At 51.0% G+C, this 241,762-nt stretch overlaps 13 protein-coding genes and 2 long non-coding RNA genes across 34 annotated transcripts; 9 read left to right on the top strand and 6 right to left on the bottom strand.

Annotated features, from left to right (window-relative positions):
* Positions 1-6,974: 6,974 nt before the first annotated feature.
* Positions 6,975-24,763, top strand: TBC1D22B (TBC1 domain family member 22B). 4 transcript variants are annotated; one of them, XM_066335842.1, is made up of 13 exons: positions 6,976-7,134; positions 10,906-10,962; positions 11,920-12,233; positions 13,065-13,244; positions 13,713-13,783; positions 14,184-14,312; positions 14,730-14,795; positions 15,697-15,811; positions 22,032-22,138; positions 22,488-22,563; positions 22,836-22,963; positions 23,179-23,274; positions 23,731-24,763. In XM_066335842.1, the coding sequence occupies exons 1-13, from the start codon at positions 7,079-7,081 to the stop codon at positions 23,857-23,859; spliced, it is 1,524 nt and encodes a 507-aa protein (XP_066191939.1). In that variant the 5' UTR covers positions 6,976-7,078; the 3' UTR covers positions 23,860-24,763. The 4 variants fall into 4 exon arrangements, 2 of the variants coding, with proteins under 2 accessions (XP_066191939.1, XP_066191938.1); XM_066335841.1 differs by having other exon boundaries at positions 22,443-22,563; XR_010745380.1 differs by lacking the exon at positions 23,731-24,763 and having other exon boundaries at positions 6,975-7,134; positions 22,443-22,563; positions 22,858-22,963.
* Positions 24,764-25,784: 1,021 nt separating this feature from the next.
* Positions 25,785-45,096, bottom strand: BRPF3 (bromodomain and PHD finger containing 3). 2 transcript variants are annotated; one of them, XM_066335869.1, is made up of 12 exons: positions 43,694-45,096; positions 42,586-42,742; positions 41,030-41,161; positions 38,969-39,097; positions 38,303-38,615; positions 36,948-37,211; positions 36,294-36,797; positions 34,622-34,715; positions 33,459-33,556; positions 32,040-32,137; positions 30,438-30,592; positions 25,785-28,080 (listed from the first exon to the last, which is right to left on the bottom strand). In XM_066335869.1, the coding sequence occupies exons 1-12, from the start codon at positions 45,076-45,078 to the stop codon at positions 27,897-27,899; spliced, it is 3,513 nt and encodes a 1,170-aa protein (XP_066191966.1). In that variant the 5' UTR covers positions 45,079-45,096; the 3' UTR covers positions 25,785-27,896. The 2 variants fall into 2 exon arrangements, with proteins under 2 accessions (XP_066191966.1, XP_066191967.1); XM_066335870.1 differs by having other exon boundaries at positions 36,294-36,794.
* Positions 45,097-49,790: 4,694 nt separating this feature from the next.
* On the top strand, positions 49,791-54,336 carry LOC136371646 (uncharacterized). The gene is made up of 3 exons (XR_010745382.1): positions 49,791-49,841; positions 51,118-51,240; positions 53,766-54,336. It is a non-coding gene; the product is annotated as an uncharacterized lncRNA (long non-coding RNA).
* A 3,189-nt stretch (positions 54,337-57,525) lies between these two features.
* On the bottom strand, positions 57,526-72,804 carry MAPK13 (mitogen-activated protein kinase 13). Of its 2 annotated transcripts, none has more exons than XM_066335852.1 (12): positions 72,665-72,804; positions 64,854-64,983; positions 64,441-64,499; positions 63,240-63,348; positions 62,214-62,243; positions 61,736-61,783; positions 60,701-60,815; positions 60,277-60,348; positions 59,709-59,788; positions 59,175-59,253; positions 58,119-58,295; positions 57,526-57,823 (listed from the first exon to the last, which is right to left on the bottom strand). In XM_066335852.1, the coding sequence occupies exons 2-12, from the start codon at positions 64,881-64,883 to the stop codon at positions 57,744-57,746; spliced, it is 879 nt and encodes a 292-aa protein (XP_066191949.1). In that variant the 5' UTR covers positions 64,884-64,983; positions 72,665-72,804; the 3' UTR covers positions 57,526-57,743. The 2 variants fall into 2 exon arrangements, with proteins under 2 accessions (XP_066191949.1, XP_066191948.1); XM_066335851.1 differs by lacking the exon at positions 72,665-72,804 and adding an exon at positions 67,956-70,233.
* On the bottom strand, positions 70,669-95,054 carry MAPK14 (mitogen-activated protein kinase 14). 2 transcript variants are annotated; one of them, XM_066335854.1, is made up of 12 exons: positions 94,523-95,054; positions 87,654-87,783; positions 85,471-85,529; positions 85,052-85,163; positions 84,501-84,530; positions 84,028-84,075; positions 83,470-83,584; positions 82,468-82,539; positions 74,846-74,925; positions 74,255-74,333; positions 73,806-73,979; positions 70,669-73,022 (listed from the first exon to the last, which is right to left on the bottom strand). In XM_066335854.1, exons 1-12 carry the CDS (start codon positions 94,636-94,638, stop codon positions 72,955-72,957), a joined length of 1,083 nt encoding a protein of 360 aa, XP_066191951.1. In that variant the 5' UTR covers positions 94,639-95,054; the 3' UTR covers positions 70,669-72,954. The 2 variants fall into 2 exon arrangements, with proteins under 2 accessions (XP_066191951.1, XP_066191950.1); XM_066335853.1 differs by lacking the exon at positions 74,846-74,925 and adding an exon at positions 76,936-77,015 and having other exon boundaries at positions 94,523-95,052.
* Positions 95,055-96,510: 1,456 nt separating this feature from the next.
* Positions 96,511-106,780, top strand: LOC136371521 (uncharacterized). 2 transcript variants are annotated; one of them, XR_010745355.1, is made up of 8 exons: positions 96,511-98,208; positions 99,442-99,526; positions 101,515-101,663; positions 102,512-102,593; positions 103,159-103,241; positions 103,344-103,460; positions 104,952-105,092; positions 105,303-106,780. It is a non-coding gene; the product is annotated as an uncharacterized lncRNA (long non-coding RNA). The 2 variants fall into 2 exon arrangements; XR_010745356.1 differs by lacking the exon at positions 103,159-103,241.
* Positions 106,781-107,264: 484 nt separating this feature from the next.
* Positions 107,265-134,541, top strand: SRPK1 (SRSF protein kinase 1). 2 transcript variants are annotated; one of them, XM_066335835.1, is made up of 16 exons: positions 107,265-107,337; positions 107,423-107,483; positions 120,078-120,196; positions 121,075-121,183; positions 121,594-121,681; positions 121,842-121,929; positions 123,332-123,438; positions 124,086-124,251; positions 125,236-125,261; positions 125,756-125,969; positions 126,273-126,701; positions 128,135-128,235; positions 129,131-129,238; positions 130,549-130,618; positions 131,065-131,157; positions 132,068-134,541. In XM_066335835.1, the coding sequence occupies exons 1-16, from the start codon at positions 107,325-107,327 to the stop codon at positions 132,250-132,252; spliced, it is 1,977 nt and encodes a 658-aa protein (XP_066191932.1). In that variant the 5' UTR covers positions 107,265-107,324; the 3' UTR covers positions 132,253-134,541. The 2 variants fall into 2 exon arrangements, with proteins under 2 accessions (XP_066191932.1, XP_066191933.1); XM_066335836.1 differs by lacking the exons at positions 107,265-107,337; positions 107,423-107,483 and adding an exon at positions 115,173-115,448.
* Positions 134,542-135,422: 881 nt separating this feature from the next.
* On the bottom strand, positions 135,423-139,986 carry LHFPL5 (LHFPL tetraspan subfamily member 5). Of its 2 annotated transcripts, XM_066335862.1 has the most exons (5): positions 139,644-139,986; positions 139,455-139,562; positions 136,687-136,923; positions 135,958-135,990; positions 135,423-135,745 (listed from the first exon to the last, which is right to left on the bottom strand). In XM_066335862.1, the coding sequence occupies exons 1-4, from the start codon at positions 139,864-139,866 to the stop codon at positions 135,974-135,976; spliced, it is 585 nt and encodes a 194-aa protein (XP_066191959.1). In that variant the 5' UTR covers positions 139,867-139,986; the 3' UTR covers positions 135,423-135,745; positions 135,958-135,973. The 2 variants fall into 2 exon arrangements, with proteins under 2 accessions (XP_066191959.1, XP_066191958.1); XM_066335861.1 differs by having other exon boundaries at positions 139,455-139,986.
* Positions 139,987-141,704: 1,718 nt separating this feature from the next.
* CLPS (colipase) lies at positions 141,705-142,764 on the top strand. Its single transcript, XM_066335593.1, has 3 exons — positions 141,705-141,830; positions 142,310-142,432; positions 142,513-142,764. The coding sequence occupies exons 1-3, from the start codon at positions 141,735-141,737 to the stop codon at positions 142,648-142,650; spliced, it is 357 nt and encodes a 118-aa protein (XP_066191690.1). The 5' UTR covers positions 141,705-141,734; the 3' UTR covers positions 142,651-142,764.
* A 9,227-nt stretch (positions 142,765-151,991) lies between these two features.
* FKBP5 (FKBP prolyl isomerase 5) lies at positions 151,992-173,181 on the top strand. 3 transcript variants are annotated; one of them, XM_066335843.1, is made up of 12 exons: positions 151,992-152,047; positions 158,982-159,058; positions 161,538-161,655; positions 162,495-162,639; positions 162,867-163,009; positions 163,905-164,019; positions 167,170-167,326; positions 167,753-167,843; positions 168,567-168,650; positions 169,080-169,265; positions 170,587-170,826; positions 172,013-173,181. In XM_066335843.1, exons 2-12 carry the CDS (start codon positions 159,048-159,050, stop codon positions 172,118-172,120), a joined length of 1,398 nt encoding a protein of 465 aa, XP_066191940.1. In that variant the 5' UTR covers positions 151,992-152,047; positions 158,982-159,047; the 3' UTR covers positions 172,121-173,181. The 3 variants fall into 3 exon arrangements, with proteins under 3 accessions (XP_066191940.1, XP_066191942.1, XP_066191941.1); XM_066335845.1 differs by lacking the exons at positions 151,992-152,047; positions 158,982-159,058 and adding an exon at positions 159,145-159,173; XM_066335844.1 differs by lacking the exons at positions 151,992-152,047; positions 158,982-159,058 and adding an exon at positions 161,334-161,358.
* A 4,634-nt stretch (positions 173,182-177,815) lies between these two features.
* TULP1 (TUB like protein 1) lies at positions 177,816-182,072 on the top strand. The gene is made up of 10 exons (XM_066335916.1): positions 177,816-178,065; positions 178,303-178,407; positions 178,517-178,651; positions 178,837-178,928; positions 179,147-179,320; positions 179,690-179,802; positions 180,288-180,396; positions 180,561-180,659; positions 180,937-181,108; positions 181,938-182,072. Exons 1-10 carry the CDS (start codon positions 178,053-178,055, stop codon positions 182,069-182,071), a joined length of 1,146 nt encoding a protein of 381 aa, XP_066192013.1. The 5' UTR covers positions 177,816-178,052; the 3' UTR covers position 182,072.
* A 5,312-nt stretch (positions 182,073-187,384) lies between these two features.
* TEAD3 (TEA domain transcription factor 3) lies at positions 187,385-209,787 on the top strand. Of its 4 annotated transcripts, none has more exons than XM_066335857.1 (14): positions 187,385-187,463; positions 198,604-198,857; positions 201,645-201,709; positions 203,435-203,497; positions 203,629-203,691; positions 206,206-206,217; positions 206,553-206,690; positions 206,892-206,935; positions 207,039-207,100; positions 207,701-207,834; positions 207,945-208,118; positions 208,304-208,444; positions 208,650-208,802; positions 209,346-209,787. In XM_066335857.1, the coding sequence occupies exons 2-14, from the start codon at positions 198,722-198,724 to the stop codon at positions 209,457-209,459; spliced, it is 1,299 nt and encodes a 432-aa protein (XP_066191954.1). In that variant the 5' UTR covers positions 187,385-187,463; positions 198,604-198,721; the 3' UTR covers positions 209,460-209,787. The 4 variants fall into 4 exon arrangements, with proteins under 4 accessions (XP_066191954.1, XP_066191952.1, XP_066191955.1 ...); XM_066335855.1 differs by having other exon boundaries at positions 187,394-187,463; positions 198,601-198,857; XM_066335858.1 differs by lacking the exon at positions 203,435-203,497 and having other exon boundaries at positions 187,395-187,463; positions 198,601-198,857.
* A 3,274-nt stretch (positions 209,788-213,061) lies between these two features.
* Positions 213,062-217,739, top strand: SMPD2 (sphingomyelin phosphodiesterase 2). Of its 3 annotated transcripts, none has more exons than XM_066335898.1 (11): positions 213,062-213,097; positions 214,267-214,352; positions 214,815-214,911; positions 214,998-215,074; positions 215,345-215,438; positions 215,527-215,616; positions 215,959-216,041; positions 216,240-216,372; positions 216,443-216,547; positions 216,626-216,782; positions 217,023-217,739. In XM_066335898.1, the coding sequence occupies exons 2-11, from the start codon at positions 214,303-214,305 to the stop codon at positions 217,364-217,366; spliced, it is 1,230 nt and encodes a 409-aa protein (XP_066191995.1). In that variant the 5' UTR covers positions 213,062-213,097; positions 214,267-214,302; the 3' UTR covers positions 217,367-217,739. The 3 variants fall into 3 exon arrangements, with proteins under 3 accessions (XP_066191995.1, XP_066191997.1, XP_066191994.1); XM_066335900.1 differs by lacking the exon at positions 213,062-213,097 and adding an exon at positions 213,523-213,764; XM_066335897.1 differs by lacking the exon at positions 213,062-213,097 and having other exon boundaries at positions 213,796-214,352.
* MICAL1 (microtubule associated monooxygenase, calponin and LIM domain containing 1) lies at positions 217,548-229,936 on the bottom strand. The gene is made up of 26 exons (XM_066335896.1): positions 229,816-229,936; positions 226,410-226,620; positions 226,054-226,332; positions 225,158-225,365; positions 224,971-225,078; positions 224,692-224,790; positions 224,459-224,614; positions 224,160-224,260; positions 223,657-223,914; positions 223,141-223,256; positions 222,937-223,063; positions 222,590-222,662; positions 222,055-222,205; positions 221,793-221,980; positions 221,576-221,685; positions 221,442-221,492; positions 221,267-221,344; positions 220,760-220,934; positions 220,589-220,671; positions 220,013-220,469; positions 219,800-219,894; positions 219,538-219,636; positions 219,320-219,413; positions 219,143-219,242; positions 218,971-219,044; positions 217,548-218,865 (listed from the first exon to the last, which is right to left on the bottom strand). Exons 3-26 carry the CDS (start codon positions 226,312-226,314, stop codon positions 218,735-218,737), a joined length of 3,393 nt encoding a protein of 1,130 aa, XP_066191993.1. The 5' UTR covers positions 226,315-226,332; positions 226,410-226,620; positions 229,816-229,936; the 3' UTR covers positions 217,548-218,734.
* Positions 229,937-231,309: 1,373 nt separating this feature from the next.
* Positions 231,310-237,367, bottom strand: LOC136371542 (inositol 1,4,5-triphosphate receptor associated 2-like). Of its 4 annotated transcripts, XM_066335671.1 has the most exons (15): positions 237,199-237,360; positions 236,966-237,120; positions 236,106-236,152; positions 235,642-235,718; positions 235,429-235,492; positions 235,092-235,167; positions 234,825-234,852; positions 234,097-234,237; positions 233,854-233,985; positions 233,429-233,576; positions 232,890-232,942; positions 232,260-232,310; positions 232,085-232,167; positions 231,884-231,997; positions 231,312-231,589 (listed from the first exon to the last, which is right to left on the bottom strand). In XM_066335671.1, exons 1-15 carry the CDS (start codon positions 237,304-237,306, stop codon positions 231,430-231,432), a joined length of 1,437 nt encoding a protein of 478 aa, XP_066191768.1. In that variant the 5' UTR covers positions 237,307-237,360; the 3' UTR covers positions 231,312-231,429. The 4 variants fall into 4 exon arrangements, with proteins under 4 accessions (XP_066191771.1, XP_066191769.1, XP_066191768.1 ...); XM_066335674.1 differs by lacking the exon at positions 232,890-232,942 and having other exon boundaries at positions 231,310-231,589; positions 232,085-232,163; positions 237,199-237,365; XM_066335672.1 differs by lacking the exon at positions 232,890-232,942 and having other exon boundaries at positions 231,311-231,589; positions 233,424-233,576; positions 237,199-237,364.
* Positions 237,368-241,762: the final 4,395 nt, after the last annotated feature.

The following is a 241,762-nucleotide window of genomic DNA, read 5'->3' as shown; positions in this document are numbered from 1 at the left end:
TTTCCTGATATCCAATCTTTCCTGATATCTAACCTTTCCCTGATCCAACCTATCCCTGATCAACCTTTTCCTGATATCCAACCTTCACCTGATCCAACCTTTCCTGATATCCAGTCTTTCCTGATATCCAATCTTTCCTGATATCTAACCTTTCCCTGATCCAACCTATCCCTGATCAACCTTTTCCTGATATCCAACTTTTTTCTGCTCCAACCTTTCCCTGACCCATCCTTTCCCTGCTCCATCCTTTCCCTGCTCCATCCTTTCCCTGATCCATCCTTTCCCTGATCCAACTTTTCCCTGACCCAACCCTTCCCTGATCCAGCCTTTTCCTGATATCCAACCTTTCCCTGATCCAACCTTTCCCTGACCCATCCTTTCCCTGCTCCAGCCTTTCCCTGCTCCATCCTTTCCCTGATCCATCCTTTCCCTGATCCATCCTTTCCCTGATCCAGCCTGTCCCTGCTCCATCCTTTCCCTGACCCCATCCTTTCCCTGCTCCATCCTTTCCCTGACCCAGCCTTTCCCTGCTCCACCCTTTCCCTGACCCCAGCCTTTCCCTGTCCCAGCCCTTCCCTGGCTGCTGTCCCTGGGGAGGAGCTGCAGACCCCACTGAGGTCTCCTCTCCTCCAGCTGACCCTGGACTTGCCTTGCCCACAAAGCCAAGCCCTGGAGCTCGGTGTGAGCCCAAGGAACAGAGGGAAAAGCTCAGCCCTGAACTCTCCCTCCCCTCTGGAGTCTCCTGAGCACGAGGGGGAAAAGCCAATTCCTGTGAAGAATGGGATAAGGGCAGTAAACAGCAGCAAGAATTCCATATCCAATAAGCCTCCAGGCAGGACTGTGCCAGCCCCAGCCTCCAGTGCAGCCCAGGGAGAGGCAGAGCCGTGTGCCAGGGGCAGGGGGACACCAGGGCTGAGGGTATTTTGGGGCCTCCCAAACCCTCCACAGCACTGCTCAGTTCCCTTCCTGTCACATCCTCAGAGAGGTTTTTCTCTGGAGATAAAAAGATCAAGTTTTCCTCCTGGTTCACGCTCAGATTTTTAATACAGAAGCACAGGCAAGGAAAATTCCATCTGTTGGTAGGAATCCTGCAGCCCTGCTCCCAGCTGACACAGGACTAGAGCTGACAGGCTCCTGCCTTGGTGAAAAATGTTAAAAAAAATCTCTTCTGGAGCATGAAGGGGATTCATTTATTCCAATATTATAAATAATAATTTAAAAAAAAAAAAAAAAAAAAAAAAAAAAAAAAAAAAAAAAAAACCACAACCAACTTTATTTGGTTTTTTTCCTGGCAAAGTAAAGATTCCAGGGCTGGCAGGGAGGGAAGGGACCCAGGACAGGATTTGGTGGCAAAGCACCAACTCTGCCAGGGTTTGTGCCCGGTGGAGCTCCCCAGAAAGGACATTTTGGGTTTTCTGAAGCTGCATTCTGGGTTTTCCCGGCTGTGGAGCAGCCCTGGAGCTCTCCCTGACTCACCCAGCTCACTCTGGATTTCCCCTCTGCACACAGGAGCTCTGCATCCAGGGGGATTTCAAACTGGAGATTTATTCCCACTGCCGTGGAACAGGTTCTGCTCTTTTCTCCTTCACTGTCACAGAATTCTTTACATCTGAAACACTCAACTGCAGCTCCCCCGAGGCACAGATTTCTGATCTTCACTCTGGTTTTACCACCTGCTGTTGAGGGGTTTTTATTCCCTCTCTTTGTTGAGTGTCCCCAGGTTCAGGTTTTATCTCTACATTTCAGCTCCAGATCTCTAATTGAGGCAGTGGGAAAGGTTTTTACACAGAGTCCAGGGGAGGTTGTGCATAAATAATGCCTAGAAACATGATAGTCAGAAAACTGACTTTGGAAACAAGTGGAAGGTGTGGAATGAAATGAGCTTTAAGGTCCTCCCAACCCAAACCAGTCTGGGATTCAAAGATTAAAAGCTGCAGAGAAACAGATCTAATTTAACCGACTCCAACTTCAGCAGCTTTATAATCACCCTGGGCAACTGCTTTGAAGTGTGTCCCTTCCAACTGGAATGAATCAGGTTTGATAAAAATAAAAATCTTAATAGAAAAATAACAATTTATGGAGCTCTCTTTGCTTCCAGCATTAACAAAGAGGAATGTTAAGTCTTTGAAATTCTGTGTAGCAGGCTGAGATGGCACGTTAAATATTTGAAATGAATGTGAAATTAGAGAATCATCTGCTGGCTTTAGTCCCAGTCTGGCTTTAGGTATTTATTATTTAAAAGGCAAAAAAAAAAAAAAGCCAAAAAATAATGATCAGGAGTTTAATTAAACCCATAAGCAGCAATCCAGAAAAATGCCGGGTTGGGAAACGGCTTTTCTCTGCAAATGATTGGATTTTACACGTTTACATTTTTGTTTAGAAACAATTCCATGGTGTTTTGTGGGAGCTGCCATTAAATCCCAGCCTGGAGATGGGACAGTGCAACCCCAGGAGTCCCTTTGCTGCTCAGGGGACACAGCAGGGTTTTGCAGGTGAAGGATTTGCAGGAAAAAAAATCTGTCAAGGGTTTTTTTTCCCCCACAAAAGAAAAAATTGTGACCCTTTTTCCAAGGGGAAATTTTGGCACGGAGAGCCAGGAGATGTTTCTGGTGTATCCCAGGGATGCAGCTTTGGGGAATTTGTGTGTTTTGGCAGGGAAGAAAGGGAAACCTCAGGGTTTAATGGAGAGGTTTGGAGAGCAGGAGCACCAAAGCAAAGCCCTGGCAGCTCCTGCAGCTCCAGAGCCCTGAGCAGAGGGAGATTTTCTCTCTGAGCATTGTCCCCTGGAGCTGCAGCCCCCTCAGGAGGGTCATTTCCCCTTGGCTGGAGGACACAAGGTCTGGGCAGGACCTGTGTCTGTGTCAGCAGCACTTTCCCTCTCTCACACACGGCAATTTCTCTCATTTGACACTGAGTTGTTAATTCTTGTGACTTCATTTTGGCACAATCACCTCGGCAGGTGCCTCTCCCTGCCCCAGCGGCCTCCAGCTCTTCCGGGGCAGGGAGCTCCCAGCTGTCCTGGGCTGGAGTTTAGGATGTATCCCATCACCATCATCAGTTAATGGCCCATCAACGCCTTGTGCATGACTCAGAGATAACTGCCTCCGGGGTTATCTCTCTTTAATGGGCCATCAAGGACCTCATTAATGACTCATCATCCCATTGGGAGATGCTCTGCCCAAGGAGAAGAGCCAAGCATTCTCACCTGGAGATAAGCTGGGATTTGGGACAGTACGAGGGATTCCCAGAGGAGCAGAGCTACCAGAACTTTCTATGGGATCACTGCTTCAGGAAGATCAACTCACCTGGACTGCTTCCATCACCCTGATCAGGTTGTATTCTGACTCTGTCAGTGGATTTTTTTTTTGTATTGTTGCATTTATTTTATTTTATTTTATTTATTTTATTTTAGTTTATTTTTTTAAATTTATTTTTATTTTCTTCTCATTAAATTTTATTTCTGACTTAGAGCCCCTCACTTGGTTTGTTTTCAAACCACAACACCAGCTCATTCACCTGCCAGGAGCTGGTGACCCCTGACCCAGGTTACTCTGGGATTCACTCTCTTTGATTTTTAACATCTTCCAACACTCCATTGAAGAGAATTAACCCCAGCAGTGACACTCTTGAGACTCTGGCAGTGTGGTGGCACCTTCCTTGCCTTCCTCAGCCACCACTGTGAGGGTCACCAAGGTGCCACATCCCTGATGAGCTGCTGGAAGTTGTCATGGGAGAGCTCCACCATGGACTGGCCAAGATCCAGTCCACACCTTCAGCTTCCCACTCTGGCCAGCCCTGAAAACCCTCCCAGCCCCGTGAGGAACCACCAGGAGCAGCCCCACCACCACCATCAGGACTCCTAAATCCTGGAGTGTCCTGAGTGGGAAGAGATCCACAGGGACCAAAGAGATTCACGGGGCAGCCTCAAGGATCCCACCATGTCCACGTCAGAGAGGCATCAAACAAACCCAGAACTGCCACAGCCAGAGAACCATGGAATATCCTGAGCTGGAAGGGATCATCCAGCCCAGCTCCTGACCCTGCACAGACACCCCAAATCCCACCCTGGCCATCTCTGGAGCCGTGTCCAAACTCTCCTGGAGCTCTGGCAGCCTCGGGGCTGTGCCCATTCCCTGGGCAGTGCCAGCACCTCTGGGGGAAGAACCTTTCCCAAAATCCAACCTAAACTCCCCTGGCACAGCTCCAGCCTTCCCTGGGTCCTGTCCCTGCTCCCGTCTCCAAAGGGTGGCACTGCTGGTACAGGAAAAAACCTGCAGATCACGAGGGAAGTTTCCCTGGGGGTGAGTGGGGACACCAACCCAACAGCATGGCCTTGTCACCTCAACACGGGAGAGAAATGGGTTGGGTTTTGCCATAAATAATGCAGTTTTCCCTTTCAGGTACGGAAAGGGGCAATACAGAAAGGTCTTGCTGGCCTTGAGCTCCCATGGGCAGCCTGTGACAGGGGATGGCTGCTGTCCTTATTGGGGAAAAAACAACCCCTGGCACCCTTTTGGGTGACCAGCAGTGAAATGTGCAGCTCCTGTTTCTGGTGTTGAGCCCCCAGCCCAGGGATTGCCTCAAGACCTGAGCCACAGGGGTCACACTCCATGGATCTGGGTTTGTTCCCTGAGGAACCAGCCTCAGCTGTGGGGTTGGAGACTCTGGTTTAGCCCTTCTGGTCATGGGCTCATCAGCTGTTAGTTCGGGGTTTGTAATCCACGGCTCTGGTTTATCTGGGGTCTTGGAGCTACACCATTTGCAAATCCCAGGTTTGGACTCTATGGAGGAAGAAGGTAACCCCAAATTTGCAGTTAATTGGGCAGGAACACGTGTTCCCAGGGTTTGAGGAGCAGATGAGGGGCAGGCCTGGTTGTTGTGACAGCTTTTGTTTGGTTGCCATCCTTGGCTGCAATAAATTTGTGAGGGAGAACCAGAATTTCAGCCCAGTGCCTTGAGGAGCAGCTCAGCTCCTTTCCATGGCAAGAGACAAGTGCAGCCCCAGAGTTTCAGGTGAGAGGTGTCCCAGGGGAGGTTGACAGCCCTGCTGGCCTCAGCCTGGGAGAAATCCTCAGATTTTGGCCGGTTTATGAGGTGGAATCTCACTGTCAGCCACGGCACTGCCTGGGAAGGGCCACCAGGGCCAGGCCAGGGCTGGTCACACCCAGCAGTGCCAGGAGCTCCTGTCTGGGAGCAGCCTTAGGGCAAATGTTGGTTTCCAGCACCAACAACTTTAGGACAAACGTTGGTTTTCAACTCCTAAAATTGCCAAAGTCCAAGGATTTGTCCCGGAAAAAAGCTGCTGGGAGCCACAGCTCTGGCTGGACTTGGTCTTGCAGGGGTGACCCTCCCAAGACACTGGGGCTCTGGTCTTGTCTTCCCATGGAAGTGACTGTAAACCCAAAGCCAATCCTGACACTAACTATTAAACACAAAGCTAATTCAAACCCTAATCCTTTCCCCTTATCCCAGCCATAAACCCAACACCTGTACCTAACATTAATCCCCGTACCCTGACCCTAAACTTCACAATGCATCTTAATCCTCACCATTAAAAAATGTTTAAAAACCTATTAAAACATAATAAACTTATTCCTAACCCTAACCACAAACCTAAGCCTAAATCCTAACCCTTAAACCCAACCCTAACTCAAACCTCAACCCTAAAAACTTAGATTAGAGAGATAAAGGTGATATCAAGGTGAGTAAAAAGTAGATACTTGAAAGGTCAATGGCAAGGTGCATTGAAAGATATTAAAAAGTATCATAAAAATGTACAGACCAGAAACATGAATAAAAGAAAGGCTAGGAAGTGGGTACCAGAAAAGTGAATAACAAACTGAATAGAAAGCACACAATAAAAACCAGAAATGAAAACTATAAATAGAGAGTGGAAGAGAAAGCAGATATTAGCAAGATTGATGGACTGTGGATACCCAGACCACAGATACTTAAAATGTGGAAGGAGCCAGTTACAGGCTGAGGCTGTTTGGTTTTGGTTTATTCTCCATGGTCCTGGAGCAGTTCCTGGCCTTTTTAATTTTTTAATGTGATTGCTGGCTTTTTAATTTTTTTAGTGTGGTTCAGCTTTTGACTCTTTTGATGCCGTTCTATTTTGTATGCGTGTGTTTGTTTTTCATTGATTTTTGCCTTTTTTTGCAGTTCTTTGTGCTGCAGCTGCTTGGAATTGGTTATGGGGTAGCAGTGGGGGAAAAAAAATTGTTCTCTAATTTGCATATACAATATAATATTTGCATAATTACTCATTAATAATTATTCTTCAGTTCTCCATATGGGTGTAAGTGGTGTGGAGAATAATAGTAATAATATGAGAGGTGTTACTCCAATCTGGAGCACTATTTATGGGCTTTATGCACACTAGAAATAAAAAGAAAACAAATAATAGCGTCTGGTGCAGAAAACGCCACGCTGCCTGGTGGCAATTTTTAATTTATGTCATATTTTTAATATTAAATATTTATTTAATATTTTTTTTTCATTCTAAAAGTCTGAACAGAAAGAGCTCCTGGGTGAGACCGAAGGAGCCACTTCTCCGGACCTAAAACGGCCCAGGAGCGGGCTGCAGGGCGGGGATGGAACCGCGCCGTGAATCCCCTGGAAAAGCAGAAATTCCCTGGAAAAGCAGAAATTCCCTGGAAAAGCAGAAATTCCCTGGAAAAGCAGAAACCCCCTGGAAAAGCAGAACGCGCCCGGAGCCGGGAGGTGTCACTGCCCGCCCCCAGGAGCCGGGTGGTGCCGCCCCGCGCCCCCCCCGCGCCCCCCCACATGGTATCGCCCGCCCCTCCGGCTGCAGGCCCCGCCCCTCCGCCCGCGTCACGGCCGCGCCCGCCCGCGATTGGTGGATCCGAGACGCCTCGCGCGCGGCGGCCAATGGCGGCGCTGGGCCCGCCCGGAGCCAAGATGGCGGCGCCGCGGGCTGCGGGCGGGCGGCCGTGAGGCGGCTGCGGGGGCCGCGCCTTGCTCCGCGCCCCGCGCCGCGCCGGGGGCCGGCCGGCCGGGGGTCCCCGCTCCCCGCTCGCGGGCTGGCCGGCCCGCCGGGCCCGCCCCGCCCTCCGCCATGGCGGCCGAGAGCGGCAGGCAGTTCTGGAAACGGAGCGCCAAGCTGCCGGGCAGGTGAGCCCCGGGGAAGGGGTGCGAGGGCCGCGCCCCCCGCGCTCCGGCTGGGGGCTGGAGCCGTCGCTCTGCCTGGGGAAGGGGCTGGCAGGCAGGCTGGTTCTGGCGCTCAGGATACCTCTGTAAGGCTCGGGGCGTACCGGGAGGATCTGTCCCGGCTGCGGGGTGAGGAGCTGGTTGGGGGCCCGGGGTTCCTCCCTGAAATAGGGAGGATGCCAGGGCCACCTCAGGCCACGGGACGGGAATTTTGCTGGTGGAAAGCTTAATGTATAGGGGGTAAAGGTAGGGTCAGAGCTCTCCCCTCATCTGTAGGACCAGGCAGGCTGTGCGGGGACCCCCTGTGCCCCTCAGGGGAAGCAGGATGGAGGGGTCGGGGTGCCTTGGAGGCCTCCTAGGGGCAGTCCCAGAGCCAGGGCTGTACCTCTCCTTTTCCAGAGAGACTGGAGAGAACTCATCCTTCCCGACGTCCTTAGAGGTGTCGCCTTGGGTGGCAGCAGCTCTGTCCCAAAGGGGTGTCCCTGATAAGGCCCCCTTTACCCTCTCCTCTGTGGGATTTCACTCCTGGCCCCCCTCTGCTCAAGAGGAAGGACTGTGAGGTCTCCCTTTGTACCTCCCCTGCCTCAGTTCCTCTGGCTGTGATGTCCTGGTCACTCTCAAGGCACCTTGACTCACTCAGGGATGGGAGAAACAAGTGAAATGTGTGACCAGCATGGCATTTAGGAAGAAGAGGCTGGTGTTGATGAAGGAGAGGCTCCCTACAACGCCTTGGGAGCAAGGCTGGTGTGGAAAGAGGACATCAGCCTCTCTGTGGAGGCTCTCTCAAGTACTTTTCCTGCCTGGTGCTCCTCACTTTTGCTCTCATTTGCCTTATCTGAACCCTGCCCTTCGCCTCCTGGGGTATGGGTGCAGTCTGAAATGCTTCGTTGGCTTTAAATCCTGCTGGGCCAGTTAAATCTCTCTTTCTAATGTGCTTTCACTCATCTGTTTGTCACTGTGTAACTCCTTCAGGTTGGCTGGACAATCCATGTCTGTGGTGAGCAAAGGGAGAGCAAGGAGCTCTCTGTTCCTCCTGTGCTGCTCCTGTGGGAGGAGAACCCTGTGCTTTCCCCGGGTTATTTCCTGACTGCTCATATGTCTTACCCCAAGGTCTCAGCTGTGCTCTCAGCTGGTGCTCTAGGACACCTCTCTTTGGTGATTTCTGAGCTTTGCCTTGGAAAGCTCAAACCAGGTGAACCGGTCTGGCCAGCAGGCAGTCCTGCCTGTGACACTGCATCGGGAGGGTTTTGGCAGTGCTCTCTCCTTCTCCTGACTGCCTGCTTGGCAGACATCCTGGATCCAGGAGCGTCTTTACCTCCCGTGTCCTGGTGGTTTCCAGGGACAGTCACCAACAGGTCTTCAGCAGCCTGACTCAGAGGGTGGAGGTGGGATGTGCTGCATCCATGGTCACTGGACATGAACCTCCCTTTCTTCCTTTTCATCTGAGCTTTGAGAGACCATCCTGTACAGATTCTTGGCTCTCTTCTTTCTTTCCCCTGACAATCTGGCGGAGGAAGGCTTTGTAGGGACTTGGATACTGTGTTAGCTTCCTTTTCCATGACACTTTGTGCGTTTGGTCACTTAGCTGTATTAGCTTTTATTTGCTAATAAAGTTTATTGGCTTTTGGTCACTGTAGATTTAGGGTGGATTTTAGGTGTAGATTTAGAAGTGGTAGATGCTGTTTTGTTTTTCCAGTGCTGTCTTGTGGTTTTTGCACTGGGAATTCTCTGCCTAATAATTTTCTGGGGATGTGTTGTCTGAGTGCTCTGGTGTGTTGTCTTCTGTGATGTGTTGTTTGTTCCCTGCTATTTAGAAAGATGGGCAGCCAGGGTCTGCTGGGGTTATTTAAATGCTCTTTTAAAAGGGGAGAAACAGCCTGCTGGAAGTAAATGTGTTTTGTGTCCAGAAGGGCAGGGGTGTTTCATGGCTGTGCTCTGCTGCAGTGTCAATAACCCACAGCCTGTGAGGTGTCACACAGGGAGCAGAGCCACTGGACCTCCCACCACGAGTCACCCCTTGGACCTACACTGGGCATCCAGGTAACAGGAAATGCCTGTCCCAAAGAGTTTAAACTGGGACACAACAGGGGACTCGTCCAGTCAGGCTGGGGACACAGATCAGCTTGAGATCCTTTGTTTGGGAGTGTCTGGGTTGTCAGACTTTAAAAAGAGCTGTGTGCAGGACCCTCTGCCATTGTATCAAACATTGATTCAGAACCCCAGGGAAGGGTTTCCCCCCCAGCACTGGCTGCCACATCCCCTCCTCTCTAACACATCCTTCATTGTTCCTGTGAGGTCCAGGCCTTCACAGGTGAATCAAAGCAGTTCTCCACAGGGTCCCTGACAGGGAGGAGGAACCTTGTGCTGGATATCCTGGGACAATGTGGGTTTGGTCCTGGGCATGGGAGAGACTCTGCTGGCTGCCACATGTCACTGGGAAGCAATGCTGATCTGGAGGGCTTGTTCTTCTTACTCCTCATCATCTCTTTGCTATGTCTACTCGTGGAGGTGCCTCTGCTTAATTGCTGTCCTGACTTCCAGGTGCTCATTAGTCACCACACTCTGTCCTAGGCTTAATCCTCGATGTACAAACTCAGTGAGGACTTCCAGCCACAAGGGACAATCACTGCAGTGGTGAGCCCACCCCTAGCTGGGCTGCTCCACCAGGAGCTCTCTGTGCTGTGGTTGTTTCCAGCCTCTGCCTTGGCTCTCTGCATCTCTCCCCTGCCAGCTGGACCTGTTGCTTCTGCATCCTCAGCTTGTTCCCAGCTGCACCAGGCTGCCATCCCTCTCTCCATGGTTGTGCTCTGCTGGTTTTACTGCCAGCCACCATCTGCAGCTCCTAGAAACCAGGCCAGTTCTATTGACCCAAGAGAAGCTTGTTCCTTGTGTGCCAGCTCTGAAAGGGCCTTTGTCTCTGCCATGGCATTGCAGGACTTGTTTTCCAGAGGTTGTTTTCCAGGGTGGGGTGGCTGTGAGTAGTTCTTCCAATGCAGGTGATAACTCAGGATCCCTGTCTCACCTCCAGAGTCTGTAAAAACAGTGGTGAGCATGTTTTTGGTGGCTCCTCCCTGAGGTGATGCTCCCCATGCAGGTCCTGGAGCCCTCAGGCTCCTTATCCCATGAATCCCAAGGAACCAGGGGCTGAGACATGGTGACTCATTCCAGGCCACATAGGAAGTAGTTGATTAAACCAGGATTTGGAGCTGAGTCAAACCACAAACTGTGCCAGGCATTCCTTCTCCGTGGCACTGGCTGTGATCCTGAGAGGCAGCACGGGCTTCAAACCCTAAAGTTCATTTCTGGAGGAGCCCCAGTGTCACTGCCTAGAGTCCTTCCCTGTCCCACAGGGCCTGGGAGGGTGACTTCACCAAACTGGAAGTCCCCTTGCTGGGAAAGAGAAGGAACATCAGTGTTTGCAGCAGGTAGACTGAAACGTGGTCACGTGGAGTGAGCTGGTGGTGCAGGAAAGAGCAGATCTCAAATCCCAGCTCAGGCTGGACTGGGCCTAAGAGTTTAAACAAGGCTTCTCTTTGCTGCTGCAAAGAACAAATCTTCATCTGCTTGTGGCATTTTGGATCTAAGGCTTGTAAGGTAGAAGTTTTTTTAAGCTACTTTTGGTGTTTTGTTCAGCTCCTGATGGCAGGCAAGGAGCATGACCCCAGTTTAGGCTGAGATGATTTGTAGGACCTCTTTTTACAGCATCTTGGGATTTTTCTTTTTCCCTTCCTGCAGCATTCAGCCTGTCTATGGAGCACAGCATCCTCCACTGGATTCCCGGCTCACCAAAAAGTAAGTGTTTGTCTCCTGGAGATGCAGGCCACAAGGCCTGGCAGGTCTGAGGCTCAGTTCTGCAGCAGGTGGAGGTCTCCAGCATCCCTGGCACTGTGATATTGAAAGAAGGACAGCAGTGGGGTGTGGTGCTGCCTTGAGCTCTAGGAAAGATTGCAGGGAGAGCTTATCTGCTGGTGTCCTTTATGGCCAGAAATCCTTACAGTAACACCCACATCAAAGGAAACATACTTTTTTTTTTTTTTTTTTTTTTTTTTTTTTTTAAGTAGTGTCTGATCCTTCTGCTCCTCTTTGGAGCTGGAGGAATTGAGGGAAAGGGAGGTAAAGCTGCCCAGCAGCTACAAGGCTGGAGAACTGCAGCAGCCTTCCCATCAGGAAAAGGCAGAATTCCTGGTCTGAACTGCCTCTTTGTCCCCATCCTGTGCTGTGTAGTGGCAGAAGTTCCCTGCTTCAGGTGGTGGACTTTGGCTCTTGTAGCTTAAGGGTAAATTCCTTCTGTGCCTGAGGAAAGACCCAGGCTGGTCTGGCTGCTGGGAACAACTGCAGCTGTTTTGGGAGTGTCCATGGAAGGAGACCTGCTCTGTCTGCCCCTCTGACATGCCTTTCTCCAGGTTCCAAGACCTTTTTTTGGGTGTTAATCTCTGTGTTTTGTGTAGGGTGGGGGAAGGCAGAGCTGGAGGAATTGTACCTGTCTTTCCTTTGCCCTTCCAAGGCAGGAAGGCTGGCACCTCTCCAGCTGTGTGCTGTCACTGTGGCCTCTGAGACTGCTGTCACAGCAGCCTGCGACAGCCACTCCTGGCAGTGGGCAGGAGAGAGACTTAACATATTCCTTAGGTCTGGGAGGAGGAACAGGGAAACTGGAGGAGGGATTGGCTGATTGGAGCGAGGGTCTGGGGAAAGGAAAGAAAATGAACTCATCCAACAGCACGGCTCTGATCCTGTTTCTTTGGCTCCCAGCTTCATCAAGGACCGCTCCAAGGCCACTGGGCTGCCCATGAAAAGCAAGAAGGCCTCCAGCTTCCACGAGTTTGCCCGCAGTACCAGCGATGCCTGGGACATCGGGGATGATGAAGACGAGGACTTCTCCTCCTCCTCGTCCTCTTTGCAGACTCTGAACTCTAAAGTGGCCAAGGCCACGGCAGCGCAGGTTCTGGAGAACCACAGCAAGCTGCGGGTGAAGCCCGAGCGGTGCCAGGCTGCCCTCGGTGACCTGCCCACCAACTGCAAGGTCATCAAATCCAGCAGCGAGGCCCAGCTCTCCAGGACCTCTGGTAAGAGCCATCCTCAGGAGCAGCCTCTGCTCCAGTGCTCTCTCCTTGGCCACTGAACTCAACTGCTCGTTGCTACTCCCAGTGTGGGCACAGGGCTGTGACACAGCCTGTAAGCACAACAGAGGCTTTTTCTCCCTTTTAGTATCCTGTACTGCAAGGAGCCATTTTCAGAGGCCTGGCTTTAATACTTGTGTCCTCAGCTGCTCAGTATCCTGCATACAGGCCTGTCTTTTCCAGAGTATTCCATGATCTGGGTGTTAAGTCAGTTTTGAGATCTGTTAAGTTCTTGCTAGGACTTGCTCTGCAGCTTCCATGGTGGTTTGGTGTGCTGCTCTTGGCAAAGGTCTGGGTGAGGTTGTGTTGACACAGCTTGGGCAGGGAGTTGGGCAGCAGCAGCTCTTGCTCACTCTGCCTTGTCTGCTCTGTGAGGGTACCTCAGGAGATGGCACTGGCAGCCCATCAGTCCTCTCTCTCCCCCAGCAATTAGCTTGATTGGTGTTTGGATCTGGAGAGCAGAGCAGATCTGAACATGGGCTCTGCCTTGTCTCCTGTGTCCTACCCACGTGTGGAGGGAAAGTCTGGTCTACTTGCAGCCAGGTGTCTGGATGCAGGAGGCAGAAAAGGAGGCAGAAATGGGGGGAAGTGGTGGAAGAGCTACAACAGATGCCTGTGAACTGCTGATCCACTGGAGTGGGCCAGCAGTGCTGTTCAGTGGTGCTGAGGAACAGAAGGGTGAAACCTGCAGTGTCTGACAGTGTCTGGGGGAGCGAGGTGGGGCTGGAGAGGTGGAACCTCCTTCCCCAGCTCAGTGCAGCGTCTGGTCCTTGCTAGAGGAGGCCTGTGTGCGGAGCCCCCTGCAGAAGCAGCAGTCCCTCCCCCTCCGGCCTGTCATTCCCCTTGTGGCTCGAATCTCTGACCAAAACGCCTCCGGGGCTCCGCCCATGACCGTGCGGGAGAAAACGCGCCTGGAGAAGTTCCGGCAGCTCCTCTCCAGCCACAACACCGACCTGGGTGAGTGGGGCAGAAGGAGGGAGGGCAGAGGGGGCTGCTGCCTGCATCAGGTCTGCTTTGGGGTGGAAGAAATCGCTGCCTGCAGTTGTAGCAGATGGATGTTTGCAGGAATCGCTCTGTTGGCAGATGGTGGTGTCCTCCAACCCCTCCCTGACTGTCCCTAACCATTCTCCATCTTGCACGTGATGGTTGGGATCACTGGGGACTGTTGGGCTCTGCATGAGAACTCAGGTCCTGGCACACTGGTGACCCTGCAGCTCCCAGTTCTGTGCCCAAGGTGGGCTGAAATCATCTCTACTCTCCTTGCAGCAGACCCACATCCCCAGTCATTGCTAGTGTGGGAGCCTTCCTGGAGGCTCATTGTCTCCAGAGCCTGCAGGAGCAGACTGGGCTTTCCTCTCCTTCTAGGTGTAGTGGTGCCTGGACGTGCCTAGGATCTAATCCATTGCCACCACTGTCCGTTTGCAGATGAGCTGAGAAAGTGCAGCTGGCCTGGTGTGCCCAGAGAGGTCCGGCCTGTGACCTGGAGACTGCTGTCAGTAAGTACTGGGAGCTGTGACACCGGAGTCTGGGAGGTGCCACCTCAGGGACATGTGTTTCCACACCTCCCTGTGTCCCATAGGCAGCTTTGCTTGTGTTCCCAGTGCCCAGCTCCCAGGTGAGCTGTAGGGTTTTTTGATCAGGGAGTGCCATTGCTGCATCCTCTTTGAGCTCAAAGCCCACACTGGCAGGGGACTGGGTGGTTCACTCTCTTTTGGAGAACTGAATCTGATGAAGCTTAATTACTCCAAGATCAGGGGCTGGGAAGGCCAAATTCCATGAAAGCTCTTTCCCCAACTCCTGAGTTGTGTGCCTGATGCTTGTGGGTGCACAGCTGGCAGGATTTTGAGGGCTGATGAGGAAGGAGGCCCTGCCCTGAGCTGAGCTTTGCCCATGCAGGGCTATCTCCCCGCCAACTCGGAGCGCAGGAAGCTGACCCTGCAGCGCAAGAGGGAGGAGTACTTTGGCTTCATCCAGCAGTACTACGACTCCCGCAACGAGGAGCACCACCAGGACACCTACAGACAGGTAGGAACCCTCCTCCTGCCTTTCTGCTTTGGGTATGGCCCTCCCCTCTCTCTTGCTGCTGCTTGTCCCCATGGGTGGGGTCGTGCCAGGACTTGCTCTGGCTGGAGCTAGGAGGAGTCTTCTCTTTGGGGAAAAGGCACCAGGGTTCTGTCCTTGTTAGTTTAAGCTTTTCCTAAATGGATCCAATACTAAATTTCAGCTCTGAACTATGTGCCTGCACACGAGCAGAGCAGGCTGCAGATAACTGTAGATAATTCTCTCAGTACAGCTGTCATCTATAGCCCTCACTGTGCTTATCAGCTCTTGCCTGGGGGAACACTGGTGGTGGATTCCCCTCTGTTAGCCTGTGATAACTTAGGCAAGTTATTGTGCCCCTGGAAAGCACAGCTGGTGTGTGTAACCCACCTTCTTTTCCAGATCCACATTGACATTCCAAGGACCAACCCACTCATTCCCCTCTTCCAGCAGCCACTCGTCCAGGAGGTAAGGGGGGGTGAAAACTCCTGTCCTGCATTTGCCATGGGATGTGTGTGTGGAGTGAGACCAGCCCTTCTCCTAGGGGGTTAACTTTGTGGGGAAACTTCCCTGCCTGACAGCTCCTGATGCAAATACCTCCTGGAACTGTCTGGTCTTGTCCCATGCTTCTGAAAGACATCAGACTTGGAGCTTGGGAATTATGAGATGATCTCTTCTTTGGCAAGATGTAGCCAAGAGCTGGTAAAAAACCTGAAGCTTTTGTTTTGAGATAAATTGAAGGCAAACAAGATAGTTGAACCAGAACACAGAATACTTCTGTTTTGCTTCAGAACCTCTTTTCTGGGAGCAACCTGGGCAGGGATGGGTTTGAGGGGTGGCCAGGAGGTGTGGGCACCTGTCCTCTCTGGAAGGAAGCTCAGTGTGTGTATGTGGTGTGTCAGAGCGTGGTGTCCAGGGGGTTGGGGCAGTCTGGGAATGTTGGTTGTTGTGAGGGAGGCTGCCCTGTTGGGAAGTATCCTGATCTGTGGTGTTTCTCTGGAAGTACAGTGCTGAAACCTCATCTTCCCAGCTGACGTTCAGCCAAGGAGGCTGCTTGGCCAAGAGGCAGCTCTGTGCTGTGGGTATTAAGCTGTTTGAGTCTTGAAAAGTTGGGTCTGCATTTCTTCAGGCAGAGGTTTTGATGAGGAGCCTGGACTATCTTGTCTGAAGAGTGGGCTGGCCCTTGTGTGATATCTGTGGATGACACACGAATCTCTCCTACGACTTTTATGCTTCTAACATTACCTTACTGCTACAGCAAAGCCTGTCAGTGCATGGTCTGCACTCCCTGAGCTTAGCAGTTATGCTTTTCTGCCTTCCCTTTGTGCATGGCTAATGCAGGTTCCTGCTTTCCCTGGTTCTTCCCTAGATTTTTGAGAGAATCCTGTTTATCTGGGCCATTCGCCACCCAGCCAGCGGCTATGTGCAGGGCATCAATGACCTGGTCACCCCGTTCTTTGTTGTGTTCCTCTCTGAGCACGTTGGTAAGTGACTCTTGCTGCTCTAAGCACTCCTCACCGTGGGCTTTGAAGTGTGAAATGCTGGCATGAGGAAAGGGGATTTAGAAGGGGAGGATGTGCTCTCCCTTCAGAGTGCCTGGAGTTGTATTTTGACTTCTTGCTGTATATCTCTGCTCCCTGGATGAATTGACTTCAGTTTCATAATCGTGCTGAGCCCCACAGAAGGGGAAGTGCTGAGGGTGGGTTTGCATTTCAATGCACTTAACAGCCTCAGCTTGGAGGGAATGGGATCTTCTCAGCACTGAGGGAGCTCAGGCATAGCCCTGATATATAGACTTGGAGGAGGGTCTTGCTCTCAGCTTGGACTTGGCAGACAGTTCCTGCTCTAGGAAAAATGTGTGAAGTTTAAAGAGACCCTGCTGAGAATGTAAAACAAACTGTTTAAATACAGATTCCCTCCCTTGCTGCTAGTGCAGGTGTGTTTCTCAAACTGAGGGGTTCAGAAAGCAAACTGACTTCTCCCTGCTGCCTCTGGATTTCTTGTCAGCCACTTGCTTTTAGCTGGAGATCAAGTCCTTTCCACCCATGGTGTTTTTATTCTTTCTGGCTCTAGCTGTGTTTTGGAGTTGACATTAATGCTGGGATGTCACAATCCCTATGTTTAAAGGCTCTTTGTGTTCACTGTAAATAGAAGGAAAAAGGAATTTAGAAGACTGTATTAGTGACAGAAATCCTGTTGAATAAATATTTTTAAGGTCTGATCCAAAAGCTGAAGTGAGTGAAAGCCTTGCACTATCAAGCTAAGGCTTTGTAAAGTAGTTACTGATCTGCCTTTGCTGAGGGCCTGGGGAAGGGCTGAGCCACTGACACAGACACTGACACAGCCAGTGTGGTCAGGGCTGAGCCCTGGGAAGGGCTGTTGCCCTTCACAGCCTGAAGGAGAAGGCCCCAAGTGTGGCTCTGATGGCAGCTGGAGTGAATTCCCTTCTGTGGGAAGAGCAGATCAGATCTGAGCAGGTTCCCTTTGAGGGGCTTCTCCTGTGGCCTGAGCAGCATCCTTGGCATTCAGTGCTGGCAGAGGCCACTTGCTCAGGGTTGATTTATTGGGTTGGTTTGATTTATAGGAGCAGAGCTGTGCACAGTGAGTGGCCTAGGCAAGAAGGGAGCTGGTGTGAATCATCAGAGCTGCCTGTGGGTGCCTGCTGTGACTTCCTGCAGCCCTGTGCCCTGTTGGGTGTCAGGGATTAGCTCTCCCTGCCTGTGGCAGCAGAGTTCATGCTGCATTGGCTCTCTTAGGCTCTGTGCTGGGTTTGTGTTTCTCACCATCTTCAGGGCTATTTTCACCCCTGATTGAAGCTTCCTCTCTGGATGTGGCCTTCCTGTTTCCAGCTGTCTCTGAAACTTGGGTTGCAGGGAAAGACTCCTCTTCAGGAGAGCAGTTGTGCTGAATTTGGCCAAGCAACAATCTCCCTTCTGTCTCCAGAGCCTGGGATTCAAAGCCAACCATGAGGTCATGAGCTGTTGTGGTGGTTACCTGCTCCCTGGTCTGTGCAGCAGTCAGAGTTAAAAGACAAATCAGTAATTGCCTTTAATTTCCATGGGGAAGAGCTGGCAGTGGTCAGTCCCTCTTAACTCCTCTGCAACAGGATTTAGTCATTGATTTGGAGCCTCCTCTCTACAGCTGCCTTTACAGAGAGGCTCCTGAGGATCTGGGCTGGCCTGAGGGCTCTCCACACTGGATCACTGACTCTCAGGATCCCTGGATCAGCTCAGTCTGTGCTGCACCCAAGTCCTTGCAGCAGGAGAGGCCCTGCACAGTTTGGTAATCCCTGTGCAGCACACCCCAAGGGACAGCTCACCTTTGTGGGAAGTCTCTGGTTCAAAGGAAATTCTCCTTGTTTTTTTCAAGCTCTATCTTCCTTGGGAAAGGGAACAGCCAGTATGGCTCAGGCACCACTGAGGGCTCACACTCCTGTGTGTCACCTGTGGGTATTCCCATGCTCACAGGGGAGTGTACAACTGGCCTGGAAAGTTTTCCCTGGCATTTTCTGGAAAGCTTGCTCTGGGAAGTTGGTACCAGCACTGGCACCATCCTCAGATCTCTTGGGTTTGCTGCCCCTGCTCTCCTTTCAGAGCAGGTGTTTTGTTGGGCACAAGATCCCTGAAGGAACCCAGTGTGCTGCCAGCTGGCTCCTCTGCTTGGCTGCCCACCATGTCCCCTGGGATTTTTGCATCAGAGCTTCTGAGGGGCTGTCCCCCACAGCAGGGACCACTGCAGCTCCCTGGGGTGCCTGTGTGACAGAGCTGGCAGCCAGAGAGGGGTGATCACAAGCTGTGATTTTGCTTAGTTGTGAAACACAGGCCAGGATGACACCCTGGTCTTCTGCTGCTCAATCCAGGGACTTCTCATGAGGCAGTCTCAGGCTGGTCCCCACTGCCAGGGTCACTGTAGACTTCTGATCCATCATCCCGTGCTTTGGGCAGGTATTTGCAGACAAGAAATCATCTTTTCTAGAGATCAGTTAAAATCTCTCTTTGGAGCTCACCAGCTGATTGATGTGTCTGGTTGATAATGTCTCCACTATTTTTGTTACCAGCCCAAGGCCTGAAACATCCTTCAGTGGGCTTGTCTGGCATCCCCTCCAAGGGCTGGAAAAGGGGAAAATGGGAATGGGAAAAGGAGGGTGGTTTGGGCAGGTTTGTCCCTTAGCAGTCACCTCCAGGGAACAGTTTGGCAGCTTCCTTTGTTTGAAGTTGACACAAACAATGGAGCAGTCAGCAGTTACCCAACAAACCCCAGGCCCGTGTGTGCAGAGGAATTAAATGTCTGCCTCGGGGCAGGGTGAGAGCAGTTTGGCCACACTGCAGTGCCTTTGACTTGGTGCCTTTCCATCATCACCACGGAAGGTGCAGGAAGGGTGTGGGCCTCTCCAGGTCCCGAAGGAGGGGAACTGAAGGGAAAATATTCACAGGAAGCAGTTTCTCCCAGCTGCTCTGGATGCTCTGGGGACTGGATGAGCCCATTATTAACCTGCATCTCCCAAACCTGCCTGGAGGCATCCCACTGACACCGTTTGCCTCTTCTTTCTGAGCAATGCCCTCAATTCAGTGTGTGTGTGTGCCCCTTTGACCAGCTTCAGAAAACACCAGCTAGGCTGAGGCAGGAAGATGCTTTTCCCCAGAGTTTCCCAGTTCTTGTCTGAACGCCCTAAACCCCTTCTGCCAGTTGGGACCAGTTGCTTTTCCCACCCAGTCTGGATCCAGACCTGCTGCTTCTTCCAGGTGCTGTGCAGACTGCAGTGCACCCTCGGCAGATGGGATGGGTTTAGCTGTGGTGTTTTCCCCTTTGCCCCAACATGGCAAGCTGGCTCATCTCCTGTGATGCTCTCCCTGCCTCTGCATGGACAGCACTGCCTCAGCTACTTGGCAGCAAGCATGGAAGCTTTGGGCCCCTGCCACTGACTGATCCACAGCTGGAATAACTCTTCCTCCTGACTGATGGCCTCTGCTGCAGGTGCTGCTGAGGAAGAGCTTGAGGGAGGTGTTGAGGCTGCAGGAGCAGCTGAGCTTGTTGGTGCCCTCTGGGTGGCCCAGGCTCATCTGAGGAGGATTGGGATGTAGAGGTGGTCTGGAAGCTGAGGAGTTGGGCAGGAATGACCCCTCAGCACCTCTTAGAGGAAACCATATCCCTGGTTTTCCAGGCCATTTGAGAGGGCATAACAAGGACAGGGATACTGAGCTTTCAGTCCCTCCCAGCTCAGGTCCTGCAGCCCCTCTGCTGAGTCACTCCCAGCTCTCAGGGCTTGTGTTTGCATTCAGGATGGCAGTGACAGAGCTCAGAGGTGAGTTCAGCATCCCCAGGTGTCAGTGCTGGTCCTGCAGTGCTCTCTGCCTGTGTGACACCATGATTCCAGGCCTTGCATAAGAGGTTGTCCCAGCTTTGGGACCTGTTTGGCACCACTCCAGGGCTGTGGAGGGGAGCAGTGCCATGGAAAGTATTGATCTTGTTTGCTTCTAGCTGGCTTTGTCACTAAATCCTAATCACATGTCCAGTGAAGGCACTGTTGCCCTGCAAGCAGGAGCAGAAAAGGGTGAAGGGAATGGGGACACTTGTGTCACCACTCATCCTGATCTCCAGTTTTATCCTGGGCCTGGGGCTCACTGCAGCTGTGCAGTCCTGCCCTGAGCTCCCACTGCCAGAGTATGGGGAGTCATTAAAGGCCCCCTATGGAAAGCAGGGATGGGGGTCCTTGGAGGCCTGGCTTCTCTGGTCTTTGCCTTCTCCTGTGTCCTCCTTGAGCCCTTTTGAAATGTCACTCACAGGAGCTTTGCTTTTGTTGAGCCCCTGTTGCCCTGGGCTGGGGGTGGCACTGCTCTAGGTGGCCATCACCAAGCCAGTGCTTTACTTTCAGTCCCTGTCACAGCCATATGTTGGATATCTCCTTTTCCTGAGGCCTCTTTAGTGCTGCAGCTGAGCAGATGTTTGTGCTGAGCCACACTCCAGACACCTGGGCTTTGGCTGAAAGCCTCTTGCATGTCCCTGTCCTGCCCCAGTGCCTGCCCATCCTGCCTCCTCTCTGTGAGACCTCAGGAAGGAGACAGACACCAAACAGATTTTTCCTGCCTTTCTCCCTACCTGGGCCATGTGAGAGTGGCTGTAGAGAAGCCAGCAGAAGAGTGACAGTTTTGGATGGTGATGATGATGATGTGCAGCTGGAAAACAGCTTTGCTGCTCTTTCTGCAGTACAAGATTGTGAGATTAGTGGGTTAAGCTCTTGTTTGTCCCTAAAGCTCCTGGTGGCGGTTTGCTCAGAAGAGAAGCAGAGGTGGGAGCAGTGTTGGAGTCACTGGCTCTGTGCTGCCCTTCCTCCTTCAGGCAGGATCTGTTTGTGTTGGTTTTCCCCAGCCTGTGGCAGTGCCCAAGTGGATCTGAGCCAAGAGGGTGACCTGGCTCTAACCCCAGGCCCCATCTTCTCCTTCTCTTGCTTTTCTCCAAGGAACATCAAAGATGCTTGCCAGGATTTCTGAGCTTCTGAAACTGGAAATGGGCCAGCTTAGCCCTGTTATTTGATCTGATTTAGTGGCATGACAGCAGCGTGGTGGGTGCTCCCTTCCCAAGGAGAAAAGGGAGCAGACTGCTGGGTCAGGCAAGCCAGGAGGGCCAGACCTGTGTCTCCTGTCTCCCCACCTCGGTCCCACTGCCTTCCCATGCCTGGTTCCCCCTCCACCCACCAGATTTATGGAGCTCCAAGCTCAGCCAGCACCACTGTCCTTCCATGCTTCAGGCATCTCTCCCTTATACACCCTGAGGGTTCACAAGCCCATCTAAAAGCAAGGAGCTTTCTTTACTCTGTGAGAACCCTTTGGGGACAGAGCTGTCACTGACCCTTGTGCTGTCAGACTTCCACTGGGTTTGAAAAACAAACTTGCACAAATCTCTGCTTCTTCCACTCTGGGCTGCACACATTCTGTGCATGGGGCAGCGTCTCTTTGCTGGAGTTCTCCTGCCAGCTGGGCTCCAGGAGAGGCAGAAACCCCACGAAGCTGAGCCCTGTCTGCCACATGGCCCAGCTGTCCCTGTGCTGGATTTAACTCAGTGCCTTTTCTGCTGCCAAAAAAGATCTTTGCATGCTTTTGGGTTCTTGCAGCTATGCCTGAGGGTCCTGCTGTCCTAGTGAGGTTCCTGAAGCTTTGGCAGTTCTTCCTCATGAGTCCTCAAAGCTGGCAGCCTCTGTTGTGCTTTGTTCCTGGGATGATGCTGATGAATCCAGCTGGGAGCAGGAACTGGCAGCTCCCCTGTGCTGCCCCAAGCCACAGGCAGCGTTTCCTTCCCTGTTTTTTGGCTGCAGTGAAGGTTTCCCCTCTCCCAGCTCTCCCTGTGGTGCTCCCAGCTGGCACAGACCTGCTGTCCTGTCCCCCAGGGCAGGTGTGCTTTGGCTGGAGGGGTTCCAGTGTGCCAGGTCTTTGTCCCTGCACAGCCCTTATCCCAGAAGTGTGACAGGAGTGCTGTGGGATCCCTCCTATGGGGAGCTGGTCTGGGTGCAGGGCATGACCAACAAGTCTTTTGGGGTTTTTCAGCTCAGTTGGAGAAACAGGTGAGTGCACGGATGCTGTGACTGTGCCAGGCACACCCCTAACACACAGGGAGTGTTGCAGTGCCTCCTGCAAAGCTTTGGCTTGATAAAGCCCCTGAGATTGTCCCTGGTGTCCCCATCTCCCTGATGCTCTTCCCTCTGTTTTGCAGAGGAGGATGTGGAAAACTTTGATGTGACAAACCTGTCCCAGGATGTTTTACGGAGCATTGAAGCCGACAGCTTTTGGTGCATGAGCAAGCTGCTGGATGGGATACAGGTGAGCCTCTGGGGCCACAGGAATTCCTTTGCCCTCCACACTGCTGGGGTGGCAGTGTGGTTGTCTCCTCTCCCTGTCTGGGTGAGTATCCTGCATGCTCCAGCATTAGGGAGGTTTTGCTACTTCACTGAGCTCAATCTGTGAAATCCTGGGGAGATGGGTGCTGTGGCTGTGCAGATGGCCCCTCCTGAGCAGGGAACTCACAGCAGGGAGATGATCCTGGTGCTCAAGATCCCTGTCTCCTTGGCTCAGGATAATCTCATCCCAACTGTCCAGCTGCTGATCTGGCTTTGATCGTTTCCAGCTGTTGGTAAAGCTGCTGTCTCTGACTCAGGGCCTCTCCCCACAGGACAATTACACCTTTGCACAGCCGGGGATCCAGAAGAAAGTGAAAGCCCTGGAGGAGCTGGTCAGCAGGATCGATGGTAGGTGACACAGGAGCCTGGTCAGGTTTGTCACAGCAGAGGGAGGCCTCCTTTGGGACAACTCTCAGGGCAGGGGTAGACACTTCTTACAGCACTAATGGAACCAGAGCAGGGCAGGGTCAGCCAGAAACCTCCTGGTGACAGCACAGAGTGAGGAGAGGAGGTATTTGGGAGAAAAAGGTCTCAGCCTGAAAGTGTGTGAAAGCCACTGTGCAGCTGGGGAGCTGGGGCACTGTGAGCCCCAGGTGTGTAAGTGAAATGTGCTGTTTCAGAGCAGGTACATAATCACTTTAGGAAGTACGAGGTCGAGTACCTGCAGTTTGCCTTTCGCTGGATGAACAACCTGCTCATGAGGGAGCTGCCCCTCCGCTGCACCATCCGCCTCTGGGACACCTACCAGGTATGCACTGCCCTCCCTGCTGCCTTGTCACTGTCACTTGTGTACCTGTCCCCATGGGGTCTGGCAGCAGCTGGGGTGCTGAGGGAAACAAAGCAGTGTGGCCCCAGGATGTTTGCAGCCAGCTGGGTGCTGGGTGGCTCAGTAGGACATCTGTGTCTGGGGGGTTGTTCTCCAGCTGAGCTGCAGGAGTTCACCCAGAGTTTTGCTGTCCACAGTCAGAGCCAGAAGGATTCTCCCATTTCCACCTGTATGTCTGTGCTGCCTTCTTGATCAAGTGGCGGAAGGAGATCCTGGATGAGGAAGACTTCCAAGTAAGACCCTGTGGTTGGGGGTGACTCCCTGGGGAATGGAAGTAGAGGGGAGAGAATTGCTCTGGTTGGGATCCCAGTGTGGGCATAGACAACTGTCAGAGCTGGCTCCAAGATCATCTGGAGCTTTGCCTAGAAGTAACTTGAACCTTGGTGATAAGGACAGAGAACTGAGTTGTTGGAGGGTTCAAACATCCCATTCCAGCTCTGATCAGTGTTTGCCCTCCTGTGTCCAGCTGTAACCCTGTAACAGCATCCTTCATTCCAAGGGGCTTGGGGTGCTTCACTGGTTCAGATCTAGTCCCAAGTACATCTTGATGTTGTCCCTGAGCCTTTCAGACCTGTGTGTGTGGTGAGCAAAAGTTACTGAGTGCTGCTCCCACTGCTCAGACCGGCCCCAAGCCCACACCGGATCTGTGCCTTCAGCCTCTCCAAACTAAGCACCTTCCCCTCTTCCAGGGCCTTTTGATGTTGCTACAAAACCTGCCCACGATACACTGGGGTAATGAAGAGATTGGGCTGCTGCTGGCTGAAGCTTACAGACTCAAGTACATGTTTGCAGATGCCCCGAACCATTACCGCCGATAGGTGCCCGGACTGGCTCCTCTCTCCCGTGCCCGCCCCTCGTCCTGGCCTGAAATGATCACTGTGGCATTTTTGTCATCCCAAGTCCTCAGACACTCCAGCCAGGAGTTGCTCCTTGCTGTACAAAGCTCACCTGAACTCTTGTCTTAACTCTGAACGTGTGCCTGTCTGCCACTCCATGCGCCTGGATGTGCCATTTTGACGACTCTCAGTATTTCACTCCGTGCTGGTGGCTCACGCCAGGAAGGGAGGCTTCAAGGGGCTGAGGGAGAACATGGGAGAAGCTTTACAGATAAACTGAGCCAGAGATGAAGCCCTCCTCTCCTCTCACTCCCTGTCCTGGGCTTGTCTGGCTGGGACCACTTCGGCTTCGCTGCCTCCCGTTGCCCTGCACCATCTGCTCCCTCCTCTCTTCTGACACTGTTTGCGCCAAGTCCCAGATGAAAATGCCTTATCAGAGACCTGCCTGGCCGCAGAATCCTTCCCCACGAGGGTGGCAGGGCAAGAAGTTTCTCTCAGGGCCTACCTTCGCTCCGAGGGGCCAGAGCCCCCCCAAGCACTTTGTGGGTTCACAAGAGAGTCCCTCGTGCCTGCCCTCCCTCCTTCTCGCCATCCTCTTCGCCTACCTCTCCCCCAGGGCAGCAGGGCAGGCACCACGGGGGCCACGACCACTCCATCCACACACTCCTGGAAAGATGCGTGCCAGCGTGGTGGAACTTTTGGTGACTGATGTTCTGTGAGTGCAGCCCCATCCAGTGTGTGGGGAAGGCACGGAGGGGGTGCTGGTAGGGGAGCAACATCTCTCAAAACCTCCTGACAATGTCCCCAACTCCTCCGAGGCGTTCTGTGTATATTGTGTTCTTGTGTATATGGGTCAAAGATGTACAATATATGTCTTTTCTTTGTAGCAGATTTTATATTTATAACATGAAGCCCCTGTTCTCCCCATCCTCTCCACGCTGAGAAGGATGCCTGGCTGTGGTGTTGTAGGGTTTTGAACCCCTCTGGAGGTGGGGGGTGTTCCAGAGCTGCAGGTTTCTGCCCTGAGGGGTTTTTGCAGTGCTGGCTCTGCCCGAGGTGTGACAGAAACACATCTCAGGGTTTGGGCAGGAGATGGGAGCTCCAGCAGAAGCAGGGGAGAGTCTGTTGGGGACACAGGGTCTGCAGTGCTGGCAGTGCTCCCCGGGCCCTGCAGGGCTGTGCTGGGGCAGCACTCCAGGGAGGGACACTCCTGGGTGCAGGAGTGGCTGTCCCCAGCAGCCCTGTGGGCAGACCCTGCTGTGGGTGCTGTTAACTCCAACAGCCTGGGATGTTTTCATGGGCCCTTCCCTCTGTGCTGGGCCATGGGCTGCATTTGGGAGGGCCTGAGGGGACGGCTCTGGGCCACCCTGAGCTCCTGCTGGGCCACCAGGGCTTTCCTGGCAGGGCTGGAGGCTCCCAGTCCCTGCAGGTTCCCTTTCTGTTCCAGCAGGCAGTGAGGCTGAGGCCAAGCATGTGACAGGCACAACCTTGTTGCCAATAAAACCCCAAACAGTATCCCAAGAAATCACTTTCCTAAGCTGGAGCTGTTTTTCTCAGGCATTTGGACTTTATGTTTGTGTGTGCGTTTTGTTGTTTTTCTCTGAGAGAAGAGTGGTCCTTAGTTTAACATCAATTTAAAAAAGAATTAAAAAAAACTCCAAGCAAACAAACAAAAAAAACCCAAACCCTACAAACAAAACCAGCACAAGGTGGGACCTCCATGCAGCACCCAGTTGTGTCACCCACTGCACAGGGGACACAGGACATGGTGGAGGCAGGACAAGAAGCCCCTCCCTGTGTCACCTCCCTGTCCCTGCTCTTCCCACCTGGACCCGAGACCACTGGGATGATGCAAAGCCATCACGGTAAGTTTTTGTTTTCAGGACAACAATAGCAAGGAAGAACTCTTTCTGAGGGTGGTGTTTTGTTGCTTTGTTTGTTTTTTTTCCCATACATTAGAACATTTATTTCTCAGAGAGAAAATATAGTCTCAGACAGTCAGATTATAGTAGGTAAAATTAGCTTTTTTTTTTCTTTACAAGCATAGATTTTCTTATTACTTCTCTTATACCATCTGATATAAACAATTCTAGAAAGCAAATAAACTCACTTTCTACAATAAATAGAGCAATCTGTGCTTTACAGCAGACTGACAGTAACATTTAGGTTCTGTAGCAACAACAGGATATCAGCCAATCCAAATTCTAAAATCATTTAAAAAACCAAAACAAAAAAAAAAATAAAATACCAACTCCCAAGACCTTAAAACATATACACAGGTCACTAGTCCACAGCTGAGCTACCACCTGGAAAAGTGTATGTTCCTTTAAATAAATTACACTGTGTGCATATAAAAGACCCAGCAACACAACTGAGGACTTCAAGAATGGTGACAATAGGTCTAAATAATTTAGGACATTTTACAACTATATACACAACATCCTTCCCTAGCCACACTCCATGGGCATTATTATCACTATGAATATTTTTACAAACTCCTATGCCCCATCTCTACATGTTACAGGAATCTTAAAATTCCTTCAAATGCAGTTCCATGCCCCAATGCATAAGAAGTGGTATTTTAAAAAAGTAGAGCAAGTAGAAATGGCAGTGATTACTCCCTACTATTCATTATCATTAATTATTATTATTATTATTATTATTATTATTTTGACTCCACATTCTCTTCAGTATGAAAAAGTTAAAAATAATAAAAAAATACTGAGTTAAAAAGCAAAATGATGATATTCAATCTATAATCTTGCTTTGCACCTTTGGCTCTTTAAAATGGGAAAGCAAAGAGGGATATGCAACAGAAGAGATCAGAGAAATCATAAAGTCCTTGGCTAATAGAAAAGATTTAGTCACCAAGTTCCCAAACATCAGTTTGTCCCTGGGTTTTTGCAATGCAAACCCAAACCAACAGGGATTGTCTGGGTTTACCTGGGTGACAAAACTGGAGACCCACACACCAGGGAAGGATGTGCACGTGTGGGAGAAGGTGAAACAGCAGAAGGGTCGTGTGCTCTGGTCAGTGCTTGGTTTCAGTCCAAAATGTGGCAGAGGAAAACAGGGAGACAGAAAAGAGAGAGGGGAAAAGGAAGAGGAGCCTTACACCAAATGTGCATAAACCAACACAAAAGATGCATCTCCCTCGAACCCTGATCAACCTCAGTGCCTGTGGAGCTGCTCCAGCTCAAAAGACACCTCCAAAATTACTTCTTAAAAAAAGAAGTTACCTTTTCTTAGGTACTGTGCTAAGTCATGATATGAAATGTTACTGCAACAAGCAGAGTCACAGAAATCAGAACTGAAATGTGAAACGACAAAATCAATTTCTAGGACACACATACAGACACAGATCAGGGAATTTGATTTTCATCTTTAAAGCTCTCTGCATCTGTGCATGAAACTGTGCAGGGGGGAAAGGTTACCAAAATCTCAAGCTTTTCTAAATGCAGTGAAAGAAACCTAAACATGAAAACACGATGTACGTAGGCAGGAGAGTCACAATCAGAGCTCCCAGCTACGATTCTGTGCAGTTTTTATGTGATAGGACAGTGTCATCTAAAGAAAAACAAAAAGGCCAGTGATGGTTAGGGTAAATTTGGCACAAGAAAGTCCAGCTGGGATTTCTGTAAAGAATCCTGGTGGTGCCAGGGTCCCAGGAATTACCTGGGACTGGCTGACAACTCAAACCCTGGCAGTACAGGGGAAGCAGGGGCAGGGGACGGTGCATGAGGTCCAAACATCCAAGTGCTGCATGCTCTGCTCACTGCAGCAACTCACCTTGGCTCCTGTCACCTGTCAGCTTTTCCTACCTACCTTACTCCCTGTAGACTACATTTCATCTCCTGCCAGCTCTTCAGCAAGACACATTCAGGAAGAAGCTGGACAAGGGGGATTTTTTGGCACATTCAGGGTCCTCCGAGGAGCGCTGACAGCTGCTGGAGGTGCTGCACTCTGCAGTGCAGTGAGCTGGAGGTGAGGAGGAGCAGGAGGGCTGGCCCCAGCAGCTCTCACAGGTAGGTGGCAGGGATGAAGGGGTTGTCCCCCTGCACTCGGCTCAGGTGGATCATGGCTCTGTCGTAGGCCACCTGCACAGACTTGCGGATGCTGGTTTTGCGTCCCTCCATCATTTTCAGCTTGTCCACGGTGTCATCCACGCCCAGGGGAAAGACTTTGTCCCGTGGCAGCCACTGCCTGCAGGAGAGAGGAGGGCAAAGACCTGTCACCTCCTCCCCAGGAGCAGTTACCCTCATGTAATGTATTTATTTATCATTAACGTCCCATTACGATGGTACAAATGTTTAAATCCCTGCATTTGACACAGGAGAAGCCCCTGCAGCCAAAATACCTTCTGAGTAGAGTCCTCTCTCCTTGGAGTCCTTACTCAAAGCTTTTAATGCTCCTTGGAGCTCAGGGGAAAGTTGGAAATTCCTGTGTTCCACACAGCAGCAAATACAGGGAGGTCCATGGTGCAAAGTGAGTTTTTATCCCCAAGAAAGCTCTGCCTTGTTCCAAGAAGCTGAAAACATTAGTTTAGGTGGGTACAACTATCTGAATGTCATGCAGAACCAGGATGACACATCTCAACCCCAAAGGATTCCTTTAATTGCAAATGCCTTGTCAGTAGCAAGCTTTTACTGTGTGGTCATTTGTCCAGGTCAACTGGACACTGAGAAAAGTGTCACCCACCTCTCCTAATGACATCCAGCCCCTTGGAGCTCCACCTCAGCCACTGCTGGCACAGCTCAATGCACCTCCCACTCAGCCAATACAGGCAATCCAGGGCAGCTCAGCTTCTCTTCACACAAAGATAACAATTTCAGTCTTTGACACCCTTCTGCAGCATCATTGAAGTCAATCAAAATTGGATCTGACTCCAAGAGGGGCTTTTAGTACTTTCCTGAGGCACCTCAGCTCCCCACAAACTGCAAACAAGGCTCTGAGTGGCCTCTGAAGAGAGCAAACATGCAGCAGAGCTTGTATTCAACAAGAGCAGGGCAAAGCCAAGGACATGTTTACTTTTATTGGGAAGATAGCTTTAATTACAACCTTGGATTTAAGATTTTGAAAACTGATGACTACAGCAACAGGAAGCATGGCAGTGCCATTGATTTTCTGTTACCAGTCATTAGTCTCTCTTTACAGAACATGCTCTTTATCAAGTGGTTCCTGTAATCAGGAATGGGAACAATGCAGTGTGCTAATTAAAAGCCTCAGGATTTTGTCTCCCCACACCTCTCTTACCCAGTGGACACAGACATCCTCACCAAGTGATGTAAACCTGCTTCACTTCCCAACTTCCCAAGCAGAGGGCAAATACTTCTCCCTTTGCTGCACCTTGTCCCCTTCTCTTCAGACCCCATCAAACACTGCAGCAGCCCCCAAATGTCAGGGGAAACCTCCCCAACACACCCCTCTGTGTGTTTGGTTCTGCTCTATCTTCCCTCCAGCCCTGGCAATGGTCACCCCCTTCCTCCAGCCTTTTCCCTGCTCTCCTGGAGCCTCCCTGCTCCTCCTGGAAGAAGAAACCTTCACAGGTTGCCAGCACAAACCTCCCCCAGCAGAAGGGCTCTTCAAACACCACAAGGCTTCTTTTTAAACTCCTGACATGTTATTTTACAGAGGCAGCAGAAGAAAAGACAAGCCCAGCTCTCCTCTGTTCCCACAGCATCCCAACAGTCCAGCATCCACTTTGTCCACAGCATAAACTGTGTTTCTGTGATCCCAGTGCACAAAGGTCCTGTGTCACTGTTCATGGTTCATGTTCCCATGTGGGATTTATTTGCTGGTTCAATAATCCAGTGGGCTCAGCATGCAGCTGTCACCTCTTCCAGCATAAATCTTCAATTTGACAAATTTCCCATTGATCCACACACAGATTTCAAAGACTTATTGGTAGTTTTAAGGCTCTTCACTGGTTTATGGCTTCTTATATCTGACTGTTGACTGTTACCACGTGAGCATGGTCAGCAACTAATCCTAAAATTAGCAGATTCATCCTGTCTGAAGTGCAACAACAAAAGGCCTTCAGATATTTTTCTTGCTTTGAACCTATGTGCTTATACCTATATTTTCCATCTTAAACAAAAAAATCTTGATTTGAAAACTGCTGGTACTCAGCACCTCTGAAAAAAAAATCAGCTGAGGCTAAATATGAAATAAACCCTGCATTTTGAAAATGTTAGCCTAGAAATTTTTGGCAAATCTTTTATGCAGCACTGCAACAGACTGCTGGTATTCTGAAGTCAAATGCTCTCTGTAATTTGCTGTAAATTCTCTTCATGTGCCTCATGTGGTGATTTCATGTGATTTTTGTGGTGATGTGAGCTCTGGGTGAAGGATGTTCACTGTGGAAGTGGAGCTGTCAGATGTGCTCTTTTGGCCAGGAAAAGCAGGCTGTCTTCCTAATTTAGACTCCTCTTGCCTGCTGCATGTTTAAATCCCCCAATTTACATGTAACATCATCATAATCCCTCTGTGCTCCCACATCCCAAAGACTGTGTTAAATCTTCTCACTCACACTCACCACGGAGCTGCCTGCACACACTCACCAGGTTCTCTTGTTGTCAAAGAAAAGGACAAGGAAGAGCTTTTCTCCTGCCTCTGTCTGCCTCTGCTCCCCCAGCTTCAGGACATCCATGGGGGGCACAGGGATGGGGACTCCGTTGTGCAGCAAACCCTCTCGTGGCATCTTGGGGTCAATAATCTGGGGACACAGGAGGAGAATATTTAGTACAAAACCCTTCCCAGCAATGAACAGAATGCATTATTTTTCTGTTCTTTCAGTGTATTCAAGCTAGACAAATTAGGTCTGCTTTGGGTGGGTAAGCAAATTTGCTTGTTTTCAGTGTGTCTTTCTAAAAAATATTTGAGCCTGAGGCTTCCCCTGTGGAAGGGAAGCCAGTCAAGCCCCAAAGCCAGGCACCCCACCTTGAAAAAGGGATCTGTGTGGTTCTGTGTGGCTGTAAATGCACTTACACTAATGTGTGATTCAGTACAAACTCGGTACAATTCTGTTCAGCAAAGGATTTCCCTCCCTCAGACCAAACTCCAAACAAACGTGATGCTCCTGCTGTAGTTCACAGGCAAAATGTGATTTCACAACATTCTGGAACAACTCAGCTGACATCAGTGGCATTGCTCAGATTTACACTGCATTAAATCACAACCAGGCCAAATATTTTGAGAGCTGACAAGCAGCGCTGGCTCCATCAAGCCAGGGGAAGAGAGACTACAGTAATTCTGAAGATAAATCACAACAAATACATCAATTCTCCCCCTATAAAGCAGAAATGTCCATGTCCACGTTTGTGCTATGTCAGCACAGGAGGAGAAGAAAACAGCAGAGGGTGGCTGCAATACTCAGTCTGTTCTGACCCTCCTAAGGGCTTAAAAAAGTAAGATTGGCTTTGACATTGGCCATCTGTAGGAATTTATTAAGACACTTTGCCACCACAACAGGCTGCTATAAAAAAAAGCCTTTTTTGGAGGCAGTCTCAGTGGTTAATCCATTCTAAGCCACAGTTTAACTCTGGCTGTAGCCACATGGAAAACTAAAACTGCTTAGGATGGCCAGCAGATCCATGGATGTTCCCTCTTCTGGCCTCCCATTTGGATGAGGGTCACCCTTCCAAAAGAATATGCCCTTTTTGATGGCATTAATGATTAAATATCCAAAGGCACATAAACAGTAAGAAATCACATTCAAGGGACATGCATATATGCTCATATTTAAATCAAACATATGGTTGCTCAAGAGGATGTAGACATGACAGGGCCAGCTGGGCACCTACAGATGGAGCTGTGCTCACCAAACAGGGAAATGTGCAGGCAGCAGAACCTGGTGCCTGCATTTATAAGATTTAGGTCTTCTCATGCCCACAGTACTGATGACTTTCCTCAAAGGAGAGGAGAGTGAAAGAGTTCCTACCCCTGACAATGAGAGATGAATGTTTTATGAATCCTCTGCAAAGCTCTGAAACAATGAGCACAGGGAAAATCCACTGTGCAAAGGGGAAAGGAGAAAAAAACCCTCAGATATTACATTAATTTGGGAAGTTTTCCTTTTCTGTCTGGTTACAGTGCACAACAGAAGTGTGTTGTGGGCTACCTGAGCTGCAAGGTGAGGCTGTGGCAGAGCCAAAGGCACTTACCAAGGCAGGGTAGGAGGGATAACCACGGCACTTGGCCCACACGAGCTCCAGGGGCTCCAGCTCAGCCTGGCTCTCAAAGGACATCAGCAGAGGCCTGCCTAAGGGACAGCAGGAGACACAGCTTAGGAGCTGTCACCAGCAAGAGAGTTATGAAAACACAAAAGGAACCACACTGTTATCTCACCCAGGACTCATTGTCTCAGTAGCAATCAACTAAAGCAGGTGAACCACTGTAGTACTTAAAGCACAGACAAGGCAAAAAGGGAAATCACTTGTTGTTTCTATATGAACTGGGTGTTTATGATAAAACTCAGCATGTACCAAACTCCAGCCTGTACTCTGTCAGTACAGTCAGGTTCAGCACTAAAATAAAGCCACAGTCTCCTAAATCATGGGCCTGTGCATGCCTGAGGCTTCACATGAACTCTTCAACACAGAATGTTAAACAAAGTGAGTCACTGAAATCCAATGGCCCCACAAGAGATGGGTTTGGTCATAGATACAAAATTGGCCAGTCTTGGTCCTGGAAAAGGAGCAACCTTCATTAATGAAAATTTTACAGCAAGTACTGCTTGCTCTGGGGAAAATGTTGAAATATTGGCATTGAAAACTAAATCTAGAAAATGCTGAGTACAACCCAGCTGAGCACCCTGGCAGGACAGATCTGATGTGCTTCTCCACTACTGCACTCCAAATGTAGTCTTTCAGTAATGAAATTATATTCCAAACCCCAGAAGTGTCCCACTGATTCCAGTTCTCATGGTAGCAGCCTCACTCTGTGAGCCCATCTCCAAAGCTGACACACAAGGATAATAATGACTCTCAGAGATCCACAAGAGCCAGCACAGAAAGGCACAGGAGTACCAGGGCCTCCAGCATAAACCTGCAATAACTCTACCACTGACACACCCTAAGAAACACAACAGTCTGGTTATGTGAGCACAGGAGCACGCTGCACTGCCTTCGGGAGTACTGCAGCAATGTGACAATTTTACAGACCTACAACACAGCCTGACAAAGACAACTTTGCTACAAAGACCCTGCAAGCAACACCAGAGGGAACAGCTATGAAGTCATCTCCAGAGAGACCCCTCTTATAATTATGATATCCTGTTTGTGTTACAGCATCATTAAAGAGAACTAGTCCCAAAACAGGAGGAAACAGTGACAGGCACATTACACACACCAGCCCTACAGAAAGCAGCCCTCCAAGGAGAACACAGGGCACAGGCAACCAGGAAAGCTGGAAGGAGGAAGAATGTTCTGTGCAATAACCTAAAACTGTAACAAAGCAGGTAACAGTGCCCAGGCAGGTCCAGCCTGGGTAGTAAGTGCAGGACTGGCTCCTGGTGGGCTCTGAGATGTGTCCCCCTGGTTCAGGGAGGCCCAGAGCAGGGGGTGCTGGGCAGCAATTCTCACCTGAGCCACTGAAATCAGAGTCTCCATTCACACCCTCCAAGAAGGGCACCCGAGAGAGAGCCGGCTTCCCTCGACTCCGCTTGGGAGGCATCAGACCACTGCCAGGAAGGTGTGGAAAAGCAGAGCATTAGGAGAAAACAGATTATCCTGGACAACAGTGACAATGGATTCCTCTAACCAGGTCAAAGTACCGAAAAATTACTGCACTGGTGCATCACTGAGATGAAAAGAACACTGAATACTTGTGCAAAATGTGATTTTTTCTGGTGAAAGCACACTGGACATGATCCCAGCTTTGCCATGAGCCATGAAAAGGCCTCACAGAAACCCACTGTATACATAAGGAGGAAACCCAGTGAAGACTTCACACCTGGGAGCTGATGTAATGATGTCTGGAGCTTGCATGAGCTGCACCAGTTGTGTATAGGCTTGAGAGAGGACACAGCAGTCCTCCAGTACAACTCCAGTATGAAACTGGACTTTGTCAGCCCATATCCTGAACATCCTTTCACCCCCTTACTACAGGCATTTCAGAAAATGGACTACCTCCACCTCAAGCACTCATGCTTTTTTGCATATTATAATTTTATTTTTTGTTTTACAGTTTTCTAATAAGTAATCTGTTGTGAGTAATTTTGGTGCTGGAAAAGAAAGACTGGAGAAAAAGTAAACAGAGCTGTTCCTGAATAAAATAATTGCACAAGTTATTCACCAGACATCAGAAGATGTCAGGTGCTTGCTTTAAGTCTGTTCTGTCATGTTTGAAGGGCCCAGTTCTGCTCTGAAATTTCTGAGAGGAAGAAAGCAGCTGTTTAGTAGGTGGTAAAAGTTCAGCTTTACCTGCAGTGCTGAACTGAAAATCTGAATTCAAGTTTTTCCAAGTTTTGATTCTCAATAATTGGATCAGCAGAGGGGATGTGCATGCACTGAGAAAGAGCAGTGTAACACACACCCACTTGCTAGAAAAATCAAGCACTGCTTTTGGGACCTGCAGCTTAAGAGGACAGGATGAAAACTCAGCAGCTTTTTGTCTTTTAGAGTCAACACACAGGTAAGTAACAGTCTAGGCTGGGTTTGGAGCTAAGAAGTCAAAGAACAGAACAAGAGATATTAATCCAGACACAGAAGGTGTTCCAGGGAACAGCTCTGCCTGGGGCACTCACCTGCAGGCTTCAAACACCAGCCCATTGCCCAGGGCAGAGCTGCATTCAGAGTCAGAGCCACTCCCTGCGTGTTTTGCAAAGCCATTGGTCACTCCTGCTGAGGAGACAAACGAGAATGACAAGGAATGACCCCTGAGAGCGTCCCCAAGCCCAGAGCAAGCACAAGAAGCCAGGTGATCCTGGCTTCCCCCAGCCCATGGATCCAGCACCCTCACATTCCCATGGGCTCACAAGTCCAACAGCCACACAAAGGGTAAATTAAATTCATGGCAAAGCCTCTGGTGGTCTTTCTAGCTGTAAATATGGGATTGTCACAATGAGCACATTCCTGGGAAACACCTTGTGAAAATCCCCATCACCACTGACCTGCTTCTGCAGTTAACACAGATTCATCACATCAGACACTCCCTCTAGTTAGGAGAAATCAATTGTGTTTGAAATTGTGGAAGGAGCTGGAGTTGAATCACAAAGCAGTGGTGTAACTCAGAAAAAATCCAGCTGTGCTGTTTCAGCAGAAGAGAAATGCCACTGCTTATTATCAGTGATTTCCCAGCACCCTGCCTTTATTATCCCTTTTTTTAAGTTCAGCCTCTCACTCTGACCTCTACCCGGTGTGGATGACAACTTTCTACCTTAATTACCAAGAGATAACAATGGTGAGTCCCTCCACTCTTTGGAGAAGTCGTCTGTGTTTCCTTTCAACTGTCCTGAGAAGACAATCCCCACATTCCATTGCCCTCCTCCCAGTCTCAATATTCTTGCAACCTTATGATAGCCAAATAACTATAAGATAATATCTGAGGTGTAGGCTAAGTCAAACCTTCCAGATGGGAACTGTCCCACAATGGCTGTTCAAACAGAATTAAAAAGAAATTACAGTGCTGTCACTCAGATGTTCCTTTCCTCTTTTGTCTTTCCAAATTTCATTTCAGCTGCTTATTCTCAGTGGCAGATCTAATCTGAAAAGGAATTTGCTTGGTATTTAACTAATTTTATTTAAACTCCAGAAGTGATTTCAAAGTAACATTTAAGTTACTCCACAGTGTGAACACTTCCAACCAAAGGCATCATTTCTGCAGCAGGAAACTCTCACTTCTAGGAGTGACCAAGCTAACACAAACTCTTCCACAAAGGCAGGAATGCCAACACCTCAGCCCAGAGTCTCCAGGCACTCAACAGCTTTTCAACCAGCTGGGCACACTGGCTTGCCCTATAAAAAATGGAAAAGTCTCTCTTACAGCAGTCTGGCAAATAGGAGAATTACTTGTGACTGCCCTGGGCTTCATCTTGGGACCTTTAAATATCTAAATGGAGGTGACCAAAGCCAACATGTACAGTCAGTGGAGAAGTGCAGCTCATTATGGACGTCTGCCCTGTTTACAAACGTGAAGAGATGCAGCTTTCACCTGGCACATCTGGTTATGAGGAATGTGCTTTCCTCTAAGGGTAAAGTCAGTTCTGGGTGTGTAGTTTGAATGCAGAAGTTTTTACTCAGCCTCAAGACTTTCCCTTCTCCAGCCCCATCTCACAGCTTCCAAAAGGAAAAGGAATCCCAAGGAATTACAGAACCACAGACTCAATTACAAAAAACCTCTGAGTTCATTAAGTACAACCTAGGACCCAACACCACGACGTCAGCTGGCTCTGAGCGTCACACGCAGCCTTTCCTCACCTCTCTGTGCTGCCAGCCTGGGTGACTTCTCCCCACTGCTGTCACTGCAGCTCCTGCTCTGGGGCCGTTTCCGCGCCTGTCGCTCCCCGTCGGGGCAGGAGGGTGAGCGCTGCCCGCCCTGCCTGTGCTCCTCCCCGTTCTCCAGGGAGCACTCCAGACCCCTCTGCAGCTTCACGCCGTTCTTGGCTTTTTTAAAAAGGACAGATGTCCGCCGGCCCACGCTGCTGAGGGCGGGGCTGGCAGGGCTGTCTGCAGGGGGCAGGGCCAGCCCGTTGAGGCCGTTGTTGGACAGCAGGCGCTGGAAAGCCTGGCTCTCCTGCTGCAGAGCCTTCTTGTCAAAGAGCTCCCTGTCCGACACCATCCTCCTCGGCAGCTGGTTCAGGGACCTGCTTTCACTGATGGGTTTGAGTGTTGGAGGCTCCTGCAGAGAGTCCAGCTCCGAGAGGGTGGGTGCAGGTCCTGTGGGCTCCAGGGTTGGAGGTTGTGGGAGCTTGGCACCATCTGCTAAAGGAATAAAAAAATCTGCTTGAACATTTTAGCAAGAGTCATTCCCAAAACCAGCAACAGCCATGCCCATCTTTCACTAAGGTCACAGGAGAAACAGCAGGTTCTGACTGCTGATGAGAGACCTGGAATCAAAATCCTGCTGCTCACCTTTCTCCCCTTCCTCATCCCCTTCCCTGGATGTTGTCTCCAGCCCCTCCCGTGGCACAGTGTCCCCGTTGGGCAGGGCCTTGCTCTGCTGCTGGGCCAGTTTGTGTCGGATGGAGTTGATCTCGCGCCGCAGGAGCCGGATGCGCCGCGTCCGGGCGCCACTGGAGCGCATGGTGCTCACCGTGTCCAGCTTCTCCAGCAGCTCCTTCAGCTGTGCCTCCAGCGACAGGTGAGCCCGGTTCTCCGGGACCAGGATGTTATCCACTGCAGCACAAGAGATGGGACAGGGAAAGGAAGGTGTAAGGCTGCTTGGAGAAGCATCTAGGGCCGCTGCCAGGCCTCATTGCCTTTGATGCTGTCTGTGAATCAATCTCTTTTGCCTGGGGATTCAGCGGTCAATAATCGTGAAACTTGGACCTCCATCCTTTGGATAAAAAGCAGCTGATTCAACTTGCACTGTCCCTCAGATCCTGTTACTGCCCCAGGGGCAACAGTGAAAGGACATGTCTGCACCTCACACAGGACAGCTTGTGGTCTAGGCCCTTGTCAGAAACCTATTTCATTGTCAGATTAAATGACAAAATCAGACCACAAACATAAGTGGCCAAATGTGACATATTTGCCATTCCTCTGGCTCTGCTGGAGGGCTGGCATCCACAGGAGCACACAGACAGCTGAACACCTACACAAATTTCATAATGACTGTCCATCTGCACCCAAGAGGGCTTCAACATTTAGGAACCAGATGGCACACTGCAAGCTCTGTGTGCCTGATGGCTGTACTAAGTTTAGCCAAGTTATTCAACCAGTGCTTTGGAGCTGCATCTCAAGAGTGCTGTGGGAATGGATGGGGTTGTGTTGGGAATGCAAAGTCTCAGCTAGAAGGATTGCTTAGGTCCCAGTACTGTCACCCCTCATCACCCCCTTTCAGCCCTCAGTGCTTCATCTAACCCAACTGCTGTAACATCTTGCCAGTTTACAAAGTATGAGCTTTCCCCAGAGCAAAAAATTCCCAGACCCACCTCTGCACTGCTCTTTAAAATAGCTCAAGTTTGTAGGACATTCCTGGCACAAATCAAAGAGCACGGGCAGTTTACAAGGCTGTGCCAACACAGACATACACTAGGAGAGCTGGAGATAAGCTGCACCAAGCACAGAGTGCCCAGCTCACCTGCAATCCCACTCTCTGGGGTTCTAAAGGACTTCTATGTGTGCCTAGATAAACAGATGTCCAGGAAAACTCTCTTATGCAGAATAGCTACGATTTCCATGCAGGCTGAACGACGCGCTCAGAACTAAAGCTATGATGTGCCTGAGGGGGGGATAAAAAAAGAACCCCACTAATGATTACTCACCATCCTCCCAAGAAAAGCGGTAAAAGTCGTGGGGCTTGGGCGACTCAGGCAGGTGAATCCCCACGCCAGTGTCAAAGCCGATGCTGTCGGCCTGGCGCCGCGCGTGACGCAAAATCGCTCCCCCGAGGTCCCGGAGCCGGACAGCTGCTCGGTGGAAAATCGTGTCTTTAGCATTATACCTCATGCAGTTGGCAACTATAAGGTTAAAGTCTTCCTCAAACTCATCCAAGGTTCGGTACAGGTGGGACTCCAGCTTCCGCCTCATGGTGGAAAAATCCATTGGGTTGGAAATGAATTCCAGGTAATCTGGAACCTAAACATATAAAACCTGTACAATTACAAAAACCATTTACTAGCCAACCAGAGCGCACCCATCACAAGCACTCTTAATGCCCTTTCCACTGGCAAGGGGCAGCAACAAATGTTCATTTCTGTGTCACCCAGGCAAGGCAGACACACCCTAGCTCTGCAATACATTATTCATTCAAGATGCACTAAACTTCCAGAAAAAAATACCCATTTTTCAGCCTGGAAGGATACACACATCATGAGTACTTTTTGAGATAAGTTTTTAGTCCACCAGCACCTTGGGACAAGGTGCTTTGTGCTTCTGCCCATCAATATCTCATCTACAACCCATTAAACAGCTCTAGGAAAGAGACTTGCCTCGTTGAGGTTAACAGGCTCTGTGAAGATCTGGGCAGCATCCTTCTCCTGCAGCAGGTCCAGGGTTGTGCGGAGCAGGACAGTGAAAGGAGTCAGCTGCAGCTCCATGGCAGCCTGCTGCACCTTGACCTGGCAACAGGAACACAGCCATGAGGACACTCACTGAGAGCAGGATCTGAGTGCTGTCTCCCTCCAGATTCTTCTGAATCATCCTCCCAGCCTCACTCAGTGGTGGAAACCTGAGGCCAGCACTGTTGTAAAACTTCTGGCAAACTCCTTTCACTATCCATGTACATTGCCCAGTATGATCCTTTTACATGGAGAACTCCTGTTTATTCAATCTCACCAAGTCAAAACAAGAGGAAACCCCAGGAAGTTAAAGGATACTACAATTAAAAATGAAAACGGGCTTTTCACACCTGGTAAATTATCCTGGAGAACTCCCTGCCTCAAGATACTGTTATTATGCCAATTAGCAACACTATATAAAAATTAAAAGTATGCAGGCATTTATCTGAACAACATCCATAATTAGACTAGAGAGCAAAAACAAAGTTTAAGATATAAGCTCTCAAACTTCAAGGCAGAAACCAAACAACAGTGGTTAGATGTCTGCAAATTTCTAATACAGTTCCTTCTATCCTTTAGGATGTCTCTAATACTGTTTGATTTCAAGCAAACAAGTTGTAGCACTGAATACATCTTGCACTGAAAATGTATTCAAAGAAGACTGGAACAGGATAAAAGTACTTATTCATCTTTTAACATCTTCATTTCTTTGATCTTATAATCACTCGTTATGTCATTAAATCAACACTTCAGTAACAAAGGTAAGAAAGTCTGTTTACACAAAGTAAACTGTATTTTATGTGCTCAGGAACAAGACAGCATCAATGAGAGAATGAATACAGACAGGTATAAAGACCACACTTTCCCCCCAAAACAGGAAAAAAGCCAAACAGAGATGCACAATTTCTGCACTCATCTAAAAGCTGGGCTGGGATAGAGCCCAACTAGATACACTTTTCTGTGGTATTTTATCCTTTTAAAAAGCACACCATAGTTTCCATAAGTTTTTATGGATTTAGCCAGCTGTGATAGGGTTATATCAAGATATCAAAAGCAAACAAAGCCCAAGAATGATTTTTGGTTTTTTTATCCTCCTACCTAAAATATGTTCACACAGAATGAGGGCTGAGCCACTGATGTAAATCAAGGACAATGCAGCAAATGAACCATCAAGAGGACTCCAGGAAAACTGTGGGTAGTTTCTGGCCATGAAAAAATTCCTCTCAGAGGAGGTGTGATCACAGAGGATGTTGCTTTACCTTTCCCTGCAGACAGCCTGGAAGCAGCCAGGCAAGGCCTGGGGATGTGTACAGGCTCACTCTGTGCCCAGTGAGCCTTTCCTGGAGCTGTCCTGGAGGATACTCCAGCCAGAGCGCACAGCTGTATGTGCAGCAACCAGTAAGGTAAGGACAGTAAAGAATGGCAAGGCTGGCAAGCATTGGAAACAACTGGTGAAACTTTGGAGATGTGCACATAGGTCAAAGGAGAAATTGGAAAAATTAGTAAATGGTGTCCATCTTAAAACTTTTTCTTCTAAAAATGTCCTTAAGAGGACGAATTACAGGATTTTTTAGCTTTAGAAATTAAGAGCTGAATTGTGATTTAGACTTCTCTCTGGAGAAGGTGTTACCAAACTCCTGAAATAATCATGTAAGAAACCTAACTTCTACTCTGCAAAACACTTGGTCCATGGCCAGAAAGAGAAGGGGTTCTGTAGGTCAGGAATCAAATCCACTATTCATGATGCAAATACATTTCACCAGCACTCTACAGCCCAGCCCTGGCTCTGAGGGCAGAGGCTGCACACTGCAAACCCATGACTGGCACAGGGAGAGAGGTGGCTCTGCACACCCAACAGTCAGAACCTATGAAAAGTGGAAAAGGCTCAAGAAAAACTGTCGTGCTCCTCCTGTGCCTCCTGCAGCACAGAGAGCTTACATGGAACTCAAGTTAAGAGCTCATGGGACTGAAGTTGAGAGCAGAACTCTTTACCTGCTCCCGTTTGAGCTTCTCCCTCTTTCGGATGAGCTCGATGAGCAGCCGAGCCCGCTCCAAGTCATGCCGGAGCTTCTGCCAGTACTTCAGCTCCTCCTTCACTGCACTCGTCTTCTCATCCTGCTCCTTCTGCAAGATACAAGTGGGGTGAGATAAAAAACACCACAGGCTTCCTGTGCTTCCTTCTTTTTCTAGGAATCCTCTGGGAATTGCTCTGAGTCTTCTTCTTACTGCCTTGTCTCTTGTTCAGACCGTGTCCCCTCCTTCCTTCAGCATTTAGCTGTCTAACAGAGAGAACATCAGCTTTTCTAGATTTTACCTTATCTGTGAAATTACCCCAAATTATCCTGCAGCTTCACCCTGGCAACACACTTCAGTGCATGCTCATTTACACCCTCCCTGCTTTTACATCCAAGTTTACTACAGAAGCTGGAATTTTTTCTGTGCATTGGAGCAGCAGCCCAAAGCATTTACAGTCTAAAGGGAAGGCAATCAAAAGCAGGGGAGAAAAGAGCTATTCTGTAACCCATAAAAAGTAGAGCCATGGAAAGGCATTTGCCAAGAATGGCCAGCACTGGGAGATGAGCTCACACCTTCCAAGACACAGTTCAGTGGCTTCACAACACAATCATCTTTCCTCTCCCAAATCTCTACATTTTTTAGTGATTTGGCTGATATACCTCAAGTGCATACACTTTCACATGATTGCCAAGAGGACGATTGCTTCACAAGATCTTCATGGTTTATATTAATAGGACATTTGTTTCTAAGAGCTTATGGTAAATTGCCAATGTAATACACCAAGGAAATGATGCACTTTCCCAAGCTCTGCATTGAAGAGTGGGGAATAATTTTTTTATTTAGCACCCAGAGCGACATTGCTGCAAACCAAAAGCCTATAAATTCCTGCAACTACAATAAAAATATACATGTACAATGTATACAATCCCTACTGACAGGCTGTGTTAGAGGGTAGAGTCCCACTGCTTCATTACTTCAGCAACTACTTCTCATGCCAAATGCAGTGCTGCTTAATAGCACCAAGATAAAGTGACTACAGATGCCAGCTCAAAAGAGGAAGCAAAAGAGCTGATGATTACATCCAAAAGTGCACAGGATAGACAGAAATTGAAGCTGCAGGAAGAATGGCCCAAACTGGAATTTGGCCGTAACTCTGGAGTTAAAACCCATTTTCTTTACTCACTCCAAGGAATGTGTTTTTATCATTCATATATGAGATCATTCCACCCAGGGACCATCACACCCTTGCACAACTCTGGACATTCTGATTCAGGGGAAAAGCTCCTACCTGCTGTCTCACCAACCCCAACTTCAACATCATCATGGATATCCCACTAATACACTTAACCCAGTTCTTCAGAGGCATGAGCACACCAAGAGGAGACCAAGAAAGACTTCAATCTGATTTTTCCACCCTCGCTCCCCTCCCCAGCCGTGTGTTAAGCTCATCTCCCCCTGGCAGCCAAGCTGTGTGTCCTGCCATGTGTCCTAGCCCTGTGAGCTCAGCTGGGGAGCAGCTGCTCCCTGGGTACCTGCTCGGCGTTCCTCTGGGACTGCAGGTGCGAGTGCAGCCGCCGGATCAGGGGCACCCCGTTCCTCGCCTGCCGCTTCAGCAGCCAGTAGTTGTGCAGCCTCTGCATGAACTGGTTCTTCTTCTGCAGGGAGAGCCCACTGCAGATCTTGTTCAGCCTGAAGGAAGCACAGAGAGTCATGGAGCCAGCTGCAAAGCAATCATGGCTTTGCAGATCCTCGGGTGTCCTGATGGAGCTTTGCAGTGTTGTGTCAATGCTCACTCTGAATTACACATGAGCTGGGACAATCTGGGATCTCCTCACATGCAGACAGATGTGCCCCCTTTTCATACTGGAGGGTCCCAGCAAGCACTTGCCACAGCACAAAGTTTGAAATCATCAATGCAGTTCCAAACCTTAATTTCAAAACTACTTCCCATGTAAAGAACCTTCCAGGAACAATTTAAGTTTGAGGTTATTAATCTGGAGCATGGGAAATTAAGTTGACACTAAGTTAATGTCCAGGAATAACAGACCACCTATTTTAACCTTTGCTTATCTTACACGTGGTGCCTTATCAGCCTATCTGTTAAAATAGACACATCAACACACTTCCTAAGGCACTGAACAAAAATTCAGCACTACCTAGTTCTGCATGAGGGAGAGCTGGGAGAAAAGTACAAAAATACAAATTCAAAGTTGCTTACAACACTCTCAGGTTTGACATGCTGTGTAATAAAAGGAGGAATTAAGAAACTATGAAATGAGATCTCAAAATTTTTAATAGTGGGGTGAGCCCTACCTGCCTACCAACCTGTAATGCCTGAAGTATTTTAAAAATTCCTTCATGGTAGATGGGTGTTTGCCATTAGGGACCACCACAGAGTCTGCATTACACAACAGCTTGGGATGGCTGCTCAGGAAAGCCAGAAAACCACAGTGACACTCGGAAGAAACCCAGCCACAAGTTATGCTGCAGTTTCTGCTGAGCACTCTGAACACAGTTATTGCTAAGCCTTGACTGAAGATTGAACATTTCCCAAGTCAACATTGAGAGGGACTGAGTCCTTAAAACAGACCCTGTTCAGCTACAGCTGTCCAACTCCTTCCCTAAACCCACAACACTCACCTGTAAGAGGGAATTTGTGCAACAGTCACCACGGGCACAGACGAACGCCCTTTGGTCACGTCACCAGGCTCCTTTTTGATCTTTTGCTTCAATTTCACTTGGTTCTTCTTCACAGACCCTTTGGGAGGGCCAGAATGGGCTTCCTCCTCTTCCTCCTCCTTCACAGTGACCTCCTGCCCATCACCACCAGCAGCTGGAGACCCTCTTCTCACTGTGCCAGGCGGGGAGTGGCTCTCACAGTAGGCAGTCTTGCGCACGGTGAACGTCGTGCCGTTGATGCTGGTCTCCCTCATGGGCTCAATCTTCATGAAGAGACCAGCTCTCTGTGCACAGGTGACGTGGAAGGCAGTGTAACAGTTCACCTTGTGGCATTGGATGGCAGCTCCCATGCCCTTCTGCTTGCAGATACAGCATGTGAGCTTCCACCGAGCTGGAGGGATGTTATTGATCCCTTCAATGGGTTCCAGGAACACAGTGTTTGCAAAGCAGACCTCTGGGATCCAGATGGCACAGACCACGTGAGCCCAGCGGCCATCGCTGGTCTGCTTGAAGGCTCCCCCTTTGTTTGGGCAAAGGACACAATCCACAGGGCGAGAAGGGGACTGTAAACAGCAGCGGCAAAGCCACTGCCCCTCGGGGATGTAGGGCACACCGTAACACTCCTGGTGCACGGCCAGATTGCAAATGTCACAGAACAGGATGACATTGCTGTTGTGACACTCATCGTCCATGCAGACACAGCAGAAGGCATCCTCATCAACGAGGGACTGCTGAGCCCCGTTGTTCCGGCTCTCAAGGTACGACTCCTTTTCTAACCGATCCACCAGCAGCTCAAAAGTATCAGCAGAAACTGTCCCATAACCATCAGCCCTTCTCTTCTCGTTGACCATCTCCAGCCATGCCAGATCCTCCTCGTCCATGTCATACTCCACTTCTACGTCCAGGTCCTCAGGAGGCTTTTCGATGTACCGGTAGTAGGCAGCAGGGAGGGGAGGGGCATCTGGCTGGCTGAAGGAGTCCACCACACGGAACTTGGGCTGGGGCAAGTGCAAAGACAACCCCGGCGCATGTTTGGAGCAGGACTCCTTCTTCTTGCCTTTGGAAGGTGTTTTCCTAGATTTGGAAGTGAAGAGGGGCTGCTCACTGTTCTCCTTGTTGCTGTTGCACTCGGTGATGTCCTGGGCGGTCAGCTCGTCCTCGGTGATGAGCTTCAGGGGGTCGTAGATGCTGATGCGGTGGAGGCGCCCGTCGATGTCCACCTCCACGATGCGCTGGGCCTGCGCGTACGTCAGCGTCTCGCGGGTCGGGGAGCACTTGAGGCTGTAGGGCGAGGGAGAACGCCTCCTCTCCAAGTGCTGCCGGCACCTCCTCCGAGGCTTCCTCATCCCTCTGGTCCAGAGACCCTGGGACACAACAGCACAGGGGACAGGGTAAGACAAGGAGACGAGCAAGAAGCAGCACAGACCGAAAAACTCGCTCAACGCTGCAATAGAGGGGATTTCTACCAGAGACTCCAGCAATTTCAAACTCATTGAGTTTTTACACCTAGGATACAGGCAGGTATTTGATACATCAGCTATTTCTTGCAATGTGTCCCAGAGCAATGCACAGCACCTTCCAACTTGCTCTGTTTGCACCTCAGATGTACATTCCACCCCACCACCAGTGAGAAAAAACTCAAAGTAATTTGACAGCACAATATACAAACGGTCTGCTGTGCACCCAGATCAGCAAACCATTCAGAATCCCTGAAATTCAAACAACATTGTTCACATCTTCTTGCACCTTTCACATATTAAGCTCACACAAACCACCAAGTTCCTCTCTGGTCTTTTTCCTGTGACTTTTACATCCCCGAATGTGCTGGATGTTTTTCAGGTGAAAAGGAATGCACCATTCAGGTGCATTGTGAAAGCAGTTTCCAATTTAATTTTCTTTTTGTCAGCTCCAGATGAGAAAACTAATGGTTCTCCCTCAGTCCAGGAGGGAGCTCCTCCAAGTTTCACAGCTTAGGGCTGCCACCACCAATCCTTCCACTCTGACACTGCAGACGCAAAAAAGGCCCAATAATGAAAAATCATCCTCCAGGTTTGCTTTTCCTTCTCTCCAGGGTCACAAACAGAACGAGAGGATGAACTGAGCAATGTAGCAGAGACCAGATGTGCATCTATTCTGCTCTTACATGAGGAAGCAAAGAGGGAGAAACATGGCAACAAGCAGCATGGATCCCAATGGACTTACAAGCTTTGCCCCTCTGGAGCCACAATCCCCATTCATCCAGCTGAGCCACCTGGCTACGGAGAGTCCACAGGGCTACGAGCAGGAAAGCAGCAAGACAGCTTCCAGCACCAGGAGCTGTGAAATGGCATTTGCTCAGAGCCTTAACAAAAAGCCCCAGCCAGCTCTGCCCGCACAAACTGCTAATCAGCAAGCCAGATAATTAGCTGAGAGTCGCTGCTGACATTAAGGAGGTGCCTGTCAGAGGGGAGCAGAGGAGAAGCCTGAGGAGATGGTCTGGGGGAAGATTCTGACATGGTGGCAGCAGCTCGGTGATCGGAGGGCAAAGGAGGGAGCTGGCAAAGCAGGAAAGGAGAGAGGGAGCCAAGTGAGTAATGCAAGAGAGAAGGGCAGAGTCAAGGATGGGAACATGACTTATGGGAATAAATAAGCTGAGGCTGAAAGAATTCAGAAAGGAGACAAAGAAAAGCAAATGTAAATGCTCTGTGAGAAGATAAGCCAGCCCAGAGCTTATCTGTTGCTATGCAGAGGCCTGAACCAGTGCCTCACCCTTATTTAAAGCAATCCACACACTCAGTCTCTTTCTGTGGGACCCACAGACAAGGAAACACACCACAAACCCCCAGTTTGTACTCAGCCAATGCAGTATTTGTGCTCCATGAAGGACACAGCTCCAGAAACTCTCAACTGTGTACCACAGCAAGCAGCATCTGACAGGACCAGGACCTACAAAAGTCCAAGCTTATTCCAGAAAGGAGCAAATTCCAGGAGCAATACTTTTTTCAAGTACTGAACCATGACATTAAGCCATGACAGCAGCTGTGCCTTAAGAAACAAACAGGCTCTGGGAAAGATTTCCAAACTCTTCCCTGCATCCACAGAAATAAGCTGCAGGTGCCAGTTTCAGTATGCACACCCATAATGATGGAGCCTGTAAATGCAATTTTACCTCATGTGTAAAATAAAAGATGATAATTTCTACCTGCAAATTAAGTACCACAAATTTTGGTGGTACCTTTGCCTTAAAACTTTAATCAGTCACTTGATCCACACACTGCAGATACCCAACTGCACTCATCCTAGCTAGCTGAACTCCAATGGCTTCAATCAGTAGGAAAAGAGAATTTTAAAAAGAGGTTATAAAGGCAACTTGATCATCAAATGAAAAACAAAGAAAGAAAGAAACAAAAAAATACCAACCCAAAAGAAAATCCTGCTGACAAATAGCTCTGTTACAATTCAGGCTGGTACAAGCAAAGGGGATATTGGAGGCAAAAATATATATGGAGGATAAAGTAATTATTATGAGCAGACTACACACACATCATTAATATTGTGTTCAAGAAAAATGAGGCAATAGCCAATTGCTTGGAATGCTGAGGGACAAGGAAATTTCAGTGAAACAACCACCTGAAGGAAGGGCTCTTTTATCTGTTAATGGGAAAAACAAGCATACAGAGTTGCTTTAGTGAAGCAATCAGTGTATTTCTAGACAAATTACCCCAAAGTGGGCTTTGCACCACAGCAACCAACTGCCATAAAACAACCCATTTGTAAAACACACAATTACTTAGCACTATGAAGAAGCATCTAAAATGGCATGGAAATTGCAGCCAGAGAGAGCTGAGTGCCTGGAATGAGATGTACACCTGGATATTAGGAGAGACACCTCCCAAATACCTTGAAAGCAGAAAAAAATCAACTCAGACACGCCGAGCTGAGCACTGTGACCTTGCCTACAACAACAGAAACTTCTAAGCAGCAACCTAAAAATGTTCTGATTCCCTTGGCACACTTGAAAACACCTCCCAGCTACACAAAAAAAAGGAAACCCTCTGCAAAGAGCACCTGTGCTCACTGAAGTGCTGAAGATACTCGACATGAGTGGAGTTAAATGCTATTTCAGACCACGGTGATCCCGTCCTGCCATGAACAAAGGTTGCTGATGTGAAAGCAGAAAGTTCAAACAGACATCCCTTTGCCATTGCCACAATATGCTTCAGGCATTCCAAAAGGCTCCCATCACCTATTTCTACTAGGGATTACAAAGGGAGCAGGGGGTGAAGTTCCCAGAGAGTACAATTGAGCAAACGAGGTGGCTACAGCTCAGAGAGCTGCTGGGAATGAATTTAACTCTGCCCCAGGAGTTCCTTCAGGAGGGGCTTGATTCTCCTGAGCAGCAGCCATCACACCTGTGGGCAACAGCTGTAACAGGTGACTGAAAAACCAAGCCCACCATCAGAACACTTAAATTTACTAGAAAGAGGCCTAAAGCTCCCCAGGAAAAAAACAGTAAGATCAACACGTATGGAACAACATCCCAATACAAGCCCCTATTATACACACAGCCTGGAATATTGAACACAAGTGGGTTCTCTAAAGGAAAAACTGATTTCCATACATTCAGTGCTGCCTTGGCCACCTCCAAGGGTCAGAAATCCTTTTCTCACGCTGCAGAAGATCTCAGTCTCCTTCACAACTCTCCTTCATGCTGCATTCCTTCCTTCCAGCTTTCCCACACTGAACTATCAAGGACTCACTTTACAGCACCAGGTTTCTCATGTGCAGAGGATGCAAGGCTAGAACTCAAGGCAGTGCAGCTGGGGGAGTTTCCTGTCCCTTTCTTTTGGCAAAGCTTGGTGATCCCAGTGAAAAACCAGGCCCCTCAACAATGAAGAACTTCAATGACTTGGCAAAAAGGCTACCTGGACTCTGGTGTGCAGCAGAAGATGGGAACAACACAGCTCTCGTTGGACTCTGGTACACCATGACTACTGGCAGTGGCCACAGCTCCTATAGTCCTCAAGAGTTTGGGGGTTGTTGTTACCAAAGGCTGCCCCTCCTTGGGACAGAAAGCCAAACATGAGGTCTGGAGATGTTCCTCAGCACTGCTCTCCTGCACCAGCAGCCACTCAGCTCCGTGCAGCCACTGGGATTTAAAACCCGCTGCTGTGCAATGGGGAACAGCCGCCCACGGAGCTATTTAGGAAACACATCTGTAAAATAAAACTGATGGATGCCAGAGAAAACCTGGAGCAGGTGCAGCACCCCCTCCACCTCTTGCCAACCAGAACACCAGCAAAACTCTTGCTGCCCTCAACAATGTCCCCTCATGTTCCTGCCATGTCTGTGCTTGCCTTGGGCCCATGGTCCCCTCACACACCTGCCAAGGCTTTATGCTCCTCACACCCACATTGGTGCCTACAATAAAGCATCGGTGCTCAACAGATGTCACGGAGAGCTGCCTGCCCTGGCACATGCAGAGATCTTGATCTTTATCAATGCCCGGATACTTCTGTAACCAAGTCAAGCTGGCAGCAAACGCACCGGCCTCGAGAGGCCCTGCCTCTGGAATGGAGAGGGTGCAAGACGGGCTGTGGATGAAACACCAGGTATTAAGTCTGGTTTTAGCAACAGATGCAGTGCGCCATGAGCCGCGTCTGACCTCAGCAGCAGCGCTCTGAGGAAACTGTGACAGACCGCGAGCTGCGTCCGGCCACAGCAGCCACTGAGGGAACGGTGACATGCCCTCAGCTGTCAGGCGCCGCCGGGCGCTCCTCTCAGGAGCTATCCCGCGCACCGAGAGCTTTCCGCGGGGAACTCCAGTAGAAGCCAGCAATCTGGGCCAAGGCACAGCAAGGTCTCGGATAAAAATGAAGCCATCCCGCCGACAAACCCCGGCAAGCCCGAGCCCCGACCCGCGCCCAGAGCGCTGCCCCGCTCCCCTCGGAACTGCCACTCTCCAGGGGAGGGGAGCGGGCGGGGGCGGGCAGCGCGGGCGGAGGAGGGCTGCAATACCATTGGCTGCCGCCACCGTCCATCACAGCGCCAACACCAATAGCAGCGCGAGACTTTGCGAGGCTAAAGGCGGGCGCGCTCGACCCCGCCTGGGCCAATCGCGTGGGAGAAGGTGGGCGGCACCCCCGCCGCGCCGCGAAGAAGGGGGGTCCAAGATGGCGGCGATGGGGGGGCCCGGTTGACACGGCGCTGCCCGTTCCCCGTCCCCGGGCGTTCGCCGCCGCTGCCCCCTCCTCGGCGAGGGATCGTGGGCCGCTCTCGCCGCACGGACACGGAGAGAGTACGCGGGGGAGGCCCGCAGGCTGCGGCATATCCGCCTCCCGCAGCTCCTTCCCGCCCGCCCGGTCACCTTCCCGCGACCCCGGCGCGGGGGTGTGTGAGGGAGGAGAGACCCCCTGAAGGAAGGGTGTCGCGGCCTCCCGCGCAGAGCTTTACCTGGCCGGCTCAGCGTGCCACCGCCGCGGCTTCTCCACCGTTGCCGCCGCCTCTTTTTGGGGGGAATTTTTGTTTTTGTTTTTCTTTTTTTTTTTCTTTTCCTTTTTTTTTTCTTTTTTTTTTTTTCCAATTTTCTCCGCCTCCCCCTCCCCTCCCCCCTGGGGCGGACGGGCTCACCCAGCCGGCGGCGGGAGGGGAGGGCACAAGATGTCGGCTCCGTCCGCTCCGGCTACCGCCGCCTCCTCAGCGCCGCCTCCTCATTGCCGCCGCCGCCGCCGCTCCCGCCGCTGCTCCCGCCGCTGCCGCTCCGGCCCCGGTGCCGCTTCGCCCCCCGCCACCCTCACCTCCCCCCCGCTCCCCCCCGGGGCTCCAGCGCCCCCGACGCTCTCGGTGCTGTGGAGGCGGGGGGGGAGCAGGGGACACACGCTCAAGATGGAGGCGGCGGCGCGGGCCGGCCGAGCGGCGGGGAGAGGCGGCAGCCAGCGGCCAGGCGGGGGAGGGGGCTCGGCGCTCCGCTCCCCCCGCGGGCAGGCACCGCCCGCCCCTCCGCGGTGCCTTCCCACAGCCGGGCCGCGCCGAGCGGGAGGCCCCCGGGGCTGCTGGTGGCGGGCGGGCGGGGGGTCCCTCCGCGCTGCCCTCAGGGCTTCGGGGGGAGCGCCGCTGCCCGTGGCCGACGGGGCAGCTCCGGGGAGCCGCGGGCTGCCGGGGCCGGGTTAGCCCTGCGCCTCGCCTGCCCCCCCGATCATCCGCGGGGTTGGGGTGTGGGAGCTCGGGTACGGCCGTGCGGGCCCATCCCAGGCCGGTACCTCACAGACGGGAGCCGTCAGGCCACGGGAAATGAGGTGGGATTTTGGTCCCAGGATCATTTAGGGTGTCTTCGTTTTGCAGCCCACTTTTTCTCTTTTTTTTCTTTTTTTTTTTTTTTTTTTTTTCTTTTTTTTTTTTTTTTTAAGGGGGCGTAGGGTCCCATGAAACATCCTGGAGCATTGCCAAGTGCCAGAGTCCAACCCCGCTACGCTCCCAGAGAACCTTTGACTGCTACAGTTAGTCTAAACAAGCAACATCAAACAAACGATGTAAATAAATAGCAGGAGCCTGTATTTATTTTGTAGACTTATATTTCAGGTCCAGATGGCCTCTTCACATGCAGGGGAGTGACAGGCTGGAGGGACAGTGAGAGAGTGACTGAGGGGATTGAACAAGGAAGAAGTTAAGTTAGCAAATGAAATAAGAATTGAGATAGGAATTGCAGAGGCTCCCACTCTTACTTTTTATAGAGCATGCCACATAGTTGAGCATATGTGTGTTCCACCTCCCACTCTGCGCAGAGTATTGCATAATATCACCATCTGAATTTATAGAATTAACTGTTTTAGAAGGAAGCAGTGAATGCTGTTTTCCCTCATTTACAGTCCAACTGGAGATCTTTTGTCTCTTAACGTATGTTAACCGCAGAATCTGAGAGCAGACAGTCTGTGACAGTCTGTTTTGCAAAGTACTCAGGTTGGACCAGAGCTTGTTGCAGCTTTAAAAGCAAAGGGAAACATGTTGCTTACTGCTAAACAGTCTTTACAAATCACCATTGAAGGCTATACTGTGCATATATGGTGTTTATTTTTTTACAGATCTATTATTTACATATCAAACCTTGAAAATAAATATTCTTGTCTTGCATGAAAAATAACGTATCAAGGATTTAGAAGTAAAGTCCCCATACTCTCACTGATATACAAAGGATCTCACCCTCAAAAGAACAGCTGTGTAACGGTATGGTCCTAGCCATGAAGGATAAAACAAAGCCTAAAACAATTTATTGCTGCATTTGCTTCCTGGTTAAACAGTAAATAAAATAATTTCAAGAACTGATGAGTGACTTCAAAGGCTGAGAGAACTGGGTTTGTTCAGCCTGGAAAAGAGAAGCTTTGGGGTGACCTAATTGCAGCCCTTCAGTACCTGAAAGGAGCCTGCAGTAAGGATGAAGAGAGACTTTTTACAACAGGATATAGGCACAGGCCAAGGAGGAATGGTTTCAAACTAAAAGAGGAGGTTTAGATTAGGTAATTGGAAAAAAAATTCTCAGTGATGGCTGGTGAGGCACTGGAACAGGTCGTCCAGGGAAGCTGTGGCTGCCACATTCCTGGAATTGTTCAAGGCCAGGTTGGATGGAGCTCTGAGTAACCTGCTCTAGTGAAAGGTGTCCCACAGCAGGGGACTGCAAATAGATGTTAAGTCCCTTCTGACCCCACCCATTCTGTGATTTTCCTTCTTTATGCAGGAATTTTAACTGGGTTTTATTTGAAATTTTTTTAAACTTTTTTTTTTTTTTAAATATGACCAACTTTTGCAAACTCTTTCATTTTTGACCTCAGCTCTGAAACTTCATGCTCCTAAATTTGGACTGAATTAGCTTATTATAATCATATTAAGTTCCCTGTTAAGAACAGTGGAATGCACAGAAATGTCCAGACATCTCTGATGACTGAGGGCCGTGTCTTAAAACATCAAAACAATTTATTCATCATTTAGTTTTATATCAAAGCTGTGGAACTAACATGTTATTTGAAAAAAACATTCTGAACTTCTCTCAGATCCTAGAGGCACAGCTTAATTCAATTTCTTTGCTGTCCCAGTTTTTAAAGGGTGCAAGTGCAAAATGAGTGATGTTGCTTCAAAAGAAAGCAGCAGCCAAGACACCTCAGAGTTGGGCACCTTCATTCATATTAGAATTCCCTCTATGTTTATTCAAGCATATAAGACATACTTCAAAAGGAAAGAGAACTATAATTTAGAATTGAGAGCTGACCTTTTTCTTTGTTGATTTATTAAGCCTCAAAACTGAGCTATGTTTATATCTCTCTTTGTTCTGCTGCTGTTCTCTTCAGAATTACTGAAATTGGAGCAATTGCTAATCAGGTCCCTTGTGCATGAAAGGTTAAAAACAGATATCTCAAAAGTGATAACCCTCATTTCCATGTATTTTCACTGGAATTTTATATATATATTTATAACCCTCTTCAGCCTCACTAGCATCAGAGAGGTTACACAAGCACCTAGCACTACCTTCTCAGTGGTCCTTATTATTTTAATCTCAATGTCCTCTAATTTTAAAACTGGGTATTTTTTTGATGGCAGATCTGAAATGATGGTTTATGGCAGGAGAATTTTTATTTTTCCAGCCAAACTTGGCTTAAAGAAGTTAACTCACTTTCATGTAACAGGAAATCAATGAGGGTTGTAGATATACTAACCCTTCAGTATCATTTAGTGGAGTGCATTCCAACAAAAAAGGAGAGCTGACTGAATCAGCTGTGAGCCAGCACCAGCTGAACATCACATTAAAGCTGTGTAAGCTCATGTGCTCAAAAAATGGCCTTGTAGGGAGAAATCAGGCAAAACATCCCCTAAATCACATTCACATGGTGACATTTTCAGTGTAGATTTGGACTTGATGATCTTAATGGCCTTTTCCAACCTGAATGATTCTATGATTAGAATTATCATGTACAATTAATGCAGCGAGTGTCCATCCTTTTGGGGGCAAAGCAAATTAATATTGGCTATTCTGGTCTTCATTCAGTCTTTCATGTCTTGTTTCTCTCAGCTGTGAAAAGAAAAACAGCCATGATCACGTTTCCAGCCAACACTCTGCTGACCCATGATACAGGAAAAATGCAGAGGATTAGGAACGCTTTCCCTGGTTGCTCAGGCAACAGCAAGACATGGGAATATGAAAAGGTATTACCATCCTTTCTACAGAATCTCGCTAGAGTTCTCAGACGTGTTTGTAATTTTCAATGTTTTTCTTCTTTCCCATTATCACATACTTAAAACGAACATTATTTGTTTAGTCTGCTACCTAGAATGTGAAAATGTTAAATATAAAAACAGATGATCTGTCTTTTTTCCTACAGGATAAAATAAGTCGTTTTCTAGGAGGCTGTGGAAATTTCCAAAATTGTGAACTGAAAGGTTTCTAGGTGGTATCCAAAAACACAGCTACTATTATCTCTCTTAAAAAAAATCATCTAATTTTGTGGCATGTCTTAAGAAAATAATCATTCCTTCATCTGCTTTTTCTTTCCCACTTACATGTGTAAGTACCTAACAAATATGCCCCATAAAGTTGTAGCTTCACAGACGTAATTAACTGTCAAAATAAACTTACAGAGAAATACTGTCTCTGAAAGCTTTATTTCCTAAATTAAAAAAAAGATGCTTGGAAGTCAGAAATGGATGTAGGACTAGCAAATAAATAGTATTCCAAGTTAGACATCTGTATGTTATCTGAGACAGGCACAAAAAATCCATCCATATATCCCTGTAAATTCTTATTATACAAACTCAATACAAACAGCAATCATTTTTTGGCCGGCCTGATTTATGAAATTTTGGACCATTTAATGAGGGATTAATGAGGGACTGAGGGATTTTTATCAGTTGGTTTTCTGTTTTAAAATATGCAAACTATACTTGTAATGAAAGGAATGTCCATGAATTATGTGTCAGTGTGAGTCATCCACCAGGCACGGCCTGCACCTCTGCATGAGGTAATTCCTGCTTTGACTCACAGTGTCTGTCAGGGTCACACACCCCCTTCTCTGTTCTGGTGCTGATTTTGAAGGATTCCAGCCTTGGCCTGAGTCACTGGCTCTGTCAAGCAGATGTTTTCCAAACTCCTTTCAGGAAATGTCAATAGAATTTCCCCCCAGCTCTCTCTTCTGGTAGCTTGTTGCTGTTCATTGAAACACGTCCTCGGATGCCATAGGAGCACTGGGATGGTTGGTCTCTACAGATACTCTTTCCACTATCAACCTGCTACATTTTCTACTGTCTGTTTTGAGTTCTTGGATAATACATAACACAAAAACCAAATAAACATACACCTCCAGGCTTCCTGGGCTTACAGAGCACCTGCTCCCCGCATTTGTTGGGGTATTGGGTAATCCTTTTGCACAGTGTTCAGTCACTGTATGGGGTTGGTGGGTGAATGAATGAAAGCAGAGCATGGAGCCCACTCAGCAGCTGTTGGGATTGCTCTTGCAATTTCAGAGCATTCAGGGTAAGTGTAAACCTACTGAGAAACCCAGAAACCCAGTCCCTGAAACTGGGTGTGTACTGAAGAGCCTTTATGTGCTGTCCCTAAAACAAGTGAGATGTTTGCAAAATCTATGTACTCTACTCAGTTATGCTCACAATTGTTCCTCTCACACCTATTTGTATCACACGTCCCCAGTGCCTCTTCATGCTTGTCCTCTGCTCAGACAGACAATTCCCAAAGGGCATTTTAAATTATTCTTTAAAATTATCTAAGTCCTTTTTCAACTTCCAGGAGACTGCTCAGTACATTCCTTTATCAAGAAGATGTTTTCTCCCTCAGCCATCATTACTGAGATAGAAAACCTCAGGTCTACCTCTCCCCTTTTGAAGGAGGGCAGGATGACAAAGAAATCCCCTGCATTCCCATTTACAATGGTTCAAGTTCTGTCTGAATGGGTTCTTTGCCTTAACAGATGACTTTGACTTTAGAGATGACTTTCTACTTTAAAGGTCTCCACAGCTGTACTCAAATTTCTCTACAAGACTGAATTTTTAAGACTTTTATGCCTCTCTGTGTCCAGGGTTGCATACAGTGAGGAGGGCAGCCCTGAAACATCTCCCTGTGCACTCACACTCACTCACCTGGACAGTGACCCTCCACTGCAAAAAGCACCAAGCCTCATTTTACCCTGGTACAGGCAGCTCTAAACATCTGCAGCTCTCTGAGATGTTAATGGCAGCTGCAGAGAGCTTCTCTCCAACCTCTGTTCAAGATTATGCACATGGCAGCCAGGTCAGATTGAAAAGGACAGTATTCCAGCTGCAGTTTGACAGAGGCAGCTAGAACTCCGTTCTGCCATTCAAGGAAAATGGAGGTTGTTCCTTAGCAAGAGAAAAGGATGAAGCCTAAATCTCATCAAGCTGTGTTTTTCAGGACAGAGCAGAACATTGCTGCATATCCCCTAAACCCAGCTCTTCAGAAAAGAGTGCTGGATAAGAAAACACTGAATTTCCAGGGAATTGAGGACATGTCACAACAGTTCTGTGCTCCCTGTCCCTGCCTAAGAGAGGAGTGAAGCAAAGGGCTTCTACATGACCCAGACAGATAGGAGCCAAGAGAAACCTCATCTTATCATCGTGGACCATGTGTGCAGCTGCAGCAGGCAAACATCAACACCATCCTATCAAGAAGCTGCAGTCACAGCAGGGTTGTGCCCAGTGCTGCATGCCATGAGCTGCAACAGGGAGGCAGCCAAGAACATGACATCACTGAGTCCAGTTCCCAGTGGGGAAGAGAGATCAGAAAATTCTGGAAATGTTGCAGTTTTCCCTTACTTGTGGTCTGTACAGCAAAACCAAACATTACTTAAAAAGAAAATTAGAGAGTACTGGAAACAAACAACGTGGCTAAACCAAGCCAAAATAAGTCAGCAGCTGCAGAAGAGGGAGGGGAAGTTGAGAATCACTTTATGTATTAGTGAGGTGAAATACCTTCTCAATACTTTTCTTTAGTCCTAGGGACTCTGTGCTCTGAGCTCTGATACAGAGAGGGCTCTTGGCACATATCCCTTGGGATGGACTTTGGAATGATTGGCTGAACCTGCCTGATCACCATAGGGAAGAAGGTTCTGCAGTCCAAAGGTGTTATCACAGCGAGCAGCTGTGCCTGCACTATCAAGTGACTGTATTGACAAGCTGTAGATCTGCAGATACTCCAGTTTCAGCACAGGCTGGAAAATTTCCTGCAGATCCATATTCAAATTAACTTGTGCAGCTTCTTGGGACTCTCAGTCTGTCAGTGTGGGGAGTGGCCTTGAATTCCCAGGCTGTGTTTGCTGCTGGCAGTGAGGGGGGCAACACTGATCAAACCCTAGGAATGAAATATGCAGGGGGGGAAAAAAAACCCCCAATAAACCAAAGAGGCAGTGGCTCTTTGGAGGGGAAGCATCTGGGCAGAATTGTGTGTGTAGGATGAGAGGATGAGTTTGTAACTGCTCTGAACACAGGTTGATCCCCTGGTGCCCTGGAGCTGACACCATTCCAGCAGCCTTGCTCTGCTGGGTGTTCTGTGACTGCTCAGGGAAGCAGGACACAGCCAGAGTGAGATTGGTTAGGGTCTTGTTATGCTGAAATTCAATATTTCTGATCCTTTTGCTTAGGACTCACTTCCCAGTCAATTTTGCCTTTTTCTTTATCTCATCTATAATTAGTTTACTAAACCCTGTGCTTGAAAAGACTAATGAGAAAGAATGAAACCCCTCCTCTCTCAAGTGGACAAATACAGGGAGCAAAAAAAAAAGAAACACTGGGTAAAATTCTCCCACTTAAAGTTTCAACAAAAATATATTTGTCTTTTATGTTGAAATCTGTCTGGGGTGCTTCCCCGTTAGTAGAACAAAGTCCAATGCCCACAGCACGGTGTCATCCTTGTGTTGGCACATGGAGAGAGGTCCCACAGGCCAAAAGTTGGCCACCAGCAATGCAGTGTGGAATGAATTTGTTGTCATCAAGAACTGAGTCCCAGCCACAGCTGCGCCCGTCGCTATAATGACATCCCACTTCTCTTCTTTGAATCCTTCCGTGCAATGGGACTGAAGGTCAAGATCTCCTTGTAAATGTGCTCTTGAAAAACAGAACAAAATAACCATGAATGTGTGATTTTCAGAGGACACAAATAAAAGTTGGAGTGTTGGATGTGCAGAAAAAGGCATTCAGTGGCAGCTGAAAGAGACAAAGGAGAGAGACAAAAAAAGTCTGCCTGGAGAGCTGGAGGGATCTTTGCTGAATGCATAAAAGCAAGAGATCTGTGCACTGCCATTGAGGCATCAGCAGGCAATCACAGCCTTAGCATCTGTACAGGAAAGGAGAGGTAGGAAAGTCCCGTGCTAGACAGGAACCTCAAAGAAAATAAACTTACTTTTCCACTCCTCTATTGAAAGCTTTTCATGTTCCAGAGAATCATCATAGGAGTGTTGTGCCTCTGTTTCCTCCTCAATATCTCGGAACTGGTCGAAGTAGGGGTGAGCCAAAGCCTCTGTTGCTGTAAGGCGCTTTTCCACATCCAGCTGCAACATCTTGTCGAGCAGGTCCACAGCTGCAGAGGATGGGAACAGGGCTAAGCAACGTGCAGGGGAGCACAGGCACCCTGTGCATGAACCCTGCAAGTGTGGCACTGGTACTCCCAGTGTTTCAGCTCCAGACCTGAACATTCCTCAACCTGGCCCAGGCAGCAAGGAGCTGCCATCTCCCATCAGTGGAGATACAAAGTTTGCCCAACAGCAGCCTCAGGGAGCTCTTACTAACAAAAGTTAAATTGTCCAGAAATAGCAAATTAGACTTGAATAAGCCTTGCTGTACAGATTGGGTTACAGAAACATGAGGAGTAAGCCAGTAACCTCAAGATATTTTTCAGTTTTAATAATTTGCTTTCATTCCGAGCCCTCCACCTCAAAGGAGTCTTAACATGAGTAATGTGTACAGAAACCTATACATCTCTAGGAAACTCAGATGCTGACTAGTCTGTCAGCCCCATGCCCACTTGGTTTTAACATTTTAAGACTTTCTTCCATTCAGTTTCTAGAAGAGTTTTGCTTGCTCTCACATCTAACCTACCTAGGAAGAGAGCTCTTTCTAGGAGAGTAATTCTTACCCTGAAATTTTTACATCAGCTGTCTGTTACATATTGCTAGATCCAGGTATTCAACAAACAGAATCTACACTGTACTTTAAAATAATAATTTTTAACAAAGTAAATGGCCAAGAACAGCAGAACATCTCCATTGTAATGCCAATAAAAGATAATTCTGCTTTTAATTGATACATATTTTTCCTGAGGAAGGGCAAGGGCACAAACTGCAAGGGAAAAAAAAGTAGCAAGAAATTACAAGAAGGAGAAATAAAATTTGGGTTGTGTCAGTCAGCTTGTCCCTTTTCCAACTGTGAAAACTCATGAGAACTGCTGGAGATTACTTACCCTGCGGATTTGCTTTAGGGAAAAGCACAGACAAATCCTTCTTGGGGATTTTAGGAAGGGACTGGATATAACTCTTCGCCTGAAAGAGTGAGGAAAGCACAGTTACTGCACGTGGACAGGTGTGAAATACAGCTCTCAGTCTCATGGCTCTGATGAGCAAAGGCAAATGAAGAGAAGAGCAAAGCATCCCAGATGTCCCATTTCAGCAAGCAGTTTACAAGGCACTACTTTTATCCGTCAAGACAAGAGAAATACTTCTCTTTTAAGAGCCAAGCTGGAGAGCAGAGAGGATTGGTGGTTTGCTGGGGCGTCAGGCACCTCACATGGGAGTCCCTGCCAAACACAACTGTTCCCAATGCAGCAAAGGTCCATCAGATGTGCCACCAGCACAGAGAAACGCCCTCCTTGCCCAGGGGAAAAGGCTGCATTTCCCTGCTGCTGTAGAGGCAGCACCTCTCCCATGACAAACACAGGTCAGCCCCTTCCCCTGACACCTCTACCAGCAGAACCGAAACCCACAGGGAACTTCCTTACCGCTTTGTCCTCCAGCTTCTCCAAGAAATCCTCTCCTGGATGCCCTGTTACTTTCAGGATCTGGGTCAGTTGATCCAGGTCTGGCAAGCTGTGTTAAAGATCATCCTTTGAGGAGGAAACCCTGCACACCCCCACCACAGCTCAGCCTGCGAGAGTACAATTAGCTCATGATACAAACCCACCACAGTCACACAAGTAGAGATTCATTAATCTGGCAAAAAGAGCTCCAAGCCTTTCTTCCTGGCATGGCATTTCCATCAACAGATCATTCTCCTGGCACAACTATGCCAGGACACACATCCATGGGCTTGGAAGGTTATGCAAAACTTTGGGAATGAAGCTATGGCCACACAGGGTTGAACAGCTGATGAAGAACCATGCCACCACAAAGGTGTATTTTTGAGGTACCCTTCTGTTTTCCTCCCCAAAAAGACTGGTCCTTTGTGATTATCTCCTGATAAACCAGACTGACAGCTGTTTTTCTCAGTAGCCTCATTCATAAAAACTCTTCCACACACACCAAGAATTGTTACTCTGCTCAGGGAAAAGGTTAGCCTTGAAAGGATACAGTCTCTTCCTTTAAAGAGTGTTTTCCCAGTCAGCATTTCTGCCATGATACAGCCAATAGACCAGATGTCCACTGTTTAGAGAGAAAAAGGAGGGAGCAGGGAAAAGGAAGAAAAAAAAATAAATTAAAAAGGCAGCAGTGGTTGCTGGGTCTGTCACTTTTGCTGTTGCTTGCAGCAAGCACTGATTTAAATTTCTCTCCCTCCCACCCTCCTCTGTTCTTTCTATGCTGCTAAACTGTCTGCTTTCATCATTTCCTGTAAGCACCAGCTCTGGGAGTTGTGTAACGCCTCTGGGACCTGCTCTGCTCCAGGGAGCACTGATGATAAAGAGGAAAAACAACTGGGCAATTCTGTGAGATTTGAGCCAACAGGATCCCCCAGCTTGTCACCAGGGAGTCACACTGCTGGGGCAGGGCTGCTCACCTGTCTGGTTGTAATGCATCCAGCTCAGGATGACTTCTGGGGCTCTGTACCACCGTGTGACCACGTAGCCAGTCATCTCAGCATCAGCCTGTCTGGCCAAGCCAAAATCCAGGATCTGCAGTGCCAAAGGAAGAATAAGGAGAAGGGAGGGCAGCAGAGAAAAGAGAAATCCTATGGGGAAGTGAGAGTCTACTTCTAAGACAAAATGGAGTAGCTCCAATCAGATAATAACAAAGCTCCAGCTACAGCACAGACACGCATGGGATGGTGCAAAGAATTAATATGTCTTAATTCCACTGTCAACTGCAAGCCAGCTGCAAGCCCCATTGTCATGAGAAGACTCTGCTGAAAGGATCAGTGCTTTGTGCTCTCTGGAAAGTCACTGTCTTTCCTGAACCTTAAGGTTTCAGTTAACGTGCTTTATTGGAGTTGGTCTGTGACCTGGTGGTGAAGGCATGCTCCCAGGTCACCACAACTCACCCTTTGCTATGAGAACACCTTGCAGGTGACACAGCATGGCCTCTCCCTCAATGCTGAAGATGAGCAAGCTTGACCCAACCTTTATGGGCAGCAGAGCCACTCCCTGAAATATACATTACAGAAAATGCATGCTAGAGCAGCACACCAGCCAGCAGCAAGCAAACCCTTCAGAGCAACCCTGAAAATGACTTTGTCTGGAATTACAGCCACAATGTCCATGAGAACCAAAGGGTAACTGCAGTTGAATCCAGTTACCCTTCAGGGATCATTCACCTGCTGCAAGCATTGCTCAGCAGTGCTGAATTTCTCTAGGAAGTCATTACACAGTGCCATCCCTGAGGATTACAGTGACAGAAGGCTCATTTGAAGTCTTGTGTCCTGATTCAGCAAGTGACATCAGCAGGGGAGTATTTCCCACTGCTGCAGCCGCCAAGGAACACAACGCCTGGAATGGAGGGTTGGGAGGGAAGAGGAAACATGACAGTGCCAATTTCCTGCTGGCAGAGCAGTTCCTCCACGAGCTGATGTGCTGCAAAGTGCTGCTTTGCCACCTACCTTCAGTTGGCAGTCTTCATTCACAGCCAGGTTACTTGGCTTCAGGTCCTACAACAGACAGGAGCAGAAAAATGGGATGTTTCAAGCTGCAATACGTCAACATGACTCTCAGTTGAACCTTTGCTTGCCTTTGATGTGGTCCCATAACACCCCAGGTTCAGTATCAATTCAGCAAATGACTGAATAAACACCATGTACAGCTTTAGATCACACTTTGATTCTTTTCTGAAACAGTTTTAGTTCAAAAAGCATCATAAAATGCTTCTCAGCTCATCAGAAAATACAGCATTTTCTCAAAATGCTGCACAAATCAGCAAATCCAAACATACATAGGGTGTAGGATGGAAAAGAGAGCAGACAGGATGGAAAATTAGAGCAGACAATGCTATTAGTGAAATAATGGTTAGGAATTTATTAACTTCATGACTGTGCTGTGTTTCTCAGAAAAAAATCAGAATAAGAGCACACATGAACTTACCCTGTGGACGATGCCAGCTGAATGAATATACTGCAATAACAAGAGGAGCCACAATGTGATCACCAGCAGACAAATTTTTCTCCAGCAGAGAAACAAGAGCTACAAACAAGAACTTGCTGAGAACAAGCCTCTGCAGCCTTCTACAGGTCCCTGGGCAGCAGTTTGAAAACAAATTTCTGCCCCAAACTACTGACAGTATTTACAATGCTATTTCCAGTGTAAAGAAGATGCATAAAGCAGGAGAGGAGGGGTGAAGCAGTAATTCCTTAGAGCAAGTACAACAGCTTCAAACTATCAAAGTCATCAAGGTTACAGCAGATGACACGAGAACATAGTCATTTTGGGTGTTCAAAAATATAATCTCAGCCCTAAACCATAAAATTGCAAAAACTGACTACAGGGGTTTTAGCACACCAGTCAAACCTTCTGTGTGTTCTTCCCACCTTTATTTAAACTCAAGGTAGCTGTGACTTGGGGAGAGGTGTGATTTAGGTGAACCCATTGATGCCTTAAGCCACTGCTGTGACTCCAGGTGGAGGATGTGAGAGGACAGCTGGAAAGTTCTGTCTCTACATCCCAGATTGCTTTCAGCTCCCTCAAAGCCAGCTACAGACACATATTCCTTCCTTATGCTCCTGAATAGAAAATCACTCCCTCTGTGCCTCCCCTGAGAGCCTCTGTGATGGGTTCAGAGGAGCCCCTGCTGCTGCCTGTGTCTCTCGTTCTCTGTGCAGAGTTTTGCTGAGGGTTTGGGCAAGGCAAAGAGAGAAGCAAGTGCTGTCGTGGAAAACCATCCCAAGGCCTGTGGCTGCTGATTAGTTTGATACCCGACTGACTGATGTAAGCAAACACTCATTGATGTTTGCTGGAACAGGAATGGTTCAACAGCCAATACCTGTTCTAGGGGGATGCCAGAAACTCCCCACATCCTCCTGTACAGTACTGGAGGGGAGTTCAGTTAGGGTCAACCCAGAGGTGACACACAAAGGAGACAGGGAGTCACTAAACTCCTCCAGACCCACCTACCTTCAGCCCTTTCAGCATTTGGTAGACCAGGTACTGGATCTTTTCGTCACTGAATTCATGTCCCATGATCTTTTGTAAATCTGTCCGCATGTATGGCATCACCAGGTAGCTAAAAGGCAGTAAGACAAGGCCCTGAGTCTGGAAGAAAAATGCAGGGGACCAGGCTAGCCTTGTTCTCACTTGGTTTGGTTTTTCTGGCTGTGTAATTCACTGTAAGGAAGATGAGTTGTTGTGACAGTGTTCCTGGCTAACTAGCACATCCTGCAGAGAAGCTGGAATTTCAACCTGTTCTGAAAATTGCTCTTTCTCCTCCCCTGAAATCAGATATCTGATGTCAAGTAAGGACAAGGATCTTCAGGATCCTGAATTAGTGTAGACCTCAAGTGAAGTTCAATTTAAGACGGCCTTTCACCACCTAGGAGCTGGAAAAAATCTTACACAGCAAAGCAGCTGCATTGGCTCCCAAATTTGTCATTGTAATGTTCTCTAGCCCTGCCTCAGAAGACAACATCCAGATTTCTTCAGTACCTGAAAAAAGTTGGATGTTGTCTTCTGAGGCATCCAGCTTTACTTCAGTACCTGCCAGCTGAGGCTGCTAATTAATTGATGGTCTTCCTGCAAGAACTGCTCTGAGAACCTTCAGATGCTCTTCCTGCAGGCTGCTCACAGCCATCAGCCAGACCCCAAACCCAGGCCCACACTGCTCATCTGCAGTGATGGGGATGGGAAAAGGACTTGTCCAAACCAGGGACATGAAGGGAAAATGCCAAAAAAAAATTAATTGAGAAGAGCCAAAACCAAGAGGAAAAGATGGACAGATCTTTCAAATTCTAAATGCAATTGCCCTGATGAACAATACTTCTCCCATTGTGAGTGCAGCCCCTTAGCTCAGCAGTCACACAGTGATCATGGATCACCCCAGGTGTGATGCACCATGGAATGTAACACATCCTCATTGCACAGGTTGGTCTGTGCATGCTGTGGTGTCCCAGCTGAGAGCAGGGCTGGGATCTGGTTACGTGTGCTGGGTGTGTCAGCCATGGGAGCTGAGGTGTGCTCTTGGTTTTCTCTGCGTTATTTGGGGATGTCTGGATTCCAGTCTGGTCCCTCTGCACCTCAGCCCTCTCTGTTATGCTGCTGCTAACACACAGCTTCTTGGAAAACAGTTAAGTCTACACAGAGCACACAACTCCAGACTTACAAGTCTTGGAAGCCATGGTAGGAGGCAGTGGAGGTGAAGACATCAAGCAGCCCGATGACCTGAGGAAGGAGAGAAGCCCACATTTAAATCTGGAAAGCATTTGCTGTGCACATGGCACTCATCAGCTCTCCACTGGTACATGCATGTGGGTGAACACAGAGAATTCCATCTGAGGAACCCAGAGACTCCTCACTGATGCTGCACAAATGTTTTCTCTCTTACTAATACCTGGGCTCACCCATTACACACCTGCTCCAGCCTGGGCACAGCAAACAGGTCACAGGTAAACCCTGAGACCGCCTGCACATACCAAATGTCAATTAAAACACAGGTGATGCCACCAAAAAGGACCTGCTCCAGGTGGCAAGGAAACACCCCTTGTGTCAGCAGGAAGAGGAGAAATGGGCACTCACGTTCTCATGCTGCATGTGCTTCAACAGCATCAGCTCTCTGTAGGCTCTCTTGGCAAAGATCTCTGACTGGAATGGGCGGCACAGCTTCTTGATGGCCACTTTCTCCCCCGTCTTCTTGTCTATGGCTGAACTGCAGCAGGCAAATAAAAACCATCAAGATGTCAGCAGCATGTTTGAACAGAGTCTGCAACCCCACAGGTCATCTCCTAGAGAAAAGTTGATTCCTGTGCTTGCAGAAAAAGGTCCTTTGAGGAGCTCAGCAGAGCTCTGCACACAGAGATGTTACCCTGTGTGGCTTTGGGCAGCAGACCACAGCCTGTGCTCTTTGAGGGATGAGGTGGGACACCAGGAAAAGCATGAGTGGCTCATCTTTATTGCCTTTAACCTACAGAGATGAGCTGGAGGTAAGAGAGATGTGAGAAAAAGGAAACACAAATGGTTAAAGGTCAGAACTAGTTCTGCCTCCTCCTCCCCTAATGAATGGAGATAAGAGAACAAAGATATGGAAATTTCTGCTTTGCCATCTGCTTGGAGGTGGTTGTATTCTAGGGCAGGCCAGCTGCCTTCACTGTATTCTGGAGCAAAGACAGTGGATGTCACATGTTGAAAATGCTGCTGCAATTAATCCTGCTGTGTTCAGAATCCTTGATTACACATTTGCTTCTGTGTAAGAGCAGGTCTGGTGAAAATGAGACTCTTCTGTAAAGCTGCTAAAAACCTGGTGCAGCAGCCATTGCTACAAACATGGTGTGTTATTCCTGCTGGTCACATTGGCTCTTTGCAGCTGGACACAGCAATCCTGTGACAGTTCCTCTGGAGGCTCCTTGCTCAGATTGCAAAGGAGGGAACAGAGGTCCTCAGACAGACAGCTGTAATTCAGGGTTCTCAGTGCTGTTTTCCAGGGGTGTCTCAGTCCCTCCTTGACCCCTCCCAAGAGGCAAACAGATTTTAAAAAGGGTTTTCCCTGCCAAATCCTGCTGTGGGTTCCCAGAGCAGTTCCCACTGCTTCAGAAATCCCTATCCCATCTCCCACGGGAACGGAAGAGCTGTAAATCATCATGTTCAATCCCATGACTTCCAGCTGCATCCTCCAGCCTTGCACTGACTAATATGAGTCAGGAGAAGCAAAGGAAGTGCAGGAACAGTTACACAAGGCAGCTGGAGTGCTGAAGATTCTGCAGAGTGTCCCAGGAGGACTCTTAGTGAGGTTTTATCTCTGTTTCAGAACTTCAGCAGATGTCAGCAGAGGGGACAGCGCTGCGTAAAATTTTTGGAGGAGCCATGAAAATAAGAGGAAGGGACTCGGACCAGGGAGCCAAACTGCAGAATCCAAGGCAGATTTCCTGATCTGAGAGTATCCTCCCACCTGCTGACCTACAGAGCATCTAACCCCAGCACCCACCACAGAAGAGCTGCTGGTGGAGCTTCAGCCAGCACAGCACAGACAGCCCCAGTTACAGCCTTGCCACAATCCCAGCACAGAGCCTGTTCAGTCGATGCAGCTGGGAGAGCTCCCAGTGCTCTCCCCAGCACAGATTCAGTGAACAGATGCAGTTTGGGGTGACCTCGGGCAGGCAGAGCTGTGTCCCTGCCTTGGCTGGCAGAGATCGGCAACACCAGTGCTGGAGGGGTCAGAAGATTCTCCTTTTACATTTACACTCAGCTGGGAGCCAAATCACTACAGATTTCGGCAAATTAATAAGGGGGAGGAAAAAAGCCTTTGCTCTTTCTCCTGAAATACTTTCTCAGCTGCTTAAGAAAGTGTAAAAGCTGCTGCTGCGTAAAGTAGGAAATTTTCCCAGCAATTCCCAGCAGAGGACAGCAAATCCTAACTCCACATTTTCTGCCTCAGCTTTGTACAGGAATCAGCACAGAGCTCTCCCTGCTCAGCTCCGTCCTTTCAAAACCACCACACACCTCCGGGCTGCTTCAGCCTTCCTCCTTGAGAGCTCCAGAGCAGCTGAGAATTTTACAGGGACCAGTAAAGATTTCTTTTGATGTTTGGGGGTTTTTTGGGTGGGCAAGGAAACTCTAAGAAACTCTGAAAGGATTTCTCTCTTCCTTTTTTTGTCCTGTCTTTATTTTTCTTCCTGATTTTCTCCGTGATAAAAATCATAGAACACTGTACAAATAGAAATTAAAAGTCAAGTCTAATCTTGCCTGATTTTGCAGGACTTAGTTAAGACTCTAAGAGCCATAAACAAATCTGGGCAGCCAAGTGGTTGCCTCTCTGTAAATTGGAAGCTGGGGGAAAGGACAGAACCTGGGCACCACGGTTTCAGGATTAGTGCCAGTGGCAGGCCAGACTTTGTCCAACACCTATGAAAAAAATGGACACACCCTTTTTTTAATAATTATTTTTAGCTCAGCATGTTACGAAATAAGGGCTCTCTTCAGATACTATCAATGGCCTGTTTCATATTTAACTTTTCAGAGTTGCCCATCTCTGGTTTGTCAGTGTAAACCCAGCAATGTCTGACTTGTGCTTGCTCTTGCTTCAGGCACCTTTGCCCAGCCGAATAATTAATAGCAGCTCCTGCTGCTCTCTTGAAGCCTGGGGTTTATCATTAGCCATGAAGGATGTCCCAGTCTGTCACTGATCCTGGTTTACAGTAACTTCTATCCACTTTATGATTTCAAACTGGAAACAGTATCAGGGTGGGGTTGTATTGTCCAGCGACTTCCCCCAGGCAGCCCAGCATGGGACTGAGCAGCAAGGACAGCCTGTTCCAGCTCCCCCCTCTGTAATCACCGACAAACCTCATCCAGACACCATCCAGACACCATCCAGGTGTTCCCCCACCTGTGCTGCCAGACAGAACCGTAATACAAGCTCCAGTCCAAAGCAGCTCGAAATCTGCGTGGCCCCAGTGCCGAGGTGACCCCTGCCCTGCCCGCCCGCTCCCCTCTCTGCCCACCCGGACTGACCAAAGGAGGAAACATTTTCTTCGAGCGAGCGAGTCTCCAGCCGTGCGCTGGAGCAGGAGATCACCTGCCCCCATCACACATGCAAATGTCCTTCCCTAATGGAGGGGTGCTGCCAGGCACCTCCTCGTCTCCCCCCGGCACGGAGCTTCCAAGGCCCCGGGCCGCCCCACTCACCACACGGAGCCGTAGGCCCCGGAGCCCAGCGGGTGGAGGGCTGTGTATCTCCTGGGCAGCTCCCAGAGCGTGTTGTTCACCTCCTGTCTGTAAAAGCCTCTTCTCCTTGCGATGTTCATCGCCCGGCGGGTGTGGGACAGCCACCCCCCCAGAGTAGTGGAGGACGGGAGGGCTTCTGGGGTGAGAGCGGGACAGGGGGGCTTCCTGCGCTGGCCGACAAGACTCTAGCAAGTTTCCTTCTCTGTTTTCAGCTGTTGCGAGCGTGAAGGGACATGTCTTTGGACCCTCCTCCCTCCGCCTCCACATTGGCAGAGGTGAGGCATCAGGTTTCGTGACACGCCTCGGTGTTGTACAGGTGCCTCTGGGCTCTGCTGCAGCAGGGGAGCAGCCAGCCCCGCTCGGGCACGCCTCTGGCAGCCCCTGTCATGCACAGCTCCCGCTCTGCTGCTCCATCAGCCGAGAAATATCCTCACGGGGCTCGGACGGGGGCTCCTGAAATCCCTCCTCCAAACAAGGGGATGAGTAAGGACTGACTCGTCGAGCCGGGGAATCCGAGGGACAAGCCACAGCATCGCGTCAGACACGATGTCAGACAAAACGTCAGGGACATCCTTCTGCCAAAGCCCGGCTCCGGGCTCGTGACAAAGGACAGCACCGGGTCACAGCGATGGTGATTTTCTCCCAAGCCCGGCTTCCAGCAGCGTGGGGAGGTGCTGAAAGGAGTTGAGGTTCTCCCTGTGACTGCTGCCAGGGGTTTCAGGAGCAGCTGTGAGACGGCACCAGCCCCAGACCGGTTTGGGCCCCAGGCCCTGCTGGCTGCGGTTCCATCTCCGGCAGCAGCTCTCAGCCCTTCCCGGCTCCTCTTGGACAAAACGAAGCCGGTGTTCCCTGCCGTGTCGGTGAGAAGCACCATTCCCGGTAAGCAGAGAGCACCCCAACAGTTCACTGCAGCGTGAGGAGCCCCAGGTGGGGCTCCCACACAGGAGGTGCATCCTCCCCACTCCCCAAAGGAAGTGACTAAGCCCAGCCTTACCAAGCCAGCCTAGCTGCTCGCAGTGTTCTACCCCAGCCGCCCTCCAGCCTGCCCAGAGCCTCTGCTCCTTCCATACAGGGCACCTGCAAAGGTGTCCCTACAGGAGAAGCACAATCGAGGGGGCAGGAAAAATTCACTGTGCCTGCTTTATGTGCAACCTCAGCAGTGGCACTTGTGCTCTCCAGGCAGCCCCAGCAGAGCCTGTTCATAAACACCCAACAGGGAGAGGGCACCACGGCAGGATCTGTGTACATCAGCCCTGGCTGCAGCAGAGCCCGGAAATAATCCCTGCCTCGGCTGGGTCTATAAATACACCTGTGAGCAAGAGGTGGCACAGCAAAGCTCCTGCTCCCTAAGCAAACATGGAACTCCGGGGTTATTTGTTGAGCACACGCAGGCAATCAGTGCCAAATTAGGGAGTCCTGAATAGCTGGGGCATGTCTGGGCTGTGCTGAGATGAGTTCATCTCAGTGAGCAAATCAAACAGGAAACTTCAGGATCGTGGAAGCCTTTAGGTTGGAAAAGACTTTCAAGGTCAAGTCTGACTGTGAGCCCAACTCTGCCAAGTCCACAAAAAGTGGTGGGATGAGCAAAAAATCCTTTTCCAGGCACTCTCTACAGTGCAGCTGGGAGTGACAATCAAGGTTAGTTTTGACCATGCCTCCCTTCTAGTCATAAACATTCCATCATGGGCCTACCCAAAGTCCCAGCATGTTGTTCCCACCTCTGATGGCCCCACCACTGACTGGAGCTGGACAATCATTTACAAGTGTTGCACACTGACTGTTAAGCTTCATGAGTTAAGTAATTTGATTTTATAGATGTAGTTTATTTCCCCCACCCCATTCAGTTCTCACTGATTCTAGTTTTTTTTTGCTGATCAGGATATGGTAACAGCACATTCTGGAATTGTAATTCTCGGATGTTTGGGATTGTTTTTTTTCTCCCAGAAAACAACACATGACTCATCCTGTTCAGGCTTTTTCTCCCCCTCTCCTCAATCTAGCAGACAGCAAAAGTGAACAGGAAGGCTCATGGAGCTGAGAGAACACCCCCAGCACTGTTCTTTATCTTTCCTCAAATCAGCTGCTGTGGGAACAGGGATCAGCTGCCTGGTTGGGATCAGCACCACCTCCCTTGGTTCATCGGGGCCTAGAACTTCAGTGATCGTGGGTTGTGTGTGAAGAACAGCTCTGGCCAACCCAAATTCTTCTGAGGGAGTGACACTGATACACAAGAGAAGCTGGAAAAGCTCCACTGTGGTGATCCTTCCACCACCAACTAGATGGCAGCTGAAGAGGAAAAAAGAAATCACTTTTAAATAGCAAACAAGCACAACCCAGTCTTATGGGGGTCCCAGGTCCAGGGAAGCAGCAGGACTCTGCTCTGTTAGTGCTGAATCAGTGCTGCCCTGCACTGAACAGAAAATAAGAGCTTGGGGGGTGTGGTGGTTTCTGTGTCCAGTACTCATGGTCTGACTCAAGTTATTTTTGTAGGGAAGAATTCACTTGGGACAAACAGGGAGAAGCAGCCCCATGGCAGCAGAGTCAGCCACCAAGGCATGGCCTTGTCCCCTCCCAGCCATCGCACCCAGGATCCCCCACAGCACAGCAGAGAAATTCACACCATGCTAAAACTCAACCCTTCAGCGCAAGAGGTTTCCAAGTACCAGCAGTGCAGTAAATCTGAAAAATAGATTTTATTTTTAACCAGTGGTATCGTGACATCTTATCTGGCATAACCAATTACAGCAAAATCCATGGATAGAAACGAAATAGCAGATCTCTGCTTTTGGGTGCAGCGTCCTGCCCAGGCAGCTGAGCCCAGCACGGCTCTGGCAGCAGGGAGTTTGTGCCCCAGGGGCTCCTCAGAGGACAGACTCCAGTGAACCATTCCCACTCACACACACAGACACACCCACACACACAACACCGAGAGTTTTTAAAAATCTTTAGCAATATTTCCGCATGAAATCACACTGTAGCATCTACACATAAAATGGCTGATAAAAATAATCTTGCTGTAGGTTTACATTAGTCTATCTACATTTTCCTTTGACTACCCAGACTGCTGGCCCAGCAGGAAAGGGAGGGGTTTTGTCTTGATTTTGTTGGGCTGTGGAGAGTTTTATCCTAGAGCACAACAGAGCTGCTCTCTTCATCTCAGCCCAGACCTTTATTAAGAACATTTGGCCTGAAGAGATCGCTGGGAAGTAGCCTGGGAAGAATCAATGGCTTTGTCCACATCCCATCCCTTTGTGCTGCCTCTTCAAACATGGGGCAAAAACACTACAAAAACACTCTCTGCCCCACAGGTAACAAGAATACAAAATACTGCAAAAGCCTTTCTCCTCACATACACTGGTACATTGCCCACACAGGATGCCTGCCACAAATTAAAAGTCTACAACTGTTTCCTCCAGAAGCCCAAAAATTGGGCTGCTGAGCTCCCCAGCTACAGGAGGAGCACACAAACATGCTGAGAAACCTCCCTCCTGCCAGTCTCTAACTCTGGGCACTTCACTCATGCAGAGTCCTGGAAAATACAAAATATTTGAGTCATGTTTGTATTCAAACATACTCCCTTCTCATGTTTCCTCAGGCAGAGATCAACCTGCTAAGAAATAGCCAAGAAGCTCTTACGTGAGAGGATAAAAAAACCCTTCTAGCAAATGTTAGTTTTATGTATATAAATATTTGTATTTATAGATATAGACAGTGAAAGGGTGATTGTGTGTTTATGCATGCTTATTTCTTTGCTTTGGATTCCAATACTTCTAAAAAAAAATCTTTTCAGGAAATAACTTAAGTTCTGGCACAAGATACTATAGTCATTTCTTTACAGCACATTTTTTACACTTGATCTCACAAGAAACCTTTCAGCCCAAGCTCTCCTCCTCTGCAGGTCAGAACAAAGAAAAAGGTGCATGTTTCTGTTGTTGGACATGACATCCTTCCCTCGCTGAAGCCTCTAGGATGGCAGGTATTTCACAAGGAGCTGCAGCACAGGAGGAAGGGTGCTGTGATTTTATGGCACTGCCTGAGGTACTCAGTAAACATTTCACTGACAATTGAACTGCCCCCAGTGCCATCCCCAAAAAGTAAGGACAAAAATCAAGCAGCTCTACATGCACATACAGCTACGACATGCAAAAACACACCACCTTGTAGGGAACAGAATACACAAACGTGTGGCTAGCAAGGATCTTCCCCAACCTCTGGCTCCTGGGAGATAATGCTGAGAAGCCTCAGAACAAGAGGAAAAGAGAAAAACACAGGAATACCCAATCCAGGGGTTGAAGTTGTTGCCTCAAAGTTACTTCCCAATTACACTGAGTTCATGCCTGGCTACCTGGGAGCCTTCACCTTCAACAACAGTGGGTCAGATTTCCACCCCAGACTTCCTTTTCCCTCTCTCCCCATTCATTTAAGGCACAAACATATTTACAGTTTCAAACAACATCTTTTTGTGTTCCAAGAATCAGACACTGGAAGGCCTCTACACTCTGCATTGAACATGGACATGCCTCAACCCCACCTTCAGTCCTGAAGAAGACAGAGGACTCTCTAAGCCTATAAACCAACTTTCATTCTTTTTGAGGTTACTCAGTTGTAGGAGAATTGATGAATGGCAATGATTGCAACCAAACCTTTAACTGTCACCTTCCCCACCTCACCTCAGCAGTGCAGACTGGTGGTGCACTGTTAACTCTGGAAGAACTAAGTGCAGTCAGAACAGGTCTCCAGAGGCTTGCCCCAGGCTGTACACAGAATACAAGAGCATGCAGCATGTTTACACAGACTCAGCTTCCTTCCCTCCCCCCCTCCCACCCCAGTTCAACACACACAAAACCCCTCCACTAAGGAGAATATTGTTGTGATGAGGCACTTGAACGATAATTGGAGAGTCCCTATGAAAAGGCCTTCCCTTCACAGTGAAGTGGGACAAACAGAAGAGAGCAGTTTCTCAGGACTCCATCTCCTCTTGGTCAAGCGGGGGTGGCACGAAGCTGATTACTTCATCATAAGTCAGGCCTGGGGGAGAAGTGGGACACAAACTTAGCAGCAGGACTATGGCAGCACTACCAGATACACCTTCATGCAAGAAACCCTGCAGCAATCTTAAATGTTCTAACACAATTAAACAATACTTTTTGTTCTACACAAAGACAAAAAAGAATGGTTACACCGCTCTCAGAGACCAACATACACAATAAAATTTACTTCCAGAGCATTGAGGAGATGCGAGAAGTTTGAAAACAAAGATGTGTTGGTGTGCTCCTGGTGGTAATTAGCTACCAGGGACTGTGCTAAATATGCACACAGCACGTGGTAGATTCACTTAGTGTAACAACAGGATGCCCACGTTTTCATCACTTTTTTCTGTGCCTCTAACGATGGCTGAGTTGAACCTCAGCTCATGGGATGGAGAGAAGACTGAGGGGACTCATCAAAGTCTGAGAGGGGCAGCTCCCATCTCTGCTCTCTGTGAGCAATGACAGGACTCAGGGAAGGGCTGGAGCTGTGTCAGGAGGGTTGGGTTGGAGATGAGGGAAAGGTCCTTCCCCCAGAGGTGCTGGGCACTGCCCAGGCTCCCCAGGGAATGGGCAGGGCCCTGAGGCTGTCAGAGCTCCAGGAGATCTTGAACAATGCTCTCAGGGATGCCCAGGGTGGGATTCTGGGGCTGTACAGGACCCCTGTGCACAGCCAGGAACTGGATTCCACGATCCCTGTGGGTCCCTTCTAACTCAGGATAAGCCATGATTCTACAACCACAAGGAAAGCTGATTGCCTCTCGCTCCCCTCCCCCAGACTCACTTTTCCATTCTTCAATCTCAAGTTCTCTGCTTTCAAAGGACTGGTCATAGGGGTCTGCCACGGGCTCGTCGTCGGGGTCGTGGTACTGGGCGAAGTAGGCATGGGCCAGCGCCTCTGCGGCCGTGATGCGCTTGTCCGTGTCCAGGACCAGCATCTTCTCCAGCAGGTCCACGGCTGCAAGGGCACCAGGCAGAGAGGATTTCTCACATGAGCTGTGTGACTCTGCTCTGAAACTGAAGCTCTTAAAAGCTCAACAAGATGAGGGATCTGAAATCTCTCAGGACCCACTCATCATCCACCATTTTCTTCCTCTTACACCCTTGGCCCACACGTCCTCCATAGACATAACCCTGCTCTGTGCTACTGCAGCCAGAACAAAGCTTTGGGAATCTTTGCGTCCCACGACATGCTAAATTCAGTTTCAGGAAAATTTAATAAACAGGTCTTACCCAGGGGATTGGCACCAATAAACACGTTTTCAAAGTTCATTTTTGGCATGTAAGACAAAGACTGGATGTAGTTTCTTGCCTGTGGAAATAAATGCTCTGTTGAAGTATCAGACAATATCCAGCCAGCAAGACCAAGTACTTTTCAACCATCCTGAAGCACTGGTTATTATGGTCTGTCTCCTTGCTTACTCTGACACTTACTAAGCACATCAGCATTACCCTGCCCCAGCTAAGGCACTCAAGACTGTAGAGGAAGAGCTGACATGACTTGTGGTGAAGTAAGACTGGAAAGCAGAGAGGTGCAGGAAGAGCTGACTCCCTGGTGTCCCAGCAAGGCTGGGTGCAACCTGCTGTCCTTTGCTGAGCTGCACCACACAGCACACAATGCAAAACCAACTCACAGCCAGGCTCTCCCGAGTCTCACACGTCTGCGGTTGAGCACGCACTGTCCAAATCTCACAGCTTCATTTAGTACAAAAATCTTGCAGAAGAGCAGGTAGTTAATTGCCCACCCCATGCCACATGCAAGCACTGAATTCACACTGAGTGAAGCCCTGCCCTGCAAACCCCCTTCCTCTGCTCAGATCTCACCTCGTGGCTGGGCATCCTGTTAATGAGATATGCAGGGGGCGTTCCCGTCAGACGCATGATCTGCTGAAGCTGGTTAATATCTTAAGTGCCTCGTCAAGGGCTTTGTTAAACACAGTGCAAAAACCATTTCAAACAGAAAACAGTCGCATACAAAAGCATCTCTTCTGCAAACCACAAGGCAAAAGCCATACAGGCAGGGTCCACTAATTTTTTTCAACTACCTGTGAAACGTTCAGCAATTACACGAGTGAACGCTTAAAGCAATGGAGAATCACTGCTCAGCTGGTAACTGCCAGTACAGAAAGTATTTCTGTCCAATGGAAGTAGCATTACACTCCAACAAGGTTGTGTTCACATTTCCCAGCAGTTTTAAGCCATCAGAGTAGACATTTCCTTTGGCTGAGGCTACTCCACTACATTTTCCCTGTGCTGTGCAGCTATACACAGCTTCAGGAAAAGGAACAAAAATTAAAACAGAAGCAAACACTGTACCCTCTGCACTGGTTACCAGCTTTTTTTTTTTTCCTCTTGCTGCATAGAAAGTGCTTAAGTTTCTTGTGGTGCAAAGTGAAACTGGCTCACAACTGACACCTTCTGAACAGCTTTGAGTGCCCTTTGAGAGGGCTGGGTGACAGAAGGCATTAAATGCAAAATTAACAAAACATTAGCATTGCATAAAACAGAGTTAGCAGGTATCAGTGAACACAGAAAGTAAGAGTAAGTAAAGTAATGCAGCAGAAAACCAGAATTTGTTATAGTGACAAACGCAAAACCATCAAACACTTAAGAGTTTTGCTTTCCTCTTACAATGGAAAAAGAGTAGAAACAGTATTTTACTGCTTTTTGTTTTTAAACAGACTTGTTTCAGACCTGGATAAGAGCAATTATTATTTTTATTGTGCAATAATGTTTAAAAAAAGACCCACTTCTACTTACACACACAAATTAATCTTCTGCTTAATTTAGTCAACCTTCCATCTTATGTCTCTTGCTAATCCCCTGTACTTCGAATACCAGAGTAGCCTTAAGGTCAGCTCACAGGGCAACCAAATTAATCTGGGTTATTCAGCTCTAACCTCTCCAAAGGTGGAACATCCCAGGGCTTTTTACACTGGTGGGATATTCAGCAATGGACTAATTTATCCCAATTTGCACTGCACCTCCCTTCAGCAGGTGTTACTCAAGGTTAATCTCACATTTGTATTTACAGTCACTGTTACAGGAACATTAAGCTGCAGCACAACATAATCTTCTCACCACTTTCCACAGCTCTGATCCTCTGCTGCACCTCACCAACAGCAGTGACCTCAGTGCTCACTGTGCATGCACCAGCTAATCCCTGGCTCTGATTTACTCACTCCACCTTCAGGAACAGGTAGAATTAAAAGCCATTTCACACTGTCTTTGCACAAAATCACAATTCAAGGTTACTACAGCACAGCAAGTGGCTGCAGACAGAGGTCACCCTCCCAAAGTGGACTGCAGGAAGGCTTTTTGCTGCTCCCTGGTAAAAGGGCCCTAATACAGCAACATCCCACACAGCACAAGAGCAGAGCAGACTCTGCTGTGTGCCCTGGAACAGCTGCTACAGAAAGGCACCTAAAAGGCATTTTCTGCTACAAAACCAAAGATATGGCAGCAGCGTTTCAGAAATTAATCACACCACAGAAGGGACTGTGTGTGTTTAGAGGATAACACACCTGCTCCTATTTAGAAAGTTCCCTGGGTATGCAATCTGGAGAAATAACAACTGAGACAAGCCTCAAGCTCTTAGCTGTGAAAAATACTTCCCCAATAACACCTGATGATAGAATAAATCACAAAGCATAAACCCACAAACTGAGAGAAAAGTCACGAAGCAGCAAAATGAGAATATGAAAGGATGAAATCATACCATGGGCAGAGGTAAGAGGAATAAAGATCAGATACACAAAGCAAAAGAACTTAAAGCCATCCAAGGAGCAAAGAATTACAAAGGAAGAAAAATAGAAAATAAATCCCAACACATTCTACAGATAGACTACAGGAGAACAACACACAAACTTGGGACTTCTTAAAGGGCAGATATTACAATCAAAGTGTAAACTCACAGACTCTGAGGAGATTTTCTTCAAAAGCTCAGGCCCTGGGGTTCCAACGAGTCTCAAAATGAGCTTCAACTGATCAATATCTAATGATGGACCATAAAGGAAAATGCTGGGAGAAATCAAAATGAAAAGCGCAACATATCACCCTATTAATGTTGAAAATTTATTCCTGCCATGGCCTTGACTGAAAAGCTATTTTTAGGCAAATCATATTCATTCTTCTTGTTTACAACTGAATACAACTGAGCTCTCTCTGTATCAGATTAAACATCTTGTCTACAGATACCCCACATGCATGGAATTGGGCACTGCATCCTGAACTATTTAGGAGCAGAAATCTTTTGCCCCACTGGCAAAGGCTGAATTTCCATGCTCCCTTCACCCCCTCAGGCCCCACACCAAACTGCAGTTAGCAGGATTAGGTTGCATTAGTGACAGCTGAAGTAAAGCAGAAGGCTGCAAAGAGTAGGCACTCATATTAAGAAGAAAGTCAAGGCTTTTTGTGAACACCTTCCAAGCTCATTCAAAGCTGGGAAGGGCAGGAAATGACTGGACCCTGCTCGTACCCTGCAGTGTCACTTCACCAGGGGCACACCCTGCCCATGGCCAGGGCAGCTGAGCTGCTGCAGCTGGCACAGGTCCTGCCCTGGCACCTCCTGGGGACCACCAGGGCAAGGGGACCAAAGCACCTGAACATCCCCTCTGCCCTCCAGATCTGCTGGAGCAGCAGGGGGAGACAGAACAGGGGCTCAGGCTGAACACATCTCTGTGGAAAGCTCTCAGGATGGAACACTGCAGCTGGAAAGAATGTTTTACCAGAACAGAGCTCCCCTCAGGCCACAGGTCAGCCTGAGCTGTCCCCTTTAACAAGGCCTAGGTGACAAAACACACAATTGAGGGGGAGAAATCCATCAAAGACACTGTTTTATGTCTAAATCTCAAGACACTAAGGAGACACAAAGTATCCTTTTTAAAACCATCAATTCATAATCTCTCTTCTTCCCTGAATTATCCTCCTCAGGGATTTCAGACTGTCTGTAATGTTGATATTTGCCTTGAAATTATACCAAAGTAGTTACACAATTTTTTTAGACAATCTTATTTTCTAAGATCAATGCCCTCCTGATGGTTGAAAATACTGCTGCAGTTCCTTCTTAGAGTATCTTTTAATTCATGTACTACAAGAATTTCAAAAACTGTCACCTGTTTAAAAAACCCTAGAAAACAACTCAGAGTTCCTGTAATATTGGCAAACTCTGTATGAAGGAAATCACCAAAGCTTTGCTAAAACCTTAATCTTGTGAGGCAAACTTTGGTCCAAAGTTTTATCTATAAAATTAATTAAGAGCCCTGGAATTAGCACTTTGTCAGACCAGCTGAATTAATTTTTCACTAGTAAAGTTACTTAGCAAACTTCTAGCTACTCAAAACACTTAAAATCTAAGAGTAAACCCAATATCTAGCTGGATTTAGCACAGCTGAATTGCCAACTCTGAACAGTCAATGCTTAAAATAAGATCAGAATATCCACTGCTGTAGGAGAATTAGCAAAGGGCATTCTACTAACCACAGCTGGCTCATTTAAACCAGATTTTCTTCAGAGCTATTTAAAACAGTTCTTACTTCTTTCACTTATTCTTGTGCAAGCAGCAGCTGAAGTGCAAATTTTGGAGAGCTAACATGCCACAGCTCAGTTTAAATATTTAATTTAAAGGCATTTAAAAGCCTGTGCACTGGTGTGCCAACAATATTGCTGCCCTGTTTGCTAGTGGAAGATACTTCTCAGATAAACAAGAAAAAACACAGAATATGGATCTAGCACTGCCAAAACTCAACTCTGCTTCTGCTTTTAGGCCTGCCATCTACAAGCTGCTGCACTGCAGCACTCTTTAACTACAGGGCCCATCACATCCCAGAGAAATGAGCCACGAGCAATTAAAGACAGGAAAGAGATTTAGTAAATACAAAGCAGAAGAAAAACACCACATGCATGGAGGAGGAAAGCACAGCATGCAAACCCCAAGTATCTCCAAAGTACTCCCAAGGACTGATGAGGGACTCTAAAATTCAGAAAATAACCTGCTATCACCACCAGCAGCAAATCTCACAAGATTGTAAGAGTTTATCCAGGCAAAGCAAAGTTCCAAGCTGTTTTAGTTGCCACCACACACAAGAACAAGGTGTATCAGAAGAATGTGTCATTTCAGACTGGTTAGTTATCTGGAAGTTTCATAATACTGAATAAAAATAGTAATAAAAACACTCTTCAGAGTTTAAGGTAACACAGTCAACTTAAAAAATACAGAAAATGCTAAACTAGTACAAGAAAAACCTAGATATTATTTTTACTTAATATGATTTTGTGCTAGTCAAATATTCAAACAAAGTCAACTTTCCTACTTGCATGAATCATTCACATTACAAGAAAATCTGTAAAAAATCTGATATATGTGTTTAACAGAAACTGATCTTGGCATCACACAGATACAACAATACCAACAAGAAAGCCTCAGCAAAGCCTCCCATGCACAGAGTATGTTGAGTTGGAAGGGACACACAAGGATCAGAGTCCAGTGCCTGAAGGACTCTGATTTTCATCACCTCATTTTTTGCTCTTTGATTTCTTTACCACAATCTTGATCCCCTTCTCCACCTCCTGGCAGAGATTTTACCAGTATTAGAAATCCATCTTTCATCCAAATGTTTCTATCCACAGATTACAATAGGAATAATTCAATTACCTTCAGTTGTAAATTAGAAATATTTCAGCAATCCTGCAGAGCTAAGCCCAAATTAACCACAGGGATTTTTCCTGAGAGTATCTCAATTCTTGCTTTTAGTCAATGACAGCTTGTTTAGACCCTCTACAGATTCAGAAGTTTAAATTCCGCATTCATCAGAGGCATTATTAACACAGACAGCATTGAAGATGATAATTTCATAGTCAAACTTTACTACTTACCTGATGAAATGAACTTACAGCTTACCTGTACTGAACAGGTGCATCCCCAGGCTGTACAAAGAAATATGTGATGGACTGTAAATAACATCACAGCATTTCTGCCAAATCCTTGTGAAAGGGACCAACACTTCCAACAAGAGAACCACCTGAACAAGGGGATGATCATCCTGAGAAGCCATTACATATTCTGTCACTCTAATTTTGGAAATGTAAGGCTACAAAGTCGAGAAAATTTACACCTTGACACCAAAAAGCAGGAACTACTTCAAATTTTCAGTTGTCAAACAGGAGCAGTTTCCAGCAACACAAAGTCATATTGCCTCCAACTGCACAGGGAATTTTCTAGAACTGCAGTGGATTTGGATATACCACATCCTTGGCTACTGGACACAAGGCAAACATACCTTGAATTATTCATGTTAATATTAATTCCAAAGTCAGTAAGTCAGCAGTTGTACAGTGACACTACAGGAGGAACAAGGGCATCTGCAAGTCTGTGGGTACAATGAAATGAAGAGCCCAGAATGACCTAACAGGATCTAAATCTGCAAAACCCTTTCACCTCTCTCCTAAAATAATGCACATATAAAGTCTTCAAAGAGCCTTCCAAGACAGGAAGAAGTTAGAACTGACTTATCTTAATTCTGCTTGCTGTTTTCAGATGTCAGCCAAACTGGAGTGAAAGCTGCCAGCCAGGGTCCCCTCCAGTCCTTGGGTAAGTGTTCCATGCACAAACAACATTCAGAACCAACCCTGCTCCCCTTTTAGTTTTAACCTCATGATCAAAAAGCACAAAAAGCACAATAAAGTGGGGAATCACACAGAAGGACTGGAAGAATTACAGTACTACAAAGTTTTGTCTAAGATAGGAAAGGATTTGGTGTGTTTTTCTTAAATGTAAGCAACTCAGAACAGAAAGAGCGTTTAATTAAAAAGCATTACTGCCATTTGCAAAAGAAATTAAGCATTTAAAGTAAATCATCACAAGCATCTGCCAGGAGACATAAATTAGTGAAGTACCTTATTATGATAAAGCAAACAAATTAGATCCTAGAAGTAAAGTTCATTTAGCATTGCAAATGTCAGTGGCTTTAATTTACAGCTAAATACAGAGTTGGAGAAAAAACTTCTCAGACTTGGAAGAATCACCATTATGTTCAATTCATAAAAACCACAAAATAAATCAAAATCATGCAGCATTTCTTACACATTGCAAATCCTATTACAAATATTTTCATTGCAAGCATCAAGTTCTTTAAAATCTGAAGTGTCACTGTTGCTGGGTCAAATAATGGTAATAGCTTAAAGGCTTTTGCTTTGTTTGAATGAACAGTTCTTGGTATTTCAGTTTTTTCTTAAAAGAATCAAAAAAATCTGTCCAAACCAACCTACACATGCTGAATCAACAGATAAAAATATACCAGCTTTTACTTAATTCAGTTTCTGTCTCTGACAGAAAAATACAGCAGAGATGACTACACAGTACAGTACAACAAATTCAACAAATTTAGAGAGAAATTATGAGATGGAGTCAAGCAGAAAAAGAGGAGAGGGAAAAGTTAAAGCACACTGAAAAGGGAGGTAACACTGCGAAAGCTTCTCCTCAGGAGAGAGTTTTGGAACCCAGATGCTTTCTGAAGTTCAATTAAACAAAAATCAGCAATTCCAACACCAACTTTCTTTTCATCAAATGCTAACATACTTGAATTAACTGACAAAACTACTAACAAATTAACAAAAGTTATTAAAATTAACAAACTGGTTGAAATAATAAACTTTGGTAAAAGGTGGGCAATGTAATTTTCTCTAGCAAATGAAAGCCCAATTTCCAGGCAATGAAAAATCTTGTCAGTAGTAAATTACACCCCAATCTTGTATAGCTGAACAAAAATTTTAAGTGCAACAATTTGCATCAAGTCTCACTTCCAATTTCCTGGGGAAAACATGACCAAATCTCACAAAGTCCTCTCCAATATGCCAAAGAGTCCTACCCAGTCCACTTTGATGAAGCAAAAAAAAAAAAAAAAATAATTTGGAAATATCTTATTGAAGGTTGATTTTTCACATCAGCAGAAGCACACTGTGAAAGAAGGTTCACAGTCTGTTTACAGTCAAGCATGGAAATGAACCTAAACATTTCTGAGCAATTTTAATGAGAACCTTGGTGCTAAAGAATCTGCAAACCCACTGCTTTCACAGCCAGGATACCTCCAGGAAAAAAAGAAGAGAGGCCAGAGGAAAATCACATTTGCAAGAAACCTGAAGCATGAGAGGATTCCTGGCAGACATCCATGCAAGTATTAGCTAGAAACTCAACCAATAAATTTAAATAAACTTCAAGGAAGGTAACAGAAACAAACAGTACATAAATCTAGTGATGACAACAGACAATAAAGAGGAACAGATGTGCAGCAAAATCAAGAACTCACCTCCTTGTACTATGAATAAAAGAAGCCATTAATTTAAAAACAAACCAAAGTCCATAACTAAACCCAGAACTTATTTTCTTGTCGATTATGTGAAAATGAAGATCTAATTTCAATTTCAAAAAAGAAATAACTTTTAAAGGATACGGTCTGTTCCAGGGAACAATGTTCTTCCAGTCAACAGTTCAGCCATAATGCATCCCACTGACCAAATATCAACTGAACAAAACAGAAAACAAAACATGATGCATAAATCACAGTCTGAGCAGAACCATCTCATCCAACCAGTGCAAACAACTCCATCCTTAAACAGTCTCAGATTGCTTCAGGCCCTGAAATACATTACAAGCTAACTGATACTGTTCTGTGTCATCTAAAACTAGTACAAATAACAGAATCCAAGATCAGGCAACTCTTCCTTCCAGACTATAACATGACCTGAACACCAAAGAGCTGGGGAGGAATCTAAACCATCAAAGAGAAGAAACCTGTCCAAGAGGACTCTGAGGAATGGATTTGTATAAATGCTACCCAAACAAACACCAGTCATTGCACTGATGATACAAGACAAGCCCATACACGTGCAAGAGGGGGAAAAAAACCCATAAAGTACTGATATATGAAACTGGGGTAGCACATTGTTTTCTCCTGTACAAGAATTACTCTCAGACTTTGATTTTCTTCTCTGCACCTGATCTGCAAGTATTGCTGGAGAGAAGATACTGGAAACTGTGAGGAAGCTAAATCTGTGAAGAAGTGGCTAAAAGGAGAAGAAAGAATGGGAGATTTATCCACTTTTTATCATTTCTTCACACTACAGCTCCAGACATTCTCCTCAACCAGACATGTTCCAGTCACTTACTTTAAGAACCTCTCTGCTAGGAAAAGCAAGGGATAAGTGCTAACAATATTTTGCTGATTGCAGTTTCAAAGGTTCAAATTTAAAGAAGCCTGGTGAAAGCCATCACAATGATTCTTAACTTCCATCTGACAGACTGTGGTTCAAACACCAACTCTGAAGCACAATTACCAAGAGTGCCAACTTATGCAACCAAATAAAGTGGGAGCACGTGCAAGGACAATCTCTATTTTCCCCCTTCACAATTTAGAAGCTTTCAGGGAATTCTTGTGCTGGCTTAAAAGCATTACCTGTCTGGTTGTAGTGCATCCAGTTCAGCATGATCTCAGGAGCCCTGTACCACCGGGTGGCCACGTACCCAGTCATCTCATCATCCGTGTGCCGGGCCAGCCCGAAATCCAGGATCTACAAACACAGAACACCAACCACTGCAGGGCAACAGTGCAAACTAGCCAGCCAAACAAACAACAGGGCAATCACTGGGGACAGGAGAGGTGGGAGAGCTGCAAAAACAGATTATGAAACCAAATTTCACAACCTGTGAAAAGACACTAGGCTAGAACAGCGTAGGACTCGACAATCAGAATTATGTCTGGGCATCTTGTCTCCAAAACAAGTAAACACAAACTAAAGCTGTTAACTCTGCACTTTCATGATGATTCACTAAAAACATAGGACCAGATAAAAAAAAACCACATCCTTTCAACTCTACAGCTGGGAAGCACGTTATTACTTTTCTACGAAAGTATTTTCAAAAGGAATTGTTTTGACACTTCAGTTGCAAGGGACATCCACATGGCACTCACTCAAATCTCAGTCAAAGGAATCAGATTTTTTAATTACATTACCTTTAGCTCACAGTCTTCATTAACAGCTAGGTTACTAGGTTTTAAATCCTAAAAAATTAAACATCAGCATTAAAAGTGGAACGTGTGTTGTTTCGGAAGTAGATAAAATTGTAAATGGAGATAAAAACACAGATTCTAACTGAGTGCAAATACTAACTTTGGATAAATTATTTTATCACAGAGAAAAATCTCTCCTGTGGTTCTCAGAAGTGTCACATACAACCAAAAATGCATAAAGGCAACACTGGTGCTGCATATTTGTATTCCACAGAAAAGCTAATTCACAAAGGAAAATTGTGGATCTTGACAACCACTTCCCCCGTTCAATCTTTTTACTACTTAACCAAAATAATTCTCAGAAAATTTTCTCGTTTCTCTTGGTGCTACATTGTAAAAGTCTGTGCTTCATTTTTTAAAGATATTGTTTCTACAATATCTTCTACTACAAAGAAAATCTTAGAATGAATACTCACCCTGTGTATTATGTCAGCTGAATGGATGTACTGTAAGATAAAATGACAGAATTTATGTAACAGACCAAGCAGCCACCTCTTCATCTCTTCCCTAGAAAATACTGCCCTACCCCAGCCCACACAACTCAGATGCTCCAGTCTGCCTGCAGAAGGAACCAGCCATGTGTCTGTGGGTTCCACCAGGTGGGTGTTCCAGTTTCCCCCTCCTTAGGAACACCCAGGAGTGCTGCCACCCCAGTGGAACAACACAAGTAAACAAAACTGAAGAAATGGAAAATTCACAGCCACAGCAGACCAGAGGGCATCACAGTTCATCATTTTCCACACTCTGCCCATAGGAACACAAAAATGATAGGTAACCTTACTGATGCAGAGCTCCAGAGAGGCAGAAGTGAAAGAACAATAATAACATGTTATTCTGCTATACTTCAGGGAAGTTACAGAAGCCCCCCTTATGCACTGATGAGAATCTCTGAGGATGTGACATTCACCAGGAACTTCCACCCCTCCATGGTGAGCTGTCCCCACTGAGGGAGGACAGGGACACTGACCTTCAGGCCCCGAAGGATCTGGTAAATGAGAAACTGCACATGGTCATCAGTGAGCTTCTGGCATTTCACAATGTTGTTCAGGTCTGCTCCCATGAGATGTGTCACCAAGTATCTGTGAACAAAAGCAAGCACGTGGGCTATGAAGCAATCTCTTGAATAGGATTAGGATAAAAATTCCCTATAAATCTCCAGTAGCAGAGCTGACTGTCCCAAAGCACGTTGTTCAATGAAACATAGATCGTGACACTTTAAATAATGTAGCAAAGTCCAATAGCTTAGGATGCACTCTAACTTTGTGCTGGAATTCAGGATTATTTGTGAATTATGGCAGACAAGGAGACAAGTATTTCTGTCATAACCTGAGAGGCACAAGCAGATACCAAAGACATTTTGTTGCAATCTTCAGAGAAGTTACCTACACATCATTGAATTCTTCTAGTGATTTGGCAGGGGTGAACACGTCCAACAAGCCAATCACCTAAAAAGAAAACAGCCAAGAGAAAAGCTGTGAAATATATTTATAACATAGTATGATACAGTTACTAAGATCCTTTGTGGCACTGAAGTATTTATTCCAGTAGATGTTTCATTTCCATCTGTTCAGTGTTGTGCTTTACACAAGCTAACCAGGCCTCCTGGAACTTGAAAACCTGCTGCAGACACACGTGAGAGCTCTGCAGCTCCATTTACTTGCTCAAATCATCATGAACTAGATACAGGATATAAAAAACATCTTATCTCCAAGCCCCTCAAACCATCACACCTTCCACATTTGCTGGTGTGTTCTGTGCCACATAAAACCAAATGTTTTTTTCAAAATTGTGATCTGAATAGTCAAAGACGGTAGCACTAATATGCCTGCCTGAACCAGCTCTGATCATCTCTGCATCTGCAGGATTTTTAAATCACAACTAAGATAAACTTCCCACAAATGAAGGCATGATGAAGTGATTATATATATATATCTGTAAAAATTACTTAACTTCCCTTTATTCCTTACTCTTAAAGATACATAAGCTCTTTGTAATGCCAATCAAAAAATATTAATGAATCTCAGGCAGTTGTAGTCACAAACTGATTTTCATTGCTTAACCTTATTAGCTTATTTTTTGTGTATGTCAATACATAAAACAAAGCTTTCTTGTTTAAAGAATATCTGGGGTATGAGAAAAGGTCCAGAAATAAATTCCTGAGTACTACTGGGGCATGCCTTTTTACAAGGGCATGTCATGACAGGACAAGAGGCAATAGCTTCCCACTGAAAAAGGGTAGATTTACACCAGATATTAGGAAGAAATTCTCCCCTGTGAGGGTGGGGAGGGCCTGGGATGGATTCCCAGAGCAGCTGCGGCTGCCCCATCCCTGGAAGTGTCCAAGGCCAGGTTGGATGGGACTGGAAGCACCCTGGTTCAGTGGAATGCATCCCTGCCATGGCAGGGGGTAGAACTGGATGATCTTAAGGACCCTTCCACCCACAGCATTTGATATTTCTGTGGATATTAAGCAGGACCAGAAGTTACCTCCACCGCTGAGACAATGGTATCACACAGGAAGAACTGACAGTAACACACACATGCAACACAAGTTGCAGGGATGTGAGCCACACTATAAACATCAAGATGATTTATGGGCTACCAGCTGCTGAGTGCAGTGGTCACAAACCACAGCACCATTGCTGCCACAGCAGAAGTTCTGAACAGACCAGACTATGCTTGCTTGGCTTTTTGTGCTAGATAACCACCCTGGCTTTGCTCAGCTCATGCCCAAAGAGGATTTCCCTTCTGCCAAGCCAGAGTTTGCTGGGACAAAAGAAATCAAGAGCCTTCCCTTCTTCTTGATGTTCTGACAGTTCTACCAAGAGCTGGTTATGAGAAGTTTTGCCCCACTGCACACAGAATTTGCTCCAAACACCATGCAGTATAAATATGTTGGCATGTTAATGTCACACACTGAGTATACTGGTCAGGCAACTGTCTTCTATACCAAATGGAAGCTTTATCAAAAAAAGAGTTCAATATAACATTTGCCACGTTCTGATTTGTTTCCTTGCTGATGATTTAAGTGGATGGCTCATATCAACAACCATCTAATTTCCACCCCTTCATCACCACCTCTTTTTTCCTCCCTATTTTACCCACAGGAATCTAATGAACGTCTGCTTCATAACTTTCTGACACAGGCAAGCCAAAAAAGAAATTACTAAAAACCTTTCAGAAGACAAACACTAAAAACAAACTCGGGATTTTCTTTCTTTAAATAAATGCTTAACATAACAAAAACTGCAGTTTACTACAACAAGTAACCAGGAGAATATAAGCGACCCACCTGTGTCCTAAATCCTTATGAATTTGCTACACAGTAATTTTGAGATTATTCTAGAAAATATTAAGATTTTTAAATACAAGATTGGTTATTGTGGGGGGTTTGGGGGTTGGTTTTGTTACTCTGCATGACATTCTACAGCTCTAATATCTCGGACTGTGGCAAGCTTCGCATTTATCATTAGGAAAAAAAACATATGCACCAAGACATTTCAAAGCAATCCTGATGGATGCTCAGTCCAAGCTCAGGAAAGCATTCCATCCTCTGTCCCTGCACTCACATTTTCGTGTTTCATGTGCTTGAGCAGGCGCAGCTCCCGGTAGGTTCTCTTGGCGTGGATGATGGACTGGAAGGGCCGCGACAGTTTCTTCACGGCCACCCGCAGACCAGTCTTTGTGTCAAAGGCAGAACTGCAACACAGAGCAACCAAACCATCACAATTAACTTGTTATTAATGCCTCCAGATCAACACTTATTCTAGACAGAGTTATGAGTTACAGGTGACACCGTTTCTCCAATGGAAATGATTTCTAGGTATCCTGGTCCATGCCACCCAAAATCCTCATATTTTTACACAGCTGTTGGTTTCTGCAGAAAATGTTTAAAAGATGAGACTTGTCCACACAGTAAAGGGAAACCTTGTAGAAGAAAAGATAAATGTTTGCTGCCTGAAGTGCTCTTAAACATAATTATGCACTAAAACTCTGGAGAGAAGAGTACTTGTAAAGACTATCACTATTCCTAAACAACTTCAAACAGCACAGTTGATCACAAAATGCTACGCTCAAAATACTACTTTCATGGTTTAAATCCATACAAAAACCCAGGACTTGTGCCTAATAAAATCAGTTATGACTGTTGTTAATCACAACTGAAGGTGAAATTAAATTTCTTTAGTAAATCCCATCCAATCACCAAGAGTTCTGTTCTACAAAAGAGCATGTGAATAAATGATACATAGCTGTACATTACCAAACCTGGTCCCTTCAGCAGAAACCTTCTACATACAAAGAGCATTTTTCCTTAAGTGTCCATGAGGACTGATTTAATCCTACTCAGTAACTAAATATATATACACACACATATATATAGTACAGTAAAATTATATTTTAAGTAATTCCTCATGCAACTTATAAAGCTCTGGCCTGCCCAAAAGGAGGGAGGAGGAGAAAAAGGATGTGAAATCAACACTTGACTCAAGACAAAAAATATGGGGAAAGTATGGAATGTAAAGAGGCATGCAAGGACAATACTGGTTGATTTTCCTGCTGCATTTATGATTCAGGTGAACTCCTGATTCCATTTAAAAGTGAGCATGCACTAGTTCTTGATAACCATCAAGCAAAAAGGAATGCTACATAGTTATAAAGGTAAAGTGTGAAATATAAAGCTTAACTAACAAAGCTCAAAACCAATCACAAGAGCAGTCCTAAAATAAACCCACAATTGCATATGCAAACCACAACACCAACCCCACCAAACGAGCTATTTAAAATAAATGCAGCTGTCATTTACTTTTAAAGCAACCACCAAGAATTAAGCTGCAAAAAAGACTCCTTATCTCAAATTTGCCCAGTTTCTAAGGAATTCGGTACATGAATTTTATGAGAAATAGAAAACACAACACCAGCACCCTTCTGTGAGCAGTGACCCTTCCCCCAGGCCCTGGCAGGGAATGGAAAAACCCTCTGTGCACAGTGGAAGAAAAGCATCTCCCTTTCTATAAAGGGCATCCACACAGTGGAAAGAGCTCTGGAAAACACACGGGAGTACACCAGGTCACAGGAGCAGCGACCTGCCAGAGCTGAATTACTCAAGCTGGATCACACTGGCTCAAAAAAACACCCATTAGCAACTACTTCCACATGCAAGTTATCCTTTACACCTCAGCCTGGCAGATAAAAGCGGCCAATATGCACTCGTTTTTTTAATGTTGATTTCAAATTTTCAAGTTTTCACACATCGCTAGGAAAAAAAAAAAATTAATATTTAAGCGGCAACACTTCATGAAAGTTAGATCTCATTTTTTTTCAGCCTCGGGTAAAATTCACCATCTTGCAATACACAAGTATCCCTACTTCGGTCTGGAATTATATGCCAGCATTTTACTGGTACATAAGGTGTTTTCTAGGACTTAGAGCAAAAATAAGCGTTGTCATCATAATTCAGCACATGCTGTCATAAATTAGTCATGGATCTTCACCAGTTTCCAAACATTTCAGGTGCAAAATGCAGCAAATGACAGTAACCCTTTTATCGTGCAAAGAAGAAGATCCTCTGCATCTCAAACCTCCACAGCTCCAGAGTCAAATTTATCTTTTGGTTTCCAAAATTCTGAGATTTCACAGCCACCAGCCATAAGATAAGCTATTTCAGGATTCAGATGAAATTCAATTTCACTTTTTGTTTTTTCAATTACATTTTCTGGGGTCACATCAAGCCACTGTGCTATTGTAGTGGCTGTACAACCTCCAAGGGAATTGCAGACAGCAGTACTGATTAAACAGCACAATGCACAAGCCCAGGAAAGAAAAGTCTATATAACTGCAAATTCACAATCTAGACTTGAAGTCAGAACACGAAGTCTGGTCCTATTTGAGGCCTAAAGACTATTTCCCCACAGATAAAATCATGCTGAGTAATTTTCTGCCAATACAGATAACTGGCTAATGGCTCCTGCAGAGCTACAGAACAGCTGTCAGCTGGAGAACATTTTAAAGAACACTAAGCTGCCTTTCATCACAGACTTAAAACAGCTGCATTACACTGATCATATTTCAGCTTAAGAAGCCCAATTAGGGAAAAAATTGCATGATCTCCAGTTTTAAATCCCTTTTTAAACAAGATCAGCACTAATTTATCACACTTTTTTTTAACCTCTTACACAGTACTGTGCTATGGCAAATGAACTGCATCCACCTCACCCTAAGTGAGCTAAAATTACAATTCTGATCTAACCCGAATTGAATCCAGAACACAGGAGGTAGATGAAAACAATTATTTTAGAGAACCTATCCACTGATAGTAACATTTGAAGCAGTCTGAGGAACTAAAGTATGCACAAAGTTACTTATGAGCCAAATTTATTTAAATATTAGGTAATCAGCATGTTAATTTTTGTGCAAAGGCTATTTTGCTAAATATATGCTGCTCATTGCTAGTGCCTCTGCAAATAGCCAAGCTAACTAAATCTCCTTACTTCTACCTCTGAGGTTAATTAATTCACTCCTAATCAGACAGAAAAACACAGTTTGAACCTGCCAGTTTATTATTGACTGCAGTCAGTTCTGTGCCTGCACTTCAGCCATCACCCTGCCAACACACTATAAAAGTTGCAAATATCATTCTTCTGTGCTAGATTAGCTTCTGCTTCTAGGAAAGATGCAATAAAAATTTCCCTATAGGATAGATGTGCTCTCACTAATTTCCCTTCTTAATATACCAAGTTCCCTTACAGTCCAAACTCCTTGCCAGCACTTTGAGAGCTCTGCTCACAGCTTTTCTGTGCCTGCCCTTCTCCTACTCAACTCCCCCTTCCTCACACATCTTCTGCCAATCCTTCCTGTGTGCCTGCTTCATCCCACTCACTTGTACAGTTCTGTTCCTATCACTCCTCACAGATCTACCACACCTAGCTGGAGGAGCAGGCACCTGTCTCTCCAAGCACACACAGGATTTGGAGGCACTTGCACGCTTTGAGAAGGGGTTAGAAAAAAAAATCCACAGAGGAATTGTTTCTACAAAAGTGATATTGGGGTTATTACGTTTCCTCTGGAGCCTAATGCTTTAAATTTTCTTAAATCTGTAAGGTTTCTCTGGGAATTCTCAGTATCTGAGAAATTCAGACTCAGTGTTAGTGCAACTGTGGGTTGAAATTGGAAGAAATCACAGTTTCTGGAGGGTTGTATCACCTAACAGTCTACCAAAAAAACCCAAAACCCCAAACACCAAAACCCTAAAAAAAAAAATCTTTTGCAAGATACTGAGGAAGAGCAAGTCTTGGCTGTTCAATCCTTTCCAAATTAATTAAGGCAATGCAGATAGCTTGCAAAGCAATTAAACCAAGACTCTTATTTTACAAAGGCACCAATAGAACAAAGAACAGCTGCTAAATATGTAACAACTAAGTAAAGGAAGAGTATACTAAATGTACTTCACAGCCTTTTAGAAATTGATGGCAGAAACTGTGAAAACACCATTTTGCTTAGCTCAGAGCTGGCTGAAGTGATGCCAGGAGTCGAGACTTCCCTCCAGCACACGCAAGAAATGAAGCAATTCTCCAACTGAAGTGAGTCACCAATCAATCCCATCTCTGTTCAGCAACTTCCCACTGCAAGATGTTGTATTGTCCAGGCCCCTCTCCTCCTTATGTGAAATGTTACAAAATGCATCAATCAGGAACCCTTTTCTTTCCAATGCAGACCTGCTTACAAAAGCATGCAAAAGCCTGTGTTGTATAAAAGCACAAAATGTTGCACAAATGAATGAAACAGCATTTTATGCAACAGATGCCACAGCAATTGGGACTTAGGAAGACTCAATCTGAAGATGTGCGTAGATTTTTTCTCAAAGGTTTGGAACTGAATTCCTATTCGTATCTCCAACACTTGCAGTTTTTAAAAAATGGATCCTGGAAAACACCATAACCGATGAGCATTTGAACCTCATTCTTCCAACACTGCACATCACCCTTCAGAACTGCGATATTTGCTCTCATTTCAGGCACGTGTCTCAGGCTGCCTGCAGAAAATGCCTCTCCCTCCCTGCACTGACTCCTCAGCACTCAGGTTTGTGTATGAGGCAGTTCCAAGCCACACTCACAGCACATTCAAAGCGGCCTACAACAGCTCCATAGTCGAAGTGACTCATCTGGCAGCTTAATGCTTTCTTTTTTTATTCATTTTCTCCTCCACTTTCTGGAGATTCCTCATTTTCAAATGCCTCATCTGGACAATTTAACAACAGAGCATTTGATTACATTTGAATAAATTAATGCAGTGAACATGCATGAAAATATCTTTACCATTTTAAGGATTGTTAAAACACCACTGTGTACTGTCCCAACAGGGGTACACCAAACTCCAAATGAAACTAGGTAGCTTTTTACTGGAGAGAACAAAAACAAAAACCTCTAAAAGGACAGAGAGCAGAATAAGTCCTTGCAGGAATACCCTAAATAATATATATCACCACTTGTAGCTTAATAAACATCCATAAATATGCAAATGTTTTTTCTTGAATTTTTCAATTCTGACATACTTTCCATATCACTACATCTTTTCTGAAAACTATTTTTAGAAGAACATACAGGAAGCCATTAACATGGACTGTAAAAGGACTCTGTGCCACATGTCTGAAATTGCTTCCAATACAAAATTGTTTCACTTGGTCTGAACAAAGTTGCACAATCTTTGAAAGTTTTGACACAGCAAAACAGGAAATTCATGATGCAAACTCTTTAGTTACTGGTTGAAAACTTTGCAAGTGTTACATGTACAGTGGAGAGCGCAGGGAGGAGGAAAAGAAAATAGGAGTGGGATATATAATGTAGGATCAACCTTAAGATACAAAGGACCAAGTAAATTAACTTCCCATTACATTTCAGGAGTTGCATAACTCTGTGACACTCACAGGGGTATTTATCAGCTGTGTCAACAAGGTCCTTCTTTCACCAAAAGAAACCTGTCTATTCCCTTCCAATCAAAACCATTCTATAATTATATTAAAAAAAAAAAAAAAAGAAAGAAAACCAACAAAAGCACACCTCAGCAAGTATACTGGTTATTCTTGCTACAACATTGACCTGCATGGTGCACTTTTATGAAATGCAAGCCACTGCACACCTCAATCACATCATTTTAAAAAATGCCTGTTATTTAAGCTCAACTTACCAACGATTTTATAGCAGGTTAAGAACAGCTGAGTATTTCATTAAAACTGCAGCACATGCAAAGCAACTTATCTTTTTAATAGCAGAATGCAGCATGTGTCCTTCCTTATAATAAAAAGGATATCCAGAATGTAAATTTGCATACTACATTAATAAAAACACATGCATGCCTGCTCGAACACAACAGCAAAGCAGCTTGGTAATCATGCACCCGTATTTCAAAATCCTGCTCACACTTTGACAGAACCAAAGAACACAGAATAAAACCCAGAATGCTCATGTGGAAGATGTTTCTTTAAGCAAAGGAGGCAGTAATCTGTGAGCACTTTACTAAATGACTGCCAAAGTCTGGAGGCAAACTGATTCAAATACTACCTTGCCTTTAAGCTGAAGCAAAGTATGCAGCTCCATTTCTGTGTAATGATCCGCCGCACTTCAGCGGAGAAGCTACAAATTAAGGACGTATTGCATCTCACACACGTAGCCTGGTTTGTTCCTATTAGGTAAGCATTAAAAATTATCTCTTCAACCTCCCTGGATTTCTGCAGGTCTCATATCAGGACTTTACTCTCCCAGGGAGCACATACTGCAGTAATTCTATAGCAATAAAACGAGCCTCCCTGTGTTCATCTATTATTGCCAAGAAAACACCGGTGCTTGTAAACCCACAAGTCAGGGATACAAAAGCAGCTCTCACAGCAGTCTCTTTACTTCCTGCCTATCAACAAGTTCCAGACAAAAATACAATTGCCTCAAATATAATGGATCCTTCAGGTCCAGAAAGAATCTAGGACAAGAGCTGCAAAGCCCTCAGCTCTGCAAAGCCAGCTATGGGGGGGTTTGACCCGGCTCCATCCCTTTGCACTCCCCCTTACTGCCTGCAAGAAGTCACACTGAAATGTGTCCACATGAGATCATTCGGGGCGGCGGGGGGAGGCCGGGAACGACACATTATTATCTTCCCCTGCAAAAATGTTTCAGAGCCACCTGCCATGTGGTGCAATCCCCGACGCATTCCAGAGACGAGACTGCGGCTTCCCGGCAGCACCGCGCGGAAACCCGGCAAGAAAAATGTCTCTTGCAGCAGGCTGGTGAGGAGCCGAGGGACAGGAACCCTCGGGGGACAGAGGAGCCCCGCTCCCGCGGTGCACACCCCGCACAGAGCCCGCCGGGGTCCCTGCAGGGCAAAGGGGCCGCGGGGCGGGGAAGCGACCGAACGCGACCTCCCCCGCACAGCCCCGTCCCCTCCCGGCACTCACCACACCGAGCCGTAGGCCCCGGAGCCGACCGGGGAGAGGTTCTGGTAGCGCTCGGGCACCTCCCACACCGTCTTGTTCAGCTCCTGCCGGTAGAACTTGGGCCGCTCCTGAGACATCTCGGTCGCGGAGCCCGCCCCGCCCGGCCCGGCGGGAGGGGGAGGCTCTGCCCGCGGCTGCAACAGCACCGCCGCCGCCACTACCTCCTTCTCCTCCTGCAGCAGCAGGAGCAGCGACTTCTTCCTTCCTTCCTTCCTTCTTTCGCTCCCTCCCCTCAGCGCTCCCGGGCGGGGGCAGCCCCCAGCAGCGACGCCCCCGCAGCCGCCGCCGGCCCCTCACGCTCCGCCCCGCGCCGCCGCTTCCCCCGCTCCCACAGGCGCAGGGGGCGAGGCCGAGCGCGGCCTTGTCACCGCCTTCCCCCGCCGCTCTCCCTCCTTCTCTCCCTCCTTCTCTCCCTCCCGGGGCTGTGCCACGAGGGGCGGGATGACCCCGTGAGGCGCGGCCGGTGGTCGTGCGGCCAGCGAGGCGGGGGAGCTGGCGTGCGGGGCGGGGACGCGCTCCAGCCGCAGGTGGGACGGCGCAGGCGACACCGCAGCCACCGCCTCCGCCCCTCACGCCCCGCCCCGAGCCGCACAGCCCGGGCGGTGTAGCCTCGTACACCCCGCACAGCCCAGACAGCCCCGGGCAGCCCCGGACACTGGCCGCGGGCACCGGCGCCGCTGTCCCCGCACAGCCCGGGCGCGGAGCTCGCTGCCCGCGGGCGCCACAGCCCGGCGCCTCCTCAGCGCTGCGCTCGCGAGAGCTGCGGGCCCCGCGCACAGATGCCCCAATATGGAGCCCGCGCGGCGATGTCTCGCGAGAGCAGCGCTGAGGGGGCGGGGCCCGCGCGAGTCCCGCCTTCCCGTCAGGGAGCGCCTCGCTTCTCCTTGGGCCGTGCTGAAATAAAAAAAAAAAAAAAAATAAAAAAAAAATTAAAAACATAGATAAGAAGCTTAGCTAGGGCAGCACAGGGTGAGTAACAGCCTGCCGAGGTGTATCTGTATATCCGAGCCTTAGTGAAGCCTTGCAAGCTGCTGTGAATTGTTCCCTTCCAGGAGTGTCAAGTCAGGGCTGTTGGGGAGAGCCAAGCTTGCGCTGCGCAGATTTCCCAGTGGCCTCATCGTTCTCTGTGCTTTTCTGACAATAAACTACTTCTCAGTGCTTCTCAAAAGGCCTTGCAGTGTCACAGATACAGATGTGTTTGCTTTCAAGTGCATGTATAAATCTCAAGTCATTAAGTGCAGCGGGTTAAGCTAATTTTGGAGCGGAACCCATGGTGGCTTCGCCAGGTAGTAAGTACAGAATGTCACAGCAAATAATTAATGTTAAGGGATTTATTTGTGATCAAGGTCAAATTATTTCTGTGTTCAAAGCCACTTAGCTTTTGATCTCAAGCTTTAGAAAGGTGATTTATTTTTTTTTTTAGCAATACAGTGCAAGATAGACACATGAGTGACAATGGGTCTATCCCACAGGATAGACAATGGGTTTATGGAAGCTTGCTTTTAAAACATTTGGCTTCCCGTATCAAAACTCTTCTCTTTTCCTATGCAAAGTTGCACCTTGTCCTATGGTGCTGCAAGTCATTTAAGCCCACAGGAGTAAATGCTTAAAAGTTACCACAGCTTGCACCTATAAAGTGAATACTTCTTGGTGTGTTAGGGTTCTTAACACCTTTAATTCCCAAACTCTTTTGCTTCCTGTTAGTTTTGCTTGTTGTATGACTTTGCCTTGAAGAGGGTGATCATGCCAAAGGGTGTCAGACACACCTCGCTCTCTCTGTGGTTTGGAGTGACTGGGGCATGTGCATGTGTGCAAGACAATAAATATAATGTTGGAGTCCCTGCTGTGGTATCAAAAGAAACAGGTCTCAGTGATTGTGGTTTTGTTTCTTTGTTTTAGTTTGATTTGACTGTGAGTATATGACAGTTTTCTTTCTCAATCTCTGGATCCAGCACGGACTCTCAATGGTTATGCCTTTGTCTGCTCTGCTAAGTCCTCCTATGAAAGTAAACACAGAATCTCTTATTCATCATTTATTTGGGCTTTGTTTCAGTGTATACTGAAACTTCAACTGCTGTTTTGAGACCGTGACAAGGCTTGAGACTCCAGACTGAGCCACTGGGTGAGGTTCTCCAAGGTGTGGTGAGCTAATCTATCAGCCTGCTGCTGCCAAAAGGGACAGGACCACACAGGGAAAGGAAAGCAGGGGAGCCAGCCTTCTCTTTCTGGATAACCAGCTCTTTCATCAGCTTAGACATGTGTGGTACTGAAGCCTAAAACTATGGGTCTTGTCCAACTTATTGCTGTAAAAGAATTTTCTGGTGGTAAATGCAGGCAGTTTGAGTTGCTGTTGTTTTTTTCTAGTTTTCAGTAACCATGAAGGCTTGTCAACAAGGTCACTTTCTGGAATAGTGAGATCCTTTACATTGTGCAAAAGCCTTCTGTTCCACCACTGTCTTTTTATATCTTAGAAAATGTAAGAAGGAGATTGGATGAAATTCTGGAGTCAGAGAAACTGACTGATAAGGGTTGAATTGTGTCTAATTATGACGTGTGATGTAGAGTTAAGAGTCTGTCCACCCAAAATTGTGTGATGCAATAAAATACATTTTGCTCAGAATTCAAAGGGAGAATTTTGCTAATATTGTTGGAAACTTTATCATTACACCCGATGTTTAATGATAAAATCTCTTTTATTTCTCCCTCCAGCTCATTGTTTAAGAAAAATGTCTGTCTTGCTTCCTCATGATCTTTTCCCTGTTTCTTTGCCACTTCCCTGTTTCATGTGTTTTCTCTGTTCTCCATTTTGTATCCACTTGTCAGCAGAGCCACCCTTGACAGTGAAATTATGGAGAGGGACACACCTCTATAATGTTGATGTGAGTCCCCACAGTCACTGTTCACAGTTCAGGGATGCCAGAAGCCTCACTTATATTTGGTTTGTAAATTAAGAGAACAAAAATCACCAACATTGCCAGGAAATTAAAAGGGGGAAGAAGGAGCACTGTGGGGTGGGGTTAGTCAGTTTAGCTACTGGAAATTCTGATTCAAACACATACATGGGAAATAAATCATGTAGGTCAAGTCCTGATTTAACCCACTTATTAAATTCAGTAATATAGGACACATTTTGGGGAGGTGAGATAAGTTGGTTTATTTTTGCTTCCCAGATGCAGTGTTTATATGGTTTTCTTCTAGGTCAGAACAGGAGGAATCAAAATACCATCCCCTCTTTTTTCTCCAGTATTAATTAGGTCAAGTAATTGATGTATCCAGTGCTCTGGGCTTCTCCAGTGACAGGCTATGGTGTGAACAGCACCCGGAGTAGTTGTGATTCATCTGAGTGGAATGCAAAGGCACAGAGGTGCCTGCCTGGGGCTGATGGTGTGTGCCAGCTCTGGGGTAACACCTGTGCAGGTGCCTGCAGAGAGCAAACAGAGCAAGCCCTGGTGGTCGTGTGAGGTCACACAAAAACTCTGCAGAGACAGAGGTTCTAAAAGGAATTGTTTATCTCTTCAGCTTCTCCTGTGGAAGGTTCAGGAAGATCGCACTCAAGACGTTCCCTGGCCTAAACTGGTTGTTTTCATACTGGTTCAAAGATTGGATCTTGAGGGATCAAAACGTTGGTGTGTTTCAGATTTCTCAAGGTAAGCAGAGAGAAAAAAAAGTATTCAAGCTTCCCTTTTGTATATCCTGATTTTCGTAATCTATCTCCTATGTGGGTTTCTGTTCTTTCTAATGTCATCAGGTTATGTGGGAGCTTTAAGCTTGGAAGTTCCTTGAGTCATTACAGTTTATTTGCATGTTTGCAGGAAAGTAGCTTTCCTGTAATCAGATATTACATGGTATCATTTCAAGGACAGGGCACTACTCAAAAGCTAAAGAAATAGCAGCATTTTCCTCTAAACAAAACAGCATGGTCTTTAAAATCCACCTTGCAAAATCAGGTCTGTTAGGTGTTCACAGGCATAACCATCCCACTTACTGGTGGCCTTACTGATCATTGTTCTTTGTCTAATTTCTAATTAGCAAGACCCTATGACATGGAACATCATTGGCTTTTGCCACTAACTGGCCTGGTTTTATCAGGTTCTGAGCTGGGATTTTCAAAAACATTATCAGGTTTTCAGCAGCAAAATTTTACTTGAAAACAGTAACCAAGGATACCAAATTTATTTGATTTTAGAAACAGATTTTTTTGCTTTCTGGGGCTTTTAGTTTGGCTGACCAGGTAACTTTTGCCAAATATAAATTACTTCCTTTCTGCTTTCTGCTGCTTAATGACAGATATTATATTTGAGACTTCACATCATATCTGGGTGAGGTTTATTTTGTACCATGAAATGTTTCTGCAGGACCTGGAGGTTTTGTTCACTGCTGCTTTGAAATATTGGCAAGATGTCCTGTCTTTTTCATCTAACAGTCAGATGTTCTTTAGGTGAGACTCCAGACTTCCAGATTCTCAGTTTATCATTGTTCCACTCCTGCAGCTGCTCTGTGGTGACAATTTCACCAAGTCAATCAAGTTTTCTTTGTACTCCTGAGGACGTGAGCTGGCACAGCTCCTGTAGCAGCCTCCTGTGCAGAGGAGATGGCTGGAGGCTCATGGAGATGTCTCCTGCATAAAGAACCAGTGCAGGCAGCTTCACATTTACCCCCAGGATGTCACTGTGAATCATAAATTTGGCTCTGATTTTCTCCACTGCCTTCCACACGCAGTTTGTTGCCATGGCTTAATGTTTGATGGGTTTATGTCTCTAGTTTGTTCAGAACCTAACTTATTAAAATGTTGTTTAGATGAGAGAAGGCCCTTCATGTTATCATTATATGTAGAGCTCTGGCCTGTCTGGTAACTTGGTAATTTCTTCTCTTTTTTTCAGTCTTTCTGGCAGGTCCTTAGAATGTGTCATGTTTTGGTGCTGTGCATTAAAATCTCGTTGTGCATCTGATGAATTGAAGACAATGGTAAGACTCTGAAATTTTCAGACAGGACTTTGAAAACTTTAGGTACTTACTCAGAAACAGTAGAAGTTAATTATATATGTGAATGATATATATGAATGAAAATCCACTGTCTCATACTGCACAGACTGATGATGAGGGGAAGAGAAAGATGTAGCAACATCTCATGCAGTTCCATCTTCTGTCAAATCTAGGCTCATTCAGCATCCTAATTTTAGCTAAACATTGTCCTCTAATGGTTCTCTGGATACCTCAGACCCTAAAACTGAGAAAAATTACATGGAGGCCTTGACAATTACTGCATCAATAATATTTTGACTGGCATCATTCAGGTAGAGGCTGAATCTATTTTATATCCTTAGTGATATTTTCCTATGTGCATTCTTCATACAGCTGTAAGGAGAATATTGTCTGCAGTTTGCAGGTGCTGGGGTGGAGTTGGTGGTCATTTTGCATCTTCTTAGTGCTCATTTTCTCTTTGTATCACATTCAAAGGTTATTTGGGTTGTAGCAGTCCTTACAGCTGGCTGTCACTGTGAGTAGTAGCTGTTTACTAATACTGACTTACCTCCAAGGATAGGTTTTGAACTTAAATGAAATGTTTTAACTGTACTTCTTGGTGTGTTTTTTTCTTCTTTGTTTATTTCCTTTATGTTTTATAGCCTCTTTGGTAGAATCACAGACTCTTCTGTGTCAGAAGGGACCCCACAAGGACCATCCAGACCAACTCTGGCCCTGCAGAGACCCCCAACAATCCCATCTTGTTCCTGAGAACAATGTTCAAGCTCTCCCGAAGCTCTGGTAGCCTCATGGCTGTGCCCATTCCCTGGGGAAATAACCTTTCCCTCATCTCCAGCCTGACCCTGCCCTGACCCAGCTCCAGCTGCTCCCTCAGGTCTTGTCACTGCTCACAGAGAGCAGAGATTGGTGCCTGCCCCTCCTGAGGAAGCTGCAGACCCCTGAGGTCTCCTCCCAGTCTCCTCCAGCTGAACAAACCAAGTGACCTCAGCTGCTCCTTGTATGGCTTCCCCTCTTAGTCCCTCATCACCTTCTTGTCCCTCAGGTGCTTTCTAACAGCTTTAGATCTCTCCTATATTGTGATACCCAAAAGTGGCCCAGCACTCGAGGTGAGGCCACACCAGCACAGAGCAGAGCAGGATAATGCCCATCTTTGCCCTCCCAGGACAGGGATGTCCCTCCTGGCTACCAGGGCACTGCTGGCCCGTGTTCACCTTGCCATGACCAGCACCCCCAGGCCCCATTCCACAGCACTGCTCCCCAGTCCATCCCTACATCCAGGGCTGTCCTGTCCCAGGTGCAGACCCCAGCACTTGCCTTTGTAAAACTTCATACAGCTGGTGATTGCCCAGCCCTCTAATTTGTCAGTCTCTCTGCAGAGTCTCTTTGCCTCCAAGGGATTTGACAGCTCCTCCCAGTTTAGTGTTGTCAGCAAACTTAGTCTACCTTCAATTCTCTTATGTCCCAGTGGTTTTTGAAGATGTTGAAGAGAAATGGACCTAAGATGGAGCCCTGCAGATAGCAGACTTTGGGAAGAATTTTTTTTCACATCTGTGTCATCAAAGGAAGGTTCTTTCTAACTCTTTATGATGTGCTGTGCTGGCTGCTTTGGACAGGCATAAAAGGTCAGGTGAGGTAGAATCTACTGCAAAACAGTTTGCTGGAGTCTAGCTGGACAGCAGAAGGTAGAATATTTGGCTTGATATCTAAGCTTTCATATTAAATTATCCTGCCAGTAACTTAAATATTGTCATGGAGTTGAGGAAATGGGGCTGGGCAGATACTCCTATGAATTCTCTTTCTTTTTTTTGTTTTTTTTCACAAATACTTGCCTTTTTGTAATGGATCAAAAATCCAATTTGTTGCTTTGAGTCCTGTGTTCCTTTTCGGGCAAAGACATCTTTGTGTGCAAGCTGGAAAGGCATCCTGCTGAGTTTTGAATTACCTTGTTGTTGTTTTTATTTCTCTGACAGAGTGAGGATCCTGCCAGGGGAGGGTGAAAGCTCCAAGATCTTTATTTCCAGAGGTTACTGCACCAGCTGTTTTGGGGCTGCTGCAGGAAGTGAAGGACAGAGATAGCTTGATTTCCTGATGAACTGGAGTTTATGCACATGCTTTTTCTGTCAGTATTCTGCAATAATTTTTAAGCTTGGTGGCTTTCTCAGCCAAGTTTGAACAGGGCAGATGGTTGGAAAGTTCCAGGAAAAGCAATTGTTCTGAGTAAAATATTCCAGTAGTTGCCCCACCTAGGGGAAGGACCCAGTCTTGGCTAATCATCCTGTGCTGGGGTCCTACACCTAAAGGAGGGAAGAAGGAGGAGAAAAACCTCCTGAAATCTGCGGGAAAGCAGGGTTAATGAGTTCTGCTCATGAAACAACTTGTTTAACTCCCTTATCTGAACATTGTGCACAATAGTCTGATGTAAGGATATTGATCTTTCAGACTCTCCCCCACAGAAAAATCTTCAAAGAATGAAGGTGACAGTAAATATTCACCAGTCTCCCTTTAATGCAGGTGATGGGAGGGTTGAGAGCAGCCCCCAGACAGGAAGTGACTGTTTCTCCAGGAACCCCCTTTGAGATGAGGCTGGCCTGGGAATGCAGCAGGGACCCACAGCAGCTCAGGGGTGTCACCTCCAGCAGTCCCTGTGAGCTCAGGTCCTCCAGAGCTGGGATTTGGGCTGCCCTTTGCTCCCATGCCAGCAGAGCCTTCTTGCTGCTTACATGGGGTCACTTGGTTGTGGGAACTGCACTTGACCACCTTGACAGTCAGAGTTGGCTGACTAAGAGTTATATCCACAGATGAACTTGGCTTTTCAAGAAGAATAAATACTTTTTCTCTGAAAAAAACCCTCTGACAACAAAATTCTGCATGAAGGGCAATGTCAGAGATCTCATGCTGAGCCCAGAATAAAACAGAGCCAAGCTCTTCCCAGCAGTGTGATACTCCCCCCTTCAATTGGATTTCCAGGCTGGAGAAAGAGATGGAAGTATACCAGCAATCCCTGAAGGACTACTGATGGGGGATTCACATTTCAGTAGAGAGGAGAATGGTACAGTTAAGCAACAGTTCTGGTGATTCTTTATCAGCTGTTGATCCTCTTTTTATTCTTTCTGTTCCAGAGTTTGTAAAGTAGCCTAACTAATGCCTCCAGAAATTCTGTCGTTCTAAACAAAGAGCAACACTTATTTATTTCAAGCATTTTCAAATAGATATGCTACACAGCAATGCCAAAAGCAGAGAAATTTCCATGTATAATTCCTAGTTTTGTAGCTAGTTCTAACAAACTATTTGGACTTGGTTTTCAAAATTCTAGAGAAGTTTAAATATCCTAACTTAGCACTTCTTAAATATGTCTTTTTTGCTAGTAAATAAAATTAATCTAGTGTATTTCAACAGATTACAGGTATGCAGTTTTATTATTTTCAGATGCATTTAGATCATATGAAGCTTCAAAGAAAACATTTTATTACTACCCATTATCACTATTCTGAAGCTGATATTGACTGCATCAGCATAACAGGATGTCCCTCCATCACTTCTTCCTCAGTCCCTTTCTAATCCACCAGAACTAAACCCCAGTAGGCAATCTGATATTTTTGTTCATGTTTTTGTAGTCTTGTACTGAAAGAATGGAGAATGGAGGAATATATTCCCTTAGTTCTGAAGAGGCAGGACAATTGTAGACTTAGCACTAGAGGTTATTACACTTAGCACTTGAAAAAAAATCCACTTAGTTATATTATTTGGAGATCAGCCATGGAGTTTGATGCGGTAATATCGGTATAAAAATGTGCTCTAGGTTTCTGCTGAAAGCAGAAGCATTTAACTGCACCAGCAATGCACATCACAAGGCTTCACCATATCCTGTCTGAAGAATTTTCTCCTGGCACAAATTGCCTTGTGTGAAGAGCTGCAGGTGAATTATTTTTGATGGATGGCCAGCACTGTGAGTATAGACAATTGAGACCCCATCTTAGGTCAAAGCTTGAATTCAAATGATGGATCCTTTGTGTACTGATCCTGTGCTCTGGGCTAAATCTGTTAACATGTGAACAGCTCTAAGTTTTGCTGCTGGGCATTTTGTGGTTTCTGAGTGTGCAGTAACAGCAAAGTGGCTCCTCTGCATTCTGTTCCTCCTGGCTGTTAAATTGTAGCAATGATATGATGGCTAATTGGAATATTAATATTAGTAGTAAATTATCTGTAGTGTTTTCAACTGGCTTCTTGTAATGTCATTTTCATTTTTTTGCCATTTAAATTTTGATTGCTTCCAGGTAGTTTCTAGATGGAAGCCACAGTATTGCAGTGCAGAAAGTGTAATGGTAAAGGATTTTAGTAAATGTTACTGTGTAGAGTCTCTTACTGCAGAGGAAACTGAATCCTGGAACTTCTTGGACTGAAAGACAGGAAAAACCGAAGGCCCAAATGGTATTGAGTAATTCTCAAACCACATATGCTTCCCTACATTGTTCTGGACAGTGGCTTCAGGCCAAGCTCCTCTCAGCTCTGCTCAAAAAGAGTAATGTAAAACCCATGAAAAGCACAGTCCTCACTTCCAGATTGTGTTGGCTCTCCTATGGCAGCCTTGATTTAAGATGAAATGGATTCCTAGCTACTGGCACTATGAAAGGTCTCCACTGAAAACTTGAGGGTTTTTTTCATCTTGTTCAACAAAGTTCCAAATCTTCCCTTCCTACCACAATGACTGCAGAGTTTAGCACCAGGGGACAAATCAGACGTCAGAGTTTCAGCGTGCCAGTCACGGGTATTCATGTTGCAAAACAAATATCCTGCTGAGAGCAAGCCCAGTCAATGCTGATCTTTTTCCCTTGCAGGTATGCAGTGCCATAACATTGTTCCCACATACAGACACAAGGCTTCTGTGTTCAGCCATGCACAAATCCCCGGACACGAGCTGTGAAGTGACAAAGCACCTGCTTTATAGCCAAATATTCCATCTATACCTCTAAAAACCCACAGAAATCAGAGTTTAAAGGGTTTAAAAATCCATTCTTTTAATTATTTATAATTTATTAAATTATTCTTCTTTAATTATTTTTACGACTTGTTAAATTATTTATATCATTTAAATGTCTGTAATTTTTGTTGGGAGCCTGAAGTTCTTACCTGACGTAGTTGCAACAGCTCCAGTTGTTTTGCATGCAGCAATGTTCTAATGTTTTTCCCAGCTGGTGGGACTCCACAATGCTTTCCTGGCAGGGCTTGCTGCAGAAAACCCAGGCTGCTCTCCCACTGCACTGAACTAGAAGATACAGATCCCCAGACATGCACATTATCATTCCTGATGGTGCAGCCTGCAAATTGTTGTGGTTTTATTCCCTATCCCCTGCTCGTATCCCTGTTGTGGTTTATTCACATGCTTTATTGACATACCTCTCTTGTACAGGAGTAGCTGCAAAAGACATAAAGCAGCTGAGGAACCTCAGATGTCATGTAGAGCATGGCAGAAGCAGTTTTTGGACCCATACAAGGCTGTGTGTCACTCTGCCCTGGGAAGCTTGGAGGAAGGACCAGATAAACCACTTAGGTAAGAGAAGAGTCTGGGGACATTTATTCTGCTCTAAAAAACAGTGCAAGGCTGGCTGGGGAAAGATGAGTCTATCTTGGCTTAGGCCTGCCTCAACAATCCCATTGATAGTGCTGTTCTCACTGTGTTTTCTACCCCAAATTAGAAAAGTATGGAAGAAACATGGCAAAGGAGATGTTCAGTAGGTTTTTTCACTTGTTTTTGTAACAGAACTCGGGGTGGAGAACTCGTTCAGACTGGTGGCAGCTGCTGCCCCAGGGAATACAATGGCAGCCTGCACATGTGCATCAGTGTGGCTTGCCAAGTCCAGCTGTGGCTTTGTCATCCCCACATGAAGAAACCCATAGGGAGCAGAACAGCCTGTCAGGTGTGAGCACACACCCTTCTAGAGCCAACAGCACGAGCCACTCTGTACAGATATGGGATGACAGACAGTCTACTTATAAATTGAGATTACAATCTTCTCTGCTCTTTTAATGTTGTGTCTTCTTTGAGGTAGGACATTGCTGTGCAATGCTTGCAGGGGGGGACTCTACCACACTTGAGATCTTTCAGCTCAACCTCACCTTGATCACCTTTTCAGTGAAGGCTGAAATTTGCCCCTCTGTTGTGTTATCACAAAATCTTGTGTTAGTTTCTCACACAGAACTTTGTAGAACAGGCAGATGTCGTAAACATCTGATGCTTGTAGAATATAGCAACAATTGCAAATATGAAAAGGGTTTTTCTGTTTTTCAAAGTTGTACTCACATACTTGCTTTTCCGTGAAGATATCCATAATCCAGTGCCTAAGAGTCCAGGTCTTGGGAATGCTTTAAAATGTCCCATAAATTAAAATCACACCAGACACAGCTCTAGCTCTGGTCCCAGCTGATGGCTGAGACTCCTTCTGTGGCTCCCTGACAGGAGCAGGGGATCAGAATCCCAGCCAGACCCTGATAGAATATGTAATGTGCTTGTGACAGAGCTGCAAGTGGTTTTGAAGAGTTTGTGCAGGAAAAATTATGTTGCCAGAGGTTTATGTCCAAAAAGGAGACAGAGGAGTCCTGTAACTTTGTTCATGAATAAAGGGAGAGGCCATGGGGCATTTCTCCATGGGGTCTCTCAGACTGCTGGAGGACTTGGCCTCCTTTTTATCCTAATTTTCCCAGCCTCATCACCCTCTCTCTTTCCCCACTAGCTGAGGTACTTGGAAGGTACAGATTTCCCTATCTGCCGGGTGTATGTCCCCCTTAATAGGTGCCCCCCTGTATAACACACAATACATGATCATTAAAATTAGCTTCAAGTCCACCCTGGGTGGAAAATATTCACAACCCCATTAAGTCTTTGTTATTCTTCCCAAAGTTCAGGAGTTTAGCATGACCTTGGCTGAGCAGCAGTCTGTGTCAATTAGTAATGTTTTCTGAAATTGATGACTTCTCCCGTTTCTTCCTTATCTGTAAGTCTCTGGCCCCATCTACAAGCAGATTCACACGATCTGTAAAGACACGTTTATCTTATTCCTATCAAGTTAAAGAGTGTTGAGAAAAACTGTAGATCTTAGAATGTACAAGAGTTCTAACGTGAATACACAACCACCAAACACAGGTATTTGTTCAACGCATGCAGCAAAACGCCTAAACGGCCCAGTCACTGCAAAGGCTTTTTTCGTGGTCGTTATTCAATAAATGATTTAATATTAAGAATCTCCGAGCCTGGTGGGCATTGCACTCTGCTCGCGGCACACCATTTCACACGCGGATTCAGTGAACGGCGTTGCGAGCTGCGAGGCGGCTGCGGGAGGCCGGCGGGGCGGGTACAGGTGTGGGAGGTGCTCAGGTGCGGGAGGCCGGCAGGTGCCAGAGGTCAGCGGGAGCGTGAAGCCGGGTGCGAGCGGTGAGCAGATGGGGAAGGTCACCGGGCGCAGAAGGGCCGGTGCGCGCCCCGAGCGGCCCCCGGCGGCGGGCGCTAAACGGAGCGCAGCCCGCGGCACTACCGGCACCGCGGCACTACCGGCACCGCAACCCACCGGCACCGCAACCCGCCGCCGTTCGGCTCGGGGCGGCTCCCGCACGGCCCCGCGCCTGCGCCCCGCCCGCGCTGCTACCGGAGCCGGGGCCGCTCGGGGTGGGCGGGGCCGGGGCGGGACAGGGGCGGGGCCTCGCTGCAGGGGCGTGGCAGGGGCGGGGCCGCGCGTGCCCAGCCCGGCGGGCGCAGCGCAGGCGCCCGGGGCCGCCGGCGGTGGCGGCCATGGAGCGGAAAGGTGAGCGCGGCGCGGCCTCCATCGCCCCCAGGGGCCCCCGCAGGGCTCGCCGCCCTTCACGCCTCTCTCTCCTTCTCTCCCTCAGTGCTGGCGCTGCAGGCCCGGAAGAAGCGGACCAAAGCCAAGAAGGACAAGGCCCAGAGGAAGTAAGTGCGGCCGCGGCTCCCTTCAGGCGGCATCTCCCCCCGGCACCGCCGCCTCTTTGTTCCCCCCGGCCCTCCCTGCGGGGAAGGGGCTGCGGGGCCCGGCGGCCCGAGGGGCTCTCTCGGGGCACAGGAGCGTGCGGGCCGGGGCTGGGCGGCTCTGTAAGCGGGTTAACCGAGCACGTTTCGGCCGCGGGCGGCAGCGGAGCCGGCGCAGCGCGTGGCCCGCGGCGGCCGTTTTGTCACCCCGCCGTGGCCGGGTTCGCTCGAGGCTCCTGGGGCTGGACGGGGAACGGGAGCCTCTGCCTTCCCTGCTTCTCCCCGGAACCCGGCCTCGGCGTTGCGGTGGTGCTTAGGGATGGAGCTGCGGGCGGTGCTCTGCCCTCGCCGGCTCCCCTTAACCGCGGCTGTACCCCGGGGCGAGTTGTCACCGTCCCTCTCTACACTCCCTGGGGCGCTTCGGCAACTGCCGGCGTTGGGAACCAGCTTCCCTTGACTCTCTTCCCCCTCTTGACTCTCTTTCCCCCTGAGATTTTTAATTTTTTTTTCTCTTAAATTTTGCCGAAAGAACGCCGTGGTGTGTTGTTTACTTCGTTCTCTAACTTTGATGCTCTTGTGTGGCTTCTCTCCTACCGCAGGAATGTCACGAGTCTTTATGTGGGGAACTTTTGGAGGCAGATGTAAAAATTGGAGCTCGAGTAAATACTAAACAATGGCTTTCAGCAGGCTACACTGAGGGCTGTGTTCAGTGCTGCTCATGGGTTCCTTTCTACAGAAAGGTGATGTAAATCCTAGAGCTGGTTCTGTATACTCCAAAAAATGCTGCTTATTTCTCTAAAGTCTCTGGTGACTCAGGATGTTTTTCACTCGAAGATGCCTAGGATCCAAGGATAGTTAGTAAGTAAGGCTAATGCTTTGGGGGTGGGAGTTGGAGGGTTTTTTCTTTAGGCCTAGAGTAATGCTTTCTCAGTCACTTCCTCAGACACATCAGAGGGATTTAAAAATTTTTTTTTTTATTGTTGCCTCCAGCCAGGAGTCAGTGGTTTTGAGATGGGGCTTTTGAAGAGTGAGGAGCCTTAACCAAAGTATTTGGGAGACATGCATTCTGCTTCTGTGCTATTCCATATGTGTTCCTGGTATTTCTTGAAGGTAGCATTAGTGCAGTTTTTGAAATGCTCTCCTCCTTCTCTAATTTCTCTATGAATAATCCACGAATTCTATATATGTTACCTTTTTTTTTCCTGTCTCTAGCTGCAGCCCAGCAATACTGACTCTGCCAGCAGAGTCCACAGTGCAGCTGGGAAGGATAATTTCTGTATAGATTTTGGGGTTGGTGAATGATAACTTTCAGAGCTGGGATGTTAGGGGTTTTTTTTATAAATCTTTTTTTAACCACATATTCAGGACAGGTGAAATGCACTGCTGGTTAGCTCTTGATTTTGCCACTAACCTCGATTTGAGTGCAGAGCCATGCTATGTGTCAAATGCTGTGGTTATATTCTTACACGTCATGCTTCAACTCTTTTCTCTGGTACCATAAGTTTATTGGATTGTGTCTCAGAAATTAAAGAAATTTGCATGTGCTTTATGTTGTGCAACTAAATTAACTCAGTGGCAGCCTCTAGGTATAGTTCCACAACATTTATTCTATTTAGATACAAAGCTGCTCTAGTTAAGTCTTCTAAAATAGGTTTAACTGGGTTGTTTGATGACTTTCCATAAAATCTATACTTGAAACCACATGTGATATGCTTTTAATATCTGATGTTCCATGATAGTTTAAATCACACATGCATTTTTTGTGTTTTTTTTTTTTTTCTTTAAATTTGTGGTAAAAAAGCATGAAACAGGGGTTTTAAAAGGTTGAGTTTAGTATTTTGAATTATTATATAAAAATGCAGAGAATGTTCTGAAGGGATTTAAAACAATCCAAAGTATCTTTCCTTTTAAAAATGAACTACACCTGCTTTAAGTTTACCTATAAGCCCAATGTCATTAAAAATAGAACAAAAAAGCCACTTGGAAAGGTTAAAAGAACTGGAAAGTTACTTATTTTTTTCATCACCCACTAGTTAATATTGCTGTGTGTTTGCTTCAGATGAGACCAGTCTAAACTGATCATTGGCAGAAATACTTGTAAATACTAACTATGGTTCTGTGTATAAGCTTTTTAATAAGAAGTTACTATATGTTTTTGAAATTAATATATATTTTTATAGGAATGTCAACCACATTCTTCATTTCCTGCAAATTCAGGATGATCCTATTTCTTTCACTCCTTCCTGTCTTTAAAAGTTTTATTTTGCATCAATGAAGTAAAGAATGCATTTATCCTAACACTCTTCTGTAGAAAGAGAGCAGGCAGAATTTCTTGGAATTCTGAAGGTGAGATCCCTGTAATTTCCCAATCTAATAAAACTACCCCAAATCTTTGGGTAATTTGGAGGATTCATTAAACCAGCTGTCTCAGATGTTTGCTCAGGAAGCTTCTACTTGCCTCACCTGCCTGTTGGTTCCATTCCTGCCACCTGGGAGAATGTCCTGGCTGTGTACCTTTGTTCAGGTGCCTTTTCTGTGAGAACTGAGGAGCAGGGCAGGGACAGCTAAATGTCCTGGAGGGACAAAATGCAAACTGAGATACAGGGAGATCCTGAGTTCTAATATTGACTGTTACTGGGCTGCTTTGTGGCCTTGAGTGAAACTTTGATTTCAGTTTCATAATTGCACTTGTTTTCCACCAAAAAGGCAAGAAATTAGAATTAAAATTGCTTTGATCTATTTTTGGAAAATGAGAAGCCCTTTCCTTACTGTTAAGGATGTCAGGAGATCTGCACGTCAGAAGCAGTTGCTAACAAAAGTTTGGTGGGTAGCTTCCTGCAGTTTGTGTTGCTGCCCAAAGGCAGCTTTTCCAGAAGCTCTCCGGGGAAGAATGTGATGTATTAATTTCATTATTTCTTGAGGTGTGAACATCTTGATAAAGTCAACTAAATCCTGAAGGCACTCAAAAAACCTGTCTTTAAAAATGAGCCTGTGGGCTTGCAAGCTTTTTTCCCTGCTTGAGTTACAGCTTCAGCTTCAGCTGTAAACTCTGTAGTAGCTGATGAGATACATTCAGTTAGTTGGTTTTGCCAAATTCTGCATTTTTTACTAGACTTTTAGAGTTCTTTGAATCAGTTACTGTGTCTTTGGAGTTCATCATCAGTGGACAATGTGTTGGATGTAATACTTGCCCTGGTCCTATGGAGGGTGGTGGCAATGCACAGTGTTTTCTTGGGAGCACTTCTTTTACTAGTTTTCCCTGTATTCTGTGCAATTACAGACATAATTTTCTGTGTTCTGGTGTTTCATGAGCTGTCCTGGATGGGAATGTGCCAGGAAAGTGTGATGGGTGTGCCAACAGTTCAGCCTTTCACCCCTGCTCTGTGCTCTGCAGGTGTCCCTGCACAGATGTGCTGGGAACGTTGTGATGCCTTGGTGCAGCAGGGTGGGCTCTGGAAGCAGCTGGATTTTTCTGAAGACTCCAGGTGCTGTTTGGGTGGGAATGTTGCTTTATTAGCTCTTGTTCAGAAATGATGCTGAAGCACAGCTTCTATCTGCTTGCCATCTGGAAGAGATTCATATTCATGGAATTGTGAAGGTTTGAAAAACCCTCCAAGAGCACCACATTCACTCCCCACCTTGTCAACCAGGGCACTGAGTGCCCCATCCTTGAACATCTCCTGGGATGGTGACACCAGCACCTCCCTGGGTAGCCCATTCCAATGTTTAACAACCCTTTCCATGGAGAAATTCCTCCTGAGAATTCCTTCTTTGTTTCAGTCTCCGTAAGATTGCGTTATGTGAACAAAACCCTAAATGCACAAGGAAAATCTGGTATTTACTTCAGAACTGTGCTTCTGTTTGAAAATACCAGATTGAACTAAAATACAAATATAGTTGTATTTTACTGATGTCTCAGGCAATTTGTAATGGAATTGGGCTTGTGACTGTTAGATCATAAGTGCTAGTAAAATACTGAGGGTTTTTTCTGTCTATGTTTTATGGTGCAAGGCCTCAGAAGTGCAAACTGTTTACTTTGTCCTAGGAGAAAATTACTCCTTCAGTTACTATTGAGATTAAGAGCCAGAATTTAAAAACTAGTCTGAAACACCTGTCCAGATTCAAAGCAGAAAAAGCAGAAGCAATCTAGAGACTGAAGAAAAATTTTTATATTATAGCTCATTTCTCTGAAATGAAGAAAATAGGTGTACTACATAGAATAGGCTACAGGTCTGTACAATATGTAGGTGGTGGGTATTTCAGTGGCAGGCCCAAATGATAACACTGTTTCATCAAATTCAGCATCTTTTAGGAAATGTTTTAGGAAACATTGGCATATTCATGTATAAAACCACTAGTTCTGTGTAAGGGGTGTTGAACCAATTGTGCTTCAAAGGTGAACATTTTATTGCTGTAAGCATGAATATCTACAAAAGCTGTGGCAGCCATAAGGTATGTGGCTTGTTCTGGAAAATGTGCATGATCTGAATTTCTCTCTGCTAATTCTGCCTGCCCTGGTGACTTTTATTGTTTCTTACAAGCTTTACTGAGTGGGAGATATTTTTTCACAGGACTTTCAATAGATCCTCTGTCTCCCTCTCCTCCTGCAGGGAAGCAGTGGAAGAGCTAAGTTAGTGTCTTGCTTTCTCCCCATTTCTTCCCAAATGCCTGTAATATTCATTATTTTCAAGAAGCTGTTTTATCATTACCTGAAAATTTCTGGCAAGACTCTTGTCATGCAGTGAAGCCTCACTTCTTTCTCCTCTCTGAAATTGCTATGAAGAGAGGCACAGTCTGTAGTTTTTCCATCTATGCAGTCTGGGGAGCAGAAAATTCTTAGTAGGATCTGATAGTTTGCAGTTTGTTCTTGTATCCCTTTTGTCTTTGAGGGGCCCTGGAGTTCTGACAGCTTTCTCAGGTGCTTCCTCAATTTATTCAAAGCTTTGCTTGGGATCAGGATCCTGGATTATGTTTTCCTCACTTGCCTTTCGTAAGTATTTTGAGCGTCAGTTTAAGGTAGAGTCAGAATGTGTTGCCCTCATGATTTTTTTCATTCAAATACAGAAGTGATTATCAGACCATGACAGGACACAACTGAAATCTGCTGGTTTCCATGGAGGTCCTTGGGTTTGTGATAGCTGGAATAGCAGACTGTTCCACAAATAGCCTAAAGTGCTTGTGTGGGGGAGTGGGGATGGGAAGCAAGAAACTTGATTGCCTGTTATTTGTGTTTTAATACCTTTCTCATGTGAAAGCCAGGACTTATCTTCAAACTGAGCTCCCACAGATCTGCTAATCAAAAGTACGTTTTGGTGCCTCTGAGCACTGTTATTTAAAAACTAAATGTTTGACCATCTCCAGTCTTCTTTTAAGTTCTTGACAGTGGTATTCCCTTAGCTCTGGGATGAATGCTCTATGGCAGCAAATATTATGGATCTGCTCTACTGGTGGAAAACACCAATTATTTATTCAGAAAATAGGGATGCAACAGTGAATGAGTTGCAATAATCACAAGATAACATGGACTGTACGCTCATAAGTCCCCCATCATCGATGATTTATAATTCTCCCTAAAATATATAGAATTTCTTGAGCAGAAAGGCTGGTTGCATTACAAGCAGGAAAACACTTTAATCATTTCAGACCTGAATTTATCCTGGACACTGTGTGTAGTCAGTTACCATATTCACTGAGCTCGAGGTTTGCCAGCAGATCTGCGTGTGAGCAGATCTTTCTCACTGGATGTGCCTTTACATGATCTGAAAATCACAGGCACACTAAGAAATAGTGATGAGATGCAGCCTGCAAGCATTCTTCCTTAAAGAGACATTGTCTTCGTGCACAGATGTGGAAAGGGAAGAGGGATTTTAAATCCTGGCTTCTCACCGTGCCATATGGAGCTTCTTCTCAAATGAAAACATGGAATCCTTCAGTGAGATCTTGCTGTATTGGGTGTAGAGCCCAGCAAATCACTGGCTGCATGGTTAAGGTGGAAAGAAGAGTCGTGGGGTGTATTTGCAGTGCCTTTATCTGGTGCCTGCAGTGGGAGCCGGGTTCGTCATTCCTCTTGCAAATTGAGTTCTGCTTGGGGGCGTTTCATGCGTGTAATTCGAGCTCACCAATAAGGGGTGACACTGCTTATAAAGACTGCCTTGTAGGCGACTTAAAATTAGGAGAGCATTTCCCTTCAGTTTCCTGCAGATGGGCGTCATCTTTGCAAATATCAAGGGAGAAGCAGACACAGACACACTCTCCTTACTCCTGTAAGGATTGTAGCTTTTTTAGTCAGTATGTATTTAAGGATGGTGGGTGTGACAAAAGTGATTTGGCCTAAATGTACGTTGCCTTCCTTCCTTGAGGGTGGAAGGAGTCTGCTTTTATTTCTATTCAAGGCAAGTAGTTAGGTAGCATGGACAGTATTTCTGCTGTTTTAGGCACAAAGAAGAATATTTTCTGGCCAAAATAGAGTTTTGAAGTCACTCTTAATGCTCTTGAGTAGGAGAACCAAACACCTCCTTTCAAATGGTTTTTGGTTTCTGGGGTTTTTTTAATGTGAGTTGTTGGTGCAGAGAGAACACATTCAGAATTTGATGGTGAAGTCGAGTGTGAAGATTTAAATGTGTGTCTGGTAATTTATAGAGGGCAGCCTTCCTTCTCTGCAAATCTGTAAGAACCTACATTGTGTGGCTGAGATTTTTTAATAATTTTTTACCTTACTTTTAGTGTATGGACCTGATAAGTGATTCCACTGGAAACTGGCAAGAGAATTCCACAGTGTTTTTCCAAATTGCTTTAACACCTTCTCTAAGGAACAAGTGAGTGACTCAAATCTTAGCTCCTGCAAATAACTCTTTACCATCCCTGCTGTACATTGCAGGGGTTGGGTGATATCTTCAGTGAACATGGAGCAAAATCTTGTCCACAGTGGAAAATTTTGAATATTTTCAGCTTCTTTTCTTATATTAAGAGATTTGGCTAAACTATTAAACGCATATTCAGAGTTCTGTGAGCTTTTGAGGTGAAAATACTTTAAGCATACAACTGGATGAAGATAATTCTTTAAACCTCTTGTTTTGAAAGTGCAGGAGCAGCTTCACTGTGTCTTTCACTAATAAAGGTCTCCTTAGGAGAGAAATCTCTAAATTGTTCCTTGCTATGTCACATTGTTGCTGACTTGTTTCCCCTATCACTTACATAAACCAGCAGGATAAACAGGCACAGGAAATGACTGGGAATTGTGCATTGTTGGAAGATGATGTTAAGTACCCGCTGCTGTGAAAAATATTCAGTTCAACTTTCTAAAGAAGATTTGACTCCTCCTGCTTGTTTTGTCATTTTAAGCATAAAGAATACGTTTTTCTTGTAACTCTGGGAGGGGAGGTGTGGAATTACTTGAGAAAATTCGTTTTTCCTTTGAACGCCCTTTCCCTGCTCCGTGATTGTGCTGGAATTCCTCTATCAAAAGGGTTCCTCTGTCGACAATTACCATGATCCTTCATCCCAGCTTTGAATCCACTGGGCTATTGAATAGGCAAATAAAACCGGCTGGTTCAGGAAGATGAAACAAAGTATCTGCCTGAATCTCTAATTTCATTAGAGGGAAGAACAGACATGTAGACATCAAGAGGAGGGGATGAATCTTTATGCTCACCCCCCTGACATGACTGAATTTGCAGGAAGATCAGCTGAGAGCAAGCCTCAGCCTTGCTGCACGGCCCTTCACCTGCAATGCAGTGCTGGGCAGCTGCAGCTGGGTGCTGGAGGCAAATCCCTCTTCTCCTGCATTTGAGGAGAACCAGCCCCTCTGCCTGCTGCTGATGTCCCCCTCCTTCCCCAACGCCGTGGTGTCGGATTTTTGATGGCTTTTTCGAAAACTGTTGGGCTGCCTTTGGGAATATCTTTATCCATGGGAGGCCGTGCTTCTTGCAGGTAGGTTCCCTTCTCTGATTTTGTCTCGTGAATTTGCAGTTCTTCAGGGAATAAGGACTTTGCAGGGGGGGTCTCTCTCTCTCTACATGTGGATTCACACAAATTACATAGAAGAATTAGCATTTTGCCTTAGCTTTGCTGTTCCACGTTGTTTTTCTTAAGTAAAATATTGCTGTGTAGTTGTAGAGAGACCCTGCAGATCCAGTTCATTCTGGCGATTAATTAGCACAATGAGAGAGCAAAAGGAAAAGGTGATCTCGGTGTTCTTCTGTAGATCAGAGGTGGCTATAAAACAAAAGTACCCAAAACACTTGGGTTTTAATGTGTAAACAGTCATTTAGTATAGGATTTTTATCTGCATTTTGCAATTTTGATAACAGCTGTTTCAGCTGGCATCTCTAAATACTGGGTATGGGGTTTTCTACTATCTTTGACAGCTTTTTGTGCCTATTAGAGTACTGTCTTTGTGAGCAAAGCAGACAGATGAGGCTTGTGCTTTTGCATATCATTTTTTATTCGGTATTAATACAGATTCTGCACTGATTAATTTTCAGTCTCTTATCTTTGGCTGACATGGTCATTTAAGGGGGCGAACAGGATGATGTGTAATAACATCAAACAAATTTTCACAGGAAGGCAAAGGAATGAGGTGTATTTTGGTGGTCATTTCATAAAGGAAATAGCACTGTAGAGATGTGTGTGACCTGAATTTGGCTTTCTTACATTAGTTGGTATCATAGACTCTAATGTAGAAGTGAAATGCTTTTGGATCCCCATGAAAGGCTCAGCTGCAGACTCCAGGGTGTGTCATGTGTGAGACTGCCAGCAGCAGGATTCGTCAGCCCCTTAGGAGGGGCACAGAAAGCTTCCAGGAGAATGGGCTTTAGTGCTTCCAGTAACTTCTTCCTTGATGCGTGGAATTGCTATTATTGAGAAGCACTGGGACTGCAGGATGGCGTGATGTGTCTGTCTGCATCACTGCCACTTCAGGGGAATTTTCTTTTGAGTCCTTTTTAATCCCTTACATCCTGTGCAGCTAAAAAAGTGAAAATCCCACAACAGCACAGGGGAGAATTACTCTTTACTGCTCACGCTATGTGTGAGGTTCCTGGCTTAAAATCCTTCTGTCCAGTTCCTGTTCTCTTTACCCTGTCTATAGGACTTGTTGTCTATGAGCATCTAATCTCCCCTTCAGCCATTCTGTATATGGCTATTTCTTGCCTTTGCTGTCTGCTCTTAATTTGAGGATATTGTGTGACTTTATTTGTATCTCAACTGTCCCCAAAGGAATGCAGCAATTTTATAGAAGCTTTTTGACTTCTAAGACTTTCTGCACCCCCTACTGCAGGTTTCCTTCTTCCTACCCCTGACTTACAATTCAGTGACTAAAAAGTCTAAATACTGAATATCTCAGGGCTGGATCAAGGTGCAAGGCTGTTAATAAAAGTCTCATTAGCTTGGCAGTTTTTGGTTTATGATTTGAGACCACTAAGCTGCTCCTGAATATAAAAAAATCAGCAGAACTCACTGACAACAGGATTAAAGTAAATGTCTGGTGGTGGGTTGTGCCCGCAATGACCTTTTTTAGCTCTTCCTTGCTTAAATGAACTTGAGTTGTGGCTTTTTAGTGGCTGCAGATTTAGTCGCCATCAAATTGGAATGCAAGATTTCTCCCTTTTTATGATGTTTAAGATGGCTGTAGTTTGAATATGTTAGCAGTGTGTTTAATGTGTGATGTCTGAGCAGAACACATGTGTAGTAGGTCAGTGCTGAACGTTCATTCTACTGTATAACTATTCCAAATGAAAATATTACATTTTTCCTGTGGATTAAGATGAATTAGTACGGCCCTGATGTGATGTGCAGGACTCCAGGTCAGCACTAAGTTATGAAAACTGCATCTGGGGGCCTGCCTGTGTTGCTGGCATAGCCACTGGGTGGGCAGTTCCTCCTTCTTGCAGCAAAATGAGCTGAATTCGAAAGAGGCTGCTAGAAGGCACCAGTGTTATCTTCTCCTTCCCTGCAACAATAGTTTCAATACAAGAAACTTCCTCTAATTCACTGCTGGGGAACTCTCTGTAAAGAATGTTATCTTGTGCTTGTGTGTCACTGCTCTAATGAAGTTTGCTGCCCACTTCTTTGGACAACTCCAGCTTTTTTTTTTAATATCTTGTGCTTCTGAGGAAAGAAAACTTAATGTTGATACCTTGCAGTACTTTGCCCTTAAATCCTGCCAAAGCAAATGGTCTGTGGGCATTGTTTTCATTATAAATGTTTGCTTTGTACAGAAGGATCTTGATTCTTTGTAGGTATTTAATCATTCCCTGTAACGCTTTGTAAAGTAAATAAATTACCTGATTTTGGTGTTAGCTTTTCGTGAGCTGTTGGCTGTGATCAGTGTGATGCCGTGAAAGAGCTGAGATATGGGAGATGTTTTTTTTTATCTGGGGAGCACAGCCTGAGTGTGTGAGAGCATGGGGGTGGCCTTTGCTGACATGGCCTTGACAAGCAAGAACTGAGTAGTACATTTGGTGGAAAGTTAAACACATAAAATGAACACTTTCATTTATGAATGTGGGAGTGAAAAACCTCCACCACCTTAGTGCCTGAATCCAATCCCTCTGCAATCACAAGCTCTCAGGAGGGTTTGCTGAACATCTGCTCTGTGTCCTCCCACTCTCTGTAGTTCAGACAACTGTAATAAACTTTGGGTCCCGAGTGAAGAGATGAACTAAAAATGCAGCCTGCCCCTTGAGAACTGGAGAAATAAATGTCAAGATTAGGGACTCTAGTGTTCTAAAGTGTTAGAAGCGGAAGGACTGTTAAATATTCATTTGACCTTAAATGTGAAAGGAACAAAGGGCCACAAGTTCTAAAACATGGTTAACTTTTTTCCCCAAAAGAGTAAAAACTAATTGATGTTAGTCTTTAAAATAAAATTAATCAATATTTAAATTTTCAAATTTTATCAAGAGTAAAAAATAAAATACAAATCTGCTTGAGATAAAGGCAGAAAAGAGGTTCAGAGGCCAATATTTGGTGGGATCACTAAGCTTTTAAATCTTGTCTGGACTCGGTTCCACAATGAAAGTGTTATAGGGCATTATGGTGCATTTCTCACTAGTATACAAAAAATCCTGTGCACTTTTATCATAGGTTAGGAATAAGAGCACTGACATGTGAATAGCTTTTCTGAAGGCTGAATACCTCATCTCCTCCATCTTTAGCAGTCCCTTGTTGCTGCAGAGTTTTGGAGTACCGTGTGTGTGATGTGCAGTGTGTTCTGTGTGTGAGCTATACAGTGTGTTCTGTGTGTGTGATGTGCAGTGTTCCCTGTGTGTCAGACATGCAGTGGAATCTCTGTGTGTTATGTGCAGTGTTCCCTGTGTGTCAGACATGCAGTGGGATCTCTCTGTGATGTGCGGTGTGTTCTATGTGTGTGAGATATACAGTGTGTTCTGTGTGACATGCAGTGTGATCTGTATGTGTCAGACCTGCAGTGGGATCTTTGTGTGATGTTCCCTGGGTGTCAGACACGCAGTGGGATCTCTGTGTGATGTTCCCTGGGTGTCAGACATGCAGTGGGATCTCTGTGTGATGTTCCCTGGGTGTGAGACACGCAGTGGGATTTCTGTGTGATGTTCCCTGGGTGTCAGACACGCAGTGGGATCTCTGTGTGATGTTCCCTGGGTGTCAGACATGCAGTGGGATCTCTGTGTGATGTTCCCTGGGTGTCAGACATGCAGTGGGATCTCTGTGTGATGTTCCCTGGGTGTCAGACATGCAGTGGGATCTCTGTGTGATGTTCCCTGGGTGTCAGACATGCAGTGAGATTTCTGTGTGATGTGTCCTGTGTGTCAGACATGCAGTGGGATCTCTGTGTGATGTTCCCTGGGTGTCAGACATGCAGTGGGATCTCTGTGTGATGTTCCCTGGGTGTCAGACATGCAGTGGGATCTCTGTGTGATGTTCCCTGTGTGTCAGACCTGCAGTGGGATCTCTGTGTGATGTTCCCTGGGTGTCAGACATGCAGTGGGATCTCTGTGTGATGTTCCCTGTGTGTCAGACCTGCAGTGGGATCTCTGTGTGATGTTCCCTGTGTGTCAGACATGCAGTGGGATCTCTGTGTGACGTTCCCTGGGTGTCAGACCTGCAGTGGGATCTCTGTGTGACGTTTCCTGTGTGTCAGACATGCAGTGGGATCTCTGTGTGATGTGTCCTGTGTCAGACATGCAGTGGGATCTCTGTGTGATGTTCAGTGTGTTCTATGTGTGTCAGACACGCAGTGGGATCTCTGTGTGATGTTCCCTGGGTGTCAGACATGCAGTGGGATCTCTGTGTGATGTTTCCTGGGTGTCAGACACGCAGTGGGATTTCTGTGTGATGTTCCCTGGGTGTCAGACACGCAGTGGGATCTCTGTGTGATGTTCCCTGGGTGTCAGGCACGCAGTGGGATCTCTGTGTGATGTTCCCTGGGTGTCAGACATGCAGTGGGATCTCTGTGTGATGTTCCCTGGGTGTCAGACATGCAGTGGGATCTCTGTGTGATGTTCCCTGGGTGTCAGACATGCAGTGGGATCTCTGTGTGATGTTCCCTGGGTGTCAGACACGCAGTGGGATCTCTTTCAGACCTGACACCCAGCACCGGGGCCCTGCTGCTCATTCTGAGAGCGATCTTCCAGAGCAAGAGGAGGAAATCCTGGGATCAGATGATGACGAGCAAGAGGATCCAAATGATTACTGTAAAGGTGAGCACTTGCCTGTTTAAGATGCAGGATTTGCCATGCAATCAAGGAATCCCTTCCATTTCCCATTTGCTGTAGAGAATGAAAATAGACTCCCTCTTATACTAAGAATGCTTTGAAACTGCATGATGATAATAATAACATTTTTCAAGTCAACATGAAATGGAGAACGTGATCTCCAAGTTTCCTTCTGTTATCAGTCAAGATTTGAGTTGCAGAGCTGTTTTTAATGCGTAAGTTTAAAGCTGTTAGCTTTTCCTCTGTGCCAGAGGGCTTTCAATATTGATAAAAGCAAGTAGGCATTTAAATCTCTTTTTATTTCATTGTAAAAGGGACACTTTCAAATCCTTTTCAAATTCTTTGGTTTTCTTTTGAAGATTAGATCATTATCTGGATAACTATTCTTTAGAAAAATTTGTTTCTGCAGATAGCCTTCCCCTGTTTCTCTGAGCAGAAACAAAATATAGAACAAATGAAAACACCAAATCACAATTTCTTCTCTTTGTTCTGTTTTCTGCCAGTTCCAAATGTTTTTTGCTTCTGTGAGGGAATCCCCCCATATAGTCAGTGGCTTGAGAGATATCAAGGGTGCAGAGGAATTTTCCTGTTTACCGTGGCAGAGTGCCTTTGAGTCAGGAAAATTACAGGGAAAACTGTTGGGATCTTGGGTGCAGTACCCATTTCATGTTCTGCAGTTAGACCATGTAAAAGCAATGCTGATATTTAGCTGCAAGATTCTGTTACCATCACAACCTGTTTTTTCCAAAGGTGGTTAGCCTAGCAGACCTGAGGTGTTTTCACTGAGGAGATACTTTGTGGTGCTGCAGTGATTGTGATGCTTGTTCCCCACAGCTGCTCTCTGCTTTCTTGTGTTTCTGCAGGGGGTTACCACCTTGTGAAAATAGGAGATCTCTTCAATGGACGTTACCACGTGATTCGGAAGCTTGGATGGGGCCACTTCTCCACCGTGTGGCTGGCTTGGGACATCCAGTAAGTGCTCCTGCTGCAGCTGGTGTTCCTGCCAGGAGTGCACAGACCTGAGCAGAAAACATCCTTTTACTTTGAGACAAAAACACAAAGCATTAGCTGTCCATATCCTAGCACAGGAGTTTCTTCTGCTATTGTGCGTGCAAGTGTGTGGGAGGTTCTTAACAGGACAAACCATATCTGTGGGAAGAGTTGTGTTCAGTCTCTGACCTATTGTTTCATATTTTGAGAAATGACTAACACGAATCTTTTGTTAGAAAAGACTCAAAGACAGTCTTTGAGTTTTTAAACCTTATTTTTCCATGGTGCATGAAATAAACTCTCTTGCATGCAAAAGAATTGGGATAATCCTGGAGAATAACTTCTTTGTGTGAGCATTAACAGTTCCAAATTTACTTGTCATGTGTGCACAGGGGGAGGAAATTTGTGGCAATGAAGGTGGTGAAGAGTGCAGAGCACTACACAGAAACAGCACTGGATGAAATCAAGTTGCTGAAATCGGTGAGTGTCTGAGTTGGGCTGAATTTTATTTTACTCTTTTCCTTTCCATTATGGGGAGTTTACATTCTTCACATGCATGATATTTCCAGATCCTCAAGAATTTGTGTAGGAACCAAACAGTGCAGTGGCTCTGATATCAAAATAACCTTGTTCTCTGCAGGTCCGTAACAGTGATCCAAATGATCCCAGCAAAGAGAAAGTTGTTCAGTTATTGGATGACTTCAAGATTTCAGGAGTGAATGGTTCCCGTATCCTTTTGGGCATCAAAAGCCAAGAATTGCAGAAAGATGGGAGCTGCTTGGGCAGCTGCTTTGATTTGACAAGCAATGCCTAGGCATCCCTCTCCCTGCCCAAGGAAACCTGCTGTAGAGGGATCTTGCCTCCAAACTGCCTGCTGAGCTCAGATCCAGAGTGATGATTCAGTCTGGATAATTTGTGTCACCTCTGCTTGGTTGTGCTTTTAATGTTCTGCCACCAATTCATGAATCAGGACTGAGTGGCTGTGTCAGAGGTACCTTTGAGGAAGAGTTATCTATCTCAACCCCTCAATTTTGCAAGCAGCCTGTTAATAACCTGTTATTTCTGTAAAGCAGTACAGCGTGTTAAAATCAGCAGCTGAAAATAGCGAATGAGGCATCTATAACTTGAAAATAAGCTTGGTTTCTAGTTATGGAAACATCTTACTTTGTAATTTAGCAACATTATGAGGATGTTTGCAGTGTGTTGCTTTGACAGTGGCCTGCAGTTCTGGGAGCAGCTTTCTCACAGGCATTGATTTGTTGCAAGTGGTAATAATGGATCCTCAGAATCTAAAAGTTGGACTTGTGCATTGTTTTCACTTGAAGATAAGTTGTATTTCTGTGAGAAGTGCTGGCTTGCTTGAGAGAATTTAGCTGTAGATTATAAACAGTAGACCCATAATGAATTTTCTCTAACTTTTTTTCTGAGTAAATGTTGATTTGAGCTTATATTTCTTCCACTCTGTGAAATGTGTGCTTTCTGCCAGTGTAGATGAAAAACAGCCTAATAAACTCATAGAAGTTTGGCTTTTAAAAACAAGGGCACTGTACTGAATATGTCACTGGAGTGACTGTAGCTGTTGAGATCTTAGAGCTAAAAAGCAGATCGTATAAATATAGTTGAAATCCAGACTTGTCAAAAGTTTGTTTTGCTGGTAAAGAGGCAAAGGAGGGCAAAGAAAGTGACTATTGTTCTGAAGATTGCTTATGAAATGGAAATTTTATTATCTTTTCAGGTAATGCTGGTACAGAGAGATCTGGCAATGAGTTTTGCCTGGGGCAGAAGCATAGGCTGTTCCAAAACATACAGTAAATTCTAATGTACATTTGTGCAACAGGCTTCCACTTAAAGCAGAAGATTGCTACTGCTTCCGTGGGACCTTTGTGCTGCTCCATCCCTCTGTATTTTATTTTATTTTATTTTATTTTATTTTATTTTATTTTAGATAATGGCACTGTTGTGTAGATGGGATGATGCTGGTGAGGAAGGCAGCTTTTCTAAGCTGTGTCAGAAGGATGAGTGTTCTTTAACATGAAGTCCCCAAAATTAAAATTTCTTTTACTCCTCAGTCCTGGGAATTTGGGGTTCCTTGGGTCTCGATGTCTGGGTTTTTCCTTGATTCAGTTCCAGATATCTGTATGGTGTTTGAAGTTCTAGGACATCATCTCCTGAAGTGGATCATCAAATCAAATTATCAGGGTCTTCCACTCCCTTGTGTCAAAAAAATCATCAAACAGGTAAGTTCCAGTTCTGAGTGCACTCTTCCCCTTGACCCAGTTAAAACTCTTTTCACTGATCTTTCTGAGATCCAAGGAAACAGAAGTTAAAAATCTGTGGTATCTCCTCCCTGCAACGAAATATTCTTGGCTCAGTACTTCCTTTCTCTACTGCAGATTGTTGTTTTCTGACACTTAAACCGTGGTGGTTTTTACTTTTAACCTCTTCTTACCTCAGCCATTCCTCATAAGTGAGGTACTTTTTGAAAGCTGTCACAGTAAGCATGGTGCTTAATGATGGGAAGAGCAAGAGAAACTGGTTCTCCCTCCTGGGTGGTTGCCTAAGAAGAAACACCTTTCTGCATGGGAGGTGCAGGGGAGGAGGAAAGTGTGATTTTATTGTAGAGTATTCAAATGAGATTTTCACCTGTGGTAAGTTAAGTTCTGAGGGTAAACAGAATATTTTTAAATGGTAGCTAAAATCTGTATGCAAATCTCTTTTTTTGTGGAACTGGCTGGTAACCACTGAGCACACCAGCTCTAACCTGGAGTATTCTCAAACACACAAACCCTTCCAGGTTCACTGGCCATCCTAGGCATTTTTTGCATTTTCACTTTGCTCTCCATTAGTTTGTCTAATGGTTGACTTCCTTCTGCCCTGCCTGCAGGTTCTTCAGGGTCTGGATTACTTGCATACGAAATGTCGAATCATCCACACAGATATAAAGCCTGAGAACATCCTGCTGTGTGTGAATGACCAATACATTCGCAGGCTGGCTGCAGAGGCAACAGAGTGGCAAAGATCTGGGGCTCCCCCACCATCTGGCTCTGCAGGTGATTTATTTTTTTTACTGTTATTATTTTTTTTTCCCCTGAAAATTGCTGCTGTTTCTCCCACGCACCCCCAAGTCATCACTAAGGAAAACTTCCTGGCTACGGTGGAACACTAATGCAAATAACCTTTGAAAACTTGAGTGTAAATTGGGAAATTAGTCATAAATTGTAACTCAGATGATGGAGAAGGCAGTTTGTGTCAGAAAATAAGAGGGGAGGATAAATGCACACTGGAACCTGCTTTTACAGCAGCTAACCTGGCACTGGTAAAGTCAGTCTTATGTAACACAATGTTGATGCACTCAGTATAGAACTGGTGTAAAAATGTGGCAAAATTCTCACATTTCCTTCAAAAGTTTATTACCTTTCATTGCATGATGCTGGAAATGCATTTGATGAGAGTTTCAACCAGATGAGAAGTCTGGAAAACTAACAGAAACAGCTTCCTTGACATGCAAACATCCCTAAAGATGTGAGGGCAAATTCTCTTGTGTTCCTCCTCAGAATATCCATCTGTAGCTGTCTGTCCTTTTCAAAACCCACTGCAGTGTGTATTGGAAGGCTCTGTCAGTCATAATCTTACAACACCAACATTGAGCTGAACTGATCACAGCACATCTTAGCTTAAGGAAGTTCCCTGAAGTTTGGTATTTTAATGCTTTGATTTGCATTTTCATTTGGGTAGGCTGCATAATACATGCAGTAAATGAAGCTACGTGACAGGAAGTTTAAGTCTTTGATATCAGTCAGGCAAGTCTCCTGTCTGAAACTTGAATTATGCATTTGCTCATTTAATGTTTTTTATCTTTTTTTTTTTTTATTGTTGTGTTTTTATAGAAAAAATGAGCCTTCAAAATCACATTTGCTCTTATCATTAAAATGTTGTTATCAAACCACATAGGAAAGATGTACCTTAACATCAGAATGCAGTTGCAGCTTTTGAATATACCCATACTGATTTACTGATCTTCCTTTCTCTTTCAGTGAGCACTGCACCACAGCCAAAACCAGTAAGTGTAACAGCTTTCATCTGTTAGTATGCATCTCCTGATAGTATCTCCTGCATTGTTTCATAATCCAGTCAGCATTAAGAGAAAGCAATCTCATATCAGAAGGAAAAAGTGTCATTTGTGTTTGGCATAGGCATCAGGTTCAATGCTGTCTTGGATGTGTAAGTGGTATAAGGTCATTTATCACCAGAACAAGGAGTTCTTGGGGTGATCTCAAGGTCCGTGGGGAAAGTGACTGTTCTGGGGAGTCTGAGATCTCCCTCACTTGGAGAATAATGTAGGTTTTTCAGGTCAGGGCAAAAATGCACTGATAAGAGCCATAGACAAGTGGTTCAAAACCCAGAATAGCTGCTTTTTGTCTGGGAGAGGAGCTGTCTCCAGCATTTTCATCACAGACTGCTTCCCAAGCTCTGTGATAAATTAAACCGTGGTGGATTTTAAATTTACTGAAGTATAAAATGTTAAGTCCAATTTCTCTGCTTGCTTCTATGTAGGCTGACAAAATGTCAAAGAATAAGAAAAAGAAGTTGAAAAAGAAGCAGAAAAGACAGGCTGAGTTGTTGGAGAAGCGAATGCAAGAGATAGAGGAAATGGAGAAGGAAGCAAACCCTGAGCAGACACAGCCTGAAGAGGAGGAAGAAGCTGAGACCCCTCTGGAAATGCTTGTGAAAGTCAGTCCATCGGAGGAAAATGTCAACAACAAGCCAGGTATGGACCTAAAGCATTGTCAGCATGGCATGGACAGCGTTGTCCATTTACTCATGAGTATGAGGAGGGAGTGAATGAAACAGGTGAAATGACAACAGCCACCTCCCCTTTAGCTGAAGCCATTTCAGGTCATTTCACCTGTTTGCATTGGGTTCTGTCCTTCTGATGAGGCTGGGAATTCTCCTGTTACAAACTGAGTTCAGTTACATTCAGAGCACTCCCTACCTCTCAGGATACCCTTGAACATCTTCCAGCTATTAATTAAGACATATTCTGCTCCATTCTCATTTTCCCCTCTTGCAGCACAAGCCCTTGCACAGGAGGGATCTAATCTCACAGAAAACAGTGTGGAAAAATGTGCAGCAGAAATCAACTGCAACGGAGTGACGGCGATGACGGACTTGACAGACTCTGGGAATGAGAGGTCTGTGCGACTGGAGGACGACCTGCACAACGCCAACGACTGTGGCAATCACCCTCAAACACAGAATACTGAGGACTTGCAGGGCTGTAATTACAGTCAGCACCACAGTGACTCAGAGAACAGGCCTCAAGAAGCAATGTCGGACTCGTTTGTGCCCTTGGCCCCAGAGGATTCCATGGTGTGCCAGCCCACTTCCAACCAAAAGCAGGTGTTCACTGAGCAGGGGATCAACAATTTTCAGGAAAGCATCAGGACAGAGATCCCTTCAGAGGATGAGAATGAGAATAACAGCCCGACAGACAACAAAGGTATAAGAGGAACCTTGTACGAAAGGGCTCCTTGATGTGGGAGATTACTTTACAGCACTTCATCATAGGAATAGGAACTTGCATTTTATAGGCTGAAGTGATCAGAACCACCTGTTTGAGAGTTTTCCTGCCAGGTGTAATTAACCTGACAGTCATACTCCAAGGTGTTTGCTGTTTGTAGGTGCTGGTTGGAGTTGTGCCTCAGTTTTGACTTTTGAGTGCATAAATATTCCTATTTTTAAAAAACACCGATACCTTTGGTTTTCAGTGGAGGAACATTTCCTCCTTTGAACCAGGTGTTGTTTATGTGATTGTCATTAAGCCTACAAATTGTCACTTGCTGTTAACTTAAGGGATATAGGTATGTTCAGTGTGTTCTCAGTTTGGTTCTTAATATGCAGCAAAGGTAAAGTCTCTCTGTTACTCAAGATGGGTAAATGTTTTCCCGGAAAATGCAGCTTGAAACAGAGCTTATACAGTGTAGGGAAAGAAACCCAACTTCTTTAATGCTTTTGTTTAAATATGATTTTCTTCAGAGTGGGAAAAAAGTGTCTTGTAGACTTAAGAGAAAATAAGACATGAAATAGTGTGCAGCAATTTAAACACATTCCAGGTGTTTATGTGTTAAAAATATGAGTTGGTAAAACTGTCCTTTTTGCATCTTTGTGTCCATGCCAGGTGATATATATGTGCTTGGAGAAGCAGGGTAAAACTACCATTTGTACTTATTTAAAAGGTATTCTAGCATTTTCTTGCCAGAGTACCACTAGGGGAGTTATATGGATGAAAAGTAACAAGAGAAATTTAGATCTTGAAACTTGAAGTGCACTTTGTTGGATGCCTCTGCTAGGTGACTGCCATCTTTTGCTTCTCACAGCCCTCTCCCAAATTTACAGCTTTGAACTCTCCCAAATTTTAGGTTTAGAGGTACAGCTGGATGTCATTTAATGACTTAATACTTTTGCTCTCCATCATGTCTTTCAATTTTCCCAATATATCCTTTAGCTCTTGTAAATGTGTTGCAGCAGTGAGTGATGGGTATGTCAGAAAAATGCTCTAACATGGAGTCTCTTCCTTGAAAGATCTAGGAAGGCTTCAGGGGGGTTGTGAGGTTTGTTTTGTTTCTGGCAATGCCCTTATTTCAGCAGGTTTGGGGTATTTTTTTAATATTGACAGGCTGTGCAAAAAATGCTGGGAAATAGTCACTGTTGCATATGCTTCTTTATCCTTCTGCTTAATGACACCAGTTGGGTTTTAATGATGATGTTGATAGTGCAAAGTGATGCTCATTTTTATACCCAAGCATCAGGGAGGGAACAGTTCTGATCCATCAGGAAAAGCTTCCTGGCTGGGGAGAGGTTGATGGGCTTTGGGTGACAGATGGTGACACTGCCTATGTAGCTTTAATCAGCTGTTGTACACATTGCCTCTAGGAAAATCAGCTGCTGGGAATTTCCTTCTTAATCCTCTTGAGCCCAAGAATGCAGATAAGCTCAAAGTGAAGATAGCTGACCTAGGAAATGCCTGCTGGGTGGTAAGTTCAGTCTTTTCACATTGACTTTCAGTCAGTTTGCCAAGATGGAAAATAATCTTTAAAACATCTCCTTAGACCTGGCTGTGAAAGCAGGGACAGTTTGAAACTTATGTCAGGGGGAAAAGAGGGGGAAGCAGAGACACAAAGAAAGAAATGGTCCCTCAAAACACCAGATTTCAGTCCATGCTTTGGGTGCCTCAATGGCATTTGATTACTCCTTATAGGGCTGTGAGCCATGTCACATACAGAGTGTAGAAATCTACTCATGTGAAACTGCTAAAGGAGTTTCTCAGTCTCCAGGAGAGCTGCAAAGTTGCAAACAATTGCTCTGATGTGCTGGTTCTGTACCTTGTCAGACCTTTTCAGTGAATTCACAAGCACATTAAAGAGACTCACACAATAAAACTCCCAAGTTTTATTCTTTGATGGTTGTGCTGTGCTGCTTTCAAGTGTTTGACATTTCAAATAGAAGAAATATCTCTTTTTACTGGCTTCTAAAATGGCAAATTACTTCAGATCTGTTGGGGGAGATGAGTCTCAGCTCAGAATTGCAGTTGGGCTTGCAGAGCCTGGCAAGGTGATTTCTCACATTGGTGTTGCTTTTAGGTAGCTGAACCTAAAAGGAGATGGGTAGGAGATGCTGCAGAGTCTTCTTTTGTTCTGTTTTTGTGGCTTGCTTTCCTCTAAATTGCTGAACTATTTCACTTGAGGAGGAGTATCTTATGTAGAGCATATAAACAGCACTTAGAGGAATATAAGGAGGTAGTTAATGAGGATGTAAACTGCAGCTGAAATGTAATGGTAATGAGCTTTGATCTACTCTAGCCTTCCAGGCTGTTGATTCTCCTCTTCTAAGCAATCTTGAGCTGTTTAGTAAAACATTTCTTCTCTTTAGCACAAGCACTTCACTGAAGACATCCAGACCAGGCAGTACCGGTCCCTGGAGGTGTTGATAGGGTCAGGGTACAACACCCCTGCTGACATCTGGAGCACAGCCTGCATGGTGAGTTCTGCCAGCTGGGAAGGTTCCTCCTCTGTGCTCTGCCCTCTGAGCTGCTGAGGGACTGGCAAAAATCCCTGACAAGTGTTCAGTCAACTTCTAGACTTGCTGAATAACAGGTTTCCACACCAGAGTTGGTTTTTTTATTTATCTTTTTTTTTTTTTCCTCCACATGTGGCTTTCTTTTTGTAAGTTTTGTTGTCCAGCATCAGCAGATTTCAAATATGATTGCACTTTGCCATCATGCTTTCTGGAAAAACAGGACAACCAGGCAATTCTGAACACAATGTCTTTCTATATTAAAAGAAAAGCTTTTCTGCTGCATCTGGCACTATTTCACAAGTGCCTTCAGTACCATTTTTAATTTTAGTCATCCTCTGCAGGTTTGGAATTGATGTTTAGTCTGAGTAATGCTGTGATGAGGCTGAAGCTGTTCGTGTAACAGCTGGCAAATGTAGAATAGGACAATAAAAAAAAAAATCAGTCAAGCCGGTTACTGCATGTGCCTTTTCAGTGTCTCCAGTCTGTGTCTTCTATAAATCAAAGCTTGGGGTTTATAATTGAAGCTTGGGAAATAGACATTTTTGCTGTCTTGGAAAACAAGCTGGGATTTTGATGAATGTGGTAAAAGAAAATGCAGTGGGGTCATGTTTTCCCTGAAGAGCATGTGGCCAGAATTACACAGTGTGCCTGATTCAATTGTTTGGCACCAGCAGTTCATAAAGAAAACTGAAAATACAGAAGGTGGGGGTAGTGTTCTGGGTACAAGTGAATACATAAAGGGTGAATGTGTTACAGAATTTAGGAGTGGAGAGTTGAAATGAGTGCAGATGTTTTTCTCATTTAAAACATGTTTTCATCTCTGCAGACAGATGTTCAGAGATTAACTGTTTGAAAAAACATGGGAAAACTGGGGAGAGGGAAGAATCCCAGAAAACCCCAAGCAAAACAAAAACTAAAAATAACCAACCTCAGAAACTATAGTTTGGGCACGGGGTTATTTTTGCAAAACTCTGAAGAGGAAAGGCTAAGCATGTGAAATACCTTGACTTTGTGGTCAATTGGTGGTCCTGCACCCAAAATTCATCCCAGGTGTGCCTATGATGTTTTTAATGCAGTTTTTAAAGCATTGCAAAGTCACTGCACATTTTAGGCTCTAATGGAGTATTTAAGATTATAGCTGTTTACTGTAGTTTTACAGGTTATTCTTTGCCACTGCTTTGCTTCTGGCCCACAGAGATTTGCAGAGTGAACCTGCAGCACATCTTACAGTGTTTTGAAGTGATTTAATGTTCTCATTTCTGTTTGTTTAGGCCTTTGAGTTGGCAACAGGGGACTATCTGTTTGAGCCTCACTCTGGGGAAGATTACTCACGAGATGAAGGTCTGTTTGTCTCAGTTTTTCCTTTTTAAAGTGGGACTTGAAATCCAATGGTTGCCTCTTCAAAATGAGCCTTGTCTTATAAATCAGCAATGCAAAAGCTCCTTGCAAAAAGATTATTTACTCAAATCAGCAGCAACTCTGCTCAAGCCTCTGCAGTAAAACACTGTGCAAAAAAGTCCATGCTTTTGTTCTGGTGTTTTGTATTCCTCTTGCTGCTGGATTCTCTGGTGCCTCAAACTGATTGTGCCTCAAATTGCCCATATTTGTTTTCCTCTTGCCCCTTGTCTTTCTTGTTGCTTGGTGTAATCTGGCTTCAGATGGGTCTCCAAAGTAATTTTTAAGGGATAGTGTCTTTATCCTTTATCCCAGAGCATGAAACTAGCATAGAGAGGTTTTGTGTGGATGAATCTCACTGTCTTTTTCTTTTGTTTGTTTTTCACATGCAGATCATATTGCATTGATCATTGAACTTCTGGGGAAAATACCTCGCAAGCTCATTTTGGCAGGAAAATATTCCAAGGAGTTTTTCACCAAAAAAGGTAAAAGGAAACAAAGCAAATACCATTTCATCCCCTCATCCCTTTCCCAAATACACAGGAGTGTCTTGCTGGAAATGCCAGTTAGAAATAGATGCCAGCAAAGATGGCATCTTTAAGTCTTTCCTTTGTTTTATGAAATGCTTTATCAGTAAAACTGCAACTTAAATGAAGGCATTCTTGTCTTACTCCTAAAAGCACCCTACACCCTAGTGTTCATCATCTTGGTGTAGAGCAAATGCAGCAGGTAGAAAAACAGCACAGTAGATGTTTTGTTAAACTTGATGTGGTTTTATTTAGCTGACCTCTGTCAGCTAGAGGTGAGAATTCACTTTTGAAGGATTTTCTAGACAGCTTGACTCCGTTTCTGGCATGCCAGGCACCTTAAATAATGCCTGGCATCATGAGCCAGGTTGCTCAGAGCACAGAATGTTATCATAAAGTCCTGAGTACCCCAGAAATTTATTCAGTCAAAAAATTAGGTTTTGACCTAGTTTAATAATCCTTTCTACAAAAACAGGCCCTTCTTTATTAGTCCTGTATTGCTTTCTCAGTGCCCCATGCATTGCATTTATTCCACAGTCAGTGGCACAGTTTATCTGTCATGTCAAGCAGCATAATTGGTGATTTAATGAAGTTAAGATTTGCTGATAGGGGATCTGAAATAGCAGGAGGTGGAAAAAGAACCCTTTGAGGAAGTGCATTTCTATAACAGGCTTCTAAAGCAGATAGAAAAGGAGGTTTAGTATAATTGACATCTCCCTTCAGCATGCCCCAGCATATAGTTGTATTCCCTATGCCCAACTAACAGAAGTCTCTGAGTTCACTCTGCCATGGTTAGCTGTTCAGCCAGTTTTATTGAGCTGCTCTGTTCCCAAGTCTTGCAATTAACCCATTTGTCTTGGGTTTTCAGGTGATCTGAAGCACATCACCAAACTGAAGCCCTGGGGCCTTTTTGAAGTGTTGGTGGAAAAATACGAGTGGGCCCAAGATGAGGCAGCTGCATTCACAGACTTCTTACTCCCTATGCTGGAGCTGATCCCAGAGAAAAGAGCTACAGCAGCAGAGTGTCTCAGGCACCCCTGGCTTAACTCCTAGAAGCTTCCAAGCAATGCCACAACGTTATACTCTGGTTTACAGCATAGCCTACACACCCAGCTGCCCTTTCCCAGATCCATTTTTCTCCTTGTTCACTTTCAGTGTGGAGTTCTTCCTTCAAGGCTTCCAAGATTTTAGATAAATCTAACCTGTTCTGCTGAGTTTGTTTGTGTGACTTAATGGGGACTCTGCTCAGCCAGTGGGCATCATCTGTGTTTTTGCCTTGATTGGGCTTCACCAAAGACTAATTGACTGGAATAAGAGATTTTTCCTCAGTCTCCTCACTGTTAGGCACCGTGTGTGACAAATGTGAGCTCACCCGTGCTTGGATTCCTCCCTTAGCTAAATTCCAACTCTCCTTTCTTCCCATGAAGATCCCATTGACTCAGGAGTCAATTTTCCCACTGTTGATCCAGTAGCTACTGATGGGGGTGAGAAGTAACAGTTGGCATCAAGGTGGTGCCAGATCCTTTTTAGAGCAAAGACCTTTGGAAATCCTCCATCACTCTCTAGGTGTCTACTGTATTCTTTGCTTTCCAGTCACAAACTTATTTAGTTCTAGCTGCTTTTGAAAGAGCTTTTTAAACCTAGGTTTTAGTAGCCTTCATTTCTTCCTCCAAAGTGCCCTATCCATTAATATTTTTTCTCCTTCCCTGTGCCCTTGATAGTCAGAATAGTTTTGGGACTTGGTGATGTTTTCTACTTCAACACCTGTGACTAAAAGGTGACAAGCAAAATAAGCAAAAGCTGGAACTGACTCAACGCACAACCCTCAGCAAACAGATGGGTGCACCCTCAGCCTGCAGAGAGAGCCTTATTGCAGGCAACTCTTAACATAGTGAGCCATAAGTTTTTGGGGTTTTTTTATCCCATACTGGCACTTTTTTGCCTTGCTTGAGGTATTCCTGAGAGATTGGCTTTCACTGATGCAGTCTGCTCTGATTTTTCATTTTTGACCATTCACTTTTTTTTTTTTTTTTTCCCAAGGGAAGGGTTGCAGTGTCTGTATCACAGCCATGCTGCTGCAGCCCTGGACTTTGAAAATCAACACTTGAAGTTCCAGTGTAAAGATTTCTATTCATTTGCTTCAGGTGCAGGCCGTCAGAAATAACTTCCCAGGATGGGACTGCCTTTTGTTTTCTGGGCCTTTAGCACAAGAAGAGAGCTAGCAGAAGTGGAAGAGAACCTTTTCCACGTAGATACTGGATTAGAAGCTGTTTTCTAGAGTTACCCCAAGTAAAAAGTGTTCCATGGGGTTTCTATGTAAACTTCTCAGAGGGGGGTTGGACATAATGGCTTGAATGGGTTAATTTTAATTAAAAGTTTAATCACTGTGGCATTTGATAGTTCTATGATGGCTTCTTCTAGACTTGCCCATCCTGTTACAGATTCAGTGCATCCCACTCTTCTCTAAGCAAGATTTGGCAGCGTTGAGACTTCAGAGTCACTTCCTTACTCTGGACCAAATGGGCCTTTGGATTTGTGGTGGCTTGCAGAGGATAGAAGTTGCTGGAGACCATGCAGATGCTATCCAAGAGAATTTCCATTGCCAAAGCTGCCAAGACCACTGTTACGTGTCACTTGTGTGTGTGTGTTTGGGAACTGTGGTTCGTAAGGATCATTCCCTCACAAACCAGGTCATTTAATCCACTTGAACAGTTTCTCCAGTTCAGAGCCTGATTTGGCTTATTATGCAAATCATGCTGCATGTTCCTTTAGTGATAGATCAGGTTCTCTATGCATATAATAAAAAGAGGCAGGTAACATACCAAAAAATGTTTTAAACTGCTGAGTTAACCTTTTCTTTTGTTGGCTTTTTTTTTTTTTCTTTCATCTGGCATTTTCTAGTTGTGGGTCACTTCTGTATCTGTTACAGGAGGACTGCAGGCAGTACAGGGTGCCAGCAAACTATGAAGATACATTGGCAGGGCAAACAATTCCTGTGGTTGTGAAAGCTCACCTGGTCCTGCCAACTTGAGGCTGGCTGATGAAGGAACATTTCCCAGAAGGGGTCAGCACTCTGTTGAGAGCTCCTGCCCATCCTTCCTTCCCTTCCCTCTGCCAGCCCTGAGTGGAGGAGGCTTTTTTTTAACCATGATAGCCAAGGCTAGAGCCAGCTTGTGAGTTGAAGACCTGCAGAAGCAGCTGCCATGATTCAGTCTTGTACTGTCTGCTCGTTCACTTGGGGTTTGTTCCATTTCCAAATTGCCATGAAGTGCTCACACTAAAGGATTTGTACTTGCTGTGTCAGTCTAAAACCTGAAGGAAAATACATTTTTATTCTTTCTACTTGGGTCCTTTGTCGTTTTTGTTTTTGTTTTGTTTTTTCCTTTGTGAAAGCCCTGCAATAAACAGATTATTTAATAACTGAGCCCTAGTCTTCATACATTCCCCTTGTAATTCTGTTCTGAGTCAGGGGATCAGGGATGGAATTTGCTTCACTTAGTTTTGATTTCCAGAATGAAGTAGGTAAAGATTTCGTGCTGGTGTTGTGATCCATTTTAAAAAGAGGAGAAGAGTAAAAGAATGGGACAACTCTGCTGGATTTTATCCATTATAAAATACATTTTTCTTCAAGACTGTCGTATCTGCTGTCTTATCTAGCCAAGAATCTCAAAAAAACCTTCCCAAACACTATTTTAGAGGGAAGCATAAATCTGGAAGGTACTTGTTAGAGCGGAACTGAATTGAGTGTGCAGGAACCAGCAATTTTCAGTGAGTAGAGATGAAAATGATATAATGCAGGCTGGTTGGGGGTTCTGGCCAGGGGACAGGTAAGAGCTGCTTTGTCTGATGCAGAACTGGGCTGTGCCAAGGGCTGCCATGGGTTGGTGGGATGGGAGATGATGGTAGATCAGATTAATGGGGTGATGCAGGGAGTTGATGCTGACTAGCACCATCTGTGCTTTGCAGGTGCTGTCCCAGGCCAGTGCAGCCCAGCAGGTTGGTTTCTGGCTTTGCTTTTTGGATTTTTTTTTTCCTCAGAAAATGCCTTTTTCCAGAGGTTCTGTTTGATTATTGTTGCCCAGAGCAGGAAACTGATTCATGGCTCAGCTGGGAATTGGCCTGTCAGGGTATTTTTCCAATAAAAGGGCAACCTGGGATATGGCAGAGGGTTTCTTCTGCCCTCAGGAGACGAGCACAAAACCCAAAACACTGATGCTTTGGTGTTGTGTTTTGTTTTTTTGTGGTTTTTGTTTTTTTTTTTTTTTTTAATTCAGAAGTAATTTCCTCGAAAGAAGGTGTACAAACCCCCCAAAAAGCAGCAAATTGCCATCCTTCCCCTCTTGTCCCTCTTGCTGATGGACTGAGAATAACTCCTTATGTCCATTTTGGGCTCTTCCCACCAAATCAGCTCCACAAGAGCTGTGAGCCAAGAGCGGCCCCATGGATGAAAACAGCTGTAGAAAATCCACAGAATTTGGTAAGTTAAAGCTTCCCAGAAGAGTCACTTCAAAGAAAAGGGCTGCTGGAAGAAGAGCTCTGGATGTCCCTGGGAACAGAAAGAGAAGTCAGCTGCTGGGAAATGGAGTATGACTTCCAATTTTATGGTTGTTTTATTTTGCGCTCAGCAAGGGTTTAACCACAAATAAAACCAATGTGACTCCAGCACCCAAATCAGCTGTCAATCCTTTGGTAATCAGAATAGAACAGTGGCATCTTGGATGCTGGGAATATTAAAAATCTGTGTGGGTTGTCACTTACGTGGTGATCAGCTCTGTCAGTCGTTTCCCTCTTCTGTAAAACAAAAAAAAAAAAAGAGAATTGCAGAGTTAGTGTGTAAAACTGAAAGGATGAGTGTGTTTTGCAGGTTTGTTTTCAAAAAGGAATACATTTAAAATAAGATGAGGAGGCCTGGGAAAGGTAATCTGGGCAAATTTGGGCTCCTGCCTTTTTCTCCATCAATTTTCTGCCTGCTGCTGGCTCTCCATCCCTGCAGAGCAGAGTGTGACTGTGGCAGGGATGAAGCCACCCACCATCCACCCAAGCAACAGCAATGACCTTGGTGCCTTAAGTTTTACCTTTCATATTTTCTAGATTCTGTACTGCATTGGTTTATAACTCTGAACTTCATCTATAGTGTTAGCAAGTTCTCCTCACAGTATAATTAGACAAAACAATCCTTTTCTAGCCTCAGAACCAAGGACACCAAGGCCCAAAAGGTATAAAGAGCGAATTGAGGAGAGCAATGTGAGAGGATGAGATTTCATTGGCCAATTAACCCCAATATCCAAACGGACCAAAATTTATGAAAGTGCAAAAACTCCTGAGCAGGCTCTTGTCCTGCCCAAGGTGAATCCTTTGAAGGCCTTTAATTCACAGCTGCTTTATTCCTTTAGCACTCTGTTGTAGGCACCGTCCCAAGGCAGAGAGCTTTTCCCCCCAACTCACGGGGCTGAAACGCTGCCCCAGGAGCAGCCCCAGTGCCCTCACCTTTATCCTCCACTTTGAAATCCGAGGGGAGGAGGTTGTCCTGCCGATTGCCTAGCACAAAGGCCAGGAAGGAGAGGATGAGGGCGTCCAGGATGCCGATGATGCACAGGATGTATGCCCAGCGCACGGTGCAGGCACCCAGGGTGTATTTGTCGGTTTTGTCCCCACACATTCGCCTCACCTCGCTCGAGTCCCAGCCGTCAGGGTAGATCAGGCAGCCGATCATCAGCCCTGTAGCTGCAGGGACAGGGGGACATCAGAGTTTTAGCTTTTTAGGTTTTTACATAGATTTGTAGCTTTGTAGATTGCTGTAGCTTCCAGGATTTTTCCTATCTTTCTTCTCTACCTTTAGGAATAGTAAGCTAACCTTATAAACACATTCCTAAATATTGTTTAGTCTTATTCCAAGAAGAGAACCAACTTCAAAAACATAACAAACCTAACCAGACGTAACAAAAGTGGGGCAAGAGAAACTTCTGGACTGCTTCCAGAAGGTCAGGACCTCAGGAATTATTAACTACCCAACTAACCTTTTAATTGTATGATAAGTCTAATCTACTAACCTTATAAAAATTGTAGAATTACTATACCACGTGTTCCTTTTCACCGTGTTGTTCACCTGAAAGCTTTGAACTAAAGGTTTGCTTTTATACTCACTCCAATCGGAAAGATGTATTCTATTTCCCAGGCATCAATACTGAAGTGGAGGGAGCAAACATCACACCACAAATACATCAGGCACTATGGACTTGTCCCTTGAAAGGCTCCGTGGTTGCTCATCCCCGTGGGTTTTGCTCTGCTCCACGGGCAGGGAGGAGCAGGATCCTGCCGTGCAGCAGCATCTCCTGTGGCAGTGTTGCCCAGGCAACGCCTCTGCTCCCGGTGCACACAGCCCTGGCCGTGCCGCTCCAAGGAAACACCTTCTCCAAACAAAACTGGGATGGCTTTAGCCTGTGTGAGGCGGAGACCCTGACCTAGAGCCTTGCAGCTGATTCCAGCTTAGGGTTTGCTAAGGTGGAGCCGCTGTCAGAAGCAGTTTTACGGGCAGATAATTCTGCTTGTTCAGCTGCGGTGGTTCCAGCAGCAGCTCCTCTCAGAGCTCACACACAGCCTCGGGAGCTGCTCCAGCCTGGCCACGGGGTCCCCAGCACCTCACCTCTGCAGCTTTGCCATGGCAGCTGCACCGTCCCTGGTTCCAGCAGGCTGCTGAAGGGCAGCTCGTGCCCCCAAATCTCAGAAGTGCCTTTTTCCCCCTCTCAGAGAAATTGTATTTACTGGACAAGGACAATGCCCAGGCTTGGGATGAGTTCATATGCAAGGTTTTGGGACCTGATGAACAAGAACCCTTCACATGCTCCACTCTGATGTTGGAAGTAACTGATCCCCTCTCACACAAGAAACAACCCCGTGGTGGACGAGCAGATGTTTGTCCCTGCCCCTTGTAGACATCTACAGCCTCCTTAAATGCACCTTGCCCCACACCAGTGCCCCTCCTCTGCCACCAGGTGCTCAGTAAACCAGGACACCCTTCTGGGACAGTGACCTTGTCCCTTGCCAATGTTTTCTTTTTCCTTGGCTTGAGGGTAAGCCAGCAGCAAGGTGAGCAGGCAGCCCCCTTGGTCTGCAGAGAGGATTTCTCTTCATGGACAAGCAGTTGGTTAACTACATACAGAATAAATCCTCCCTGTAATTAACAGAGAAATGGGGGAAGCAAGAAAGAAATAACCTCTGTTGAAATTGTGCCCTAGTGCAGAGCAAAGGCCAGAAAACGGATCTTCTCTTAGTCTGCCCAATTCTTAAAATAATTCCTAAAATGCAGCAGTACCTGGCCATCTGCCCAGAACTACCTGTGACAATTTTCTCTTTCCCCATTCAGAACAACAACAACAAAAAAAAAAAAAAAAAACCAACAAAAAACCCGTAAAAACCCCAACTACCACAGCAAAGCCTTTCTCTGCTCCTGCTCCCCAGGAGGCTGAGCTGCCCCAAGCTTCTTATCTAAATCTTCACTTGAGCTCCATTCTTGAGCTAGGAACTGAAGAAACCCCACAGCCTCCTCCCACGGGGTGTCAGGGGCTGTGGCCAGCGCTGCCATCAATGATTCAGGAGCAGCAAAGCGCTGGGTTGGGTTTCAGCTGAGGCTCCCATCGAACACAGGAGTGGGGTTACCAGGTGTCTCAAGTGCCTTGAGGGAGGTTTCAGAACTACAGGGATGAGCAGCTAAGTGAGGAAATGCGAATGGTGGCACCGAATCAGTCAGTCAGTCCCCTCCTCGTGTTTCATCTTCCTCGTGCATTATTCCCCGAGCTCAGCGAGTTACTACAGCGGCCCAGAAAACGTCATCACTGTCTCCCTGCTTCATTCCTGCGGGATCCCAAACACAAGACAGCGCTCTCTGCCCTGGGTTTTTTTTGGGTTTTTTTTTTTTTTTTTTTTGGTGCTCTCGAACTGATGCCCTGAAGGCTCCCTGCGGCTGAGCAGCAGCACCGGAGCTGCGAGAAGCTCCCCCAGGTAAGTGAGGCCACAAGGTTCGGCAGCATCACCCCACACGCGGCCAGTCCGCTGTGTCTCAGCTGCTCGGGGAGGAGCTTTTTACTAAAAACTCCCCACTGGCAACCAGTAACGGGGAGCAAAGGGCGTGGAGGTGACACTGGGGTCTCTTGACTGGCCAAACCCCCGCCCTCCATCCCCAGCAGAGTCGAGGGCAGAAAGAGAAAAGGCTCGGGCCGTGGGCAGCGCTCCCGGCGCATCTCCCCAGCCCCGCTCACCCGCCGCCAGCTGCATCCAGGCGCACACTTTGTACACGGTGGCCGCGTTGCAGAAGAAGAAGAGGCTGAAGCAGAGGATGGTGCCGATGATGAGGAAGGTGGAGACGCCTACGAAGAACATGGCAGTTTTGAAGGCACTGGAGGGGATGGTGCCGAAGTCCAGCGGGCTGCCCTTGCAGATGAGCTCACCGGTGAGCGCGTTGCCGATGCAGTAGGAGAAGAGGCCGAAGTAGCCGGCCTGCGGCGTGTCGATGCTGTCGCCGATCCAGTAGGGCTGGATGAAGGTCACCAACATCAGGATGGAGAAGCAGAGCGTGAAGAGGGCCCAGAGCACTCCCATGGCCCGAGCGTTCCGCACATAGTTGGTGTGGTAGATCCGGGCCGCCTCCTGCGCCGGCAGCAGCTTGGACATGGCGGGGACAGCGACAGCGACAGCGACAGCGACAGCGACAGCGACAGCGACAGCGGCCCCGGCCCCGCTCCCGGGCCGCCCGCTCCGGCCCCGCCCGGCGGCAGCGGGGGCGGCGGGAGGCTCCGGAGCGGCGGGACCGCCCCGGGGGGCGGCGGCGACACCTCCTCCCACCCCCGCCCTGGGAACCGGGGGCGACCCGGGAGGAGCCGCAGCGACCCTGCGGCCGGGGGCGGTGCCTTTCGGGATGTTCCTTTGGGGATGCTCCTTTCGGGATGCTCCTTTCGGGATGCTCCTTTGGGGATGCTCCTTTCGGGATGCTTCTTTCGGGATGCTCCTTTGGGGATGCTCCTTTCGGGATGCTCCTTTCGGGATGCTCCTTTGGGGATGCGCTCCCGGGATGCGCCCTGAAGGAGCCCCGAGGATGTGCCCGCTGTGTCTGGGATGTTGTCTCGGGATTCATCCTTCGCCTTCTTCGTGTGCCCCAAGACGCACCCTGGGATAAGCCGAATATCCTCAATGTGCAGCCCGTGGTCTGTCCTGGGATGTTCCCTGTGCCCCGCTGTGCCCCCAGGAACGCCCTGGGCTGTCCCTCGCACAGCCGGGGTGTGTGGCAGGGGGTGCCACACCTGCACCCCTGCGTGTGTCCCACGATGTGCCACATCCCCCGGGATGAGTGTTGGGATGAGACCCAGGATGTGTCCGGACCCCCAGACACATGCCCCAGGGGCTGTGCAGGATCTCACCGGGCTCTGCTGTGTGTCCTGTGATGTGTCCCAAATTCTGTGTCCCCTCGGCTGCTCCCCTCTGCCCCTAGGCCAGTGTCACCGGGGTCTTCCCGCACTGGTAGGGAGCACAAAGGCTGCTGCATCATTGTGTGGGGGCTGCAGGCAGGGAGGGGACATCCCCACGGCTCCACTGCACAGGGGAAATGGCTCATCCTGCCAGCAGGACACAGCGGGGGCTCAGCCAGCGCCTGGAGGTCTCTGCCCAGGCCCATGTCCTGCTGCCAGAGGAGCATGGGCAGCCCCAGAGGGCTGCAGGCACTCGTGGCCACCTTGAGACCTCTCTCCAGGAGCCACATCTGTGCTGTGTCCTGAGTGACCGCACAGGTCCAGCTCCTGTCGTGCCGGGGCCACGTGACAGTGTGACAGTCGGTGCCAGCCTCAGCATCGCTCCTGGGGCTGTCAAAGGCCAGGGCTGTGTGGCCATTAATCATGTCCAAGAACAGCCAGGCCACTGTGGGCCTGCAAAGCTGTGCCGTTCCCAGGGCTGCTTTCCTTTCATCAGCCACACCCCCCAAGCCCTGAAACACAGAGCAAATATTTGGCAGGGCAGGCTGAAGGGCTGGGGACCTTGGTGGGCTCTGGATCCTTGCAGGGGGCTGTGCTGTCCTGCACAATATGAGCTTGCTCCAGCAGGTTTCTTGGTGTTCATGATTCCATTTGAAGATGGAGGATCTGGTGGCTCTCCCGTGGAGCTCCCCAGAGCTCCTGCCGTGGAAACCAGCCCTCACTTTGCCCATAAACCAGCATCAGCACCCAGCAAGGAGGGCACTCCAGAGAACTCCACAGCCCACCGCTGCCAGGGGGAAGCAGAGGAGGAAGGAGCAGCACAGAAATGTCATTATTTTGTGTTCCCTTTGGCCAAAGGAGCTACTCAAGGGCGGGTTGACATCCCCAGTGGGGTCACCTGGGAACAGGACCTGGTAGCCCTGGCTGCCCAGGCACTGCTGGTTCCTTGCCCTGGGCAGTGCAGCAGTGCCCCAATGCCACGAGCTGAGGCGTGATAGGAGCAGCCCTGTCAGCTGATGGGGACAGAGGCTATAAAACACCTGCTGGCCCCGTGGCACAGCCACAAACAAGCCCACCATGGCCAAGGTGCTGCCTGCCTGCCTGCTCCTGGCCCTGCTGCTGCTGGCCCCAGCTCTGTCAGCAGAGCACGAGCGAGGGCTCATCATCAACTTGGTAAGAGGAGACCAGCCCTGTCCTTGGCACAGGATGCTCCCAGTGCTGCAAAGGGACACCCGTGGAGGGCTGGAGGTGTCTGCTGGGTTTTCTGGTGTTGTGAGGGAACTTGGAGCCTGGGAAATCAGCTCCATATAGGGATAGGGAACACGGAAAGTGGATCAGACTGAAGCTCTCAGCTGCTTGAGCCAGCGAGGACCCCAGCCCTGGGTGGTTCAGAGTGACTGGGGAGGGGAAATGCTTTTCCTGTGGTGTCTCAGCCCTACTGCCGTGAGTCCAGCAAAAAACACCTTGGTGGGTGGTATTTTGGGCCCGACTGAGGAAATGCTGCAGAGTGGGAGGTTGGGGCATGCGGGCAGTGGTGCTGAGAGGCAAATCTGGTGTTCAACACCCACCCAAACCCCTCGGGCTCACAGCTAGGGTGAGATTAAAGAGGGGCAAAGAGGCACCTGGTGCTCAGGCCCTGCCTTGTGCTGCAGGAGGCTGGGGAGCTGTGCCTGCAGAGTGCCCAGTGCAAGAGTGGCTGCTGCCGCCGTGACAATGGCCTCAGCCTGGCCCGATGTGCTCCGAAGGCAGCTGAGTTCCAGGAGTGCTCCCCAAAGGTAGGTGCTGCTCTGCTCCCAGGGCTGGGCAGGGCTGGGGCACGTTCCCCCACCCTGCACTGAGTCCTTGCTCCCTGCAGAGCATCTATGGGGTCTACTACAAGTGTCCCTGCGAGAGAGGCCTGACCTGTGACGCTGATAAAAGCATTGTGGGCTCCATCACCAACAGCAACTTCGGTGTCTGCGTGGACCCCCAGGACTACTCCAGGAGGCGGTGAAGCGACAGCCCCCTGTGTCCCTCTGTGCTGCCCCTGTCCCCCTGTCTTTCCCTCTCTCTGGGGTTTCTGGGGTGTGGCTGTGGGAGAATTTGAGTAAAGAGCAGCTTCTGGCAAGCTGCAAGGTGGTGTTTTCACTCAACCCAGCCTCCCTGGCCCAGGACAGGGACAGCAGGGCCAGAAGACCCTGGAAAAAGCCACATGGATGTGATGGCTTGACCTGTATGTGTGCGCCATCATACAATAATCTGGGCTGGGCCAGCAGCAAGCTGTGGGATGAGCTCTGCTCAAGGGGAGTTTTAAAAAGGGGATGCAGGTCAGGGGAAGATGCAGCAGCCCCAGGACCTGAGGGAGCTGCTTGGGTTGTGCTTGCCTTGCTTTATTTCCAGCAGTGGCTGGAAACATTCCATAGAAAAGGTTTGTTGCCAGAGAAGAGAGACTTGCAGGTGATGCTGGAGCTGTGGGTGCTTGGTGGTTGTGTCCACCTCCTTATCACCACCCTGCAGGCTCTGGATGAGCAGAGCTGGACCTTCTCCTCAGGGAGGGCAGATGTGGCTCAGCCAGGTGGGAGCCCTTCCTGGAAAGGAGCTGTGCAGCAGCAGCAGCTCTGTGTGCCATGGGAGTGCCTTGTGCAGCACCTCCACCAGCATCTTGCAGAACACCCGCTCAGGCTGCAGGATGTGCAGAAGCTTTGGGAATTCGGGATGAACCTGGAGAGTGATGGTGCTGAAGCAGCCCCAGCTGGCAGCAGTCCCCTCAGCCCTGCCCTGGCAGAGCTGTGCCCTGAGGGTGGGCTGCAGGGTGTGATGCCCAGCTCAGGGTCAGCATTTTGGGCGTGAGGAGGGAGCACAGATGTACCACAGCAGGGTGAGAAAGAGGAGGCAGCTCTCTGGCAGAGCCGTGGAAGCAGCAGGAGATTGAGGGGATCATCAGAGGAGCTGTTCTTGGCTTCTCCAATGCAGACTTCACCCCATCTGGGGCAGAGCAAGAATCAAGCACCCACAGCACCACTCCCCACTGCCCTGAGGGCTCTGCCTCAGATGGGGAGGCCACAAAGGCTGGGGACAACCCCTGGCAGCTGAGGAGGGGCTGCAGGAAACTTCCTTTTCAGGTGACTGGCAGCTTGAGGATCAGCACCTGCAGAAACATCAGGGACACATCTGGGAGGGTGGCACAGCCTGGGGGAGCCCCCACTGTCCAAGGGGAACATGGGGGGCAATGTGGGGACCTGTGGCTCAGAGGAGCTGCAAGAGGAGAAAATCCTGACCTGGATTGTAGTTTTAAACTTGTGGCAGGCGGTGGAAGTCTGGAGGGTCGTGCTCTCATTGTCGTGATGGTCCTGGCAAAAGACCAGTGTCCTCACTGGATGAGGTGTGGGCTGAGGGGTGTTTGGGGACAGGGACGGGGACAGCAGCCCCGCTCTTGCAGCAGCCAGCCAGCCCCAGCAGAGCGAGGGGAGGGGACAGCGACACAGGGTCTCTCCCTGCTCTCCCCATGGGTGTGAGCTCCTCAGCCCCGCAGCACCCGGGTGATGCTGGCGTTTCTGGGACACACAGCGGGGCCCCGAGGAGCCCTGTCCGCCCAGGGCCGGCCCCGGCCGGGGCTTTGTGCTCTTGGCAGGGGCAGGATGCGAACAACGCCCAGCGCCGGCCGTGCCCGCACCGGCAGAGGGCAGCGGCACCGTGCCCGGGACCCCCAGCCCAGGGGAGCGCAGCTTTGGGGGTCCCTGCAGCGCCCCCAGCTCTGACACTCCTCGGGTCCTGCAGTGGGAGCAGCGGAGTGATGTTCGCTGCTGGGCACGAAAGGCGAATCCCTGGTGCGCTTGATGGGGGGATTTTGTGATGTCCCCATTTTTGTGGTGTCCCTGCGCTGGCACAAGGACGATGGCGGGGCGGCAGGCAGGTGGGAAGGGGGTGGCTGGGCTGAGGTGGGGGACGCCTAAATCCCGCCCCGCCCCTCTCCCGCCCCATCTCAGCCCTGTATTTACTGGTGAAGCCGCAGCTTTATTTTGGCAGCTCTCGGCTGGTAAATATTGGCTTAAACCGAAAACCAGACGCCTGACTCACGGCGTCTTAACAAACACAGGAAGGGGCCCCTGGCGCGTGTGGGGTGCTGCCAGCCCTGGGGACAGGGGGGACCCTCCAGCAGGGTGCAAAGCGCGGTGTGAGCAGGGCATCCTTGTGCAGGCAGGCAGGAATTGCTGCAGCGAGGTTCCCTCTGGGGAGACGTAGGGGACAGGGGAAGGAGGGGTACAAGCATTGGGGTGCCCCTTCCTCCTCCCCTGCCCCGCACAGGGGTCTCCATCCTCGGTTAAAAAGCAGTGAGGAATACGAGGCTGAAGGGACGCTGGGGAGGAGATCACCCCAAGAACCTCCCCAGCCTCACCCCATCTGCAGGATTGCCCCTCAATGCCCAAACCCGTCCCCTCCGGGTCACCCCGGGGTGCCCCACATTAGCAGGGAGGTGTGTGACATGTCCCCCGCCCCAGTGCCCCGCTCAGCCCCCGCCCGCGCCGGCCGCTGTTACCCGAGGGTACAGGATGTTCTCGCTCAGCCCAGCTCCCGCTCCCCAACCTCTCCCCGCCTCTCCCCCCTTTCCGCCAGCCCTCGGCCTTCACCTCTCCTCCTCTGCACTCCTTTAACCCTTTTTTTTGCGCCCAAACACAGCCTTCTCCTCTTCTTCTTTTTCTCCTTCTCGATTTCTTTTTTTAATTTCTGCGCAGATGCGCTGAAACTCCCTCTCTGCCCGTTCCAGGGCCACCCTGCAGCCCCAACTCGCTGCAGCTCCAGTGGGGTGCCCACCCAATGCCCAACTTTGCAGACAACCCCAGCAGAGTCCCCCCGCTCCCAGCCTTGCAAAACACTCCGAGGAAAAACTGTGTGCGTGTGTCTAGGGGAGAGTGTTGGGTGTTTGCTCCTGCAGCTTCACCCTGGGGACAGAGAAACTGCCAGGAGGAGGAGAATGTTTTTTCTGGGGGTACTGAGCTGCCCCTGGCTCCCCAGGGTGGAAGGGACACGCAGCAGCCCTGCAGCTCCAGCTCAGGGCGGTGATTTTGGGGACAGAACACCCCAGACACAACCCAATTCCACGTCCCCACGCAGAGCACACCCCAGTTTGCTGCAGACTGGGGTGATGATGGGCCTGATCCTGCAGCAGGGTCAGGGGAGCTCCTGGGTTTGGGTTGGGGGGCACAGGGGATGCTCTGGGGCAGTCCTGGGCTGCTTGTGCCTGAGGCATTGCCCAGAGACATCTGGGAGTGCACAGAGGCGTTTGGGGTGCACAGAGGTGTTTGGGGGTGCACAGAGGTGTTTGGGGGTGCACAGAGGTGTTTGGGGGTGCACAGAGGCACCTGGGCCCCTCTGCCTGCTGCTGGCTCTGGAATTTGTTCCCCCTCACAAGCTTTTTTTACCCCTGGTAGTGGTCAGGATGTGGCAAAGCCGTGGCTGGGGCAGCCCGGGGGACAGGAGCCCCTCTCAGGGTGTCCCTTGGCCATGGCAGGATCCAGAGGGATGAAGCACATCCTTGCAGGGTCTGGGACTAGCCCGGCCAGCACCAGGGACCTGGGGAGCCCCAGATCCTCGGGAATTTCCCCTCACCACCCTCTGATAGCCTGGGACACCTCAAGTTGTGCCTGCAGCAGCAAAACCTCCGTGGGAGCTCCAAGTCGTGGGGTACACTGGGGTGCAGACCTCAGGTATGTGGGGGGGGGCTGATCCTGTGACTTAAAATTTTCCTAAATCTGGGCCAGGTTTTCACTGTCCCAGGGAGATGGCTTTGGGATGAAGCTGGCGAGAAGCCAGCCTTCGAGCTCTCTCTGGAAGAAAGGCAACCTTTCTAGCAAAAAGAAAAAAAAATAAATTCATGGAAAGCTCTGGTTTGCCTCTTCTTGCCAAAACCAATTGTTGATGATTTTTCACGGCTGCTTTGGCTTTGCCTTTGCCTGTGACAGTGGGAACAATGTCAGACATGCTCCTGTTTTCCCACTCTAATTTTTTCCCCCTGAAGCTGGAAGAGGAGAAGAATCTGACAGAAGAACAGGGACTTGTCCTAGGCAAATAACAGCCCCAGGGGCACCCAAATCTTGCATGAGGATCTCATTCTCTCTTCAGTCCTCAGGGTTGGCTTTGGCGCTGGAAGCAGGGTCTCTGGAAGATATCCCCAAGAGCTGCTGAGGGCTCAGGGCAGCAGTGGAGCTTGCAAATGGGACATAGGGATGCAGAAGTGGCCCTGGGAGGACATCCAGGCACCCCACACACCTCCATAAGCCCCTCGTGATGCTGTCCACCAGAGAATGAGTGGAAAAAAAAAATCCTCCTCTCGAATAATTTGTGCTGCTGGAAGCAGTGCATTACAGGGAGGTGGGGAGGGCAAGGAGGGGATGTTGGGCTGCATCAGCCTGGGGAGAGCACGAGGCTGGGGAGAGCATGAGGCTTTGCAAGAGCCTGTTTGGGGGGAAGTGTTCCCTGCAGCTGGGCTCCCCTCAGTGGGTATTTTTAGCATTAAATTCCCTGAAATGCTGGCAAGCTGAGCTGGGGGAGCAGAGCAAGGGTGAGGAGGGGAGGAGTCTCTGGGATACCCCCATGGCACCGGTGAGGATTCACTCTGGGGGATGCAGAAAGGGTTTGGGGGGTGATGCTGGGGGGCTTAAGGCGGGGGGGATGAGGGGGGGGGACATTGGCAGGGATGTCAGGGGGGGACATGGGGGAATACCGGGGAGGATCTTGGGGGGGGGAATATTGAGAGGCATGATGGGGGGAACTTGGGAAGCGCCAGGAAAAAACTGGGGAGAATACTGGAGGGGTGCCAGGGGGATATTGGGGGGGGGTGCTGGGAGGGTAATTAGGAATTGCAGGGGGGGGATTATCGAGGGCCACACCGTACCCCACTAAGCAGAGGCCCCGGGTGGCCCTGGCCGGGTGCCCCCCCGGCGGCCCGGCGCTGAGTCAGGCTGTTCCCGGCGCTCCCGCGGCCGGTACATCGCGTCCCCACGCCGGGCGCCTGGCACAGCGCCCGCCCGGTGCAGCTCCCGGCAGGGGCACGGCCCGCTCCGGCCCCGGCCGCTCCTCCGGCCTCCCGGGCTGCGGCTCCCGGCGTGGAGAAGCTGAAACCGGGGTCTGAAACTCCGAGAATTGCCCGTGGGGAGCGCAGCCTTAGCGCTGGTCTGAGTCACTCTCTGCTCCCATCTCTGCCCGGTGTGTCCCCAACCCGGGGCGCCCCCCAAGCACCAGGAACCCGGGGGGGGGATGGATCTCCAGGAGTTTTTTGGGTCTCAGATCCGTCTGGCGGGAGCATCTTCACGGCAGGACACAGCCGGACGTCCTCGGGTGGATTGATCCGCGTGTCACCCCTGAGCGCAGGGCAGGGCAGAGGTGACACCCCCACCCTGCCACCGCCGGCGGGCGGGGAGCCCCAGCCAGCCCCAGCCATCCGCCCTCCCCGCCGGAGGCTGGTACAGTTCGTTACGTCCAGACCGGAATGTACTTTGTGTTAGAAGTGGCCACAAGCCAGGACGCCAAAGCCGGACTTTATTTATCCTCCCTGCTCCGGCCCCGCTGCTGCATCCTGCCCTTACTCGTGTGGGGCTGGATCTCCGGCGGGGCTGGGGCAGCCCTGGGCTCTGTCCGCCTCTCTGCTGCTCCTTGCCAGCCGGGGAAGGCAGCGATTTTCCCCGTTTCCTCAGAAGGGAAATAATCTGGGGAAATATTTGTGTCCTTTCATCTGGTAAAAGCCATCCCCGGTGTCTGGAAGGAAGCGGCAGGAGGCAGAGGGGGACTCAGGGATGGATGCAGACCCAGGGAAGCCTCTGCAGGGAGGTGCCCCTGTCTGCTGGCTCGGGGCGATTTTTGCGACAAGGGCCAGGATTTGGGTCACAATCTGGTAATTTATGGATTGGAAATGCACTCGGAAAGATCCGGCTCTGGCCACAGTGCCGGACAGGATCAGGCCTGTGACAGGGCAGGGACTTCTCTGGGGGTGCCCACATGTGCGGGGGTGTGTTGGCTGTAAAAAAGTCCTGGTGGGAGCCGTGAGCTGGGCAGAGAGGGGGACACTGTCGCAGTCTGGGGAGGGATCAGAGGCATTGCCCCAGGCTGGGTCTGGCCGGTCATTCCACCGCTACACCCAGCATCCCTCCCACGGGCCTTCCCCTAGGAAGATTTGAGGAGGAATTTCATAGAGAAAGCGGCTCTCCAGCTGCTCTGCATCCTCAGGGTCGAGTGTCCTCATGCCAAACGAGTGGTCTTGCCCTCCTGCCCCATGTCCCCGCGTCCCCCACGTCCCCGTGTCCCCGCGGTCCGTCTATCCCTGCTGGCCGTTCAGCTGCACCTACAGCCAGCGGCGAGGACACGGTGTTCTCCTGTACTCTGCCGCCTGTTGTGCAAGCCCTGGCCGCACCTCCCGTAAACACAGAGCTTCCCACGACCACGGCACCCGGCTCCTGCCCCGCTGCACCCCCGCTGCCAGCGGCAAACGGGGCCCCGGAGGGGTGCACACACCGCGGGCTGCCGGTGGGTGAAGCCACGGCATCGTCAGGCTGCAAACAAAAAAAAAATTTAAAAAAAAAAATAAAAATAAAAAGCTGCTTTGATCCTCAAAATGAGCAGTGATGATCTGGGTTCTGGGGGGAAGGATGAGTCTGATTCCCCCCGAGGAAGGGGAGGATGCCTGCCCCGGGATCATCGCATGCTGTCAGACACGAAAGGAAACCAAGAGAAAAGAGAAAACCCACTTCCTCCGCTCTCAGGAGATTCACTGATGTGGCTCTTCACTGTGCAGCCAAGGTGGAGGGACTCTTCTCCTCCCCACGCTCTCGAGGCAGATTAACGCTGGTTATTTTTAGCAGAAGACAAGGATGAATAAAAATATCCCCTGCTTTATTTTAATTTTTTTTTCCCCCTCCTCTCTTTCGGGAACGCTGCTCTCACCTCACACGAAGTGCTTGGGAGCCAGCAGGGCAGGTTGTTTGGCTTTGCTCCCTGCTTCCAGACTTTCCCTGTCCCTTCGGGGCTGGGCTCAGGGCTGGGGCAGGACATGTGTGGCCAGCTGGAGGGCCAGGGGGAACAAGCAGTACCCCTGGCAGGCGTCACAAAGCCAAAGAGGATTATTTATGGAACAGATTTCCTCCAGGTTGTGTTACAGGGATGGGGGTGAACGGGGCAGACCCCAGCACTGGGCCAGAGGAGGCTTTAGGGCATCTCCCCACCCAAGAAAGCAGAATGAGCTGAGGGGGTCTGGCAGTGGCATAGCATTTTGATAGATGTCTTTTATCTTTTAAAAAAGCAACTCTGATGTTTTCTTCCCATATATTTTTGGGCTTTTTTTTTTTTTTTCTATGCAAACAAACAAATTTACCATTTTTGTAGTGCAAGGACAAACCAGGCTGAACCCCCTCATTGCTGCCATTGGTCCCATGGGATTTTTCAGGGCTTTGGAGTTATCTCAAGGGCCTGATGGAATTATGCTGTGGGGTTTCCTGGTATTACAAACCCACAATATTTTAATTTTGTTTTGTAAATTAATACTTAAAGCTCTCGAAAATTTAAAGCCGGGAGGGAAATGCTTGAAACCAAACATGCAAGATTCACCTAGCTTATTTTAGAGGGGCAAAAAATTAAATGCCATGATTTTTTTTTTTCTTTTCTAAAGTGGGCTTTAATTTTCACTCTGAATTTCTGATGAGTGACATCAGTGTCTAAATTACAGCTGGGGAAATCGAACTCAGCATAAAGAGCAGACCTGTGAGAAAGCAGCCACCAATGCAGTGCTGCCTTCAACCTTGGCCCTGAGGATTTTATTGGATCAACATGTGGGAATCAGGGTGCAGCCTGGGGCCTGCAGGCACTCATTATAAACCTGGTAAAAAATTACCACTTTGTAAAAACACTCAGAGATGTCTTAATTTAAATCTTGCCCCCCAAATTTTTTTGCCCCTCTTGGCTAAGGGGCTGCAGCGACGAGCAGCAACGAGGTGTTTAATCACAAAATCACTGATTTCTAATCTCGGGGTGGGGGAAGGGGGCTATTTTGAGGCAGCTCTTGACAAAAATCTTATATCTTTCCACCCGAACTGGAACATTTCAGCGTGTCCCAGCAGCCGCTGTGTCCTCCAAACCCACATCTCCCTGTCCCCAGCTCTGAGGCAATTTCTCACTCTTCAGCGCCGTGTTTCCTGTGACACCCGGAGGAGTTGGGAGGGATTGGGCTATCCTCGGGGAGCTGGGAGGGAACGAGGACACCTCCGGGACACCTCCGGGACACCTCCGGGACACCTCCGGGACTGGGGTGTCCTCGCGGGGGTCGCACGAAGCCGGAGGGGTTGGGGACAGCCCGGGGGCTGAGGAGCACTGCATGGGGTCAAACACCCCGATCCCCTGTCCCCGATCTCCTGTGCCCTGTCCCCGGTCCCCGATCCCCGGTCCGCTGTCCCCTGTCCCCGGTCCCCTGTCCCCTCTGCCCCGTCCCCCGTCCCCGATCCCCCGGTCCCCTGTCCCCGATCCCCTGTGACCCGTCCCCTGTCCCCGGTCCCCTGTGCCCTGTCCCCTGTCCCCCCGTCCCCCGTCCCCCGTCCCCCGTCCCCGGTCCCCTATCCCCTGTCCCCTGTCCCCTGTCCCCGGTCCCCTGTGCCCTGTCCCCGATCCCCTGTGCCCGGTCCCCAGTCCCCGGGCCCCTGTCCCCTCTCCCCTGTCCCCCGTCCCCCGTCCCCGGTCCCCTATCCCCTATCCCCTGTCCCCTGTCCCCGTCCCCGGTCCTCGATACCCAGACCCCTGTCCCCTATCCCCTGTCCCCGGTCCCCTGTGCCCTGTCCCCTGTCCCCGGTCCCCGGTCCCCTGTCCCCTATCCCCTATCCCCTGTCCCCTATCCCCGGTCCCCTGTCCCCCGTCCCCTGTCCCCTGTCCCCTGTCCCCTATCCCCTGTCCCCTGTCCCCTGTCCCCTGTCCCCGGCCCCGGTCCTCGATACCCAGACCCCTGTCCCCTATCCCCTGTCCCCGGTCCCCTGTGCCCTGTCCCCTGTCCCCGGTCCCCGGTCCCCTGTCCCCTATCCCCTATCCCCTGTCCCTATCCCCGGTCCCCTGTCCCCCGTCCCCTGTCCCCTGTCCCCTGTCCCCTGTCCCCTGTCCCCTGTCCCCTATCCCCTGTCCCCTGTCCCCTGTCCCCGGCCCCGCCGCTGCCACCCCGGCGACAGCACACCCGGGGGCGGGCATAGCTCCCTAATTTGCATATCACCGCCTGTACAGCCAATGGAAGGTCGGAACCTAAGACGGGCAGGCGGAACAGCCAATAAGACGCGCTCAGGGGCGGGGCCGGGGCTCGGGGCGGGGCGGCCCGGCCGGGCGGGCGCGCGGGGCCACACGGAGCCGGGCGGCGGCGGCGACAGCGGCGACAGCGACAGCCACAGCGACAGGTGGGACCCGCGGGCCCGGGCCGCCCTGTGCGGGGCTGTGCGGTCCTGCGGGACCCTGTGTGCGGCCGGGGGAGTGCTGTCGGTGGGGAGAGAGAGTGACCGTGGGGCAGTGTGGGGCTGGGGACAGGCGCGCGCGGGGCTGAGGGACCCCGCCTGGGAGGGACCTGTGGGGGACATTAGTGTCCCCGTGTGGGGCCGGGGCGTTGGGGACGGGATGGTGACCTCCGCTGGTGCTGAGGGGTGAGCATAGGAGCGGAGTTCCTGCCCCACGGAGCCCTCCAGCCACGCCGGGAGCAGCTCCCGCAGCGCTGCCCGAGCGGTGCTGGGGACACTGGGATGGCCCGGGACAGCCCGGGATGGCCCGGTATAGTACACCCTGGGACAGCCGGGATGCTCCGGTACAGCCCGAAATGCTCCGGCACAGCCCGGGATGGCCCGGTACAGTACAGCCCGGGATGCTCCGGTATATCCCGGAATACCCCGGTACAGCCCGGGATGCCCCGGTACAGTACAGCCCGGGATGCTCCGGTACAGCCTGGGATAGCCCGGTACAGCCCGGGATGCCCCGGTACAGCCCGGGATGCCCCGGCACAGCCCAGGATGCCCCGGCACAGCCCAGGATGCCCCGGTACAGCCCAGGATGCCCCAGTACAGCCCGGTATGTCCCGGTACAGTACAGCCCGGGATGCTCCGGTACAGCCCGGGATGCCCCGGTACAGCCCGGGATGCCCCGGCACAGCCCAGGATGCTCCGGTACAGCCCGGTATGTCCCGGTACAGTACAGCCCGGGATGCTCCGGTACAGCCCGGGATGCTCCGGTACAGCCCGGTATGTCCCGGTACAGTACAGCCCGGGATGCTCCGGTATAGCCCGGGATGCTCCGGTACAACCCGGGATGCTGCTCGCCGGAGAGGATTCTTCTTTTCCCCTCTTCGCCTCCCCATCCGAGGCTCCCGGGCGCAGCCGAAGCTTTTCTTTTGACACCAGCGACCAGAGAGACCCCGCAGGGTGTGTGCATCACTGTACAGAGCCTTTGGCAGTAGGTAGAAGTGCTTGCACAAGGTAAATGCGATTTTTTTTTTTTTTTTAAAGTTTCTGCGATTTTCCCCTCCCCTCCGGGCATAAAAACTCTTCCAGAGCTTCTGTTTTTAAAACGCACGTTCGAGTGAGCTTGCTCTTCCCAGGAAACTGTATTTTACACAATGGGCTGTAGGAACTCGTGGGAGATGTGTCTGTCATCGGTGTGTCCTCAGACTGCAGCTTCCAGCTGAGGCTCCAGCACTGCACCGTATTTCTGTCCCCACCGGTGCAAATAATAAAAGCACCTTTAAAAATAAAATATAATGGAAAAAAGAAAGCCAGGAGCTGATACTTTACGGCTTTAAATGCAGAGTTGAAATAGTGTGTCACCCTAATGAGCTGTTAAACCTGAGGTGGGTATGAGGACATCACTGTGGTATCAAAGCCAACCTGGGAACTGGCGTTAAAAGTTAAAAAAAGTTGAAAGCTCAGATTGCTCCTTCCTTTAAAACATGAGAAACCTGCCTCCTTTCTGCCTCCTCCCCTGTCCTCTTGAAGGGCTGGGGAGAAGAAAATCATTAAATACGTCTGGCAGAGCCTGTAGCTGTCTTTTATGGTCTGTCTTTCCAAAGGTGCTGTGGGTGTGATTTGGGTGGCAGCGCTGCAGCTCAAAGATCTTTGGCTTGTATTTCCAGCCTGGTACTCTAGAAATGGGACAACATTTCTGGGGAGGGGACAGAAATATCCCTGACAGAGAGAGAGAGAGCAACATCCACGACCTGCAGGGGGTTAACCAGGAGTGTGAGGCTAAGCAGGAATCCAAATGGTGCAGGAGTTTTGCAGCACAGGGGTGGGATGGAGGGGTCCTGGGTGGGTTGCTGGTCCTTGAAGAGGTGCTGCTCCTCATCCTCAGCGTGGTGGGTGATGGCAGCACCCTGAGTGGTGCAGGACCACAAGGCAAGGGTGTGATGGATCTCACAGCAGCCAGGGGTGCAGGTGGAGGAAGGAGCGGCTGAGGACTTTTCTGAGGGCTTGGGTGATGGGGTTTGTGCTGGGGAAAATGTATGGTGGCATGGAAAAAAATCCCCAGCTGGTTTTTGGGGAGTTAGTGAAGAAGTTTTCTCCTCTGCTGAAATGCACAGGGAAGGAGGGGGGATAACACGTGGCTCTGGGCCTGGGGGCTGGAGGGATTCAGTGGGGAAGGTTGGCGTGGTGAAAGCTGCTCGTGGTGCCCATCCTGCTCAGAACAGAGATGTCTGCTAGGATTATTGCTCATGCAGTTATCTTTTCTGCTTTGTTGGTTTGGTTTCTTAAAAATAAACGCAAATAACCTCATCTTCCCAAGGCTGTGTTTGCCCAGCACACACTTCAGTCCTGTTGAGGTTCCCAGCACCTTCCTGCTGGGACGAGCCAAAAAATAAGGACAACTCCTGAATAAAAAGCAAACTGCATCCCTCAGGAACATCACTGCTGGGTAGTTACTGTGTTTTAATTAATTACCTGCTTGCAGAAGGAGAAAGTTTGCTGGAAGGTTTGGGATGCTTGGCACCAAGACCTCCTCGGGCTGGCTGCAGCTCCCAGACTGGCTCAGGGGAAAAATATTTTGTAAACGGTTTGAAAGACAGTTTGTCCTCAGTTATTTCTCATTTTATACTATTTTATATCAATTTTATTTTATAGTCACTCTCGGTTGCATGGATTTATATAAAGTTGTTGCAGCCCCTTGAGGGAGCTGTGAAGCTCCTACGGATCTTGTGCACGTAACAGGGAAATAGATGTTACTTAGCAAGGAATTTTTTTATTATTATTTTAATGCTCTGTGCTTGTGGGTGTAAAGAAGTGGCCACGAGTGCTCTAACGTACAAGTTGTTCATGTAACTTGTTTGTCACGGAGCTGACAGGCTTTTTCCAGAACTAGTAATTGTGATTAGTAAGGACTTCTGATTTTGCAAGCGAGTGCGTTGGAAAATTAGGAAAATAATGGTAAAGTAACTGTCAGAAGTGAAGAGTTGGGACAGTGAGGGACTGCAGTTAAATCACCTTCTACCTGCAGTGTCCTATCTTTGTAAATAGCAGATGGAAAACCATTCTCATTTCAAGTACTTTTTGATTTACATTAAATTTAACCACTTAATAAAAAAGGCTCTGGGAGGCACTGCCTGGTGAAGAGCATCATTCCTGGGATGTTTTGGGACACCATCCCAAAAAAAGGAGCTCAGGTGGGATGCAGCCTCCCTCCCCAGCCCAGGTGGTGCACACCAGTGTGTGCTTGTGCACGTGTGTGTGTCAGTGCCTGTTCTCAGACCCTGTGTGGGTCTGGGTGACCTCCTGGTGGTGCAGCATTGTCCCCAAAGCCGTGGTGGCCTCTCCCCCTCCTGCTCCTCACAGTGTCCCCAACAATGGCAGTGCCACCCTGGTCCCCTCCTGCAGTTCGTCCTCCTGTGATGCTTCTCCAAGAAATCCTCATTTGGCACTGGAGCAGGCTGGTGTTTCACTGCGAATTGCCCAAAATAATTTGGGTTTGCCCAAAATAATTTGGCATTTATAGGTCCCTGGTGCAGATGGGCTTGGGTGCTGAGTTATTTCTGGGTGCCAGAGCTGCCGGATGCTGAGCTGGGGATTCCCCCCTTGGGATTCGGCTCTGGGATGTTCCAGGTGCTGCTCAGCCCTCTCGTGTGGGGATAAATCATCAAACACAGCATTCCCACTGCCGGGGGTCACCTGGCTGCAAGCTGCTTGGAGAAAACCCCAAATCTGTTGCGAGCAGTGAGATGCTTTTAGAAACGCGAAAAAAACAACAACAACCCAACCCCTAAATAAATCCAAGTTTAATTGCCACGTTTATTCAGGAGAAAAGGCTAAATTAAAGCAGAATTGGCAAACAAGGAGTTTCTTGTTTATTCCCATTTTGTATTTATTTTAGTCCCCCCTCCCAAGCTGTCACTTGAAATTCAATTTGCTCAGCATTGGTGTAGCTGCTGCCAGGAGGCTGCTCAGAGTCGCCTGTGGAGGGCTTGGACTTCCCTTGGTGTGCTCTATGGGGAGGGAAACTTCACATTTAACAGCCAGAGGTGGAACATTTAATTCCAAAAAACCAGGCTGGTCTGTTCTCCCTGGTTGTTTTGACCAGGGGAGAAGACACGACTGAAAGGAGCCCGCTCATTTTTGGTGGCAGAAAACCCAGTGAGAGGGTGCCAAGGAGTGGGTAGTGGGATGTCAAGTACTTTCTCACATTTTACAGATGGTTTATATAACCTGCTTGGCTATATTATTTTTTTTCCTGTCCAGTTATATAATCCCAATTTATGAAGGCTTTAGGAAGTTGCATTCCCCACTGTTATGTGTGTCTATATTGCAGCCTCTGAGCTTGTTTGGATGCTTGGCCTCCCCACCAGAAATCTCCCAAGAAGCTCAGGCTGGTGTGGAACAGCTCTTTATACACTCATTATTACTAGATTTCTTTAATTATTTCGCTTTAGCCATCATCAAAAGCTGTGCCAGCCTCTCAGGAGCAGGATGGGTGCAGGCTGGTGCCTCTCCCTGCTGATGCAGAGCAAAGACTTTGGGCATTCCTGATTTATTTCCAGTGTTTTGAGGATTTGTTCTTGTGGCAGAGACTTGCTGTGGTTTTTGTGGTGGAAGCAGCTGAAATCCTTGCTGGGACCAGTGGTGCTTTGGGGGCAGGTGGGAAAGGAGCTGCAGAGCATCTGTGTGTAAAATCCTCAGCCTCATCCTGCCCCTGACACCTTCTTCCCTGGGGACAGCAGCCACCCATAAATATCTGTGGGTTTGGCTTTCCCCAGTATAAGTTTGTCTGTCAAAATAAGGGAGGGAGGAAAGAAAATGCTGGTTAATTCCCTTAATTCCCTTAATTCCCTTTCACACGGAAGTGGAGAGTTTTGTGTCTCTGGGTACCCACTCTGGAGGAGATGGACCACAGGCTGCTCACAAGAGAGTTCAGAGAACCTCCATCCCTCTGATTTTTATTTTTTTTTTTAATTTCAAAGTGGCCTGGGAGAACCACCAAGCAAGCACTTCCTTGCTAGAAAACCAGCAGAAGAGCCAGATTATTTTTAATGGGTTAATATTGTAAACTGGGGGGAGAAAACCACTCCTCTCTGAAAGTCTTTTGTGTGTTGCTGGCACGGGCCTGTTCACCTCACTCCAGGGGATGCAGAGAGACTGAACCCATCTTGCTTTTGCCTGAGATATTTATTCTGGCAGGGTTAGTGACCCATCCTGCTCACTTGTTCCTCTCGCTGCAGCTGAGGAACAGCCTCTTCTTCCACATATTTTAAAAAAAATAAATAAATTAGTTATGACTCGAACCTTAAATAAAACCATTTCAGAAGCTTAAAAATATTAGCTGGGCAGAACGATGAAGCCAGTGGGATGGGAACATCCACCGCTGTATTTAACTGAGCTGCACACAGTAGTTTTCTTTTTCACTTCGTCATCCTCTTAATTGTTTTAAAACCTTCCCCTGCTGCTGCTTTCCTGCAGATACCTCCTGGTCCTCGGGAGGTGGCTGGGGACTGCATCCCTCTCTGGAGTGTCCCCTTGGAGTGGGTGACACTGTTGGTACCAGGGTCTCCATGGTGTTCACCCTGGAGCAGGGACTGGCCATGGATAAAGGTGACCAGGGATTGTGCTTTGGTCCCTGGTGGGTCAGGGCTCACCCTGGTGGGTGCCATGGGGGCTTCTCAAGGTGCTGGGCAATTCGAGCAGCTCTGTTTGCATTTTGGTTTTTTGGTTTGAATAGAAGTTGCCATGCCTGGCCCACCAGGGTGTTGGCCGCTTGCACAGCGTGCACCCTAGGGAGTAAATTGATCCATTTACTTTTATTGTTCAGTTGGTGAACAATAGTTGCAATTTTATGGCTTCCCTGTTTATTTTGAAGGAGAAGGAGAAAGTCAAGTGGACAGGATTAAAAAAAAGAAAAAAAAAAGAACAAAAATTAACTGATATATGAGTGTGAGAAATGGCACTCAATGTCTGGGTATGTCCTTTTGGGTATGTCCTTTTAGGTATGTCCTATAGTTGAGGATTATGTGGAGCTGCTTGTCCATCTTAGGAAGGTCATATTTTATTAGAAATCCCAATTTGAACTCATTACCATCACCTTCCTTGGTCTCTGCTCATCAGGCTGGCCCTGAGGTGTCTTAAAACACCCTCATCCAGCAGAAATCACTGCTCTGCTCTTCCCTCTCCTGCTGCACAGGCACAACTTGCTCAGCAAGAAGGGATTTTATTTGAAAAAGTACTTCTTGTGATGGAAGGGGAAACAATCCACCGTGGGGCAGTGGAGACAGTCAGCTGCTGCATTAATTGGGTTATTCTTCATTATCAGCCTGTGCTGGGGCTGGAGGGTGCGTGTGCAGCCCTGTCCAGCCTGAGGGGCTGGGATCTGGGGAGATGATCACCAGGATCCAGGGCCACACATTCCCCCTGCTGTGCTTTCAGATTTTCAGATGTTTTTAAGCCTGACCTTTGCGTTTTCAAGAAACTCCCTCCTGTGTTGCAATCCGGAGCTTTTAGGGCTGTTGTGGTGCCGTGGAAGTGAAAGTGCTTTGTGCTAAGTGGGTCTTAAAAAACAAACCCCAGAGCAGCCAACTCTTATTTTTTCGTCCTGTTAATTTTCATCCCAGTGAAACAATTGGACAGGATATAGCCTTGATTTATTATTTTTTTTTAAAGCTGCTGGTAGAGATGCTGTTTTGTGGAAACAGAGAATCAAAACAGGTTTTGGCCATAGTCTTCATCACCCCTCTCTGACCGTGGTGAAACATGATCTGTGGCTCAAAACTGCTCTGTTGTCTCTTCTTCTGAAATTCTGAAATCCTGTTTTAGAACAAAGCACATGTAATTTTTTCATGTTTTTTTTTTCTTTTTGTCTCTCTCCTCTTCTTACCAGGTATTTCCCTGCTGTGTCTCCGGGCCTGGATTCTCCCTGAACCTCCAGACCTTCTCCAACGATTGCATGGTGGCAAGGTGAGACCCCTCCAAACCCTGCCCAGCCTTGCTCTTCCCCGTCCCTTTCCCCTCCTGCGAGCCTCCGGGAGGGATCTGCAACATGAAGTTTCCATTTGGAGCTGGCAAATTCCCGGTATGCTGATTTCTAGGAAATGTGGCTGGGGATCGTGTGGTTGGTGAAACCCTAGCATGTGTGATACCTGTCTGTCCTCAGCCCGGGGTCAGACATCTGCATCCCATTCTCCCCTCTGAATTTTCACCTATTTCTCAGGGTCGGGAAGCAGCAACACCTGTGTGGAGAGAGAATTGTAAAATTAAAAGGTTTGTTTTTATTTATTTCTCTGCTTCTCCGACCCGTCCGTGTTTATATCGCAGAGAAATGGAGCTCTGTGAATGTTCAGAGAAGGGAGGATGGTTTATCCTGGCTTCATTTACAGATTTACAACATTAATCTTGTGGGTAGTAGCAGCAACGGGAAAGCAGGATCTGCTTAGGGTGTCAGAAACACCCAGGGGCTTTTGCACACAGTAATTAATTAATGCCCTCCCTGTATCCAGAGTACACAAACAAGAAGATTCAGGCTCTGACACCACCAGCAAGCTTGCTGTGCTCAGTGCCATCCCTGCCTGATCGCTATTTAAACCTCGGGGAGTAGCAGATTTTTTTTATTTTTTTTCCCCCTACAACTGTTTGTTTCAAATTAATTGGGATTTTGGCCGCTGGCCAACCTCCTCCTGTCGCTCCAAATGGGAGATAAGTGGGAGCAGTGCACTCTTTTCTCTAACCTACTTGGAGCCGTTTTTTTTTTGCTGGACGGAGAAGTCGTGAGCTCTTTCATAACGTGGGCCACATCTTTAATAGCTGGGTCTTGAGGGCTCCATCCCTCCCACTGCTGCTGACGCAGAGCGTCTCCCCTCCCGCCCGCCTTGGCCAGCTTCCCTGGATGACTCCTCTAATTGCTTACGTAGAAAAATAATGAGAAGGATGCGTAGGGTGTATTTTTAGATGTCTCTTGGTGGGATTTAGCAAGCGGCAAGCCGGAGCCAGCACCTCCCTGTCCGTCTCTCCTGCATCCCAGTGGTGGCTCCTTGGAGGTTCTGTCCCAGGAGGTGGCGATCCTTGGGCAAGCTTCCCTGCTTTTTGGGCTTCTCCTGGTCCTTATGGGTTGGTTATGGGTGATGTGTCCCTGCTGCTGCACTGGATCTGTGCTGGGAAGCCCTGAGCTGGTGCACGGTGCTGATGCCATGCCCATGCCAAGGTGGGCACCACCACCTCCTCGCTCCTCTCCAGGAGGAAGGCTGTGGTGGCTTGGAGACCATCCCAGCACCCAAGTCATGGAATCATGGAATGGTTTGCATTGGAAGGAAACTTTGAAGGCTATCTAGTCCAGCACTCCCACCACGAGCAGGGACACCTTTTACTTGACCAGGTCGCTCAGAGCTCTGTCCAAACTCACCCAAATGTTCCCAGGAATGGGGCATCCATCACCCTTTTGGGTAACCAGAGCTTCACCACCCACATCATCGAACATTTCTTCCAAAGTAACCCATGGCACGTTTTCCAATGAATACCTGTGAGATAATGGGTCCCCCCGCGTGTTGCTTTGCTTTTTAAATGCTTTATTTTTAAAGATGTTCCCATCTGAAACCCCAGCAGCACAGAGGAAAGGGAGCAGACGCAGAATCCCATTAAACATCACCCCAAAGACTGTGATAATTGAGCCTTGCAACAAGTAGTTCCCTTATTTTTCTCTTTGCTTCTTCCATTTCAGGGCTCTTTGTGTCTCGGTGGCTTCCTGTGCTGGGGGGGCCGGGCTCCAGTCCTTCCCTTTCCACCCGGGTGCGAGGAAAGCAATTCTTCTTGCAGCACGACTTATCTGTCCTTGGAGCTGAAAACATCCTTTCTTTGCTCTTTTTGAATCCCCCAAATGAATGATTCCTCCTGCTGGTTAACATCAGCTTCCACGCTGAAGACTGTGGGAAAGTTTTGCAATTAGAGTGGCTTTAATAGATCTGGTTTATGTCTTAAAAAACCCATCGCTTTCTAATTCTCCGTCACATGTTTCCTTGATGATGTGTCGCCCAGCAGTGCAGCTACCAAAATAGCCCCATGGTCTGAAGGAAATCATCAGGAAATATGTTTTTGAAACCGTAGGCAATTCTTTTTTTTTTTTTTACCAGGAACCATTGGAAAAAGTCTGTGTTCAATGGAAAACGTGGCTTTTCTGGCACCTTGGCTGTCTATGTGGTGACATTTGGGAGCACAGTGCTCCAGCAGTTTGCCCCAAAAAAAACCCCTCAGTTCCTTAGATTCTTGCTGTGAGTTTTCTCTTTATCCACCCAAATAGCTGGGATTCTTTTGGTGTTGGGTTTGCTTTAATTTTGGGGGGAAATGCTTGCTTGTGCATTGTCTTTCCATGCAGGGTGACAGACCCTTTCCTCTTCCACCACGTCCTGTGTCCTGCCAGGCTGACGGGGTGTGTGCTGTGTCCCCTCAGGTCCAAGGAGACCATGACCACTGATGAGGCCACCAAGAGTGAAGGGGAGGTGCAGGCAGCAGCTCTGGCTGAGCGTGGAGAGGACATCACACCATCCAAGGACCGAGGGGTTCTGAAGGTAAAGGGGTTCTGCTGAGAGTGTCCTGGCCTCCTGCATTTTGGGGTGCATGGTCACCTCACTGGGCTGCATCCCTAGGATTGACTTCTTCCACCTCAAAGGCAAAGGGGATGAGCATTGCTTGGAGTAAAGGAGGATGGAGTGGTGGTTGAGGCTGGTGGGCCCAGGCTGCTCCATGAATTTTGCTGCTATTGTGTTCCTAATCAGATTATTAGCTGTAAATCCGCAAAGCATTTCTCTGTGTGACTCACAAACATTAGAAAGAGCACATTACTGAGGTCATCCAGTCTGCTCCACAGCCCCTTTTTCATATTCAGGGCCGTTTCTGGATAGTTCTGCTCCTCGGCACTTACACTTCTCCACTTGAATAGGACCTTTCCTCCAAGAATAGCATCCTCCCCTGCTCCATCCTCAGCTCGAGAACTGCTTGTTCCCGGCTGCAGCGTTCAGAAAAAAGTGTTGACAAGGAGTGAGTAGTGAGCTGACACACCCCTGTGAGTAAAATGTGTACGGACAGAGAGCGAGTGGAGCTGCATTCACTGCAGGTTTGGAGCCATGGTGTTTATCCACCCAGTACAGACTGGTCTCTGCTCCCAGCCCTATCCAGATCCATTGCTGTGGCTCCAGTTTGACATTTGCTTTTAGGAGCTGATGAAGGGTAAATTTAGGGGCAAGCTGAATAGCTTCCCCCTGAACTTTCCTGTTATTTAGGGCAGCACTGGGGTGTATATACATGTGTATATTTATATAATTTTATGTGTGTGTGTGTATCGCTCTCCCCTTCCATACACATCCTTTGCTATCTCAGCCCCAGCTCATGGGTGGTTTCTCTCTCTCAGATCATTAAGCGACCTGGGAGTGAGGATGAGTCTCCCATGATTGGAGACAAGGTTTATGTGCACTACAAAGGGAAACTGGCCAACGGGAAAAAATTTGACTCCAGCCGCGATCGGAACGAACCCTTCATCTTCAGCCTGGGCAAGGGTGAGCTGGGCCAGGGCTGTCCATCCCTGGGGTGGTGGAGGGTGGGATCACCCTGGGGCAGGGGGATCAACTGACCCTGTTGCAGGACAGCTGGACAGAGCCAGCCCTGCCTTAAGTGACCTGTGAATGCGGAGGTTTTTTGGGGTGCCATCCCTGCCACACTCAGGATGGGTTTTCTCCTGGGCTGCTGGTTGCTCCCTCCTGCCTGACATCTGCCTTTCTCCTAGGCCAGGTAATCAAGGCATGGGACATCGGGGTGGCCACTATGAAGAAGGGAGAGATCTGCTACTTGCTCTGCAAACCCGAGTACGCATATGGCTCTGCTGGCAGTGCCCCCAAAATCCCCTCCAATGCCACCCTCTTTTTCGAGGCAAGTAATGCTGGTGAGCTGGTGTGGGGATGAGCAAGCTCACTCCCTTTCTGCCTTGCCAGCCAGCTCAGAAATAAAAATGTAAAAATGATTATTATTATTATTATTATTATTATTATTATTATTATTATTTAAGCCCAAACAACAAAAAACACCAACAAAAACCAGCCCCCAAAAAAACCCAGCCCAGCCTGGATTCCTGAAACGTGTCCCTCTGCTCCAGGAACTGCTGCCAGGGCTTTCTCAGAAATGTGTGTCTGAGCTGGAAGGCTGGGACTGAAACTCGGGCTTAGGAGAGTCCTGGTGCTGGGGCGGGGAGTGGGCACATTCCTGGTTTCAACATGCACACATGGGAAGGAGAAAGCAGCTGGGAAATGCCTCCAGGTGCTAAAAAACCATTAGTGCTGAGGGGTGGTAGGAAAATGAAGCTTTTGGCACAGAGAGCTCCCTGGGCAGGGCTCACTGGGATAGGCAGGAGGAGGGAGTCTGTCCTGATTTAAGGCTCAGGTCTTCCAAATCGAGTGTGGACTAAGCTGAGGGTCAGAGCTGGTCCCATCAGAGGATGGAAGGGAAGCTCCTGCCCACGCCAGGGGACTTTGACAGCATCTTCCAGCAGCAGCTGTGCTGTACCCTTACAGGTTCAATAAGTTATTTTTGCTGTTACTTTGTGTTATGCTTCAGGTACTGGATGTGTCCCAGTTTCTAATAAATCCTGTGTATTGTGCTGTGGTTTGGATCTGGGTTTTATGGGCAACTTCTGCTCGTCAGCTGAACGGAGAATTAGCTTAGTTCTCCAGCCAGGGGATGAACTGCTGCTTTGTGGCTCTCCTGTTGTTTTTCTCTTCTCCTTTCTCCCTCTCTACGCTCTGCCCACTTTTTCTTTATTATTTTTTAGGTCGAGCTGCTTGACTTCAAAGGCGAGGACTTGTTTGAGGATGGAGGAATAATCCGGAGGATCAAGAGGAAGGGAGAAGGTTACTCCAACCCTAATGAAGGTGCTACCGTGGAGAGTGAGTGCTGGTGGGACAACTGGAGGGATCAGCCTGTCCTGAGCAGATTCCTGGCAAGGAGCTGCTGGCAGTGCACAGGCTGAAGGTGGCCGTGCATCCTGTGGGATGCAGTTACATCCATCCAGAGGCCAGATGGGATGCAGAGGGCCTGGAGATGCTGCTCTGAGCCCTCCTTGGGTGGCCCCTGTGGTGGCTCTGCCAGAGCTGCTGCTCTGCAGGGCTGGGTGGAAAACCCTCAGCCCAAGAAAACCCTGGAGCTGCTCAGGCAGCAGCTGAGAGGAGGATGGAAGAAGCAAATCCCTGTGGGGTTTCAGGGCTCAGTCAACTCCCCCAACCCTTCTGCATCCCAGTGCAGTGTCCAGGGTGCTCCAGGATGTGCCATCTGCCAAAACCCCTGGCTCTGCCTTGCCTCCAAAGCATCAGTTGCCAGCCTTTCCTCCCTCGACACTTGCTAAGTGTTTTGGATGCTCAGCAGTTTCTTTGGTCTCCTCATTCCAATGCTGATGGTATTTTTGGGGGGGTCTCATCACATCTCTTACAGAAAGGGCTTTTTCCTTCCCTTCTGGCCACAGGCCTGCTGATGGTGGGGGAAGGAAATTATTACAAGGGGTTTGCTGAGGCTGGGGTGGTCTCAGCTGACAGGAGGATGAGGAGCTCACATCTCGTTGGGGTCTTCCTCTTCTGGTCCCATTTCTGGAGCAGACGTTTCATGGGGCAGGAGAGGGGAAGGCAGACTGAGGTTTGGGGTTTGGGGTTTTTTCCTTCCCGAGAGCTGCTCAGACACACACACAGAGCTCACTCCACATAGGAGGCATTTACTTTCTTTCCTTAATTCCAGAGCTCCTGTACACAAAGATCCTAAAGTCCCTTTAGCGACTGAGAAATTGAATCTGAGCTGTGAGAGCTTATAAAGGTCGTGGCTTTCAGCGGCTGGTTTTCTATCGAGGCTCTCTTTGAGGGAAAAAATGAGATTTTGACTCAGATTTTACTGTCTGAGTGGTCACTGTGCTGGGGGTGGCACAGCAGCCGTGGGGACACAGCAGTCCACCCTGGGGCAGGGCTGGGTTACCTCAGCTGTGTATTTTGGGAGGTGCTGGAATTAGGCTGGAAGAAACCGCGCTTCCAGGAGCAACTACCTCCGGGGTTTTATAGGCTTTAAGTTTTACAGACCCTAAATCCCACTTCTGGTCCCTAAAACCTGTGCTGCAGTTGAAATCTGGCATTCCAGCTTTTGTTACATCCTTTCCCCCCCCCCACCCCTCCTCCTTCTCCGTTTTTAATCTGAGTACAAATTGCTGTCAGCACATCAAGTTCGTGTGCCAGCCGCACTCAGTACACTCTGTTCTCAGCTCTTCAAAAACAAAATCGCTGCAGGCACTGAGAGAACAATAAGTCAGAGCTGCAACCGGAGTGATGTTCCTTCAGTGACTTTTTTTTCTCTGTAATCCAAGAGTGGCTGAACCAGCTGACCCACTCCTGGAAACCCAAGCGGAGCTTCCCCCCCCCCCGTGCTCGGTGTATTTTCTGTGCAATTAAAACAGAGCAGAACTATCCTTGGAAGGAAGAATCACAACATCCCCCCTGTGCATCCTGTTTTAAAGTGGATCTTCCCATCACTGCTGCATCCCGCAGGGGATGTGGGACCTGGGGGAGTTGTAGTGCTGCTTTGGGGGTCAGGGATTATGGATCTGTGTTTGCTGGGAACACGCGGCAAGATGCACGGTGCTGTGGGGTGGCTGGGTTACCTGTGTTTGTGGCAGAATTTTCCACATTTTCTGTGCCTAAAAAAACCACCCAGCTTGGTTTTGGGTAGTCCAAAAGCAGAGGTTGTCCCCAGAGAAGCTGGATTTGGCTTTTGTCCTCATCCCAAGCTGGGTGAGCTCACAGCAGTCTGACCACCCAGGTGACTGTGCACCAGGGATGGAGGCAGGATGTCTCCCAGGGATCTGGCAAGCACCTGAGCATCCTCTGCTGGAGTCCCAGCATGGCTTTGGTGGCAAGGGTGGGGTGACAAGGCAGAGCCTGCTGTCCTGCCCCTGCAGTCAGGAACCATCCTTGGGTTCTCTTATGGCAGCTGGACCTGCCCTTGGAATGGGGGCTGCCAGGTCTGGCTTGGTCTAAGCCTTTTATCCTAAGGACATCTGCAGCTCCCAGGGCATGGGATGGACACAGATTTCCTGCAGCTCTCCCGTGCAGAACCCAGACCCTCACAGCAGTTTCTGGTGCCCAGCTTGTCCTGCCCCTCACCTGCCACCACAGCAGGATGCTCAGTGCCCTGCAGCACCTCAGGTTGCATTCTGTTCCCCTCAAGCAAAGGTAAAGCTCATGTCTTTGTAGGTTGCAAAAACCTTTAGGCACAGTTGTGATTTTTTTTCCTCTTACAAAGCTTTTTTTTTTCTTGTTGTTTGTTTTGGCTTTTTTTTTTTTTTTCCTTAACAGTATATAGGAGTTCCTTGTGAAATTGCTTTTACTTGCTGCCTGCCTGCATGTGTGTACGCCTTTTACCCTGCAAGCAGAATGCAGAGGCTGTAAAAGTGTCCCCAAAGCCTGGAACGTCTTCAGGTCTGAATAAATAAAGAATAATCTTGCTGTGGAAAGCCAGCCAGGAGTGCCAGGTGGTGAATGTGCCAGGTACCCAGTGTCCGCTCTGGCTGCGCTTCTGCCAGCGTCTGGGGCTGGAACAGCACGGCTCCTGGTTGAAGATTAAAAATAAAAAAGTTTATCTTGTACTTTGAGTTCTCAGAGTCAGGAGAACACGGCCTTGTTTTCGAGGCAGGAGTCAAGGCAGTATAGCACAGTATAGAAGATTTGTAATCACCGTGATAAACTCTGCGTGGCACCGTGCCAGGAGCAATATCCAGTTCCAGTAAGACTTGACTCGTGCACTTGAGTACGAGGGGAACATATTAGTCACGATGTTTATCTGTTGTTTAGTCCTTGGTTAGACGAGATATGCCTGCCTTGCTTTTCAGCAACGTTCCCAAAGCCTCCCCATCCCTCTTCTCCAGGCTGCCCCCAGCCCTGGGTCTTCCTTCTCCCAGGCTCTTCTGAATTTTGGGAGAAATGCTTTATAAAGACACTTTGGAGCTCACCTTTCTCCAAGGTTTGGGTGATTCTGGGTGCCATCCTGCTTCTCTTGTCCCTCTGCAGTTCACCTGGAGGGATTCTGTGGCGGCCACAGGTTCGACTGCAAGGATGTGAAATTCGTGGTGGGCGAAGGGGAGGACCACGACATCCCCATCGGCATTGACAAGGCCCTGGAGAAGATGCAGAGGGGAGAACACTGCATCCTCTACCTCAGCCCACGGTGAGGAGCATCTCCACAGGGATCCTGGGTGGGTCTCAGCCTCCAGCTCTTGTGGAAGATGGTGAATCCTGCAAATAGGACTCTCCAGGAGAGAACAGCAGCAGGAGTGACCAGTGACATGTAATATTGAGATGCTTTATGAAAACCAGGTGAAAGGGCTTTATCCGAGTGGAGTGTCTGAGATGAAAGTGTCTCCCTGGAAATGACCAGGGCTGTGTAAAAAAGTGGCCTTGATGCAGCCAGAAGGGATCATTCCCAATTTATGCATTGTACATCCACAGGGACCTTTGCTCATGGAGAATCACATCACACTGTCCCCAAAATGTTCGAAAGTTGTGGGTGGCAAGCTGGGTCTGCATTTGTGGGCAAGCTCTGCTGAAAATCAGGTTTTTCCCCCTTCTCTGAGTGCCTCCTCCTGCCCTGCAGGTACGGCTTTGGCGAGGCAGGGAAGCCCAAATTTGGCATCCAGGGGAACGCAGAGCTGGTGTACGAGGTGACCCTGAAGAGCTTTGAGAAGGTGAGGGCAGAGGTGCTCCAGTCCCTCCCAGGTCACTGGAATGTCAGGGTCTGTGTAGCCTCCAGCCTTTGTCCCTGGCGTGCTGCAGCCCAACCCCTGCTGAAGTGGACACGTCACTGAGGAGCTTCGTGTTCTTAATTTGTTCTTCTCCGTTGGTTTGTTTTATTCTTGTGGCTGAGGTCCAAGGCTGGGTGTCTTATTTGTTCTTAACCTTGTCCTTTCGTACTTTCTTTTTATTTACATTTTCTTTTTTTCTTTTTCCTTTTCCCCCTCTCCCTTCTCCTTTTCTCCTCTCTTTTTTCTCTTTTTTTTCTCCCTTTTTCTCCCTTCCCTCCTTTTTCTGCTTTTTCTCCCATTTTTTTCTCATTTTCTCTTATTTTCCTTTTATTTTATTCCCCCTTTTCCTCCTTTTTTCCTCTTTTTTTTTTTCCCTTGGGCTGAACAGCTGGCACATTCAGCCAGCCCTGTGGAGCTTGGCTACATCCATGAGAAGGATGGGGATGGGATACACGAGAAATCCATGGGATTTGCACACCCCTGGATGTGTCCCCTGCCTGTGCCATCACTCTGGCCAAAGCAGGGGCAGGACCTGTCTCCAGGCTCTTTGGCACAGGCCTGATGAGCCCTGAGTGTGACCACACTGTCCCAGAGAGTGGCACGGTTCTGCTGGGGCAGGGGAGGCTGCTCTGCTGCACTGGGAGTGCTCCAAGTGTTCCTTTGCAGGCCAAGGAGTCGTGGGAGATGGACACCAAGGAGAAGCTGGAGCAGGCAGCTGTGGTCAAGGAGAAGGGCACGATGTACTTCAAGGTTTGTGAACTTGGGGGTGGCAGAGGAGGGGAGCTGGGGCTGAATTTGGCAGCCATCAGTGGCAGAGAAGCCATGAGCCCCCAGATACGGCTGAGGAAGGAGAGTCCTGCCCTCCCTCTGTTTTTCTCTCACTTCTTGATGTTCCCCTGAGATATCTCATCCTTTCCCAGCATTGCCTTGGCTCTGTGTGCTCCCTGCAGAGCAGGACAGAAGATCAAACCCTTCCCAGACCTGGGCCAATGCTGAGGGGCTTTGCATTCCCTTTCCCAGCTGGGGCATCCCTGGTCCCCACTGTTCTGACTCAGCTTTTCCCAAACCTGCTGCTTCTGTAGGAGCTGAGATCCTCCTTCTGTCCTGTATTTATTGAACACCCCACATTACACTTGTCACATTCCAGGGCCACACTGAGCCTTTTTTTGCTCCTTTCAGGAAGGCAAGTACCTGCAGGCAGTGATTCAGTACGGGAAGATTGTGTCCTGGCTGGAAATGGAGTATGGCTTGTCTGAGAAGGAGTCTAAAGCCTCTGAGTCCTTCCTGCTGGCTGCCTTCCTCAACCTGGCCATGTGCTACCTGAAGCTGCGGGAGTACGCCAAGGCTGTCGAGTGCTGTGACAAGGTACAGGTGCACTGATGCTGTCTGTCCCCCCTGGGTCACCAGAAACTGAGGCCAGGCAAAATTAAAACAATAAAAAGCAGTTCTGTTTATTTGAAGGGCTTTCAGGTACATTTCAGGCAGACAAAGCCCTCCCAGAGGCTACACCCAAAAAGTAGATGGTGGGTCACAAGTTTTCACACTTTTATGTGTTTGGTCCTTTTGCATATTGGGGGTTAATCTTCCAATTACAGCTTCAGGTAATGAAGTGATTTACCACAAGTTTGCTCCCCCTCAACTCATTTTTGTTTGCATTTCTCTGGGCCTGAGACAGTGAGTCCCAGGCCTGGAGAGGAATTGTTTTGCCTGACCAAGTAGTAGCTTGGACTGTATATGGAGTTTAGAGTTATGCACTAAAAAACTGCAGGATTACAAATATATAAAAAATATAAAAGCTAAATTCCTAAGGCATCAGCATGAGCCTGGGGGATGCAGCATCCTCTTCTCCTCCATGTTCTTGTTGGGAGTTTAGTAGGGTTTTTTTTAAAAATTCCTTGTCATATAAGAAGGAATTTCCAAGCAGCAGTGGGATGGTGGCATCCCCTCTGCACCTGGAGGTCCCTGTGGTTGCTGGAGTGCTCAGAGACTCACGAGGGCCTTAGGGGTTCAAAAGCCACCTGGGCATGCATTGACAGCAGCTTTTCTTCCAAATGAGATCCGTGTGAATGGATCTGTGTGGACTGAGGACCTTTGGGTGCTGGTTGGGTCTGCCCAGGCTGGGGCTGGGCACTGAGTTCTGCTCTGGGTGTGACACAGGCAAGCTCTGAGCAGATCTCCAAGTCCACCAAGAGGTGGGATGGGGCTTTGCCAGTCCCTAAAAGATCTTTGACCTTGTCTTTGTCAGGAAGCTCTGAATTCTGTTTTTTAAAGGCTTAAATTTAAGCATCTTGCATATGGGATATATGGGATATTTGTGTTAATCTGAAAGGTAAATCATGCCTGAGATGTATATATGGCTTTTACTAAAGGAAAATAATATCTTTGCTAAAACAGGGAGACAAAAGGGCTTGGATTTAATCTTCACACCTGATCTCTTTCCTGTGGATTTGTCTCTCACTGACTGCCACACTCAGGGGTATTTTAAGCACAAAAAGATAATAAAACTATATTAATGATCTCCCAACTGCTGATGGAGATGAGGCAATTTTTGTTGAGCAAGATGCAAGTGCTCTGGAGATTTGAAGCCACCTTGTCCTAATTTTTGACAGATTTATTGAGGCTTCAGCTGTAGGGGATCTCTTGGGAGGGCTCGGAGATGTTAACACAGACCTGTGTGTGTTTCCAGGCTCTGGGGTTGGACCAGGACAACGAGAAAGGCTTGTACAGGAGGGGTGAAGCCAGGTTATTGATGAACGAGTTCGAGCTGGCCAAAGGTGACTTTCAAAAAGTTCTGGAAGTGAACCCACAGAACAAAGCAGCGAAATCCCAGATCTCTGTGTGCCAGAAGAAAACGAAGGAGCACAACGAGAGGGACAGGAGGATCTATGCCAACATGTTCACAAAGTTTGCAGAGAGGGATGCAAAGGTGAGTCTTGCTCGTTTTTGGCCATCCAGGGTTGCGTTAGGGTTGTGCTGAAGGGTGCTCAGCAGGATTGTGATGAGAAGAGATGGGTTAAACCAAATTAAATTATAGTTCAGGTTGAGGATGGAGGGATAGAGCCTGCTGCAATGGGAAGAAGTGTTTTACTTTTAGATCTTTCTTATGCAGAGGCTGCCATCAGGTGCTCAATCAGCAATGAAAGCACTTGCAGTGTGAGCTGACAGGGGCTGATAACACTAGTATTTAATTTTGCTGCTCCCAGCTAGTGATTGTTGACGAGCTCCTGGTCGCCAGTAAAATGAAGTATCATTCCATCTCTGGCAGGGGTATTTTGAGACATGATAGTGTGGATTTCCTGAAGCTGGTAAGGCAATACCTGCTCCTCTGCTCGGGCGGAGCGATCGCTGTCTCAGAACAGGCTCTCATCCAAAATTCCGCTGAACAAAACCCGGTGTACTGTAATGAGAGAGGACACAGCTTTGCAAGCCAACTGCGTGGGTCATTTTTAGTATAATCTCTTCTGAAGTGGTGTCTGGAGGTTGAGGCTGTGGATTAAGTGACTGGTGAAGCCCCTGGGGAGCAGTGTGCTGGGGCAACCAGCTCGGGCAAGGAGCAGGGCCAACCTGGCCAGCTGCTGGAACTGTGCTTGGCTTGTGTGGGCAGCTGTGATGGGCACAGTCACTGCTGGAGCAGGCAAAAGGCTCCCCTGTGCCTGAGTGCTCCCCTCCTGCACCCTCCTGATGGGCTGCACCCATGGCTCAGTCCTGTATCTCCACTCTGACACTGCTGCCTTACCTCCTCATCCCTCTCTTCCCTGTCCATCCAACCATCCATCCATCCATCCATCCATCCATCCATCCATCCATCCATCCATCCTCACTCTTGTGTTAGCACTCCACTTCTGGTGAGGTGGGTCACATCATTCCCAGGAGTCCCACACCTTCCCCAAAAGCTGCCTGAGCTGATGAGCTTTAACCTCTACTGGATCAAAGAAATGTAATGCTCTGGTGTGAGCTGCACTGATCGATGGGCACGGGGGAGTTGTGGGGGGCAATTTTGCCTCTGCCCTTCCAGGCTGGACTACCTGTGCCTATTCCCAGCATCCTTGTCATTTGCCTTCCCCTTCCCTCTCCCTTTTCCAACTGAGTGTGTTTTATTTGCTGTTTGGCAGGAAGCAGCCAGCAAAACTGGTGTGGGAAAAACAGCGGAGAAGGCGGCTTGTGAAAAAGGACCGAAAGCTCCTGGTGCTGAAGGCCAAGAGGCTGAGGGACATGTATGATGGAGGAGGAGGGGATGGGATAGCCTCGTGCCCTCGGCCCACACTGAAAAAGGTTGCTGCCAAACCTTGGGACTTGCCAGTGTTTTCTTGTAAAGCTTGTTACAGTTTGTGTGATCGTGGAAGCAAAAAAGCACCTCGCAAAGAAAAGCGACCCCGTCCCGCCGCCCTGGGTGCACTGGGGGCAGAGCAGGAGGGGCAGGACACCATGGGACCACCACACGTGGAACAAACAGCATTCAAACAGCAGGGAAAAGAAAAGAAAAATATTATAATGATGAATTAAAACTCTTGGCTCCTGGGAGGTTTCCGTAGACAGCTTGTCCCAGCTCCCTTAGGCTTTGTGTCCACTGTGAGCACAGCATCCTCTGAGAGGAGCTGGGATGTGGGACATGCCCCTTGTACACTGCAGTGGTTGTCCTGCTCTGGTTGTCCCAGCACAGCCCCAGGGGCAGGGATTGGCTCTGTCTCCTGCTGGCTCCTTGCCTGTGGCCAAAGGGGTTGCAGGGCAGAGCCAGGATGAGAACCCACATGGCCTCTGCTGCAGCCCCTGGATCTGCACCTGCCCTTGGCAGGGACATCTTTAGTCTTTAAAGCACTGTTTGGGGAGGGGGCCACACACAGATTTTACCTTCTGAAGGAGCTGGTTCCTGTTTCTTTAGAAAGCAAAAGCCTGTCCATCCTTGCAGGTGCCCAACCCACAGCCTGCACCCCATCCCTTGGCTCCTGGCTTTAGATGGGAGTTTTATTGCTTTTATTGGGATCTGTACGTGGGGAGAATAAAAGAGCAGGTTCAGAAAACTGGTTCAGTGGCTGGGTGTGAGCTGGTGCCATGGGTTTGTCACTGAGCAGCTTTCCCATGGTGAGGGGGTCCCGGGTGCATCGTGTCCCTGCACCGGAGCTGCTGCTGCCTCCTCAGCCATCAGCCCTCTCCATCCTAAAGGGACACTGTCACTACCCCATGAGAACAGCTTTCCAGTTGTTATTTTTCCTGTCTCTATAATAATACCCCTTTTGGAGCTTGAAAATAAACAACTGAAAGAAAAAGGAAAAAAAAAATAAAAGTGCTCTTTCTCTGGATCCTGCTCAGCAAATGGGGTGGCTGTGGGGAGGATGGGTGTGTACTCCTCTGGGGGAAGATGCCCCAGCAGTTGAGGAATTATTGGTGTCTCCAAGAACTGGTGCTGCCCCTTTTTATCAGTACCATTGTGGAGAGCCAGAGAAGGGCCAGCAATCCGTGCTTTGGAAAAGCCTGGCTGAGGGATGCTCTCTGGGGGTCTCAGCTGGTTTTCCAGCCTGAGAGGTTTATCTTTATGCTTTTTGTTCCCATCCTCCACTGTATTCCTTTGGATGGGGTTTTCCTGAGGGTCAGCTGGGTGGGTGGAAGTCATTTGTGCCCCTTGACTGAGGGTGGAGAGAGAACAGAAAGCTGAGTCAGTGGGATATTAGGATTGCCCATCCCTCTTTTATACACCTCCCCCTCCACAATCTTGGGAGACTAAGCCAAATTTGGTTAAAATTTCTCTTCTCTAGTCCCATCAGGTGGTACCTGAATCATCATTTCTCAAGCCTGTCTGTTTTCCCACCTGCAGCAGTGGCACAGAATCCACGTGGCTGCTCCAACTGCTCATCCAGGGCTTGGGTTTTCTATCACCATGGGATGCACCTCCCTGGAGGCTGCTGAGAGACCCAGGGCCTCTGCAAAACATGGGCTTTTCAGTTTTTCTTGCAGGGCAAAAAAGGTCCTTTGGGGGCAGCCCAAGCCACATTTTCCATAGGAAACAATCTCTACAGAAAATGAACCCCCTCAAAAAAATCCCAACCCCAAAAAACCAAGTTGCTTTGCTGTTTCTGGGCTTGCTCCCCGTTTTTAATCAAGGTTTTGGTTTATTTTGGCTTGCTGCTTTTCTGTCCCTGGCAAGAGAAATTGAACTTGTGCGGGTGATGAGGTCTGGAGATGAAAGGGAAATCAGGAGAGTTTTGCAGGGAGGATTAAGAAGTTCCCGGTGCTGGTGGGTCTCGGTGTGCAGTGCTCAAATGCCATCTAGTGGCACCAAGCACGGGCTGGGGCTTTTGGGGGGACAGTGTTGGCCTGGGCAAGGCCAAGGCTCTGCTGGGGACATTGGGGACATTTGGCTTGTCTGGCTTTGCAACCCAACACCACCCGTGGGGGCCTCTGAGGAGGAATATTCCGAGTTAAATGTTAAGTGATGTAATAAGGAGGTGAGGCACGAGCAGAAGGTTATGAAACACTTCCAAGGATACCTGGGGACACGGGGCAGGGGTCAGAGCAGAGCAGTGGTCAGCTCAGAAACCCTTAGCACCACCCAGAGCCGGGGATGCTGCCCTCCCCTGCATGGGCTTTCCGTGCACAGCTCCCACAAAACACCTCAAATCCTGCTCTTCACTCGCCAAGACATTTCTGGGTGAAAAACAAAGACTCCTGGAGAGGATAACCCTAAACACAATCAGACAGCTGCTGTCTGCCCACTGCAGTGGCTGTGTCATACCAGCGACCCCAACCAGCCAGGGGGGAACCTGTGCCCCCCAAAAAGGCATGGGGTCTGGCTGAGCCCCTGCATTCCTGCACAGCCCCCTTCTCCTGTGATTACCCCTCTGCCAGCTGCTCTCCTGGCAAACCCGGCTGAGAGCCCTTGAAATCCTCTTAACCGAGTTTCAGGAGAAATAAAGTTAATCCCCTCCTCCACCTGCTCTTCCTCCTTTCCCTTCTCCTCCTCCCACCACAGAGACTTGCGGAGGCGGCCGGGGTGATGCTGTGGAGCAGCTCTGGCTCTTGTGGCTGGGACTGACCGCATGGCCCTGGCCCTGGGCTGGTAGGTGACAGGGAACAGGGCAGAACAGAGCAGGGCAGCACGGAGCCAGCCCCTGCCGGCAGCGATGCCACTGCAAACCGAGATCCTGCGCGAAGTCTGGGCTGCCGACAGGTCAGTGTCGGCGGGCAGGGTGGGATCCGCGGGGTGGGTGATGTGCTGGACCCCCCCAGTGGGGTCTCCTCTCCTCCAGCGCTTTTTTTCCCCCCACCCCCTCCTGTTTTAAATTTAAATGAGGTTTTTAGTGAGCAGTTTTATCCGGGTGTTTTGTTTATCAGGGGGTTGGTGGGATGATGCTCATTGATTTACAGGGATGAAAGGTGTTTGTTAGAGGGGGATCCCCGAATTCAGCCCTTTGCTGTCCCCCTCAGCCAAGCTGAGCCTGTCCTGTGCTCCGTGTTAGGAAGGATGATATCAGACAAGCTCGACCCTGTCCAGACAGGGGGGAAATGCTACTGGAACCAAATGAAAGATTGATTTTTTTCCCCCTTTACCAAAAATCAGGGCAATCTCGTGCCCCCAGGGTCTGTGGAGTGATGAAAGCTCTCACCCTTTCGCTTTCTGTGCCCCACAGCCCCAGTGAAGAGCCGGGGAGCCCCCAGCACAAGCCCAAACAGGTGAGAAAAAATCCTTCCCCTCCATCCCATGTGCCACCATCTCCTGCTGTGGGCTGTGCCCGAGGGCTGGGGACATCAGAGACCCTCAAACCCCAGAGTCCACACCAAGGCCGATTTGGGGCTGGTTGGGCAGCTCTACTGGGGTGCTGCAGCCATTGAGGGCATGAGATTTTTGGGTACTGCCTCCAGAACAGGTGGGTAGAGAAAATTCCACAGCCCTCCCTTCCTTTTGCATCCTTCTGAATCCTCTCTCCATCACTTTGAAGAGAGTTCCTAGTTCTTAAATAACAATTTAATTAAGCCCCTCAGTTAAGCTGTAAACTGTGACTCACTTTCCCCAGGCCATGACCCTGAAAGCCAGATCCCCCTTCCTGCATTTTGGAACAGCTCCCAGGTGCCCTCCAGCCTTGGAAGGGTCTCAGCAGCAATTTCATCCACCACCTTGTTTAATTTTTAATCAGCAGCTCCTCCTTGAAGGGCTTTGGGAAGTAAGGGAGTGGTTGCCCACCCCACAGCTGGGATTAGGGGATTAGGGGGTGCAAAGGAGCTTTTCCGTGTGAGCTCATGACACGGAAGAAAGCAGCCACTTCCCAGCTTCACCATGGAGCCCCCAGTCCCCCCTCCCCAAATTCACAGTCCTGGGAGCCCACTAGGATCCATCAGGATCCCACCTTCTGCAAAACACCTTCACACACTGCCCTGGAGCATGCGGGAGAAACGAAACCCCTGCAAGGAGGAAGATGCTGTGTCGGGCAGCGGAAGCCTTGGTGCATCTGGATTTGCTGAGATCACTTTCTGAGAGCCCTGAGGTGACACCCACTCCCCAAATACCTCCTGTCCAGAGCCCAGTGCTGACCCACATGCTCCGTATTTGGTAAATCGGGGTTATTTATAGCCCCAGCTAACCGGGATTAGGTGTGCTGTGCCTAATCCTCCTCCTTCCCTGCTCCTGCTGACCTCCTTGCCATCCGCGGGAGCCTCTTGCGGGGGTGAGAGGAGATGGAGGTGAGAGGCCGGGCTGTCTGCCCACCCCTGTGTCTCCTGTCCCAGCTCAGGTACCCAGCGTGGCCATCAGTGCCCAGAGTGGCTCCCTGTGGCCACGGTGCTGTTTGTCCCTCTGTGCTGACACTGTGTCACAGCATCATCATCATCATCATCATCACATCCCTCATCTCAGGGCTGTCCCAGGGCAGGTGTTCTGTCTGTCTGCTAACAGACCTTTCTGTTTTCCTCCCTCTGCCTTCCTCGGGGGGCTGCCCCATGGTAAGTCACTCACTGGAAGGTGTCCCCGTGTCCCCGTGTCCCCGTGTCCCTGTCCCGGGGCGTGCCCCCTGTTCCCGCGTTGGGCCAGGGAAGCCTGGCTGTGTTTCTGAAAGGGACCCAGTGCTGTATGAGCAGGGGTTGCCTGGCAAAGGGAAAAGATGTTTAAGGCTGGCACCACCTCTGCAGCACCACCCCTGAGGGCAGAAGCTGAAGAAGAAGAGGCAGGAGCCTGGGCTGGAGGCCGAGGCCAAGGCACGGCGGCCGCGGGTGAAGAAGCCGAGTGAGGCAGGGGCTGCAGAGGAGCCGCCAGCCCCGGCACAGGGTGAGCACAGGTCCCCCACAGCTCCCGGGGAAATAATGGGGGAAATGGGGGAAATGGGGGAAATGGGGGAAATGGGGGAAATGGGGTGCCCCATCCTGCCCCCGAGGCGCTCTGCATCGTGGGCATCTCTTGAAATGCTCAGGGGTGAAGAAAGTGAGGAAGAAGAAGGAGGAGAAGGCGGAGGAGGAGAGCGACAAGGATCCCTCCTCCAAATTCACCAAGGAGCCTCGGAAGAAGAAGGAAAGCCTGGCTCCCCGCTCCCAAGCCGCCAAGGGCTCCAAGAAGCCACAAGGTGCGGAGACAACACCCAGCCCTCTGCAGGCACCTCGTGTCCCCCTGTGCCGTGTCCCGATAGCGCCGGCGGTGCTCCTGTGCTGCTGGGGCTCTGCACATCCCCGGCACAGCTTTTTTTTGGCTAAAACCCAACTACGCACCTGGGAGAAACAGGGATGCGGCAAGGGGTCATTGCCTTGATCGGGGAGTTGTTATCGAGGGGGAAGAGGGAGGTGACACGCTCCCTGGGAAGGTGACACGCTCCCTGGGAAGGAAGGTGGCACTTAGGTCCCCGGACACTTCTCCGGAGAGAAAAGCGGAGAAGGGCGAGGCTGAGGCCGCGAGAGAGCGCTGTGGGTGCACCCTCGGCCACCACCCCGGGGTGACAGCGTGAGCGCCCACTCCGGCCGCTGCCACCCAGGGACGGTCCCTCCTCGCCCACCGCCGGGCTGGGGGCCCCCGCTGCCAAAGGACGCGGTGTTGGCTGATGCCGTGGTCACCTCTGGGCAGAGCCGGCTGAGGATGAGGATGATGAGGAAGAGGAGGAAGAGGTGGAGAATAAAAACCCGCCGAAAAAGCTCAAGAAGAAACTTCTCAAAGAGCCTCTCTCAGGCGGGGGGGAGAAGAAGATGAAGTCGAAAGGTGAGTGCCCGGGGGACAGAGATGGTTTAAACCCGGCTCTGGTGCCACTGGCATCTGTCCTTGCTGGGAGGAGGGAAGTACCTTGCTCCCTGTCACTGTCCCGTCCTGTCATCGCCCCTCCCCATGCGATCTCCCCCCAGCTCAGCCCTTTCTGCTGCTCCTTGTCACCTCTTGTCCCCATCACTGCCCATTCCCGTCCCCCTGCCTGGCTGGTCATCAGCTCCTCTGTCCCAGCAGAAGACAAGAGTGACCCTGAGAGCAAAACCAAATCTGCCAAAAGCACCAAGAAGGAGCCGATGTCCATGTTCCAGGTGAAGAAGGAGAAGAAAAGCAAGAAGAAAGGTATGTGACGAACAGGAGGGGGTGGCAGCCAGTCCTGCTGCCTGATGGCATCACCCTGAGCCAACAGCTCCCAGTGTTGTGTGACCGTGTCCCTCCGTGTCCCTCACAGCCGCCACCAGCAGTGACGAGGAGGATGATTCTGACTCCAGCACTAAACCCATTAGGTCAGAGAAGAAGAAAAACCCAGCATCCCTCTTTCAGACTGGTGGGGACCCCCCAAAAGAGAAAAAATCTAAAAAGAAAGGTGAGAGCCTGGCACTGGAGGGTGGTGGGTTCTGGCAGGGCTTCTGGGGGTGCAGCGAGCTTGGCCATGGAGACAAGGAGGTTACAACCACTGATGTTGGCACGGATCTATGCTGAGCTTAATTTTGGGGCTCAGTGGAGTCAGGATCTTCTCCCTTCTGTGCCCCTTCCTGTTCCTGCCCGCAGTTCCTCCCAAAGGGGCTGAGAGTGAGGAGGAGACCCCGGAGACCCTGCAGAAAAACTCCAACAAGAAGGGGAAAGCAAAGAAATCAAAGAAGGTACAAAAGACACCTCAGAGCCATGGGGGGATCCCTTCAGGGTGGGGGAAAAGCAGCTCTTCTCTCCAGGGGGCATCAGGAGGTTTGCAGCATCCCCCAGTGAGACCCACCAGAGTGTCCCCAAAGCCACCAGCTGCAGAGCCCGGGGGGGATGGAGAGTAAGGAGCAATTAGCTGGGGAAGGAGGCTCTGGGGTCACCATCCCCTCTCACCCAGCAGCAGAAGGAGGAGAGGCCCCCATCCCCTGTCATCGAGGTGGACAACCTGGAGGAGTTTGTGCTGCAGCCGGCGCCGCAGGGAGTGACCGTCAAATGCCGGGTGACACGGGACAAGAAGGGCATGGACAGGGGGCTTTACCCCACCTATTACCTCCACTTGGACAATGACAAGAAGGTAATTTGGGGTGGGGGCGTGGAGACTCCTGGGGCTCTGCTCATCCCAGGGAGCACCCTCAGGGTTTGGGGGGGATGCTCGCCTGCCTCCCCCTGTGCTGGTGTGTCCTGAATGAGGCTGCTCCCCTCTCCTGCAATTCCTCCAGGAAATGCCCCTGGGATGATGAGCAAACAGTCGGTAGAGAGCCGTGCTAAAGCTGGGCTGGTTTCAGCCCCTCCTGCCCTGTAATGCAGACAGTATCTTGGGGATCATCTTCATGACTCGCTCTAGGTCATGGCAGTGACTTGTTGGGGGACAGAACAGCTGGGGACAGCAGTGGCAATGGCAGTGACAATGTTCCATTCCCACACGGTCCCACTGCTCTGCCAGGTGTTCCTCCTTGCTGGGAGGAAGCGTAAGAAGAGCAAAACCTCCAACTACCTCATCTCCATCGACCCCACAGACCTGTCACGGGGTGGAGACAACTTCATCGGGAAGCTGAGGTAGGAGCAGAGGTGGCACCCCGGTTTGGTGGCACCCCATTTCTGCAGCACCCTCTTCCTGCCCCATGGCTTACAGGCTGTCCCAAGCGATTGCTGAGGCAGACAGGAGGCTAAATTCAGCATTTCCCACTGCTCTGCCTGACCTGAGGAGTGGTGGGGGGCTGAGAGGGGAAAACAAGCTTGGCTGGTTCCTCGCAGCAGACAGGTCACGGCTGGAAAAGGCGCCTGGCAAGTCCCAGCCCGCACTGCCAGCAGCCACACAGCAATGCTGGGGGTCCCCGTGGTGCAGCACTACACCACCCCCCAATTTAGGGATTCCTTGAACCCCTAAATCACTGGAGAAGGGGAAGGTCAGCAGTGGTGGGGTGCAGCACCAGGGGTTTGCAGCCAGGCCAAAACCACGGCTGTGCCCGGAGAGGGGTCACGGAGAGGGTGGAGGGGGCTCAGTGGCATCAGCCATGGCCATCTCCCACCCTTGGCTGCAGATCCAACCTGATGGGGACGAGGTTCACCGTGTTTGACAACGGCGCCAACCCCGACAGGGCCAACGCTGACTGGTCCAACGTGCGGCAGGAGCTCTCGGCCGTGGTCTACGTAAGGGCAGCCGCACAGGGAGCCCCTTCCCGGCTCCCAGCCCTCCGCTGAGGCTCCCAGAGATGTGGGATGGGCCGGAGCCACCCCTGAGCTCTTGTTCAGCCTCTGTTAGAGGCTGTAACCTGCAGTGGTTGCTGGTTTTACACACAGGGTTTCTCTTGCAGGAGACCAATGTTTTAGGGTTCAAAGGCCCCCGGAAGATGACTGTCATCATCCCTGGGATGAATGCTGACTGTGAGAGGGTGCCCATCCGGCCCCGGAACGTAAGTCAGGGGCCAAACTGGGAGAAACTCCTTGAGAGCTGGGTTTGCTGGGCACCACCTTGGATTTTACCCATCATGGGGCACGGAGAGGCTTTCAAGTGTTCCTGAAATTCGACATGTCCCTGGGAGATGGGAAACATGGTGTCTGGTTTTTTCTCCATGTGAGATCCCATTTCCAGCTGGGTACTCCCACAGAGCATCCCCCAGGCATAGGAGGTGGCAGGGCTCTGGAGGGGTCACCCCAACTCTGCTCCACTCCTTCTTTGTCCCTCCCCAGGACAACGACGGCCTCCTGATGCGATGGCAGAACAGGAACATGGACAACGTGATCGAGCTGCACAACAAAGCCCCAGTGTGGAACGACGAGACCCAATCCTACGTCCTCAATTTCCATGGCCGGGTCACCCACGCCTCCGTCAAAAATTTCCAGATCGTGCACAGCAGTGACCGTAAGCTGGGACAGCAGTGGGATGGGACAGGGGACAGGGGACAGGGTGGGGGAGCACTGGCCCAGGAGCTGGTGCAGCACTCACTGTTTTTTATGAGGTTTAGATTTTCATGCTCTGGGGTCCTGCCCGCCTTTGCTGGAGCTGGGATGAAGCCAGACAGACACCCTGCAGGAGCTGCCCTTGAGCCCTGGCGTTGGCAGGGGCAGTGTGTGGGGCTCCTATTGCCAGGAAAATTTAGGGCAAGGACAAATCCTGTGGGGTGCTGAACCCCCATCACCACTACAGCCACCCACTCAGCCCAGAGCATCGTCCCCAGCACACAGCCCACACTGCTGGCACTCTGGGGTGCACCGTGCCTCGGGGACAGTCCATCAGGGGTGGCAGCAGCTCTGTCTGGATGTGGCTGCTCGTCACCTGTCCGGTGCAGTCAGAAGCCCTTGGCCTCCGGGGTGTTGGGTTACGGGACAGAAAAAGCCTCTTGAGGGCCCCTGGTTATTTTTACAGATTTCCTGTCACCCGCCCTCCAGCAGCAGCGATCCCACGGTCAGGGGGGTGGGGTGAGGGGGGTCCCTGTCCCTTGGGGGGCTGTGACACCCAGGGAGGGGGGTGCTGGAGGGACCAGAGTGTGCCACAGTCCACGCAATGGGAAAATGTTGCTTTTTTGGTGATCCGTGCTGCAGTACCACGCAGCCAGCACAGGAGTCACAGGCTGGGTTTGGGTGGGGGGTGCGTGGGCAGCTTGTTTTGGAACGCTGCCTCATGGGCTTGTTGGGGAAAGGCTGGCTGGGAGCACAGGTGACACCCCGGTGTCTCACCCTCTCTCCCGCAGCCGACTACATCGTGATGCAGTTTGGGCGTGTGGCGGACGACGCCTTCACCATGGACTACAACTACCCCCTGTGTGCCGTGCAGGCCTTTGCCATCGCCCTCTCCAGCTTCGATGGGAAGCTGGCCTGCGAGTAGCACCTGCCTCCCAGTGCCCAGAGGATGCTCCTGCATCCCACTCCTCTTCCGCTCCCTGCGTTTCCACCTTCTTGCAGTCACGGTTGTTCCTGGGCTGGTTCAAGGCACTTGGTGCTCGCTGAGTGCTGTGGGATGTTCACCCAGCTGCAGTCACCCCCTCCAGGCAAACTTGGGGCAAATCGCTGGGCAGGGGTGATGGCAGAGCCAGGCTGGAGGTATATTCCTATTCAGCAGATGAGGCTGACTGCAATCCCTGTGTCATCTCTTTGGACTCAGATCCTGGAAACTCATCCCCCCCAAGATTTCTGTTTTGTTTTGGGGTTTTTTTGGGATTGCTTTTTCTTTTTTTTTTTCTTTTTTTTTTTTTCTTTTGTGGGTTTTTTTTGAAGTTTCTTTTGTCGGTGTTGTTACGGTTTGTATCTTTATGCTCAGTCGCCCAGTGAGAAGGAGGTAGGGCGATGTTTTGCTTTGTTTCCTCATCTCTGCCCACACGCAGGTGGGCTCTGCCTAAACCCCCAGCTAAAGACCCCCACCTCATTGCCCACCAGGCACAAAGGCCCCTTTTGCCCCATTTTGCCCTGCTGTGAGTGGATGGTTGGTGCCCAGGGTGTGTTTATACCCACTGGGTCTCACTGCCCAGAAAATACAGGGATTTGGGTCCCTAAGAAGCAGCCTGGCACTGCCAGCACACAGGCACGTGTCCAGGGGTGACAGTGCCAGCAGAGGAGGGCTGGCAGGCACGTGAGGCAGAGCTTGCGTTGCTGGCAGGTGGCCCAGCTGGGTCAACGCTGCCAGGAGAGACCTGGAAGAGAAAACTCTGGGTGCACCAGGAAGCAGTGGAGTGACTCATGAGGTGTGGTGCGGTGCTGAGTCACGCTCAGCACCCAGACGGGCCCTGCTGAGCTCCCCGTGCCCTCCACTCTCACTGCCCCTTTACTCTGTGAGCCCCCTGCAGACCTCACTGCCTCAGGTGTCCCCACAGCTGCCTCACTGGTGCTCTCTGTTCATGAGAGGTGCTGAGCAGAAAGTGCCGTCGTGTCTCGGGCTGGTGGGGAGCTGCAGGGACTCATTGGGGAGATGCTGAGGAGAGGCAGCTCACTGGGAGCAGGACAGCTCATGCCCACAGTTTCACCAGTTATGGCGTGAGGATTTGGCTGCACAAACAGTCCCAAATCTGATCAGTTCGGTGGTGAGAAAAGCGGGGACATGCCAAGGAGCCCAGAAACACTGTTAGCTCTCTGGTGCTGTTTCTCTCACCTGCTCAGCTCATGTGCTGACTCCAGAACCATGCGGGATTCCCTTCCCAGGACACAAAGGGGTTGTTCCTCCGTTCTGGAGGTGATATGAACCCCCAAGTTAATGCAGCTGAAAGGCAGCTGCAGCAGGAAGGCTGAGGAGCAGATAGATGAGATGGATGCGGTTGTGCAAGAGGGATGCTCATCCTCTTTGGGCAGTGTCGAAACATCACCGTGGCCCGGCCTGTTTGTGTGTGGGACAAAGTGGAGGACAGATGACAGTGACAGGGGGACCATGAGCCGCTGCTGGACCACTGGTGAACATCTGCCCCTGTGGCTTTGCAGCTGGGAGTGGAGGTTTTCCCCAGCTGTATGAATCTGGGCTTCATGGTCCATGGGCAGATGCTCATGGTGGGGCAGGCAGAGGTGGACAGCTTGGGGACAAGCCAGCCCATGTGGGACACCATCCATTACCCACGCAGCAATCTCAGAGAACATCTTGTGAGCTAAAGGGAGAACAAGCCACAGCAGTTTGGGGCCAGCATCCCTGGCGAAGTATGGCCAGCAAATGTGGGGAAAGCAAGAGCTTTCTGCCCAAATCCAGCCACAAACCCAACATCTGTTTGAAATCGGGACGAGCTCAGCTAACGGTTGAGCTAATTCTTGTCCCCATTTCTTCCAGTGCCAGGAGAAAAGAAGCAGCAGGGTGAGAGAGAGGGGTTTGGACTCCCCAGGTTCTGTCTGCTGTTATCCCAACTGCTCCCCAGGTTGTTTCTCCCTCCCCTCACCCAAAACGTTTCCCTTTTCCACTTGCCCGTTGTTGCTTGCAAACTCTTCAGGTTTCCTGGCCTGTCACCCATGGCACAGCAAAATCCCTGCCACGGGTGTCCCATGCAGTGTCACCCAATCCCAGAGCAGCCACTGCATCAGCCGCCCACCCGAAATCCCTTTGCACAAACCCGCTAACGCAAACCAACTGTGGCAGAAGAAACAAATGAAAACAATTTAATAGGGCGATGGATATTCGGGCCCTTTGTTTGCGCTGGCTGTTAACACCAGAGGAGATGAGGGATGGAAGCAGTTGAAATGTGTATCTGCTTTGGCCGGCGGAAAGTGTGACGGATGCGCCGGCAGACCAATGGCTGGGGATGCTGGGCTGTGCGTGGGTGTGAAAGGAATGCTCGCTGCAAGAAAAGATAAAAAAAAAAAAAAAAAAAGAAGAAGAAAGAGCCTTATCAATGGTGTTTGAGTCCAAAGTGTGTGTGTTCCTTGGAGAAAGGGTTCCCTCAATCCCCAGGGATGGCGTTTTCCCTGCAGCGTGTGAGGCTTTGAGGTTTCTGAAGCTTCGTTTTAGGGGTGCTGGCATTGGGCTGGTGCTGCAGGCACGGGTTTAACCCCACAAAGGGCTCATGCAGGGGCACAAGCGTGGCCAGAGTTGTCAGCTCCCCAAGGGAACCGCCTGGGAAATGCATTTTATTTTTGCAGAGATGCTTATAAGGAAAAGGGGAGGAAAAAAACAAGGCCCCACCTTGCTGCTGAGCAGCACATCCCAGTCAGGACCAGTGTCACTGCAGTGCTGGCTGCTCTCTCCATCCCCATGCTGAGTGGAAAGATGCTGGTCCAGAGCCGAGCATGAAGGTGGATGTGGGAGCTCTTCTCTAACTGCTGGTTCTCCCTCTTCTGCAGACCCCTGGGGTTTGGTGGTCTCCACGCACCCAGTTGTGAGCCTTGCTCTCACAGATATTTCCATGGGTTCCAGGAGGCAAATGCCCCTCTGGGAAGGCAGCCTGAGGAGGGAAGGGCTGGTACATCCAGGGGGATGTGGGAGGGGAGAGCAGCACTGGGAAACTCCTTCTCCAGCAGTGGAAGAGCTGGAGGTGTTTGGTCCTCAGCAAGCTGCCGTGGCCTCAGCCCTGGTGGATCTCTCTCCAGCTTTGAAGGGGTGATACTTTAATTAATTTAAGAAGTGATTGTGATGAGGTCTTCTTCTCTTCCTTCCCCCTCCCCTCGTCTTTATTTTGGTAACATTTTTTAGAGGGAAAGGCAGACTCATTGCTGGTTAGCTCAGCTGTGGCTTTGCAGGATGGGCTCCTCGATGCAGCAAGCGACAGGCGGCAATGGGAAAGCCAATATTTTTCAACTGCTTTTTAAAAGGAGTCATTTTTTAATTAGTGAATCCATTCTGGAGAAGTGTTGGAGTTTTACAATGTTGTAGCTGTTCTTGGTGTTTTGCCTAGACTTGGATGTTCTGGCCATAAGAAAATATTATTTATGGCGTTGCAGCTTGCAGCTCTTTTATATTATAATTTGAGAAAGGAAGTTGCTGTTTCCACCAGTGGACAAAAAAATAGCAGAAACAAGGACTCTGGACTTCTGAAGGAAGAAAATAAATAAAAATTCAGAGGCAGAATGGAAACAAACCACTGAGCCAGCCTTGAATCTTTGCACTCCTGAACAGACCCATCCCAGCTTCGCTGTCAGTTGTGCTGGATGCCGTAGCCAGACCCCTGCCCAAACGGCAAGGCCGGAGCAGCAGTGCCCCCTCAGCACTCCCCTGCTCAGTGTTACATGTGTTCCTAAACATTTGGGATCAGGCTTTTTATTCATGGGCTAATGCACACTTGTTTGCTCATGCCTTACTCAGCCTAAACTCCTATTGAACTCAATTAAGGCTGTCATCTCCAGGAGCGCTCAATGTCATTTTTGCCCAAGTAAGGGATGAGTAACGAGGCTCTGAACAGCCCTTGGAGAATAGCAGCCATTTTGTTGCAGTTTTTGGTCCAGATTTCTTACAAGTTAGCAGCAGGCCAAGGGTGGAAGAATGCGATATGGCTTTATGAATCACACACAATTGCTGAATGCGCTGGATGCTTCAGAGCCTGTCACTTCACGGACTGAAGCATTGGCTGTCTTGTCCCAAAATGCTTGAATGCAACCAAGCTCATGATGAAAATTAGAAAAATATGTTTCTAGAAGGAATGGGATGCAAAGAACATCCCTTCTGCAATCAGGGCGCCGGGAGGATTCCTCACCCCTGATTTATCTCTGGGGGTTTTGGGTACTGTGGCACAGGCCTGCGGTGTGTGCTGGCACAGCGGCCAGGGGAACTGGGGGGGTTGCCCCTTTTAGGGCTGCAGTTCCTGGTGGTCAGGCTGGGTCGTGGCCAGGGACTTGTATGTGATCTGCTTGCTGTGGCTTAGCACATTACCACCCCTCAGCTCACTCAGAGGAAGTGACCATGGCCTGGATCTTGGCTGAACTCCCTTGAGAAATCCCAACAGCGTAGGCTGAAATCCCAATCCTGGGCACCATGTCTGGCAGAAACGGGGAATCTGCAGATTGGTGAGATGCAGGGGACTGAGTGTGTGTGTGAGGATGAGGAGAGGGATGAAGGCATTTGGAGGGGGATGAAGATGTCAGGATGGGAAGGAAGAGGAGGATGAAGATGTGTGCCAGGGCATTACAGCGTGCAGAGGACGATGAAAATGTGCAGAAGAGGATGGAGGCGAGCACAGGGATGACGGTGAGTGAAGGCTGGGGGGAATGAAGAGTGGGATGAAGGTGAGAACAGAAGACGATGAAGATGTGCAGAAGGGGATGAAGGTGGCTGTGGACGGGACAGGACAAGACGGGACAGCAACACCTTCATGTCCTGGCCCAAGGCCGCATCCCAGGACCGCAACCGGGAATGCCAGAGGGAGAAGGAGGAAGAGGAGGAAGGTGAGGAAGGCTCATAGAGGGCGCTCCCATAACCCGGACCGGGCCGAGCCGAACTCCAGGGCTGCCCCTTCCCCAAAAGAACCCAATCTCCCCGTGTAAGGGAAGTCCCGCGTCCCCGCTGCCCCGACGGGGAGGTCGGGAGGGTCGGGCGGGAGGAAGGGCCGGGAAAAGCAGGAGGAGGAGGAGGAGGAGGAGGAGGTGGAGAAGGAGGTTAGGGGAGGAGGAGGAGGCCCGGCCCGGCCCCGCCGCCTCCTGATTGACTCCCAACTTTCCGCTCCTCCCTCGCATAAACTTTCCCGTCGCTGCGCCTGGCTCGGTGCGCGGACCCGGGAGCCCGCCGCGCTGCCCGCATTCCTGCCGCCCGCCCCGGCCCGGCCCGGCCCCGGCCCCGCTCCCGGCACCCGCGGCCGGCCCAGCCCCTCCGGAGCACGGAGCAGGTAAGCGCTTCGCCGGGAAGAGACTCCCAACCCCCCTTCCTCCGCCTCCTCCTCCTCCTCCTCCAGCCCCTCCTTCCTCCCGGCCCGCAGCCTGCACCGAGCCCCGGCGGATGGCGGGGGGCGGCGGGGTCGCAGCAGCGCCGGTGGCCCCGCGGCCGGCAGCTCGGTGCCCGTCCCCGGGGCTCCCCTCGATGGGCTGTGTGCGCCGGGGGAGCGCGGCCGGGCTGTTTTCGCTGCCCCCCCGGTCGGGTCCCCAAGCTCCCGCCCCGTCGGGGCTGCGCTGCCCCCGCACCGATCCCGCCGGGTCCCCCCGCGGCGCATCCCCGGGGTGACAAAGGGGCCTTGTGCCCGCACGTCGGGAGCGTTCGGGGCGGGCGCCGGGCTTTACGGACGAGGATTGCCCGCCCCGGCCCAAGCCCCCCGGGGAAGGGTCCCCGGTGAGGTGCGGGGTCACCCGCGTGTCACGCTACATGTGTGTCACACGCATGTAAGGGATGACCATGCACTGACTGTATGCTAAACACTTTGTGCCTCGTCATAGGGGTGCTTTGCTAACAAGGCGGCAATTAGATGTATAATTTTCAGCAGTGTGTCATCTTTATTATTATTATTATTATTTTATTTTTACACCCTCCTCGGGTTTGGTGTTGTTTGTTTTTCCCCTTAACCCCTTTGGAAGGAAAATACGGCCTCACAGAGCCAACCCACCTCCAGCCCCCCGAAACCGCTCGGGCCTTATACAACGCATTTGGTTTCTACTGACTGAGAAAAAACCCAGTTTGGGGAGAAACCAGCTGGAAATGATACCAGTGGCCCCGCTGGTGTGGCGGGCACCCTACAGCTGCTCACTGCAGTTGTGTGGTTGGCATGGGGCAGCAGGGGGAGAGGTGAAAGCAGAGGTTTTGGGTGGTTTTGGTGCTTTGCAGGGAGCCGGGACAGGCCGGGCTGGGCGATGGTCCCATCAGCGAAGCGATAATCTCCTGTGTCAGGCACGCCGGGGTATTTTGGGCTCCGGCATCCTCTCTCCCCTCCTATCGCTTTACCCCGCGCGGGTACGTGCGTGTCGTGAGTCAGGCCATTGGCAGTGCCCGGCCACCCTGGGGGGCCCTGCCAGCCTCCCCCCGGGCTTGGGGCGCTCGTGATGCTGAGTGGAGAACGGGGGTTTGCGAGGCTGATGCACTCACTGGTGCTGGGGCCTCTGTGGCCTCACAGCCCACGCGCCCGGGGTGCTCATTTCCCCCAAGAATAGGAGGAAGAGGGTCCCCAAGGCGGGTGAGGGCTCGCCAAGGTCACTCAGTAGCGAAGCCAGGAGAGAAACGGGTAGAGGGGCTGGGACCCTGGTGACAGAGCAGGTGATGGTCACTGTGGCAGTGCCCCAACACTTCCCCAGCAGAGAGGACGAGCATGACCATTCCCATGGGGGGAAGGCACTGGATTTGACCCTGTTTGGGTGTTACAGGGTCGGCATTCCCATGGGAAGAGGCTGCGGATAGCTGTGGGGTGAGCAGCTCCTCCTCACGGCCGGGTGACACAGGAGGACATTGCCACCCCCAGGGGCCTCAAGTACCCAGCTACCTCCCCATTGTGGGCATGTGGCTGGCACCACACTGGCTTTTCTGACAGGAATAACCCTTTGAAAGCAGTGGGTCCAGTCACCTTCTGTAAATGGCACCCAGGTATTTCAAGGCACCTCGTCCTACCCAAGTTGACTGCAACACTGGGGTGCAGCTCAGGGTAGGGGGATGTTTCAACTGGTGCATTTTGGACAGCATAACCCTCCAGAGTCGTCTCACCTCTAAAATCCCTTTCCTGCAAAGCAGAATCCTCCATCTCCATCAATAAAAGGCACTTACATCCATTTGCCATGACATGCGGTGGCTGTTTATCACGATATCAGAAGCAGCATCTCCTTTTAATCGCCGTTTAATCCCCATCTTGCCACCACCAAGTGGCTTGAGAGGCGAGTCCCGGTGGCCCTGGTGCTGTGCCGGAGGAAGGAGCCTTTTCCCAGCGGTGCGTGAGCGGGTCACGGCACTGAGGAGGTGGGGGTGGCAGCGGTAATCAGCTATAATTAATGTATTAAAAAGCAAGTAACCGCGCAGCTCCCATCAAACACACAGAGGGCACGAGGCTGGTGGCAGGTGAGCTCGCTGGTGAGATTGGGTGCAGGCACGTAGCTGCCAGAAGGGGCATAAATGGGCAATTTTGGGCTGTTGTTGTGGGGGAAAATGTGTTTTCCTGAGTTAGTACCTCTTCTTCAGTCTGTGGGAGTGGAAAATGGAGGCGAAGAGGGGGAAAAGGGGCAGCAAAGCCCTAACCAGGGGTGCTGCTGGGATTTGTGTGACAAGAGCCATCCTGAGGCTCTTCGTGAGGCTGGAATCTCTCCATCCATCATGGAACTGGACGGATGCTTTCCAAAAACTATCCCATCTCTAGGAGCTTCCCTCTCTGGTGAAATCCTTGATGGCTCTGGCAAGGGGCTGGCGGAGAACCGCAGTGTTTACATCACCTTGAGCGCCGGTGGTGGATGGATACGAACAGCTACCCTTGATTTTGGGAGCTCCCATCCACGGGGGATTTGCCGAGCGGCCAGGCCGTGCCCTGACCTTCTCAGCTGTTTGTCCAAGGTTTTATTCGGGGTGGGGACCAGGCCGGGAGCCTGACCGAGCCCAGGCACCTGCGTGTTGTGGTTGGGGCAGACACCTGAAGCGCATGGGCGTTCGCTATTGCCACCATCACGTGGCGACTTATGAAATGTTTTTTTGGAGGGAGGGAGGGAGGGTAATGATGGGGTGAGCCGGCGGGGCCATGCCCCGCACCAGCCTGCAGCGGGCCCGCGGCACAGCGGCTCCTCCTGCGCGATAACGCACGTCCGGATCCCGCTGCGGGTCTGGGCATGCTGCTGCTGCTGCTCCCGCTGCTTCTGCAGCTTTCCCCGCCTGTGAAATGGGAGCGAGGGGCCCCGGGAAAACCTCCTCGTGGTGCCGGTCAGCAGCTCGCCTGGCTGTGCTGGTGGGAGCAGAGGGTTGTGCGGTGCTGGTGCCATTTTGGGCTCCCCGTGCAGCTCGTGGCAGGGTTTGCTGATGAGCACGTGTGGCTGAACCCTTTGGAGGTGACAGGCCGTGAACCCCATGGTCTCGTTCTTGGGGTTGGCAGATGGTGGCCTTGCGGTGACAGTGTTCACACAGGGCTCCACGCTGGTGCAGCTGTACCTGGGGGCGAAGGGTTTGGGGAAATACTGATCGTCCCATCCTGGCAGCGCAAATCCCGGATGAAACTCGTCCCCTCCATCCTGTCCCGAACAGATGTGATGCTCCGATGCCCCCAGCGTCCCCCATTATGCTGCCGTGAGACAACAGCAGCACCGAACCCCAGCGTGCCCACCGCTCCCAGCGGGGCACTGGGTGTGTCACAGGCTGTGCTGGGTCCCTGCTCTACAAAGCCGAGCCAGAGCTCACCCTCGGGCACTCTCCTGCGAGCCAGAGGCACCGAGGTGACTGCTGCCGGGTGGCAGGCGAGGTGTGAGTGATGGAGGAGGCTGCTCCATCCCCTTCCCCCTTTGGTGCCGGGGGATCGGGACGGACCCGGAGCGTGTGCTGGCACAGCTCCCCGGGCTGCGGGGGGTGGCCGGGGAGGGGACAGCAGGGCTGCAGCTAATTTTAGGAGGTGGGCAGAGCCTCATGGGAAGCAGCCGGCTGGAGGGAGGTGTCGCACTCGCACCGCCGTGCCCACGAGCGTCCAGAGTGAGCGCTGGGTGACCCTGGCTCTGAAGATGCTGCCGTGGGCTGGCAAGGGGGGAGGTCCTGCGCTGGCAGCTCGCTTTTATACTCTGAGGAACAGCCGTGTCCCCGCGGATGCCCCGGCTATCCGGGGAAACACACGGGGGCAAAGGACAAAATTCCCGGTCCGCATTACCCGGGAGGCGGGGGAGCCCCGCGCTGCTCCGTGCCTCAGTTTCGCCGTGACCGTCTCGCCAGCGCTCCCCCGGCGGAGTGCGGTGGAGGCAGGAAGGCTGGCCGGGCTCGGGGATCCTCGCCTGTGAGCGCCAAGCCTTATTATTTCCCCACAACTGTCTCCTCCTCGCTCCTCGTAAAATTAGATCCAGCTGTTCACAATAGCCACTAACTTCTCTCCGGAAGATGTTCAAAGTTTACAGACGCGGGTGCGTGGAGGATGGGCTGCCGTTCCCATGCCAGCTCCTCGCCGCCCGCCCTTCCCCCAGAGGCAGCCGGCTCCTGCCTCCCCCCCGCCGGCTTAGGCAATTCGGGTTTGGGAAGAAGCACACCCCGCACGCAGGCATGCGAGCTCCCGACCCAACCGAGCGTCGGGTTTTTATTAGCGGGAAGATCTGGGTGCTTCACAGTCCGAGAGAGAAGGTCTGGTCCAAGACCTTGCTTTTTCCTGCCTCGGCTTTGTGCCCGCACGCCTGGCGGATGAGTTGGGCAGGGTTCTGCTTTTCGTGTTTGCCAGCACCTGTGCCCAGCTGTGGCATGAGTTTGGGCTCCAGTTCTGGCATGGGGTGGCTGCTGTGACCCCTGGCAGCCTTGCCTGGGTGGCACTGCAGAGCTGTCAGGGTCCAGCTGCGGTGTTTGGACATCAAAAACCTGCTGGGCAGGGGTCTAACACACTGCTTTGGGCTCTCTGGCACTCTTGGGCCATGCTCCTCACTGGAGCTCCTTCTTTTACCAAAAATACAGCCTTCATGTATTTTTAGCGATTTTCCTCCCCAAGGATTCCAGAGCAATTTTTCAATCCGCGGGAGCTGGAGTCGCTGTGCCCGTCTCCAGCTCTCGGCTCGGGCAGTGGCAGGAGATGCTGGGAGAAGGTGATGAGCTGCCACAGGCTCCCAGCACACTCCTGGCATGCACAAGGATTTGCTCGCTGGGACTGTCTGGGCTGGTGGCAGTAAAATGGTGCTAAATCAAAATATCCCTTTCTGGGAATAAGTCACTGATGGGGTTTGTGCAGGGCAGCCTGTACCTGCTATCAGGGCTCTTGCAGAACCTCGGCTGGGCACTGCTTCGAGCTTCTGAGCTCATTGTAGGAGGGAAGGGAAGTGTGCCCCTCTCACAGGGGTGACAGTGGCCAGGTGACAGTGCTGTGTCACATTCTGTGCCAGACTCTGGCAGCCAGGAACATCTCCGTGTCTTGGCTGGGGTGGTAATGCCTGACAGCCCGGTGTCTCAGGAGCTGATCCTCCCCCAGTCAGCTCTCACACCACCATCCCACGGGGCTTCTGTGGTTGGGAGCTGTGAGTGTGGCAGTCGGTGCTAACCCTGGGCTCCAGCGGGTGCCACAGCACAGGCAGTGGGTACAGCTGCTGCCTGGGCAGGCTTGGGTTTCACGGGGGTGGAAGCAGCTGGGGGCAGGTGTGAAATTCATTGCAGCCTTCCTCCTCCTCCTCCTCCTCCTCCTCCTTGCCTGGTAGTGTCTCCTGGGAGACTTTTTCCCTGCCCCTGCTGCAATGGTATAAAATGGGGTCAACAGCAGCTGGAGCTCTTCTGTGGAGGCATTTCTCCTCCTAGGAGCAGGACAGAGAGCTGGTGGGGTGCCTGGGATGCCTGGCTGGTCCCAGTGGTAGGACACTGTCCCAGGCAGGCACAGAACTGCCTGACCCAGGCTTCCCTGGTGCTCCTGACACCACAGACCCTTGGCTTCCCCTTGGGACAAGTGAGTCCCCAAGGATTCAGGACTTGTTGCCCACTTTGAGCTCATCTATATGGGATGTTGAGGAGGAGACATCCTGGGACGGATATATTTTGGCAAATTCAGCGGTTCCCAGTGGGTGCTGTGTCCAGCACTGGCTGTGCCATGGGCCAAAAGCACTGGGGGTGTCACGGGACAGCATGGGGGTGGCCCATCCCCAGCAGGCAACTCCAACCCTGTTGTTTCCATCTAGCTCGTTTCATAACACAGAGAGCAATTAATGCTCTAAAAGCTTTCTATTTATGCGCTGCTGGGTGAAACGCCCCGTCCTGGCTGGGCAGGGCAGCGTAACTGGGCCAGGGAGGCACGCCGGGTTACAGTGTCCGTCTGTCCTCTGCCCTCGGGTCCTGAGCCTGAAGACTCGAGCAAAACCAGCTCAGGTCCTCCAGAAGCCGAAACCCAGCTGTGGCAGGGCTGGGGAAGAGGAGGGGATGGAGGGGTTGGTTTGGATGCCTGTGATGCTGCCCTTAGCAGGGATCTGTGCCCTAGGTTTGCCTCATCCCCTTCTTTCTCTCTGCCCCAAATATTTTGGGAGCAGATCGCTCACATTTTCTCTTTGTTCATCCACAGCCTCCTGAGATGAGAGGTCTGAGCATCCCTCAGCTGAGCACGGCTGAGCAAGGACCAGCCACATCCCTGCCTGAGCTGGAGGCTCAAGGCTTTGCTGGGAGCTGGGAGCCCTTTGGCTGTTGGGGTCCAGCCGAAGCTGGGGGGCATGGGGAGCCTGGGGCAGCCCTGGCAGTTCTTCAGACCCTGGTGGGATGCTGCCACGTGGCTTCCTGCGGTTTCCTCACTCCGATTGCTTCCTGAGCCGCCCGCCAAGCCGGAAGGGACAGGAAGTGATAGAGGGGAGGAAATTAGTTGGGCTGTCTCACGGGGAGCTGGCCTGGTGCACTGGGGGCTCCGCCACTATCTGGCTCCCCAGACTGTGCCGGGGCACCCTTCCGAGGGGATGTGGCCAGTGAGGAGGTGCAAACTTCTGGGTGGGAGAGAGCAGGGTGGCCACCCTTCCCTGCAGGAGCCAGGGAATCCCTCACCGCGGCCTGAGAGCTGTTTGGAAGAGGAGCAGAATGTAAACAAAACTCCTTTGGCCGCCCTCCTGCAGCGCCGCCTCTTGCGCTGCCACCCGCCTGGGTGAGCTCTGGCTGTCCCTGGGACAGCCCTGTGCCAGCCAGGATGGTGTTTGCCTGTGGGAATGGGGCACGGTGTTCCCAAAGCGACCCCGGGCAAGGTGCCAGGGATGTGGGGCTCCTTGAGGAGCTGCAGGGTTATCCTTGGCAGAGCCGAGAGCATCCTGCTCTATCTGTGCACTGTTGTGGACGTGGCAACATCTTCTCTGGTGTGTTGTGGTCAATATCTTTGGTGTGTTGTGGCCTTGCTGGTGTTCCCCAGAGCTCCACAGCTTTTGGGTTTCTTCCTTCGAGGGGCTCTGCAGAGCTGGTGGCTGTGTGACTGTGTGGGCAGCATTCCTCCTGGCCGTGTCACCAGGTGGGGAGAGGCAGGAGCAGGGACACGGCCCCCAGCCAGCGCTTCCCTGCCTGAGATGAGGGGCAGTAGCCTGCCTACGAATCACTGCCAGTATCAGGGCCCCAGCTGGGCTCTCACTGAACCCCAATGTGCCAGGACATGCAGGAGCTGCAGTGCCCTAGAGCCTCGCTTTGAGGTCTCACAGAGCAGTCCCTGGCAGCTCAGCACTGGAGAGGATGGGGGCTTGTGTCCCCCTCACCTGCAGTGTGGGTGCCATCAGTCACGGTGACAGGGAGGGGGTGACAGCAGCTCCGTGTTCCCCCACGGGGCTGGCGCAGGCGGCACTGAGCCGGTGTGAGGCTGCTCTGTGCTGATCCTGCCCGGGCTTGTCATGAACTTTTATCCTTTTGCCGTGGGGTCTGGGTGCAGGGGGAGGGAGAAGGGCTGCATTGCCCTGGGCCCCCTGCATGGGGAGGCGGGATGGAGCCAGGATGCAGCTGGACCCCTCTCCCTGTCTTTACAGGGTTCTTTGCCTCCACAGTGTCCCCAGCACCTTTGCTGGGTCTTTTTGTCCCGATGTCCCCTGCCACAGGCTGGGGGAACCCCAGGTAAGAAGGGGTCCTTGGGCTGCTCTGCCCCACACCTTGTCCCTCTGGATAGTGGCAGCTGGTGACGTGCTGTGCTGCAGTCCCTCTTGTGAAGCAGATGCTGGTGCCCTCCAATCCAGGTGGTTTGAGGAGATGCTGTGACAACAGCCACCACCCCTGTCCCAGTTTGGGCGAGGGTTTAGGGCAGTGCAAGGGCTGCTGGGGCTGTGCCTCATGGTGCCATGGATGGGATGATTCTTTTGGGGTTGACCATGCTGGGGAAGAGGAATATGCTGTTCCCCAGCTGGTAGCATGGGTCAAGGATGAGGACTGGGTTCATAGGGGCATTGTGGGGGTGACAGGCACCTCTGCCCGTGTCACAATGTCCCCATGCTCCCAGCCCCAAGTGCGCTCCCCTGTGCCACCCTGCACGTCCCTGACCCGATCCCTATCACAGCTGGTTGTGCTGGATCCAGCAGCACCTTGCTCCTGCTTTTTGACACTCAGAGGGTACCCACGGTGCTTCTCTGACTGCAGATGCTGCCTCCAAAGTATTTCCTTCCCCCACTCACCACAAAACACCCACCTCTCAGGTGCCCTTCCCTCTTTGCATCCCCCTTTTGCTTTTGCAAAAGGGTCAAGGTTTATGGGTTTAAAGAGGTTTCCCATAGCTTCCCAGCAGGGTCCCCAGCCCCAAGCAGCTCTCCCCCAGGACAGCTGCCTGCAGCCCCACTGCCTGCTCCAGCCCCAGGTTTCCCTCACGTCCCCCACACGTGATACTGAGCTCTGGGAGCCGTGGGAACACCGTCCCAGTCTCCTGGGCAGCCTTGACCTCGCAGGGAGATAAGGACTGTCCTGGAGGCATCCTCCCCTGCCTGCCCTGGGCGCTGAGTCCACTGGGGAACCTCACGAGGGTGCAGCCCCCTCCGTCACCCTCTAAAGCTGTGGGCTGGAGTGTGTGCCCCCCACAAATTCGAGTGTGAGGGGCGAGTGAGTTGGAAGTGGGGACACCCTCCTGGTGTGGGTGTCAGTGACCGTCCCCGCTCATGGGTGATGAGCATCCTCAGAGCAGGCAATCATCCCCTGGGGATGTGGGACGGTGGTCCTGGGATCCCCAAACCCTGCAGAGATGCCTGTGCCGTGGGAGAGGTGGTCTTCCTGCCCTGGTCCTTGGGGAGCAGCTGCGGGGCAGGAGCCGGTGACATATTTTCTGGCCGGTCCGGTCCCCTTCCCTGCCCTGAGCAGGTCTGGCCGCGGTCTCCGCAGGCCGTCCAGCCGTGCCGGTTCCCTAATTGCTGCTGTTGTTGGTGTTTTGTAAGGGCAGGGTGGAGCGGCACTCGGCCGTGCCGTGCGTCAGCGCGGTGCATGCACCCTCCCTCCAGGAAATCCAGTGTCTTCGCCCGGCCAAAAGCAGGTTCGGTGGAGGAGGAGAAGGAGGAGGAGCCGCTTCCTCGCACCTTGGCCGGGGCCCCAGCATCACCCTCCCTCCTCTCCAGGCTGAAAAGGCTGGGCTGGGATTTCCCTGCTGGAGGGGGAGAGAGGTGGGAGGGGGCTGGGGACCTCCAAGGGACAGGGACACGTGTGTCACAGGCAGGATGTGGGGTCAGCTGTCACCCTGCCTGGGCAGGCAGTGCCTGGCACGGTGACCCAGGGCGCTGGGCATTCTGCCTGCACTGGTGCAGCCAGCCCCAAGGTTTTGCTCTCAGCCCTATAGCTTTTCCCTTGGCCCCCCAAACACCCATCAGTTGGGAGTCTGGTCAGGGGTCTGGTCAGTCCCTGTAAAGTCACCCTCCAGCACCAGCTCTTGGGGCTTTCCCCTGTTAGGGTGAGCTGATGGCAGCCCTGTGGTGCTGTGGGGCCCTGGGCTGGCACCAGGCTGCAGGGTCTCTGACTACAGACGTGTTGTGAGACTGGGGCTCCTGAGCTGCCGCAGTGCTGAGGGGTCTGGGGCTGCCACGGGGCTGCTCTGAGGTGTGAGACCAGAGAAGCCTTTGGGGGCTGCAGGGTCTTGGGCTGCTGCAGAAGCTGAGGAATCTCAGGTTCCCCAATGTCTGGGGGTCCTGGGCTGCTGTGAAGCTGCCAGGGCTCGGTTACACCCCAGTGTAGGTGCCCCACTGGGCCAGAGCCCTGATGCTGGGCTGCAGGGGGGAGTGAGGCATGTCCCCACACGCCACCCTCGCTGCTCCCGGTGTTCCCCTGCCCTCCCATCCCCGATACCCTGCCAGCTTTGCACCCCGCATCCCTGGCGCACGGAGCCCCCGGCAGCAGGCACAGCCGGGGTGCCGCCGGCCCGTCCGGCAGCGCTGCCGCCATCCCTCCCTTGGCCGCCTGGCTCGATCCTACGATCCAGTTCTCCTTATTTGGCCACAGTGCTCAGCCAGAGGGGGAGCGGCGGCGGGGGGGACGCGGGCAGGGACGGGGCGGCGGGACCGGAGGGGCTGACATCACATCACGGCGAGGGAGAGAGGGATGGGGGGGCTAAAGTTTCTTTTTTTATAAAAGCAAAAAAAAAAAAAAAAAAAAAAGGCAGCAAGGCCTCGCAGCGCACTTGAGCCAGCGGGCTCAGCAGTTCCTTTAAAAGGAGATGTCTGTGCCGGAGACCTTTGTACACTCCCAGCCCATCCGGGAAGCGCGGCGGCGCAGGAGACACCTCTCCGCTCCCACCGCCGGCAGCTGCCGCCAAACATGTTATTGCAAAACACTGAAACGCTGCGCTGGGAGCTGGGCGAGGGGAGGAGGAAGAGGAGGAGGGTTGAAGGCTCCCCAGCATCACCCACCGGCTGGGGAGGGCCCGGGGCCCCAGCTGAGCATCCTCAGGGTGGGGAGGCCTCTCCTGCTCCCAGGGGAAGGGCTGCTGGGCGGCTCTGGTTCCCATTAGTGGGGTCTGGCTTGGAGCTGCTCAGCATCTCCCTTCAAATCCCAGCTCTGCCTTTGCCAGGCACGGTGGAGCTGGGATTCTGGGACTCAGGGGTGTTTTTTGGGCCGGCTTGCCCAAAGAGACTGCTGTTTGGCAGTGGGTACTGGTGCAGGGTCAGGGTTCACGGGCTGTCACCCTGTCCCCGAGGTGTCAGCCATAAACACCTCATGCCCAAGCTCCTTCTATGGGTAATACAGTAGCTGAGGCAGTTTCCTTCCCAAACTTTATTTGAGTGGATCCTGGGTGGTCACTCGTGACTTGAATTTGGGGGTACTCACAGAAATCATGCTCTGTCCATGAGGGAAGCCTGTTTGTGTGTCTGATGCCTTACAACGAGACGCTGCTCTGGGTGCAAGTGAGAACAGAGCAAGGGCCAGGAACAGACCTAGCACCGTGCTGTCACTGCACCCCATGCCCCAGCGAGGCTTTCTGTGTGTGACAGGTGTCCCCCGTGTCCCAGCAGGTTGTCGTGTATCCGTGGGGGCTCAGGGTCGGAGCCCAGAGCAGCCAGCACCATAGCGTCCAACAGCTGGAACGCCAGCGGCAGCCCTGGGGAGGGGCGGGAAGATGGCCAGGACGGCATGGACAAGAGTCTGGACAATGATGCCGAGGGTGTGTGGAGTCCAGACATCGAGCAGAGCTTCCAGGAGGCGCTGGCGATCTACCCACCCTGCGGCCGGAGGAAAATCATCCTTTCAGATGAGGGCAAGATGTATGGTGAGTGATGGGGGCAGGATGGAGGCACCGCGCCGCCGGCCGGGACGGGGTGGCCGGGGCTGAACTGAAACCTGCCCCAAACCCACGCTGGGCCATCGCCCTGGAGCATCCTCCAACCCCGAAAGCAGCTGGCTCGGGTTCATCCTGGAGCGGCAGTGGGGAGGTGGCAGTGACCTGCGTGTGTCCCCTCCCTCTGCGCTGGCTCTCCCTCCCTCTCTCGGCCCTGCCGGACAGACTGGTTTGGTGAAGCCGTCGGGCAGGGAGCGGGACTGCGGGGCCGGGGCAGCCCCAGCCCTCCTGCTCCCTCCCCAAACCTTCCCCAACCGGACCTGGTGGCCAGAGCACCCTGTGGCAAGGGTCATTCACCCACCCCGAGCCACCTGCACCCAGCTCGGGTTTTGGTGACTTCATTGGTGGCAGCGAGGCTGGTCAGCACCACCGGGGGTGATGATTTTGGAGGTTTCAGCCTGGTTTTTGGTGTCTCCCAAAACTCCCTGTCCCTGCTAGGGTAGGGATTGGTTCCTCCTCCCCTGCACATCCCATGATGTCACCCCCAAGGGCCAGTGACCTCAGAGTCAGGGGCAGGCTGCCATATTACCAGCCCCCCATGGTGACGACGGGACCAGGGCTGGCATCTCTACCCCCAGCCTCCAAAATACACCTGCCCAGGATGCTGCTGTCACAGCAGTGGCTCTCCCACTGTCACAAGAGAGGGGCAAAAGGGATGAGGGTTTATGGAGAGCACCATGGGTGTGTCCCCACACTCATGCCAGTTACCTGTGCCACCCCATTTGCCAGGGCCCCCAACCCACGGCATCAGGGCTGCTGGAGGAGCAGGGTGAGGGGCAGGCAGGGGAGCCCAGGGCTTCCCAAGCGTATGCATTTTTTGGATTTCTCCGGGAATAGCTGAAGTGCCGCCGGGAGCCTGGCCCTTCCAAGCACGCCCCAACCGGTTTTTCCAGCCTTTCAGAGACATCTGGCAGCTGCTTAAAGAGGCAGCAGCCCCTGCCGGCCTTTCATCTCCCCCCACCTTCCGCAGCACTTCCCCACTGGGACCCCTGGCTGGCATTACTGACCCTACCAGGGGCACTGGCAGCACAGGCAATGCCACCAATGCAGCATAATGCTGTGCCAGTGCCTCTGCTCTCCTTCTCCACCCCTCTTTTTGGGGGTTCCATGGGTGCTCATGGCCGTGCCAGCCCCTGTCACACTGGTGCCAGCACCGCAGGGGTGGCGAAGCAAGGTGGGAGCTGAGGAGGCAGCACCCAGCCAGGGGCACACTGGGCCTTGCTACACTCGGCTCTGGACGGGTTATTTTTAACCCAGCCTGTCCAACTGGTTCACGTGGTGGTGTCAGGGGAGAGGAATTTGGGGAATGTGGTAATTTGGAGGAGGACGTGCCCTCTCGGAGGGAATGGCACATGGCACGGTCGAGATGAATCACAGGGAAAGGGACAAGGGACAGGGCACATGGGCACAGGGGTGGCTGTGAGAGTGCAGCTTTGGGCATGGTGTGAGGCAGGCTGTGTGCAGGAGATGCTGGCCCTGGATGCTGGCCACTGGCTCACCGAGTCTGGGAAGGCACCCACATTTCTCCCCTGTGTTTCCCCCCGTATTTCTTTCCCACGGGCAGGGTACAGGGGGCAGAGGATGGGATTCAGGAGCAGGGCACACAAAGGGGGATTTTGAAGGTGTGCTCCCAAACTGGGGCTCAGCAGCGGGGTTCCTCCTACCACCACCCTGCTGCGAGTGTCACCTCACCTGGGTTTAAAGGACACCCTTTTAGACCTGGCCCCTGCTAGGTGCTAATGAGGGAGCCAGCACGGGCTGGGAGGCAGGAGGGGTGGGAACTGTGCTTCAGGGTGACACCAGGGCTGTGCAAGGGGTACCCCCATTGTCACCCACCCACCAGCTCCTGCCTGGCACGGGCACCCCAAGGGGCAGCTGTCTCTGCGTGGCACCTGGCCCTGTCTGTCCCCATGTGTGTGTGTGTGTGTCCCCAGCAGGGCCCAGTTGCTGTGGGGCTGGGAGAGGGGCCAATCAGGGTGGAAAGGAGGCGTGTTGGTTTGTTTTTTTTTGGGTTTGTTATTTTTTTTAAAGGATTTTTTTTTTTTTTTTTTTTATTCTTTTAAAACCCAAAACCCGCTCCAAGGGCATTTCGACAAGTTCCAACCGCGACCATCTGGTCCATTAAAATAAATCTGGCGTGCCTGGCTGCCCCCGTGCGCGGGGGGCGGCGGCGGGGGCCGGGGCCGGGAGAAGAAAGCTCCCAGCTGCTCTGACGTTTGAACGTAGATTGGCCACAGCTGGCCCCTGAAATGTGGCGCAAAAGCAACTTCTGCTTCGAATTAGCCCAGGACGTTAGGAAATACTGGTGGAAAGGCCAGCGCGGCTTGTTGAACGGGAAGCGGGGTGCCCCGGGAAGGGGGGACAGCCCGGGACCCCCGCGGGCGCGGCCACCCGGGGTGGCTTCGGTGGCTCTGGTGGGGGGCTCCAGTTGGGTTTAAGGGGCTCTGTGGTTTGAGGCAGGGCTGTGGCGGGGGTCCTTGGTGACTGTCACCTCTCCCGGAGCCCCGGGGTCGGTAACGCGGCGCGGGGGTGGCGCGGGGTGAGTGCCCTGCCCTGGCCACCCCCGTGTCCCCAAGGTGGCCCCGACACTGTCGCGGCAGCGCCACCTCCTGGCAGCGCCTCCCTCGTCAGGCCGGGGGGGGGGTTGTTAAGGGATTTTGGGGGTTTTGGGGGTGATGCTCCTCATCCTCCGGGGCTGACGCCAGGCGCTGCCCGCAGGTCGTAACGAGCTGATCGCCCGCTACATCAAGCTGCGAACGGGGAAGACACGGACGAGGAAGCAGGTGAGGCGTTGTTCTGCTTTTCCTCCCGGGGTGGGCTCGGGGCGGGGTGGGAGGCGGTGCCAGGTAAGCCCGAGGGGCAGCGAGAGGATGTCCGGCTGCATCACTCGTCCTGTGTCCCCTCCTCAGGGCACTGCTGCTGCCAGCAGGTCCCTCATGTGCGAGGAGCTTTGTCTGGGGGTTCCCTCTGTCCCAGGATGCCTTGAAACCGGGGGTGTGTTGGGGCAGGCAGCACCCAAGCCCCCCACCTGGCTGGGGTAACGCTGCGGGTGGCAGGAGCCCTCAGATCTCTCTGGGCAGTGTGTGTGTGTCTGTGTGTGCCTGCATGGGTCTCTGCTGTGCGTTCTGGATCTGGGGACTGTTCCTCTCCCTGCCCCTTGCCAGGCTTTATGCCACTTGTGCCAGGTGCCCCAGCAAAGACATTCCAAACCCCCTGAGCTGAGAGCAAGGCATCCCCATCCCAGCCAGGGGTCCAGGGACTGGCTGTGGAGCTGTGGTGCTGCTCCTGGTGGGGCTGCAGGTACCACAGGGCCCTTGCCCTGCTCTCACTGCCCTGTCTGGTTGGATGCTGGGGCAGGCAGGGATGCACACAGGAGCACACATGCTTCACCAGAGCTGTGAGGAGTGGGCTGCTGCAGCCCTTGATGGGACATAGGTCTTTGTCATGTGGCCAGCAGCTCTTCCCTCCCCTCATTGTGGCCCCCAGCCAGGAGCCAGGCTACCTGTCCTGACAGAACCCATGGCCTTGGATGCTTGGGAGCATCTCCCACCACAGGGAGATGGTTGGGTTTGGGACACTTACTCTGGGACTGTCGCATGCCACAAGTCCCCACAAGAGAGGGACGCTGGTCCCCAGACACTGCAGAGGTCATTCCTGCAGGACTTATGCTGAAAGGAGAGGAAGCAGGGTCTGGCCACTGGTTTTGTGTTCAGAGCAGTGCCAAGCAGAGCTTCATTTCTGGCTTGAAGACTTAACTGGGCCCCCCCCTCCATGGGGGAAGGATGCAATGCTCTGGGGAGACTCAGGAAAGGTGTGGGAGAGAGCACCATGGCACTGATCCCTCTGTGCGGTTGTGTTTTGGACAGCCTGGTGTCTCCTCTTGGAGAGCCTGGTTCTGGTGGGAGCAAGTTCTTGACAAAAGCCTTGTGGGTGCATGAACACCCACCCTTCCTGTGGATGGCCCCCCAGCCATGCTGTGCCTTTACTGCCTGGACATCAGCCCCTTTTCTTTAGATCTTTTCTCTAGATCTTGTCCAGGGGCCTGGACACAAAAACCCAACCTTTCTCACCAGTAAAACCAGCAGGAGCCCTGGGGCAATCTGCCAGTCCCTCCTGGACCCACAAGTCCCACTGAGTAAACTGGGGCACCTCAAACCTGCCAGGGGAACCCAGGTCACCTGCCAGGCTGTACCATCAACTTCTGGTGCTCACAGGGGCTGGCAGGGTCTGTCTGTCTGTCCCCAAGAGGTGGCAAAAACGGGGAGCCCCTCAACTGCAGCAGCTTTACACCAAGGAGCTTCACCCCAGCCTGGGGTGGGCACAAACCAGCATCAACCCAGCACCGGGGTGCCCCACAACTTTCCTTCCTGCAGCTCTTGGCGGGTGCAGGAGCCTGAGCAGCTCCAGGAGAGCCCGTTCCTCCCCCGGGGGCAGCATCCCTCCCTGCAGGGGGAACGTATCTTCACGCTCTCTGTGTTTTCCTTTCCGAACGGCGTGGCGGGCCCTAGGTGTCCAGCCACATACAGGTTCTAGCTCGGAAGAAGGTGCGGGAGTACCAGGTTGGCATCAAGGTACGTTGGCGCCCTTGCCCAGGTGTCCGCGGCGGTGTCTCTGTGAGCATGGGCAGCCCCTCTCCTTCCTCCTCCTTTCCTCTGGTTGACGGCTCTGCTGTTCCCCCTCTCCTTCTGCTCTCTCTCTGCAGGTCTCTAGCCACTTGCAGGTTCTTGCCCGACGGAAATCTCGTGAGATTCAGTCCAAGCTGAAGGTACGCCCTGCCTCGCCTGGCCCCCGCCTGCTGGCGACTAATGCACTCGGCTCTGCGGTGTGCTGCTTGCTTTCCTGTTTTACCTCTCCTTTTTTTTTGTGTGTTTTTTTTTTTTTTTTTTCTTCCCCCTCACTTGGCTCCTTGGATCAGATGGTTTTTACAGGTGGCGGTGTGGGATGCGCAGAGAGAAGTGCAAGGAGGGGCAGCAGAGCCTTTCTCTTTCCTCCAGGAGGGTGAATGTGGGTGCCAAATCCCCCCTTTGCATCCAGGCAAGGGCTCTGCCATGGGGAGATGGGGTTTTAAACCCTCCTCTGGTGATGCATGAGGGCTGCCCCCACTTTTGGGCCATCAGGGGTTCTCCCACAAGCAGAGGGGCCCCCCAGGGCAGCCAGTGAGGCAAAGTGAGGTTCAGGCATGGTGTGCAAAGGCCCACTCCCCTCCACAGCTGAGATCTGACCCAGCTCAGAAGAGGTGCTGGTGCAATGTGGGCAGAAGCAGGAGGGCCCCAGGGGTCCCTGCAGGCTGCCAGCCCAGTGGCTTGTGATGCACCAGGGTGTGAGCACAGCCCAGGAGCAGCAGAGGGATGTGAGTGGCAGCAGGTCCAGCTGGGGCCATGCTGCTGGGGATGGGGGCACAGTGCCAGGAGCCAAGGGAGCCAAGTGAGAAAAAAACCGGATCATTCTCTCTCTCTTTCCTAGTTGGCTTTTCTTTTCTTCCTTCCTTCTTTCCTTCCTCCTAACTGGAGCCCAACTAACCTTTCCATAACTGTTCCCACCGAACTTCGTGGTGGCAGTGGGGAGGGTGATGGTGGGGGGCATGGGCAGGACTGGGGGCATGGCCAAAGGACCAGGCCCTGCTTGGGTAGGACCCACATGAGGCAAGGTGGGGGACAGAGAGGTCCCCACTGCACAACCACCCACTGGGGACAGCCAGCTCCTGCCGTGTGCCTCAGTTAATCTCTGCACTGTCACACCAGTGGGGTGATTTGCTGCCTTGCTGTGTGAGTAGGAGCCCAGAAAACCTTTCAGCCTGCTGAGCTTGATGTCCCAAAAACATCTCCAGCTCCCCCTTTCCTGGGTGCTGTGTCCATCTCCAGCACTGAGGCTGGTGGTGGAAGCCACTGTCAGAGCTGGAGCATTTTCATCTTCAAAGCTGTAACACACTCCAGCTCTGCTGCCTGGGAGCTCACCAAGATGTGCACCCCAAAGTCCTTCAGCAGGGACCCCAGTGCTCTATGAGCAGGATGCCAGGAGGGCTCCCACAGCCAGACAGGTTTGGTCTGGTAGGAGAATCCAGGAGAAAGCACCTGGGACTTATTTTGGGATGCTCCTTTGGGCTTGGATGTCTTAAACCCAGTCTCCAGCCCCAAGAGGGGCAGTGAGGGGGACAGTGGGTCAGCAGTAGCAGAAGCCTTTACTAAAATAAAATAAAATAAAATAAAATCTTGCCTTGCCACATGGCACAGTGCAGAGCAAGGGGGAGTTGGAGGCAGGAGTGACCCCAGGGGTCCATGGCTGTGCTCTCCATCCCCAGCCATCTGCCTGCAGGATTCTGGCACGCAGCAGCCAGGACAGAGATCCCCCTGAACAATACTGAGAGGATACAGAACATCCCCTCTCAAGATCAGTGCAGGCAGCCCCCTGGCCTCTCCCAGCACTGTCCTGTGGGATGAAAACACTGCCATGAGCAGTATCTGTGTTTTTGAGCTGCAGTCATGTGCGTGTTCGTGCTCCCGGCATGTGGCTGCACGCCCGCCCTCCTGCCCTGCCCCGGGTGAAAATAAATGAAGCATTGATCCCTGGGGAAAGGTTCAGAGGGAAAGCAGAGGGCGTGCACTGGAACCAGCATGAACCTGTCCTAGAGATGCAAGTGGAGGAGCAGCCCTGCTCAGGGCAAGAGCTGGGAAGCCTGGAGCCCCTGCCCAGCAGTGCTGTGACCTTTGGAGCAAAAGGAAAAACAGCTGGTCTCCTCTGGCAGTGCATCCACAGCACAGGAGGGTTGTGCTCAGGGTTTTCCTTGCAGTGCCTGTGGGGGAGTTGGTGCCCAGGTCCCAGGGCATCCCAGCAGCTCTTCCTCTCCGTGCCCTGGAGAGGCACAGAGGCAGCCTCTGAGGAGGCTGTAGAGGATATTAAAAAGCCAAGAAAGGCACAAGCCTGGCTCACCACGGTGACCTCTTAAAAGAGCAGGTGAGGTGCTTTGGCATCCCATTCCTGGTGGGATTAAGCCTGGGCATCAGTGGCCACCGTGTGCATCCCCCAGGGACCAGCCAGGTCAGGGGCTTCACTGCCCACGTCGGGCTGTGGTGATGAGCCAGGGTGGGGGATACCCAGCTCTGCTGGTTTCAGCTGGGGTAGAGCTAATTCTCAGCACTTCACAGCCACCCCATGCCTGTGCTGTGGAGAAAATTAACTCTGCCCCAGCTGACACCAGCACCGACTTAGGGGAGGTTTACAGAGTACCCAAAGGCTCCTATGACATTCTAACCTTTGTTTTTTTCCTTTCTTTTGCGGACAGGCCATGAACTTGGTAAGTTGAGTCTGAAATTCCTTTTGTTCCCCGTTGCGTTATTCCCTCTCTGGTGGAGGGGCTAAAAACCCTTCACATGCCCAAGGGGGAGGGCCTGCAGCAGCAGTGGGAAGGGGCATTTTCCAGACCCATCAGCTTTTACCCAGAGGATATTGGCAAGCTCCAAATGTTAATTAACGTTAGAGGGGGGTGGGGGGATCCCTTTGCTCCGGTCCCTCGGCTGGGCTGTGGGATTGGCTGCTGGCTTTGTAAAACCTGTCAGGCACGCTTGGCTTGAGGGAGCTCAGCCTGCCCCTGTAACCCCCTCTCTCTCCTGTCCCCCGTTTTCCCCTCAGGACCAGGTCTCGAAGGATAAGGCTCTGCAGAGCATGGCTTCCATGTCCTCGGCGCAGATTGTGTCGGCCAGCGTCCTGCAGAACAAGCTCAGCCCCCCTCCTCCTCTTCCTCAGGCCGTCTTCTCTGCTGCCCCCAGGGTGAGGACAGCCCCAGGCCCCCCACACGGGGACACCTCGGGGTGGTGGGACACTGTGAGCTGCACACAGGGCAGGGGGATGTCCAACAGCCATTCTCAGCCGTGATGGCAGTGGCAGGGCTTCCTGCTGCTTGCAGCAGGTGAGGAGGGAAATGTTGGGAGTGAGGAGAGTCACTGACTCTTCCCTGTGCTGTTTTCCCAGTTTTGGAGTGGGCCTATCCCAGGACAGCCTGGACCCTCTCAGGAGTGAGTACAGACCCCTTCACACCCAGCACCAGCAGGACCCCACCTTGGCAAGGGGTTGGGGCATCCCAGGCTTGGTAACCTGATGATGCTTTTTCCTTTCCAGCATTAAACCGTTTGCACAACCAGCTTACCCCATCCAGCCACCCATGCCTCCATCACTAGCCAGTAAGTCATGTCCTTACCCCCTTGGAGGGAACCTGGTGTCCTTGCCAGGTCATATTTGTCCTCTGTCCCGTCCCACACATGGTGCCACCCATGTGTCTCCTCCCCAGCTCTGCTGTGTCTTACTGAGACACAGTCTCAAGCTGCACCAAGGGAAATATAGGTTAGATATTAGGAAAACGTTTTTTACAGAAAGAGTGATAAAGTATTAGAATTGTCTGCCTGGGGAGGTGGTGGAGTCACCATCCCTGGATGTGTTTAAAAGAAGACTGGATGTGGCACTTGGTGCTATGGTTTATTTGAGGTGTTAGGGCATGGGTTGGACTCGATGATCTTTAAGGTCTCTTCTAACCTAATCATTCTGTGATTCCGTGATACTGGGGGAAAATCCTGGATTCAAATCCAGCAAAAAGCCCCACATTGAGCAGGACCATGCTGCTCCCAGCTGGGTCCCCTTCAGTCCATTTCTACCCAGTACATCCCACGTTTTAGCCAGCCTGTGCTGGGAGGGTGGGGGATGCAGTGGGGACAGCAGCACTGCAGAGGGGGCTCACCCCAGCTCCTGGCTGCCCCTCCACCCCCGTGTCACTGCCCCTGCCCCAGGTTACGAGCCCCTGGCTCCGCTCCCACCAGCTGCCTCGGCCGTGCCGGTCTGGCAGGACCGCACCATCGCCTCCACCAAGCTCCGGCTCCTCGAGTACTCCGCCTTCATGGAGGTGCCCCGGGATGCCGAAACGGTAAGGGTCCCCTCCCTCTGCCTGGGATGGTGCCCGTCCATCCCCGTGCCTGGTGGCATCTTGCTCTTACCTGACCTCTCCTGCTGCTGTCCCCACCCCGCTCCCTACAGTACAGCAAACACCTCTTCGTGCACATCGGCCAGACAAACCCCTCGTACAGCGACCCGCTGCTGGAGGCCGTGGACATCCGCCAGATCTACGACAAGTTTCCTGAGAAGAAAGGCGGCCTCAAGGAGCTCTATGAGCGTGGGCCCCAGAACTCCTTCTTTCTCGTCAAGTTTTGGGTATGCTGCTGGGGGGGTTAGGGTGGGGAGGGTCATCCATGAGCTGCAGGCTCATTGAGGGTTGGGCATTCAGCTGGCAGAGTAGGAGCATCCTGGGCAGCTCTGAAAGCTGGTGTCCCTTGTCCCCATCGAGAGCTGGGTGTGGTGGTGCCTCACGGGACCCTCTCCCCGTCTCCTCTCTCCAGGCGGATCTAAACAGCACGATCCAGGACGGGCCAGGGACCTTCTATGGTGTCAGCAGCCAGTACAGCAGTGCAGAGAACATGACCATCACAGTCTCCACCAAGGTGTGCTCCTTTGGGAAGCAGGTCGTGGAGAAGGTGGAGGTGAGTTCCATGCCCCACTGCATGGGGAAGGGGTCGGAGATGGTCCACTGCAGGTCCTGGGATGGAGAAAGTCCCAGAGCTGGGTGTAGGAGACATGGGTGCCTACACCATGTTTATGGGTGGAGTGGAGAGGACATTGCCATGTCCCAGTTGGCCACCACAACCCGTGGGGCAGCTGCTGACCCTGGCTGTGTGTCCCCTGCAGACGGAGTATGCGCGGCTGGAGAACGGCCGGTTCGTCTACCGCATCCACCGCTCCCCCATGTGCGAGTACATGATCAACTTCATCCACAAACTCAAGCACCTCCCAGAGAAGTACATGATGAACAGTGTCCTGGAGAATTTCACCATCCTGCAGGTACCTCCCCTCCTTTCCCAGCGGGGGTGTCTCACCTGGAGTGTGGAGTTCACACTTGTTGACCCTTCTGGCCCCACACAGACCTGGTTGTGTCTGAGCCCCTGGATTCCAGGGGGCAGATCTTGGTGGTGCAAACAAAGTGGCTGTGCCCAAGCCTGGACAACTCTACCAGATAACAGGGAGCAAAATTTTCATGGTGCAGTTAAACTGGCTGTGCCTGGGTTTGACTGCTTGACTTCACCAAATAATCCATAGCAGTTTTTGGTGGTGCAAATCCAGTGGCTTGGCCTGAGCCAATGCAACCTCCCCCAGACAAATTTTTGGTGGTGCCGTTCAGTCTGTTCCTGAGCCTGTGCAACACCCCCAGAATGGGTAGTAAATCTTGATGATGCAATTAAATTGGCCTATGTGACCCCACAAATAATGGGTAGCAAATCTTTCCATGGTGTGAAGTGGCTGTGCCTGAGCCCATGCAACCTCCCCTAAATAACAGCATCTGCCCACGGGCACAGCACTGCCCTAACACACTCTGCTCTGCTGCAGGTTGTTACGAACAGGGATACCCAGGAAACCTTGCTCTGCATTGCCTTTGTTTTCGAGGTCTCCACCAGCGAGCACGGCGCCCAGCACCACGTCTACAAGTTGGTCAAGGACTAGGGGCCCTTGGGGACAGGCAGGGGCACGAGGGGCCTGCTGGGGAGGGAGGAGGCTGTGCAGAAAAGCCACCCGTGCCTGTTGCCTTGTGAGAAGTCATTTGAAGACAGGAGGAGAAGGAGGAGGAAGAAAAACAATAGCCAAAAAAGACTGACTTGTGATCGCAAATGTTTTCTACTTAGGAACAGTTTCTTTTTTTTTTTTTTTAATAAATAAATAAAATTACCAAAAAAAAAAAAAAAAAAAAAAAAGAAGAAGAAGAAGAATGGGAAAGGAAGCGTAGGGAGAAAGGAAACCCACATCTGGCACTGGAGAGGGAGAGACCAGCCCTCAGTGTTGCTGATGAAGGCCAGGATCCCACCGTGCCACCAGCAGCAGCAGCGGGATGTCAGAGCAGAGAACGACCCCTCCTTCCAGCCCCTGCCTCGCTCAGAAGTGGCCCCGGTCCTGGGAGGAGAGGAGAAGAGCAAGCACCGACAGTCAGGAGGTCTGAAACTGATTGGCATGGCAGCGACAGCAGCAGTGGCACTGCGTGGCACAGCCCAGGGGACGTGGGGACAGACGGGCAGGGCAGAGTGGAGGAGGGGACAATGCCACTTCCCCAGGGATGCTCCTTCTCCATGTCAGGTTGGGGGCACTGGGAATCGTTGGCAGTGAAGGTATGAGGGCATTGACAATGCAAACCATGGGGTTTTATGGCTCCTTTTTTTTTTTTCTTTTTTTTTTTTTTTTTTTATGAAAGTGCTTTTTAATACTTTTTAAAAAGACACCGTGCTTGTAATCAGGCTGATTGCCCTTCGCAGTGCCCAAGGTGCTCCTCTCCCACCCTGCACGGGAAGTGTCTGGTTTGGGAAAAGGTTTGGGATGTCTCCATCTCTGGCTGGGTTTTGTGGGGGCTCCCCTGAGCTGTGTGTGTGCTTTCAGGAACTGCACTTGGGGGTGGCCCAGGCTCAGTGTCCCCACTGTGGTTGCTTGCTGAGGAGTTACGAGTCAAGAGCAGTGAGAGCAGATTTGCCTAATTAATTTTGTATATGTACATTTTCCTTATTTTGGGGTTTTTTTGTTCCTTCACCTTTTTTTTTTTTTTTTTCTTTTTTGCCTTTTTTCTGCAATGACTGTTCCAAACTGCTCCGTCCGCTCTCCTGCATCCTGTGGGAAGTGGCCGGGGAGGTGACTTGTGCAGGGAAAAACATATTGAGCAATGCAGAGCCAAGCTGTCAGTGGGCAGAGTTTGGGACAGAGAGGACAGAGACAGAGAGGGGACAGAGAACAGGAGGGGTGGCAGGATAAGGGGCTGGGTCAGCTTGCTGGTGTTTTTGTGGCTGCAGCCCAAAGTAAAGCCAAAGCAGAGTGCCTGGCCCTGAGGCTGCAACTGCAAGGGCAGAGTGTGGGGAAAATAACCCCAGGGTTCAGGAGGGTCACAGAGGGACAGAGATGACAGGGAGCAGGGTGGCAGGAGGCTGGCAGGGGGATGGAGAGCCCGAGGTAGCCAGGTCTGGGTTGGCAGGAGAGTGAAGGCGGTGGGAAGGAGGGCACGAGTGTTTTGAGGGGCACTGCGGCCCCTTTGGGATGGGGACAGAGCAGGTTTAGGCTCAGTGTTGCCAGTGCAAGGAGCAGGAATAGCCCCGGAGCTCAGGAAAGCACCTTGGCTACCCCTTTGATGCCACGTGTCCTGTGAGGCAGGGAGACTTCGACCTCTTGCTTCTGGGGAAAGCCACCCATCCCTGTGGGATGGGACAGAGCCACCCCAGCCCCTTGCCAGGCCGAGGGCACAGTGCTGGGACTGGGCTGAAGTGGCTCCTGTGAGCAGAGCAGACGGAGCAGGGGGGGAAAGAGAGAGGGAAAAATCCAAGGCCAGGCACTGGCATACCATGCCAGGGCTGTGCTGGGACTCTCTGGCCAAGTTCTCATATGTAGCATGTTTGTTTGTTGTTCTGTAGGTTTTTGGGTTGGGTGTTTTTTTTTGTTTTTGTTTTTGTTTTTTTTTTCCCCTCTTCTGTTTCACTCACTGATCTAAAACTCTGGGAATGAAAACTCAAAAAACTCCCTCACCATAAAACACAGGCGTGCCCCCACTCCCAGCCTCGATGGGGGATGAAGCTCTTTGTTAACTGGACCGGTTTGTGCCTCCATCCTTCCCTCCTCCCTTCTGCCTGCACCCAGCCCAGGGCTCACGCTGCACCCCACGCACACAGACTGGTGCCCCCAGCAGCCCTGGCTGGGCTTTAGTCATCATCCCAGAGACACTTTTTCAACTCCCCTGCCCCTCCCCAACCCCTCCGTTCTCCTCCAGTGTATTTATGAATTTCACATGAAGTACTGTTTTATTTTTTTAAAGACTTTGTAAAGCTTACCAGGGTTACAAATCACCATTTTTAGAGCTGCGTCAGTCCACAATGTTAAAAATCCTTTTTTTTTATGTATTATATTTTTTGTGTATTTTTTTTTTTAATCCAGCTGTGATGGGTTGTATCATATATTTGTTGTGTTTACTGTATCTGTCCAACTTCAAAGAGAGGAGACTGTGGAGCTCCGAGAAAACTACGGTCTGCTGAAAAAAACAAAAAAAAAATTAAAATTATTTGTTCATGGGTTGGCTCAAGCAGTTCTGAAGTTCCTATTTTATTTCTTGGGATTTCTTTCAATAGCCAGGACTATGAGAGCTGCCATGTCCCCTGTAACCCCCTTGGCTGGATAACGCTTCTCCTGGGACCTCGATTCTGGGTACCAGGATGCCGCATCCAGCTGTGTTGTGCCCTAGTTTCCATCCCTGCTGCAGGGTTTGCTGCGGGGAAGGTTGGGCTGGCCGCAGCATCGCTGCCTTCAGGAACACACCTTTTAGGGGGTCACATCTTTTAGGGGGTCCCACCTTTTAGGGGGTCCCACCTTTGAGGGGATCACATCTTTTAGAGGGTCACACCTTTTAGGGGGTCCCACCTTTGAGGGGATCACACCTTTTAGGGGGTCCCACTTTTCAGGGGGTCCCACCTTTGAGGGGATCACATCTTTTAGGGGGTCCCACTTTTCAGGGGGTCCCACCTTTGAGGGGATCACATCTTTTAGAGGGTCACACCTTTTAGAGGGTCACACCTTTTAGGGGGTCACACCTTTTAGGGGGTCCCACCTTTTAGAGGGTCCACATCTTTTAGAGGGTCACACCTTTTAGGGGGTCACACCTTTTAGAGGGTCACACCTTTTAGGGGGTCCCACCTTTGAGAGGATCACATCTTTTAGAGGGTCACACCTTTCAGTGGGTCCCACCTTTTAGAGGGTCACACCTTTTAGGGGGTCGCACCTTCTCCCGCGGGGTGGCAGAGGGTCTGTCCTAGCACTCTCCATCACCCCTCCCAGCCCTGCTCGCGGTGCCTCGGCCGCTCGGCGCACAGAATCACACACTCCCCCATCCTACACTCAGAGGACACAGGCGACGCGTTTCACCACCGGCCGCTTTCCCCGGTCGTGCGCCCCGTTACACCCATCACACCCCGTTACACCCACCACACCCTGCCCCGGCCCTTTCCACCCTCCCCGGCCCCATTCCCCCCCCGTGCCCCGGTCCCGGGCCTGCCCCTTCCGCCCCGCTCCGCTGCCTGCCGGGACGCGTAGTCCCGCGGCTCGGCGCCGCTCCCGGCCCGCTGCAGGTCCGCTCCGGGCCCCGCCGATGGCTCCGCGCCCCGCTGCTCCCGGCCGCGCTCCGCCTGTTGCTCCGCTGCCGGCCCCTGGAGCCGCGCTCCTTCCGCACTGCTCCGCTCCTCCGCTTGTCCCGCTGCCGGTCCCGCTCCCCCGGTAGCTCCGATCCTCCCGTTGTTCCGCTCCTCCGCTTGTCCCGTCCCCCCTTTAGCGCTGCTTCCCCTATAGCTGCGCTCCCCCGGTAGCTCCGATCCTCCCGTTGTTCCGCTTCCCCGCTTGCCCCGCTCCTCCTGCAGCTCCGCTCTTCCCATCGCTCTGCTCCCCCGCGTGCTCCGCTGCCGGCCCCGCTCCTCCTGCAGCTCCGCTGCTCCTCTTTCCGCGTTCCCCCGCTTTCCCCGCTCTCCTGTTTCTCCGCTCTGCTGTTTCCCCGCTCCTGTCCCCGCTCCACCTGTTGCCGCTGTCCCGCTCGTTGTCCCGCCGCTGTCGCCGCCGCATCCCTCGGGGAGCGTCCCCGGGGGCTCAGGCTTGATAGAAGCCGCCGGCATTAATTAGCGCGGCTCAGGAAGGAGCCGGGTAATCCCGCGGGGGCAGGCAGAGCCCGGCTGCCCGCACCGGCATCCTGGAGCTCCGGGGTTGCTCTTTTTAGCTTCTAAACAGGAACCTGGACAATCTCACGGGGTCAGGCATGGGAGAAGCGGAGCTGGCGGGGCGGTGGGGCTGCTCCGGAGCTGCTGGCTCCGCAGAGATTTGGGGTACCAAAAAGGATCCCTGGGCTTCCCGGGTGGGGAGGCGTCCGACGGTGTCCCCTGCCCGTGCCTCGCAGCTCCGCCTTGGAACCAGGGTGAAAATCTGTCCTGGAACACAGCTCACTGACAGGCAGAGGGGTTGACCCCCTCTGTACCCCATCCCTGGCCCACCGGTGTCCCCAGCCACTGGATGTAGGGTCATGTGGGTGGTTTGGGTACATGGATCCCTGTACGGGGGCAGTTTAGGGTTTGGGGTGGTCCTTGCGTGCAGGAAAGGAGGGGAAAGGCCTGGAGTACCCCGAGCACTCTTCCTTCCTTCCTTCCTGCCTTTTGCCTTGCCTCAGCCCTTCCGCCTTCCCAGCCTGGCCCCTTGGCTCTGTCCTGCAGCCTTGTGCTGGCTCCTGGGGGCTGTCACTCCAACCCACTCCCTGCAGGTGTCCCCTCTGCCCGGCGCTGCCTGCAAAACCCCGATGGAGGGAGAGCCCACCCTGCGCCTCCGAATCTTCGACCTCAACTGCTGGTGAGTCCAGACTTCGCCAGGTCCGTGCCAGGCTGTGTGGGTGGAGATGAGGGCCCCACACTGGGAGAGGGGTCCATCCTTGGGGTTACCTTCATGGCCCTTTTATTTTGGGGTCACACCACTCTCCCAGCCCCAGATGGTCATGAGATGCTTGGCTGGGTAGTGCCTCCTGTCCCTTCTGTGCTTGTCAGCCCCAGAAGAAACCCCTATTTGCACCCTAAGCAAGGATGAGCTGCCTCAATTCTGCAGGCCTCAGAAGCTGTCCCCAAACAGCCTCCTTGCATATCCCTCTTGTCCCTATGTCGTTGCATGGCTCTTTCCCCTTCCCACCCTTCCCACCCGCATCCTGCTTCTGCTGGTACTGGAGCCCTCTTTCTCTCTCTCATTCCGGGTCACAATGGGCCTCCACAGCCCCCATCACGCTGTCCCCACCAGGCTTTGACTGTCACCTCTCCCTGGCAGGGCCATCCGCTACCTGAGCAAGCGGCGGCAGGAGCGGGTGCGGCTCATCGGGGACACGCTGCGCCAGGAGGGCTTTGACCTGGTGCTGCTCCAGGAGGTGAGGGCGGTTTGTGAGCCGAGTGCACCCGTTCCCAGCCTGGGAGATGAGCGTGATTGTTCTCAGCCTATCCCACTGTTCTCCAGGTGTGGAGCGAGCAGGACTACAGTGACCTGAAGGTGAAACTAGCAGGCTGCTACCCCTTCTCCCATTACTTCCGCAGGTGAGAAGGGCAAGGTCAGCCCCCTCGAGGCTGTCTGTGGGGCAGCGCCAGGGCTGTGCCGTGTCTTTGGGGTTTAGCACTTGCAGAGACTGCTGCAGGTGCTTTAGGTCACCATCGCTGTGGGAGACCCCATGCCTGAGCAGTGGGATGCTCACAGGAACATACACACACTGGGATTCAGGCATACGGGGAGGCCTCCTGGCTCAGGGCTCAGGGGAGGCAGAGTTTTTGGGAGCCACGTCTCCTCACTGTGCTTTTTCCCTCCCACAGCGGGGTGATCGGCAGTGGCCTCTGCGTTTTCTCCAGGTTCCCCATCCTGGACACGCTCCTCTACCAGTACTCACTGAATGGGTACCCCTACATGGTAAGTGGGGTGGGGGGCCTGTGGCACCATGGTGTCCACCCCCAGAGTGCCTCAGGAGCTCTGACCTGCCCTACTTCCTCTTGGGCAGCTCCAGCACGGGGACTGGTTTGGCGGCAAGTCCGTTGGTCTCGTCATTATGAAGATCTCAGGGATCATCTTCAACGTCTACATCACCCATGTGAGCATCCCAGGGAAGAACCCAACATGAGGGGAACAATGGGGAGGATGGGAATGAGTGGCCATATCCCTCTTTTACTGTTCCTTTGCTTTAACCACTGCTCTCCACCCTCTGCCCTGGACTATGCGCTGATTTAATAAAATATTGCTCGGGACAAGGACCCATAACCTACCTGTGCATTGGGGTGAGCATCCCAGGCTCTCTCACCCCAGTGGAGGTGACATAAAGACAGAGAGGTTGGCAAGGACTGTTGGGAGGGGCTAGGTGGGTTTGCAGAGAGCCTGGAAGCAGGGCAGGTGTCACAGGTGTGGGAGTCACAGCCCCTTTGCTTTCCATCTCCAGCTGCACGCCGAGTACTGCCGGGACAAGGACGCCTACCTGCCCCACCGCCTGGTGCAGGCCTGGGAGCTGGCCCAGTTCATCCGGTGAGCAGCTGCAGGGTGTCCCCCTGTGGGTCCCCAGGATGTGTGTGGTCACCCCTGCCCCTGGGCCTTGCACTGCAGAGAGCTCCCGTTTGCACCAGTCCCAGTCAGGAATGAGGTGGAGGAGCACTGGGCAGGTCCCTGTCACTCCAGTCTGGTGCCAGGCAGGGCAGGGAAGGACAGCCACCCCTGTCCCCACAGACACACCTCAAAGGCAGCAGACTTGGTGCTGCTGGGAGGGGACCTGAACATGCACCCCGAAGATGTGGGCATCCGGCTGCTGCGTGGCTGGACAGGGCTGCGGGACGCCTTTGCTGAGGCCACGCACTTTGAGGTGAGCTGAGGGGCTGAGTGGGGTCCCAGGGCACACCAAGAGCCCCTGACCCACCCAGCTTTTGTTTCAGGGCTGTAAGAATGGCTGCACCCTTGTCCCTAACAACTGCTTCACTGACAAGTCAGAGCTGCTGCCCTTCCCGCTGGGCATCCGCATTGACTACATCCTCTACAAGGTAACGGGGAGCATTTGCCCACCAGCTGTGAATGGCAGGGGTGAGGCACTGGTGTCACCCCCTTGTCCCCTCACCCAGGCCATCTCCAGCTTCACGGTGAAGTGTGAAGAGCTGAAGACCACTACAGGGCCAGCCCCAGGCATGGACATCCCCTTCTCAGACCATGAGGCTGTGATGGCGACACTGCACATCCAGAGGCAGGGACAGCCTGCAGGTGCCACCCTTGGCACTGCTGGTAAGTCGGGGGGCTGCTGCCAGCATCCACTCTGTGCTGGGGGCACTGGTGGGTGGACTGGTGGAGTTGGATGGACTGGTGGAGTTGGATGGAGTTCCTTGAGGATGTTTCCCCTTGTGGTGCTTCTTGTGGAGGGCTGCAGAGCAGTGGGGATGGGGAGAGGGGTATTGGGGTGGCATGGTGGGGTACAGGGGTGGTATATGGGGGGTCTCACCCTGCTGAGGGCCCCTGTCCCCACAGACCTGGCACTGGCAGACGTGGTGACAGAGGCACGGACGGAGGTGGGCGTGGGGCTGCGGGCGGCACAGCGGCAGCGCTACTCCTCGGGCAGGATGGCTGTGCTGGCCCTGCTGCTGCTGCTGCTCCAGGCCGTGGCTGCACTGGGCACGCTGGCTGGACTGGGCACAGAGCAGCCCTTCCCCAAACTCTCCTTCTGCCTGCTGGCCTTCCTCGCCCTCGGCGTCCTCGTCCTCGCCACTGGTCTCCACCTATTTCACACCATGGAGGTGAAGATGCTGCACGGCACCGAGGACCAGATGTGGATGGCACTGCGAGCCCTGCAGGAGCGTCCCAGCGAAGGCTGAGCTGAGGCTGTCCCACAATGTCCCCACCATGTCCCCTTTTTCACCCTTGTCTTTAGCTGACTTCAGGTTTTAGGCAAGCAGCACTGCAGCCAATGCAGTGGTGCAGGTTTGACAGCTGCCTCTGGGTGAAATCGAGATTTTTTGGGTAGATTTATTGCATTGACCCCTGTGAGAACCACAATGGAGGCAGGTTTTTATTGCTGACTTTTTAAATACACACTTTTGTACACGGAGGGACCCACTGGCCTGGTAAAAGGCTTGAGACGCTAAGGACCCCCCCTTGCCTGGGGTGGCCTCAGAGTTTTACACTGGTGGCTGTTCTGGCAACTAGTCCTAACTATGATGGAAAATAAAGGCAGTATTTTAACCTTTGGCACTGGGTCAGGGGGGCTTTATTTGAAGGGAGGGGGTTTGCAGAAGGATTGTAGGGCTGTTACAAACACAGGGAGAGCTGGAGGACGTGCTGAGGGAATGGCAGGATGAGGGCTGAGCACAGGGTGGTGTTGCCAAGAGAGGAACTTTCACCTGGCGCCCCCATCCCAACACATCTGGGGCTGCCATGAGCACCGTTTGGTCACAGAGGCCACCTTGCAACAGCCAGGAGCTCCAGGGGTGCCTGAGGTCTGTGCAAAGGCCAGTGTGGGATTGCCAAGCAGAAAAATCCCAAAGGGGCAAGGAGGGCAGTCCCTGGTGTCCCTTGTCCTTGGTGGTAGAGTGCTGGCCGTGAGCACAATTCCCTTAGGAGCTGCTGGACAAAAAGGCCTTCCCTGGCCCACAGGGCTCATGGTAGGGTTCTGATCCTGGTTTCCTGCAGCAGCTGGGGACAGCGTGGACATGGCATCCGAAAGCAGTGGTGCAGAGTGGCTGGATCAGCCCAGTCTGTCTGTCACTGGCCCCAGCCTGTACAGCCAGATGTTTCTTCAGATGTTCCTTCAGATGAACAGACCAGGCTGGGATGGATGTCCCAAGGTGGCTTTGAGGAAGCATTCCTGAAGCTTCCCTGAGCCAGTCACCTCCTTGCTGCTGGGAGCCACCACAGCCCCCTTTGGCAGTCCTCTGCGAAGTCTTGTTTTCCAGCAAGCACAAGGCAAAGGCAATCCAGCCACACACAGGAATGCACTTTCAGCACCCCAAAGCTGAGTGCTTCTTGATGTCTCCTCATGGGGGCATCCACCAGTGGGTCTGGCCCCTCTATGACAGACTTTGGCAAGCAGGGAGCTGGGTTTGCTGCGGCAGCTGCTGCGCCTGTAGGCAGAGGGGCATCACCACCTCCAGAGGTAGCTGAGAGTGATGTTCAGCCCAGGACTCACACACACACGCTCTGCTTGGGGCCCAGGGAGGACCCGGTGGCTCCGGGGGCTGTGCAGATCAAGGCCGCAGCTCACTGAGCCGCTTCTCCTCCTGCAGTTGGATGAGGACATTCCGCTTATTCACCACCTCCACCAGCTGCTCCAGGATCTCCTGCTCAGCCTTCTCGTCCTCAGGTGTCTTCATGGCATCTGTGGGTGCAGGGGGCCAGAGTAGAGCTTGGGAAGGCCACAAGCCCTGACCTGCCTCCTGCACCATGCAAAGGGATCCTCTCCCTGGCGTGTGCTGGCACTCACCCTCCTTGTTCATGTAACTCCGGAGCTTCTCATCGAGCTGACACTGCTGCTCCTCCAGCTTCAGTTCCTGCACCCTGTGGGGAGGAAAAGGCTGTGCTGGGTACTGGGTTTGCAGGGGATTGGGGTGAGCTGAGCCCCCCACACCAACCAAGGAGCATCCCCCAAGCCTTACGCGATCATGAGGTCGGACTCCTCGCTCATCAGATTGTTCTTCTTCTGGACCAGGTACAGCAGCTGGTTTGTCCACTGTGTGTGCTGGTCAGCTGGGCTCTCTGCAGGATAGGGGAATGGTGAGTGGGGTGCAGACCCTCGCTGCAGGATAATGGTGCCCCGTCCACCCTGGCCTTACCATTCTCATCCCGGAGTAACTTCTCCAGCTTGATGCCCTGCTGCTCCAGTTCCCGGAATGTCACCTCGATCTCCTCCAGCCGTCTCTGGATGGCCTGTAAGAGAAGGGCAGCACTCACTTGCAGGCCAGCAGCTGCCAGCATGTGGCCACCAGCAGCACGACAGAGGGGAGAGGGTACAGTGCCATGCTGGGGACCTGGCTCTCCCCTGTGGAGTTACCTGGGCTTTGCAGAACCTCTTCATCTGGGACTCCCTGGCCCGGCGGGCCAATGTGCGCTTCCAGGTGGGGTATTTCTCCTCTTCCCTGGGCTCTGGGTACTGTGAAAGGACAGTGGCATGGGCAGGGGATCACTGTCTGCCCCAGACACCTCCTGCCTTGGCGGCCAAAGCTGAGCCAGACCCAATGCCACTGTGAGAGGAGCAAGAGCCCCAGTTACCACCTGTGCTGGTGGTGCTACCATCACTTGGGGAAAATCCTCACCAAGTCTTTCATGATGCCAAGGCCTGTGCCTTCCTCTTTCTCCTCCTCCTCCTCTTCCTCCTCCTCCTCTTCTTCGCTATCACTGTCCTCCAAATCTGCCCAAGAAAAGAGCTGTTTCAGACTGGTTCCTCACGAGCAAGATGTGAGATACAACAGGGTCCTGGAGAGACTGAGAGCTCTGCTCATATGGAGACTCCAGTTTGTACCACCTACCTTTCTCCATGTCATTTTTCTCCTCCTCCTCCTCCTTCCAGGCGCCTTGTCCCTGCCTCAGGGCAGGGAGGGCCTCAGGTTCTGCTTGGAGCCGCAGACGAGCTGGCTTCAGCGGAGGCTCGGGCTCTGCTTCACTGGTGAGGTTCAGCGTGGACAGATTGAGCTTCTCCAGCGGTGTAAGGATGATTTTCCTCCTGCGCCCACTCTCCTCACCCTCCTCTGCTGTTACTTGGGGCTCCACTCTGGGAACCTCCTCTTCCCTCACATCCCCCCCAGGCTGTGCCAGCAGCTCCTGCTCCTCTGTGTCACCAGCATCTGCAGTGTCCTCAACTTCCCCAGGCTCTTCCCCTGCCTGTGGGGCTGCTGGAGTGGGCTGAACTGGACCGGGTGCCCACTCCATGGAGGACACACGTGGGTTTCCAGCATCTGAGGGTGGGTGGGCAGCAGCATCAGCATCCTACAGCAGAGCCAGAGCAAAGGGGTGATGCAGCACAGGGCCACACCCAACCATCCCCCCTCCCTTCCCCCACCATTTTGCCTTTCCTCCATCACCTACAGGGATTTAGGGTGATTTACCCCATCAAGCAGCGCTGAAGCCTCATCCCGGGGCAGGTCCACGCTGGGTGGATTGGGGTAGTGCAGCGAGCAGTAAAAGTTACCTGAGCGGAGGGGAGCGAACTCATGTGACAACCTGCCAGGTGGAGAAGCCGTGCCCCAAGCATTCCCTGTCCCCAAAAGGCTCCTCACCATCCTCCTCGTCGAAGGCGTAGTCGCCCAGGCGCAGGGTGGCCCCGCAGTGCCGGCACTGGAAGCAGCCGCGGTGGAAGAAGCGTCCCTCGGCGCTGGCTCGCTCCAGGATGTAGACACGGCGGCCGCAGAAGTAGCAGGCGTCACTGTTCTCCCCTGTCCTCTCCCTCGGTGGCTGCGCGGGGACAGGACAGGCTGGGGTGGCACCGGGGGCCTGGCAGCCACCCTGCCCCGTGGCCGTGCCCGCAGCCATGGGGGCACGGGGCAGGGCTTTGCCCCTCTCGCAGCGCTGGGTTTGCTCGAGATGGGCGAGGGAGTGGCAAGTCTTGGCTCCGGAAAACCAGTTGGGTCAGGAAACAGGCAGGGAGGAGCTGGGAACATGTGGGCGTTTGCTTGTGTGTAGCCCTGGTGCCAGCCCTTGGCTTGGCCCTCCCAGCCGCTGATGCCCCGCTGGCGCCCACCTGCCCTGAGCTGGACTGTCCATTCCAAGGTGACACAAGGACCAACCTGCCCTGGGTCCATCACGACGGTTCGCAGCGGCTCGTGGGCACTGTCCACAGTGTCTCCATCCAGCCCCGTGTCCAGCTACAAGTGACCCAAGGGGAGGGTCAGCCCCCCACTCTCCCCCCAGGACAGCTGCACCCCAGCACAGCCCCACTTGGGGCACCTGGGGCAGACCCACCTCAGCGTCCCTGCGGCTCCTCTTGGCCTCAGTGTCCTTCTGGGCAGTGTCCTGCGAATCCAAAGGGGCTGGTTAGGATGGGGAGTGGGACAGGGTTTTGGTGTGTCATGAGGGTCTGGGTGGGGGTCCCTCACCTGGGCACGTTTGTGTGCCAGGTTCCGGCTCTTCTGCAGCTTGCTGAGAAAGAGGATGGCCCCTCGTGTGCCACGGGGAGACACTGCTGACCTCTCGCTGACCTCCACCTCTGCACAGAACATGGCCATTTTGGTCAGACCCACCCAACAAAGAGCAAAGCACTCAGCTAGCCCCTGTGTGGCTCAGGATGGGACAAATTCCCCCAAAATCTCACACCTGGAGAGGTCCTGAAAACTTGATAGAAGTGGCTGAGGTAGGTGATGAGGTCCAGGTGGTCAGGCCCTGTCATGGTGGCCATCTCAGCACTGGAGAGTACAGGCTGGATGCCCAGCTCCTGCTCTGCTACGTCCAGCAAAATCTGGTGGGTCCGAATGGCATCCTGGGGGTCCACAGAGTCAAAGTCCCTGTGGGGAGACATGGCTGCCATCAGGGTGGGCTCTGCAGGGTGGGGGGCTCTGGGGGCTCCCAGGGCACTCACACCAGGTCTGGGCGGAAGTGGTGGATGAGGGCGCAGAGGGCCAAGCCACTGGTCCAGGAGGTGCTGAAGTTGGTCACAGCCACGCCAGGGTATCCAGCCGTGCTGGCCTGGCACCAGCTCAGCAGCTCTTCATAGACAGCTCCAGGGTCGGCTGGAGAGGCAGAGACAGGGGACACCCCACCCCAAGTCCACCTCCTGCCTCAGCATCTGTGCTTTAACAGGGAAGGGATCCCATGGGAGCAACCTGAGACACCCCCTGTCCCTGCACAACCATCCCCGCCAGTCTCAATAAATACGTTGATAAAGCATCTGTCAATATTTCATGGCTCAGCATCAGTGCAGGCTGCAGGGGCACAGCCTCCTCCCCAGAAGGCAGCAGTGGGGCTGTGTCCCCACATGGGCCACAAGCAAAGGGGATAAAAACCATTGGTGTCACCAGGACAGCCCGCTGGACACAGGCCAGGGAGCAAGAAATAAAGATGGGGAGGAAAATCAGTGCTGCTGGAAGGAATGGGGCAGGACTGGTTGCTCCTACCGATGCTGAGCCGGTTGTCACTCTTCCTCTTGTGGTCCACCTCCACCATGCCCACGAGGTAGAGGTCCCTGACCTGCCAAAGGGGACATGCCAGTGGTGGGTCACCGCCTGTAGAGAGCCAATGACACCCTGCAGGGAGCTGGCCCTGCCAACGGGGACACCTGGACACCCCACACAGCTCTCCAGAACCCTCTGCCATCCACAATGGGCAATGAACTCAATGTCCTGGGGACTAATAGCTTTGCTCTCACACCCTCAGAGACAGGGGACTGGGTAAATTAGTGTCACCCTGACAACCAGGGAGGCTGGGCTGACTGGCTGTCCCATGGCAGGACCTGCCCAGGTACCTGGCTGGCTTTGATGGCCTGCAGGTTGATGTTGGGGTAACGCGTGGCCGGGTCGATGCTGTACTGGCTGATGTTCTTGTTGGTGTTGTCTGGGGATGTCTGCGAAAGGCGCTGGTAGATGCTCTCCCTGGGGGTAAGGGACAGGGCTGGCATCACTGCTACCATCCTCACGTGCTCCAGAGCCAGTGGGACAGGGACACTCACCTCTCGGCCAGCACCTCCAGCGGGGGTGTCCCAGCCGCCCACCGCCGCACCATCCACGCTGCGTCGAAGGCAGCGAGGAAGCCCCTGGCCACCCCGGTGCCCAGCGGCCAGAAGGGCTGCAAAGGGAAAGGCAGAGCTGGAATTGGAGTTGCATGGCTGGTCGGGGCAGCTGGGAGGAGGCTGGGAGCTGCCAGGCTTGGCCAGCGATGAAAGAGGGAGCGGCGGCAGGACGCGCACGGAGAGGATGGGTGGCCATCTCCTCCCCAGCCAGCACAGCTGAGTCTGGGGAAGGGCTGGGCTGCTCCTCCACCCTGAACCAACCCCAGATCTCCAGTGGGGCTAGAGAAAGAAACAACCTCCCCAAAACATGCCACTACTGGGAGCCTGCCCAAAGATGTGGTGCACTGGGTGATTGCGATGAGAAGCATTTAGGGAGGGGAAATACATTGCAACCAATGCATCGTGCAGGGAGAGGGAAATGGGCGCATGAGGTGGTGCTGCAGGGGAAACTCTCACCTCCACCAAGCAGTCGCCCACCAGCCCCAGGAGCAGACGGCTCCCGTTGTGCTCCCGCACCAGGGCCGCGTTCTCCGAGCGCGTCATGCAGGTGAAGTCAAACATGTCAACATCAGGCAGGTCCCGATGGTTGAGGGCAAACTCCAGCTCGGGCAGGCAGTAGTTGGTGGAGAAGTTGGCAGCTTCTTTGGCGTAGCTAAGGAGGGCATCCCGGTTCACATTCTCTGGGGACAGGAGGCTCTCGATGTCGGCTTTGTCCTGTGGGGATGGAGTGAAGCTGACTGGGATGTGGGAAGTGATGTCAGTCCCTCAGCCTGGGAGCACCCAGCTCTAGGGTGCAGCTCTGCCACTGCACTTTCAGTACCCTGGAAGAATTTTTCCTGTGGCACAAACAACAGCTGCTGCAACCTCTACCACCCCAGGGATGTGCAGTCAAACCAGCATGCACAATTTTTCAAGGCTTTCAGTTGTGAGATGCCAGGGCCAGATCCTGCCCTTCTCACCTGGAGGATGACCCCCTTCTTGAGCAGGCTCTGCTTCTTGGCCGTCATGACGAAATAGTGAGTGTCGTCCTTGTAGTACACGATGTTTTCCAGGTCAATGCCTGGTGAGATGAAAGGGGCTGAGTCAGGGTCACAGAGTGCCCCAGCTCAGACACCAAATGTCCCCTGCAATGGGGTACCATGTGGGGACATGCACCCCATTGCTGGGGACATCCTGGGGCTGAGCCTCCAGCTCTCTCAGGAGAGCACAGGAACCCCCAATGCCCTACATGCGGGGTTGGGACCACAGAACCACTGACCAGTTTTGTTGTAGAGGTTCTGGAAGAACTTCTGGTTGTAGATTCGGGCCACGCCGCTGATCTCAGCCACCTCCACCTCAGCCCGGCTGTGGCGGTTGATGAAGTTGGTGGTGATGCCAATGGCCAGCTTCCCACGCGTCTCCTTCCGCTTGAACCCTGCAGGAGGGGAGAGGTGTGAGCCCCTACCCAGCCCCACATATTGGCCCCGGGCCTGCAGGGACACGTGTTGTCACCTTCAGGGACAAATTTGCCACCGCCAGCTGAGATGAGGACGTCGAACTCGTACTGGGTGAGGGGAGAGGAGCTGGGCTGCAGAACAGCTTGCCAGCCACCTGCAGGGAGAGGGGTGGTCATGAATGCACTGGTCCTCAGGGAGCAGGGAAAGGGTTGCATCTTATTCCCCCCAAAAAGGCATGCTCTGGGCTAGAAGAGGGACTGAGGGGCTCAGAGTGGCCACGCACAGCCCTGTCCTTGTCCCCAGGAATGCCACCCACTCTGTGGGGATACCATACCTGCCTCGCCCGCAGGGGGCACAAGGCCCTCAAACCGCACATTGATGTGCACCTCCACCCCCAGGAGCAAAGCCACCTTCAGCAGGATCAGCTGGAGCTGCCGGATACCTGGGAGGGCAGAGAGGTACTCAGGGCTGCACCCCTGAACCCCTGAACTCCCCAGAGCCTGGTCCCCCCTAAAACTCACTGATGTGGTCCAACGTGCCAGTGCAGAAGCGCCCGTAGAACTTCTTGGCGCCCAGCGCCCGCAGGTCGTGGATGGTGAAGGGCCAGAGGTGCAGGACGTTGTTGCGGGAGAAGGAGTCGCGTTTCTCCAGCAGCACCACGCGGGCGCCCAGCAGCGCCAGCTCGATGGCCGCCCGCAGCCCGCAGGGGCCAGCGCCCACCACCAGGCACTGCCACGGCACACGACGGGCACAGAAATGGGTGAGCAGCCCCAGAGCAGAGTTTGGGTGAACACCCCAGCGCTCCCAAAGGCAGCCCCTCCCCACCTGCGTGCTGGGTCAGGATCTGGCCCTCCTCAGTGTTCTCCCTTTTCTGCCTGATTCTCTCTGCAAGTGCCCCCCAGCCCCTGAACCTTCACACAGGACAATGGCAGCAATGAAAGCACTGGATGAGATAAGATTGGATAAAGTGCAGGTCTGCTGCAGCCCTGACATGGGTTTGGTCTTCTGACAGCTTCTGCACAGGGCTGGGACAACGGGGCACAGCAGTCAGGACAAACATCATCATCTGTGGGACAGGGAACCGATGTCCCCAAGGGGACATCTTACTTGGGATGCTCCTGTCTGCCAGAAAGGACTTGACAGCTCCCTCAGCCTTGCCATGGGATGTCCCCAGTGAGAGGCAGCTGGGAGGAGGAAGGACGCTGCTGGCTGGGTGGCACTGAGGTGGCATCACGCCATGGGGAACTGAGCAGTGCTAATTAACATCCTGTCCCATTAAACTCCATCAACCTCCCGCCTGGCACATCCTGCATCCTCCTGGGATGAGAGCCAGAGCGTCCCAAGGGATGTTCTCACCCTGGACACAAGGACCTAGGGCAGGGAGTGACCCAAACCCCTTACCCCACATCCCGGGTACCTTGGTGCCAGCACAGGCTGTGCCCTGGTTGTAGTCCTTGTGCCCAGCTTTCTTATCCAGCTTGCTCCACAGGGCCTTGGCATTCCAGTAGTTGAGGGCAGCCTTGAGGCCGTGGTAGAGCTGTAGCCCAGTGCCCCGCAGCCCCAGCTGCTGGCACAGCTCCACGAAGCAGCCCAGCACCTCCTGGCACTCCCCGGCACGCAGGAACCTCTCAAAGATGGCATGGGCCGGGTTGCCCGGCTCGTCGGCCGGCACACTCATCCCGTGTCACTCAGAAGCCTGGCAGAGGGACAGCAGAGGTCAGCAGGGAGGGGACCCTCCTGGATCCCCACCCCCAAACGCATCCCACGCCAGACCTGCTGTCTCAGTGCCGCGTTTCCCAGCTGCAGGTGCTGTTGGGTGGTGATGGCACTGCCAAAATCGGCACACTTTGTGGCAGCAGCTGGTGGAACCGTCGCCGGGTGCTGCACCCAGAGAGCCACGATGTCACCCTGCCACGGTGGCCTCAGGGGAGGGGATGAGGAGGGCTGTGGCAGCAGTAAGTGGCTTCCTCCATGCAGCGGGTACCTGCAAAAGCCAAGCAGAGCCGGTTGTTTTGGAGCGAAGATACCGCTTCCTTCCTCTGCAGATTGGCCTCACTGGGGGGGATGGGAGGGAGCTCCTGGCTTTAGGAGTCGGCCACAGCTGCTGCACAAACCAGCAAGACCAGCCCTGGGGCCGGAGGGAGCGGGGTTGGATCCATCCCGCCAACCCGGCTTCTGCAGCTGGAGTGGGGCGACCTTTTCCCCCACCTGCCCTTCTGCCACTCCTGGAACGGGTGGAAGCAGATTAGCACAGAGGAAGCAGCGGTGAGGAAATCAAATAAAAGTCAGATCACCCTACAAACAGCCCCATCGTGCCACGGAAGCCGTGGGAGGAGGGGTGCAGCACATTTCCCGGCGGCATCCCAAACCCCCTGCCCCTGGCATCTCCCAGAGGACCAGCTCTTCTCACATCTGCCTCCCAGCAGTGCCTGGAGCATCAGCCTGTGCCCTCTGTCCTGCAAACCGGAGCACGAAGAGCCTTTTGCGGCCGCTGTCGCCGAGCCCCGGGGCTGGGAAAGGCTCGGGAAGACGGAGAGCTCCCACCTTTGAACCACCGCTCTTTGCCCTCTCGCTCCTGAGTGTTGTCGTAGGCAAGTGGCAGCACCCGGAAGGTGGCGGCCACCGCTGCAAGTGAGTCAAATATGCCATGAATAAATCAGGCTTGCCCTCAGGAGGAGGGGGATGAGGGTGTGCGGAGAAAAGAGACACTTAAGCGCTTAAATTTTGGCTGGAAAGACCGAATTCTAGCTGGATTTCGAGTTCAGTCTCACTCAGGACTTCCCCGACACCAGAACGTGTCTCCAGGTCACCTTCCCTCCAATCACTTCTGCAGGTCACCTTCCCTTCCAGCCTCGCACTCAGGAAATCCGGGCTTTTTAACCACTTCCTTCCCGGGCAGACATTGGGTAAGGCACCCAGCGGGGCACAGCAGGGGCTGGCACCCACCGGAGTGGCAGCGTGGGGACAGAGGACATGGCCTGTGCATTCATGAGAGATCTGAGGACAGATTTCTGCTCTTCCCCTGAGCGCTGCTGGTGGGACGGGACGAGCCTGGGGAAACTGAGGCAGCGCTGCAAACCTCCCCAGAGAGTTTGCAGTGCTCCCACCCGTCCTTCTACCACAGAGGCTGCCCAGGCAGCATTACCTGGCCGGGCATCAATGCCCCGTGCAGATGGGTTGTCCTCAAGTCACTGCACTGGCACCTGCCAAGGTCACCCCACAGCAGCCCCAGGGAGATGGGACAGAGGCAGCTGCTCAGGCTGGGAGCATCTACTCCAGCCTCAGCAGCCCCTGGCTCTGAAAAAAGCTCATCTCTCGCCCTTGATTCCCACTGGACACGATGCCAGGGTCAGCATGCTGCCTGGGAAAGCTTTCCAGCCCCTACGCTTTGGCAGGGAGGCTCAGAGGAGGCAGAACAACAAGCCTTGTGTTACACAGTTTCCTACAGAAAGGATTATCCTGCCAGCGCTCTGGCACACTCAAACCCCCTTGACAACTGCGAGCAAGGTCAGAAATTCCTAGGAAAACTCAGTTCCTGCAGGCTTGATACAAAACCCCAGCTTTCAGCCCACAAAGGCCAGTGGGGGTGGAGCAGGGCACAGCCTGAGCCAGGCTGCCTCTGGCTCTGCTTCTTCCATCAAAGCTTTTTGCATTTCTTCCCTTAACACTGTTCCTGCAAGGAGGGAGGAGGGGGGGTTGCAGCCAGCCCTGACTCATCTCATGTCGGCTTTGGTTGGCTGCAGAAATGCCTATGGGACATCACCCGGGTCTGACACATGGGGAGCACCCCTGGAGCAGGGACACCCCATCCATCCCGCCTTGAGGGTCAGGGTCTCCCTCTTGCCCTTGCAGGAGAAGCAGCCTCTTGGGAGAAGGTGGGGGAAGCTGCTTGGCAGCTCACGTGTCTTCCAGACACATGGAAATAGGGTGGGAAAGGACACGGCTCCAGAGCTGATGAAAGCTGGGAGGACTTTCAGCAGTGCTGTGCTGGCTCCCAGCGTGGCCGGGCTGTTCTGGGTTTGGGATCCAGCCTGGACACCGCAGGCTGAGCTGGGCTGAGCCCCAGGAGACTTCCACTGAAAGGCCAGTGGGCAGGATGGAGGGTTTCTTGTGACCACCCAACAGCTTGGCCAAAGCCCTTGCTTTCAACCAACAGCTGAGCTGGGAGGGCGGCAGGAAGGGTTGAAGGCACTGGAAGCTCTTACAAACGTTATTGTGCTCAGGAGAACCAGCCCAGGCGTGGGACTGGGCAAGGAGACCACCCTAGCCAACACTGTGGAAACTTGCCTTGATTTGGGTGGGATGGAATCCCTGGAGGGAGAGGGAAATCCCTGTGAGCTCCTCTGCTTTGAGGCAGGGATGTGGGTGCATGAGCACACCCCAGCTTTGCAAGGCCCCAGCATGGAGCTGTGGGGAGAAGGGCTGAGAAGAGGGGACAGACCTGGGGACCCACACACCACAGCCTGGCCACATCCCGGGGAGCCCTGGGCACAGATGGCACTTGGGGAAGAGCAAAGGTGCCCCCCTATTTTTGCTGCTCAGCCTGTCCCCCCTTTCCAACACCAGCCCACAGAGGGACCTGGCTCTTGCAACTGAATTTTGGTTAAGAAGAGGAAGTCTGGTCAGGTTTCACATCCTACATCATTTTCCTCTTCCTGCCTCTCCTTTACCCCAAAGCACATCTGTGACAAAGACATCCCCGCGATGATGCACAGAGCATCCCTCACGGATCTTAGCAAAGCTCTTCCCACCCCACCCTACTCATCACTGGGAGCACTGGTGGTTTGGGGAACGGAGGAGGAGCAGGGACTGCTGTCTTTTCCCTTTGTCCCGAGGGCAGCAGAGGTCAGGGGCTGGAGGGGAAAAGCAGCAAGGGTGGAGCAGGGGAGAGGTTGTGGGGAAGGGTCACTCGAAGAAAAAGCGCTACCCTGCCACGAAGCGTCCCAGAGACACGCAGGACACGGGTTCAGGGGAGCCGAGCCCTCCCCAACGCCACACAATCACCGCTCGGTTTTGTCACCCCCCGTCCCCGCCTTGCGCAGCGATGCTCTCCGCGGGGCCGGCGGAGGGGACCGGCGGTCGGGATGCTGGCACCGAGCGGGGGGACACGGGGAGGCAGCAGAGCTTGACCCCCCCGCTATGCCCAGGGATGCTCTGCCCATCCTCACCCTCCACTCACCTCCACAGCCCCTCGGAGGGGGAAACTGAGGCACGGACCGGGGCGTGGGGAGGGACCGGAGCTGGGCGCAGCCGGGCGACAGCGAGCAGGAAACGAGCTCCGGCTTCGCAAGCAGCAGCTGCCGGCCGGGCCGGCCCTCCTCTCCTTTGCCCTTCCCTCCTCGGCCTTCCCCTCCCCTCGCCCGTCCGACCCTCCCCCGCGGCCGGGGGACCCAGGGCGGGCGGTGCCGGCAGAGGGGCGGCCCCCGGGCCACTCTCTTTGTGCCGGGAGGTTCGGAACAACGGGACGAGCGGCACAGCGCAACCCCAGCTGGGTTGTTGTTGTTTGGGTTTTTTTTTTTTTTGTATTTTAGGGTGAGAAACCAGACTTTTCGCCAAGCAAATAAAAAGACTCGGGTGATGAAGCCAAACAGCTTCACCCCCTTGCCGCGCCGCTGTGCTGCTCGCCCTCCCCAGCCAGAAAGCGGCAGGAGGGTGCGGGGACACCGGAGGATCCAGGGCGGGGGGAACCCACCCAGTGCCAGCTCCGGACCCCGGCCACCACAGCTCGCGTGGAAACTTCTGGGATTATGTTTCCATTTCCTCGCGGTGGGAATGGTCCCAGTGGGGTGAAGGTACCTTGGGGCGGGCGGGGGAACCCCCGGGGTGACCGAAGGTGGCTGCTGGCCGGGTGCTTTTTGGGGTTTCTAGCGATGTCCTCGGGGTGCCGCTGGACATTTGTTGTGCGCTGGGACGGGTGTCACGGCCAGGGGACTCGCGTGCTGTGACGCACGGGGACAACTTGCCACGAGACTGTGGACGGTGACTCAAGGACACGGGACCAGCCGGCAAAGGGGCGTTGGTCACCGGCCACCCTGAGTCACCCGTGGCACCGCCAGCGGCTACAGCCGGCGAGGTGACCAGCCCAGCACCTCCATCCCTCCCCTCTGCAGCCCCTCGGGCCCCTTCCTGGGCATCCTGGTGCAGAACCCCCACCATGGCAGCTCGGCCGGGCTGTTCTGGTCCCTGCAGAGCTGCTGGGTGCCGGTACAGCGAAAGCCACCCGTGTTTCGGGGCCGCGGGAGGCTGGGGCAGACACGGAAACGGGGCGTCTGTGTCAAACCCGGCGCTTTGTGCGCTTTGCCCGGGCGGTCGGAAACAGCTCCCTCTGTTTGTGAGCACTTCGTGGTGCTGTGGGAAAGGTTGAAATCACGGACCTGCGCCTTCCAGCCCCAGCATCGCCCCCCGGGCAGCAGCAAAGGAGCATTAGAGTGAATTACAGCAGGGACTGAGGGCATGTGGTGGCACTGAGGGACCCGGCTTTAAAGCAAACCCACAGCTGTGGGCAGCCCAAGCTGTCCCCAGGACAGGGGATGTGTGGAAGCAACACTTGATGTACTGAGAACAGGCAACCCACGGCATCAGAGAGCTTCTGCAGCTCCCTGACCCCTTCAGGATTCTATGGAAGTGCCAGCCATGTCTTAGATCCTACACAGGTCCTACCTTAGGTCTTACCCCCTGCTCCGTCATTACAATTCCCCCATTTTTCCTCCCGTTTTATTATTCTAGGGTTTTGGTGTTTTAGGACGTGGGGAAGGAGCAGAGATGCCTCTTAGCTCCCCCCTCCCCAGTCCAGCTAGGCCTTGGATGATGCTGCAGACTGCAGCCGCTGCAACTCCAGGACACGGACGAGGAGGAGGAAGGCGATGCTCAGGAGAAGCAGCCAGAAGAAAACCCAGTAGTGCTGTGGGAAGAAGAGCCAGGGACGCCACAGCTCTGCTGCAGAACCCTTGGACCTGAGGAGAGGGTGACCAGGGACACTTGTCATCCACGAGAGAGAGAAAATCCCACCTCCACCCCATGTGGGGACACAAGGAGGATGTTTAACTCAGCCCCAAACATCACTGGCCCTTTCGCAAACCCAAGTGGACAAGCCTGAGGAGGGCATGGGCAAAAGTGAGGAAGCCAAACAACATCTGTGTCTTCCAGCACTAAATCCCCCAGCCCCCTGCCCAAGTGCTGGCCACCCGGGGAGCACAGAGAGGCCAGCAGCCATGAGGGGATCTGGGCACACGCAGGGTGCTGCTCACGTCAGCCCAAGCTGCTCCTGCTCCTCGTCCCCTGTGCTTGAGCCTCTGCCGTCTGCCTCTGCCACCAGCTTCCCAGTCACGCTGCTGTCCTGGTCCTGTGGCTCCAGTTCACTCCTGGGGACAGAGAGGACGGGGTGGGTGCTGTCCCACATGGCCAGTGGCAGCTGGTGCCACGTCTGCCTGGTCACCCAGCGCAGTTACCTCTGGGTGCTGGGCCAGCGCTGGGCCCCCTCTGGCTCCAGTTCAGCTGCTGGGGCTGCTCTGCTCTCAGGGCTGGCACCTGGCTGGGCACCGAGGGTGGGACAGTCAGTGGGGACACAGCCCCAGTGAGCCTGGGGACTCAGTTCCTGACTGTCCCCAGCCAACGTGTCCTTACCAGGAGCTGCTTGGGGATGACGGCGATGCTGACTCTGCGGCGGGCAGACCCCTGCAACAGAGGGGCTGGGGGTGAGCAGCAGCTCACTGACCTCCTGGGCAGCTGCTTCTCACCTCCTCCTTCCCCAGCTACCCCTCCAGCACAGACAGGGGACACCATGGGACACTGCCAGTTCCCACTGGAGCTAAGAGGGGAAGGCAGAAAGAGGCAGAAAGCTAAGGGGGGAAGGTCAAAGCCTAAGAGGGGAAGGTCAAAGAGGTTTGTGCCTGTCATTACTGCTGCAAGCTGGTGGCGCTGCCTAACCCCTCCCCTAGCTCTTGAGCTATAGAGGAATCACTGTCCTGTGGCTCTTGCGCTGTGTCCCTGCAATGGAAGAAGGATCTGTCTAAGATCTCTTGCACAAGCAGCCCCCAGCTTGCTGGGTACAGTGTCTGTCTACCAACAGCCCTTCGAGGCTGCCCCTACATTTTGCCTCATCCCTGGCATTTCCAGCAGATCTTCCCTGCAGTAAGCAGTTGGCTGCAGTGACATTGTTTGGGGACAAGTGGGTGCATGGGACAGCCAGCTGAGGGAGGGCGGCAGGGCATGGGGAGGCAGTAGCTCTAAGGCTCCTGAACTGGGACCAGTTACCTGCTGGAAAGTTCTCTTCAGGGGGTGAGGTCTCAGCCGTGGCTCCACATCATCTGGGAGCAAAGAGAAGCTGCCTTACATCATCCCCCAGCACTACGATGGGGCTATGAACAGACAGTCACAAAGCTCCCTGCCACTGAAAGCTGTCCTGGCCATGTGCTGTGTGCGTGGCACAGGTGGTGCCCTGGGCAGGGGGACCTGGTCCCGTGCACAGCAATGGCACGTGTGGAGGTGGGTGTTCAGGAACAGAGTCCTTTTTGTGCATGGGCCCCACTGCCCTGCATTCCCAGCTGGGTTACGGCTCTCCAGCCACCAGCACCTGCTCCCACACTGAGCTGCTGTTCCACTGTCCCCTCACAACTGTCATCAGCTGTTCCCTTCACCACCATCAGCTGTTCCCCACCACCAGTCCTCAGCTCACAGCACCCACTGGCTGTGGTGCAGCGTCACACTGACTCCCCACAGGGGCTGGGGACCAAATCCTGCAGGGTTGCTCCGTGCAAACCCTCCACAGGCCCCAGTGGCAGAGCCCACCTCACCCTGGGTCTCCGCCAGCTGCCGGTTGCGGGAGTTTTGCTGGATCAGGCGCTTCATCTCCTCCAGCTCCGCGTGCTCCCGCAGGTGGTGCCGCTTCAGGTTCTCCACGTGCTGCACCATCACCTCTGCTGCTCGGCTCATCCGGGCCTCCTGCAGCCAGGCGGGGTGGGGGATCAGGGCCCCCATCTCACCGGGAGCCAGGTCCCTGCCTGTGCATCCCATGGTGCCTCCACCCAGGGAGTGCAGGTGCAAACCCTTCCTGCTCCCAAGGGCAGGCAGGTGGATCCCTTGCACCCTGGTAAGTGCAAATTTGAGGTCAAGGCCAGCACGGTGAGGAGGAGGGACAAAGCCCAGCGAGCCCAGGGATGAGTCCCCAACCTGTCTGTAGTAACCCTCCATCACTCCCAGCCCTGGGCTGTGTACACACCTGGTGTACAGCTCCCAGCTTCTCTGCAGCCCTGGTTGCCCTCTCGATGGCCGCTGACAGCACGGCCAGGTTGTGCTGCAGCTGCTCCAGTGTCTCCTTGCAGGCTGCATTGCCACAGGATTGGCCCAGCCTCTGTGGAATGAAAGGATGGAGCTGCTGGAGCTGGCGCTCTGAGTTGTCCAAACCCCTCTGGGGCTGGATGATCCCAGCACACGCCAGCCCCCTGCTCTGGTGCCCACCTACCTCCAGGGCAGCCCGGCACTGCCCTATCTCCTCCTGGATGTTTTCCTCTGCTGCTTCCCGTGCCCGTTTCTCCACCTGCACCCGTTGCTGCAGGGTGAACGTGTCGCAGCGAAAAGCCAGGGCGAGGTGGGCAAAGGCTGCCTGCGGGGTGGGGAGGTGACAGGTGGGACACGGGGGCAGAAGGGAAGCCACCAGGGCCATGTGCTGCTGTCCCCAAGGCACAGAGAGACCTCCCAGCGTGCCACCAAACAGGGCAGTGCTAAAGATGATTAGCACTTGCCCCAACACCCGTTAGGCTGCTGCATGGTGGGGACAATCCCAGGGAGACACGTCCCCCAGACAGCCGATAACACATGGAAATGTTGAGCCCTCCTGGCAAGAGCACGCGCCGGGCAGACGCCAGCCCTCGCTGCGGGTCCCAGCTGAGCCTGACTCAGCCCTGGCACTCGCAGGGAAATTATTTTTATTAGCGAGGCTCCTCGGCTAAGGGCGCTCTTCAGCAGCTGCAGAGCGCTTTGTGGGATTGCCGGGCACGCAGAGGACAGACTGGTGGAAATGCAGCTGCCTCCAAATGCCAAAAGCATCTCTGGGAAAGGGTTTATAAAGTGGCTGCCAGGGGACTGCGGTGCCTGGAGGAGCAGGGCACAGCCACGGGACCGTGAGCCAGCAAGGTGTCAGTCCTTGTGTCCCCTTTCCCCAGCCCACCCACGGCCTCCAGCAGCCCTCACCTCCAGGTCCTGCTCTGTCAAAGCCACCCTGCAGAAAGAGAAGGGCTGTCAGGGGTGGGGGCATCATGGGGGCTGCATGCTGGAAATGCCCTTGTTCTGCTCCCAGGGGTGCCAGCCACCACCAGAAGCGGGAAGCCAAGTGCCCATTGTGTGGACAGCAACTCTTGTGTGATGGAAAAGGAGGAAAGTCCACTCTCTAAGCTGTGCTGTGCCCTGGGCCCCCCTGTCCTGTACCCCCAGAGGGATGCAGGTGCTCAGTGATCTTACCTGTGCAAGCCGAGTCTGTCCAGCACTGAGAGCTCACTGGGGAGACTCAGCAGCGGCTCCTCCAGGGTTTCTGCATCTGCAGGAAGGCAGTGGGGCCACAAGAGATCACATGTGAGGGCTTTCTGCCCTCGTGTCTTAGCAGAGGGTAGGTGCCCATGTTTTGGAACCATCCCAATCCTTTCCCCAGCATTAGGTCCTCTTGGGCCAGTCTCCCATTCCCCATACCCCCACCAAGGGAGATGACCCTCATCAGAACACGTTCCCATGCTCATCCACAACGACTTCAAGCCTTCCCCTAAGGGGAGCCAGCTGGAATGTGGGACGGAGACTCACCCACCTTCCTCAGTCCTGTCACTGTCCCCAGGGTGCACAGCCTGCTCCTGCATGGTCCTGCCTGGCTCCTGAGAGGCACAAAGGTGCTGTTGGAGCAAACCTCTCCCTGGTGCTGCACAGCATCCAAGAGGACCAGAACAGAGGGGCTGGGGGCCTGGCTGAGCCCAAGGACCAGGCAGGGAAGGTCCCCCCCCCTGTTCCCTCCCCTCCCTCTCACCTCACTGACTTGCTCCATGCTCTGCTCAGTCCTGGCCAAAATCCCACCTGGGTGTCCCTGGGGACTGCTCACCCTGCCTGGGGACAGAAAGGGTGGTGGGAGCTGGGCACCAGAGTCCCCTCCCCAGCCTGACACCGCTTCAGGAGAGACCCCCCAAAACTGCCACTGGCATTTCTGCAGCCTGCAGGTTCCCAAGGGGAGTGAGCTGCCAGGTACCCCCCAAAATATCCCTGTGGGATTAAGGGAGCTGGAGCTAAACTGGGCCAGGGCGGGGGGAGGAGGGCAAGGGATCCAGTGCAGAGGGTGGGTTACAGCTGGCGAGCCAAATCCAAGGGATGGGCTCGGAGTCCCAGGGCTGGAAGAGGTTGCAGGCAGGTGCTGCCAGGCCAGGGGATACCCTCCTGCTGCTCAGAAGGGTGGAAAACCCACCCTTCTGACCTCATTCCCTCCTGGGCTGCCCTTACCTTCATCCGGAGACGTGGAGAGCCCGGACAGCTCTGCCTGCTGCTCCCTGTGGAGGGAATCCCGGGTAAACCCTGGAGAAACTCAGGAAGCATCGGCAGCATCCCAACCCCCCCTGCTCCGCCAGCTCCCTCCATGGGGCTGCTCCGGACCTGGGTCCTTCCCGAGCATCCTCCGCAGCCTGCTCCGTCCCCGTCCCGCTCTGCTTGCCCCGGGCGAGCCGCCCCCTCCGCTCCTGCCGCCGCCGCAGAGCCCCACACAGGACCCGCCGAAGCCGTTTCCAGCCAGCAATGAGTCACCAGCCACTGCTGTACTTTGCCTCAGCAATCTTCTTCTTTTTTTTTTTTTTTTTTTTCGCTCTGGCTGCCAAGGGGACCTCGCTGCGAGCCGGCCTCTGCCAGCACCACAGCACAGCCAGAGCCCAGGCACCACCTCACAGCACCGCCATGGGGATGGCAGCCCATCCCAAAAGTGCATTGGGACAAGTTTATCACCCCAAACCCTTGTCCAGGTGCCAGAAGGTCTGGCAGCTCTGTAGCATCCCTGCTCGCCGATGTGGAGGCCAGCAGGGACGGCAGGGCACCGGTGCACGGAGATACAGCGGCTGCTGTGCAGAGCCCTCTGCAGCCCCACGCTGGAGCCCAGCACCCAACTGGGAGAGGGTTTAAACCCCCAAACTTTTACCCCTGGCTCTGGAAAGGGCTTCAGCAAGGCTTTTCCCTCACCTCCCGGAGAGCAGTGGCTGCAGGAGAAGGGGCCAGCATGCCAAAACGATGCTCAGTGTCCCTTGCCTGGCACTGCCATCACTGTCCCATCCTTGCCAGCACCCCGAGAGCCGCTGGCTGAGTTTTTGTGCACCTACCTCCGAGGTGAGGGGCTGGGTCTGCAGCTCGTCCTCTGCCGCTGCCGCCGCCGGCGCCCCTGGGCCGGTCCCTGCGCCTCCTCCTCGCCCTGACCCGGCGAGGTGCCTTCGAGCGGCTTCATCCCTGAGGTGCAGGGGCTCCAGGACCAGCACACCTATCGTGAGAGACTCACATTAGCCACGCGCAGATGGAGAACGCCTCTAAATGTTATATTTTTAAAGCTTTTTCTCACCCAGCAGGAGCTTCGAGCTCCTCTGCTCAGCGTGGAGGCATCTGCGGGAGAAGAGGTGGGGAGGACCGCTGGGATTCGGGAGGAGGCTGGTGGGATTTGGGCGGGCATGGAGCAAGGCAGATGAGAAATTCAATACAAGCCTCCTTTCTGGGCAGTGCCGAGAGTGGATTTTCCTCCTTCCCACCCCCGTTTCCTTCCCCCAGGGCAATCTTCGTTTTGGGTTTGTGATGTGGGGTCATCATTTCATGAGGGGAAGGTAAATCTGCAGCCACCAACCAGCGGCAGCACCCAGTGCAGAGAGAGAGAGAGCAACCCCCTGTTCTCCAGGCTGTACAATCCCCGAGCTCCCAGAGAGACAAAAATAAAATATTTCCAAATGTAAGGGAGCTTGGGCAACTCGTTTAAGCAGTTTTACAATGTTTAAAGAATCTGAGAAAAATGCAGAAAGTCCAGAGTCCCTCTCCCAGCTCAGAGTGAAGTCGCTGAGCACCAGGGACTGTCCCACAGTGACTCCTCGCAGGCTGTGCCCACGGACACGCAAATTTAGGACAGAAGGGGAAATTTTTGTCCAGGATAGGAACTGCAGGAGAGATCTAGGGGAGACAGGGAGCAGAAGCTGCCTGAAGCCCCCCATCCCTGGGCAAAGCTCAGTCTAGGTCACCGCAGCACCAAGCAGGGCCATCACCCAGCTCCCAGCGCCCGCTCGGCTCTGATGAAGGTGCAAAAAGCAGCACTTGGCACCTGCCGAAGCCAGCCCATTTCACACCTATACAGTGGGAATCCTCGCTGACATCTCCACCCAGCGACTCGGGGCCTCCAGCCAGCAGGGATCAGCCAAACCCATCGCACCAGAGTGCTCCGGAGGGCTGGTCCCTGCTGCGGAGCGCTCAATCCATCACAGCGGCAGACCCTGCTGCCCTCCCACAGCTCTGACAGCCTCACACACACCCGCTCCTCATCTTTGTGTTACAGATGGGACAGATACGAGACACGCAGCTGCTTTAGCATAAAGAACCCCCTGAGATGCCACACCGGGCGCTTTCCCTCAACTCGGCGACAACCAAGCGCGCCCCGGGACATCGTTACCTGCCTGAACTCCTCTCTCAAGCAGCCGGAGGCAGATGCTGGGGCTGCCCGGCTCCGACCCGGCCCTCAGCTCTGTGGGGCCCCCATGGGCGCCAGGAGGGGGTCAGGGGACACGGCGTGGCCGCAGTCGGGGCTGCCGGGGCCGCGCACGGCGCTCGCTGCCGGCGGCAGAGCCTCTCCGCCGCCCACCGCACCCGCATCTGCGGCGGACCGAGCTGCCGGGGACGGGCCCGATGAGAGAAGGCCTTTAAAGGAGATGCATGAGAGCGGCTGGGAGCTCCCCGCGCCGGCCAGGGCGGGCAGAGTGGTCTGCAGGTGGCCAGGAAACCTCTGCTTTTGGTGCGGGGCCGGAGCCCGCGTCCGCTCCGAGGAGGTGACAGAGCTGGGAAAGAGCAGGACTGCTCCCTGCGTGTGTGCAGAGCCGAGCTGAGCTCAGCCATAGCCTTGGCAGGATGGGGGCACTCAGGAGAGATGGGGGAGCCCCTGTGCTGTCATGGGGAGCCCAGCACCACGCTCGGCTGGGATTTCTGATGAGGACCCCCTGTAGCATCTTATCCGGTGATGCAGGGAAGCTGCTCTGCCCAGCAGCCCCATCCTTCCTGCCCCTCTGAGCAGCCCCACTTTCCCCCTGGCCATCCCCCCATTGCCCCAGCCCCAGCCCAGCCCTTTGCTCAAATCCATCACGTCCTCTAAAGCTGCTTTCCTCCCCTAATGAGCTTAGGGCAGTCGAGCTCCATGTTCAGGAGGCAGCTGCTGTTGCCCCCCCATGCCCAAGGAGCCCAATGAACCCTTTGGGGTGTGCAGACCTCTTCAGCCCTTAGAGGGAACACAGCATCTCCCAGTGCCAGGGCAGGCTTTGCCTGACTCTCCTGCCCGAGTGACAGCCCAGAACTCAGCCCCAGGGCCAGGGGTTACAAAATGAGGGGAGGATGGACACCTTTGCAGAAAACCCCAGCTTCCTCCCCAGGAGCAGCAGCTGGCACCAGGCAGCACATCTGGTGTCGTGGCAGGCCCAGGGCTGCCCCGTGGGGACACAGAGCCAAGGACACCATTGCACTGGTGCCTCTGCTCCCTCCCACACTCACGGGAGGGGTCAGAGAGGCAATGTCCCTGCTCACCAACCACCCCCTTCAAAGAGCCTCTAAAAGCAGTTACTAAAAGCACGCAGGGGGAGTTTTTAGACATTCTTATTTATAAGCTGGGAGCAGCTAAATAGTGACTACAATCTAGGTATCACAGAGCCTCAAGCAAGGAAAAGCAGCCCAGTTCTTTTCACACAGACCTGTTCAGCAGGGAGGAACGAGACCCTGCTGGGAGATCTCCAGCCCAGAGGGGTGGGAGGCAGCATGTGGCTGGGGGCTCTGCCTTTGTCCCCTGTCCTCCTTCCAGCGAGGTCCCTCACAGCAGCTACAGCAACAGCATCTTCCTGAAGCTGAGCTGAACTCACAGCTCAGATCACAAGAGTATGGTCATCTGGATTATCCACTTCTTGGAAGAAAGCTGCTCAGACTGACACTGACTGCTGCCACTGGTGCAGCAAGCATGATTTACAGGTTTGTGCAGGGGGCCAACCACAAAACAGCACCCCAGCCCTCCCCCAAATTCACCTTTCTGTGGCTCTGGCTTCTCCAGCTGACAGGGACCTGGCTGCCACCAGGTTACCCAAGAGAGTATAAGACAATTCTTATGATTAAATGACAATTCTTATGATTAAAAGGTCATTGGCATTAAAAAACAAACAAAAAAAAACCCACAAAAAAACCAACCAAACAAAAAAACAACAACAAAAAACCCCAAAAAAACCAAAAAAAAAAAAAAAAAAAAAAGGAAAAAAAGCCCACCAAAAAAAACAACACCAAAAAACAAAACAAAGCAAACCAAACCAAACAAAACCCCCACCAAAACCAAATCAACAAACAAAAAAACCCCACAAAAAACACACACACAAAAATCCCCAGACAAGAAGGAAAATGGCTCTTTCTTTTTATTCAGTTTTAAATCCCAAGTGAAAAAAATAATAAATTGCTGAGCCTGAGCCTTCCGCAGAGCAGTTCAGCCTCACGTTTGGGTGTCACAGCCCCCAGGTTTCCAGGCAGAACTGCATCAGCATGTTGGGGATTACACATGAGATTAGCAGGACTGTCTCTGGACACGCAGCTACCTCCAGGGAGAAGAGGAGTGACCCCTGGCAAGAGGTGACACAGCAACAACTTGGAACTCTTGTTTGGAGAGTTGGGGGATGGAGACAGGCCATTTTCAGGAAAGTCACTGAATTTTAGCCCTTTCCAACAAGGTGCTGCATGGCTGAAGGCTTCTACATGGCTCTGAGTCTGGTGTTTAACATCCCCAGACCCAAAATCCCTGCTCACCCCAAAGAGCTTCTCTGCTGCCTGACCACAGCCCCATAAAGGCACCCAGGGAGTGGAGGAATCATCTTGTCATGAAACTGGTTCAAAATTCCCTTTAAAGGAGGGTGAGGAAGCAGCAGAGTGGACACACAACACATGTAATTGCGTATGATGAATTTTCTTCAAAAAACCCCAGAAACTACTGGACCAAAAAGGGAATTCCCCTCTGTAAGATGAAGTAAAACTACAAACAGAAGAGGAAGCAGGCAAGGAGGCACTGCCAAGTATCACAATTAAACTGAAAATCACACGCTGCCTTCTACCTCCAGCCTAAGAAAGGACTCAGATAAAGCTTCAGACCATTCCCTTCACCACAACCACTCTTAAATCAGGACAAGGATGGAGCCAGTCCTGGCACTCCCGCCACTCTTGGCCAAGGTTCTGCTGAACTATAAAATCTGACTGATGTTTTACGCTGCATCCACCTCTCTGCACTGTTCAGGATGGATTTTGAAGTTCTTAAGAGGAGTCAAAAGTGAAGTTTTCTGTGCAGATGCTGCCAATCTCCATATAAACAGTCTTCCACCAGCACGTGCAGTGTCCCCAGGGTTTGCTCCCAGTTCTCCTCACGTGATTGTTATCTGCATGTACACCTCAGAGGAACCCCCAGCACATGATAAGCTGCAGCCAAGAGCAAAACCAGGGCTAAGAAGGCTCTTGCCACAAGCCAGTGGCCATCTCCATGTGACCAACAGCCACAGCCAGACGGAGCACTGGGGACAATGACACCGAGGTCACTTGGTAGAAGCTCTGCAAGGAAACTGCAAAGATCAGAGCCTGCTACCTAATAAAGCCAGAAGAGCAGGCTTAGACCTTGATGATCATGGCACAATTTCTATTTATGTCGTATTTTGGGCAGCCCTACAATAGCTTCACTATACTCAGCCACTAACTCACTGGAATGCAAACACATCAACAATCCGGCTCCCTGGAGGTTTCTATCCTCCAGCTAATGCGGACTTTGAAGCCTCATCAGTCCACTGTCACCTAAAATAGCTTAAGAGATTCTCACATAAAGAAATCTGTGCTCTCAGCCTTAAGAGAGTCACCTAATGCTTCAGAGTTTCCTT

Source organism: Sylvia atricapilla, chromosome 25, assembly GCF_009819655.1.
Source record: "Sylvia atricapilla isolate bSylAtr1 chromosome 25, bSylAtr1.pri, whole genome shotgun sequence".
Classification (NCBI taxonomy): domain Eukaryota; kingdom Metazoa; phylum Chordata; class Aves; order Passeriformes; family Sylviidae; genus Sylvia; species Sylvia atricapilla.
Note: the sequence above shows the minus strand (reverse complement) of the source record. Positions and strands in the feature narration are given on the sequence as shown.

Coding starts and splice junctions, on each gene's coding strand:
- TBC1D22B (XM_066335841.1), top strand. CDS start 7,079: ATGGCGGCCGAGAGCGGCAGGCAGTTCTGGAAACGGAGCGCCAAGCTG. Junction 14,796..15,696: donor AGCAGCCACTCGTCCAGGAG/GTAAGGGGGGGT, acceptor GTTCTTCCCTAG/ATTTTTGAGAGAATCCTGTT. Junction 23,275..23,730: donor TGGATGAGGAAGACTTCCAA/GTAAGACCCTGT, acceptor CCCCTCTTCCAG/GGCCTTTTGATGTTGCTACA.
- BRPF3 (XM_066335869.1), bottom strand. CDS start 45,078: ATGAGGAAGCCTCGGAGGAGGTGCCGGCAGCACTTGGAGAGGAGGCGT. Junction 41,162..42,585: donor CCCAGAGGAACGCCGAGCAG/GTACCCAGGGAG, acceptor TGTATCTTGCAG/AAGGAGCAGGATGAGAAGAC. Junction 28,081..30,437: donor TTTGACAACAAGAGAACCTG/GTGAGTGTGTGC, acceptor TCTCTCCTGCAG/GCAGTGGCTGCCACGGGACA.
- MAPK13 (XM_066335851.1), bottom strand. CDS start 68,074: ATGAACATCGCAAGGAGAAGAGGCTTTTACAGACAGGAGGTGAACAAC. Junction 64,500..64,853: donor AGCACATGCAGCATGAGAAC/GTGAGTGCCCAT, acceptor CTCCTTCCTCAG/GTCATCGGGCTGCTTGATGT. Junction 62,244..63,239: donor AAATGCTGAAAGGGCTGAAG/GTAGGTGGGTCT, acceptor TTGTTATTGCAG/TATATTCATTCAGCTGGCAT.
- MAPK14 (XM_066335854.1), bottom strand. CDS start 94,638: ATGTCTCAGGAGCGGCCCAAGTTCTACCGGCAGGAGCTGAACAAGACG. Junction 85,530..87,653: donor AGCACATGAAACACGAAAAT/GTGAGTGCAGGG, acceptor TTTTCTTTTTAG/GTGATTGGCTTGTTGGACGT. Junction 82,540..83,469: donor GATGCACTACAACCAGACAG/GTAATGCTTTTA, acceptor TGTTTTGTTCAG/TTGATATTTGGTCAGTGGGA.
- SRPK1 (XM_066335835.1), top strand. Junction 123,439..124,085: donor TCAAAAAAATCATCAAACAG/GTAAGTTCCAGT, acceptor CCCTGCCTGCAG/GTTCTTCAGGGTCTGGATTA. Junction 129,239..130,548: donor TCTGGAGCACAGCCTGCATG/GTGAGTTCTGCC, acceptor CTGTTTGTTTAG/GCCTTTGAGTTGGCAACAGG.
- LHFPL5 (XM_066335861.1), bottom strand. CDS start 139,866: ATGTCCAAGCTGCTGCCGGCGCAGGAGGCGGCCCGGATCTACCACACC. Junction 136,924..139,454: donor CTGGATGCAGCTGGCGGCGG/GTGAGCGGGGCT, acceptor CTGTCCCTGCAG/CTACAGGGCTGATGATCGGC.
- CLPS (XM_066335593.1), top strand. CDS start 141,735: ATGGCCAAGGTGCTGCCTGCCTGCCTGCTCCTGGCCCTGCTGCTGCTG. Junction 141,831..142,309: donor GAGGGCTCATCATCAACTTG/GTAAGAGGAGAC, acceptor CTTGTGCTGCAG/GAGGCTGGGGAGCTGTGCCT. Junction 142,433..142,512: donor TCCAGGAGTGCTCCCCAAAG/GTAGGTGCTGCT, acceptor TGCTCCCTGCAG/AGCATCTATGGGGTCTACTA.
- FKBP5 (XM_066335843.1), top strand. Junction 161,656..162,494: donor AGGACCGAGGGGTTCTGAAG/GTAAAGGGGTTC, acceptor TCTCTCTCTCAG/ATCATTAAGCGACCTGGGAG. Junction 168,651..169,079: donor AGGGCACGATGTACTTCAAG/GTTTGTGAACTT, acceptor TGCTCCTTTCAG/GAAGGCAAGTACCTGCAGGC.
- TULP1 (XM_066335916.1), top strand. Junction 178,408..178,516: donor GAAGAAAAGCAAGAAGAAAG/GTATGTGACGAA, acceptor TGTCCCTCACAG/CCGCCACCAGCAGTGACGAG. Junction 180,660..180,936: donor TGCCCATCCGGCCCCGGAAC/GTAAGTCAGGGG, acceptor GTCCCTCCCCAG/GACAACGACGGCCTCCTGAT.
- TEAD3 (XM_066335857.1), top strand. CDS start 198,722: ATGGACAAGAGTCTGGACAATGATGCCGAGGGTGTGTGGAGTCCAGAC. Junction 206,691..206,891: donor TCTTCTCTGCTGCCCCCAGG/GTGAGGACAGCC, acceptor CTGTTTTCCCAG/TTTTGGAGTGGGCCTATCCC. Junction 208,803..209,345: donor AGAATTTCACCATCCTGCAG/GTACCTCCCCTC, acceptor GCTCTGCTGCAG/GTTGTTACGAACAGGGATAC.
- SMPD2 (XM_066335897.1), top strand. CDS start 214,033: ATGTGGGTGGTTTGGGTACATGGATCCCTGTACGGGGGCAGTTTAGGG. Junction 214,912..214,997: donor ACCTGGTGCTGCTCCAGGAG/GTGAGGGCGGTT, acceptor ACTGTTCTCCAG/GTGTGGAGCGAGCAGGACTA. Junction 216,042..216,239: donor GAGCTGGCCCAGTTCATCCG/GTGAGCAGCTGC, acceptor CTGTCCCCACAG/ACACACCTCAAAGGCAGCAG.
- MICAL1 (XM_066335896.1), bottom strand. CDS start 226,314: ATGAGTGTGCCGGCCGACGAGCCGGGCAACCCGGCCCATGCCATCTTT. Junction 223,257..223,656: donor TGGGCGACTGCTTGGTGGAG/GTGAGAGTTTCC, acceptor TTCCCTTTGCAG/CCCTTCTGGCCGCTGGGCAC. Junction 219,414..219,537: donor AGAGGTTCTGCAAAGCCCAG/GTAACTCCACAG, acceptor CTTCTCTTACAG/GCCATCCAGAGACGGCTGGA.
- LOC136371542 (XM_066335671.1), bottom strand. CDS start 237,306: ATGCCCGCCCAAATCCCACCAGCCTCCTCCCGAATCCCAGCGGTCCTC. Junction 236,153..236,965: donor CCCAGCCCCTCACCTCGGAG/GTAGGTGCACAA, acceptor TTCCCTCCACAG/GGAGCAGCAGGCAGAGCTGT. Junction 234,853..235,091: donor GACAGACTCGGCTTGCACAG/GTAAGATCACTG, acceptor CTCTTTCTGCAG/GGTGGCTTTGACAGAGCAGG.